The sequence below is a fragment of the Nycticebus coucang genome, chromosome 8, assembly GCF_027406575.1.
Source record: "Nycticebus coucang isolate mNycCou1 chromosome 8, mNycCou1.pri, whole genome shotgun sequence".
NCBI classification, from domain to species: Eukaryota; Metazoa; Chordata; class Mammalia; order Primates; family Lorisidae; genus Nycticebus; species Nycticebus coucang.
Window position 1 is genome coordinate 42,055,339 of NC_069787.1, and position 270,085 is coordinate 42,325,423.

Here is a 270,085-nt window from a genome sequence, read left to right on the forward strand (position 1 = left end):
ACTCTGTCTCTACAAAAAAAAAAAAAAAATAGCTGGGCGTTGTGGCGGGCGCCTGTAGTCCCAGCTACTCGGGAGGCTGAGGCAAGAGAATTGCCTAAGCCCAAGAGTTGGAGGTTGCTGTGAGCTGTGACACCATAGCACTCTACCTAGGGCGACAAGGTGAGACTCTGTCTCTAAAAAAAAAAAAAAAAGAAAGTGTGAGTAAATATAAGTAGGTTTCATAGAAGTACTGAGTACATTAGATACTTTTTCTTCCATTCTTGAGATATTTTACTCAGGAGAATATATTCCAGATCCCCCCACGATTCATTAATTTTAACTCTTGTATAATGTCCCACCACAAAGTCATTTCCCACAATTCATTTGTTTCCCGATTGATGGACATTTAGATTGTTTCTAAGTTTTTGCTATTAGGAAGAATGCTACTATGAATAAAGATCCATGTATACATTTCTTTTTTTTTTTTTTAATTTAATAGAGTTTATTTGAGCAAAGGATAATCTGAGAATGGAGCAACTCTCAGCACCAGAAGAGGTTCAGAAAGCTCTGCAGGATAGTAGATGGGCAGGGAATAGAAAAGGTAGGGAAGGGTGGCGCCTGTGGCTCAGTGAGTAGGGTGCCGGCCCCATATACCGAGAGTGGCGGGTTCAAACCCAGCCCCGTCCGAACTGCAACCAACAAATAGCCGGGCGTTGTGGCGGGCGCCTGTAGTCCCAGCTGCTCGGGAGGCTGAGGCAGGAGAATCACAGAAGCCCACGAGCTGTAGATTGCTGTGAGTCCTGTGACATCATGGCACTCTACCGAAGGCCCCATGTATACATTTCTTTGTGCACACACATCCAGTTTCTCTATTATATATAACTAGAAGAGAGATTGCTGGATATATACAGTTTCAATGTTACTAAACATTGTTCAATTGCTCTCCCAAGTGGCCATATTAAGTTATGGCCCACAAAAATGAATGATAGTTGCTGGTTTTCTGTACCTTTTCTAATACTTAGCATTGTTTTGCCTTCACCTTTTTTCTATAAAGGATATAAAATGACAATCTTACTTACGTTTTACTGTACATTCCCTGGAATGATCCTTCTATATTTTTTGATCGTCTAGATTCATTTTCTGACATTTGTTAATTCATTTCCTTTCTTGAAAGAGTTTGAAAAGACTGGCATTAGTTCTATAAATATTTGGTATAATTCAGCACTTGAAGCCATCATGTTCTGGGTGTTTCTTTAATGGGAGGCTTTTTATTACCGATTCAATTTACTTGCTAGTTATGAGCCTGTTCATATTTTCTGTTTCTTCATGATTGAGTCTTGGTATGTTTCTACGTCTCTTATAATTCTTGTATTTCTGTAGTATCACTTATAACATATTTTGTTTTATTTCTGATTTTGAGTAGTCTCCCTTTTATCTTCGTCTCGCTAAAGGTTTGTTGATTTTACAATTTCAAAACACAGAGTTTTGTTTATCTAATGTGTTTTTAGTTTCTATTCCATGTATTTCTGCTCTGATCTTTATTATTTCCTTCCTTCTACAAATTTTGGTCTTCATTAGTTCATATCCTTTGAGTATTTTTCCTTTGGATTTTTTTTTTTTTTTTGAGACAGAATTTCACTTTGTTTCCCTGGTAAAGTGCCGTAATGTCATAGGTCACAGCAACCTCAGACTCTTGGGCTTAAGGGATTCTCTTGCCTCAGGCTCCCGAGTAGCTGGGATTACAGGTGCCCACAACAATGCCCAGCTATTTTTAGAGGCAGAGGGTCTCGATCTGGCTCAGGCTGGTCTTGAACCTGTGAGCTCAAGCAATCCACTGGCCTCGGCCTCCCAGAGTGCTAGAATTACAGGTGCGAGCCATCGTGCCTGGCCACCTTTGGATTTCTCTTTACCATATTGTAGCTACTTATAAATTTGGGATATTAATCCTTTGTTATCAGTGTTATAAATACCACTTCCCAGACTTCCCAGTTTTTCTTCTAACTTATTAAATATCTTTCATTGTACAAAAGTTTTTCATGTTAACATATAATAGTTGAATTTTTTTTTTTTTTTTTTTTGTAGAGACAGAGTCTCACTTTATGGCCCTCGGTAGAGTGCCGTGGCCTCACACAGCTCACAGCAACCTCCAACTCCTGGGCTTAAGCGATTCTCTTGCCTCAGCCTTCCCAGTAGCTGGGACTACAGGCGCCCGCCACAACGCCCGGCTATTTTTTGGTTGCAGTTTGGCCGGGGCCGGGTCTGAACCCGCCACCCTCGGTATATGGGGCCGGCGCCTTACCGACTGAGCCACAGGCGCCGCCCAATAGTTGAATTTTTTTTATCTCTTTTTTTTTTTTTTGTAGAGACAGAGTTTCACTTTATTGCCCTCAGTGCCATGGCGTCACACAGCTCACAGCAACCTCCAACTCCTGGGCTTAGGCGATTCTCCTGCCTCAGCCTTCCCAGTAGCTGGGACTACAGGCGCCCGCCACGGTATATGGGGCCGGCACCCTGCTCACTGAGCCACAGGCGCCGCCCTAATAGTTGAATTTTTTTTTACCTTTGTAAGTTGACCCATCAACAAGGTCATAAAATTATTTGTCCCTTCCCCATTTTTTCTTTTATTTTCTTTCTTCTCTGCCTTTTTTTTTTTTTTTTTTTTTTTTTGAGACAGGGTCTTTCTCTGTTGCTTGGAATAAGAGGCAATGGTGTCATCATAGTTCACTGCACCACTTCAACCTCCTGGACCTGTGTGGTTCTCCTGTTTCAACATCCTGAGTAGCTGGGACTACAGGTATATGCCACCAGACCCAAGGTCTTGCTTTTGCTCAGGCTGTTTTTGAACTCCTGGCTTTAAGCAATCCTTCTGCCAGTGTGTGGCTGGCGCCCTAGCCACTGAGCTACAGGTGCCGAGCCAGTCTGCTCAAAACTATTTATTGGATTATTTCTCCAGAAATTTATAATGTAATGTTACTTCTATTATACTACATAATAGTAAGATTCTACAGGTGGTTGGATTGATTTCTTTCTTTCTTTTTTTTTTGAAACAGACTTTCATTTTTTTTGAGACAGAGCTTCATTTCAGTAGAGTGCTGTAGTGTCATAACTCACAGCAACCTCACATTCTTGGGCTCAAGTGATTCTCTTGCCTCAGCTTCCTGAGTAGCTGGCACTATTGGCGCCCGTCACAATGCCTGGCTATATTTTTTTTAGAGATGAGGTCTTGCTCTGGCTCAGGCTAGTCTCAAACCTGAGAGCCCAGGCAATCCACCCACGTCGGCCTCCTAGAGTGCTAAGATTACAGGCGTGAGCCACTGCACCTGGCCTGATTTCTGAGCTCTATTGTACCACTGATGTATCTGTCTATCTCTGCCCTAATACTATATTTTAAATCACTTAGATTAATTAGAAGACTTTAAATTTGATGGAGCAAGTCGGTCCTTTTTCTTTCACAAAAGCTCTTGGCAATTCTTGAAACATTAAATTTCCTCCTAAAATATCAGTTTAGTAAATTAAAAAAATCCTATTGGAATTTTGATTGGAATTACATTAAACTCATAGATTACTTTTGGGAAAGATGACATCTTTTTGATATTAAGCCTTCCCCCCTTTTTTTGGAAACAGAGTCTTACTTTTTTGCCCTTGGTAGAGTGCTGTGACATCATAGCTCACAGCAACCTCAAATTATTGGGCTGAAGTGATCCTCTTGTCTTAGCCTCCTGAGTAGGGGGAACTACAGGTGCCCACCACAAAACAGAGCTATTTTTAGCGATGAGGTCTTGCTCATACTCAGGCTGGTCTCAAACTCCTAAGCTCAGGCAATCCCCCCACCTTGGCCTCCCAGAGGGCTTGGAGAAGCCTTCCCTGTCACAAAGAGAGCATATTCTTTCCCTCTTTTTTTTTTTTTTGGTAGGGCACTTTATCACCCTTGGTAGAGTGCCGTGGCATCACACAGCTCACAGCAACTTCCAACTCCTGGGCTTAGGCTATTCTTTTGCCTCAGCCTCCTGAATAGCTAGGACTACAGGCATCCGCCACAATGCCCGGCTATTTTTTTGTTGCAGTTTGGCCAGGGCCAGGTTTGAACCCAACATTCTCGGTATATGGGGCCAGTGCCCTACCCACTGAGCCGCAGGCGCCACCCTCTCTCTCTTTTTTAAAGAGACAGAGTCTCAATCTGTTGACCAGGCTAGAGTATAGTGGCTCACTATAACTTCAACTATCTGGGCTCAAATGATACTCCCACCTCAACCACCTGAATAGGAGGGATCACAGTCATATGCCACCATGCTCAGCTAATTTTTTTGTGTAGAGACAGGGATCTTGCCACGTTGCCCAGGCTGGTCTCAAATTCCTGCCTCTGCCTTTCAAGATGCTGGGATCAAAATGAGAGCCACTAGGCCCAGCCTAACCAGAATGCTTTTGAAAGAAGAGACTCAAAGTTACCTACATCACATAGCATGCATTCTTAAAAAAAAAAAAAAAAAAAAATAGAATCCTGGAACGCTGGGAAGCCAAGGCAGAAAGATTGTTTGAGTTCAGGAGTTTGAGACCAGCCTGAGCAGAAGTGAAATCCTATCTCTACTAAAATAGAAAATTTATCCAGGCTTTGTGGTGGGCACCTGTAGTCTCAGCTACTTGGGAGTTGAGGCAGGAGGATTGCTTGAACCCAGGAATTTGAGGTTGCTATGAGCTAGGATGATGCCATGGCACTCTAGCCTGGACAGCAGAGAGAGACATTGTCTCAAAAAAAAAAAAGCCCTAAGAGAAATTTCCATTTAGACTTTGTATATTTCAGTATATATACATCACACACACATACACACATATATATTATTTGAGATTCATTAAGGGAACAAAGAATTAGATTATACTGATTGCATTTGTTAGATAAAGTCCCTCTTATAATTGTGTCTCGCCCCCAAGAAGTGGGCTATACACCATGGCCCCCATCCTCCTTCGTCCTCCCCTCTCCCCACTTGCTCATTTCCCTACCTTGCCCTTGTATTATTAGCTCACCTACTGCCTTCATATTAGAATTGAGTACATTGGATTCTTGCTTCTCCATTCTTGTGATGCTTTACTAAGAACAATGTTTTCCACCTCCATCCATGTTAATAAAAAAGATGTAAAGTCTCCATCTTTTTAATGGCTAAATAGTATTCCATGGTATACATATCCCACAGCTTGTTAATCCATTCTTGGGTTGGTGGGTATTTTGGCTATTTCCACACTGTGTTGATAGTAAATTGAGCTGCGATAAACAGTCTAGTACAAATGTCCTTATGATAAAAGGATTTTTTTCCCCAGCAGCGCCTGTGGCCCAGTGGGTAGGGCACTGGCCCCATATACCCAGGATGGCGGGTTCAGACCCGGCCCTGGCCAAATTGCAACAAAAAAAATAGCCAGGCGTTGTGGCGGGAGCCTGTAGTCCCAGCTACTCGGGAGGCTGAGGCAAGAGAATTGCCTGAGCCCAGGAGTTGGAGGTTGCCGTGGTAGAGTGGAGGCACTCTACCAAGGGTGATAAAGTGAGACCCTGTCTTTAAAAAAAAAGGATTTTTTTTTTCTTCTGGGTAGATGCCTAGTAATGGGATCGCAGGATCAAATGGGAGGCCTAATTTGAGTTCTTTGAGGATTCTCCATACTTCCTTCCAAAAAGGTTGTATTACTTTGCAGTCCCACCGACAGTGTAAAAGTGTTCCCTTCTCTCAACGTCCATGCCAGCATCTGCAGCTTTGAGTCTCTGATGTGGGCCATTCTCACTGAGGTTAGGTGATATGTCAGGGTAGTTTTGATTTGCATTTCTCTGATGATTAGGAATGATGAGCATTTTCTCATATGTTTGTTAGCCATTTGTCTGTCTTCTTTAGAGAAGGTTCTATTCATCTCTCTTGCCCAGTGATATATGGGATTGCTAGGTCTTTTTTTGTTGATAAATTTGAGTTCTCTATAGATCCTAGTTATCAAGTTTTTGTCCGATTCATAATATGCAAATATCTTCTTCCTATTTCTTTTTTTTTTTCATATTTTTTTTATTTATTTATTTTTTCTGGTTGCAGTTCAGCCGGGGCCAGGTTTGAACCCACCACCCTCGGTATATGGGACTGGCGCCCTACTGACTGAGCCACAGGCGCCACCCGCAAATATCTTCTTCCATTCTGAAGGTTGTCTGCTTGCTTTGGTTGCTGTTTCCTTAGTTGTGCAAAAGCTTTTCAGTTTAATTAAATCCCATTTGTTTATTTTTGTTGTTGTTGCAATTGCCATGGAAGTCTTCTTCATAAAATCTTTCCCCAGGCCGGTAACTTTAAGTATTTTCCCCACACTTTCTTCAAGGATTTTTATTGTTTTATGCCTTATATGCCTTAGATTTATTTATTTATTTATTTATTTATTTTGAGATAGAGTCTCAAGCTGTTGCCCTGGGTAGAGTGCCATGACATCACAGCTCACAGCAACCTCCAGTACTTGGGGTTAGGTGATTCTTTTGCCTCAGCCTCCCGAGTAGCTGGGACTACAGGCGCCTGCCACAACACCCGGCTATTTTTTGTTGCAGTTTGGTCGGGGCTGGGTTTGAACACGCCACTCTTGGTATATAGGGCGGGCACCCTACTCACTGAGCCACAGGTGCCACCCTTGAATCAATTTTTGTAAGTGGTGAAAGGAGCAGGTCCAGTGTTAATCTTTTATATGTGGTTATCCAATTCTCCCAGTACCATTTACTGAATAGGGATTCTTTCCCTCAGTGTATATTCTTGTTTGGTTTATTAAAGATCTGATGGCTGTAAGAGGTTAGTTTCATCCTATGGTTTTCTATGCAGTTCGCAATGTCAATGTCTCTATTTTTGTGCCAATACTATGCTGTTTTGATCACTATGGCCTTGCAGTGTAGCCAAAAGTCTGGTAGGGTGATACCTCAGCTTTGTTTTTATTACTAAGAATTGCCTTGGCTGGGCGGCGCCTGTGGCTCAAAGGGGTAGGGCGCTGGTCCCATATGCCGGAGGTGGCGGGTTCAAGCTCAGCCCCAGCCAAAAACCACAAAAAAAAAAAAAAAAAAAGAAAAAAGAATTGCCTTGGCTATACGGGGTTTCTTCTGGTTCCATACAAAATGAAGAATTATTTTTTCCAAATATTCAAAGTATGATGATGGTTTTTAAATGGAGATTGTATTGAATCTGTAGATTGCTTTGGGTAGTATAGACATTTTCACAATGTTGATTCTTCCTAGCCATCAGTATGGTATGTTCTTCCATTTGTTAATATCTTCTATTTCTTTCTTTCTTTCTTCTTTTTTTTTTTTGAGACAGACTTTCACTATTTTGCCCTCAGTAGAGTGCCATAGCGTTACAGCTCACAGCAACCTCAAACTCCTGGGTTCAAGTGATTCTCTTGCCTCAGCCTCTCAAGTAGCTGGGACCACAGTTGCCCCCCACAATGTCTGGTTATTTTTTGTTGCAGTTGTCATTGTTGTCTAGCAGGTCCAGGTGGGGTTTGAGCCCACCAGTTTCAGTGTATGTGGCTGGCGCCATAACTGTTGTGCTATAGGTGCCGAGCCTATCTTCTGCTACTTCTTTTCTTAGGGTTTTGTAATTTTCTTTATAGAAGTCCTTCACCTCTTTCGTTATGTATATTTCCAGGTATTTCATTTTTTTTTTTTTTTGAAGCTACTATGAAGGGAATTGTGTCCTTGATTAGCTTCTCATCTTGGTTGTCTGGTGTATACAAAGGCTACTGATTTGTGAACATTGATTTTATATACTGAGACATTGCTGTATTTTTTTTTTTTTTTTTTTAGACAGAGTTTTACTTTGTCACCCCTGGTAGAGGGCTGTGGCATCATAGCTCATAGTAACCTCAAACTCTTAGGCTCAAGTGATTCTCTTGCCTCAGCCTCCCAAGTAGCTGGGAGTATAGGCGCCTGCCACAACACCCAGGCGCGGGTCTTGCTCTTTCTCAGGCTGGTCTTGAACCCTTGAATCCACCTGCCTTGGCCTCCCACAATTCTAGGATGATAGGTGTGAGCCACCATGCCTAGCCCATTGCTGTGTTTTTTTGATCACTTCCAGGAGTCTTCAGGAGTCTTGTGGTTGAGTCTTTGGGGTTCTCTAAGTACAAGATCATATTGTCAGCAAAGAGCAAGAGTTTGATCTCCTCTCCACCCATTTGAATGCCCTTTATTTCCTTCTTTTGCATTGTATTGTCTATAACTTCCAGCCCTATGTTGAATAGTGGTGGTGATAGAGGACAACCTTGTGTGGTTGCAGTTCTAAGTGGAAAACTTTCAGTTTTATTCCACTCAGTATATTACTTGTGGATTTGTGGCAGATGGCTTCGATCAGATTAAGAAATATGCCACTTATGCTTAAACACTTTTTTTGTTGTTGCCCTCCCAACCCTTTTATGAGTTTTTTGTTTTTGTTTTTTTTGAGACAGAGTTTCAAGCTGTCACCCTGGGGTAGAGTGCTATGGCATCACAGCTCACAGCAACCTCCAGCTGCTTGGCTTAGATGATCCTCTTGCCTCAGCCTCCCGAGCATGTGGGACTATAGGCGCCCACCACAATGCCCAGCTATTTTTTGTTGCAGTTTGGCGGGGGCCGGGTTCAAACCCACCATCCTCGGTATATGGGGCTGGTGCCCTACTCACTGAGCCATAGGTGCCGCTCTCTTATTTCAAATTCTATAAGGAAATTCCATTTTTCCAAATTTTTTCATATCATTTTGTGTGCCCTGGAATTATAAGCAGCTATGTGGATCAGAAAAGGTTAATAACTGAAGCAAAAGACTTGCATTCATTTGATTCTAGTATCTACTTCTGAATTATACCCTATTCTAATACCAGCAGATTTTCACACCATATTGACAATTTCCCCCTAAGAAATTCACTGATGCAATAAAATAAATTAGAAAATTCCAGTTATACTTAAAAGGACAGGAAGATTAAGTCACTGGAATGTCTTAGACCATCATTTAAAGCTATATTTGATTATGTATATAACCCCCAAATTACGACCTATAATTGGATAAAATGCTGAAATGTATCCACAACTGCCAAGTTACCTACCATATATTTCCCCCAAACTCTGTGATGGACACTTTTCTTTCTTCCTTTTTTTTTTTTTTTTGATGGACTCTTTTCTTAAGATAGCAATATCAATATCACTTGACATTCAAGTAATTTGGGCTACTTTTTAGTGTAGTAGGAATAAAAAGCATAGAGACCAGAAACAGTTATACCCCAATGGAATAAAAAGTAAAGATTATGGTTTATTGTTCTTTTTTTAATAGCAGCAGTTTAGGGGGTGGTGCTTGTGGCTCAAAGGAGTAGGACGCTAGACCCATATGCCAGAGGTGGCGGGTTCAAACCCAGCCCCAGCCAGAAACCGCAAAAAAAAAAAAAAAATTATTGAAAAAAAAAAGCGGCAGTTTATTTCTTTCACGAACTGTATTCTGTCCTTCACGCTTCAGGAGGAGTCAGTCACGGTCTGCAGCGTTGGACAAACCGGGGGTATAAGCACACATCTTGGATGTGATACGTATTTAAGATTCAAGTTAAGAACTGTTCCAGGCCCAAGCCATATCCTCCATGAGGACAGATACCGTATTTCCTCTGATCTGTATACCAGTAGTAGGGAGTGGGGTCAATTCTTTTTCTTTTATAACCTGCTAGCAGTTCTTCATTATCCCAGGTATGTGTTGAACTTCCCACAATCTCACTGACATTAGGCATCAAGACATCAACAGATTCAGTAAGCCAGGAATCCTCAGGACATCGCTGCATATAGAGGGACTTGATCTCCACAGGAAACTGACACAGCAAGATTGGTTCATTAATGGTGTCTGTCATCAATCTCTTAGGAGCTTCTGGGATATCTTCTCCAAATTCATAGAAAGTGCCATCTTCTTCTTTTTTTATTTTTTTATTAAATCACAGCTGTGTACATTAATGCAGTCATGGGGTACCATGTGCTGGTTTTATATACAATTTAAATATTTTCATCAAACTTGTTAACATAGCCTTCACAGCATTTCCTTAGTTATTGTGTTAAGACATTTATATTCTACATTTAGTAAGTTTCACATGTACCCTTGTAAGATGCACTATAGGTGTGGTCCCATCAATTACCATCCCTCCACCAATCCTTCCCCCCTTTCTCCATATTCTTGGGCTATAATTAGTTTCACAGTAGGGCTGAGTACATTGGATACTTTTTTATCCCATTCTTGAGATACTTTGCTAAGAAGAATATGTTCCAGCTCCATCCATTTAAACATGAAAGAGGTAAAGTCTCCATCTTTCTTTAAGGCTGCATAATATTCCATGGTGTACATAGACCACAATTTATAGATCCATTCATGGGTCAATGGGCACTTAGACTTCTTCCATGACTTAGCAATTATGAATTGGGCTGCAATAAACATTCTGGTACAAATATCTTCGTTATAGTGTGATTTTTGGTCTTCTGGATATATACCTAGTAGAGGAACTGTAGGATCAAATTGCAGGTCTATTTTTAATTTTTTTTTGTAGAGACAGAGTTTCACTTTATTGCCCTCGGTAGAGTGCCGTGGCATCACACAGCTCACGCAACCTCCAACTCCTGGGCTTAGGCGATTCTCCTGCCTCAGCCTCCCGAGTAGCGCAGGTCTATTTTTAGATCTCTAAGTGTTCTCCAAACATCTTTCCAAAAGGAACATATTAGTTTGCATTTCCACCAGCAGAGTAGAAGTGTTCCCTTTTTTCCACATCCATGCCAACATCTCTGATTTTGGGATTTTGTGATATGGGCTAATCTTACTGGAGTTAGATGATATCTCAAAGTAGTTTTGATTTGCATTTCTCTGATGATTAAGGATGATGAACATTTTTTCATGTCTGTAGGCTGTGCACCTGTCTTGTTCAGAGAAGTTTCCCTTCAAGTCCCTTGCCCAGCCTGAGATGTGAGCACTTGTTCTTTTCTTTCTTTTTTTTTTTTTTTTGTAGAGACAGAGTCTCACTTTATGGCCCTCAGTAGAGTGCCGTGGCCTCACACAGCTCACAGCAACCTCCAACTCCTGGGCTTAAGCGATTCTCTTGCCTCAGCCTCCCGAGTAGCTGGGACTACAGGCGCCCGCCACAACGCCCGGCTATTTTTTGGTTGCAGTTTGGCCGGGGCCGGGTTTGAACCCGCCACTCTTGGTATATGGGGCCAGCGCCTTACCAACTGAGCCACAGGCACCGCCCCACTTGTTCTTTTCTTGTTAATACGTTTGAGTTGTCAGTGGATTCTGGTTAATAAACCTCTGTCTGAGACATAACCTGCATATACCTTCTCCCATTCTGTGGGCTGTCTGCTTGCTTTACTTACTGTGTTCTTGGCTGTGCAGAAGCTTTTTAGTTTGATCAGGTCCCAGTAGTGTATTTTTTTTTTTTTTTTGGCCGGGGCTGGGTTTGAACCCACCACCTCCGGCATATGGGACCGGTGCCCTACTCCTTGAGCCACAGGCGCCGCCCCCAGTAGTGTATTTTTGATGCTGCTTCAATTGCCAGGGGGATCTTCTTCATAAAATATTCGCCCAGGCCGATTTCTTCAAGAGTTTTCCCTGCACTTTCTTCTAGTATTTTTATAGTTTCATGTCTTAAGTTTAAATCTTTAATCTAGTGAGAGTCTATCTTAGTTAATGGTGAAAGGTGTGGGTCCAGTTTCAGTCTTCTACAGGTCACCAGCCAGTTTTCCCAGCACCGTTTGTTAAATAGGGAATCTTTTCCCCACTGAATGCTTTTAATTGGCTTGTCAAAGATCAAATAACAGTAAGTAGTTGGGTTCATCTCTTGGTTCTCTATTCTGTTCCATACATCTACCTCTCTGTTTTTGTGCTGGTACCATGCTGTTTTGACCACTATCAATTTATTCCATCTTCTTTTTTTATATTGTGTTCTTTTAGCCACACAATAGCATCTGAATAGTTCATCCATTTGAAAGGCTGTTTGAATACTCTCGTTTGTCTTCATATCACATAAATCTTTTGCCTTTTACTGAAAGGCCTTTGGGGGTGCTTAAAGTTTGTTCACTATACTTGCTGCAGGTGATTTGAAGACTCTACCACATCACAGACCAAGTCTTTAGTTGCTTCAGGAGGTCCTCAAAGGTCAGGAAAGGGCACTCAGCTTCCACATGAGTGTGGTCAAAACAGGTGCCTTTGAGTTGTGGATTGTTCTGCCCTGTAAGACTGTGCAACACAAAAAACATCTCCGAGGGTTGGAATGCAGGTCTCCAGATACAACTAAGACTGAGTCAAAAATGCCTCCTCCCTGCAAAAGTCAAGCTTGAAGAGTATAGCACCACCTTCCACTTGCATTTGCACTACTGTTGGAGGCATAATTTCATAGTACCCCCTAAAAAAGAAGCGATCTCTCAGACACCTGGTGACCGTGGAGCGTGCTTTCAGGATATTGGACATGTCTTCTCCTCAGATCATCTTGTGTCTGTTATTGAGCTGGCCGTCAACGTCAGATTCTTCATTGATCAAGTTATCAGCTCCTCCAGCGGGGGCCAACCCAAGCAGTTCCCAGAAGTCACAACTCAGCTCATGGCCCCCTGCAGCCTGCTTGCCCTTTGGGGTAAGATTTAGCATTCTGTACACGGCAACACTACTCTCAGTAGACAAGACTATGCCATTGTAACACTGACACAACTCATGGGACAAGACACACTGAAGATAACTTGTACTATCCTGCAACACCAGAAACATTAAATGCTTCCCTTGCCTATACAGCCTGTGGACACAGCCAAACGTTTTCACTCTTTGGCCTCAATATCCTTCTAGTGAGTCAATCTTCATACATTTTGCCTCTGGAAGACTTGGATCTTTTTTTTTCTTTTTTTGCAGTTTTTGGCTGGGGCTGGGTTTGAACCTGCCACCTCTAGTATATGGGGCCGGCGCCCTACTCCTTTGAGCCACAGGCGCCACCCGGCTTGGATCATTTTTAATGGTAATCTTTTTTGCTTCTTCTAGGTTCTTTTCTTTTTGAAAATTATCTTCTGCCTCTTTCTTTTCCTGGGATTCACTCTTCATTTCTTCCCTATGCCACTTTTCTTAATGTTCTTCATCTGTGTTTTAGAAATAACATCCCACCTCTCATTTTCTTTTTGTGAATCTACATAAATAGTAGCAAATGGTTCTTTTCCTACAGTCATCAAAGCCTTGAGACCTGTTTTAAATGGTTTCTCCTTGGTTCCATCTCCTGTAGCATTGTTTCTCTCTCGATCTGAGACATACAGCTCTAGCACCAACCCTGAGGTCACTCTGGTGACCCCCAAGGACATCGACTCCTACAAAACCACCACCTTATTACCACAACATGCACTCTATGCCTAAATTCCTAAGTATTCTAACTAGAAAAGGATGTTGAATTTTACTGAATTGTATTGAATGCTTTTTCTTTTTCTTTCTTTTTTTTTTTTGAGACAGAGTCCTACTTTGTTGCCCTTGGTAGAGTGCCATGGTGTCATAGTTCACAGCAACCTCAGTCTCTTGGGCTCAAGCAATTCTCTTGTCTCAGCCTTCCTAGTACTACAGGTGCTGGAGACAACACCTGGCTATTTTTAGAGACAGGGTCTCACTCTTGCTCAGGCTGTTCTTGAATTTGTGAGCTCAGGCAATCCACCTTCCTCAGCCTCCCAGAGTGCTAGGATTCCAGGCATGAGCCAATGGCCCTTGAATACTTTTTCTGCATCTACTGAGAGGATCATGTGGTCTCTGTTTTTGCTTCTGTTGATATGATGAATTACATTTATGGACTAGAGTATGTTAAACTAGCCTTGCAGCCCTAGGATGAAACCTATTTGATTATGATAAATGATTTTTTTTAATGCGTAGCTATAATTCAGTGGGTCTCAACCTTCCTAACGCTCCAATGTATTTTCATTGTTAAAAAGGGGTCATGACCCACAGATTGAGAACTGCTGCTGTAATATATTGGCTAGGATTTTTTTGAGGATCTTTGCATCTATATTCATTGGTGAAATTAGTCTGAAATTCTCCTTTTTAGTTGGGTCTTTTCCTGGTTTTGGTACCACAATGATGTTTTCTTCATAGAATGTGTTGAAGATTTCTTCTTTCTCAATTTTTTTGGGAAAATTTCTGCAGTATGGGTATAAGCTGTTCTTTGAAGATTTGATAGAATTCTAGTGTGAAGGCATTTGGACCAGGGCTTTTTTTGTTGTTGTTGGGAGATTTTTAATTGTTTCTTTGATCTCAGTTCTTGAAATAAGTCTGTTGAAGAGATCTATTTCTTCTTGATTAAGTCTAAGCAGAGGGTAGGTATTGATCCATTTCCTCCACATTGTCAAATTTCTGGGCACAGAGTTTCTTGTAGTACTCAGAGATGATCTCTTATATCTCCGTGGCATCTGTGGTTATTTCTCTTTGTTGTTTCTGATGGAGGTTATTAGAGATTTTACTTTTCTGTTTCTAGTTAATTTGGCCAAAGGTTTATTGATTTTATTTATTTTTTTGAAAAACCAATTTTTTTGTTTTGCTAATTTTCTGATTTTTTTTTTTTTGTTTTTGGCCGGGGCTAGGTTTGAACCCACCACCTCTGGCATATGGGACCGGCGCCCTACTCCTTGAGCCACAGGCGCCACCCCCTAATTGATTCTTTTTAATTTCATTAATCTCTGATTTAATTTTGGTTATTTCTTTTCTTCTGGGTTTGGGAATAGATTGTTCTTCTTTTTCCAATTCCATAAGATGGTTTATGAGTTTGTTGATGCATTCTCTTTTTGTTTTCAAATTTAGGCATTTTAATGCAATACATTTCCCTCTTATGACTAGTTTTGCTGTATCCCACAGGTTTTTGGTAACTTGTGTCTTCATTGCTATTATGTTTGAGAAATATAATGATTTCCTCTTTTATCTCCTGAACCCAACTATTATTCAGCATAAGGTTGTTTAATTTCCAAGTCTTGTGTGGGGATGAATGTTTTTGTTAGAGTTGAGTTCCACCTTTATTGCCTTGTGGTCTGAGAAGACACAAGGTGTAACTTCTATTCTTTTAATTTTGCTAAGGTTTGATTTGTATCCTAAGATGTGGTTGATTTTGGAATATGTACCATGGGCTGATGAGAAAAATGTATATTCCTTAGCTTTGGGATGGTGTGTTCTGTATAAGTCTATTAATTTCATTTGTTCCAGAGTCACATTGAAGTCCTTTGTATCTTTGTTTAGTTTCTGCTTAGAGGATCTGTCCAGTTCTGTCAGAGGGGTGTTAAATTCCCTAGCTATTATGGTGTTATGGGGTATCATATTGCTCAGACTCATCAAGGTCTGTTTCATAAATCTGGGAGCATTTAAGTTGGGTGCATAAATATTTAAAATTGAAATGTCTTTTTGTTGTATTTTTCCTTTGACCAGTATAAAGTGTCCATCTTTGTCTTTCTTTAGTTGTTTTAAATCTGCAATAAGATTGCAAGCCCTGCTTTCTTTTGATTTCCATTTGCTGGAAATACTGTTTTCCATCCCTTAACATTAAGTCTTATTTTGTTCTTCAAGGCTAGATGTGTCTCCTGGAGATAGCATATGGATGGGCTTGTGCTTTTTCATCCTATCAGCCAGCCTGTGTCTCCTCAGTGGTGAATTCAGTTCATTGATTTTTTTTTTTTTTTTTGCAGTTTTTGGCAGGGGACAGGTTTGAACCCACCACCTCCAGTATATGGGGCTGGCGCCCTACTCCTTTGAGGTACAGACACCACCCTCAGTTCATTGACATTTATTAAGAGAATTGATAAGTGTGGTGGAATTCTATTCATCTTATTTTGTAAAAGTCCATTGTGTAGTTTTATCCTTTGTGCCTTTGTGGAAGCTTAAGTTTTGACCTTTAGCTTCTGGGTGTTTACTTTGCTGGTGGTCCATTGTAGTGGTCAATGTTGAGAACGGGTCTAAGTACTTCCTGTAGAGCTGGTCTTGTGGCAAATTTCCTCAGTGCTTATATATCTGTAAAAGATTTGATTTCTCCATCATTTTTGAAGCTTAGTTTAGCAGGATATAGAATTCTGGGCTGAAAATTGTTTTGTTCAAGAACATTGAAGGTAAATGACCATGCTCTTCTGGCTTGGAAGGTTTCAGTTGAAAAGTCTGCTGTCATTCTGACAGCTCTGCTTCTGTAGGTCAGTTGACACTCCTGCCTGCTTGCAGATTTTTTTCTTTCACCTTGACTTTGGACAGGCTTATTACGATGTGTGTTGGAGAAGCTCTGTTTGCGTTGAGATGACCTGGGGTTTGATATCTATCTGAAAGGAGTAAAACATGAGAAGTTTAGTAAAACATGAGAAGTTTTCATTTATGATAGTCTCCAGTACGGCTTCCATTCCTTTGGAACAATCTTCTTCCCCTTCAGGAATCCCTATTATTTGTATGTTTGAACGTTTCATAGAGTCTTGTTGATCTTTAAGCGCCTGTTCTGCCTCTTTTTTTTTTTGTATTGTTGGGGATTCATTGAGGGTACAATAAGCCAGGTTACACTGATTGCAATTGTTAGGTAAAGTCCCTCTTGCAATCACTGTTCTGCCTCTTTAACTACCTGGGTTAACACAAAAACTTTACCCTCTAGCTCTGAGGTTCTTTCTTCTTCATTGTCCAGCCTATTTTTTGATACTTTGTACTGCCTCTTTACATTTCCTGATTATCTCCTTCATTTCTTTAAGTTTTGCCATATCCTTTCATATTCCACATATCTCTTGTCTGACTTTTAGTTCTGTCTTTCCATTTTCTAATCCATTTCTTTTATTGCCTTTATCATCCATATTTTAAATTCCCTTTCTCTCAAGTCCATTTTTTTTTTTTTTTTTTTTTTTGTAGAGACAGAGTCTCACTGTACCGCCCTCGGTAGAGTGCCATGGCGTCACATGGCTCACAGCAACCTCTAACTCTTGGGCTTACGCAATTCTCTTGCCTCAGCCGCCTGAGCAGCTGGGACTACAGGCGCCCGCCACAACACCCAGCTATTTTTTTGTTGCAGTTTGGCCGGGGCTGGGTTTGAACTCACCACCCTCGGCATATGGGGCCGGCGCCCTACTCACTGAGCTACAGGTGCCGCCCCAAGTCCATTAATTATTTATAGGTGGAATCTTCTCCAGTCTGAGCTGCCTCATAGTCCCTTGGGAGAGCTACTGTTTTGGTTTATCATGTTGCCTGAATTTTTCTGTTGGTTCCTCCTCATGTGTTCTCTTTATTATTAAATCATAGCTGTGTACATTAATGCAATCATGGGGCACCATACACTGGTTTTATAGACCATTTGACATATTTTCATCACGCTGGTTAACATAGCCTTCCTGGCATTTTCTTAGTTATTGTGTTAAGACATTTATATTCTGCATTTACTAAGTTTCACATGTACCCTTGTAAGATGCACTGTAGGTGTAATCCCACCAATCACTCTCCCTCTGCCCATCCACCCCCTCCCTTCCCTCCTTCTCCCCCATATTCTTAGATTACAAGTGGGTTATAGCTTTCATATGAAACCCATAAATTAGTTTCATAGTAGGACTGAGTACATTGGATACATTTTCTTCCATTCTTGAGATACTTTACTAAGAAGAATATGTTCCAGCTCCATCCATGTAAACATGAAAGAGGTGGGAGGCGGAGCAAGATGGCAGCCGAGTAACAGCTTCCTTGCATCTGGGCACCGTGAGTCTGGGGAGATAGGACTCCAGGCATCTCTGGCTGGTGGGAACTGCCTATCATCAATCCTATGAGGATACAGGGAGTCAGTGAGAGACTTCTGGACCCCAAGAGGAGGACTAAAACCGTGGAAAACCGGCAAGTGGTAGCGTGTGTTCAATCCGTCTAAACCCGCCCACAACTGTAAGTTCAGTAGCAGCGAGACTGCAAACCAGAAAGGCCTTACCTGTGAACTGTTTTGATGTCCTTGGACTTGGCACTGAGTTGAACTGCCTTGGGGAAGGCCTGAGCGGGAGTGCGGAGAACTTTGGCCATTGTCTAGGGCCCCAGTCTGAGCCGCTGAGCCAGACGGAACTAATAGTGTTTGGCGGTGGGTCACACGGATCCATTGTCAGTGATCTGCCCCGGCAAGCTCCGCCCTCAGGGTCGCAGAGCTAGAAACGGGTGGGAGCTGGTAACCCAGCAACCAAGTAGCCTAAGGGTGGGGTCTGAGCTGCCTTGCAGCCCTAACCCTCAGGGGCAGAGTGAGACCGGTTTTGGCACACTGGGTAAGTGGATAGCCACTTCAGCAGCGATTCCAGCGAGAAAGCTGGGAAAGCTTCTGCTCAGCAAGTTTACAAGTTCAAAGTGCCTTTTAAGTAGGCTGAAGAGAGATTTAGGGTGTCTACCTGCTGGGGTTTGAGAAATCAGCAGCCTGCAGTCGTATCAGAACTGTGACTAACATCTCATACCCCAGAAGACCACGTGTTGCCCAGACAATATTCAATAACATATACAAACTGCTTTGTTTCTGGTTGTGTATTTTTTTCTTTGGTTGTTTTTTTTGTTTGTTTTGATGTTGCTGATGTTCCTTTGTTTTTTTAATTTCAATCTTTTCCACACAGATCCCTTTTTCTTTCTCAATTTTCCAACTTTAATTATAATTTCCCATTGCTGCCTTTTTTAATAACTTCAACTTCATTTTTGCTAGTGTTTCTACCAATATAATTTGGTTTTTCACCCAATTTTATCCCTGTAAAGTTTTCTGTTTGCTTGTTTTGGTTTGATTTATAGCATTTTTGTCTTTCCTCTCTACTTGGTGGAGGTGGAGTACTGTGTCTGATCAGGTTAGCAAAGAGCTGCTGACCTCAAGGGAACCACGCAACTGGGCACCCCCAGAAGGTGGGGTTTTTTAAGGTTGTGTCAAAGTACCCTACTGTGCACCTATATTGCCCTGTCTCCCTCTTTCTGTGCCTCTCTTCTTTTTGTCAATATTCCTTATACCCACCCCCTCTTCTTTCTCTTTCTTTTTTTCTTATCACTCGGTCCTCCTTTCATTCATTCCCTTTTTTTTGCTCTTCAACCTTCTCACTCTTCTGGTCCTGTAACCCTTAGTCCACAGGCACAAGAACTTAAAGAGCAAGAGGAAGTGAAAGGAAAATTAGGGCAAGGAAACAGATAAAAGAAATCACTCATGAGGAAGAATCAGCAGAAAACTCCAGGCAACATGAAGAACCAGTCTAGAACAACCCCACCAAGGGACCATAAGGTAGCTACTGCAGATGATTCCACCAGTATAGAAATGTTAGGAATGACAGAAAGGGAATTTAGAATACACATGTTGAAAACAATGAAAGAAATGATGGAAACAATGAAGGAAATTGCTAATAAAGTGGAAAATAACCAAAAGGAAATCCAAAAACAGAATCAAATAAGAGATGAACGATATGAAGAATATAAAAAGGATATAGCAGACCTGAAGGAACTGAAACAGTCAATTAGGGAACTTAAAGATTCAATGGAAAGTATCAGCAACAGGTTAGACCATGCAGAAGAAAGAATTTCAGAGGTAGAAGACAAAGTTCTTGAGATAACTCAGACAGTAAAAGAGGCAGAAAAGAAGAGAGAGAAAGCAGAACGTTCACTGTCAGAATTATGGGACTTTATGAAGCGTTCCAACATACGAGTTATAGGAATTCCAGAAGGGGAAGAAGAATGCCCCAGAGGAATGGAAGCCATACTAGAGAATATTATAAAAGAAAATTTCCCAAACATCACCAAAGATTCTGACACACTGCTTTCAGAGGGATATCGGACCCCGGGTCGCCTCAACTCTAACCGAGCTTCTCCAAGATACATTGTGATGAACCTGTCCAAAGTCAAGACAAAAGAAAAGATTCTGCAAGCTGCCAGGAGTAAGCGCCAGTTGACCTACAGGGGCAAATCCATCAGAGTTACCGCAGACTTCTCTAATGAAACTTTCCAAGCAAGAAGACAATGGTCATCTACCTTTAATCTACTTAAACAGAACAATTTCCAGCCCAGAATTCTGTACCCTGCTAAGCTAAGCTTCAAAATTGACGGAGAAATCAAATCATTTACGGATATACAAACATTGAGGAAATTCGCCACAACAAGATCAGCTCTACAGGAAATACTTCAACCTGTTCTGCACACTGACCACCACAATGGATCAGCAGCAAAGTAAGAACTCAGAAATCAAAGGACAGAACCTAACCTCCACACTGATGCAAAAGATAAAACTAAGCAATGGACTCTCACCAAATAAGACGAATAGAATACTACCACACTTATCAATTATCTCAATAAATGTTAATGGCTTGAATTCCCCACTGAAGAGACATAGATTGGCTGACTGGATTAAAAAACACAAGCCATCCATTTGCTGTCTGCAAGAAACACACCTGGCTTTAAAAGACAAATTAAAGCTCCGAGTCAAGGGTTGGAAGACAATTTTTCAGGCAAATGGAATTCAGAAGAAAAGAGGAGTTGCAATCTTATTTTCAGATACATGTGGATTTAAAGCAACTAAAGTCAAAAAAGACAAAGATGGTCACTTTATATTGGTCAAGGGAAAACTACAACAAGAAGACATTTCAATTCTAAATATTTATGCACCCAATTTAAATGCTCCCAGATTCTTGAAGCAGACCTTACTCAGTCTGAGCAATATGATATCTGATAATACCATCATAACAGGGGACTTTAACACACCTCTTACAGAGCTGGACAGATCCTCTAAACAGAAATTAAAGAAAGATGTAAGAGATTTAAATGAGACCCTAGAACAACTATGCTTGATAGACATATATAGAACACTCCACCCCAAAGATAAAGAATATACATTCTTCTCATCACCCCATGGAACATTCTCCAAAATTGATCATATCCTGGGACACAAAACAAATATCAACAGAATCAAAAGAATTGAAATTTTACCTTGTATCTTTTCAGACCATAAGGCACTAAAGGTGGAACTCAACTCTAACAAAAATGCTCAACCCCACCCAAAGGCATGGAAATTAAACAATCTTCTGTTGAATAACAGATGGGTGAAGGAAGAAATAAAACAGGAAATCATTAACTTCCTTGAGCATAACAACAATGAAGACACAAACTACCAAAACCTGTGGAATACTGCAAAAGCAGTTTTGAGAGGAAAATTCATCGCTTTAGATGCCTACATTCGAAAAACAGAAAGAGAGCACATCAACAATCTCACAAGAGATCTTATGGAATTGGAAAAAGAAGAACAATCTAAGCCTAAACTCAGTAGAAGAAAAGAAATCTCCAAAATCAAATCAGAGATCAATGAAATTGAAAACAAAAGAATCATTCAGAAAATTAATGAAACAAGGAGTTGGTTTTTTGAAAAAATAAATAAAATAGATAAACCATTGGCCAGACTAACTAGAAATAGAAAAGTAAAATCTCTAGTAACCTCAATCAGAAACGATAAAGGGGAAATAACAACTGATCCCACAGAGATACAAGAGATCATCTCTGAATACTACCAGAAACTCTATGCCCAGAAATTTGACAATGTGAAGGAAATGGATCAATATTTGGAATCACACCCTCTCCCTAGACTTAGCCAGGAAGAAATAGAGCTCCTGAACAGACCAATTTCAAGCACTGAGATCAAAGAAACAATAAAAAAGCTTCCAACTAAAAAATGCCCTGGTCCAGATGGCTTCACTCCAGAATTCTATCAAACCTTCAAGGAAGAGCTTATTCCTGTACTGCAGAAATTATTCCAAAAAACTGAGGAAGAAGGAATCTTCCCCAACACATTCTATGAAGCAAACATCACCCTGATACCAAAACCAGGAAAAGACCCAAACAAAAAGGAGAATTTCAGACCAATCTCACTCATGAATATAGATGGAAAAATTCTCAACAAAATCCTAGCCAATAGATTACAGCTTATCATCAAAAAAGTCATTCATCATGATCAAGTAGGCTTCATCCCAGGGATGCAAGGCTGGTTTAACATACGCAAGTCCATAAACGTTATCCACCATATTAACAGAGGCAAAAATAAAGATCATATGATCCTCTCAATAGATGCAGAAAAAGCATTTGATAAAATCCAGCATCCTTTTCTAATTAGAACACTGAAGAGTATAGGCATAGGTGGCACATTTCTAAAACTGATTGAAGCTATCTATGACAAACCCACAGCCAATATTTTACTGAATGGAGTAAAACTCAAAGCTTTTCCTCTTAGAACTGGAACCAGACAAGGTTGTCCTCTGTCACCTTTACTATTCAACATAGTGCTGGAAGTTCTAGCCAATACAATTAGGCAAGACAAGGAAATAAAGGGAATCCAAATTGGAGCAGAGGAGGTCAAACTCTCCCTCTTTGCTGATGACATGATCTTATACTTAGAGAACCCCAAAGACTCAACCACAAGACTCCTAGAAGTCATCAAAAAATACAGTAATGTTTCAGGATATAAAATCAATGTCCACAAGTCAGTAGCCTTTGTATACACCAATAACAGTCAAGATGAGAAGCTAATTAAGGACACAACTCCCTTCACCATAGTTTCAAAGAAAATGAAATACCTAGGAATATACCTAACGAAGGAGGTGAAGGACCTCTATAAAGAAAACTATGAAATCCTCAGAAAGGAAATAGCAGAGGATATTAACAAATGGAAGAACATACCATGCTCATGGATGGGAAGAATTAACATTGTTAAAATGTCTATACTTCCCAAAGCAATCTACCTATTCAATGCCATTCCTATCAAAGTACCTACATCGTACTTTCAAGATTTGGAAAAAATGATTCTGCGTTTTGTATGGAACCGGAAAAAACCCCGTATAGCTAAGGCAGTTCTTAGTAACAAAAATAAAGCTGGGGGCATCAGCATACCAGATTTTAGTCTGTACTACAAAGCCATAGTGGTCAAGACAGCATGGTACTGGCACAAAAACAGAGACATAGACACTTGGAATTGAATTGAACACCAAGAAATGAAACTAACATCTTACAACCACCTAATCTTTGATAAACCAAACAAGAACTTACCTTGGGGGAAAGACTCCCTATTCAATAAATGGTGTTGGGAGAACTGGATGTCTACATGTAAAAGACTGAAACTGGACCCACACCTTTCCCCACTCACAAAAATTGATTCAAGATGGATAAAGGACTTAAATTTAAGGCATGAAACAATAAAAATCCTCAAAGAAAGCATAGGAAAAACACTGGAAGATATTGGCCTGGGGGAAGACTTCATGAAGAAGACTGCCATGGCAATTGCAACAACAACAAAAATAAACAAATGGGACTTCATTAAACTGAAAAGCTTCTGTACAGCTAAGGAGACAATAACCAAAGCAAAGAGACAACCTACACAATGGGAAAGGATATTTGCATATTTTCAATCAGACAAAAGCTTGATAACCAGGATCTATAGAGAACTCAAATTAATCCACATGAAAAAAGCCAACAACCCCTTATATCAATGGGCAAGAGACATGAATAGAACTTTCTCTAAAGACGACAGACGAATGGCTAACAAACACATGAAAAAATGTTCATCATCTCTATATATTAGAGAAATACAAATCAAAACAACCCTGAGATATCATCTAACCCCAGTGAGAATGGCCCACATCACTAAATCTCAAAACTGCAGATGCTGGCGTGGATGTGGAGAGAAGGAAACACTTTTACACTTGCTGGTGGGACTGCAAACTAGTACAACCTTTCTGGAAGGAAATATGGAGAAACCTCAAAGCACTCAACCTAGACCTCCCATTTGATCCTGCAATCCCATTACTGGGCATCTACCCAGAAGGAAAAAAATCCTTTTATCATAAGGACACTTGTACTAGACTGTTTATTGCAGCTCAATTTACCGTTGCCAAAATGTGGAAACAGCCTAAATGCCCACCAACCCAGGAATGGATTAACAAGCTGTGGTATATGTATACCATGGAATACTATTCAGCCATTAAAAAAAATGGGAGACTTTACATCCTTCGTATTAACCTGGATGGACGTGGAAGACATTATTCTTAGTAAAGCATCACAAAAATGGAGAAGCATGAATCCTATGTACTCAATCTTGATATGAGGACAATTAATGACAATTAAGGTTATGGGGGGGGAAGCAGAAAGAGGGATGGAGGGAGGAGGGTGGGGCCTTGGTGTGTGTCACACTTTATGGGGGCAAGACATGATTGCAAGAGGGACTTTACCTAACAATTGCAATCAGTGTAACTGGCTTATTGTACCCTCAATGAATCCCCAACAATAAAAAAAAAAAAAACATGAAAGGTAAAATCTCCATCTTTCTTTAAGGCTGCATAATATTCCATGGTGTACATATACCACAATTTATTAATCCATTCATGGATGTCATGTGTTCTTTCTTCTTGTTCACTTCCTTGTCCTCCTTTTTCCTTCTCACTGCCTCCTTTGTTTTTAAACAGAAGTCTTTGTTCTTGATGACAGTTTGTTGGAAACTGTTGCTGGGTCACCAGTTGGCACTGTGCCTTCTTTTAGAAACTGAGAGCACAGCCAGCAACCTCTATGGTCCTTATTCCAAACATAGTTGCCTTCGGTGATTGCCCGATGTTTCTTCGGCATTCAGATCATGCCTGGTTGAGATCTTAAAGCTCACAAGAATCCTTCAGGGGCAGGTCTCACAGTGCCCCCTGACTCCAATTCCTGTGGGATGTGGGAGTCCCTCAGCCTGTCCCAGGAGTGGAGTTCTGATCCCAGCAGGGGTAATTAATACAGCCATGCTTTAGGTTCCTGCTATGACCTTCTCATGACTTTCCCACAATGGCAACCCCCTGGTTTACAACACCTTCTCAGTATGGCTGCCTTGCCAGTCACCAAATGTATGGCATGTCCACTTCAACCAGCATTCAAATCTGGTTGTTGTATACTGTTTGAGTCTGCCCATTCTTCCAAGCTTTACACTTAATGCACAGCTTCCCCCAACAGCTAAAAACTCAGGAAAGACTTCCTCCCATCGCAGGCCTCTGTGGGGTGCAGGGGCAGCTGATCACAGTCAGTGGCAATCACTTGCCTAATTCATCAGATTTCCACTGTTCCAGATCATATGTTGCATCCAGTTCACCACCTCCTCTCTGTGCTCCCTGAGCTATGACTCTGGGTAAGATCCCCACATCAGGTATGGCTGGGTTCTCTCTTTTCCCCCAGTTGTTCTAGGAGAGGTCAGCCGAATGATCCTTCTGGTCCGCCATCTTGCTCTGCCCCTCAATATATATATTTTGAAGTGTGTAAACATAGTCCATTCCATTCTGCTCCACTCTATTCCTTTTCATTCCACTCCAATAGACTAGACTCAACTCCATTCTATTTTACGCCATTCCATTCCACTCCATTTCACTCAATTTCACTGCATTCCACTCCACTCCATTCCACTAAATTCCATTCCATTCTTTACCATTCCTTTCTAGTCTACTCTATTCCATTCCTTGGCATTTCATTCCACTTTATAATACTACATTCCTTTCCACCCCACTGCATTCCTCTCTATTTCACTTCTTTCCACTTCACTCTATTCAATTGTACTTCATTCCACTCACCACACTACACTCTATTCCATTCCATGCCATTTCTATTCATTCTACTCTATTTCACTCCACTCCATTCAATTCCATTCCATTCCATTCCAATCCAGCCCATTCTATTCTATTCCATTCCACTCTATTACAACCCATTGTGTTCCACTCTATTCTACTCCACTTCAGTTCACTCCATTGCATGAATTCCATTCCTTTCCAGTCCACTGAATTCCACTCCACTTTTCCCCATACCATTCCATTTCACTACATTCCATTGCATTTTATTCCATTCCACTCCGTTTTATTCCATTCAGCAACATACCATTCCACTACACTCTACTGCATTCCACTACATTTCATTATATTCCACTGTACTACAGCACACCACATTCAATCCAAAACATTATATTCCATCTCATTTTATTACATTCCAGTCCATTCCACTTTATTCCATTCCTTTCCAGTCTATTCCACTCCATTTAACTCTATTTCATTCCATTCCATCAATTCCAATCCCATTAACTCCATTCCATTTTATCCCACTCCCTTCCTATTCCTTTCCATTCCACTTCAGTCCATTTCATGCCATTACACTTCATTCCACCCTACTCCACTGCATTCCATTCACCTTCATTCCACTTTTCCACTCTTACTTTCCATACTGTTTCACTTCACTCCCATTCTTTTTATTTCACTCCATTCATTTCATTCCATTCTACTCCATTTCAATTAATAACATTCCCATTTCTCTCCCCTCCACTATACTCCATTCCATTTCCTTTTAGTCTATTCAACTACACTCCCCTCCCCTCCATTCCATTCCACTCCACCTCATTCTATTACACTAAATTCCATTCCATTCTACTTCATTCAATTCTGTTCTACTTTATTCCATTCCACTCCATTGAACTCAATTCCATTCCATTTCACTGTACTCCATCCCATTCTATTCTATTCCATTCCTTTCTCCTTCACTTCATTCACTTCCATTTTATTTAGTTCCACTCCACTCCATTTTATTCCATTCCCTTGCCTTCCACTCCCCTCAACTCCATTCCACTTCTATCCATTCTATATCATTCCACTCCTTTCTGTTCCATTCCATTTCATTCCATCCACCTCACTCTACTCCATTCCATCCACTCCATTTCATTCTACTCCTATTTTATTACATTCCACTCTATTCCATTCAATTGCATTCTGTAACACTCCATTTCCATCCCATTCATTTCACCTTACTCCATTTCATTTCATTCCACTGCACTCCAATCCATTCCACTCCACACCATTCCATTCCATGACACTCCAGTCCATATCATTCCATTTTATTCCACTCCACTTTCTTTCATTCTGTCCGATTGTACTACACTCCATTCCCTTCCATCGCATCCCACTCTTTATTTCACTCTATTCCATTTCACTTCACTGCATTATACTAAATTCCCTTCCTTTTCATTTCCACTCCACTCTATTCCATTCCATACCACTAAACTCCATTCAAATCCACTCTATTCCATTCCATTTTATTCTGCTTCATTTCACTAAATTCCACCCAATTTCATTTTATTCCATCCATTGCACTGCATTCCATTCTCTTCCATTCCAACCCATTTCACTCCATTCTACTGAAGTAAACTCCACTCCACTCCATTCCATTCCATTGGATAATGCTCTATTTCATCTACTTCACTCAACTCTATTCCATCCACTCCATTTCATTCTACTCCTATTTTATTTTTTCCTTTCTCTTTTATAATACTTCACTCTATTCAATTGCATTCTGTAACACTCTATTCATTTCCATTCCACTGAATTCCCTTCTATTGCACTCCACTTCTTTCTATTCCACTTTATTTCATTCCATGCCACTATACTCCAATCCATTCCACTCCATATCATTTTATTCTATTGAAATAGGGAGGGGGAATTGAGACCGTTCCAGACCGTTCAACTCCACACCATTTCCTTCCATTCTGTCCCACTCCATTGGATTCCATTCCATCCTGTTCCACTCAACTCTACTTCATTCCATTTTTTTTTTCAGTGTCTCACTTTGCTGCCCAGGTTACAGTGCTATGGCATCGGTCTAGCTCACAGCAACCTCAACTCTTTAATGGGCTCAAGTGATCCTCCTGCCTCAGCCCCCCAAGTAGCTAGGACTATGAGTGCTCAATACCACACCTGGTTATTTTTTTTCTATTTTTAGTAGAGAGAGGGTCTCATTCTTGCTCAAGCTAGTCTCAAACTCCTGAGCTCAAGGGATCCAGTCCACTCCATCCCATATTATTCTTTCACTCACTCCACTACTCTACTCAAGCCCACTCTATTCCACTTCATCCCTTCTATACCACTGCAGTTCATTCCACTCCCCCTCACCTGACCCCACCCCATTCCATTCCACTCCACTCCACACAACTTTACTCTAATACATTCTGCCCCAATCAATTCTACTCCACTTCACTCAATTCCTTTCCATTCCCTTCAAGACCATTCCACTTAATTCCATCCAATTCCATTCCTCTTTATTCCTTCTCACACCCCTCTTCTCCATTGCTTTCCATTCCATTCCATTACACTTTATTCCACTTTACTGCATTCCACTCCATTTCATATTATTTTATTCATTACCATTCCCTTGCACACCACTCCATTCCATTCTAACACTGCACTCCACTCCATTTCATTCCATTCCACTTTATTCTAACCCAGTGGTTCTCAACCTTCCTAATGCATCCTAATGCTGTGACCCTTTAATACAGTTCCTCATGTTGTGGTGACCCCCAACCATAAAATTATTTTTGTTGCTACTTCATAACTGTAATTTTGCTACTGTTATGAATCATAATGTAAATATCTGATATGCAGGATGTATTTTCATTTACAAAGGGGTCATGACCCACAGGTTGAGAACTGCTGTTCTAATCCATATCACTCCATTTCAGTACAACTCAACCACTCCGCTCTACTTCACTCAATTCCATTCCACTGTATTCTAATCCACTCTACTCCAAACTATTCCATCCCACTCAAATCCAACCATTACACTCCACTCCACACCATTCCATTCCACTCTGCTTCATCCTGCCCTCCACTCCATTCCATTCTATTTAATCCCACTCAATTCCACTTCACTCCATACCACCCAATCCTACTCTATTCAGTTCCATTCCATTCCACCCCAGCCCTTTCCATCAAATTCTAATTTATCCTACTCCATTACATTCCATTCCCCTCCATACCACTTAAATTCACTTACTCAGCTCCATTCCACTACACTCCATCCCACTCATCTTTATTCCACTCCACTACATTCCTTTCCATTCCACTTCACCCTACTCCACTTAATCCCACTCTTTTCCATTCTATTTCATTCCACCCATTCATCTTTTCCATTCCTCTCCATTTTACTTCATTCCATTCCATTCCACTCTTCTGCATTCTATCCCATTCAACTCTACTCCAATCAACTTTACTCCATTCCATTTTGGTGGGGGGCTCAATTTAATGTCCTCACTCTTACTTTTTTTCTTCTTTTCCTCTCTCCAACCCATTTTACCTATGCTAGACCATACTTTATGTATCTATGAAGACCATCTTAAAGATTTACCGAAACTCGGGAGGACATAAATGCTTATTCAGTATCTTTCTGATTAGTAATTGGTGAAAACCAGGTTCAGCTTTTCTCATTATGATGTTTAACTGTGTACTTTAAATAAGTCTAAAAATCTGTAAGAAACAAAGAAGGTTCCTCAAATTTTCATAGTAATAGAATGCTTAATACCACTAAGTGATTTTATTCCAGGCCAGAGGTCACACCATCATATTGCCTACCAGTGGCTATCACTACCAACCAGGATTCAAGTCCATCTTCAGACTTGGATTCTACTCCCTTTATCCAACAAGTAATAATTCAGCATCTAATATATAATTAGGGATTATACCAGGTTTTATTTATGCTAAAGTGAGTAAAGACTCAGTATTTGTGCAGCACCTATGGCTCAGTGAGTAGGGGATCAGCCCCATGTACCAAGGGTGGCAGGTTCGAACCTGGCCCCGGCCAAACTGCAACAAAAAAATAGCCAGGCGTTGTGGCAGGCACCTGTAGTCCCAGCTACCCAGGAGGCTGAGGTGAGAGAATTGCCTGAGCCTAAGAGCTGGAGGTTGCTGTGAGCTGTGACACCATAGCACTCTACTGCGGGTGACAAAATGAAACTTTTTTTTTTTTTTTTTGAGACAGAGCCTCAAGCTGTCGCCCTGGTTAGAGTGCTATGGCATCATAGCTCACAGCAACCTCAAACTCCTGGGTTCAAGCAAGTCTCCTGCCTCCGCCTCCCAAGTAGCTGGGACTACAGGCGCCTGCCACAACGCCCCGCTATACTTTGGTTGCAGCCATCATTTTTGTTTGGCGGGCCCAGGCTGGATTCGAACCCACCAGCTCAGGTGTATGTGGCTGGCGCCCTAGCTGCTTGAGCCACAGGCGCCGAGCCGAAACTCTGTCTCTTAAAAAAACAAAAGACTTAGAGGCGGCGCCTGTGGCTCAGTGAGTAGGGCGCTGGCCCCATATGCCAAGGGTGGTGGGTTCAAACCCAGCCCCGGGCAAACTGCAACAACAACAACAACAACAAAATAGCCGGGCGTTATGGAGGGCGCCTGTAGTCCCAGCTGCTCGGGAGGCTGAGGCAAGAGAATCACATAAGCCCAAGAGCTGGAGGTTGCTGTGAGCCGTGTGACGCCACGGCACTCCACCGAGGGCAGTAAAGTGAGACTCTGTCTCTACAAAAAAAAAAAAAAAGACTCGGTACTTGTTGCCTTCTGAATGAACAATTACAACCTAGGGAAGAAGGGAATAAACTATGAGGAGAGGTACATCTAGTCCAGAACGTGCAATAAAACCTGTCCCTATAGCTTTTCAAGTAGTGGTAGAACATAAAGGACTTTTTTTTTGGAGACAGAGTCTCAAGTTGTCACCCTGGGTAGAGTGCTGTGGCATCACAGTTCACAGCAACCTCCAAGTCTTGGGTTCAAGAGATCCTTTTGCCTCAGTTTATCTATTTTTATAGACAAGGTCTCGCTTTTGCTCAGGCTGGTCTTGAACTCAAGAGACAAGTGAGCTCAAGCAACTCACCCTCCTTGGCTTCCCAGAGTGCTAGGATTAGAGGCGTTAAGCCTCTGTTCCTGGCCTAAAGGACAAACTTTTAAGAAAACACCTACTTGGAGAAATCTTTATTTATTATCTCAGAAATCTTTATAACAATTTCTAAATTTAAACTGTAGATATAACAATAATTTTGAAGAAACACAGCTTCATAATTCCTCATTCTAAGAAACACATTTTTAAGTGCTCTCTTATTTTGGACTTCCTACAACTTGTTTAGAATCAATAATAATAGCAGAAAGATATATTTTTAACCTAAGTTTCTTCAGTTTGCCCATTTTTTTTTTTTTTTTTATTGTTGGGGATACATTGAGGGTACAATAAGCCAGGTTACACTGATTGCAATTGTTAGGTAAAGTTCCTCTTGCCAGTTTGCCCATTTTGATAAACTTCATAAAATCAAGTCAGAAGTTTCCTGATGGGAAGTTAGATGATGAACCAGTCTTTAACCTGGCTCCCAATGATCCCTGTTACTAACTCTTGGTATCTACACTCTTGGTGAATCCCCTCCCATACTGTATCAGAGTTAGCTGTGTGACCAATAGAATATGGCAGAGTGATGGTATGTTACTTCAGAGATTAGTCTATAAAAGATATGGCAGCTTCCATCCTCATGTGGCTTCCATCTCTTTTGATTTTCTCTTGACTCACTTGCTCTGGGAGAAGCCAACTGCTATGTCTGAACAGCCCTAAGGAGAGGCCCACATGGTGAGGAACTGAAGTCACTAGCTCCCAGACATCTGAATGAGCTTAGAAAATTCTCCAGGCCCAGCCATTTGCTTGATAGCAACTCCCTAAAAGACCCTGAGCCAGAACCACTCAGATAAGATGCTCCTGGGTTTTTGACTCTCAGAAACTGTGTGAGATAGTATTTGCTGTTTTAAGCTGCTAAATTTTCAAGATAATCTTTTACACAGCAATGAATTACTAAAACAGAAGGCTTAGAGAACTTTCTTACTAAATAAGGCCAGAAAAACAAATGTGTTTTAGGTATTCAAATACAGAGCAGGTAAAAGGTTCTATTTACTCTAGGTAATAATACGGTACTCATTCATCTTCACTGAGACAAATGGCCTTTACATGGACATAGCACATATATATTCACCACCTAATTTTTTAAAATCTGGATTAATATGAGGGCATATGATTAGATTACATTGCTTGCATTTGTGAATAAACTCTTTTAAGTTTTGTTTTGTTTTGTATAGGTGCTGTGACTCATATTCTATATATATATATATATTTTTTGTTTTTTTTGAGATACACTCGCCCTGAGTAGAATGCCATGGTGTCACTGTAGCTCACAGCAATCTCAAACTCATGGGTTTAAGCAATCCTCTTGCTTCAGCCTCCAGAGCAGCTGGGACTACAGCTACACCCTCCACAACCCCTGGCTAGTTTTTGCATATTTAGTAGAGATGGGGTCTTGCTCTTGATCAGGCTGGTCTCTAACTTCTGAGCTCAAGCAATCCACCTGCCTTGGCCTCCCAGAGTGCTAGGATTACAGGTGCGAGCCACCACACCTGGCCAGCTCTGTAAATTTTAAAGAAAATTAAAATTTGGTTTTAAAATATTCAAAACACAAAAAAATGAAAAAATATTCAAAACACATAAACTCTTTGAAGATTAGCCATGAAGTAAAGGAGGACGGTTAAGGGGGGAGTCTAAATAAGCATAGGCTAATTATCTCATACTAAGTTTTCAACTCAAGCTAGAACGATATAACCATGCAAAGATTCCACAGACAGTGAAATGATTTATGGCAGAAACCTAGCTTTAAGAAGTTGAAATGGGGGCAGCACCTGTGGCTCAGTCAGTAAGGCGCCAGCCCCATATACTGAGGGTGGCGGGTTCAAACCCAGCCCTGGCCGAACTGCAACCAAAAAATAGCTGGGCATTGTGGCAGGCGCCTGTAGTCCCAGCTGCTCGGGAGGCTGAGGCAAGAGAATTGCTTAAGCCCAGGAGTTGGAGGTTGCTGTGAGCTGTGTGATGCCATGGCACTCTACCCAGGGCCATAAAGTGAAACTCTGTCTCTACAAAAAAAAAAAAAAAAAAAGAAGTTGAAATGGTAGGGCGTTTTAGTGCCTTTTGGAACTAGTCCCTTACCTGCTTGTGGTACCTGCCATGAGGAAAAATTCTTAAGTCTAGCAGGAAAGGGTCCTGTCATTTAATAAGATGCTATTCAAGCAGGCATTCCTGCTTCAAACTCTAATGTAGAAAAAGATAATGAATAAATAAGTACACAAAAATTCAGAATAAAGAAAAATTACAGGGTGTAATTTCATAGAGTAGAAGTTTGAATCTCTCCTAAATGAAGTCTGGCTATACACTCTGGCCCGTTCAAGAGGTAAAAATGAAAAGATGAAGTAAATAGCAGCTGCAAACAGCAGAAGCATAACCAACAAAGATAGGTTCCTCTACTTGCTCCCTTCTCACTCCCTGGCCTCATCGGCTATTATTTATTTTCAGTGTTCCTATCTTTTCTACAGGCCTTTTGGGCTCTATCTCAGTGTCGTTGCACGACAGGGTAACAAATCATATAAGATTTGAGCTGAAACATGCTTAATCTTTAGGAGGAAAAAACGCAGTTGTTCAATCTACTGAATGAGCTGCACTGAAACAGAAACAGTAAGACATGGTAAACACTTGCTTCCATGTGTAAGGGGTTTATTATCGGATCTATCCAATCTATGCCCTAGCCCCTCCTTTCAAAGAGCCAGTATGGCTAACACACTTTTACTTGGCTCAGAAAAAAAAAAAAAAAAAATTCAACAAACATACACACCCCGCCCCCTCCCAAAAAAAACCTTCACTAGTTAACCTGTTACAGTTACTTGCAAGGAAAACTCTAGGTCATTACACATAAAACCTTAAAAATGCTTCACAATCATAATTTAAGATCTCGATGGTTTTCAATACCAGGTAGTTTAAGAGATACCAATCCTTTTTTCCCAAACCATCTAGCAGAAAAACTCACTTTGGTTCCGTAGCCCAAGAGCCCTGGCTTGGATGGTTGGGTAGTTGAAGAGAAAATACACACTTCTGTGGTTCCACAGGCTTCTATGTCTTTTTTCCATTACACTATACTGTAATTGCCAGTTTTCTTCCTCACCTCTACACCAAAGATCTATGATGATAGGGATGAGTATTGCCAGCATCTAGCAAAGTGTCTCAGATCAGACACTCAGCAAGTTTTTGTTAAATGGATATAAAATGGACATAAAACCACTGAAAACAATGAAACCAATTTATAGCTTTCTTATGAAAGCTATAACCTAAATATAGCCCAAAAGAAGGGAAAAGGGGAGAGGGAAGAGTGGGGAGGGGGGAGGATAGGTGGAGAGAGAGTAATTGGTGGGACCATACTTACGGTGCATCTTACAAGGGTCCATGTGAAATTTACTAGGTGTAGAATATAAATGTCTTAACATAATAACTAAGAAAATGCCATGAAGGCTATGCTAACCAGTTTGATGAAAACATTTCAAATTGTATATAGAACCAGCACATTGTACCCCATGATTGCATTAATGTACACAGCTATGATTTGATTAAAAAAAAAAGAAAATTACAAACCCCCCCCCTCCAAAAAAAAACACTGAAAACCGGAGAAGGAACATGGAGTAGCAGAAAATCAAATAAAGATCTTGAGTCTTGGCTCGGTACCTGTGGCTTAAGCAGCTAAGGCGCCAGCCACATACACCAGAACTGGTGGGTTTGAATCCAGCCCAGGCCCACCAAACAACAATGACGTCTGCAACCAAAAAATAGCCAGGTGTTTTGGCAGGCACCTGTAGTCCCAGCTACTTGGGAGGCAGAGGCAGGAGAATCACTTGAGCCCAGGAGTTGGAGGTTGCTGTGAGCTGTGATGCCACAGCACTCTACCCAAGGCAACAGCTTGAGGCTCTGTCTCAAAAAAAAAAAAAAAAAAGATCTTGAGTCTCAACTTAATAACTATTAGTATGACTCCAAGTCAAAAACTCTCCAGATTCATTCCTAGATAAATAAAAAAGATGAGGGCAGCGCCTGTGGCTCAGTTGGTAAGGCGCCGGCCCCATATACCGAGGGTGGCGGGTTCAAACCCGGCCCCGGCTGAACTGCAACAAAAAAATAGCCGGGCGTTGTGGCGGGCACCTGTAGTCCCAGCTACTCGGGAGGCTGAGGCAAGAGAATCACTTAAGCCCAGGAGTTGGAGGTTGCTGTGAGCTGTGTGATGCCACAGCACTCTACTGAGGGCCATAAAGTGAGACTCTGTCTCTACAAAAAAAAAAATAAAAATAAAAAATAAAATAAAATAAAAAAGATGAGACTGGATTGCTAAAGGTTCCCCTAGCATAATAATTTTATATACATAAGTACAAGGCATGTTTAAAATTTTAAGACTTACTGTTGAATGAATGCACCAGAATTTCTAAGTGCGAATGAACATCAGTCCCTTTAAAGGTAAGTACTTTGGCAAGTTAATTACTCATTCAACTATGGAAATCAATTAGAATCTTTTTGTAGCTTTGAAAAACTTACAAAAGCAATATATTTACTACTGAAAATAAATTAGAAATCATAAAAGGGGAAGGGAACTTACCCACAATCATACAAAGACAACCACTGCTACAGTCTAGGTATAAATCTAAGTCTTCCTGCTATGAAAACATCCTGTAAGTCTACATTATTTCCCTTTATAAAACAAGGGTTATTCTACATTGGTAATCTGTTTCTTTTACTTAATGTAGTATGAATATCTTTCCACATACTTTGTAAGCCCAGTAATCTGCAGGGTGGCAATACTGATATATTTAACCAATGACCCACTGCTGTATATTTACATTATCTGTCGCTATTATAAAAAAATGCTACATTAAATATGTCCTGGAAGTTAAAATTTTATATACACAATTATGTTTTCAGAATAAATTTCTACAAGTGAAATTTTTGTAGCAAGGCTGTGGATTTTTATCTATTGATTTGTATGCATTTTCCTCTTTTTGATAGCAAATTTCTATCCTTTAGAATGACAATTGATGTAAAATCACTGGAAGCAGCCAAAAGTTGGTGGAAATCAAGTCTGGTAAATAAAGTGAGAAATCAAGCTGGGCCAATACTATTTTTGATTAAAAGCCCCTGACTGGGAGGCGCCTGTGGCTCAGTCGGTAAGGCGCCGGCCCCATATACCGAGGGTGGCGGGTTCAAACCCGGTCCGGCTGAACTGCAACCAAAAAAAAAAAATAGCCGGGTGTTGTGGTGGGCGCCTGTAGTCCCAGCTACTCGGGAGGCTGAGGCAAGAGAATCGCTTATGCCCAGGTGGAGGTTGCTGTGAGCTATGTGAGGCCACGGCACTCTACCAAGGGCTATAAAGTGAGACTCTGTCTCTACAAAAAAAAAAAAAAAAAGCCCCTGCTACACAACAATGTAACTGGTTTTTTTTTTATTTTTTTTATTTTTATTTTTTTGTAGAGACAGAGTCTCACTTTATGGCCCTCGGTAGAGTGCCGTGGCCTCACACAGCTCACAGCAACCTCCAACTCCTGGGCTTAAGCGATTCTCCTGCCTCAGCCTCCCGAGTAGCTGGGACTACAGGCGCCCGCCACAATGCCCGGCTATTTTTTTGTTGTTGCAGTTTGGCCGGGGCTGGGCCTGAACCCGCCACCCTCGGCATATGGGGCCGGCACCCTACTCACTGAGCCACAGGCGCCGCCCAATGTAACTGGTTTTTACATGTGACTCAAAGTGGTTCTGAAGGCAATTACAACAGGCATTCCAAAAGTATTTTTGGCAACTGGTTCATTACTAAAGTAAGCATATTATTTTCCAAGGAGACAACCATGAAGGGGACAAACAGAGCCAGGTGATAATGCTTGCTGAGGATTCATAATGTTACAGTCAAATTCTCAACAGTTGAGTCAGACAATTCATTTAACATAGATGTACTGGTTCACCTAAAACTTTTAATATTTGCAATAGTTTTTTTCAGTGTGACATTCTCATAAACACTTATTTACCACTTGAATGGTACTTCACATACATTATGTTTTTAATTTTCACACTACGATAAGTATTCTCCTCGTTTTGTAAATAAGGAAATGGAAACTCGAGAAAATAAGTGATTTGTCCAAGGTAATACAGCTAGTCAAAGGTAGAATCGAGATGTCAATACAAATCTTCTAAGCTTCAAACACCACATTCTTTTCGTTTTCTGACTTTGTCGTGTAGTACCTTCGAATGATTCTTTTTTTTTTTTTTTTGCAGTTTTTGGCCGGGGCTGGGCTTGAGCCCGCCACCTCCAGCATATGGGGCCGGCATCCTACTCTTTTGAGCCACAGGCACCACCCAACCTTTGAATAATTCTTTTTTTTTTTTTTTTCCTTTGAATAATTCTTAAATATACCATTATAAGGTTGTTTTTGTTTTTTTTGAGTCTCACTTTGTCAGAGTCTCATTCTCTTTGACAGAGTCCAACTTTGTCACCCTTGGTAGAGTGCTGTAAAGTCATAGCTCACAGCAACCTCAAACTCTGGGTTCAAGCGATTCTCTTGCCTCAGCCTCCCAAGTAGCTGGGACTACAGGCAATGTCTGGCTATTTTTTTAGAGACAGGGTCTCGCTCTAGCTCAGGCTGTTCTTGAACCCTTGAGCTCAGGCAATCTACCTGCCTTGGCCTCTCAGAGTGCTGGGATTACAGGTGTGAGCCACTGTGCCTGGACCAATATAAGGTTTTTCAATTCTTAAGTGCTTTGCTTAAAATTTCTTAATTCTATCACTAAAAGTGAATAATTCTACCTTTTATTTAACCTGGAAGTGATCTGAACAAAATTGCTTATGAAAATAGACTCATTTATATTTTTGAGAAAAGCTAGAAGTAATTATATAAAAAACATTTAATCAATTTGTATAAAGTAAATATTGATACTAGGTCTTACATTTTCAAGAGATTGGTCTGGCAAATGAGACAAGTTTTAACAGTAAGTCATATTAAAACAGGAAAAAATAAAGTAATAAGTTAAATAAAAGGCTAATTAAAGTTGGAGGAAATAGCTGTTTTCTTTTAACACTGAAGAACACCAAACATGTCATGTTGCATAAAGAATCTTTTCAAGAAAAGATTATTAACAACCCCACAGTAAAGTCAGTTCTAAGAATCTCAATGATACCCAACTCAAACATGTGTATGGAGAGTAAAGTTATTTTATTAAATCATGCACATCACGTGTGTTAGTGCAAATAGTTTAATTTGTACTCCAGAAATTCTATTGTACTTTATATCTTTACAAAATAGATTTAAAACAATTATTTACTTTAAAAAATGTAATTCTGAAGTTAAGCATTTCAGAACAATATTTGCAATAACCTATATACAAGAGGTACTGGGTACCACTGGCATATTAGCATTCTGTGGTGGAGTGGCTTCCTGCAACAGAAAATGATGAAATGAACTATATGACAGTATTTTCTAAAGTCATTTGTGACAAATTCCTCCATAAATCTATGATCCTCCCAACAGCAATCCCAAATAGCTTAAAATATAACCTTAGTTTAAAGTACAAACAGTGACTGCCAAACATCACAAGGCAAATTAAATCCTAAACTCCTATTTCAATATTTGGCTAGACTTGTGGATTGCCACAGAACATTCAAACCAATTCACTGATATTCTCTCCCAGTCTTCATTACTGAAAAATTTAACTATGTGATACTTTAGGATATTCTATGATCTAAATAAACTTTATTGACATAACTAGGATGCCGCACAAAACCATAGCTAAACTTTCACTTCTGTGTTTTAAATTTTTAATATCAAGCAGTGTTTAGGTGCTTCATTGTGCATGGAATACCGTTAATCTCAGGAATAGTGCTGCTCATTAACAGAAAGTCCCAATTAACAACAATAAAAAGAAAATAACCATTTGTATACCCAACCTGGAAATCTGTTGTTAGGTAACAATAGCCCACCTTGAACATGAATTAGCTCTGACACATCATAACCAAATTAAGTCAATAAAAGCTTATCTAAAGAGATATTAATTCTTTCTTCAATTAAACATGCTTGGAGGAACAGATGATAGAAAAAAAAATCATGCTTCCTAAAATGCTGTATATGAGAAAGTAACTTGGCTTTTAAAGAAAATATGTCTTTAAATACATGAGGTTTAATAAATTACATTCCAATTGACTCAACAGTTTGGTTGACTGCACTGAAATTGTGTAATTACTATGTTTTTGCTCCCAGAAATACTTCAGTTTGCTCAAAAAAATACACACTCTCATGGAAAGTTTTTCAAAGTTGATGTCCTCCACATTTTCAAGTCATATTAAGGCTAAACAAGCGTGCACATATTCCCCAGATTTTCACTATAACAGAATATTTTCCAAATGTATTTTTCCTTAAAAAAAAAAAAATCACACAAATAGTTGTTTCTAAGTCTTGTTCCCAATAGCTCAGTGGTTTTATAACAAGTAAAAATGGCGTAAATATGTAAAAAAAATATATATATATGTGTATATATTTCAAACTGATAGGCACTGAGCACACAGGGCCTCTTTTCCCATGTATGTATTGGTTGTTTGGTTTGGGTAATTATCGAATCAGAAAAATGAATTGTCTTGTCATCAGAATTCAGAGTAAAGTACTCATAAATTTAATGTTATAAATAATTTGGTGTACCAAGAAGCCTACTTTAGGCCACCATAATATTCAGAATCTCAACATACTAATTTAAAAATACATGAAAAACTGCAAGCAAATTATTGCTTACAGTAGAATAAAGTCACAATTTTATATCTTCTTTATAGACAGATACATTTTATATAATTTAAAGCAATGACCCTACAGCTGTATTCTTGTACTTCTGCTGTTTTAAGAGGTAAAAAGGAAGAAAATGGTTCTGTTTGTCCCCAGCATGAGTGTGATGCCAGCTTCTAGAGGGAGGACGGTGTACAGACTCAAGGAACACTCTCATGGAGAAGCTCTGGCCAAACCTGGCACATACAGCACGATGGCTGTCACCGCAACTAGGGCAGCCAACATGGGCATCCAGGGCCAGGGTTTCTGTGTGGAAAGAAACTGAGAGTCAATATCACATTCTCCCCTCTCCTTTCAAACCTACTAAACCCTTGGTTCCAGATAGTCCTGAATACTTAACAGAATATTGAAAAATCTTATTTTTGTTTCATAAGAATGAACTTTAAAGAGAAAAGGGATACAAAGTACAGGTATGAGGAGAGCCGTGAAAGCAGGACCACCACTTGGAAGCCTAATATACACCAGGAAAGTCCTGGCCAGTTTTCAACTTTGTTGCAGTTGAAACCAAGTAGTGATGTCTAAAGAAATCCTCTGGGCTCCATCTGCTTTATTTACTCTTGTATCCATGTATTGCAATATGACTGATAATACACAGAGACCTATGGTATGTTTCTGCCTAACATGTTTATTTCTTGAAGAAAATCAGACTCAAATGTTGGGATATTTTACATAAAGAGCTGGTGGCTAAGGTGATGGAAATGGTCTAGGCTTTAATCCTCTAACTTAAAAGCATAGAAGACAAATGTGATAAGGCTTAAGATGGGGAAATGACATTAGGATATCCTGCCCATCTGATAATTTTGGTAAAGCCCTTGTCCAGTATAATAGAGCCAGCCATGTGATCGCCTCATATGTTCTACTGACATGCATGCCACTTAAGGCAAGCATGGATAGGCTGTTAACCTGTTAACTTTCAGAGGGCTTTATAATATGAAGTAGCTTTGGTCGACATTTTTATTTTACTTGTGTTCCCAGAGTCTTATTAAGAAAGCTGTTTTCTTTCTTTCTTTTTTTGAGACAAAGTTTCACTTTGCCACCCTGGGTAGAGTGCCGTGGTATCACAGCTCACAGCAACTTCAAACTCTTGGACTCAAGCAGTCCTTTTGCCTCAGCCTCCCAAGTAACTGGGACTACAGGTGCCTGCTACAATACCTGGCTATTTTTAGAGATGGAGTCTTGCTCTTCCTCAGGTTGGTGAAAGCTGGTTTTTAAAGAAATACTGTGTTGTTGCAGATAAGGGCTCAAAAGATCTGTGATAGGTTTATGTTATACTCTCATAAGTACCTATTGGGGTTTAGGCTGCCAGCCAAGCTAATCACATTCTTTTTCATATTCATCCAGAGTACAAATAGGCAAAGGGTTAAAACAAACTCTATGTTATGAAAGGGAGAGGGTAGAAAGGAGAGAGGAGAGGGAGAAAGCTGGCTGAAAACTTCAGAGAGGCAAACTCTTCATTTCTCATTGAAATCTGATTAAACTCATAATTAGGAAGACGGGTACTAATGTAGAAATTCATAGTTTACTCCACAGGTTGCTAAAGATAAAGACTCAATTAAAGGTAGCTTATTAACAACTGGTTAGCTTGGAATTAATTCATGGTTAGCATTACTACAAAGGCAACGAGACAAAACGTTACGTGATTAGTTGAATATTCAGTTCACTGATATGACACAAATACATGGCATACTAAATGAAGGGTTTGCTTCAGGTCACAAAATACCTGTGTGTTTTTGCCATGCACTATATTACGGATATGGCACAAACAGGTGACGGGAACAAACAGACAAGGACTCAACAGTAGTGCTTGTACCTTTCTCTACCACAATGGACCGAAACACCAAAACAGGAAAGCCAGGAATAGGCCGATGAATACGGCTGGGACGGGTTGTAATATGGAAGGCTAAAGAAGGGAAGGGATATTAAAAATCATTTTATGCTACAAAAATAACCAGATAAGATGATTTATACTCTGGGGGGTGGAAGGGAAGGAAGGAAGACTAAAGTAATTGAAGTATACCACTCGGTTCTGCACTGATTCAAACATTTTAAAGACATCTAGCACAATCTAGGATGATGGAATGTGGTACATAAGTTGGCAAACTATAAGTTTAAAAGGAACAGCTGGAGGCAATGGGCAATGTGGGTATCCTGAAGACCCTAATGAAATACAGCACATTAAGACAGAGCAATGACAACAGGTCACCAACTAATGCTCTGCTTGACAGTACATTATTTTTGTTCCACACCTGGAATTCATTATTTGGCAATGTAATTTCTTGGCAATGGTTAAGGTTTATTTATTTTTTATTTTTTGAGACAGACCCTCAAGCTGTCGCCCTGGGTAGAGTGCTGTGACATCACAGCTCACAGCAACCTCCAACTCCTGGGCTCAAGTGATTCTCCTGCCTCCACCTCCCAAGTAGGTGGGACTACAGGATTGTTTTGGTTGCAACTATCATTGTTGTTTGGTGGGCCCTGGCTGGATTTGAACCTGCCAGCTCAGGTGTATGTGGCTGGTGCCTAAGCCTCTTGAGCCACAGGCGCCGAGATGGTCAAGGTTTATTTTATCCTTCCAAAAATACCTACCCCTAACCCCACCAACCAAAAGTCTTTTGCTTATGAGATGTATTGCATAAAAATAAATGCCCTGTGACAACGTGTGCTCCCTAAATCAAGAAAGAGATCCAACACAATGTATAAAAAAGATTTGGCATGTAAAGATAAGTAGCTGAGTCTCAGGGCTTTCATTTGTGTTATCAAAATTATTATTACTATTTTTTTTGAGATGCATCTCCATGGCATCAGCATCACAACAACCTCAAATTCCTGGGCTCAAGTGACCCCCCCTGCCTCAGTCTAATGAGTAGCTGAGACTATAGTCACCTGCCACAATGCCCAGCTAATTTTTCTAATTTTAATAGAGATGAGGTCTTGCTTCGCTCAGGCTAAGCTCAAATTCCTGACCTCAAGCAATGGTCCTCCTGCCTTGGCCTCCCAGAGTGTTAGGATTAAATCAGGCATGAGTCATCACACCTAGCCTAGAATATAATTAATTTTCAAAACTGGAAAGGGGGGCAGCACCTGTGGCTCAGTCGGTAAGGTGCCGGCCCCATATACCGAGGGTGGCGGGTTCAAACCCGGCCCCGGCCAAACTGCAACCAAAAAATAGCTGGGCATTGTGGCGGGCGCCTGTAGTCCCAGCTACTCGGGAGGCTGAGGCAAGAGAATCGCTTAAGCCCAGGAGTTGGAGGTTGCTGTGAGCTGTGTGAGGCCACAGCACTCTACCAAGGGTGACAAAGTGAGACTCTGTCTCTACAAAAAGAAAACAAACAAACAAACAAACAAAAAAACTGGAAAGGGATTACCATAATGAGTGTTATTACAGAGTAAAATTTTAGTAACATAAGTACAACATCACAAAAAAAGGAAATTTATCCCTAGGTGAATGTAAGTATAAATGATATTAATAATAGTGAGGTTACTTTTGAAAATGTTCTAAATAGGGCAGTGCCTGTGGCTCAGTGAGTAGGGCCTGGCCCGGGCCAAACTGTAACCAAAAAATAGTCCGGTGTTGTGGTGGGCACCTATAGTCCCAGCTACTCAGGAGGCTGAGGCAAGAGAATCGCCTAAGCGTAAGAGCTGGAGATTGCTGTGAGCTGTGACACCACAGCACTCTACTGAGGGAGACAAAGTGAGACTCTGTCTCACTTAAAAATGAAAAAGAAAATGTTCTAAATAGTACAGGGGGATTCATTCTGATTATGCTAGATGTCTTTAGTGGGTTAATTTAGGATGAAGTAGGCTGTAATTCCATAATCAGAGGGATATGAATTCACATAAAAAGAGAAGTAACCAAACCATTATGATCTGATTTTAGAAGAGTTCTACAATCTACATTTTCAAAAATAAATGGAATCCATTTTTGCTTAAAAGCTTCCACGCTCAATTCATTCACTTCTAAAAGGCTTCTACTTAAAGTAGCAAGCCTTTAATGTCTAAAAATTAAGACTTTCTTTAGCAAAAGACAATTGGACACAACTCATGAGCATTGTGTAAGCAACTGAATACTAAATGGCCATGCAATGTCACTTTTTTGTATTTGTGCTGCAAGTTAAGCAGAGCGCTTTCCTCCAAAGGAAGCACGTGGCTCACGCATACTAGTGTCCAAGCCATGACAGGGGTTTGAAATAAGTCAAAGCACAATCAACCACACTAAACAACCACCTGATAGAACCCACAAAGGCAATGATCACTAAAACATACAACACGACATTTATTTAGTGTAACATTTTTTTTAAAGACCATCTGCCTTTCTAGCAAATGAAAAACAAATAAATATTATTAAACTCAATTTATACCAAAATGTTCCTCTCTTTTTTCTTTCCCCCCTCTTATTTCTGTCTCTGACTCTCTCTCACACACACATTCAAAATGATCTACAGATACTCAACAAATATTTCCTAATATTTATAAGGATGCCAAAGAAACACTAAGCTTTTAAGAAATGTGCCTTAGTGACAACGTTATTAGTATAAAATGAAAACCCTCCTGAAAAAAAAAAAAAAAAATGAAAACCCAAGTCTCTATTTTTCTGATACATCCAAATACTAAAGATCAACATGTACTGGTCTCTTTTAAATGCAGCCTTCCCTGGCAGCAAAAGGCCTCATTTCTCAGCAAGGAAGAAATATAAGCCAGATCATGGCTTAGTGACAGCTTTAGACTCATCTGGGAAAAGGTGACTGCTCTTAGGGAAGCTGTTTTATTACAAACAAGGGTCTTTCTCAACGCAGTCCTCAGGCTACTCTAGGAGCATAGATTAAAAGGGCAAATTTTTACTCAAAAATTTGACTGTATAATGATTCCATCATGGAATTTCACAATGAAAAGCTTACTCCACTGTATCATTAGCCTTTCAAAGTAGTAATAAAGTCCTCTGAAAATCAATTTCAAATCTCTCACCTGCCTCTTAATCAAAGCTAAGTCAAGTTTGTAAAGACTTACATTATTTCCTTTCTCTCGGAGCAGCTTCAAGTGGTCTTTACATTGTTTGAGCTCATCTGTGATTGATTGCTTTTCCTGCTCAGTCATTTCAAACTTCAACTTCAGTTCTGAGAGTACAGTCTGTGTCTTTTCATACTAAAGGCAAAGAAAAAAAAGTGTGCAGACTCAACTTATATGGGTATGAATTTATGTCAGGCTTATACGTCAGACCCTGTTTAGTCACCTGGAACATCAAAGTCAAGCCTTTTTGTTTTAAGAAAGATAAGAATCATTTACACCCACAACAAGATGTCTTTAATGCCTACTTGATTCTATGTAAGAATTTTTTGGCCCTGGAGTTAAAAAAAATTAACAGAAGTCACCATTTTGTCATCTTTTTCCAATATAAAGGGTCACTTTTCCACCAAGTGGAAAAGGAAACTTTCAAACTGAGCAAAAGAAAAGCAGGTGAAGAAAAATTCCATAATCTAAATGAATGCCAATGTTAGGAATTTTGATTTTATATCCTAGTAAGCAGTGTCAGCCAAGATATTTTAGTCTTTTTTTTTTTAATTCAAAGAGGTTTATCCTGAGCCAAATTTGAGGACCGTGACCCAGAGCCACACCCAAGAAGCCTTGAGCAGGCAGATTTGCTATGGTGGAGTTGGTTTGGTTTTATATATTTTAGGGAGATAGAAGTTACAGGTAGAGTCATAAATCAATACGTGGAAGGCACACATTGGTTTGGTCCCCAAAGGCAGGACATTACCAAGCAGAGGCTTACAGGGGAAAGACAGGTTCAAACAATCATTTATTTGTAATATGAAGTTTTGCCTAAAGGTTTGGAATGTTTAAACTAAGATAAGGAAGTATGTTAATCAGAGACAAGCCTTCTAGATACCTTAGTCTTCAAGTAAAAAAGTATTAACTCCCAATAGGTTTCCCGTTCCTCAGCATCACTGGGTACGAAAGTGTTCTGGGTAAGTGAATTTTCTAGGCAAATAAAGCAAAGAAATGTAACCTACTACAGTGACTAGGAAATTTTTATTTCTCCATTTGAAACGTACAAGCATCAATTAAAAATTAATTTTAAAGAATTGGTTTCTGATAGAATGTTTCTTTTCTAGAAAACTATTTACTAAATGTAAGTTGACTTTCAGATAGATTAGCCATCTCTTGAACACAGGTGAGGCCAATGTGAAACATGGTGTGGACTGGCCCAACTTTTCACAGACCAAGGAGTATAGAATTCTAGACTGGCTCCACTTCTAGATACTGCATCGTACATGCAAGCTGGGCTTCCAGTCAAAGAACAGAAATTATTCTGTTGCTGGCTGTGCCTTTGTCTCTGCCTCTGCTGACCCACTCTGCCATCTCTAAAGATTTTAGAAGGAAGACAGAAAGATAGGACTGAATATAAAATAAATATACTATGAGTATGGCATACTAGAAACGTTCCTCCTCTTCCTGATGAATAGCCTATAAGACCCAAAAGTTTCCAGTTCGTCTCTATCTATAGCCCAGAAATTTCTCAATAAGAGAAATTTATAAGGGTGCTTCTGAAAAACACAAATATCTTGGACTAATTAAGAGTTTATCATTAGGCTTAACAAAGATAAATATTAAGAATCCAAATGAATAAAAACATTAGATAGGAGAAATGGGAGTGGGAGGGTTGGGATCAACATAGGGGTCACCGGAAAAGGGGAAGGAAGATATGAATACAGATAGAGAGGTAAAATACAAAAGAACCCCCTCCCAAAACCCGTTACCTAACAACTTTCTCAGAACAAGCCTGGTTAGTACACCAGTGAATGAACTAAGGAGTAAGATTCACCAGCTTTATGACAGCTTTTGATGTCATAGTTGATGTGAGGATATGTGGACTTAATGCCAGAAGGTTACTGGCTTGTTGCCAAGGCAAAGCTAGCATATCCAGTTTCTGTACTTTAAAGCATAATCAATTCTCAATGATTCATGATCTGATTAACAGTGACTAATAAAAAAGTCACTATTTTTTACTAAAAAAAAATAAAAAAGTGCTTTGTTGACCAAAATTTTCCCTTACTTTCCGTTTCCATCATTCTTATAGCCAGCCTCCCTTTGCACCAAAGCACTTAATTATTTCTCCATTCCAGGAGTTATGAAGCAGAACCACAGGAAGGCAGCTCAGTCAGGAAGATCCTGCTATTTACCTCTAGCATGTAGGTAGAGTAGGAACAAAGGAACAACTCTGGCCCTGTGGTAGATGGTAAAGTGAAACAATTTTCTTTTTTTCCTTATGGTTGAGACAGAGTCTCATTTTGTCACCCAGCCTAGAGTACAGTGGCATCATCATAACCCATTGCATTCTCCAACTGCTGGCCTTAAGTGATCCCAACCTTGACCTCCCAAAATGCTAGGATTACAGGTGTGAGCCACCACGCCCAGCTCAAACAATTTTCTTTAATCAGTCTTTGCAGGGTAGTTGCATGTTCAATGTTTTACAAATTTTTAAATTATAGGTACTCCTACTAAATTAAAATATACAGATGCTTTCTAAAGTCAAATATAAAGATGACATATTTTCTCTTAATACTGAGGATTAAAATGTACTTTTCTCACATACTTTTTCTTTGTTAAATGTTCATATAAAAGCTGCACATAAAAAAAAATTTAATCAGCAGGAACAAAGGTCACCTTCTACAGCCTGAGTATCACACCTTGCTCAGAAATTATTTTTGCTCCATCTTGCTTTTTAACTCTGAGGTGAGAAATGAACTTAGTCCTGATTAAGAGGGAAATTACCACACAGTATTACAACACTTTGGTTAGTCTTTATAAAAACAACCATACCTGGGCTTGCTTAGCTTGTTATATTTTAGCCTGTTATAGTAAGGAAAATAAACAATCATATACTGTGCACAGTAAGCATGATTCTATGAATAAAGGAGAACAAAGGGGATTTACAGTAGATCACATGGAGATAAGAACCTCATTAAAGAATATTTTAGTTACAGACTAGTATCCAATACATTGACATCAGGACAAACAGAAAGAGAACAATTTCACATTACAAAAGAGTAATGATGACTACACATCATTTCACAATGGGTAACTCTGAACAAGAAAACAGAAAAGAAACATATTGACAAGATAAGACATGTTTTTAAATGTTCTGCATTTAATGCAATCCCAAGACTATCAACAATTTACAGGCTGTGACAACATGCCACTGCCATTCATGGAAACAGTTAAAGCATATTGCACCAGTTACTCAGTGACCAAAAACAGGCAAACAAATAATGCAACGAAATGGCTAATGCATTCATATTAACATACATTAGAATCATCTTCCAACTACAGCATTCTTCCCAGATTTTGAAAGAATTATGGCATATGGACTAGACGGACACAAAGTGCTTGTGTTCCAACTAACTAAAATAAGATTTCTCATAAAACACATATCCTTAGCAAGGTAAAAATGAACATATTATAAAATGAATATGTCCACAAGAAAATAAAAAATATTACAGTTTTTTCCTTTAGAAACAGATATGAAAATAGAAGAAAAATAATCATTTCCAAATTCAAGATACTACAAGGAAATGAAAGTGTAAAGAAGTACCGCATTGATTAAGTAGATTTAAAAACAATTTTGGGAAAATTCATTATTACAGACTAAGAGTTGTCTTTAACTTCCTTCTAATTTATAAAGAATGCCTTTTATTTTAGAGAGACAGGGTCTTACTATGTCACCAAGGCTGGAGTGCAGTGGGGCATGATCATAGCTCATAGTAGTCTCAAATTCCTGGGCTCATGCCATCCTCCTACCACCAGCTTCCTAAGTAGCTGGGACTACAGCACATGCTATCAGGCCTAATTGGTAGAGATGAGGTCTTGATATGTCCCCCAAGCTAGTCTTAAACTCCTAGCCTCAAATGACCCTCTTGCCTTGGCCTCCCAAATTGTTGGGATTACAGGCATTGAGCCACTAGCTGAGCCAAGAATTCTTTTTTTTTTTTGAGACAGAGTCTCACTCTGTTGCCTAGGCTAGAGTGTTGGGGTGTCAGCCTAGCTCACAGCAACCTCAAACTCCTGGGTTCCAGAAATCCCCTTGCCTCAGTCTCCCAAGTAGCTAGACCTTCAGGTACCTGCCACAATGCCTGGTTAATTTTTCTGTTTTTCATAGAAATGGGGATCTTGCTCTTGCCCAGGATGGTCTCGAACTCCTGGCTTAAGGGATACTCCTGCTTCAGCCTCCCAGAATGCCAGGATTACAGGAATGAGCCACTATGTCAGGCCCAAGAATCCTTTTTTTTTGAGACAGAGTCTCACTGTTGCCCTTGGTAGAGTGCCGTGGTGTCATACTCACCTCAAACTCTTGGGCTTTAAGTGATTCTCTTGCCTCAGCCTCCTAAGTAGCTGGGACTACAGGCACCCACCACAACACCCAACTATTTTTTTGTTGTAGTTGTTATTGTTGTTTAGCTGGCCCAGGTTGGGCTCGAACTCGCTGGCCTTGGTGTATGGGGCCAGCACCCTAATTGCTGAGCTATGGGCACCAAGCCTCAAGAATCCTTTTAAGAAATTCTACAGGGGCTTCGCCTGTGGCTCAGTGAGTAGGCGCCGGCCCCATATGCTGAGGGTGGCAGGTTCAAACCCAGCCCCGGCCAAACTGCAACAAAAAATAGCCGGGCGTTGTGGCGGGCGCCTGTAGTCCCAGCTGCTCGGGGGGCTGAGGCAAGAGAATCGCGTAAGCCCAAGAGTTAGAGGTTGCTGTGAGCCGTGTGAGGCCACGGTACTCTACCGAGGGCGGTACAGTGAGACCCTGTCTCTACAAAAAAAAAAAAAAAAAAAAAAAAGAAATTCTACAACTAGGCTTGGCGCCCATAGCTCAGCAGCTAGGGCACAGGCCACGTACACTGAGGCTGGCAGGTTTAAACCCGGCCTAGGCCAGCTAAAACAATGAGAACTACAACAATGACAAAAAGAAAGAAAAAATAGCCAAGTGTTGTGGCAGGCACCTGTAGTCCCAGCTAGTTGGGAGGCTGAGGCAAGGGAATCGCTTAAGCCCAGGAGTTGGAGGTTGCTGTGAGCTGTGATGCCACCGCACTCTATCCAGGGCGACAGCTTGAGGCTCTGTCTCAAAAAGAAAAAAAGAAAAAGGAATTCTACAATTAAGGTGGTCCCCAATTACCAGATCCAATTGTACTGCCCTCCACCATTCTCTGAACTGGCCTGGCAGAAGTGAATGCAGGGAGTGGTATGAGATCAGCAGGTCTGAATGCAGTACTTACTACACTGCTGTCAACTTCAAGGCTTTGGGAAGTTCTAGATCCTAGCCCTCCCACTATTTAGCTATGGGATGTTGAGCAAGTCACTTAACTGGGACTTTTCATTTACTGCCCTTTTAGTTTGGGAAGTAAAAGGTACCAGCCTTAGGAAGAGGCTGGGGAGGTTCTCTCCCAAAGTTAATCCTTATCATTTTTAACAGTTTTTAAAAGAGCCATAGAAGTCAAAGTTTTAAGCAAAATGACATGAAAAGTGAACATGCATGTTAGTGAAGAAGGGGAAAATTAGGTAGAAGGAGACAAAGTAAAAGGTCATAGAATATAATTTTGGCTGGTTGGCTATGGGGTGAATTTTAAGTAACTCTTTAGGCTAGTCTCACCTGGCGGCATAATAGTATGGCCCCCAGTTTACTTTCCAAAAGTATCCCAAGTTAAACAGAATTCTCTCTTTGAAATATAAACAATGGATCAAGTGATCTGATACAAAGGGCTTCTCACGTAGGTCGTCAACCAATAGGTAGAGAAAATTAAAATGTAATTTTATATATTTGTATTTTTGACATCAACTCTACTGACAAACCTCTCTATATGGACCTTGATACACAACTACAAATCACCAAGCAGGATGTTTCAAGTATCAGCTTTGTGCAGGTAATGTGACTTCTGCTTCCCTTTATTTCTAACTAGCATGGATATCTGATTTGCGTTTGGCTGTAAGTCCAACCATAATCGGGCTCACAATGTCTTTTCGCTTTACCTCTTTCTGTACATCCTTTGCTTGGTTTTCAGCCTTACTGAGAAGAGTTTTTAAATCAGCTGAATCCCGAAGATGTTGTTCTTTCAAGGATCCCACTTGATTCTCAAGCTCTTTCCTAGTCATCTGAAGGATGCTGAGGTCACTGGTAAGTTCTAAACTCTGCTTCTGAGAACTGCAACATAAATATCAAGAGATAGTTATTCACAGGTAGAAAATGGACATAAGGGGGGAGTCCATGTTTTTATATATTTTACTAGGAGGGACAGAATGGATTTTGGAAGAGGGGAAAAAAAGTAAAAGAAACAATGAGATATTTTCAATAAGCAAAAAGCATTAAAACACTAGAAGAAAGCAAGTAAACTGTCTGTTTTTTTGAGACAGAGTTTCACTATGTTGCCCTTGTAGAGTATGGTGTCACAGCTCACAGTAACCTCAAACTCTTGGGCTCAAGGGATTCTCTTGCCTCAGTCTCCCAAGTAGGTGGGACTGCAGATGCCCACCACATTGCCTGGCTATTTTTGTTGTTGTTGTTGTTGTAGTTGTCATTGTTGTTTAGCAGGCCCAGTATGTGGTTGGTGCTGTAACCACTGAGCTACGGGTGCCGAGCCATAACTGTCTTATCAAATATACCAAGAAGTTGAAATTTTAAAAATAAAAGTAGGGCGGCGCCTGTGGCTCAGTCAGTAAGGCGCCGGCCCCATATACCGAGGGTGGCAGGTTCAAATCTGGCCCCAGCTGAACTGCAACAAAAAAAATAGCTGGGCGTTGTGGCGGGCGCCTGTAGTCCCAGCTACTTGGGAGGCTGAGGCAAGAGAATTGCTTAAGCCCAGGAGTTGGAGGTTGCTGTGACCTGTTTGATGCCATGGCACTCTACCGAGGGCCATAAAAGTGAGACTCTGTCTCTACAAAAAAAAATAAAATAAAATAAAAGTAGATGATTAACTCTATATTTTATAATATCAAATTATATTAAGTCTATCATAAAAAGATTCAGTATAGGTGTTCTACAGGAAAAGAATACATGTATTTCAACTATTAATCTTCTAAGTTTAAGTAATTGACAAATAAGATGGTGATCAGAAACTTAAAAGCTTAAGAGCCACTGCCAACTCAACTAACACAAACCTGTTTAAAGGAGAAGACACACGACATGGGGGTGGAGGTGGGGAAGCATAAGACAAAGAACAGGGGGGAGGGGGCTGGGTCTGGGTTCTAGACCCTAGCCTTCTTACTATTTAGGTATGGGATGTTGAGCTAGTCATTTAACTGGCACATTTCATTCTTTAAGTAAACATTCCCTGAGTTCTCAGATCTGTGCCAGGTACCATGTGAGACAGACACAAATAACAAAAGGAGAGTCTCAAGACCCTCCACTGTCAAACAAGAAGATTGAACTCAATAATTTCTGAGGCTGTTCTCCAGCTTAAATTCTATGATTACTTTTATAATTTGATGTAAAAAAATCTGATTTACATATGAGGAAAACAGCTTCATATGCATGAACAGAAATTCCTTTTTTAATTCCTTCTATATCACAGACAGCAGAGAACAAAAGACCTGTAGAATACAGTTGAGGTAAAGAATTTAACTCTGATTCTCATTCAAGAATCAGACTCAATACTGTAACTGAGATACTACAGAGTATAAATCCCATCCTGACTGTATTATATGAAAATTCTTAGGTGTGAATCTGCCAGCAAATATAGCTAGAAATTAAATGGCACAATAGACCCTGTAAAAGGTAAGTAGCTGCTAAATACTATTTAAAATACTGGGGAGGCTTACTAAATAAATTTAGAAAACTACTGCACCAGAAGAGTTTAAGAAACAGAATTAATTTGTCTCAGATACTTTAGCCAGATGACTTGACCAATAATCTAATATATTCTACCTTTTGGGGGCTTAGTATTTTTAAACCATATGCTTCTATTTACAAGAGTTTGTAGGCTTGCTCTTCAACACTTAAACAAAATATGAAGTAATTAAGAAAATAGTATTTGCCAGATTCAAATCCATTACATCTCAAATATAAGAGATCTATCTAGGCGGCACCTGTGGCTCAACAGAGTAGGGGGCCGGCCTCATATGCCGGAGGTGGCGGGTTCAAACCCAGCCCTGGCCAAAATCTAAAAAAAAAAAAAACAGAGATCTATCTAGTCTGAATCTTTAAAATACCAAATACCAAAAATTTCAAAATAAGAATAATTAAAATAATCAATGCTGGTAATCAAACATTAGCGTTCGTTGTCTTAGTGGATTCACTAAGATCTTAATGTATTCCAAATGCATCACCATCTTACATACACTTTACCATTTATACCAAACAATTTATTCATATAAGGTGTCACACAGAGAATCAGTTTACTCCTTAATATATGCTTGTGTGTGTGCATGTGTGTGTATTTGTAGTTTGGAACTTTATTTTGTCCTATTCATATTTTGGAATTGCTTTTACAAACTTTTACATGTTATAAACACATATTTGTTTTTATTCCTTTTTGTGAATTGTATCTTCACATTCAAAAAGTAATACATATAAAATGAATAAAAAGACTAAGGAAAGTTATGACACTGGAAGAGAAAATAAAAGCACTTCATGGGTATTCATATTGAGAACACATAGTTGTAAGAAGGAGTTTTAGAGAATAAACCAGCACATCTTGTTCCTTCAGTGAGTTAATATTTTTAACATATAATCCACATTACAATTTGCTTTCATAAACAGATAATGAAGCTTATTATTTTCTGTTATATCTAGTCCTGTCTTTATTATTTTTCCCTACAGCTTGTTTTCTATGGAAACTGACCTTAAATTACTAAGTTTTGCTAACCTCAGTGCTCTCCAGGAATGTAAACACAAAACACAAGGCTAACAAGAGAGTAATAGCCTTCATTTTTGGTGTACATGAGGGGAGGGAGCTGGGATTAATTAAGAGTAGCTTCAGTAAGAAACATGTATTACTTTCATATTCTGAATTAGAAGACAAACATTGCTTAAAAAAGTAAAAATATGGAATAGACTAAAATTTTTTTTTTTTGTAGAGACAGAGTCTCACTTTGTGGCCCTCGGTAGAGTGCCGTGGCATCACACAGCTCACAGCAACCTCCAACTCCTGGGCTTAAGCGATTCTCTTGCCTCAGCCTCCCGAGTAGCTGGGACTACAGGCGCACGCCACAACGCCCGGCTATTTTTTGGTTGCAGTTTGGCTGGGGCCAGGTTTGAACCTGCCACCCTCGGTATATGGGGCCAGCGCCCCACCCACTGAGCCACAGGTGCCGCCCTGGAATAGACTAAATTTTTAAGAATTTAAATATGACAAATGTTGATTGGAAAACAAGGATCCACTACATTTATTGAGATAACTCTAATGCACTCATCGGTTTGCTTAGAAGGTACTGGATACTAGAAAGATTTAACTGGTTTTAGAAAACTATTTATCTTATATATTATTCTTCATATAAACTTGTTTGAAATTCAGAAGCCGAATTTTATCTTTTAGTAGTACAAATTCCTTATTACAGTCACTTCCTGATCATCCATACTAACAGAAGAGATCAATAGTGTGAAAGAAAAACAATTTATACTTGAAATTTATTTATTAGTTTGTAGGGCAAGTTCAACTACTAATTATAGACCTTTGCTATTTGCTTAGGGTTTTTTTAGGGAGGGGAGGGGCCTATAACAAATTTATCCCATGAATACAAAGAAAGGACAAGTAGGATGATGGTGGCAATAGAAAAAAATGTTGAAGTATTTATTTAGTATGGCTTTTTTTTGAGATAAAGTCTCACTTTATCACCCTTGGTAGAGTGCCGTGGCGTCACAGCTCACAGCAACCTCCAACTCCTGGACTTAAGTGATTCTCTTGTCTCAGCCTTCCAAGTAGCTGGGACTACAGGTACCCACCACAACGCACAGCTGTTTTTTTGATGCGGTTTGGTCAGGGCCAGTGCTGAGCCACCCTCGGTATATGGGGCCGGCACCCTACCCACTGAGCCACAGGCGCCACCCATTTGTTTAGTATGGTTAACCTGTCAAATAGAGTCTGGCTGAACATTTTGCTCTTATTAAAGTATTTCAATATCAAGGTTAATTTAATTTATATAAAAATTTAAGATAAATATTCTGAAGCTAAAAAAAGAAAGAGTTCTTGCATACTTGTGTAATTCTTTTTCTTGCCGTTGCAGTTCTGATGATAGCAAAACATTTTCCTTTTTTAGAGAATGACATTCAGTTTCCAACACGTTCCATTCCTTTCTCAATTTCTCTAGTTCTCCTGAAATAGTCCCAAAACATATTTTTAATATAGGAACATAACTTCTATAATTATTCAAATGATAAAAGGAAATAATTCAGAGAAGAACATACTAACTCCCTCTCCACACTCATACTCACTTAAAAGCATACATTTTACAAGGTTACTCTTTGATTCCTGTTACTTTGAATCCACACCTCAAGGAAGTTCTATCATCTTGAACTTGAATAGTATTTTCTTCCACTCCAATTTTATAAGACAAAGAATTTTTCATAGTATTTAAATAAAGTATAAAATTATAAATTTTTCAAAATTTATTGTGGAGCTGTAAAATCTAAAGAATGTGTTTTTAGCCTCAGCATAGAAACAATGCTTTATACAACCAATTTCCACCAAGGAAAAAAAAAAGCCTTCATGGTTGTTTTGTACGAGTTAAGGAGTTATATCCACAAGTGTAAAAGGAATAGGAATAAAAAAAAGTTATCACTGTCAAAAGTTGAGAGCTTTATGTAAAGCTCTTAACATTTACTCACCTTGTAACCTTGTTGCTTCTTCTCTCTGCTGGTCCTCACACTGTTGACATCTAAGCTGAAAACTGTTTTGCAGATTTGTGATTTCTTTCTCATACTCAGATGCTGCTTTCCGCCACCGCTCAAGCTCAGCTCTCACCTTCTTAAGCTCTTCTTGTAAAGAAGCAATGTCAGTGTCCCGCTCAGAGGCAGCCTTTTCTGCTGCTTGATGAAGGAGCAAAATTTCATCTCGGGCACTAAGCAATTCATCTCTAGTGCTTGTGATTTCACTGTCCTTCTCTTCCCGGAGACTCTCAATATCGATGTGTAACCTCTGCAGTTGAGCTACAAAAGTATAATTACCCATCATTTTTTTGGCCCACAGGAGTTAGAAATAAAAGAATAGCTCATACAGGATTGCAACTACTGCATAGACCAAGCTGTCAGAGCTGTTGCTTAAACTGTCTAAGCAGGCCAGACATGGTGGCTCATGCTTCTAATACCAGCACTCTGGGAGGCCAAATGGGCAGACTGCTAGAGTTCAAGAGTACAAGACCAACCTGAACAAGAGTGAGACACTATCTCTACTAAAAATAGAAAAATTAGCCAGGAGTTGTGGCAGGTGCCTGTAGTCCCAGCTACTCAGGAGGCTGAGACAAGAGGATCACTCAAGCCCACGAGTTTGAGGTTGCTGTGAGCTGTGATGACACTATGGCACTTAACTCAGGGCAAGAGAGTGATATTCTTTCTCACATACACACACACAAAAAAAAAAAAAAAGAAAAGAAAAAAAGAAATACATACTTGATGCAGAGAATATCAAAATAGAAATAACTGAAGAGAAAAAAAACAAAGTGATCTTTGTTTCCCCCATATAGAGAAAACTGCTTCTAACATTTTAGTATTTATTCTTCTAAGTTTTTTCCTATGCATTTATACTCATGTACAAATAAACATTAAACAGGAAGTAATCACAATATACATAGTGTTCTCCATCCTCTTGATGACAAAAATCTTCCACCAAAAAATAGTTATAACAATCCCTTATTTTAGACATTTTATGCCATTCTGTGTTTAATTACTATACACAATATTACTCACAATGCAGTCCTGAGAATTTTTCTCAGGTGAAAAGTACGCCCAGAATTGCTTGGCTGAATGGTAAACATTAAACATGTGATGTTCTTGATGCATTTTTCTTTTCAAATGTTAATTCTTTAAAGAGGCCTTCTCTGATGATTTATGTAAAAAAAAAAAAAAACAGTCCTCTAAGCACTCTACGACCCTTTACTCTATTTTCTTTTCTTTTTTTTTTTTTGAGCCAGAGCCTCAAGCTGTTGTCCTGGGTAGAGTGCTGTGGCGTCACAGCTCATAGCAACTTCCAATTCTTGGGCTTAAGCGATATTCTTGCCTCAGCCTCCCGAATAGCTGGGACTACAGGCACCTGCCACAACGCCTGGCTATTTTTTGGTTGTAGTTGTCATTGTTGTTTGGCAGGCCCGGGCTGGAGTTGAACCCACCAGCTCTGGTGTATGTGGCTGGCGCCTTAGCAGCTTGAGCTACAGGCACTAAGCTCCTTTACTCTATTTTCATTCTTTTTTTTTTTGTTGTTGCAGTTTTTGGCTGGGGCTGGGTTTGAAGCCACCACCTCCACTATATGGAACTGGCGCCCTACTCCTTTGAGCCACCGGTGCAGCCCTTCATTCTTTTTTTTTTTTTTTTGTGGAGACAGAGTTTCACTATGTTGCCTTTGGTACAGCGCCATGGAATTATAGCTCACAGCGGCCATGGAATTACAGCTCACAGCGACCTCTAACTCTTGGGCTCAAGTGATTCTCTTGCCTCAGCCTCCCAAGTAGCTGGGACTACAGGTGCCCACCATAACGCCTAGCTATTTTTTTTGTTGTAGCTGTCAATGTTGTTTAGCAGATTTGGGCAAGTTTGAACTCACCAGTCCCGGCATATGTGGTCGGCGCCCTAACCACTGAGCTAGCCTACTCTATGTTACTGGACATCACATAACGAATTTTTATTTGCTTATTGTTTATCTTTTCCAATAGACTCTATACCTCATATGCATAGGGCCTGTGCTTTGCTCACTACTGCATCCTTAATACCTGACAGAGTAAACAATCAAGAATCACTGGTTGGATTAACGGGTTGATAAAAATCAATAAACACTGGGCGGCGCCTGTGGCTCAGTGAGTAGGGCGCCAGCCCCATATACTGAGGGTGGCAGGTTCAAACTCGGTCCCGGCCAAACTGCAACAAAAAAATAGCTGGGCGTTGTGGCGGGCACCTGTAGTCCCAGCTACTCGGGAGGCTGAGGCAGGAGAATCGCTTAAGCCCAGGAGTTGGAAGTTGCTGTGAGCCGTGTGACGCCACGGCATTCTACTGAGGGCAATAAAGTAAAACTCTGTCTTTACAAAAAAAAAAAAAAAAATCAACAAATACTGCCTATTGAAGAGGTATGTGTATTTTTAAAAGATCTGGTCTTGGACTGTCATTACCTAAACTGAAAATAGTTTGTATAAAATCATTCAAGACTAGAATACTAGTCTTGCTTACCATAACACAAGGATACTATAGATAGAAAAAGTTCCAAAGGAGAATAATTAACTTTAAGAGGATTTAAAGGTCAGAGAGGGGGAGGTTGTCACCTAAACATTTAAGAAGGTACCCTTTAAGTCTGTAGAAAGGATTGAGAGGTAACATGTTCAAAATCTAAAAAAGGCACAATGGCCAGAAGACAACTACAGATTTGTTAATAAAGTCCTGAAATACACATGCTGGCACTACAGGGCACTCAATGATGCCTGGTCAAGACAGTTTTAAGACAAAAGGCAGCACTAGGTCACAGAATCTTTAGGGTAGACTGCCTATACATAGCATAGGATGATAGATTCAAGTCATATTTATATAAACTAATGGATAATGGCATTAAACTACAATAAGAGCGTTTTCTGGCTTGGCGCCTATGCACAGTGGTTACGGCGCCAGCTACGTACACCCAAATTGGCAGGTTCCAACCCGTCCTGGGCCAGTTAAACAACGATGACAACTACAACAAAAAATAGCTGGGCATTGTGGTGGGCGCCTGTAGTTTCAGCTTCTTGGGAGGCTGAGGCAAGAGAATCACTTAAGCCCAAGAGTTTGAGGTTGCTGTGAGCTGTGACGCCCCAGCACTCTACCGAGGGTGACATAATGAAACTCTGTCTCAAAAAAAGAAAAAAAGAAAAAAAAATACTTTAGGCAGCTCCTGTGGCTCAGTGAGTAGGGCGCCGGCCCCACATGCCGAGGGTGGCGGGTTCAAACCCAGCCCTGGCCAAACTGCAACAAAAAAATAGCTGGGCGTTGTGGCGGGCGCCTGTGGTCCTGGCTGCTCGGGAGGCTGAGGCAAGAGAATTGCGTAAGCCCAAGAGTTGGAGGTTGCTGTGAGCCGTGTGATGCCACGGCACTCTACCGAGGGCAGTACAGTGAGACTCTGTCTCTACAAAAAAAAAAAAAAAAAACTTTAAAGTGTTTTCAATTTAAGAACACACATGATCTACCCCTGAGATTCTAATTTGATAATATATTATTAAAATTATCAATTATAATAAAATACTGAATTTTTAATAATTCAAATGTCCTACTCAAAAAATAAGAAAAGAAGACCTCCAAGGACTAGTTTTTTTCTGGAACATGTTTTAGCAAATACCATAAGCCTCAGACAATGACTTCTCTTCTCTTCTGAACTGTAATTGTCTATTTATAATTTCTTCCCACTTAACCTCTAATGGTAAAAATTTAAAGTAACATTGGTTCTTTGACAATAAAGGCAAATTAATTTTGCTTTAGGAATTTTATAATGGCATAAGGAAAAAAGACCTCTTCTAGGGTATCTCATAATCATAGCTTCCCAGTACCAGGAGCTCCAGCTTGAAGTAAACACTTGACAGGTAAGGATTTTTCTGGTCATTTCTGTAAGGACCTTGCAATACCCCAGACAAAGAAATAGTAAAATGGTGGGTATGAAGAGGCAGCCCTCACCAATAAGAAGGCAATATAGCAACAATACAGCTTCTATACCATGTGATATACATCATAATTTTTATTGCAATGCAAGTGTATTTCTGAGAGAGGATACCCGAGAAGGGTGAGGTCTAGGAGAACAGGTCTTCTCAAGGAGACCACAAGGATACACATGCAGGGTCCTCTCCACGGTGACTCAGCTCTTGGGAATTTGTAAACTTAACTTCCTGAAACTTGGAAATTTCCAAGTTCTGTGAAATCCTGTAGTTCTGTATGGGCGGGAATAGCATCTCCCGCTTGATTCAAACTGGCCAATAAGAAGGGTACCTGTAGGGTGGAACTTTTTGACTGTCAATAAAAAGGGAAAAACCAAGGCAGTCGTGGAGCGCGGCCATTTGGAATTCTTCTATGCCGTAAGCTCCCGGCTGGTGAATAAAGCCCTTCCTCTTATAAACGTGGTATTTGGGTGCTCTTTCTCTCCATTGGGCCTTGTTTTCCTGCAACATTTCGAGCATTAGATATCAGCAAATTAAAATTGCTGAGCTCAGAACAGTTCAAATAAATTTCCCATCCAAAGGTCCCCTGTGTAGTAACTTAGAAAGCAACCCAGAAAGTGATTACTAAATCCAAATCTTTACCCCTGCTCTTTTCACAATAAGTATCTAATATTAAAGTATTAGAGAATCTTCCCTTTTATTTTCTTAAAAAAATAAAGCTCCGGGCAGCGCCTGTGGCTCAGCCAGTAAGGCGCCGGCCCCATATACCGAGGGTGGCGGGTTCAAATCCGGCCCCGGCCAAACTGCAACCAAAAAATAGCCGGGCGTTGTGGCGGGCGCCTGTAGTCCCAGCTACTTGGGAGGCTGAGGCAAGAGAATCGCTTAAGCCCAGGAGTTGGAGGTTGCTGTGAGCTGTGTGAGGCCATGGCACTCTATGGAGGGCCATAAAGTGAGACTCTGTCTCTACAAAAATAAATAAATAAATAAATAAAAAAATAAAGCTCCACCAAGAGCCCAGTTACAATGTGAGGTTTTAAGGAAGAAACAAGCCATAACACAGTTCCTTTTGGATCACTAAAAACAAACACCAACACTCTCAAATAGCCTTGGGGTACTACATACCTTGAAGAACCTGAATTTGTTTAGTGGATTCCTCAACTTGATTTCGATAGGCTTTCCTTTCTTCTTCCAAAAGAGCTAAAAATGAAAACACAGTGTATCTACTTTGTGAGTTAATGAAAGTATTCAGCATTGAGTAGCTGGAAATTTCTAAGAAATTCTCTCCTAAAGCTTATTGAAAGAGATAAAAGTTAGGCAGTAAGTATTATCAGTATTGGCAAGTTAGATAGTTAAAGATTTTTAGGAGCACAAAACAGTAGCTAAGTAATAAACCTATTCAAGGGAGTAGTGTTTCCTGGACCTTGTGTCACTATCACCATATAATTTATATTATTCTTCACATACAAAGTACTTTTTGTAATTGCTAATCAGCATTTTGAGCTTAAATTTTTAAAAAACAGCATTAAAATCCTCACGTTTACCACTGAACACATAAGCACTGAACTAATAACTACTGACTGCTTCTAAAAATGTTATAATTAAATATTCTGTATTTTGCCACATGTAATGTGTGCCTGTGTGTAATGTACACCATGTTTTTTGCCCAAACTTTCAGGAAAATGTCCCTCAGGAAAGTGGCCAACTTTTAGCTCAGGGAGAGAGAGACACACACCTCTGGGGAGGCTAACATTCTTCTAGTAAACATAAACCCTGCCTTTTCCCTCTCTTCCAGGAGCCCTTCCCTCCCTGCCGCATGAGCTGTGGCAACCTGGTGGGAGCTTCTGAGACACTCAGCCCTCAGGTAACCAGATGGGTCCCTGGGGTCTATGGGGAAAGAGGGGATGGTGCCCCTGGTCCCCTCTGCTGTGCAGACTGCCTTACCAGCTCCATCACCATCCTCTTCCCCTACTGTAGCACTTGGTGGAGGCCACTCTGGCCCACTCCCACCAGATCCCTGATCCTCCCACACTGGAACCAGTGGGCCCGGTGGGCCCAGGGAGGAGGGCCTGGGAGGTTTGTGTAGCTTCTCCACTCCCAAGCCATACTACCATGTATAATGTGCACCCTTATTTTCTCCTCAAAATTTGGGCATAAAGGTACGCAGTATACATGGCAAAAAACAGTATTAGTCTGGATATTCCAAAAGGTTCAAATTAAATGAATGCCAATTCTAATTTCTTCAAGAGGCAGGAAAGTAGGGAAGTAGTAACAAGAAGTTCCCAGTTTTCTCTTCAGATGTGAATCTTCCTTCTGGTAAGGAAGGCTATCTTAGGGAACATGAATACATTCACTTTTTCTTCATTTTAAGACTTTCAAATACTAATGACTGCAATCAGATGAGTTAATGTGAATGATACAGAAATGTAAATTCTAGGCAATAGAACAGACTTTACTGGCTTATAGCTACTAGAAAACAAAGTACCTAGGACATTAGAAGATGCTATACCATAATCTTGCTTGGTTCTTCTCACTTACTGATGAATACACTATAAATGACAGGAAACATAAATTTCACCTATCTTATACTGAGTAGCTAACATTAGATTTAACTAAAACTTAGAAATTTGTATTTTTTCCTTTTGTTGTACTTAATACATAATTCATTACTAAGATGTTTCATTGGTAGAGCTCTCACTCAATCTTCACATCAATAATGTGAAAGTAGAGTAACTAATTCTTTTCATTTTACTGCTCTGACACTTAAGTTTAAGAGAGGTCAAGTGACTGTCTCAAGATCAAATATCTAATAAATTTGTAGCTCTGGAACAAGATACTATGCCTCTGGTCTCCAAGTTGGGGCCATCAAATTATATAATGCTGCTTCCACACATCCCCTAAAGAATCAAATAATCTTGATCTCACCTTGAAGTTCAAAGCATTTTTGTTTACTTGCTCTAGCTAGCTCCTGGGCTTCAATCAATTCCTTGCGGAGATGCTGAATTTCTTGTTTTGTCTCAATTTCTGACTGTGCACCCTGCAAGTCATCTGACAAAAACATTTTTATTTTAAAAGCAAGAGTTAGTGTCACACTACAGTCTTTACGATCGACTGGCAATTGCTTTCATGTTTAGAGACATGCACAGTTAAACAACACAGAACAAATGAGTTAAATAGAACTTAGAAGCAAACTATAGTAAGTATTTTAGTCATTTTACCTTGGAGAAAGAATATAAATACAGTTAAATATATACATTAGTAATTCATGGTAATAGCACTTTAAAATACATATTTACATATATTAAATTACATATTTTACTCATGGAGAGATTACATAAAAAAATTTCTCTTAGAACTTAACTGGAAATGAAAATTAGGCTAAAAGGTCTTCTGTAACCACTCTGTCATCACCATTTTCCCAAGATCACACATATAACAAATACACATTTGCTGAATTATTTAAATGATGTAACTTAAGTGGTTTTATTGAAATTAATTAACTCAAGCATCAAATATTCCCTCTACCTCCTTCCTCTCCAGTCACTTGCTCATTTTCCATTGTAACAAACCATTCTACTACTGAACATTGACTGAAATAAGCATATCAAATAAGCCATATTCTTCTAGTGCATTTTTTTTTAAGAGATGGGGCCATGTTCTGTTACCCAGGCTGGAATGCAGTCGCATGATCACAGCTCACTAAAACCTCAAATTCTTGGGCTCAAGCAATCCTCCCACCTCAGCCTCTTTTTTTTTTTTTGAGACTCTTCTCAAGCTGTCTCCCTGGGTAGAGTGCCCTCGCATCAACGCTCACAACAACCTCAAACTCCTGGGCTCAAGAGATTCTCTTGCTTCAGCCTCCCAAGTAGCTGGGACTACATGCACCGCCACAATGCCCAGCCATTTTTTTTGGTTGTAGCTGTCATTGATATTTGGCAGGCCCAGGCTGGATTCAAACCCGCCAGCTCTGGTGTATGTGGCTGGTGCCTTAGCCGCTTGAGCTACAGGCGCCAAGCCTCACCTCAGCCTCTTGACTAGATGGGACTAAAGGTACATACCACACCTGGGTAACTTCCTTTTCTTTTTTATAAAGACAGGGGTCTTGCTCTGTGGCCAAGGTCCAAACTCCTGGCCTCAAGCAATCCTTCCACTTCAGCTTCCCAAAGTGCTGGTATTACAGATGTGTGCCACTGAGCCCAGCTTGTACTCCATCTCTAAAGTCTATTAAAGCAGATAATTCTTTTTTTGTGTGTTTGTTTTGAGACATAGTCTCACTCTGTTGCTCTGGGTAGAGTGTTACAGCATCAAGAGTTCACAGCAGGGCGGCGCCTGTGGCTCAGTCGGTAAGGCGCTGGCCCCATATACCGAGGGTGGCGGGTTCAAACCCGGCCCCGGCCAAACTGCAACCAAAAAATAGCCAGGCGCTGTGGCGGGCACCTGTAGTCCCAGCTACTCAGGAGGCTGAGAAAAAAAGAATCGCTTAAGCCCAGGAGTTGGAGGTTGCTGTGAGCTGTGTGAGGCCACGGCACTCTACTGAGGGCCATAAAGTGAGACTCTGTCTCTACCAAAAAAAAAGAGTTCACAGCAACCTGAAACTCTTGGGCTCAAGCAATCCCTTTGCCTCAGCCTCCTGAGTAGTTTGGGACTACAGGCACCTGCCACTATGCCAGGCTAGTTTTTCTATTGTTAGTAGACACAGGGTCTTAGTCTTGCTTGGGCTGCTCTCAAACTCCTAAGCTCAGGCAATCCACCCTCCTTGGCCTCCCACAGTGCCAGGATTACAGACATGAGCCACCATGCCTGGCCTAAAGCAAATAATTCTTGCCTGCAGCAGAACACTTCCCTTGATCAGTGATGTTGTGAAACAAAACTAATATTTGCTCTTTTAAAATAAATAATAATGAAATGGGTATTATGTTAAGTAATTATGATACAAGAGACAAAATATAATGCAATAACGAGTTGCACCAACAAAGGGACCTACTAATTGCAAACTAGTTCTTGGCCCCACGTAATGAAAAAGATCAGTACTTCAATTAGAACAAATAAGATGTCAAGTATCATATAAGGTAAACATAAACATAAACTCTATACAGTGTTTGATCATAGAAGCAGAGATACTGACCAAAAACATTTACAAATTAAGTTTATTATGATAAACACAAACATGATAGTTTGATCATATTCAATCTAATTAGTATGTAAATCTTCCTAAAAAACCAAGTGCCATATTTTTTACCAAAGACTAATAAGCAGTTTTTTATGTGGTAAGGTTGATCAAGGGCTCATTTATTTCATATGGTTGTGTGGGAAAATGCATTATTAGTTTATCGTGGCTTAGCTGGGTCCATTCTTATGAAGCCTCACTTTTGTTCTAAAAAAGGAGTTCTATATCAATCTACTTTACAACCTGCGGAAAATTCTTGTGATGAGTTCTGTTAAAAAAGTGTTTAGATGAAGGTAAATGAAAACTTTACTGAGCGAAATCCATTTTATTTAGAAACACAAGTCAAACGGAAAGAAATGTTATTTAGGAGTGAAAAGGAGGAAAGATGAATAGAATCTGTTTTCCCCTTAATGTAAATGGTATTATCTTTAAAACTGCCATTGTATAGTCTAGGTCATGAAAGAGCTTTTCACACTATACATGAACCCACTAAAGTAATCAGCCCTTCCCACAGAATACCAACATGGTACCCTAAGTTAAATCTGGTGTCACCAAACATCTTCACAGAGTGAATGGAGATCCTTTGATCTAAACATGGTCAAGAAACAGTAAGCCACTTAGTAAAGGGCCAAATCAAAGCATTTTTCCCCAAGTTCCATTTTGCATGTACATGCTATTGAAGGCTGATCTAGCCAGGGCATGTCACTTCATTAACTGATAGACGTGATCTGGCTGAGACAGATGGCCTGATGGATGCATCCTCTTACCACTATCATCACTTTTCCTTTCCTTAGAAGGTCTGGTTGTTGCACGCTTGCTTGATGACAAGTTAGTTGTGCTCTCACTTATTACACAATCAATATATCTCTTTCCTTCATAAGACTGCAGCTTTCCTTTTTTCTTTTTTTTTTTTAGAGACAGAGTCTCACTTTATCACCCTTGGTAGAGTGCTGTGGCGTCACAGCTCACTGCAACCTCCAACTCCTGGGCTTAGGCAATTTTCTTGCCTGAGCCTCCCAAGTAGCTGGTACTACAAGCACCCACCACACGCCCGGCTATTTTTTGATGCAGTTTGGCTGGGGCTGGGTTTGAACCTGCCACCCTTGGTATATGGGGCTGGCGCCGTACCCACTAAGCCACAGGCGCTGCCCACAGCTTTCTTATATATCTTATCTTTGTACCTCCCAGGTCAACATATGTATCAGAAATAAATGAAAATTCTGTATTTCCAGTTCCTCGGGTGACCAGACAAAACTGAATGTCCTTATCTTTGAATGTGAAAGATAAGCATTTTTAATAATCATACTGGAATAATAATGGGCTCCAGGCAAACCAGAATCCATGGCCACCCTTCTATTTCAACATGTGTTAAACAAAAACCATTGCTATCCCTATCAGGACACTTTTTCCACATAAAGACTTCTGTTAATCATGTTTCCAGTCACTTAGGGTCAAATGATGGAGTTATATCTGACTTCCATTTCTCTCCCACATTTGGTTTCTCAGGCCTTTGGATTCTAGATGAGATTACAAGGAAGAGATGAAAGGCAAGAACAGGGCTCCAAACTGGATTTATTCTTCTAAATTTCCATAGCAATCACTCTACTTCAGACTCTCAATGGTTACCTAAGCCTCCCGACTACCTTACTTGCAACCTTTACCTATTCTAGTTCATCTAATAAAACTCCCCCAAATATAGATCCAATCATTGCTAGGCTCAAACGCCACTGAATTGTTGTAACAATCACTGCAACTTATAAAATGATTATGGTAACATAGAAAATAATTATGATTATAATAATACAACAACTCATATTATCTACTTTGTAATTTTTAATAATTCCTTTGCCTAAGAAGGTATCTTGCTCTATTCTTCTTGTAATCCTACCCGTTTAAAAATATTTACATACAAATACATGTATATATAAAATATATATTACATATGTAGAAAAATTCTAAAAGGACTAAAAGAAATGTTAATATATTACTTTTCCCTCCTAATTTACTTCTGAAGAAACTGGGACATTTGTACTACAGAATTTTCCCCATTCAGAACTTTGCTAGTTGTATATTCATATCATTTAGAATTATGTCTTTGGTTCTTTGTATGTCTTGTATGTCCTGCAAGTTGACCAAATTCAGGTTCAGTTTTTGGTCAGTGAATACCAGCATGGTATAACAAACTTATAGGGTCATCTCTAGTGATCCTTCTTCCATGAAGCTCAAAATACCTTTCTTCCTCATCTGTCCAAACAAAAAACCTGTAATTCTCCTTTTCTGATGGCTGATGGCAATAAGCACCAAGAATCGGCTTATTATTTATACCTTTCTGTTTGTAAGTGGGGGAGGGAGTTAGTGGGGGACTTTGAGGCATCAGGGAAATACTAAGTTTTAAAAATTTACAATACACTCTTATTATCAATTGGATTAGAAATTCCTCAAATCCCAAGAACAGTTTTATAAGACTTTGAAATCACTGGAGTCCCTGGCACAGATCCCTAAATAGAGCAAAAGTACATTAGATACTATTTGCACTGAATTCCATTTTTAAAAACTTTTTCCTAGGAGATGGTTTTAAGCATACAGAAATCTGTGATTAGATCTACTCTTTTAAAAGTGGCATAAATATTCTGAAATGATTAATATTTCAGAATATTTGATTAATAGGAAAAAGGTACTGTTATATTCCTCATTTTGTTTATACCTCATGATGAATGTTTAATATACTTTAGATTAGGGCGGCGCCTGTGGCTCAAGGAGTAGGGCGCCGGTCCCATATGCCAGAGGTGGCGGGTTCAAACCCAGCCCCGGCCAAAAACCAAAAAAAAAAAAATATATATATATATATACTTTACATTATTTTCCTAATCTTAGCTAACTAATGTGACAAGTAGTAGCACAAGACAGCAGACTGGCTGTTTTAAGAGAAAGAATAAAATTGGAAAATAATGGTTTAGGAAGTCAGGCCAAGAGTTTCAATGAGAAAAATAAAGAGGCTACTTAATAGTTGCTCCTTTTTACAGCTCTAAAGTTTAACACTATGGTCTAATAACTTACACTTTTCTTTTAAGATAGAATCTAGGTAATCTCCCTTGAGCCTCATCACTGTATACCTACACCAGCAGTAGGGTCATGTAGGGTATAACAAGGACTTCTTTACATAATCCTTAAGTTCAGGGTCTGAACTGGGAGATCCCTTAATTGTCTACCTGTAACAACAGGCACTTTTACAAGAAGAAACTTCTATAGGCTGCTACTGTTGCTCTGATCCCAGAGAGCTGCCTGGTGTTAGTATATCATTACCAAGACGTTTAACCCACTGGGCTGAAAGTATAGTATATGTCAACTTTTTTTGTGTACATTAAGGCAATATAAAAGAGATTAAATGCTGACAATCACAGATTAGAAATAAGCTACTGAAGGCACTTTATTTTAAAAACACTTTTATAGGCTTGGTGCCTGTAGATCAGCGGCTAGGGTGTCAGCCACATACACCAGAGCTGGTATGTTCGAACCCAGCCAGGGCCTGCCAAACAACAATGACAACTACAAAAAAAAAATAGCCAGGGGAGGCACCTGTGGCTCAGTGAGTAGGGCGCCAGCCCCATATACAGAGGGTGGCAGGTTCAAACCTGGCCCTGGCCAAACTGCAAGCAAAAAAAAAAAAAAAAAAAAAACATAGCCAGGCGTTGTGGTGGGTGCCTGTAGTCCCAGCTACTTGGGAGGCTGAGGAAAGAGAATCGCAATTGCTTAAGCCCAAAAGTTTGAGGTTGCTGTGCACTGTGATCCCACAGCACTCTACTGAGCGTGACAGTGAGATTCTGTCTCAAAACAACAACAATAACAAAAACACTTTGATGGAAGCTGATATATTTCTTGCCCACTCCATAAATGTCAAGAAATAAACGTACTTCCTATTTAGAGATGAGACAAATAGGATATCATTATATGTATCTTATCTTAGCCCCAGCTATAATTTCTTAGCCCCAAATTTCTAGAAGCATATCCTAAGAATTTGGGGATATTCAGTGGAGGATGAGGAAAACCAGAAAATGACATTTACAACTGTTACCATATGATAACAGAGCAAACAGACAATTTTTTCAATAAAGTTAAAATTTTTACCTTATTCTAATTATGTTAGACAAAAGGGTAAAAAAACCCACAGCTACATTTCACATTGTACTACTTACCACTTTGCCCTGCATAATCTTGATTGATCCAAATTATTCTATAATTTAAATATTTTTGTTTGAAGCAATGGGCACCAAGACCAATTACTATTTTAATCTCTTAACTAAACTAAAACTTAAAACTACACAGAATAGGGGCCGGGAGCTCGGTTTCCGGTGGCAGGGTCTCAAGAAGGGGCTGCAGCGCCATGTCAGGCCGCGAAGGTGGCAAGAAAAAGCCCCTCAAACAGCCTAAGAAGCAGGCCGAGGAGATGGATGAGGAAGATAAGGCGTTCAAACAGAAACAAAAAGAGGAGCAGAAGAAACTGGAGGAACTAAAAGCGAAGGCCGCGGGGAAGGGCCCCCTCGCCACAGGTGGGAAAAAATAAGCTGTTCCTTGTGCCTGAGATGATGGTGATTGATTCCTATTTAAACATCTATATTCCGGGCTATGCCTGTGGCTCAACAGAGTAGGACACTGGCCCCATATGCCAGAGGTGGTGGGTTCAAACCCAGCCCTGGCCAAAAACTGCAAAAAAAAAAAAAAAAAAAAAAATAATAATAATAAACAACTGTATTCCCTGTCATAACATCTTTTGCCACCTATAGGTAAAATGAAGTGTTGTCTTAGAGCCTGTTGTACATTTAAGAATAAACTTTGTTAAAAAAAAAAAAAAACAAAACTACACAGAATACATGAAACAGAAATTGTGGGAGAGAGTGATCTGATGCCCTCATTTTTTTTTTTTTTTTTTGTAGAGACAGAGTCTCACTTTATGGCCCTCGGTAGAGTGCTGTGGCCTCACACAGCTCACAGCAACCTCCAACTCCTGGGCCCAAGCGATTCTCTTGCCTCAGCCTCCCGAGTAGCTGGGACTACAGCTAATGCCCTCATTTAAAATGTCATAAAAACATGCTAAAGTACCTTTTAATAAAGACACTTTAGCAAGAGGTTCATTTAGGTCTTGGTCATCCATTTGGGCGTCTGCAGAGAGAGAGAAAAAAAGATAATTACAGTAGTGCGTTAGATCTACTAATAAGCTATCTTTATCAAAGTAAGTAACTGGAATTTATGCAGCTACATTATTTGAAGAACTAAAAATAGTTTTAACAAAATACCTAACATTTGAGGGAATGTGGCTCGGCGCCTATAGCTCAAGTGGCTAAGGCACCAGCCACATACACCAGAGTTGGTGGGTTCAAATCTGGCGTAGGCCCGCCAAACAACAATGACAACTATAACCAAAAAATAGCCAGGGGTTGTGGCGGATGCCTATAGTCCCAGCTACTTGGGGACGCTGAGGCAATAGGATCGCCTAAGCCCAAGAGTTTGAGGTGGCTGCGAGCGGTGATGCCACCGTACTCTACCCAGGGCAACAGCCTGAGACTATGTCTCAAAACAAACAAACAAACAAAAAAAACAAAATTCAAGGAAGTGACTTTATAAAATGGAAGCACTGCTTTTCTCCAAGAACAAATTTTGAAATCTCCACCCTATTAACCTGTCTACCTAAACTGCCAATAACATCTGCAGATTTGCAAATATTAGGTTAAAACTCACCTGTAGTGTCGTCACTGCTTTTTTCCTTGCTTGGACTCAGAGTATCTGATAAATCAGAATCCTTTGCTCTTGCCTGGTTTTCTACCAAAAGAAAAAAACAAAAGTAAAATCTCATTACAATTAAATATCATATTAATAAAACTATTTCAGGTTACGAATGCTTAAAATCTACTGATATGCAAAGTAATTTCAAAACTGAGATCACTGAATCTCTTACATCTTCACTACCTTTTTCCAAAATGAATGCTGGTAATTACATGTAGCTAATATTAAATTATAATGTGGGTTGTGTCTGCTCCGCCTAGGGCTGGGGCTTTTGTTCAAGGCTGTTTACTAGCCAATTTGAAACAAAAATAAAGCAAGCTTTGCTAAAGTATTCAGAAAACTGCAACAAATACAGTAAAATCTAAGGACAATGTGAACACTGTGTGAAGATGAAAAGAAAAGGCTCTATTATATAAAAACACTAACTTAAAAGCTGATTTAGTAATATTTATACTTATATAATACAATTATTTAAAAAAAATTACAGGCTCGGCACCTGTGGCTCAAGCGGCTAGGGCTCCAGCCATTATACACCTGAGCTGGCAGGTTCAAATCCAGCCTGGGCCCGCCAAACAACAATGATGGCTGCAACCAAAAAATAGCTGGGTGTTGTGGCAGGCGCCTGTAATCCCAGCTACTTGGGAGGCAGAGGCAGTAGACTCGCTTGAGCCCAGAAGTTGGGAGGTTGCTGTGAGCTGTGATGCCACGGTACTCTACCCAGGGGGATAGCTTGAGGCCCTGTCTCAAAAAAAAAAAAAAAAACCAAAAAAGACACAAGTGTTGGCTTGGCACCTGTAGCTAGGGCTCCAGCCACATTCACCAGAGCTGGCAGGTTCAAATCCAGCCCTGGCCTGCCAAACAACAATGACAACTACAACCAAAAATACCCAGTTTTTGTGGCTGGTGCTGTGAGGTTGCTGTGAGCTGTGACTTCACAGCACTCTACTCAGGATGACATAGTGAGACTCTGTCTCCAAAAAACAAAAAAATCACAAGTGCCATTTAAAATAAGAAAATTAATAGCCATTGTTGTTGTTGTTAGACAGCGTCATCCCTGGTGGGTGCCATGATGTCACAGCTCACAGCAACTTCAAACTCTTGGGCTTAAGCGATTCTCTTGCCTCAGCCTCCCATGTAGCTGGGACTACAGGTGCCCACCACAACGCCCTGTTATTTTTTGTTGCAGTTGTTATTGTTGTTTAGCTAGTCCAGGCCGGGTTCAAACCTGCCACCCTCAGTGTATGTGGCTGGCTCCATAACCACTGTGCTACTGGCGCCTAGTCAACAACCTTTATTTCTAAAAATAATAATACCATACCCAAATAACACTGAGAACAAAACTTTTTTTTTTTTTTTTTCAGTTTTTGGCTGGGGCTGGATTTGAACCCACCACCTCTGGTAGAATACCATTTACAGAGAAGGTCATTTCTCTGAACCACAATCCTATAGCATTTCTCCATTCTCCATAAGGCCTCAGCCAAGTTTTAAATGGCAGAATTTAGCCATAATGTAGTTCCTGCATTAATTCCCACAGGAGCTCTGATTCAGTCATACCAGATTCTTTTTTTTTTTTTCTTTTTTCTTTTAGAGATAGAGTCTCACTTTGTTGCCCTCAGTAGAATGCTGTGGCGTCACAGGTCACAGCAACCTCCAGCTCTCGGGCTTAGGCAATTCTCTTGCCTCAGCCTCCTGAGTAGCTGGGACTACAGGTACCCGCCACAACGCCCACCTATTTTTTTGTTGCAGTTTGGCCTGGGCCGAGTTTGAACCTGCCACCCTTGGTATATGGGGCCAGCACCCTACTCACTAAGCCATAGGCGCCACCCCATATCAGATTCTTTATAGGGCAGGGGCATGCCAACTCCTGATGGCTGTAATTCTTTGAGTTGATATTTCATTAAGTCAACAGCTATTCTCTCTACGTGGTCTATTCACTCTGTAAGATATAGCTTAAGCCTCTTCACATCTAAGGAAGTCATTTCTCCAGCATGCTGCTCCTTTTTATTGCATCTTCTTTTTCTCTTTAAATTAAACATGCTCTAATCTATATCATTCTGTGTATGTACATATATTTTACTTCCTTGTGAGATTATAAATTCATTAGGCATACAATTATCCTTCATAATATCATGCATTTAACTTTTCCATTTGTGGTTATATATATATAAATTTTAAATGTGGTGCTACTTTCAGCAGCACATATACTAAAAAATTTTTAAATGGGCATATTCACTTCTGGTGCTTTTCCTAAGGAAATAATAGACTAAATACAGCATGTATAAAGATGCACACTGCAGTACTGTTCATTCTGCGTATATTAAAGGAGGGAAAATATTCATGATATACTTACTACTAAGTAAAAACTTATTATGTCTGTTAAACAGCAGCATGTATATAATATGACCCCATGCAGATTAAAAACAGTATACATTTAGCTATGAATTTTTAATTGCATTATTTATTCAAGGTCTGGAAGAATCTACAACAGTAATATCAATAGTTATTTTTGGAGGTGGGAACATAGTAGACATTTACTTGTAAATTTAACATAGTCATACATTGTTTGAAAAACGGGTAGTGAATATATAGTTTTATAAGCAACTAAACTAAAAGATATTTTCCACTTTGAAAGAAATTAGAAATATTTTAAACATCAAAATATTTAATACAATATTAAAATATAACCTGTTAAACTATTCCATATAAGAACATCCTAGAATTTGTGGCTTAACTTGTAAAATGAGTGATGAATTACAAGAAGTCTTTTGCTTCTTTGCTGCTGTATGCAGTCAAAGGTCAAATGTGAAGCTTAGATTAGAAACGAAGTCACTAATCATGGAGGCTCAAGAGAATCTCACCTGTGACGTCTGCTGCATTCATAATGTGCTATCATCAGACATTTCTGGATGTTATAGTTTTGATCACAAAGTTACAATCACAAACAAAAAAGGCTAACACAACCAATCTCTATATACATTTCTCTAGAAATGAAACCACTCTAGAAGAACAAAACAGAAAACAAAACAGCTCTATACTGATTTTAAAATTTTTGGCAATTTTATGATCAAGGTATTGAAGTAAAGCAAAAGTGCAATTTCTTTTCCTTTCTTTTTTTTTGAGACAGAGTCTTGTTATGTTGTCCTCAGTAGAGTATTGTGGTGTCAGAGCTCACAGCAACCTTAAACTCTTGGGCTTAAGCAATCCTCTTGCCTCAGCCTCCCAAGTAGCTGGGACTATAGCTGCCTGCCACAACACCTGGCTATTTGTTTGGTTGTAGTTGTCATTGTTGTTTAGCAGGCCTGGGCTAGATTCAAACCTGCCAGTTCTGGTGTATGTGGCTGGCGCCCTAGTCGCTGAGCCACCGGCGCCCAGCCAAGAGTGCATTTTCAAAAGTATTCTTCTGGGCGGCGCCTGTAGCTCAGTCGGTAGGGCGCCGGCCCCATATACCGAGGGTGGCAGGTTCAAACCCGGCCCCGGCCAAACTGCAACCAAAAAAATAGCCGGGTGTTGTGGCGGGCCCCTGTAGTCCCAGCTACTTGGGAGGCTGAGGCAAGAGAATCACTTAAGCCCAGGAGTTGGAGGTTGCTGTGAGCTGTCTGATGCCACGGCACTCTACCGAGGGCCATAAAGTGAGACTCTGTCTCTACAAAAAAAAAAAAAAGTATTCTTCTGGCTAAGAAGAAACTTTTATTCTATATTTAGAATATTATCCAAGAAAGCAAATTTGCTACATAAAGCCAAATCTTCCATCATGAACTCACTAGAATGTAAGCTTCATGAGAGCAGCAGGGATTTTGCATGTTTCATTAACTGCTATATTCTCTGTGCACAGGACAGTGACTAGTGCACTATAGCAAGTCATAATCCATCATTGCTGTATCCTGATGCTACTATCATTATATTGAGATAAGAATGACACAGGACGCAACAAATAAATGGTAGAGTATTTACTTCTTTCCAAAGAAGATATTCTTTAGTTATACACCAGATCCTAACTTTCCAGTATTAGAAAGCCATTACTGGGCGGCGCCTGTGGCTCAGTCAGTAAGGCGCTGGCCCCATATACCGAGGGTGATGGGTTCAAACCCGGCCCCGGCCAAACTGCAACCAAAAATAGCCGGGCATTTTGGCGGGCGCCTGTAGTCCCAGCTATTCGGGAGGCTGAGGCAAGAGAATCGCTTAAGCCCAGGAGTTGGAGGTTGCTGTGAGCTGTGTGAGGGCACTCTACCGAGGGCCATAAAGTGAGACCCTGTCTCTACAAAAAAAAAAAAAAAAGAAAGCCATTACTGATTTTCTCTACAGTACCTCATCAATAAAATAGATATTAACAGTATTTAGAAGGAAATGAAGAATACCAACATCAATACTCAAACTGTTCCCAAATTGGGAAGTCTAATAACAAGGTGACTATTTGACCATATATTTGAGTGTACATAACTATGGATGGGCAAAACAAATATACCATAGACCATTTCCTGTACCATTGGAACCATTACTTAGAAAGAAAGCAAGATTAGGCTCAGGAAGGGGAAAGACAAACGTTTCTTGGACACAAGAACAGTCCTTCCTGTTTTATAAGCAGTACTTCACTAAATTCCCACAACTCCTCTACAAGACAGATCTTGGCAATCCCATTTTACAAATAAGGAAACTGAGGTTTAAACAACTAAAGGAAACTGCCTCATGGCACATGACTAGTTAGAGGTAGAATTATCTACTCATATTCTTTCTATTTCTATCCCCAAAGCTGATGTAGACATATAATCAACTCCACATTGAGTTAGGGCTTGAAGGATATACAACTTATGATTATATTCTGCATTAGGTAAACCAAGGTAATATTAAGACTGCTAACAGCTGTAACTGTTCTAACAACTGATATTTTCAATTCAAGAAGGAAAATTCCACCAAAAACATTATCAGTAAAAGTATTTTTTAAAAAAGACAACTTAGGGTGGTGCCTGTGGCTCAGGGAGTAGGGCACCAGTCCCATATACCAAGGGTGGCAGGTTCGAACCCGACCCTGGCCAAAACTGCAACAAAAAAAAATTAATTAATTAAAAAAAAGGCAACTTAGACAAATACAAAAGAAAAAACTTTATCGCCAGATTTAAAACATAAAAATGTAACTTATTTCAAAATGCATTAAGTAGAAGCACTAAGGTAGCAAGACACTTTTCTTTAAAGAACCACTGATTTTTTTTCCCTCTAAAGCTCTACTTCTACTTCAAAGCATTAGCTATTCAAGCAACTAATCTGATAGGTATTTAGGTGATGAAGTAAAAGCTATTTTAAAGTCTGTTCTCATATCACTTTAATAAGATAAAATGAATTGCCATATGTACTAAAAATAGTTCTCTGTTCTGAGACTCAATGCTCATTTGCCAGAATGATATTAGTGATGCATACTCTATGCATTTGTTCCCCAAATATGGCATTTGCAATGCACAAAATTCAAAATAAAAGCCACCAAATATCTTAACACCATCCTTTTAAAGACTTTAAAGAGTCGAATGAATCCAGTTACTTTAATAAAACAGAATTAAGTAATTCAAACTTCTATCACTTATTTTAATTGACCAAAAGGATTGTGCATCTAGTTTTAAATTTTATATTAGTGTAGTTTGATGAAAGTTCCATTATAATAATGAACCCATCCTACCAAATTTATTTGCCTAATATCCCTGTGGATAAAAGTGACTGGGCAATAATGATGCTTTAAAACTCATTTTTCCCTGAGTCTACCAACTGTAACACAAAGAATTAACACAATAAACTCCTTTGGGCAATTACTGAGCTATTCACTTTAAAACATAAGAAGATTCTACATTCATAAAAGTCATCACTTTGGTTTAAATCAGATTTAGATGCCAAAAATTAAGGAAATATTAAACATCATCAGAAATTTTAAAGGCATAGTAACCCCCAAAGTAGAAATGCAAGCACTATCTCCTTAGGTTGTATCAGAAAAGATTTACATAGTCTTTGATTAAAACTTTGAAAGCAAAGCTGGAAATAACTCTGGAACTCTCAGAGAGATTGTAACAAATTTTTAATACTTAAAGAAATCTATACCAAACATTAACATTCAAATACTATATCCCTAGAAGTGTACACTAACCTTCATTATCCAAAAGAATTGTCAAAAACCACAGAAAAAACAAAAAACAAACCTTTTGAAAGCTTTGTTTCTTCTACTGCTTTGGTTAGATGACCCTCTGCGATCAGCTTCTCTGCCAAGGAAAACAAACGTTACTATCCAAGCCCAAACTGAGCAGCATTTCCCTGAGCTGGGCAGTGTAACACATTCCATGACCAAATTTAAAGATGATAACATCACTCCTATGACCAAACTTGAACAAAAACTTGAACCTGGAAGAGCAACTAAGAGGACTCAAACCATGATAGAACAATCAGGTTAATGCAGGAAAATGGAGGTAGAGAGAGCAATTTGCTTTATAATCTCTTTTAGATTTCAACTTATTAAAAAAGCCTAGACCTTTTTATAAAGGAGTCAGAAGAAATAAACAAAGCAACCTTCTTTAAGTCAAGGCTATTAAGTTGAAATACTGAGAAGGTTATTTTATTTGAATAAAGAATAAAAATTATCTTATAGTTTTTACAATCAGCAGAGATGCCTAGGTAACATACTTCATTAAAATTAACCATTTTAGAAGAGCTAATTATTGAAAGAAATTTTTAAACATTGTTTTGTTTTATGAGGGCTCCTCTGTAAATGTATAATGTTAATTCTTGTTTATTTTTTGGGGAGGGACAAGATCTTGTTCTGTTCTAGGCTAGAGTGCAGTGACATAATCATAGCTCACTGCAACCGCAAACTTATGGGTTCAAGCCATCTTCCTGCCATGATCTCTGGAGCAGCTGAGACAAAAGGCATGTGCACCATACCCAGCTAATTATTTCTTTCTTTTTTCTTTTTTTTTTATAAAGACAGGGTCTGGCTATGTAGCTCAAGCTGGTCTTGAGCTCCTGGCTTCAAGTGATACTCTAGTCTCAGCCTCCCAAAGTGCTAGGATTACAGGTGTGAGCCACTACACCCAACCATGATACTTCTTTATAATTCGTTATTTATTCATTTATTTTGAGACAGAGTCTCACTTTGTCACTCTCAGTAGAGTGTTGTGGTGTCACAGCTCACAGCAACTTCAAACTCTTGGGCTCAAGCGATCCTCTTGCCTCAGCCTCCCAAGTAGCTGGGACTACAGGAGCCCGCCACAATGCAATTTTTTTGGGAGATAGGGTCTCACTTGAGCTCAGGCTGGTCTCAAACCTGTGAGCTCAGGCAATCCACCCACCTCAGCCTCCCAGAGTGCTAGGATTATAGGCATGAGCCACTGCATCTGGCCTATAATTTATTTAAAGTCATATTTTTGCATTCCATGGAGGATGATAATATATGTATTACTCCTCAATCTACTCTTTTGCAGCATGTGAAATAATTTTTCTATTCTTTTACTCTTCAAGCAACTGCAACAGGGTCTACACCCACCACTCTGCCACTAAAAGTGCTTTAAGATCATTATATTCCCTCCTCTGCCAAAGCCCATGGTTCCCTTTCAGTTTTCATTTCTGCAAACTTCATTTCTTACAAGTTCTTTGTGATATGTGGCACTTTGTCACTATCTTCTTCAAAACAAAAAACCAAAGTAATAGTTTTAGATAATTTTAAAAGACATTAGGCCTACAAAATGCATGACATAAGCTGTCCTATCCCTCCTCTGTCCTACTCCACTCCATTCCTGAAATTCACTTTCTACAAGCACCAATGTTTAGCCATTTGTTCTAATATTTATATTTATATTTCTAAATAGCATATTGACTTATTTTCCATTTTAGACTTTTTTTTTTTTTTTTTTTGAGACAGAGCCTCAAGCTGTTGCCCTGGATAGAGCGCTGTGTCATCATAGCTCACAGCAACCTCCAACTCCTGGGCTCAGGTGATTCTCCTGCCTCCACCTCCCAAGTAGCTGGAACTACAGGCGCCCACCACAACGCCCAGCTATTTTTTGGTTGCAGCTGTCATTGTTGATTGGCGGGCCCGGGCTGGATTGGAACCACCAGGTCAGGTGTATGTGGCTGGCACCTTAGCCGCTTGAGCCGCAGGCAAGAGCCTCATTTTAGACATTATTTATTGACAATCTTTTATACATGTTAAGCTATCATAGGCCATCATCCTAAAGAGTTACATATTGTCAACCCATAAAAATATTTATATAGACTAATTGTTTTATAGTCATATACTATGATTATATTTCCCTACTTATAAAACATTTAGTATATTTGGAGTTTATAATGTCTCATGCTTTGTTTTACTAATTTTTTTGTTTTGTTTTACTAATTTTTAATATATCTCAAACACAACTCAAGTTCTCGCAGAACCGTACAACTCTCAATATCATCAAACGCAGCAAGTAATCTTTCACATTGTTATCATATTCCCCCATCTTTCCTTCCCCTGATCCTTTAATCCTCCTGTTCAGTCTAAGCTATAACCTGGGCAAAGTCCCCAGCCCTTCTAAATCTTCCCTTTCCTATTTTATTCTCTTGTTTTAGTATAATACATCCTCTGATAATTTCCAGACAGAGATAAATAGAAAGGTAGATGCTTTGTGACTTTGTTTTTCTGAAAATTCTACTTTCACATTTGACTGATGATTTGACTAGATACTCAATTCTACAGGAAATAATTTTACTTCAGAATTTAGAAAGCATTGTTCCACTGTCTTCCAACTTCCAACCAGAAGGTGAGTCTAATGACAGTCTGACTTTTCTTCCGTATGCATGGTAGAGACTGCTTGTGCTCAGCAACACTTGGTCGTCTGTCTGTTCTGGGGACCTGGGATGACTACACCTTCCAACTCCTTAGCATTGAGGAAGATCCACAGAACTGATACTAGCCAGGATGAAACCATTTAAGAAAGTAGTTTTCTTTTTCTTTCTTTCTTTTTTTTTTGTGTGTGTGTGTGTGTTGCAGTTTTGGCCAGGGCTGGGTTTGAACCTGCCACCCTTAGTATATGGGACCAGTGCCCTACTCCCTGAGCCATAGGCGCCGCCCAGAAAGTAGTTTTCTATACTTCACTTATACTCCACTACAGGACTTCTAGAAACCATGTGTTGAGACGGCAAAAATCATAAGATGGTAAAGACACCATCAACCTAGATCCCTGAGTGATAATGTGAAACAGAGTATACTCCTATACTATGGAAATATTTGTTGAATTAAGCCATTAAGATGTCAGAGTTTATTTATTGTTGTATTCCAATTTAACTTACTATGACTAATACAGTATGAAATGCTTTGTTTCTCCCTGGAAGTTTCCAGATTCTTTGCCTTATCCCTAATGGTCTTAAATTTCATGTTCCTAAGTGTATGGTCTGTCTGTTTTTTCTTAATTGAGGTGAAATCCACATAACATAAATAACCATTTTAAAGTGAACAATTCAGTGGCACTTAGCACATTCACAATGTTGTGTACTACCACCTCTATGTAGTTCCGTAACACTTTCATTACCCAAAAGGAAATCCCATGCCCATTAAGTAGTTAAGAAGTTCCCTAGTTCCTGGCAGTTACTCATCTACTTGCTATCTCTATGGATTATACCTATTCTAGATATTTTATACAAATTGAATAATAAAATATGTGGCTTTTTGTGTCTGGCTCAGTGTGTAGTCTTCTAAAATATACTGTACTGAGCATTTGGTGCATCTTCTCAGTTAAAAAGCTCGTATCTTTCAGTTCTAGGGAATTATCTTGTATTCTATTTAACTGATAAATTCTTCTCTATTATTTCTTTTCTCCCTCTCTTCTCCTAATCTCTCTTTTTTCTCCCTCTGGAACTCATTAAACAAATGTTACATCTCCAGGATTAATATCCTCATTTTCTTAAATTTTCCTTTTTTTTTTTTTTTGTAGAGACAGAGTTTCACTTTATGGCCCTCGGTAGAGTGCCATGGCCTCACACAGCTCCCAGCAACCTCCAACTCTTGGGCTTAAGTGATTCTCTTTCCTCAGCCTCCCAAGTAGCTGGGACTACAGGCGCCTGCCACAACGCCCGGCTATTTTTTGGTTTGCAGTTTGGCCGGGGCCGGGTTTGAACCCGCCACCCTCGGTATATGGGGCCAGCGCCCTACTGACTGAGCCACAGGTGCCGCCCAATTTTCCCTTTTTTTAGAAAAGAAAAAAATCTCTTACCTTTAGTTCTATTGCCTGGAATATTTCCTTCACCCATTTCTCTAATCTATCTACTAATTTTTTTTTTAAAAATAAGGTGTCATGTAAATTTCTATCTGCACTCTGATCCTTTTTTGAAAATGCCATCTTTATTTATTTCATCCAAGAAACATCTGATCTTTCTGGAGAAATTAATTATCCTTATTTTTTTTTTAAGAGACAGGGTCTCACTATGTTGCTCAGGCTGGTCTCAAAATTCTGGACTCAACCAATCCTCCCTCTTTGGCCTCCCAAAGTACTGGGATTATAGGCATTAGACACCATGCCCAGCCTTATTATATTTTTTTATTTTTATTTTTGTGAGACAGAGTCTCACTCTATCATCCAAGCTAGAGTGCAATGGCATCATCATAGCTCACCACAACCTCAAACTCATGGGCTCAAGTGGTCCTCCTACCTCATTCTCCCAAGTAGTTGAGACTATAGGCATGTGCTACCATGCCCAGATAATTTTTCTATTTTTTGTAGAAAGGAAGTCTTACTCTTGCTCAGGCTGGTCTAGGAACTCCCGAGCTTAAGTGATCCTCCTGTCTCGGCCTTCCAGAGTACTAGGATTATAGGCATGAGCCACCATGCCTGACCATCACTATTGAAATAATTTGAGGTTACATTATCAAATCTACAAAATCACTAGTGGTCTATAATTAAAGGATTAAGAAAAATATATCATTAAAAAAATAAAGCCTCTCACTATTAAGCCTAAAACTTTGTGTAGAGACCTCAAATCTTTGAGAGTACTGTAAGTCATTAGCCTAAGACATGTAATAAAAGGAAGGAAGACCTGAGATCTCTGTCTCTGACTATCTTCTTCAGATACTCAAAAAGAGAACTTCACATAATGATAACTACAGGTTTTGAAAGAACTATTTATTGTGGCACAGCTGAAAGACAGAGAGTCTTCCCTCAAATTCTTTTTTGAAGTATACTTTAGTAAGATGATTATTCATTTTCCTACATTTTTAAACCATATTTTTTATTATGAAAACACATAAAAAGGAACACAAAGGTAGAGGTTAATAAATGTTTACAAAGCAAAAGTCTGTGGCAACAGATCAAGCCAAAAAACAAAACCTTTTACCAACATCCAAAGCCCTTACATTCTCCTTTCTAATCAAAATCCCCTCTCTCCCATAAAGGTAACTACTATCCTTTCTTACATAATTCTTTATATTTCCTTCTTATTGGTAACTACTATCCTTTCTTATATAATTCTTTATATTTATTTCTAGGCATACTATCCAAACATGCATGACTAAATAATATAATTTCAGTGGTTTCAAACTTTATATAAATGGGATATTACTATATAGTATGTCTATTTGACTACTGAAGGTCATTTGGGTTATTTCTGATTTTAAACTATTATGAATAATGCTGCTATGAACATTTTTTAATTAAATCATAGCTGTGTACATTAATTCAATTATGGGGTATAATGTGCTGGTTTTATATACAGTTTGATTTATGAACATTCTTAATTGGTACCTGATATATATGTGCAGGCATGTGTAAGGAACCTATTAAGGAAGAGAACTGACATTTTAATAAGTTTGACAAAATTCAAGAACCATCATCCAAACATATAGTTTAGTCAGAAAACTATCAAATTACAAAAACTATCAAGTTGCAAAAACCATCAAATCTTGCTAAAGACTGAATAGAAGAGAACCAAATTTACTTCTCGGTTGAGAGAAATAAATTAGGTACTGACTATATTACTATGTGGTACAAAATCAAAAGGAAGCACAACGCAAACAATAAATTCAAAAGAAGTTCAAAAGGAGCATAGGTATGCCAAGCCTGAATTGAGTTCTTAAAGCTAAGGAGCCCTTTCCTCACTCGACAGCTACAATTAGTTGAAATGCTAAAGCAGAAGATAAACTCAAATAGCATGAACTATCTGATACTGATGTAAGCTGCCTAGGATCTTAAAAAAAAAATTAACTTAAAGAGAAGAATAGATAAATATAAAAGAACTAGACAATCTTCTGCTGTTACTGCCAACCTGGAAAATATTTCTAAACATCAAAATCGGATTTCACTAAAAAAATGTTATGACTAGGACATCAAAATAATGTGTTTGAGAACAAATATTTCAAATGGCATGTATTTTGGTAGTTATGAAAATCTTCCATTAATACCTCTCCAATCTCCCAGCCTCCAATGTGTTTTCTATCTACCAATTAACGTGTATTTCTGTGTACTGGGCATTACTTAAGAGTACTTAGTAAACATAATCTCAATTTTTCATGATAATCCTATGAGTTAGGTACTACCATTCCATTTTATAAGTAAGGAAATCAAGATTTTTTTTTTTTTTTGTAGAGACAGAGTCTCACTTTATGGCCCTCGGTAGAGTGCCGTGGCCTCATACAGCTCACAGCAACCTCCAACTCCTGGGCTTAAGCGAGTCTCTTGCCTCCCGAGTAGCTGGGACTACAGGCGCCCGCCACAACGCCTGGCTATTTTTTGGTTCCAGTTTTGGCCAGGGCCGGGTTTGAACCTGCCACCCTCGGTATATGGGGCCAGCGCCTTACCGACTGAGCCACAGGCGCCGCCCAAGGAAATCAAGATTTAAAGAGGTTAATTTGCCCAGAATCACACCATAAGTAAGAGGCTTGAGTCAGGATTCACATTAAGATCCCTCTGATCCAATTCTAAACATTATAAATGTAAATGAGCTAGTCACCTAAAAAAATTAAAGGCAACCATAACAAAGAAACGGATATGATCAAATTAAAATCATCATTCAATATCAAGCAGCAATGCATTTCCCTTCAGAAAGCAGTTAAATTCAAAATAGAGATTTAGAATCTCATAGGACAGACTCTGTGAGGATCTTCATTTTAACAATACAGACTTTCACAAGATTATTTGCTTCTGCAGCCAAATTAAATTAGTGAAAGCAATTCTTGCTGTATGAGATACTCTGCCTTTTCATAAAAACAGTTCCAGAGGCTATTTGTCTTAAAACTGAAGGAAGAACAGAGATAGGAAAATGGATTTAGAATTTAAGGACATGTTGAAAATGAAATGAAAGGAACCAATCTGAAGAACATAGAAATGGATTTTTTTTCTTTTAAAAGAAACAGTCTATATACCAAAACACTGTTGGCATGAATTTAAGACTATCGCCTATGCAGGTATACTGGGGAGAAAACCTGACAGAAAAGTTAGAAAGATGATTAACCTGGAAAATGATCAATATAAACAACCAAATCACCAATATACCCTAGACTGGACAAACCACTCTAAGGACAAAGAAATAAAAAATTAGCAAGATTTAGCTTACCTGGAGAGTTTTCCTATAATAGAGATATAACCCACTATGGAACAGAGAACCACACCAAGTGTTGTCTATTCTTTGCCATAAATAAATTGCTTTGGTTTACAGGGAAAAAAGTGAAAAACAAACAAACAAAAAAAGAAAATAAAAATATGTTTTAAGTAGAATAATATAATCAGAGTAATACTGGCGATTTAGAAAGGCTGACTTCATACAGTGATGAAAAGTAAACAGTCACATAGTAACACCAATTCAATGCATCACGCCAAATAAGGAAATGGCAATTTCTATGGCAGAATAAAGCCCTGACAGAAAGGAGAGAACAAGAGAAACACACACAGATAGTAAATGTAATTTCAAAATGGGGTGTGGTGACAGGAAGAGAATTTTTTGAAAATCAGGGGGGAAAAAAACAGTAAGACATCAAATATTGAAATAATTGAACTAATAATAACAACAGTTCAGTCTCATAGTAAACATGAATTAAGAAGACAAAAGACATTGATTACCTCACGTGGCAATGAGGTCTGTTTGGTGTTTACAGCAAATGTACTTTGCTTTGTAAACCTTCTGACCCTATCTTTCTCTTTCTCAATAAACATTGTTTCACACTTAAAAAGAAAAAAAGAATACGAAGACATGAGGCTCACTTTAGAGGACTTGTTAACTCCATTATCCAGAAGAATGAGTTGTCTTGGGCCACACAGTACATACACAAACACTAATGAAAGCTGATGAGCAAAAAAAACGACATACTTTTTTCATGACATCCAACACCAAAGATAAGCAAAAAAAGTCCTCACAAAATCAGCTTATGGCACGGGCAGGCCTTTCTGATAGAAAGATGCCCTTGGAGGAGGAGCAGTTTGTCTCTACAGAGTAGAGCTCTTAAGTTCCTCGGGTACTCAGCAGTGATACTTCAGTCCTCATCTGGACAGGCAGTATAAGAGAAATCAAAGGGGCAGGCAGCAGCCCAGAAAAGGTCTTCTTTGCCCACAAAGAGACAGCAGATCTCCACGTCTTTAGTTCTCCACTATTCACCCTTTATCTTTTCTATGTTTGAGTGAAATCAGAGTTCATGGATATGTATAAAACAGATTTAGAGATGTACAATTTGTTAACTTAGAAAGCAACTTTAGCAGAACACAAAAAGTGTGTTACAGTATCCATTAAATTTATGCAGTAAACTTTAAATAACTAAAATTTGCAATGAACATAGAATTGTAGGGCTCTGAACTTTCAGCCTCAAAGCCACATGTGGTCCTCCAGGTCCCCAAGTGCCACTCCTCAATAGAATCCAAACATCACAGAACAAATCTCTTTGTTAAAAGGATTTGGGTTTTTTTGAGACAGTCTTACTATGTCACCCTCGGTAGAGTGCGTGGCATCATAGCTCATAGCAACCTCAAACTCTTGGGCTCAAGCGATTCTCTTACCTCAGCCTCCCACGTAGCTGGGACTACAGGTGCCTACAACAATGCCCGGCTATTTTTAAGTTGTAGTTGTCATTGTTGTTTGGCAGGCCCGGGCTGGATTCAAACCCGCCAGCTCCGGTGTATGTGACTTGTGCCCTAGCCGCTGAGCCTGTTAAAAGGATTTGTTCTATAAAATTTGGATTCTGTCAAAAGGCTGCATTCAAGGATACTGAAGGCTGAATTAGGCCCTGAAGCTGCAGGTTCCCCATCCCTAGAACCAAATTCATCCTGAATCCCTAAAGAGGAAAATTCCTGAAGCTTTTTTAGCAAGTTTTACAAAATCACTTGCCAATTTCTAGATTGCATGTGATGAAGCTCTTTTTATCTAGAATATTTACTTTATAGTTATAAAATTATACAAAATGTTACATTTAAATCTGTTCAAAGTCCAATCTTTCTGCCTGATTAAAAGCTTTTTTAGCTTCTAAAGATAATTTATTTATTTATTATTTTTCTGCATAAAGTACCAAGTAACAAAAACAGAATTTTTTCTTTTTTTTTCTGAGACAGAATCTCACTATGTCACCTTGGGTAGAGTGGCATGGCATCACAGCTCACAGCAACCTCAAACTCTTGGGCTTAAGTTATTCTCTTGCCTCTGCCTCCCAAGAAGCTGGTACTCGGCTATTTTTCTGTTGCAGTTGTCATTGTTGCTCAGCTGGCCCAGGCTGGGTTCAAACCCGCCAGCCTTGGTGTATGTGGCCAGCACTGTAACCATTGTGCTATGGATGCCGAGCCAAAAGGTGAATTTTTTTTTTAAAGCACAGCTTTTGCTTTACCACAAAAAGAAAAAAATTGAAATGTGTTCCAACTTGTTTATTTTCTACAAAATCACCTTGCAATTAGCTGTAAAAAATCATAAAAGGGTTATTAAAAAGCTTACCTATGGTCAAACTGATTAAGATTAAATAAATTTGTTTATGAAGTTTTACTAAAATTAGTTTTACTGTTAATAATATGCTAATGCAAATATAAAATTTGGTTTTCTCTGTTAAGCAAGGTTTTTACATAATTTTAATAGATAGTAAAAGATTTTTGTTCACCTTTTGAAAAAACTTCAAAAAAAAATGGAGGGAAGAGAGAAACAGAAAGATTGATTGATTCAGTTTGCCTATTTATTGGCTTGTTTTTCAGTTTGTGTTTATTAGCTCTTACAATTATTTGAGAAACTAAGTCTCCTCTATTAAAATTTTGGCCTTTAATAATCTTTTTTTTTCTTTCCATTTCTCCATGACCCTTTTCTGGAAAGATTTTTATAATCTTGAATTACCACTTTGGCTAAATGAATAACTATGATTTTTTTAGTAGCCTGGATCTTGTTTTATGATAAGTGTTTTAAACTTTTGATATCTGACAAACTTTCCAAAATAAAAATCCTAAATTTATTATTTTTGACCTCAAACTGTCTTTTAATACTAGAGCCACTGAAAGTCCAAGAGAGATGTACTAGGCTCAGTTGGCATAGGAAAACCATAAAGAAGGCACTGTCAAATGCGAAATGCTGTTTAACTTTCTTGGAGTTATATTTGTATAAAATTGTTCTTAATATGTGCTCCAAAGTTGTATGAAATTTCTAAAATTCAGATGTCTTAGTGTATGTTATCAATAAGTATGATTATCATGTTAACTTGTTGTCTATATGTTGTTATATTAAAGTAAGCTTATTATTATATTAAATTGTTAAACTGACAACCAAATTTTGTTGTCAACTGTCTCTTTAACCATGGCTAGTCTAAGACTTTTTGTCACTCACGGACCATTATTATTTTGATTCTTCTCAAAAAGTGTTTTTTAAATGATTATAATTCAAAATTTCCTTCTTCAAAGAGACTCATGGAAAGAACTGAGAAGACCAGTGTGATGAAAATGTGTCAAACGGTCCATGAAACCAGGGTATGGTGCCCCATGATCACATTAATGTATACAGCTACGATTTAATAAAAAAAAAAAAAAAAAGAACTGAGAAGTACTTTTGAATATACATTTCTTTTTATTTTGTAGTTCGGCCAGGGCTGGGTTTGAATCCAGCACCCTTAGTATATGGGGCTGGCGCCCTACTCACTGAGCCACAGGCGCCACCCTGAATATACATTTCTAATAACTTTAGAGCTCTTATCATTTGGACTGAATCCTGAATTCTTTCCTGACTATAAGTTTCCAAATAATGTTTTCAGTTCTTCCATTTTTCTGACTTGGACTCAATGAAACTGCCACCACCTTTTTTCTGAGGCCCTACAAGCAAACATTGTGACACACAAACTCCAGAATAAATTGTTCTAAATATTAAACTTTGTATTCCTTTTGATTAAAAGCTACTTCCACTTTAACTAAACATGCTTTAACATCTAGAGACACTTTAGCTGGATGCCCTGCAGACTCTAAAGAAACTGGTTTATTTTAATTAAAAAGCTGACACATTCATGAAGATTGCCAACCCAACCTCAAACAGAACAAAATTAATTACATGGGACTAAACTAATTTATTTTTATGACTTTTTGTTTAAAACATTGCTGATTCTTTTTGTTTATTTGTTTTCTTGGAGTCAAGAAAACCTTTTCTTCTTTTTAGCTATTCGTAACTTTCGATAAACTGTTAAAAGTACATTTTTGTGAGCAATCTTAAGCATTTATTTTCCTTTCTACTTGATTTCTCTAAAGTTTGAAAACTATTAAGTATTCTTATTTTATGGCAATAAGATTATTTGCAAAACTTCAGTAAGAATCTGTTTTCTCTGATAACAAGACAGAATTAGAGAAACTGGTTATTTTACCAAGCTTTGACTGGAATGGCATATTTTCAGATATGCCCAGATTGCTTTGAGGAATCAGACTGACTTTATAAGGCCAGTAAAAAGCTCTTTGAATAAACTGTCCTGGTAACTCATCAATAACATTTTCAGATCTGTGGTAGGTAAACAACGTCATTTTCTGACAGATTTAGAAACCTCAAGTTAGTTGAGACTCAAGAAAAGAGGGGTTTACCCAATTCATACAGGTATCTATAGGGGCCGTAAAATCCTTAGCTCAGCTTGAGAGGTTTTTATTTATTTATTTATTTATTTTTTTTTGTAGAGACAGAGTTTCACTTTATTGCCCTTGGTAGAGTGCCGGGGCATCACACAGCTCACAGCAACCTCCAACTCTTGGGCTTAGGCAATTCTCCTGCCTCAGCCTCTCGAGTAGCTGGGACTACAGGCGCCTGCCATAACGCCCGGCTATTTTTTTGTTGCAGTTTGGCCGGGGCTGGGTTTGAACCCGCCACCCTCGGTATATGGGGCCGGCGCCCTGCTCACTGAGCCACAGGCACCGCCATTGAGAGGTTTTTAACTTTAAGTCTAACCTGAGATTCCTTGTGAAAAAGCAGAAAGAGAAAGGGGAAGAGAAAAGAAAAAGAAAGGGAAAGGAAAAGGGAGAGAGGAATGGAGAAAGGAATGGAAGGGAAAAAGGAAGGTAAAAGGAAAGGGGAAAAAAATGAAATAGGAAGAAAATGAAAGGGGAAGGGAGAGGGCAAGGGAGGGGAAAAGAAAAGAAGGAAACAGGAAGAAAGGAAAAGGAATGCAATAAAAGTAAGTATAAAATCTTTCTTCTAGGCCAGGCCTGGTGTCTCACGCTTGTAATCCTAGCACTCTGGGAGGCTGAGGCAGGTGGATTGCCTGAGCTCATAGGTTCGAGACCAGCCTGTGCAAGAGTTTCTCTTAAAAAAAAAAAAAAAAAAAAAAAATAGCTGGGCTGCCTAAAGTCCCAGCTACTTGGGAGGCTGAGGCAAGAGAATTGCTTGAGCCCAAGAATTTGAGCTTACTGTGAGCTATGATGCCATAGCACTCTACTGAGGGTGACAAAGTCAGACTCTGTCTCAAAGAAAAAAATTTAAAAATTAAAAAAAAAAAGTCTTTCTTCTTAAGATTCATATTTTTTTTTCCCTGAGACAGGGTCTTACTCTGTTGCCCAGGCTGTAGTGCAAGAGTGTGATCATAGCTCATGGTACCCTCAAACTCCTGGGGCTCAGGCACTATCCTGCATTATTCTCCTGAGTATGCGCCACCATGCTCAACTATTTTTTAATTTTTTTTTTTTTTTTTTTGCAAAGACAAAGTCTCACTATGTTGAACAGACTGGTCTTAAACTCCTGGTCTCAAATGATCCTCTTGCCTCAGCCTCCCAAATTGCCAGGATTATAGGCATGAGCTATAATGAGAGCCTTTTTATTATATTTATTTATTTATTTTTGAGACAGAGTCTCGCTATGTCGCCCTGGGTAGAATGCTGTGGTGTCACAGCTCACAACAACCTCAAACCCTTGGGCTTAACCAATTCTCTTGCCTCTGCCCGCCAAGTAGCTGCCTCAACGCCCAGCTATTTTATTGCTGCAGTTGTCATTGTTGTTTAGCTGGCCCAGGCTGGGATCGAACCCGCCAGTCTCGGTGCATGTGGCTGGTGCTTCAAGTGCCGAGACCTTTTTGTTTTTTATTTTAAATTTTTTCTTTTCTTTTTTAGAGACAGAGTTTCATTATGTGACCCTTAGTAGAGTGCTGTGATATCACAGCTCACAGCAACCTCAAACTCTTGGGCTTAAGCGATTCTCTTGCCTCTGCTTCCCAAGTTAGCTGGAATTACGGGTACCTGCCAAAATGCCTGGCTATTTTTTTGTGGTACTTGTCATTGTTGTTTGGCAGGCCTGGTTGGGTTCAAACCCACCAGCCCCGGTGTATGTGGTTGGCGCCCTAACCACTGAGCAGGGGCGCTGAGCTTAGATTTTTTTTTTTTTTTTTGACACAGAGTCTCACTCTGTTGCCAGGGTTAGATTGCAGTAATGTCATCATAGCTTACGGCAACCTAAAGCTCCTGGGCTCAAGCAATCCTCCTGCCTCGGCTTTCCCAGTAGCTGACACTATAGTTGCATGTCACTATGCTTGAGTAATTTTTCTATTTTTTTTTTTTTTTTTGTAGAGACAGGGTTCCCCTGTTGCTTGGGCCAGTCTAAACTCTAGGCCTCAAGCAATCCTCTCACCTCAGCTTCCCAAAATGCTAGATGGAATTACAGGTGTGAGCCATCGCACCCGTCCCAGATTATGTATTCTTTTAATTACTTTGCCTCAAATCCCTGTGCTAATTTCTCATAAAAGTGAAATTCAATAATTAGAAGATAACAAAAGGATATACTAATCTTTGACTTATGAGTATTATATTAAAAGAAAGGAACATAACATATTTATTAAGTAACTGCCTCAAAGTAACACTGAATTCACATTTAATATTATGGTATCTAAAGCTGCCCAAACAGCTCTTCTAAAACCAATAAATGAAATTACAAGTTTCCTTGAAGGATCTCTGAATAATATTACATTTGACCTGCTGAATTTATGTCTCTTGCAATTACCAGGTATGATCCTTACAACCTCCAAGTGCTCCTTAAGTTGTAAGTATGGGTGAGGAAGGGCATCACACGCACACAGTGAAATTATGAGCATAATATGATGGAAAACCATTCACTTCAAAGTTAGAACAAAAAGAGAAAAATGTCTGAGAAATTGATTCCTCATAGGAAAAGATACAGACTTCATTAACAAAACTTTACTACACAAGATGACCTTTGTTTGTCACTAGTAAGACCAAGATAATATCACAAACTTGAAATTGTGCCAGGTCTAAATAGCTACACGATTTTCAAGTAAAAAGGAATTCACAGTATTTTTTTGGTTATAGCCGTCATTGTTATTTGGAGGGCCCGGGCTAGAATCGAACCCATCAGCTCAGGCGTATGTGGCTGGCGCCTTAGTCACTTGAGCCACAGGCGCTGAGCTGGAATTCACAATATTTTTGTTCAGAATTCAGCAGAGGTCTAAATTGCCTCAGAAGCCAAACTATCTTTAAAATATTCTTTAAAAAAATTTTTTTAACTTAAAATCCCCTTATCTTCTATCTTAAAATATATATATATATTTTTTGGCATATAGCAAAAGTTTTTATTCCAAGTTTTAGTTTTATATCTTAAAATATTCTTTTTTTTTTTTTTTTTTTTTTTTTGTGGTTTTTGGCCGGGGCTGGGTTTGAACCCGCCACCTCCAGCATATGGGACCGGCGCCCTACTCCTTGAGCCACAGGCGCCGCCCACTTAAAATATTCTTAAAGATAGTCTTCCCCTAAGGGAAAGTAGTTCATGTCACACTATAGGACAATCTATTACTATTCCTTCCCTAGAAAGCTCCTGCTACCCTGTGAGCCATCTTCAGAATTGAATACCCAAACTAAACACAGTAGGACCTCTGTAAGGTGACCACCAAAGGACTGTAACAAGCTGGTCAATATATAAAGGTGGTCAGCATAAAGAGTATATAGGTCAGCTTACAGAGGTGGTCAATGTTGGGAGATGGTCAATTATGGAGGTTCTACTGTAATTGTTTTTGTGCTTCATTTAATCTAAAAATTTATTTAAGAACCTCAAAATTAACAAGCCTGAAACTTCCTTTTTGGGGGGATAGTGGGCTAATATGAAATGTTCGGGTCCGTCTGTAGAAGACAAATATTTTTCTCAAAAGAAAGAAAGAGAAACACTATGAAAAGATTTGCTGTTGTCTGAAGATGGCCCTTTGTGTACTTCTACTATAACAAACACATTGAAATCTCATTTTTCTGCTTACTTTTCAATTTTAGCCCCTGACTTCATTAAAATCAATGTGAAAAACACTCTGTACTCACTCTGGCATTCTATGAATTGATGAATAAAAGTGCAGTCCCCGCCACTCTTTGAAAGCAAGTGCTCTAATAAAGAAAGAAACACCTTTAAGGATATAGTTTGTTGCTGTCTTTGAAAACTAACAGCAAAGGTAGGAAAACTAAAATATATAAACATGGGTAATTTTAAGTAAGAACAATATAAGTTGAATATCTTTTAATAGTTAAAGCAGACAAATTTTAAAGTTAAATGACTAAAAAATCATTAATTTGTACCCTGAATGCTTAGCTTTTAAAGGTGCAGTTTTTATCCAAAGGGTTCAAGAAAATTAGATAAATATATTGCTTTGAAAAGTTTTCCCCCACATTTAAAACATACTTTTCTCTATTAAAGCTTAACAAATATCCTTAAATAATTTTAAAATTGTATATTTGTTATTACTAAACTAATTTTCAAGTGATTATTCTCTAATAGTCTTTCTTCGAAGCTATTCATCTTAGCTAAGAGGCAAAGGGTAAATACTTTAAGAAAACCATAAAATTTCCTTCAGGGATTAAGGTTCCAAGAAAAAGAAAAAAGGGGGAAAAAAGGCATACCATATAAAATAATGCCTTAAAAATTTTAAGGTACCCATATAGTATTTTAACTTTCATACTTATATTTCACAAAGTCTTCTCTTTCAAGTCACTTAATCTGTACTATATATTCTGTCAAAACATTGTTTATCTCTACCAAAATGATTAAAATTAGTATTTGTACATTTCAAAGTAAGAATTTGGTCTTAGTGGTTTTGCTCGGGTCAAACAGAATTCAGTTTAAAACAAAAGGATGAAGAGAATCAAAATCTAACATAAGGATTTAATATAGCTTCAGCCCTTTTCTTACAATAATCTTCATTTACTTTGATTTAAAATGTTACTTCTGAATCTGGGAAATATCCTTAACTACACATTTGAATCTTTTAAAACTAACAAACAGATTTTGGAAGCTTAAGTTTTAAGAACATATTCCAACATAACGACTACTTGGAAGGTGTAAAAGTACAGTACTAGAATCTACCAAAGAGGACACATGAGTTAGCACCACTCCCTATAAAAGCTTCTTCATTTCTCTTCCATCTTAACTCATTCCTCAAACATATCAACTTTGCATGAGAGGAAGTCACCTCCTACTCTGATCATGCCTCGCCTTCCCTTGACAACTTTATTGTTAGCCACCTTCTTTACCTCTATACTCCAATCTGTCATCACACTTTCTCTAGTTACATGGTGTGCAGTCTACAGTCACTATCAGTGTGAGACAAAAACATGGGGGAAAAAGGCTGATGTAAACTGTTTTGAAAAGACCAATGAATTATGTACTTAGAATATTATAAAGAGATATATAATATAGCCTCAAACAATGCTAACTCCAACAGAAATTTGAAATATAGAAAAGATTAATAAATAGAATTTGCCAATTGGAGCCAAGAAAAGCTCTAATTGAATAATAATTGAATAACAACTGCTAAGATTAATAGCTGTTTTACATAAATACTACCTAAGCTGTGATAACATTCAGAACTCAAACTATATAATATCATGTTAGATATAAAAACTTATTTGGGCCAGAGTGCCATGGCTCACACCTATAAGCCCAGTACTCTGGGAGACTGAGCAAGAGGAACCCTTAAGACCAGAAATCAAGTCTCACTTGGCTAACATAGTGAGGCAGCATTTCTACGTACACACATACATACATACATATATACATACATAAATAAATAAATAGCCAGATGTGGTGGATTGTGCTTGTAGTCCCAGCTCCTTAGAAGGATGAGGGAGAAGGAAGAGTATAGGAATTGAAGATTACAGTGAGCTATGACTACACCACTGCATTCCAGCCTGGGTGACAGAGAGATACTGTCTCAAAAATAAAACAAAAAACCTCATTTGGAACTAAATTTTTACTCAACTAAGGAACTTTATACACTTGTTTGAAACCAAATTTCAGGCTAATACGAAAGGACTTCAGATGATACTTATTAAAGCAGGATATTCTACCATCACTTACCAAGCTAAAAATCATCTTTATCTACTCTGATTTTAATATCTAAACTCTACATTAAAATATTCAACACAGAGTGAATGTAGTTAATATAGTTTAGATAAAATCCGAGGTTAATACAAAAAGATAGACAAATTATATAACCTCTACAAAGGTACATCCTAAACACATGAGAGAAAAGTCTTTTGGATGGCATATATGGAGAATTGAGAATAGAATGGAGAATATGAATCATGACACTTTTAATGTATTATGTACTCCATTTCTTGAATTCAGGTCCTTGGGAATTCTCTTTGGCAAAACTATAAAAGATGCCACTAATGATCCAAAAGGAATCAGATATTTACTAGGGAGAAAAGGGAGTGTCTATTGACACTAAATAGGGTGTAGGAATGTAAAAAAAAAAAAAAAAAAGATATAGAAACATAAAATAGAGGATCATTCTACTTACAATCCTATGGAATTTGATTTTTCTTTTTTTTTGAGACACAGCCTCAAGCTGTTGCCCTGGGTAGAGTGTAGAGTGCTATAACACCATAGCTCACAGCAACCTCCAACTGCTGGGCTCAAGCGATTCTCCTGCCTTTGCCTCCCAAGTAGCTGGGACTACAGGCCCTTGCCACAATGCCCGACTATTTTTTGGTTGCAGCCATCATTGTTGTTTGGCGGGCCTGGGCTGGTTCAAACCTGCCAGCTCAGGTATACGTGGTTGGTGCCTTAGCCGCTTGAGCCACAGGTGCCAAGCCTGGATTTTGATTCTTTAAAACTTGTGCTGCCGGGCGGCGCCTGTGGCTCAGTCGGTAAGGCGCCGGCCCCATATACCGAGGGTGGTGGGTTCAAACCCAGCCCCGGCCAAACTGCAACCAAAAAACAGCCGGGCGCTGTGGCGGGCGCCTGTAGTCCCAGCTACTCGGGAGGCTGAGGCAAGAGAATCGCTTAAGCCCAGGAGTTGGAGGTTGCTGTGAGCTGTGTGAGGCCACGGCACTCTACCGAGGGCCATAAAGTGAGACTCTGTCTCTACAAAAAAAAAAAAAAAAAAAAAAAAAAAAAAACTTGTGCTGCCTGGGAGGCACCTGTGGCTCAGTGAGTAGGGCATGGACCCCATATTCCGAGGGTGGTGGGTTTGAACCCAGCCTCAGACAAACTGCATCAAAAAATAGCTGGGTGTTGTAGTGGGTGCCTGTAGTCCCAGCTATTCAGGAGGCTGAGGTAAGAGAATTGCCTAAGCCCAAGAGCTGGAGGTTGCTGTGAGCTGTGACGCCACAGCACTCTACCGAGGGTGTCAAAGTGAAACACGGTCTCTTAAAAAAAAAAAAAAAAAGGGCGGCGCCTGTGGCTCAGTCGGTAAGGCGCCAGCCCCATATACCGAGGGTGGCGGGTTCAAACCCGGCCCCGGCCAAACTGCAACCAAAAAATAGCCGGGCGTTGTGGCGGGCGCCTGTAGTCCCAGCTACTCGGGAGGCTGAGGCAAGAGAATCGCTTAAGCCCAGGAGTTGGAGGTTGCTGTGAGCTGTGTGAGGCCATGGCACTCTACTGAGGGCCATAAAGTGAGACTCTGTCTCTACAAAAAAAAAAAAAAAAAAAAAAACAACTTGTGCTGCCCTATGCTACAGCCAATAGTTCCAGGTGGCTACTGAGCCTTTCAAATGTGGCCAGTTTGAACAGAGATGTGCTATAATTATGAAATAAATGTACAATTATTTCAAAGACTTAGTAAGGAAAAAGTAAACTATTTCATTAATAATAATTAAACTATTAATGATTTTAATATTGATTAAATGTTGAAATAACAGTTTAGATATTGTAGGTTAAATAAAATATATTATTAAAATTTGTTTTACCTATTTCTTTTTATATTCTTAATGTGGCTACTAGAAAATTTTAAATTATATATATAGCTATCATTATATTTTCTTCAGACAGTACAATTCTATAAAGATATATTCAAATTATGCTTATCAGGTAAGACACAAAAATGGTACAATGTAAAACCTGTACTTTTAGCAGCTACGCTGAAGTAATTTCAAAAGTAGAATTCACTAGAAGTATTAATTTTAATATCTCCAGAAATTTTGAAAAATTAAAATAATTTCGAAATTATAAAATAATTGATTCTCTCTCTCTAATAATTTTAGTTAAAATCATATAATACATGGTATCTCCAAAGTTGCCCCTAAAGTCACCAGACATAGGAAAACTTGGAAATTACAGCTAAATGTACCTTTATTTACAAATATTCATGACAAAATATTTACAAAATATTCTCTACATATTGGTCATCTCTTTCCATGTATATAAAAGGATTTTCTTTTATTTTTTTCAAAGTTTTTATTTTTTTATTAAATTATAACTATGCACACTGACACATTTATGGGGTTCAGTGTACTGATTTGATATACAATGTGAAATGCTTATATTGAACTGATTAACACATCTATTACCTCACTTACTTATTTGTTGTAGTAAGACAATTATACTCTTTTCTTAATAGTTTTGAAATGTACCATTGCATTATGTGCATTAGGTGAGGTAAAAGGGTTTTCTTTCTTTCTTTTTTTTTTTTTTTGCAGTTTTGGCCGGGGCTGGGTTTGAACCCACCACCTCCAGCATATGGGGCCAGTGCCCTACTCCTTTGAGCCACAGGAGCTGCCCCCAAAAGGGTTTTCTTTTTTTTTTTTTTTTTTTGTAGAGACAGAGTCTCACTGTACCGCCCTGGGGTAGAGTGCCGTGGTGTCACATGGCTCACAGCAACCTCTTAACTCTTGGGCTTACGCGATTCTCTTGTCTCAGCCTCCCGAGCAGCTGGGACCACAGGCGCCCGCCACAACGCCCGACTATTTTTTTTTTTGTTGCTGCAGTTTGGCCAGGGCTGGGTTTTGAACCCGCCACCCTCGGCATATGGGGCCGGTGCCCTACTCACTGAGCCACAGGCGCCGCCCCCAAAAGGGTTTTCTTAAGTAAAGGAATAGAAAGTTCCCAGGTTGGGTTAACACTAACATTATTAATAAACACATACTCAAGTCAAGATGGTGATGACAGATTTAAATAAAAGTGTGCAAGGCAGAAAGAGAAAAATAAGCAAAATAATAACAAAAAAAAAATCTAAAAATCATTTAAGGACAGTATGTCTTTAGAAAATGAGGATTAAATCATTTTAGTTGCTAAATATATTTAATGAAGAGTAACTAGTTATTTGGGTGCAATGAATATAAACTACACCTTTAAAAATTTTCAAATTGAAAATCAAATTGGAATTTTAAAACGTCAATGCATTTTATAAAACATACATAGAACAATAAAAAGCAATGATTAATAAACCTTTTTTCTTGAGAATTTTAAAATTCATTATATGTATAATATTAGGTCTTGACCTTGGTTACCTGAACCTATTTTGCCAGTTCTTGATTAAAAACAAACTTGAAAAAAAAAACCAACCAAAACTCAAAACAGAATAAAAAAACTCACCTCCTAATTCTATCAGAATTTGATTGCTGCCCAAGAACCATAATAATATCCCCTCATACATGGAAAAAAGTGTTTACTATGAAATTCTGGGTCTCAACTTTGATACCTTCCACTAACTTTTGTATAAAACTGAGATTATGGATACAGATTGGTCAACATAGAAAACTGTTTTATTCCTTTTTTTTTTTTTATTGTTGGGGATTCATTGAGGGTACAATAAGCCAGGTTACACTGATTGCAATTGTTAGGTAAAGTCCCTCTTGCAATCATGTCTTGCCCCCATAAAGTGTGACACACACCAAGGCCCCACCCCCCCTCCCTCCATGTTTTATTCCTTTTGTACTCCAAGTATCTACTGCAGGATCTAGCACATAGTTGGTGTGCAATTAACACTGGATGGAAGGAGAGGGAAGGAGGGAAATAGGGATCTTCAAGACTGAAGGATTACAGAAGCCACTGGGTAAAAAGTATCCCATATAACACTCTAGGAAAACCAATAGTGGCTATACGTTTTGGGAAGAGAGAACCTATGTTATCCAGAAATAATGGTCATAGAACCAAGAACTATTAATAAATTCTTTTGATGGCAGAAATGATGACCCCATTATCTTTGATTAATGAAATAAATAGGTAAAGAAAGCAGTTTCCATGAAATGTCTAACAGTTCAATGGGCTGTTTAAACAAGCTCAAGATTAAAAACAGCAGTTAATTATCAGATGGAAGCAGAGCTTGATAGAAGGAAATGGTAGCATAGCTCTTTGACAAATATAATGGGGAAAACTGCAAAACAAACAAACAAACAAAAACAACAACAATAACCTTTAGGGTGGCGCCTGTGGCTCAAAGGAGTAAGGCGCCCGCCCCATATGTGGGAGGTGGCGGGTTCAAACCCAGCCCCGGCCAAAAAAAAAGAAAAATATAATGGGGGCGGTGCCCATAGCTCAGTGGTTATGGTGCTCTTAACTCAATGTTTACGGTGTCGGCCCCATACACCGAGGCTGGAGGGTTCGAACCTGGCCTGGGCTGCTAAACAACAATGACAACCGCAACAGAAAAACAGCTGGGTGTTATGGTAGGCACCTGTAGTCCCAGCTTCTTGGGAGGTTTGAGCCCAAGAGTTTGAGGTTGCTGTGAGCTGTGATGCCACAGCACCCTACTGAGGGCGACATAGTGAGATCCTGTCTCAAAAAAGAGAAAGAAAGAAAGAAAAATACAATGGGGATAAAAGAGATAGATTGTAACAGCCATTGCTTTTAAATTTTATCATTTTCTTATTATTTGAATAACTGAAATTTCCATATAACAAGGGCTTTCTAAGAATAGATCATAACATTATCTTAGAAAATAAAGGTAAGCTTGATTTTTAAAGACAGGGCTCAAAGGTCTATGATAGCATGCTTTTCTTTCTAAACATTTAAAACCCTAAACTCACGCTCCTGCTTAAATATTAAAAGGATATCATGAAAGAAAAATATTTAAGTTTTTTACACTACCTTTTTCTGTGCTCCCATTTATTTTAGGTAAGAAGTCATCAACTTGTATCCCTAGGATTAAGACAGTATTTCATTGCCTGATCAAGGGAAATCAAACCAAATGACTTTAAAACTGGTCTCAAGTGTAACCATGGTATTTTGTATTCCTGCACAGATAAGACTGCAAAGAACACTTCACATTTATTTTTACAAGGGTTCAACTTGCCATTTTCTATTAACTCAGAGAAAGGCTAGTGGCCTTCCAAAGAATCTTAAAATAAAAAACATCCTGCTGCTCAAATATTTTTCTTATTTAAATATTTCTAAGTAGAACATCTCAGATGCAGAAATTTCATTCATTTCAAGGACTAAACAATGGTGCCCACTGGTGGTAATCAAACATATTTCTAGAGGAAATAGGTAAAACATCCCTTAAAGAAATTAAGTCCCCAATATGAGATAGTAAACAGGTCAAAAGTTTAATGATAAAACTCGGATGACACCTACCTAAGCTGCTGCATTCTTTAAGAGTTTTCTCCTGAAGATGTTCTAACCGTACTGCAAATAAAAGCCCAAAACAAACAAACAAAAAAAGATATTTCATAGATAAAAAGAAAAAAAAAATCAAAACAAATCAATTTCTATATTAGCTAACTCACCTTGTAAAGCTGTTAGCCTTTCATTGGTAAAATCATTATCAGCTTGCAAAGCTTCTATTTTTGCCTGGAGTTCCTGTTCTTTTTCTTCCATTTCATCTATTTTATGTTGTAATTCTTTTTTCTCAGCTTGTCCCTTTTGCTGGATTTCCTCTTGTTTTCCCTCTGCTACCTGTTAAGAAAGAAGGAGATTCAGTTATTTAATAAAACCTGAGCTTAATTTAATAAGCTTAAACCAGGCCAAGCACAGGGGCTCATGCCTGTAATACCAGTACTCTAGGAGGCTGAGGTGGGCAGATTGTTTTGAGCTCAGGTGTTCGAGACCAGCCTAAGCAAGAGTGAGACCCCATCTCTATAAAAATAGAAAAACCAGCCAGGCATTGTGGTGGGCACCTGGAGTCTGAGCTCCTCGGGAGGTTGACACAGAGGATTGCTTGAGCCCAGGAGTTTGAGGTTGCTGTGAGCTATGATGCCAGGGCACTGTACCAAGGGTAACAAAGTAAGACTCTGTCTCACAAAAAAAAAAAAAAAAAATAATAATAATAATAATTGACATATATAAAAATTTTTTTTTTTTTTTTTGTAGGGACAGGGCCTTGCTATATTGCCCAGGTTGATCTTGAACTTCTGGCCTCAAGTGATCCTCCCACCTCCCAAAGTGCATGCCCAGGCAAGAATAATTCTGAAATTTTAAACAAATTTATATTTAGCTAAAGGGATGATGGTATAAGCATTTCTTTTCAAAAAGACCTTCTTTAAACAAGACCACTTATTAAAACTACCATAGGTTAACCATTCATACAGGGAGAGGTGTACTGGGCTTCTCTAAAAAATGTATATCTTCAAGGCACTTGATCCATGGTTTAAATTACAACAAGATAGATCTTCACAAACTCAGGTACAAGATATTAAAGTACCAACTATACATTATCTTATGATCTGATCTGTCCTCATCCTAATGTTCAATGGCTGAGGGATCAAGCAGATCACTCAAAGATAGTCTGAACTTATTCCAGCACTAAATAGCGCAACCCTGCCTTTACAATGGCCTAAAGATAAACAGTTTCAGGTTTAAAAAAAAAAATCAGAATATCTTGGGTTTTGCTGATTCTCATCTATTTTATGTTATATATTAAAAGATGTCCATTGTGGGGCGGCGCCTGTGGCTCAAGGAGTAGGGCGCCGGTCCTATATGCCGGAGGTGGCGGGTTCAAACCCAGCCCTGGCCAAAAACCACAAAAAAAAAAAAAAAAAAGATGTCCATTGTGAAGCACTGACTTCATTTCCAACTGACAACTTATACAAGCTTATAATAATTATATATATATAATAATTATATAATAATGAAGCTTGGGTTAAATGGAATATAAACATTTTATTTTCACTATAATTTTCAACCATTACCAAATTTTACATCAACATCTATTCAGCAACACCTAAATTCTTAAGCTATCTAGTGTATTAAAGAGGATTAGCTTAACATACTTTCAAATTGAGTAAATACATACCTTTAACTTATCAGATAAATCTTTAATCTCATTAACAGCTCCATTATATTTATTGGCTAATTCTCTTAATTCTTCCTGAGTCCGTTCATTCATTTCTTTCAGGTGGGTACATTCATCTTCAGTATTACTCAAACTTCGCTGAAATTCAAGTTTATAGGCAATTTATTTAGAATAAATGCACATTATTAGTTAGAAATCTTTTTAAATTCAATTTATAAAAAGTATAATCTTGGCACGCCTGTGGCTCAGTCGGTAAGGCGCCGGCCCCATATACCAAGGGTGGCAGGTTCAAACCCCGCCCCGGCCAAACTGCAACCAAAAAATAGCCGGGCATTGTGGCGGGCGCCTGTAGTCCCAGCTGCTTGGGAGGCTGAGGCAAGAGAATCGCTTAAGCCCAGGAGTTGGAGGTTGCTGTGAGCTGTGTGAGGCCACGGCACTCTACAGAGGGCCATAAAGTGAGACTCTGTCTCTACAAAAAAAAAAAAAGTATAATCTTATTACCTATTCTAAATCAATATCTGCCCTGGACTTTATATAAAGCTGAGTTAAACAACAAAAGAATTTCAGTTTACTTCAGGTACATACAAAAACAGAAGAGGCAAAGAAGAATTGGGTGGTGGTGAAGAATGGGCAGGAAGAAGATGCTACTTTTATACAATTACACTTATGAAAGGCCAAAAGGTACTAAAGTATTTTAAGCCTATTGATTCTTGAATGCAAGTTTAATAATATGGAGCGAGAATTTAATGAGAGGGCCAGGCACAGTGATTTACGCCCGTAATCCTAGCATTTTGGGAGGCAGAGGAGGTGGATTGTTTTGAGGTCAGGAGTTCAAGACTAGCCTGAGCAAGAGCAAGACCCCATCCCTACTAAAGAAACTCCTACACTTGGGCTCTTCTCGTCACCCTGTCTCAGCCTCCCAAGTAGCTGGGAGTACTGGCTCATGCTAATTCATCCAGCTAATTTTTCTATTTTTAATAGAGACGTGGTCTCGCTCTTGCTTTGGCTGGTCTTAAACTCCTAAGCTCAAGCAATTCTCTTGCCATAGCCTCTCAGAGTGGATTACAGGCATGAGCCACTGCACCCAGCCCTGTTTGTTTTTGAGACAAGGTCTCATTCTGTCACCCAGACTGGAGTACAGTTTCATGATAACACCTCAATCTAACTTTCAACTTCTGGGCTAAAGAGCATCTCCTGGTTCAGCCTCCCAAGTAGTTGAGACTATAGGTGTGCAATACCACACCGGAGTCATTTTATTTATTTATTCATTATTTTTATTGTTAAATCATAGTTGTGTACATTAGTGCAATCAAGGGGTACAATGTGTTGGTTTCATATACAATCTGAAATATTCTCATGAAACTGTTCAATGTAGCCTTCATGGCATTTTCTTAGTTATAGTATGTAGACATTTGTATTCTGCCTTTAGTAAGTTTCGCCTGTACCCATTCTAAGATGCACCGTAGGTGTGGCCCCACCCATTACCCTCCCTCCACCTTAACCTCCCCCCTCCCTTCCCCTTCCTTGGTCCTTTCCTCATAGTCTTGTGCTATAGTTGGGTTATAGCCTTCATGTGAAAGCTATAATTTAGCTTCATAGTAGGGCTGAGTACATTGGATACCTTTTCTTCCATTCCTGAGATACTTTGCTAAGAAGACTATGTTCCAGCTCCATCCATGTAAACATGAAAGAGGTAAAGTCTCCATCTTTCTTTAAGGCTGCATAATATTCCATGGTATACATGTACCACAATTTGCTAGTCCATTCGTGGGTCGATGGGCACTTGGGCTTCTTCCATGACTTAGCAATTATGAATTGGGCTGCAATAAACATTCTGGTACAAATGTCTTTGCTATACTGTGATTTTTGGTCTTCTGGGTAAAAACCTAGTAAAGGAATTCTAGGATCGAATGGCAGGTCTACTTTTAGGTCTCTAAGTATTCTCCAAACATCCTTCCAGAAGGAATGTATTAGTGTGCATTCCCACCAGCAGTGTAGAAGTGTGCCCTTTTCTCCACATCCACGCCAACATCTCTGGTTTTGGGATTTTGTTATGTGGGTTACTCTTACTGGGGTTAGGTGATATCTCAAAGTAGTTTTGATTTGCATTTCTCTGATGATTAAGGATGATGAACTCTTTTTCATGTGTTTATAGATTGTGCGACTGTCTTCTTTAGAGAAGTTTCTCTTCAAGTCCCTTGCCCACCCTTAGATGGGGTCACGTGTTCTTTTCTTGCTAATAAGTTTGAGTTCTCTGTGGATTCTGGTTATTAGACCTTTATTGGAGGTATAACCTGCAAATATTTTCTCCCATTCTGAGGGTTGTCTGCTTGCTTTACTTACTATGTTCTTGGCTGTGCAGAAGCTTTTTAGTTTGATCAGGTCCCAGTAGTATATTTTTGACACTGCTTCAATTGCCTGGGGAGTCCTCCTCATAAAATACTCACCCAGGCCGATTCCTTCAAGAGTTTTCCCTGCATTTTCTTCAAGTATTTTTATAGTTTCATGTCTTAAGTTTAAATCTTTTTTTTTTTTTTTTTTGTAGAGACAGAGTCTCACTGTACCGCCCTTGGTAGAGTGCTGTGGCGTCACACGGCTCACAGCAACCTCTAACTCTTGGGCTTAAGCGATTCTCTTGCCTCAGCCTCCTGAGCAGCTGGGACTACAGGCGCTCGCCACAACGCCCGGCTATTTTTTTGTTGCAGTTTGGCCAGGGCTGGGTTTGAACCTGCCACCCTCGGCATATGGGGCCGGCGCCCTACTCACTGAGCCACAGGCGCCGCCCCAAGTTTAAATCTTGTATCCAGTGACAGTCCATCTTAGTTAGGGGTGAAACGTGTGGGTCCAGTTTCAATCTTCTACAGGTTGCCAGCCAGTTCACCAGCACCATTTGTTAAATAGGGAATCTTTTTCCCACTGAATGTTTTTAATTGGCTTGTCAAAGATCAAATAACAGTAAGTAGCTGGATTCATCTCTTGGTTCTCTATTCTGTTCCAGACATCTACTTCTCTGTTTTTGTGCCAATACCATGCTGTTTTTTTTTTTTATTATTATTAAATCATAGCTGTGTACATTGATATGATCATGGGGCATCATTCACTAGCTTCACAGACTGTTTACCAAGTTTCACATATTACCATGCTGTTTTGATCACTATTGATTTATAGTCCAGGCTCAGGTCTGGTAGCGTGATTCCTCCTGCTGTGTTTTTATTGCTGAGGAATGTTTTGGCTATTGGTTTATGCTTCCACATAAAACGAAGTAGTATTTTTTCAAAATCTTTAAAATATGACAATGGAGCTTTAATAGAAATTGCATTAAAATTATATATAGCTTTGGGTAGTATAGACATTTTAACAACGTTGATTCTTCCCAGCCATGAGCATGGTATGTTTTTCCATTTGTTAACATCTTCAGCTATTTCTTTTCTTTTTTTTGTTTTTTGTAGAGACAGCGTCTCACTTTATGGTCCTCGGTAGAATGCCGTGGCGTCACACAGCTCACAGCAACCTCCAACTCCTGGGCTTAGGCGATTCTCCTGCCTCAACCTCCCGAGTAGCTAGGACTACAGGCGCCCGCCACAACGCCTGGCTATTTTTTGGTTGCAGTTTGGCCGGGGCCGGGTTTGAACCCGCCACCCTCAGTATATGGGGCCGGCGCCCTACTCGCTGAGCCACAGGCGCTGCCCAGCTATTTCTTTTCTTAAAGTTTCATAGTTCTCTTTGTATAGATCTTTCACATCCTTTGTTAGGTATACTCCCAAATATTTCATCTTCTTTGGCACTACTTTGAAAGGAATAGAGTCCTTGACTGTTTTTTCAGCTTGGTTATTGTTGGTATATATAAAGGCTACAGATTGGGCGGCGCCTGTGGCTCAGCGAGTAGGGCGCCGGCCCCACATGCCGAGGGTGGCGGGTTCAAACCCAGCCCCGGTCAAACTGCAACAACAAAAAAAAATAGCCGGGCGTTGTGGCGGGCGCCTGTAGTCCCAGCTACTAGGGAGGCTGAGGCAAGAGAATCGCGGAAGCCCAGGAGTTAGAGGTTGCTGTGAGCCGTGTGACGCCACGGCACTCTACCCGAGGGCGGTACAGTGAGACTCTGTCTCTACAAAAAAAAAAAAAAAAAAAAAAAAAAAGGCTACAGATTTATGGGTGTTGATTTTGTAGCCTGAGACATTGCTGTATTCCTTGATCACTTCTAAAAGTTTTGTAGTAGAATCCCTAGTGTTTTCCCTACGATCATATCATCTGCAAAGAGTGAAAGTTTGATCTCTTCTGACCCTACATAGATACCCTTGATCGCCTTTTCTTTCCTAATTGCAATGGCTAAAACTTCCATTACAATGTTAAAGAGCAATGGAGACAATGGGCAACCTTGCCTGGTTCCTGATCTAAGTGGAAATGATTTCAATTTAACTCCATTCAAGACGATATTGTCTGTGGGTTTGCTGTAGATGGCCTCTATTAGTTTAAGAAATGTCCCTTCTTTACCAATTTTCTTAAGTGTTCTGATCATGAAGGGATGCTGGATATTATCAAAAGCTTTTTCTGCATCAATTGAAAGAATCATATGGTCCTTACTTTTTAGTTTGTTTATGTGCTGAATTACATTTATAGATTTATGTATATTGAACCAGCCTTGAGACCCTGGGATAAAATACCACTTGGTCATGGTGTGTAATTTTTTTGATGTGTTGTTGGATTCTGTTTGTTAGGATCTTATTGAGTATTTTAGCATCAATATTCATTAGTGATATTGGTCTATAATTTTCTTTTCTTGTTGGGTCTTTCCCTCCCTGGTTTGGGGATCAAGGTGATATTTGCTTCGTAGAATGTGCTGGGTAATATTCCTTCTTTTTCTATATTTTGGAAGAGGTTTAGTAATATAGGTACCAGTTCTTCTTTAAAGGTTTGGTAGCATTCTGACATAAAGCCATCTGGTCCTGGGCTTTCTTTTTTTAGGGAGATTTTGTATAGTTGATGCTATTTCAGAACTTGATATAGGCCTGTTCAACATTTCCACTTCATTCTGGCTAAGTCTTGGTAGGTGGCGTACTTCCAGGTATAGGTCGATTTCTTTCAGATTTTCATATTTCTGAGAGTAGAGTTTCTTGTAATATTTGTTAAGGATATTTTGAATTTCTGAGGGGTCTGTTGTTATTTCATCATTACCATTTCTGATTGATGAAATTAGAGATTTTACTCTTTTTTTCCTGGTTAGGTTGGCCAAAGGTTTATCTATTTTATTGATCTTTTCAAAAAACCAACTTTTGATCAGTGTAACCTGGCTTATTGTACCCTCAATGAATCCCCAACAATAAAAAAAAAAAAAAAAGAAAAGAAAAACCAACTTTTGGATTTATTGATCTGTTGTATAATTCTTTTGCTTTCAATTTCATTTAATTCTGCTTTGATTTTGGTTATTTCTTTTCTTCTGCTGGGTTTGGGGTTGGAATGTTCTTCCTTCTCCAGTTGCTTGAGATGCCCCATTAAGTTATTAACTTCTCTTTCCGTTTTCTTGAGGAAGGCTTGCAGTGCTATGAATTTCCCTCTTAGGACTGCCTTTGCAGTATCCCAGAGGTTCTGGTAATTCGTGTCTTGATTGTTGTTTAGTTCCAAAAATTTGGTGATTTCCTTCTTAATCTTGTCTATAACCAGTCTATCCTTCAGCATAAGGTTGTTTAGCTTCCATGTTTTTGTATGGGTATGCAGGTTCCTGTTGTTATTGAGTTCAACTTTTATTCCATGATGGTCCGAGAAGATGCAAGGAATAATTTCTATTGTTTTAAATTTCCTGAGGTTAGATTAGTGGCCTAGGATGTGGTCCATTTTGGAGTATGTTCCGTGGGCTGATGAGAAGAATGTGTATTCCGTTTTGTTGGGATGAAATGTTCTATAGATGTCTGTTACATCCAGATGTTGAATGGTTAAGTTTAAATCTAAAATTTCTTTGCTTAGCTTCTTTTTGGAGGATCTATCCAGCACTGGTAAAGGGTTGTTAAAATCTCCAACTACTATGGAACTGGAGGAAATCAAGTTGCTCATGTCTGTTAGAGTTTCTCTTATAAATTGAGGTGAGTTCTGGTTGGGTGCATAAATATTAATCATTAAACTTTCATCATATTGAGTATTACCTTTAACAAATATGAAATGTCCATCCTTATCCTTCCTTATTTTGGTTGGTTTAAAGCCTATTGCGTCTGTGAATAGGACTGCAAAGCCTGCTTTTTTCTGCTTTCCATTTGCCTGGAGTATAGATGACCATCCCTTCACCTTGAGTCTATATTTGTCCTTTAATGTAAGATGCAATTCTTGTATGCAACAGATATCTGGTTTGAGATTTTGTATCCAGTCAGCCAATCTGTGCCTCTTTAGAGGACAATTTAAACCATTCACATTAATTGAGAATATTGATAAACCTTTCGAGAGTCTGGTGGACATTTTTAATCCTTTTGTGACTGTGGAAGTTGGAATTTGATCAAAATTTTCTGGGTGGGTTTACTTTTGTGGTGGAGGATTACGCTGGTCTTTATGGAGGATAGGTCTGAAAATATCCTGGAGAGCTGGTTTAGTTATGCACATTTCTTCAACATGTGAATGTCATCAAAGTATTTAATTTCTCCATCATAAATGAAACTCAGTTTAGCTGGGTACAGGATCCTGGGGTGAAAGTTATTTTGTTTTAGGAGAGTAAAATTCGATGACCATCCTCTTCTAGCTTGAAAGGTTTCAGGAGAGATGGTTTTCTTTCATCTGGCTGCTTTCAGAATTTTCTCCTGCATATTAACTTTAGTGAAATTGATTATGATGTGTCTGGGGGATGTCTTATTTCGGTTGAGTCGTGCTGGAGTGCTGAAACTGTCTGCTATCTGAATTTCAGAATCTCTTGGCAAGTCTGGAAAGTTCTCCTTCATAATCAAATGGAGAAGAGACTCTGTGCCTTGTGAAGCCACTTCATCGCTTTCGGTGATCCCTATAAGATGAATATTGGTTTTCTTTGAATTATCCCTGAGCTCTCTGAGAGAGTGATCTGTTTTAGCGCTCCATTTCTCTTTCTCTTTGAGAGTTTGGGAGTGTTTGAAAGCTTTGTCTTCAATGTCAGAAATCCTTTCTTCTGTTTGCTCCATTCTGTTACTGAGGGATTATACCGTGTTTCTCAGATCTTTGAGGGCTGCAACTTCTTGTCTCAATGTGTCAAAATCTTTGGTTATTTGGTCTTTGAATTCGTTGAATTCCTGAATTATCTTTCGGGTTACTGCTTGGAATTCTAATTCGATCTTATTTGCTATCCAGATTCTGAATTCGATTTCTAACATCTCAACTATTTGGTTGTGCACGGGATCTTGTGCTGTGTCTGCCCCATTGATCCTTGGGGGAGTTGATCTACTCTGATTATTCATATTGCCAGAGTTTTTCTGTTGATTTTGCCTCATGATTGTTTTTCACTGTTGCCTCTGGCCGTCCTCAGAGTTAGGGAGGTGTTTCTCCAAGATTAGACCCCAGTGGGATCACTCTACTTTGCTGGATCTTTGTAGGGAGTGACCCTGTGTAGTTCCTCTGGGGCTGCCCCAGCCAGGGAGTTCTGGTTGTGGAGGCAGCTCCGGAGTGTGACACACCCAGATCCAGCAACAGGGTGGGAGGTGTTGCGCACAGTTCGGGGAGTGCCTGGTGCCCAGTGACTTTGGTACAGAGAGCCCAAGGCTTCAGCACTCTCTGGCCAGAAGAAGGGCTCTGCACAGAGTCAGGGAGGGTTCTGGAGGGCACGCAGCTACCAGAGTCCCTGGCCAGACGAGCAGTCCAGTATGGAGGCAGGGAGGGTACAGGAGGGAGGACACAGGGTTGCACGGCTCCCGCAGTTCCTGGTCAGGGCATGCGGAGGCCCGGCGTTCGCAGGTCACGGGTCGGGGGATGTGGCACAGCTCTTATGGAGGTCCAGGCGGCGCCAAGTCCAGGAGTTTGAGGTTGCTATGAACTGTGATGCCACAGCACTGTACCCAGGACAACAGCCTGAGGCTCCAGTGTACCAAAACCAGTCTCATTCTTCCCCTGAGGGTTAAGGCTGTAAGGCAGCTCAGTCTCCGCCTTTTTAGGCTGCTCAGTCACTAAGTTACTAGCTCCCGCCCGATCCTTGCTCTGCAACCCTGAGGGTGGAGCTTGCCGGGACAGTTCTCTCACAATGGCTCCCTGCGGCCCACAGCCGAACACTATTAGCTCCGTCCAGCTCAGCAGCTCAGTCTGGGGCCCTAGACAATGCCCAAAGTTCTCCGCACTCCTGCTTAAGCTCTCCCCAAGGCAGTTCAACTGAGTGCCAAGTCCAAAAACACCAAAACAGTTCACAGGTAAGCCCTTTCCGGTTTGCAGTCTCACTGCTTCTTGTACTTATGGCTGCTGGCGGGATTAGGTCGATTGAACACACACAATCACTTGCCAGTTTTCCACTGTTTTTGTCCTCCTCTTGGGGTCCAGAAGTCTCTTTCTGACTCCCTGTATCCTGAAAGGGATGATTATAGGCAGATCCCACCAGCCAGAGATGCCTGGAGTCTTATCTCCCCAGACTCACCGTGCCCAGTTGCAGGGAAGCTGTTACTCGGCCGCCATCTTGCTCCACCTCCCCTGACTCTTTTAAAAAAAATTTTTTTTATGGGCTGGGTGCAGTGGCTCATGCCTATAATCCTAGCAGTATGGGAGGCCAAGCAGCAAGACTGAGCTCATAGGTTCGAGACCAGCCTGAGCCAGAGCAAGTCCCAGCTACTTGGGAGGCTGAGACAAGAGAATCTCTAGAGTCCAAGAGTTTGAGATTGCTGTGACCTATGACACCAGGGCACTGTATCGAGAGTAACAAAGTAAGACTGTCTCACAGTCTCACACACACACAGATGGGGCCTTACAATATTGCCCAGGCTGATCTTGAACTTCTGGCCTCAGGTGATCCTCCCACCTTCCCAAAGTGCTATGATTACAGGCATCAGCCACCATTCCCAGGCAAGAATAACATTTTGATGGTTCCTAAAAGACCTAGAAAGGACCTTACAGATAATTTATCCTTTGAACCTCCATATTATAAGACATAGTTTTACTCTTCGGATATAGGTGAGGTAATATCATGTGGTGTAGGTTCTCAACCTACAGTGACCATCCTCAACTAGAAGCAAAGCAAAACCAGATGGCAAAGATCAATTCCTGACACATATGGTCCACTGCCTGGTGCTTAAATCCTAGGAAAGGACAAACGGTAAGATTGCCTGGTTAGGCTTTTATTTCCTCAGTCAATGACTAGGGAGCATAAGTGCCAAAACTCACAGGGATATATTGAGAATTTCTGTCAATGAAAGCAGTATAACAACTGTTCCTTCCCATCTCCATGCTATACATTAATGATAATACCCAAATTGAAAGTGTTTTTGAATGTTTGAAAGTTTTGAAAATCATACTACTACATAGTATTCTTAAAATTGAAATACCTCAACTTCAGAAAGTTTTCTAACCACTTCAATTTTCTCTTGAAGAACCCGCCTCAGAGACTCTTTGGCTGTTGTCTCATAATTATGTTTATCTTCCTGTAATGCTATAAGTTCCTTCCGTAAACTATCTTCTGTTTGATTCTAGAATAAAACATATAATTATAGCCAAGTTACTTTTTAAAAAGCATTTACTGTTGGGGGAAAAAAGGACACATTATGACACTTTTAAAATTATATATTAACATACCTCCAAACACAAATGATGTTGGCCCTGTATTAACTAAAGATGTATTTATGCCCTCACAAATATTAATACATTAGTTCCTACTTCTCAAAAAAATAAAAGCCAAAGCTAATTGAGATTTCCTTTCAAATGGTATACAAAATGTATTATTACTCTTGTATTTGTCATATTTTCTGCAAACCACTATATTTACATTGATGGGCAAAAATAACCAGTTACCTTCATAACCAGTAACGTCATAGGCATCAAACATTTTATTTATTTATTTATTTAATTAGTTTTTAGAGACAGAGTCTCACTTTGTCACCCTCGGAAAAGTGCTGTGGCATCACAGCTCACAGCAACCTCCAGCTTCTGGGCTTAGGCAATTCTCTAGCCTCAGGCTCCCAAGTAGCTAGGACTACAGGTGCCTGCCACAACACCTGGCTATTTTTTTGTTGCAGTTTGGCCGGGGTCGGGTTCGAATCTGCCACCCTCAGTATATGGGGCCTGCGCCCTACTCACAAGCAACAAGCACCGCCCACATCAAGCATTTTAAAACAATGGTTAAAACAAAAGGAATAAAAGCACCACAGGGAAAAGGAATCTCCATGTCTGGGGAAGGAAATGTATAAAAAGAACCTGGGATGTCTTGTCTAATCAAACAGAAATAAGCTAAGTCTGCTAGGGTTCTGTCAAAAAGACTCAGGAGCCAATTTGAAAAGGTTTACAGTGACTAAAGATGGAATAATCTGAATAGCAATGAGAAAAACAGGAGAAGGCTGTCAAAACAGAGCACAGGTAAGAGATGAAGCTTTAAATGGGGTGAGAACAGAAGATGTGAAGAGGCACCAGGAAGCTGGTGTGTGTGTGTGTGTGAGTGTGAAAGCAAATGTAATAGATTTAAACACATCAAACATCTTTAAATCTAAGTGGGAAGGGTAAACACTATGGTCATTCTTTAGTGGACAAAAAAGAAACCAATTCATTATTCTGAAATCCAGTAAATAAGGGGGAAAAAATCCTGCTTTTCCTGTAGAAAATGTACCTCAGTGTAACCAAATGGTTGAAATGAAGAAGCTTTTCTTTATACAAGTAATCCAGCTAAATATATGAAAGAATGATATAATTAAATCACCATTTTTATAAACCTTAATGAAATAATGGATCTCGGCAAAGACCATGGGCAGTGCCTGTGGCTCAGTGGGTAGGGCATCGGCCCCATATACCTTGGAGGATGGCGGGTTTGAACCTGGCCCTGGCCAAACTGCAACAAAAAAATAGCCAGGCATTGTGGCGGACACCTGTAGTCCCAGCTACTCGGGAGGCTGAGGCAAGAAAATCACCTAAGCCCAGGAGTTGGGGGTGGCTGTGAACTGTGAAGCCACAGCACTCAACCAAGGGCGATAAAGTGAGGCTCTGTCTCAAAATGAAAAAAAAAAAAAAACTAAAACCAGAAGACAACTGGACATTAGGTTGCCTCTTGGTAGAAGAACACAGTATCATCCACAAGGAGTTGTTGGCAAAAAGAAAAATTTTTTAAGCCTAAATCAGACCACACCTTTAGATCAAACCACTAATTTATGAGTACTAATTAATGAGGGGGGCTAGAATAAGAGAAATTCTAGAAGACAAATGATGCAGTTTCTCCAACAAATACTAACTACAATAGAGAAAAGAGAGTTGTACATAAGTATTCATTATGTAAGTTTTTCTACTAACATATACATGTAAAATTTCCCATGACAAAAGATTTAAAAGGATTTCGAAAATGCATGAAAGTTTTCGTGTATGCTCAAACTGTTAAAGAAATGAAGCTATGACTTTCAAAAATAAAGGGCAAAGGCAGAGCAAGATGGCAGCTGAGTAATAGCTTCTCTGCAACCGGGCATGGGGAGATTGGGGACAGAAGACTCCAGGCACCTCTGGCTGGTAGGATTTGCCCAGAAACATCCCTTTGGGGACATGTGGAGACAGCGAGAGACTTCGGGACCCCAAGAGGAGGACAAAAGCAGTGGAGAACTGGACTCATCAAAACCTTAGGCCAGAGGCACGGTGACTTAAAGAGCAAGAAGTGAAAGAAAAATTAGGGCAAGGAAACAGATAAAAGAAAACACTCATGAGGAATAATCAGCAGAAAAATACTGGCAACATGAAAAACCAGTCCAGAGCAACCCCCCAAGGGATCGTGAGGTAGCTACTACAGAGGATTCTGCCTATAAAGAAATGTTAGAAATGACAGAAGGGGGGCTGCGCCTGTGGCTCAGTGGGTAGGGCACCGGCCCCATATAACAAGGGTGGGTTCGAACCCAGCCCCAGCCAAACTGTAACAAAAAATAGCCAGGCGTTGTGGTGGGTGCCTATAGTTCCAGCTACTTGGGAGGCAAAGGCAAGAGGATCACCTAAACCCAAGATTTGGAGGTTGCTGTGAACTGTGATACCACGGCACTCTACCAAGGGTGACAAAGTAAGACTCTGCCTCAAAAAAGAAAAAAAAAAAAGGAAATGACAGAAGGGGAATTTAAAATACAGATGATGAAAACAATGAAGGAAATTGCTGAGAAAGTGGAAAATAACCAAAAGGAAATCCAAAAACAGAATCAAATAAGAGATGAACGATATGAAGAATACAGAAAGGATACAGCAGAGCTGAAGGAATTGAAGAGTCAATTAGGGAACTTCAAGATGCAATAGAAAGTATCAACAATAGATTAGACCATGCAGAAGAAAGAATCTCAGAGGTAGAGGACAAAGCTCCCGAGATAGTTAACTCAGATAGTTAAAGAGGCAGAAAAGAAGAGAGAGAAAGCAGAACGTTCATTGACACAATTATGGGGACTTTATGAAGCGTTCAAACATACAAGTTATAGGTATCCCAGAAAGGGGACGAAGAATGACCCAGAGGAATGGAAACCATTCTAGAGAATATTATAAATGAAAATTGCCCAAATATCACAAAAGATTCTGACATACTCCGTTCAGAGAGATATTGGACCCCAGGTTGCCTCAACTCAAATAGAGCTTCTACAAGACACATTGTGATGAACCTGTCCAAAGTCAAGACAAAAGAAAAGATTCTGCAAGCTGCCAGGAGTAAGCGCCACTTGACCTACAGGGGCAAATCCATGATGGTAATGGCAGACTTCTCTAAAGAAACTTTTCGGGCAGCGCCCGTGGCTCAGTGAGTAGGGTGCCGGCCCCATATGCCAAGGGTGGTGGGTTCAAACCCAGCCCCGGCCAAACTGCAAAAACAAAAAAATAGCTGGGCATTGTGGTGGGCGCCTGTAGTCCCAGCTGCTCGGGAGGCTGAGGCAAGAGAATCACATAAGCCCAAGAGCTGGAGGTTGCTGTGAGCCGGCTGACGCGACGGCACTCTACCGAGGGCAGTAAAGTGAGACTCTGTCTCTACAAGAAAAAAAAAAAAAAGAAACTTTGCAAGCCAGTAGAGAATGGTCATCTACCTTTAATCTACTTAAACAGAACAATTTCCAGCCCAGAATTCTATATCCCACTAAGCTAAGCTTTAAAATTGACAGAGAAATCAAATCTTTTACTGATATAGAAACACTGAGGAAATTTGCCACAAAAAAGACCAACTCTACAGGAAATACCTATTCTACCCACAGACCATCACAATGAGCCATCAGCAAAGTAAGCACCCAGAAATTAAAGGACAGAACCTAGCTTCCACAATGATGCAAGAGACAAAAGTAAGCAATGGACTTTCACAAAGTAAGATGAATAGAACACTACCACACTTATCAATTATCTCAATAAATGTTAATGGCTTGAATTCCCCACTGAAGAGGCACAAATTGACTGACTGGATTAAAAAACACAAGCCATCCATTTGCTGTTTGCAGGAAACACACCTAGCCTCAAAAGACAAATTAAAATTCAGAGTTAAGGGCTGGAAAACAATTTTTCAGGCAAACGGAATTCAAAAGAAAAGAGGGGTTGCAATCTTATTTTCAGATACATGAGGATTTAAAGCAACTAAAGTCAAAAAAGACAAAGATGTTCACTTCATTTTGGTGAAGGGAAAAATACAACAAGAAGACATTTCAATTCTGAATATCTATGTACCGAACTGAAATGCTCCCAGATTCTTGAAACAGACCTTTCTTAGTCTGAGCAATATGATATCCTCTAATACCATAATAACATGGGACTTTAACACTCCTCTTATAGAGCTGGATAGATCCTCTAAACAGAAATTAAACAAAGATATAAGGGACTTAAATGAGACCCCAGAACAACCGTGCTTGATAGACATATACAGAACACTGCATCTGAAAGATAAAGAATATACATTCTTCTCATCGCCCCATGGAACATTCTCCAAAATTGATCCTATCCTAGGACATAAAACAAACTTCAACAGAATCAAAAGAATTGAAATTTTAGTGTGGCGCCTGTGGCTCAAGGAGTAGGGTGCCAGCCCCTTATATCGGAGGTGGCAGGTTCAAACCCAGCCCTGGCCAAAAAACTGCAAAAAAAGAAAAAAAAAAAAAAAAAAAAAGAATTGAAATTTTACCTTGTATCTTCTCAGACCACAAGGCACTAAAGGTGGAACTCAACTCCAACAAAAACATTCAACCCACACACAAAGGCATGGAAATTAAACAACCTTCGGTTGAATGACAGGTGGGTGCAGGAAGAAATAAAAGAGGAAATCATTAACTTCCTTGAGCATAACAATAATGAAGACACAAGCTACCAAATCCTGTGGGATACTGCAAAAGCAGTTCTAAGAGGAAACTCATCTAACTGCTTTAAATGCCTACATTCGAAAAACAGAAAGGGGGCGCATCAACAAACTCATAAGCCATCTTATGGAATTGGAAAAATAAGAACAATCTAAGCCTAAACCCAGCAGAAGAAAAGAAATATCCAAAATTAAATCAGAGATTAATAAAATTGAAAACAAAAGAATCACTCAGAAAATTAACGAAACAGAATTGGCTTTTTCGAAAAATAAATAAAATAGATATACCTTTGACCAGACTAACTAGAAATAGAAAAGTAAAATCTCTAGTAACCTCAATCAGAAATGATAAGGGGGAAATAACAACTGATGTCACAGAGATACAAGAGATCATCTCTGAATACTACAATGTGAAGGAAATGGATCAATATTTGGAATCACACCCTATCCCTAGACTTAGCCACGAAGAAACAGATCTCCTGAACAAACCAATTTCAAGCACTGAGATCAAAGAAACAATAAAAAAATCACAACCAAAAAAGAAAAAAAAATGCCCCGGTCAGATGGCTTCACACCAGAATTCTGTCAAACCTTCAATGAAGAGTTTATCCCCATACTGCAGAAATTATTCCAAAAAATTGAGGAGGAAGGAATCTTCCCCAACACGTTCTACGAAGCAAACATTCCCCTGATACCAAAACCAGGAAAAGTCCCGACTAAAAAGAACTTCAGACCAATTTCATTAATGAATATAGACGCAAAAATTCTCAACAAAATCCTAGCCAATAGATTAGATTACAGCTTATCATCATACATCAGACATCATGATCAAGTAGATATGATTCTCTCAATAGATGCAGAAAAAGCATTCGATAAAATCAAGCATCCTTTTCCAATTAGAACACTGAAGACTATAGGCATAGGCGCATATTTCTTAAACTGATTGAAGCTATCTATAACACACCCACAGCTAATATTTTACTGAATAGAGTAAAACTGAAAGCTTTTCCATTTAGAACTGGAACTAGACAAGGTTGTCCTCTGTCGCCATTACTGTTCAACATAGTGCTGGAAGTTCTAACCAATACAATTAGGCAAGACAAGGTAATAAAGGGCATCGAAATGGGAGCAAAGGAGGTCAAACTCTCCCTCTTACTGATGATATGATCTTATACTTAGAGAACCCCAAAGACTGAACCACAAGACTCCTGGAAGTCATCAAAAAGTATAGTAATGTCTCAGGATATAAAATCAATGTCCACAAGTCAGTAGCCTTTGTATACGCCAATAACAGCAAGATAAGAGGCTAATTAAGGACACAATTCCCTTCACCATAGCTTCAAAGAAAATGAAATACCTAGGAATACACCTAAAAAAAAGAGGTGAAGGACCTCTATAAAGAAAATTATGAAACCCTAAGAAAGGAAATCGCAGAGGATATTAACAAATGGAAGAACATACCATGCTCGTGGCTGGGAAGAATCAACATTGTTAAAATGTCTATACTTCTCAAAGCAATTTACCAAATTCAATGCCATCCCTATTAAAATACCAACATCATACTTTCAAGACTTGGAAAAAATGATTCTGAGTTTTGTATGGAAACAGAAAAACTCATATAGCTAAGGCAGTTCTTAGTAATAAAAACAAAGCCAGGGGCATCAGCATACCAGATTTTAGGCTATACTACAAGGCCAAGACTGCATGGTAGTGGCACAAAAATAGAGACATAGACATTTGGAATTGAATAGAAAACCAGGAAACGAAACTAACATCTTAAGCCACCTAATCTTCAATAAACCAAACAACAACATACATGAGAAAGACTTCCTGTTCAATAAATGATGCTGGGAGAACTGGATATCTACGTGTAAAAGACTGAAACTGGACCTGCACCTTTCTCCACTCACAAAAATTGATTCAAGATGGAAACAGGACTTAAATTTAAGGCATGAAATGATAAAAATCCTCAAAGAAAGCATAGGAAAAACACTGGAAGATATTCCTGGGGGAAGACTTTATGAAGAAGACTGCTATGGCAACTGCAACAACAACAAAACTAAACAAATGAGACTTAATGAAACTGAAAAGCTTCTGTACAGCTAAGGAGACAACAACCAAAGCAAATAGACAACCTACACAATGGGAAAGGATATTTGCATATTTTGAATCAGACAAAAGCGTGATAACTAGGATCTATAGAGAATTCAAATTAATCCACACGAAAAAAGCCAACAATCCATATATTAATGGGGAAGAGAGATGAATAGAACCTTCTCTAAAGAAGACAGATGAATGGCTAGCAATATATAATAAAATGCTCATTGTCCCTAATTATTAGAAAAATGCAAATCAAAACCACCCTGAGTTATCACCTAACCCCAGCGAGAATGGCCCACATCACAAAATCTCAAAACTGCAGATGCTGGCATGGATGTGTAGAGAAAGGAACACTTTTACACTCCCGTGGAGAAACCTCAAAGGACTCAAGCTAGACCTCCCATTTGATCCTGCAATCCCATTACTGGGCATCTACCCAGAAGGCCAAAAATCCTTTTATCATAAGGACACTTACACTGGACTGTTTATTGCAGCTCAATTTACAATCACCAAAATGTGGAAACAGCCTAAATGCCCACCAAACCAGGAATGGATTAACAAGCTATGGTATATGTATACATGGAATACTATTCAGCCATTTTAAAAAATGGAAACTTTATAGCCTTTGTATTAACCTGGATGGAAGTGGAACACATTATTCTTAGTAAAGCATCACAAGAATGGAGAAGCATGAATCCTATGTATACAATTTTGATATGAGTAGAATTAATGATCTAGTACATGGTAGGGGAAGGGAAGAGCAGAGAAAGAGAGGAGGGGGGTGGGGAAAAAAGAGCAGAAAGAGGGAAGTAGGGACAGGGGTGGGGTCTTGGTGTGTGACACACCTTTTGGGGGCAAGACACAATTGTAAGAGGGACTTTACCTACCAAATGCAATCAGTATAACCTGGTTTCTTGTACCCTCAGTGAATCCCTCACAATAAAAAACAAAATGAAGCTATATAAAAAATTATAGATTTCATTTTACATACTTCAGATTAATACTTACTTTGGAGCATGCCTGTAATTGGTTTCCCATAACTTCTAACCGTGATAAGAGTCTATCTTCATCTATTAAAGCCTGTTGAAGAAAAATTAAATACAAATCAAACCCCAGAGAAATTAAAAAATAACATACATGTGAAAAAAGCTGCCATTGTCAATAGAAGACATAAAATCAACATTGGTTCATTCATTAGGAAATAACTTTATTTGCTACAAAATTTTAGTTTTCATGAAAGATACTAAACTATGTTTAAACGATTCTTGAGTAGAAAGGCAACTAGAATACCTGCCAACTGGTATCTGAAGCCTCTTGGGTGATGGCTAGTAGCCGCTGAAGCGTGGCTAACTTCTGTTCCAACATTTGTTCCCGATGTAAGGCCTCCTAATATTATAAATCACAAAAGAGATTCTATATATAAAATCAGCACATTGTACCCCATAAATGCAGTAATGTACACAGCTGTGATCTAATAAAAAAAGAAAAAGATTACAAAGTACATTTTACATTCCAGGTACTGTGAAAACAAACAAACAAAAGAAATTCTAATAAAAACAGCATGATTCCTTTAAGAAGTAATCAACTTTTAGCACATGATAAAATAATCTCATACTACATTCCACCTGATGTATTTCACAGTATTTCAAACTTGATAATACTTTGTAAAAGAAAGACAGATACAGTAGTCCCCATCCACCCCCCCACCCCGCCGGCCCTTTACCTCTGGTTTCACTTTCCATAGTAGTTTCAGTTACCTTCAGTACCACACAATAATTTGAGAGGAAGGGAGGAGGGGTCCACATTCACATAACTTTTATTACAGTATATTGTTATAATTGTTCTATTTTAGTATTATTACTTTAATATAATTAAATGCTTAAATGTTCATAAAGTAAAGTTAATTTATTATTGAAAAGACAATTTTTTATAAATTTAGTATAGCCTGAGTGTACAGTGTTTATAAAGTCTACAGGAATGTACAGTAATGTCCTGGGCCTTCACATTCACTCCACACTCCACACTCCCTCAGATCAACTTCTAGTCCTGCAAACTCCAATGATGGTAAATGCAAGTGCATTATTTTCTATCTTTTCTAGTGTTCTTTTTTCATGTTTAGATATATTTCAATACACAAATACCACTGTGTTACAACTGCCTACAGAATTCAATACAGTAATATGCTGTACATATTTGTAGTCTTATACCATACAGCCAGGAGCCTAGAAGGCTATACAATCTAGGTTTATGTAAATAAATTCTATGACCTTCGCAAGGATGAAATGGCTGAACGATATATTTCTCAGAATATATACTCATTATTGAGTGACCCATGACTGAATATATACATATATTTTTGTATGTACACACATATACCTCCCCCCCATATATATATATACATACATATATATATATACATCTCAGAAGAATTCATTCTGATCTAAGACAAAATAATTTGGTTAGTAGCAAAGATACTTTATAATGGCTTAACTGCAGGAGTATAATATCTAAATAAAAACAGCTTAAAATTTTTCCTTTATAAAATGTTATAATACCTATATATATTTGAAGAGAGAGAGAATGCTTCATTCTCACAGCCTACTTATTGTGTTATCAGATGTTGCTTTGACTGCATACTATTTATAAGCAATTAATACGCTAAAAATAAGTATGCATCCACCAAATACTAATTCAATGTAATTAAGGGATCAAGGTGTTATATAACTATTTGGCAACCCCAAAAGATTATTTTCAAAGAAAGAACTGGCATGTAAAGCCCAATCTCTAGGTGATTTGTTAACATTTGATAGCTGCTAAAGAAGTCTCCTTCACAGAGAATCAAGGTGAAATATTCACAGCATTTAGCTGTGGTTTTGGCATACCTTCTTCACCTTGTTCTATTCCTGTCATCCTTCAGAGAACAGTTACTACCCCAATTCCTCTGAGTCATCTCACTAGAAAAGTGTATGCTTCAAACATAGTACCTGAAGTTTAAAGCATGAATTTATTGTTCTTCACATCCTTGATAAATCATGATTAGGGAAAATCTAGTTGAATTAGAACTAGAGGTACCATACTTTAATATAACTCTAAGGTTATAGAATTAGTAATCTAATAAAAGCCATACTGCCTCAGAATCCACATTAAAACACAGCTTACATTTAAAAGAGACTATTTACCAAGTTTATTTCAAATGCTTAAAACATTTCTAATATCTAGGAAATTACACACATGTTGCAAAAAGTTTCTGAAAGAGAAAACGACCAACCAAATATATCAGTAGAATCTACTCTACTTCCACTAGATGGTGTATTTTCACCTTTTAAATTTGATTCCATTTGGAATTTCTAAACTGCATAAAACACATCTTAACAGAAATCTAATACTTCCTGGAATGATTTTTGATTTCCAGTTCAGAGATATGAAATGCATCTATTTTTATGTTAAAAGTTCACAATTTGTATTAGAACTTTAAATGTATACACAAAAGACTGATATAATTTTCTGAGAATTAGAAAAGAGTAAAAGATTAGAAATACTAGAAATATTCAAAGAAATGATACAAAAGTTGGAAAGAATGAGAGAGTTGGGAGATAAAATCTGCAGTCCAACATGACTCGTAACGATAGTGTATAACCTTGGGCAAATCATTTAACCTACATAAGTCCCATATTTCCCATGAAATACGAGCTCCAGACCAAATTAATCTCAAAGTTTTCTTCTACCTCTAAAAGTGGAGATCTATATCAATTTATGTGCTTTCTTATTGTATGGCAAACAGCTACTAACATTTGTAGCATATAGTCTATGTGGCAAGCATTGTTATAAGTGTTTTACACATTTCATTTATTCTCCACACTCCTGTAGGCTAAGTGCTACTACCATACCACTTCATAGATGAGGAAAATGAGGCACACAGGGGTTAAACTTTCCCAGCAAGGAGCTCTGGTTAGAGCCCACACTCTTAAATTCTCAAGTGCAAATGTAAGAAAATGGTTTTCTACACACACTTTATGCCTAGCAAAAGATCTCATTAATACATTGATAGTTTTCTGCCCTTCAGTATCCACCTGTAAAAATGGGGATAAAATATGTGCCTAATAGGATCTCAAGAGGATTCAATGAATTAATATAGATAAAGAGCTAGAATGGAGCTTGGCATACAAGTGCTATATGATTATTTGCTATTAATATTACTAAGCAACCAAAATCTTTTTTGGTTTTAATTTTATTTAAAAGTCGTCTATGGATAAAGAACTATTTTGAAACTTCTTCACGTTTGAAGAAAAATTTTCTCTCACACAGAACTTATCTTCTCTAGACTTAAAAATCCTGAATCTTTTATCCTTTCTTCATAAGATCTATATTTAATCCTTTTCTTCTTCATAAGATCTATATTTAATCCTTTTCTTCTTTGAAAAGATGGCATTTCTTTTAGACTTGTATCCAGCCAATTTTCTTTATCCTATATTTGTGAACAGGCAAAATAAAAGTTGTTTAGATTTGACTTAAAGACTAAGAATTCTCAAGATTTACTTTTACCTGTAGATACTGAGAAAGCTGGAATAGTTCCTGAGAGTACATACTTGGAGTGTTAGCAGCAACCTAGTAACAAAAGGATACCAGTGTCAACAGAAAACACTTTATAAAAGACTTTAAAGACAAACTAGCTCCTTCAAATATCTACTTCAATGTGCAAAATAATATATTTTATAAAATTAACCAGTTCCCTTGCTTCTCAAAATATCTCTGCCCTATGCTCAGAATTTATGAACAGTATTATACTATACCGACCAATTTATAAAGCAGTAGAAAAAATGCTATTCATGAAACATCACTTGAAAGCCAAATCACAAATTTATAACAAAGGCAATGCAGCTTTTTCTTTTTTTTTTTTGGTAGAGACAGAGTCTCACTTTATGGCCCTCGGTAGAGTGCCATGGCATCACACAGCTCACAGCAACCTCCAACTCCTGGGCTTAAGTGATTCTCTTGCCTCAGCCTCCCAAGTAGCTGGGACTACAGGCGCCCGCCACAACGCCCAGCTATGCTTTTTCTTAATCCAGAAATAATGCCTCCTAAGTCAATAGATCCACATATTTCCCCTTGAAAATTCATCATTAAATAGTCAACAAATCACAATTCATTTAGAAGTAGCCATCTTCTTAGTATTTGTATGTAGGTGGGCAAAAAGACATGAAATATAACACTTTGTCTAATGGCTAGAGGCAATGAAAAAAGTTTTATCCTTTTCTTTATACTACAGGTAAGTTTTAAGAACAAGACGGGAAATAATGTAAACAAGTATTAGAAGAAATATCTTTTATGAGGAGTTTTCCAAGGCTATGGAACCATGGTATCTTTTTGTTTCTTTTTTTAAGATGGGCTCATGGGGTTGCTGTAACATTTACTTACACCTTCAACACCAACAAGCTGTGTGTTAACTAGTAGCAGTTCTTACTAAGCTCAGAAAGCATATTTTTATTAATACGCAGACTGTAGGCAGAGAATTGCCATTGTTTTTTAAAGTTAGTTCTAAATGTGGAATGTAAAGGTCTTAGCAAAATAACTAAGAAAATGCTACAAAAGCTATGTTAACTAATGTGATGAAAATGTGTCAAACGATCTATGAACCAAGTGTATGGTGCCCCACGATCATACTAATGTACACAGCTATGGTTTAATAAAAATAAATAAATAAAAATAAATAAAGTTAGTTCTAAATCAGCAAGACTATTATTTACGTCTAAAATAACTCTTGGTGTTACATAAGTTGTTGATTAACCGCTTCCATCTCTCAAAAAGGAATCTAACAGAGACTGTCATTTTAAACAGACTTTCATTCTTCATGCAATAGGAAGAAAAAATGTAAAATATTTTTCTCAATAGTTTAGTTACTGTACTAAGAAAACTCAATATCCACTTTAATGTCAAAAGATGCAAAAGATCTATTTTATTCTAATTAGGAATGACACAATAGTTTATTATTTCTGAAAAAAAGAAAACTTTTCTAACAAGCAATTTCTATAAAGTTTCTGATTAGATCAGGTTAAAACTGATCTTCAAAGATAATAAAAGAACAATTTCTGTAAGTCTGTATTTCTATGTTATTCCCTCTATAGGAAAATGTTGAATGCACTCTTTGGACAGAAAGTTTTAATAAACTTCCAGACAGAACTATATCTCAGAGAATTAAAAGTAATAGCTAACATTCCTTACCGCTGGCTAGGCACAAAACCAGTCAGTATTCCTAGTCTACACAGTCAACAGTTTACTTTAAAATAACAAAAGCTTTTACTGAAGAAACCTCCACCTTAAATTCTCTAGATATCAAAAATCAGAAGACTATAATAACTATATAGCTATACACACTGCATATTTTATTATGGAAGAGAAGTTTCTAGGTAAAAACAATCATTTTCAAAATAATATAGCTAAGTCACTTTGGAAAAAAAATCATTAGCAACTTACTTTGTCAACAGGACTTGGTAATGGAGCATGGATGACACTGAAAAGTAAAATTTAGAATTTTTATCTAATATCCTGACAATAGAGGAAACATAGTATTAGAGTACCAGAATATCTTAAACCACAACGTTGATATATTTGCTTTCATATAATTAGAAGAACATGAATTGTTCAATCCTTCATAAATGGATAAAATTCTTAGAAAACAAAGTAATAAACATATAAACCTGCCCTTTACATATCAGTTTACTTTTTAGAAACAAATGTCAAGTCCAAATTTTATTAAATGTCCTTTGAGAACGCACTATTTACTGAAGGCTGTTGTAAGAATTTCTACACAGATAAGAAGTACTCTTTAAATTATCCATTTTCGATTTTGGAATGTATAAATTAAGTTCCTTTTAAATTAAATATTCCTACACAGAAAGACTTACAAAGCAACACTATACTGGAAATAAAAGCTATACTTTGGAAACTTGTTCCAGTAAAGAACAAATTTTTTTCGTTGAGACAGTTTCATTATGTTGCCCTCAGTAGAGTGCGATGACATCACAGCTCACAGCAACCTCAAACTCTTGGGCTTATGAGATTCCCTTGCCTCAGCCTCCCAAGTAGTTGGGATTACAGGCACCCACCACAATGCCCGGCTATTTTTTTGTTGCAGTTGTTTAGCCAGCCAGGGCTGGGTTTGAACCCACCACCCTCAGTGTACATGGCTGGCGCCGTAACCACTGTACTGCAGGCGCTGAGCCTGAAGAACAACTTTAATCAAAACAGTAATACTATTCTTCTCCACTGAGCCACCTCAGAAACCAACTGAAAGCTTGGATGTATGTATGAATGAACTGAACTCAGTGCATTACTTTTAAACAAAACATTAAATAGACAGCACTAATTGGTATTAATTGCCTTTTTTTTTTTTAACCTGATAAAATTCTACTGACAGAAGGGTAGTATGGCAGTTAAGCATAGAGGCTCAGAAGCATACTGACTGGGACACCATCATAAAACCAATCCCACAGAGTTATTTTGAATATTGCATGTGTTAATATAAATACTGAACTGTCAAACAGTGGCATAGGAAATAGGAAGCCTTCAATCACTACTACCACTCTCATGGGAATAGAGTGCTAAGGAAGCCACAGTCTCTATTTCACAAAGCCTTATAAGAAATGGGGCACGTGGCTCATGCCTGTAATCCCGCCCGTTGGGAGGCCCAGGCACGTGGACTGCCTGAGCTCACAGTTTCAAGACCAGCCTGAGCCAGAGGGAGACCACGTCTTTAAAAAATAGCCAGGCTATAAGTGATATATATTTGTTTTTTACACAAACTACTTTGGACATAGGTATATTTTGTTTGAATTATAAAAAGGTTAATGTGTGAATAAAAAGCAGAACAAGGTACAGTAGAAAATGAAAACAGTTATTTAAGGTCAGGGTGGGCTCGGCGCCTGTGGCTCAAGAGGCTAAGGCGCCAGCCACATACACCTGAGCTGGCAGGTTCGAATCTAGCCCGGGCCCGCCAAACAACAATGACGGCTGCAACCAAAAATAGCCAGGCATTGTGGCGGATGCCTGTAGTCCCAGCTACTTGGGAAGCGGAGGCCGAAGAATCGCTTGAGCCCAGGAGTTGGAAGTTGCTGTGAGCTGTGATGCTATGGCACTCTACCCAGGGTGACAGCCTGAGGCTCTGTCTCAAAAAAAAAACAAAAACAAAAACAAAAAAAACTAAGCAGCTAAAGTTAGGGTGTCTGTAGTCCTAGCATTTGGGAGGCTGAGACAGGAGAATCGCCTAAGCCCAGACACCACGCACTCTACCGAGGGTGACAAAGTGAGATTCTGTCTCAAAAAATAAATAAATAAATAAAGTCAGGGTGGTGGGATTATTAGGCAATTCTTTGCATTTCTTTTCATTAAAAAAACAATTTGTGTAATAACATAAAAATTAAGAAAGAATTAGCTTTTTAAGAACTATCTAACTCAAAATTTTTTGTTTGATTGTTTTGGTAGGGTCTTGCTCTGTCTTTCAAGCTAGAGGGCAGTGGCATCATCATAGCTCATCATGACCTTGGACATACCACCACACTCAGCTAAGTTTTCTTCTAATATTTTGGAGAAAGGGTGTGGCTCTTGCTCAGACTGGTCTCAAACTCATAGCCTCAAGCAATATTCTCCCAGAGTGCTAGGATTATAGGCATGAGCCACTGAGCCCAGCCCCCTACAAAAGATCATTAAAGCACTAAACACTACATATACAATGGACTTAAAACTCCAGGCATTCTCGCATACTCAAAACATCCATAGAACAACTGGAGTCAAGTTGGAAATTGGACTATCTACCTCTGAAGACCATTATAATCTTCTTCCAGCTCTAAAGAATTGCTGTTCAAAATTCATTTTCTCCAGAAAGTCAACACATTATATTCATTCATTATATTATATTCATTTTCTCCAGAAAGTCAACACATGACAGCAAAAATTTAAATGATGCTAATATTTAAATGCATAGGAAAAACCAAACAATGTGAAGAAAACAGGGGCAAATATTAAAAGAACTGGGGAAGAAGAGGAATAAGGACACAATTCACTGAAATGGACTTTGAAAAAATTCACGTGCTTGACTAGATGGAAACTGAAAACAAAGACGATCCATTGTGTAACTGCTCAAATCTTAACTGCATGAAAGAAAAATCTTATTGTCAAATATAAACATCAAAGTCTTAAAGAAACAATAAATCAATAGCTGATTAATAGTTACTCTTATTTCTAAAACTTTAACTCTTGACTCAAGAAAGCTAAATTACATTAAAGTTCCTAAAGTTTACTATAATTTTAATAAGCTACAATTTAAAATAGGAAACAGATTAATGTTTTAAATTTAAAATATTCTAAAATTTCTGCTTTGTTTCAAATTGGTAGCTTCTAATAGAAGCATGAAATATGATTCTAATGAAAGCACAGACTGTCACAGTAATAGGAGGGCTTCTCTCTGCTTAATCTTTCCTTCTCTTTTTTCTATTCATTGCTCCATTTTTCCTTCAATTTATTGTTTCTCTCAACGTTGCACCCTCAGATCATTGTCTCTGCTTTTGAAGGGCAGAAAACATTATATTGGGTGTAGAAAAAAGATTTTAGCATATTCAAAATTTTCCTCAAAATAAAAAAAGTTTAAAGATTGCTCAACTCCCTTGAATACTCAATAATGATAACCTCTGAAATGCACAAGATCAAAATGTGTTTACATTTTAAAATCTAGACTTTGAGTAACTTTTTCCCTTTCAAGTGCCCTCTAAGTGACCATTTACATTACTTCACACAAAACATAAATACGACATTGAAAAAAAGTTAAAAATAACTCCCACCAAAATAAGTTACTAACTATATTGACATCCTTAGGGTCCTATAAGAACGAGCATTAACTTCAGTGGTAATCACAGTCAATGAGTACTATATGCAGATCAAAAGGAATGAATGTATCACTTACCAATAGTTTATATACCCCACATATTGTGAAAAACAACTAATTATCCATCAAAATATAAATTGTCATGTTAAATTTGGAAACAAAATAACCCTGCCTCTGATATATTATTATCTACTAGAATGACAACTACTGTGAAAAGTAATTTAAACTTAAGTGTATTCTATTCCAAAAAAAGTACTATGCTAATTTTCTAACATTATCAAAAGAATCCTGATGTACTCTATTAACAGTATCCCATCATCAAGTATATAACTTCACAGCACTAAATTATACTCACTCTGAGCGGAGCCGGGCTTCCATACCATCTGGTAGAAAAAGTTTTATTGTGGAAACAATACACCCATGGGTAACTGGTTAAAACAAACAAATAACATGGATAAAACAACTGTTTAAAAATATTAAACTTTATACCTATGGTATCTAAACATATATTTTATTCTTGTATGTAAAAACTTCTGGAAAAGAAAATAAATCTGATGTTGTAATGAATATTTTCAATGGAGAAACTCATCCCTGTCCCTAATGAATTGCAACTGCAAGGTAGAATTACACAGGAGTGTTTTGAAAGGTATCCTAACCTCCAATTCTATAACAGTCAACAAAAGATCAATTGAATTAATGAAAACATTAACTCAGGCAGGACAACTTTCTCACTGAGCTTGCTATCATTGCACCCTGCAAATTTGCATGGTTTCTGGTCATATCATATAAATAACTAAAAATGTTTGCTATATAATGCCCTGCTAGTCTTCAGGGTGCACATAGGCATCAAAATAAACCACTGTAGGGGGGGAAAAATCAATTGAATATATAGAACTACAACTAAGGGAGGAAAATGCACTTTCTCCCTACCTGATAGCATTAAAACTGTAACTTACAGTAAAACTTCCATAGTTGACCACCTCCGACACTAACCATCTCCTTAAGTTAACCTAATTTTCATAGACTGAATATATACCCCATATACATATCAATATAGTAAGCTTAGTTCCTTATGTTGACCATGTCTGTATGTTGACCAATTTGTTACAGTCCCTTGGTCAACTTACAGAGATTCTAATGTATTTCCAAATTTAAAATAATGATCTTATTCTTAAAACAGGAGTGTCTAACACCTTTTAAATTCCTCTGCCCCACATTGAAAGAGTAAGAGTTATCTTGGGCCACACATTAAAACACAAACAGTAATAAAAGTTGATAAGCAAAAAGAAAAAAGAGAAGAAAGGGAGGAGAATCCCTGCATATTTTTGTGATACCTGACATCACAGATAAACAAGAAAAGTCCTCACAAAATCAGCATGTGGGCCCATAGGCCACAGGTTGGATACCCCTGGTTGAATATGCTATTCAATCCTTTCATTTTATGGGTGAGATAACCAAGATCTCAGAAAAGTGAAAATGCCCCCACTACTCTCTATTATTAATTATCAGAGTTATTAGCTAGTACACAAGGTTCCTGTTTCAATATTTAAAAATTTTCTTTCCTTTTTTTTTTTTTTTTTTCTATCTGACTTTAAGATCCAATGTTTGTTTCCTTGATGGCTGTTTCTTCAACCAGCCCCAACATAATTCTTTTTTGAATTTTTAAGCTGTCGCCCTGGGTAGAGTGCCGTGGTGTCAAAGCTCACAGCAATTTCAAACTCTTGGGCTCAAGTGATTCTCTTAACTCAGCCTCCCAAGTGGCTGGGACTACAGGAGCCCACCACAACACCCAGCTTTTTTTTTTTTTAGAGATGGGGTCTTGCTCTTGCTCAGGTTGGTCTGAAACCTGTGAGCTCGGGGGAAATCCATGCACCTCGGCCTCCCAGAGTGCTAGGATTACAGGCGTGAGCCACTGCACCCAGCCAATAAAATAGATTTTTAAGAAGAGAGTTAATGTATTTGGGGGTAACTTATTAAATGATCAGGTCCACAAATCATCAAGATGATAATATAAACATGAAGTTCATAATATGACTGTCATCTGGAATGGCACATTAACATAAGGAATTTAGAACATTTATTCAATACAGATTTATATTAACTAATTGATTATATGGAAAATGCTATCACAGATGAAGAACCATCTTCTTGCAGTGGTTCCCAATCTTTTTGGCACCAGAGAACAATTTGATGAAAGACAATTTGTCCACAGATGGGTGGGGACAGATATGGTTTTGATATGAGTCTACAAGCAACTGATTTATTATAGTCACTGTGTAGTCAAACCTCTCTTCTAATGACAATCTGTATTTATAGGTGTTCCCCAGCACTAGAATTACTATCTCAGCTCCACCTCACATCATTAGGCATTATATTTTCATAAGGAGCATTCAACCTAGATCCCTCACATGTAGTTTACAGTTGGGTTGGTGCTCCAATGAGAATTTAATGCTTCTGCCTTCTGACAGGAGGTGCAGCTGGTGGTGGTGGTGTGAGTGATGGGGTGCAGCTGTAAATACAGATGAAGCTTCACTATCTCTCTGCAGCTCACCTCTTGCTGTGCAGCCTGGTTCCTAACAAGCCATAGACTGTTCCTGGTCCACAGCCTGGCAGATGGAGACTGCAGATCTACTGGACAGTCTTGTAAACTTTGCCTAGCACAGCAATCACAGCCACGAATCACTGGATTCCTTCCTTTCTGGTCTCATTCTCTATCCTGCTACCATGAGTATCCTATTCAAACCCAAGCTACCTGCCATCTTTAAACACCCTACCTTTTACAACTCCATGACTTTTACACAAGCTGTCCCTTTTTGTTGTTGTTGTTGTTGTTGTTGTTGTTTTTTGTAGAGACAGAGTCTCACTTTATGGCCCTCGGGAGAGGGCCGTGGCCTCACACAGCTCACAGCAACCTCCAACTCCTGGGCTTAAGCGATTCTCTTGCCTCAGCCTCCCGAGTAGCTGCGACTACAGGCGCCCGCCACAACGCCCGGCTATGTTTTGGTTGCAGTTTGGCCGGGGCCAGGTTTGAACCTGCCACCCTCGGTATATGGGGCCGGAACCTTACCGACTGAGCCATAGGCGCTGCCCACAAGCCGTCTCTTTTGTCAGTGATGTCCTCTATCCCCTTGCCTATACAAGCAAATGCTGCTTATTTTCCAGACTCAGACTTTCTACTTCCTTTACCAAAGCTCAGCATCTGAGTTAGATGTTCCCAGAGCCTCCTATATCTACTTCTTATAACATTAAACACACCTCACTATAAACATTTATCATTTACGCAAGAGTTTTCTCACCAATTAGATTAAACTCTTTAAGGGCAGTAACGATTGTTTGCTTCTCACTTTATAAACCTGTATACTTAGCAGTCATCTCTTACCTTCTAACAGTTAACAAATGCTTACTGAAAATATCAAAGAACATGTCTGCCTAATATTTTAGAGTTTCTAGTACTCAAGGGGAAAGATGTTTCCTACTTTGAGGACAGTAGGTTTTATCTCCATTTGCAGGAACTACTTAGTCCCCTTCTCTCCCCAGCAGAAGACAGGGAAGAAATGGATTTATCCCAGCTTATGGCTTACTAAAACAGCCTATGATAAATAAAGGAGCACATATTTAGATCAAGATCCAGCAATATCTTTATTACCAATATCTTTAAGTTGGTAATAAAGTTTTTTTTATTTTTATTTATTTTAGACAGAGTCTCACTTTGTTGCCCCAGGCCAGAGGGCCATGGCATCAGCCTAGCTCACAGCAACTTCAAACTCTTGGGGTTCAAGTGACCTTCCTGCCTTGGCCTCCCAAGTAGCTAGGATACAGGCATCTCCCACAAAGCCCAGATTTTTTTTTCTATTTTTAGTAGAGATGGGGTACTGCTCTTCCTTAGGATGGTCTCAAACTCCTGAGCTCAAGTGATCCTCCTGCCTTGGCCTACCAGAGTGCTAGGATTATAGACATGAGCCACCCACACCTAGCCTAAACTTGTGTTTTGTTTTTTTTTTTTTTGTTTGTTTTGTTTTGTTTTTATTTTGGCCAGGGCTAGGTTTGAACCTGCCACCTCTGGCATATGGGACCGGCGCCCTACTCCTTGAGCCACAGGCACCGCCCTATTGTTTTGTTTTGTTTTTTGAGACTGAATCTCACTTTGTTATCCTTGGTAGAGTGCCATGGCATCACTGCTCATAGCAACCACAAACTCTTGGGCTTAAGCGATTCTCTTGCCTCAGTCTCCCAAGGATCTAGGATCACAGCTGCCTGCCACAATGCACAATGCCTGGCTATTTTCTTTTTTTTTTTGAGACAGAGCCTCAAGCTGTCACCCTGGGTAGAGTGCCATGGCATCACAGCTCACAGCAACCTCCAACTCCTGGGCTAAAGTGATTCTCCTGCCTCTGCCTCCCGAGTAGCTGGGACTACAGGCACCCGCCACAATGCCTGGCTATTTTTTTGTTGCAGCCGTCATTGTTGTTTGGCAGGCCTGGGCTAGATTCGAAACCGCCAGCTCAGGTGTATGTGGCTGGCACCTTAGCTGCTTAAACCACAGGCACCAAGCCGCCCGGCTAGTTTTGTTTTTGTTGTTGTAGTTGTCATTGTTGTTGAGCTGGCCTGGACTGGGTTCAAACCCATTGGCCTGAGTGTATGTGGCTGGCACTCTACCCACTGAGCTACGGGCATTACCCAGCAGTTTTTTTTTTTGTTTTTTTTTAAAGAACATCTCTAAAGATGTCAAATTGTATATAAAACCAGTATATGGTGCCCCATGATTGCATTAATGTATACAGCTATGATTTATTTTAAAAAAAAAGGAAGGAAAAAAAGAACATCTCTGACTAAGCTGACAACTTGTCTATCCAACCTGCCTTTGAAATGATTCTTACAATAGGTAGAAACACAGATGCATAGAAATCTGAGCTATTGTTTTGATTTGCAACAGGCAAGTCTTTAAAGTAACCTGATAAAAATGTTTTGTTTTAATACTTACATTAATCAACTATACGTAGCAGCATTTCCCAAAATAGAGTGCAAAAATATTAACAAAAAAGGACTTGAAGATCAGATGAATTGGTTATATTTGGTTAAAAGAAGTTTTAAAAGATTTGGGGGGGGGGGTTGTTTTTGGCTTATGTTTCATTTTTTGCCATTTTCAGAGCCTTAAAGGGTTTTGTCCATAATGAAGCTCTAAAAAGTAATATTTCTAAACTTATTTAACCTTTGAGCATCCCCCCTGACCTCCTTATAGGAACACATAGAATTGATATTATGACGAATATACTTTGGAAAATACTGCTCTAAAGCATTCTATGAAATACTTTTAAAACATATTTTACTTTCCGATATATCCCAGAAATATTATGTTTCAAGATTCAAGGACAAAATTAATTATAAAACAAAATTTTAATAGCTCCTTGGGGAGGATAATAGAACTATGGGAACATTGGCACATTAAATATACACATGTATTATAAGCCACACGCAAATTTCAGCAATATTAAAATATGAAAACCAGGTGTGTCTGAATTAAAGAAACAAGGTGGAAAAATCTGCAATTATCTGCTATAGTTATGAGACTATTAAAAATCAGGGTGAAGACTGCACAAACTTATTATACCGTTTGTCTGTTTTTTCCCTCTACAATCTTTTTTTTTTTTTTTTTTTTTTTTTGAGACAGAGCCTCAAGCTGTCACCCTGGGTAGAGTGCCATGTGCTATGGCATCACAGCTCACAGCAACCTCCAACTCCTGGGCTCAAGCGAGTCTCCTGTCTCCACCTCACAAGTAGCTGGGACTACAGGCACCACAACGCCCGGCTATTTTTTGGTTGCAGCCATCATTGCTGTTTGGCAGGCTGGATTCGAACCCGCCAGCTCAGGTATATGTGGCTGGCGCCTTAGTCACTTGAGCCACAGGCTCCTAGCCTTCCCTCTATAATCTTATATAGGCCATTTATTTTGCTTTTGAGCTACTGTATTTACTTTTGGTATGCACCTGGCCTTTTTTCGTCGTCTCTTTGCATAAACACCATATAGAGGACCTGTCTGCAGACCTGGATAGGGTCGCTGGAACTTTTGAGGTAGGTGTGTTATAGTTTGGTTCTATCTCCATTTTTACAGTGAGTAGAAATTTTACTCTATACTTAAGAGTAGTTTGAAGGATCTCTTGAAATGATTGGCAGCAATGGGAAGGACAATGAATAAAACCATAAAAACCTAAGATATATTTTACAAACCAAGATGAAAATGAAAAGTGTTAATATTTCTAGATGGGGGAATGAGTTTTTTAAATGGCTTACGACTACAATCTAATGTACAGGTTGAGAATGTCTTATCCGAAACTCTGAAATCTGAAATGCTCCAAAAGTCAAAACTTTCTGAGTGCAGACATGACAAGTGGAAAATTCCATTACCAACGTGTGATGGTTTGCAGTTACAATGTAGTCAAAACCAAAGTATCACATAAGATTACCTCCAGATTATGTGTGTTTATAAGATGTAAACATCAATAAATTCTGTGTTTCAACTTGTGCCCCCATTCCCAAGATATCTTAACTATTCACAAATACTCTAAAATTAAAAAAATAAAACAACCCATATTCAAAATCCAAAATGCTTCTGATCGCAAGCATTTTGGAGAAAGGATACTCCTGTAAAATGGTTACAAGGACCTTTGATCCCAAATTTTTGGCGTCATAAAGCTTCTAATTCTTAGAACTTATTTTTTTATTAAGTTAGAAAGGGGGCAGAGAAAGTTAGCTGAATAGACAGGTACTCTTTTAATTCTAATTTTTTTTTTTTTTTTTGAGACAGAGCCTCAAGCTGTTGCCCTGGTAGAGTGCCGTGGATCATAGCTCACAGCAACCTCAAACTCCTGGGCTCAAGCGAGTCTCCTGTCTCCGCCTCCCAAGTAGCTGGGACTATAGGCGCCCACCACAAGGCCCGGCTATTTTTTGGTTGCAGCCGTCATTGTTGTTTGGCAGCCCGGGTTGTATTTGAACCCGCCAGCTCAGGTGCATGTGGCTGGCGCCTTAGCCGCTTGAGCCACAGGCGCCGAGCCTTAATTCTAATTTTTAAAAGTTGATATTCTTTCATTCTGTTTTCATTTGTGAGCTCTAGTTTATCTATTAAAAGAACTTTTCTTCTTCAATTATTTTTTTTAACCTCAGATATAATTCTTACAAGAAAAAGGCAGGATATTTTTCTCTTTATTTACTTACATGTTTCAGAATGATAAATTGGTTTCCTAAATTTTTCCAAAGGTAATCAAATCTTTTTTCCTTTTTAATATGCTTTTAAGCTTATGGATTTGAATATATTTCATATATATATATTCTCACACACACACACACACCCGCGCAGTTTCTGGCCAGGGCTGGGTTTGGACCCGCCACCTCCGGCATATGGGGCTGGTGCCCTACTCCTTTGAGCCACAGGCACCGCCCATATTTGATATATTTTAATCCATTACTGTTATTATGATTTCATGTCCAAATTGTCCATCTTTGACCAGATGTTTTATGACAATATCTTCTAAGCTTAATTTGTACATTTATTGCTATAGCCTCAAAGTCAACTATTTAGTCTTGTTTCTACCTATTTATTTGGTAGGAAGAAATTTTTCTCTAGGTATGTGGATTTACTTACCACTTTATTTCTATTTCTTTATAATACTATGCAGTAATATCGCTCACTGGCTTGTTTCTTGACTCACCCAGGAGTGGTGGTTCTCTTGATTTACCTGTTTGCTCAACAAATATTTACTTCAGAACGTGCTGGCTACAAAGCAATGTGCTAAAAATAATGGGGGAAACCAGGTTCTTGTCTTTGAAGAGATTTCAATGTAGAGAGAACAAACCAGAAATACCTAACATAACAGCAAAGGGAGAAAAAATGGAGGAGTTAAACCACAAATGCTAGAAGAGATATAAAACACTGCTATGAGAATGTGGAATGGGCAAGGGCAGGGGAAGCTTTATGAAAAAGGTAAAAAACAAAAAAATTTGTAATTTGGGTGCAGGACAACTACAAAAGGAACTCTACCTAAAAAATGCAAATATTGTAACCTAGTTGTTTGTACCCTCACATTAAACTGAAATCTTTAAAAAAAAAAAAAAAAAATTGTAATACTGGGGCGGTGCCTGTGGCTCAGTCGATAAGGCGCCAGCCCCACATACCGAGGGTGATGGGTTCAAACCCGGCCCCGGCCAAACTGCAACCAAAAAATAGCCGGGCGTTGTGGTGGGCGCCTGTAGTCCCAGCTACTCGGGAGGCTGAGGCAGGAGAATCGCTTAAGCCCAGGAGTTGGAGGTTGCTGTGAGCCGTGTGACGCCACAGCACTCTACCGAGGGCGGTACAGTGAGACTCTGTCTCTACAAAAAAAAAAAAAAAATTGTAATAGAAGGAAAAGTAGAGAAAACAGAACAAGCAAGGAAACAGGAAAAGGAAGTGAGAACATGCACGTGTAAGGAGAGCAGTTGAAGGGAACTGGATATAGGAAGTAAAGAACCTACATTTCAAGGCTCTGTAGAGGCCAGGTTCCATGCTAAGAACACCTGTTAACTAGTTATGAAAAACCATGTAAATAGTGATTTTTATGTCCTATTTTATAGATGAGGCGACTAAGGTCAAAGAGGCTAAAGAATCTTGCTGAGACCACATGTTTGTTAAGTGGCAGTACCAGGATTCAAAAGAATCTTTTCTGTGTACCACCTTACATCTAAATAATCCATTTTAACAACTTAACATATATTCAGGGGAGTAATAGAAAATAAATCAAAAGGTTAAATTGAGTTTATATTTTTGAGGGCCTTAAGTGCATAATTCAGTGTTTTAGACTTTGTTCTACAGTATGGCACAGCAGGGCTTCTAAGAGCAAGAAAATGACATCAATAAAACCGTAATAGAAGAATATTCTGGAGGCAATAGCTTGGCAGAGAATGATGGCCAGGATGGTGTATTGTACCAGACTACAGGGGTCCTCAAACTACAGCCTGAGGGCCACATGCAGCGCTGTGTGATTGTATTTGTTTCCATTTTGTTTTTTTTTTTTTACTTCAAAATAAGATATGTGTAGTGTGCACAGGAATTTGTTCAGTTTTTTTTTTTTTTTTTTAAACCATAGTCTGGCCCTCCAACAGTCTGAGGGACAGTGAACTGGCCCCCTGTTTAAAAAGTTTGAGGACCCCTGTACCAGAGTATGGTGTACTGTACCTAAGTATGACATATTATACCAGGGTATGGTGTAACACTCTAGGATAACAACAGAAAAAACAGAGAGCAACAAGGAAAGAAGGCAAACAACAACCACTGCCAGAGGTAAGGTGGAAGACACAGAATTCAGAAAAGATGTCAAGACTCTAAGCTAGAGTGTTCAAGAGAATGATGGAGCAGTAAAAAAAAATTGGAAGTCAGTAAGTTGTATGAAGGGGAAATTAATCTTTGGGCAGAGTAATTATAGGGAAACAGCAGAACATTCAAGAGGAAATAACCAGCTAACAGCTGGAAATATAGCACCTATAAGAATGGATTCATAGCAGACAGGTGAGAAGGAAACTTGTTACTTAAAGACAGGCGAAAGCATAGAAAAAAGCAGCTGCCAGAACCTTAATTAAGCAGTTATACAACAGACTCACACACCACACCTTATTGGGACTGAAACATGGAATCCAGGGATCTGTAGTTGTACAAAGCTATGCAGAAAAATCTGGTGCATAGCCTGCGGATGGAGAATCTATTTTTAAAATGAACAAAAGATTTTCATGCCATCAGAGAGGTTTCCAGTGAAAGAGATATGGTTTGTGCTAAATCAGCTTTGTGATTACTCCTAGCATCTGGAAAGGAGAAGTAGGTAAGAGTACCTTTGAAATGGCCATTTATGAGTTCTAAAGGACAGATAAAGGAACCTAGCGCTGAAACTGCTAAGAAAGAAAGAAAGATTTAATGGTAAGCAAAGACGGTACATATGGTAATCAAGGGTTTTAGTAACAATAACAGTACCTGGCCCTGAAGAGAGCATTATATATACACTCTTCCAAATTTCAATATTAACACCATATCACAATATGAACACTGCACCACTACCCTTTGATGTAGGAAGCAGGATCATGATTCCCATTTTATAAAATGAGAAAATTAAAGCTTACATAGGCTAAGGAGAAGCAGTAGGTAATAAGGAGGTTGCTGATTCTCAATCTTCATATTAAGTCTCTGGGGATTAAGAAGGTTGTCCAAATCTTGGTTTAGATGGGGTGAGATAAAAAGCTTTTGTAAAATGATGGATGAAGATTCATAGGACATTTTAAATTTATTCAATCAACACATGCCAGGTTGAATTTTGAAATTCCACAATGAAGACAGACACATTTCCTGCCCTTGCACAGCTTATAGTTTAGGAGTGAGGACACAAAAAGGATGTGTGCAGAATGCAGAGGGGCATGTAGGAAATACCTCATCCAGTCTTGTAGAATCAGAAAAGGTTTCTAGGCATGGGAAGACGCATGTATGAGGGCTTGAAGGCCAGGTATATCATGAGGAGTAATTTAGTGCAGTTGGAGCACAAAGTCAAAGAAAGATACACCATTGACCTTGCTCTTAATAGGCCCTTTGTTCATAGGGGCTTAACTAAGGAACAGTTGGTGAAGAAGACCTGAAATGATGAGCTGACTAGAGTTATATGTAAAATTTATAGAACTAACTGGCCCAAAGCTTCGCAATAGGGGGTTACAGTAGCAGTTTGTGAGAATAGAGGAGTAGCCAGTGGTTGGGTTGCTAAACCTTGGCTGTCTCTCTTCCTTTCTTTCTAAAAATCTACTAGAATATCACCCTACTTGTTTACAATATGTTATATGCGTAGTGTAGATTATCTGTACATGCCTGACCAGGGTGTTTGCTCCCTGGAGCCATACTGCGTGGAAAGTAAAACATAAAACCCACATTTTTAGAGCTGAAAGCAGGGGAAACACTAATAGGACCTGATGATGTTCGGTGGCGTTGGGTCAATTATCTTTTTAAGAAAACCCTGATATATAATACAATAAAACCTAACTGACCACCTCTTTAAGTTGACCTAATTTTCGTAGACTGGACATACATCATATGTACTCAGTGGAAGTTCCTTATGTTGACCACAACCTCCATATGTTGACCAGTTGTTACAGTCCCTTAGGTAGTCAGCTTACAGAGGTCCTACTGTATTTTACATAATATATATTCTTTTTCTAAAATTCTTTTTACACAAATTTTACATAAATACATAAAAGTCATACATACTGGAAGATGTTTAAGTGTTCTATTAGCCTCCTTTCACTTTTAATTTGGTTGTCTTCTCTACTTCTACTCACACTCCTGGATAACCCTCATTAATGACATACTATGTATTCTTAAGTACTTCACCCTCATGTACATGTTATTATATACAAACACATACATCTATAGTTATAGGATTGGTGAGACTTTAAAATAATGAAATTATTAAAAACAATTGATTCTTTCCTTATTCAACAATGTATCTTATAGAAACCCTGCAATTTATATAATTCTAATTTATTCTTTTTAATATCTGTATAATGGGCAATTTTAAAATTATGCTTCCATTGTTTTTAGTAATATACACACTAATGCAAAAATACTCCTTTCATAAATCCTCACAAACTATTTTCAATCATTCACATGTATAACTTCCTATGTATTTTTTTCTATAAATGTGTTTAAAAGCACTACATAGTACTGCTTTTTTTTTTTTTTTTTTGTAGAGACAGAGTCTCACCTTATCGCCCTTGGTAGAGTGCCATGGCGTCACACAGCTCACAGCAACCTCCAACTCCAGGGCCCAGGCGATTCTCCTGCCTCAGCCTCCCGAGTAGCTGGGACCACAGGCGCCCGCCACAACGCCCGGCTATTTTTTTGTTGCAGTTTGGCCGGGGCCGGGTTTGAACCCGCCACCCTCGGTATATGGGTCCAGCGCCCTACTCACTGAGCCACAGGCGCCGCCCCTACATAGTACTGCTTTATGTGAATGGATTATACTATACATGTCCTTCTCCAATTTGCTTAAGATAATGTTTGAGATTTATCTTTGTTGCTATGTATTTAGCTATACATTTTCACAGCTATATCATATTTTTGCTATTTTTATTCTATTTTACTTAGAATTTTTATTTTACATAGTTTTCTTTTCATTCTATTTAGAGGTTTTTGTTAGGGTTAATTCCAGAATTTGGCTGAATATCTCTTCAACATCTACTGATCATTCAGTTGTACGACAACTATTGGTTATATATTTACATAGTTTTTCAGCTTTAGTTTGTGAATTATGTTGACAGATTTCCTATGCCTAGAATAAATCCTACTTTGTTGTTTATTTGTTTCTGAATTTCTATTTCTAGCTTTATTTCTGAATTTAATTTACTAATCTCTTAATTGGAATTTTTCAACTATTGTCACAAGTGAAATTGAGTACAGTTTTGTACTGCATTTTTTTTTTTTTTTTTTTTTTGTAGAGACAGAGTCTCACTTTATGGCCCTCGGTAGAGTGCTGTGGCCTCACATAGCTCACAGCAACCTCCAACTCCTGGGCTTAAGCGATTCTCTTGCCTCAGCCTCCCGAGCAGCTGGGACTACAGGCGCCCGCCACAACGCCCAGCTATTTTTTGGTTGCAGTTTGGCCAGGGCCGGGTTTGAACCCGCCACCCTCGGTATATGGGGCCGGTGCCCTACTGACTGAGCCACAGGCGCCGCCCTTGTACTGCATTTTTTATCAGATTTTCTCATTAGTGATATGCTGACTTCCTTAAAGATTTTGGGACCTTCCCCCCTTTATGTTAGAATTATTTAAATAATATGGGATTCACCTGTTTTTTTAAAATAAGATCAAATTCAGCTGTATATCCCTCTATTTCTGGTATCTTTTCAATGATGAATCTTCAATAACTTTCTATTCTCTTTTTAAAAAGTTAATTTATTCAGGCTTTACACTTCTTGGGATAATTTTGCTAAGACAATATCAATTTACTCTATAGCTTTCTTTATTTTGCCATAGGTAGGCATAACAATATTCTCTTAGAATTATTTTAGTATAACTGTATTTATTTCTCCTTTCCCACTCCTCTTGCATATTTCTGCTAGTGTTTTTAATGCATCAAAGTTTATGAATTACCTACTTTATCGTTTTCTTTTTAAAAGAAATAGGGTTTGGGTTTGTTTATCCCTTTTAGAGTTTTTTTGTTTGTTTTGTTAATTTCTGCTTTGTATTTCTTCTTCCCTTCTTTTTCTTGTTCTTTCTCTAATTTCTTCTGGTAAGTGCCAAGTTCCTTCATTGTTTGTCTTTCTTCTTTAAAACAGAGGGAATTTAAGATTATAAATTTCATCTAAGTTACTATATTTTGGTATAAAAGTCTCCTTTCCTTTCTATACCAGGGATGCCAAAAAAATTTATACACATTTTACGAGATCTTATTGCAAGTAAAATCAATCATTCCCCAAAAGTGCACAAACTGTAGGTAAAATAGATGTGTGGCATCTCTAGGTACACTAGACCAGTAACATTACCTTCAATTCAACTTCAAAAAGTAATACACAGGTAACAATCTCTTAAAATGTATATACATTTTTTGGCATCCTCTGTGTATGTGTACATATATGAACAGAAGGTGCAAAAAAAGTATATACATTTTAAGAAAGGAAAAAACTATTAAAATTGTAATACTCAAGACATGTTTGAATTCTGCAATTACAAGAGATACAAGATAGAATATACAAGGTAACAAATGTTATTGGTATATGTTGAGTATTACTATTTTAATATAGTTTTTTTCTTTCTTAAAATGGCTACACAGTTTGAAATTCCCCTTTAAATTTGATCCAGAGACTATCCAATAGTGTTGAATAATTTTAGGAGATATCTCCAAGTTGTATAAAGCTTTTTACAGTGTTATTTTTCACAGGATAAGAATCTACATTTTTTTTCTGGTATGTGCTAAAACAGGTAACACTCAATTGGTGAGATAGCTGTATCCCAGGAGCCCATATACATAAGTCAACTTTTTTAAGCCAGTAAGTTCATTAAATGATGAAATTTTTCTTTATTTCCTTAATGTTGGCATGAAAGATAAGTAAAGTTTCAAAGAAGACTACAAGAATCTAATATTGCTGAAATATTAGATCAAAGTATGTTCAGAGAGATGAAAAGGGAAACTTGCCAAATGTTTGCACTGTCCATATTAAATCAGTGGAACCGCACAATTTTGGTTTCTATCCATTTACTTTTATAATTTAGCCATACAATTTCATGGTCATAAAGTAGACAGTGAACTAGGTAGATTCAAGAAGCTTTAAAATTGTAAATATAAAAATATCAATCTATATTTACTTATTTTGTACTTTTAGTTTCAAAAACTGTGAGACATGGAATTTTCTTTTATACTTGTAATAAATAACATTAGCTGCCTACTTCCATGGTCTTTCCCTCTTTTGCTAATAAAACTCAAGGATTTTGTTTGGGGTAACAATATACATACAACCTGGAATGAAAAATCAAAATTGAACTATGACAATCATGGATCTCTTTACTCCCTGCTTTGCCAGGTAAGTAAATTCCCAGGCTTCTTTGAAGTTGTAAGTAGCTATTTATGTTACCTACCCAGGTGGCCAGTGAGACCTAAGGAGAAATCTGCTGGGAGGATTTTACAAAAGATTGTTCTTTCAAAATGAAAAAAGAGCTACACAAGAAAGCATTTTGTCTACCTCATCTTTTTTGCCTAGGACATTGATGTGAAGAAAATGATGCCTGGTACCTGCAACTACCACTTTTTAACACTGAGGGAACAAGCAAAAGCATAAAAAAACGTGGTAAGGATAGTAAAACAGGAAGATAGGAAGACCCTGTATCCCTGAAGATAACAAGTCAAACGAACAAAATAAAACCTATCTGACTCCAGACTTCTCTTTAAGTCTCCTTAATAATAATAAATATTCTATGGTTTAAGCTTATTTTGGTTGAGTATGTTATCATTGCAGCCAACTGCTTCCTAACTGACACCACAGTTAATCACGTTTTCACAATGTGATAAATGATATAAATTAATATTTCAGAATTTAAAATTCTAGAAGACTAATACAAGTAGGAGACTTTTAATTTTTCACTGCACATAATGCTGCATTTAAATTACTTTTATAAGCATGTAAAAGTATGTAATGTTTTATAACAGAATTAAAAAATTAAAAAATCTTAAGTACACAAATAATAGGGAAAAAAAATCAATCCATACCCGTACCTTTCCGTGTATTCTCTGTCACATCTACGCCAAACTGGATAATATCACCAGAAAGAATTTCACATGGTGGACTTTCTTCAGAGCCTCGACTCAATCTCTGGCTATTTATAAAGGTACCATTACTACTTTTAGTGTCTTGAAGATAAAACTGCAAAAAAAAAAAAAAAGCCAAATATTAATAATAATGATTCCAAACCTAGTTTGTTTATTTTTAATTGTATGTGAGCCAGTCTTGCTCTACCACCTATGCTGGAATGCAGTGGTAAAATCACAGCTCACTATAACCTCCAACTTCTAGGTTCAAATAATCTTCTTGCCTCAGCCTCCTAAACAGTGAGCCACATGCCACCACAAACAGTTAATTACTAATGTTTTAATTTTTTTGTGGAGATAGGGTGTTGCGATGTTGCCCATCAAACCTACTTTTAACTGCTCGGCGCCTGTAGCTCAAGAGGTTAGGGCGCCAGCCACATACACCATCGCTGGCAGGTTCGAATTCAGCCTGGGCCTGCCAAACAACAATGACAACTACAACCAAAAAACAGCTGGGCATTGTGGCGGGCACCTGTAGTCCCAGCTACTTGGGAGGCTGAGGCAAGAGACTCACTTAAGCCCAAGAGTCTGAGGTTGCTGTGAGCCGTGACACCACAGCACTCTACTGAGGGTAACAGCTTGAAATTCTGTCTCAAAACAACAACAACAAAAACCCCACCTACTTTTAACTACTTTTAAGGCCAGGCACAGTGGCTCATGCCTGTAATCCTAGAATCCTAGCACTCTGGGAGGCCAAGGTGGGTAGATAGCTTGAGCTCATGAGTTCAAGACCAGCCTGAGCAAAAGCAACACCCCATCTCTACTAAAAATAGAAAATCTGAGGCAAGAGGATCACTAGAGCCCAAGAGTTTGAGGTTCCTATGATCTATGATGCCACAGCTCTCCACCCAGGGTGACCGCTTGAGAATCTGTCTCAACAAAACAGATAAACAAAAAAACCCTACTTCTAAAAAAAGTAACTTCTAGCTTTGCAAACTACTACAGATGGGTTTTTCCTCTATTAATTCAAACTACTCACTTCAGCTCATTTCTCTTTAATATATATGAAATTAGAACCCTTCGTTCCGTGGCTTTACTTAAAACAAAACAAAACAAAACTTAAAACTGGGTAATTTAAAATCCAGCTAGACAAAATGGTGCAGTCACTTTAGAAAACAGTTTGTTAGGTCCTCAAAATGTTAAACATAAAGTTGGTATATGACCCAGCAAATCAACGCCTAGGTATACATTCCAGAGAACTAAAAACATATGTCCTCACAAAAACTTATACATGAATATTCATAGAGGCTTTATTCATAATAGCCAAATAGTACAAATAACCCAAATGTCCATCAACTGATAGGATAAGCAAAGTGGTATAGATAATGTATATAATGTAATATAATATTATTTGGCAATAAAAATAGTACTGCCAAATATAAAGTACTGATATGTGCTACAAGATGGATGAACCTTTAAAACATTAGGCTAAGTAAAAGAAGTCACTCAAAAAAGACCATATATTATACACTTATGATTCCATTTATATGAAACAGCCAAAATAAGCAATTCACAGAGATAAAAAGTGCAAAAAGGACTGAGGGGGCAGCAGCAGAATGGGGAATGTGTAAAAGGTTTCTTTTTGGGGTGATAAAAATGTCATAAAATTAGATAGTGGTCATGGTTGCACAACTCTGTGAATAAACTATACTGAAAACCACTGAATGTACACTTTAAAAGGTGAATTTTATAGTATATGAATTATATATACATATACGTGTGTATATATACATACATACATGCGTATATATGTCAAGAAAGCTATTATAAGGAAAAGGCCAGTAGAAAAAAATTCTATTTTTCCATCTCACTCTGACTTTGTAACTTTGTTCCTAAGAATGTCTGGGTTAAATTAAAGGAAGTGTTCTTTCTTGCACAGGCAAGGGCAATCGGTTTTAGGTAACATCTATAATTAATACCTATCAATTAGATAATATAACTTGATTATCAGGACCAATGTATCTTCAGTAAATTCTCTGTATATTTGAGCCACCAGAAACAAACATACTGGAATCAACTGTAAAGGTACTACTGCCTGGCTTCCCAGACTTGCTGTGCATCATGTAATCTTTCTTCTTTAAGAAGAGAAAGGGTATAACAGGAGGCACAGGAAGCCTACCTATTTGTCACTTACTAATCCCAAAAGAAATTCAGAACAACTGGGATCAGACACAATAAACTTATTAGGAAGAGAATAACCGATAAAAAAGACATAGCTTTCTTTTTTTTATTTGCATGCACTCAGATTTTCACTGAAACTCCTTTGCAAGAAAAAAGGAAAGAAGACACCGAATACAGTATACATTATACTTTATGCCAGCAGGCTTTCATTTAACCTTAATATTAAAGCTATGATAACAAATACATTATTTTCATTTATAAATGAGAAAAGTGAGATGCAGGCATGTCAAGGATCTTTCCAAAGGTCACATAGCTAGAGAGCAAAGATTCAAATAAAAGAATTAAAAGGGCCATTTTTCCTTCATTGTTTCATACCAACCTTTATGTTTCATTTATCCTTTACTCATTCTCCCATGGCTGTCCTCCATAATGAAACACAATACAAAAAAATAAGTACTTTGGGCTCAGTGCCCGTGCTCAGTAGTTAGGGTGCCGGCCACATACACTGGGCTGGCAGGTTTGAACCCGGCCTGGGCCTGCTAAACAACAACGACAACTACACCAACAACAATAAAAAAAATAGCTGGGCCTTGTGGCGGGCGCCTGTAGTCCCAGCTACTTGGGTCGCAACCCACAGGTTGAGAACCACTGGCTTAAACCCAAGCATTTGAAGTTGCTGTGAGCTGTGACACAACAGCACTCTACTGAGGGTGACATGGTGAAACTCTGTCTCAAAAAAAAAAAAAAAACACTTTGAAGAAAATGGGAAAATAATATTTCATTTCATTAATTCCTAGTAGGTGACAATTTAAAGGCCACCAAGCTATTTATAAATGACTTATTCTCTGTGTATAATTCAAAGCAGACTAACGGTTACTTTGGCTAGCAATCTGCATATCTAATTACAGACAATAAAAGAAAATTGTGTTATTATTTTACAGTCTATTTATAATTTACAGGCCTTAACAAAAGGACAGGCAATACTTTCAAAAACAAACATTTATCCTCAAAATTTTTTCTACACTGGAACTTGCTGTTATATTGCATAAGACAGTTGTTGTTTGTTTTGTTTTTTAATAAATATATTATTGGGAAATGTCCAGTGTCTGGATTTAGGTTTGGTTGTTTTCAGTAATGTGTGCCTGAGCAAGACAAATAAGGAGATTATAACAAGTTTATAGTAGTTTTCAAATTTCAAGTACTGATCCATTACTGGGTTATTAGGTTAGTTCAGTGGGTTGCATCTGACATTTTTTAAACATAAAAGAGAACAGCATAGAAATAAAGAGTACATGAAATATGGTTCAGTACTATTTACCAAAATTACAGAAAACACAAATACAAAGAAATGTATATATAGGTATATGTATGTATCGATATCAACACCTCATTTTGATAACTCCTATATAAGTCTAAAACCACAACACATTTTCAAATTTAAAGAATTTTAGAAGACCAATGCATGATCCATTATGCAACAAAGCCACTTCAAGTTAAAATAATTTTAAATCAATATTGACCCAGGTTCTTATTATTCTGACATTTCTATATTGCCATCCAAAGCACATCATGGTACCTTTGGCCTCCATTTAAGCTTGAACATATAATTGACATTAGTTGTTCATGTTTCCTCTACTCTCAACTGAATAGCTTCCAAATATCTTAGAATAAAATCCAAATTCTTTACCATTACAGTCTATAAAGCCCTACATGATTTGGTCCCAGTTCTCTTTCTGAGCTTAAATCCTCTCACTCTTTTCTTTTTTTTTTTTTTCCTTACTAAATCTATTTCTTTTTTTTTTTTATTGTTATTTTTTTTTTTTTATTGTTGGGGATTCATTGAGGGTACAATAAGCCAGGTTACACTGATTGCAATTGTTAGGTAAAGTCCCTCTTGCAATCATGTCTTGCCCCCTCTCACTCTTTTCTTACCTCATCCTTCAGTCACACTAACCTCCACTCATGCCCCTGATCCCTGCACTTGTGTATAGCTACAATGCCAAATCATATTAGTTTAGTTTTCTGCAGAAATATTTTCATGGATATGACTTAACTTTCTGCCCTTCACTATTTTGAAAGACTGATATTATGAATAACGATTTTGGCCAGGTGCAGTGGCCTATAATCCTAGGATTCTGAGAGGCCAAGGCAGGAGCATTGCTTGAGTTCAGGAGTTCCAGACCCACCTGAACAAGAGTGAGTCTCTATCTCTACCAAAAACAGAAAAAATTAGCCAGACATGGTGGTGCATGCCTATAGTCCCAGCTACATGATATGCTGAGGCAGGAGGATCACCTGAGCCCAGAATTTGGAGGTTGCAGTGAACTGCAATGTCACCACTGACCTCTACCCAGGAAAACAGAGTAAGATTCTGTCTCAAAAAAGGAGAGTGGGAGTGTTTGCATCATCTATAAAACAATCTGCCATTATTCAATCTACATGGTATAGAAGTTATTCTATTTCCTATTAGGTTAGGTTCCTAAGGGTATAAAGATGTCAACTTGTTTTTAAGGGCCTGAAAAAGGACTGCATTTACAGTCTCTGGGTGCTTTTCCTCTACATAGGTAATTAACTGATCCTTTGTCTCTTTCTTTTCTTCTTTTTTTTTTTTTTCTGGAGACAGAGACTCACTCAGTCACCCTGGAGTTGAGTGCCTTGCAGTCATAGCTCACAGCAACCTCCAACTCTTAGGCTCAAGCAATCCTCTTGCCTCGGCCTCCCAAGAAGCTGGGGCCATAGGCACCCACTACAACACCTGGCTATATTTAGACCCAGGTTCTTGCTCTTGCTCAGGCTGGTTTAGAACTCCTGAGCTCAAGGAATCTATCCACCTCGGCCTCCCAGAGCACTAACATTACAGGCATAAGCAACCACACTGGCCCCTTTGTCACTTTCGAAAGAGAAATATCATTTTCCTCTATGCTTACAAACCTTCTATTAGGCTTTTTACCCCCTCTCCTCCGTAAAGAAAATCAGTTTGGACTAAACTTTAAAAAAAAAAACAAAAAATAATAACAACAACAAAAACCAGTTCTGTGGCTTGTGGCCAAAGTTTAATAGCTCCACTGTCATTATTTTCAGGCTTTATTGTATCAACTCCTTGCTTTCCCCTATATCATTCTTAAGTTTACCCAAATCAGGTATTAATGGAGATCCTTGAACTGAAAGATTTACCCCTGTCCCAAAAGTCCCTTCTCCTGTCTCCTGCTGATTAATGACACAGGCAGAGCACTTCATAGGTTGCATAATTTGCTCTTTAGCCTTCAAAAAGTCCCTGCTATATTAATTCATTCCATAAACATATGCATTTAGCATCACTTTCAACTCTGCTATAATCTATAAAAATATTTTTCAACTATAATAACACACTGCTTCTTTTTAACCCTTTTTATACTGCTAGGTTTTACAATATACAAACATCAACAGGTTAATAATATTTGAACTAAAGCTCCAGAATAAAACACAAACATAGTAGACATGCCAAACATTAGAGACCAGGCTTCGCACCTGTAGCACAGTGGTTACCGTGCGAGCACATGCACTAAAGCTGGAGGGTTTGAAGCCAGCCTGGTCCTGCTAAATAACGACAACTGCAACAACAAAATAGCTGGGCGTTGTGGCGGGTGCCTGTAGTGCCAGCTACTTGGGAGGCTAAGGCAAGAAAATAGCTTAAGCCCAAGAGTTGGAGGTTGCTGTGAGCTGTGATGCCACAGCACTCTACTGAGGGTGACACCGTAAGACTATGTCTTTAAAAAAAAAAACAACAAAGGAACAAAGATCAGAGACCACAAATTCTAAGTTTATGGGGGCGGAGGGGTGTTAATTTTATTTTTCTTAGAGACGGAGACTTGCTCAGGCTGGAATGCAGTGGTGCAATCATAGCTCACTGTAGCCTCGAACTCTCAGGCTCAAGGGATCCTCCTATTTCATACTTCTACGTAGCTAGGATTACAGGAGTGAACTACTGCACCTGACCAATACAGGGAAGTATGGTCAGGTGTATGGTCCCTGTATCGGGACCAATACATGAATACAGATTGGATTTGGGGTGGATGGCAGGTGGTACAATATAGATTTTTATCTGCCTAAATCGCCACCTAAAATCAAAGTAACTAAGATAGCAAAACCAAACTCCCAAGCACAACATTGGCAGCAAAAGTATGTGACACGATATCCACACAAACCTCAAAATCGGAGTGGAGAAAACCACCAACAGTCACAAGACCTTCATGGAATCTGTGTAGGATACATAGGGAAGCAATGGAGCAAGTAAGGAACATGAGGACAATACCAAAATAGCCACCAGGTATTCATTAGACAGTATAGAGAACAGTGTAAGAAGGGAGTAGGAAAGGTTAGCCCAATCCAGGAACAACTGAGTGTGGGGTAATTTCCTAACAAGGCTGTAACAGGTGGAGCCATATAAATTCTTAAAACCAATTTACCGACCAAAGCTACCCTCCAGGATAGGGCTCCATACTGAGGGAAAGGGAAAACTCCCGGGAATGGAAACAAAATTGAATTGGACAGGAACCATAGAGATAAGGAAAGAAAAGATCCAGATAAAAGTGGAAAAGGGCAAAGGAAACCACCATATATTTGAACATTTTACAAAAACAACATAAGAGGGAGCTCTGTGAATTAGAAAAGTTATCCTGAACCATTACTCCTTTCTAAAGTTCAACAAAACTAATTTCATATAAAAATGAGCAATAGAAAAGTATCAAGGTCATATCCCATACAGTTATTTTTTTGAGAAGGGAGAGAATAAGGAGCTGAATGAAAGACAGACCTTGGGAATACATCAAAAGGCTCAGTGAGTAGGGTGCCGGCCCCATATGCCGAGGGTGGCGGGTTCAAACCCAGCCCCGGCCAAACTGCAACAAAAAAATAGCCGGGCGTTGTGGCGGGCGCCTGTAGTCCCAGCTGCTCGGGAGGCTGAGGCAAGAGAATCGCGTAAGCCCAAGAGTTAGAGGTTGCTGTGAGCCATGTGACGCCACAGCACTCTACCGGAGGGCGGTACAGTGAGACTCTGTCTCTACAAAAAAAAAAAAAAAAAAAAAAAAAACTTTCTATTTCAAAACAAGCTAAAAGATATTAAGGAAAATAATTCAAGACATTAGAGGGCAATATAAATCACAATTACAACATTCTAGAAAAGGTGAAAGAACTGAAAAGAATAGAAACAAAAGGAAAAATTCATTTCAGAAGTGAATACAAATTTGAGGGATCTCAAGAGCAATTAAATTTAACAAATAATGCCTTAAAACAGTGGTTCTCCACCTTCCTAATGCCACGACTCTTAATACAGCTCCTGTGGGTCTCACAGGTTGAGACCCACTACCTTAAAAGAAAAAGGATGAAAATTTTTTTTTTGGCTGGGGCTGGGTTTGAATCTGCCACCTCCGGCATATGGGGCCAGCGCCCTACCCACTTGACCACAGGTGCCACCCAAAAAAGGATGAAATTTTTAAAAATCACAAAGCAACAAAGAAAGTAACATCTGCAAAATGGCAGAGTAGGAAGATCTAAGCCTCTATCCCACCCACGCCCATAAACACTAAAAACACTGAAAAACAAGCAGAAACTGTCAGAACCAACTTTGTTAGAACCTGAAAACAGTCAAAGGTTCACAGGAACTGAGCAATCAAAAAGGCGATTAAAATATTGTAGGTAAGCTTTGTGGCATTACTTATCCTTGTTGCATCCCTCTAATACACTAAGTCTTGAAAGCATCAGCCTGCATTCCCAGTGTCACACCTTGTGCTACAGTTTTGTTTTACCCCTCTACAACTCATGTTGAAATGTGATCCTCATCATTGGAGGTCAGGCTTAACTGAAAAGTGTTTGGGTCATGGGATGGATCCCTCATGAATGGCTTGGCGCTATCTTAACTCTATTAGCTCCCACAAGAGCTGGTTGGTTTTTTTTTTTTTGTAGAGACAGAGTCTCACTGTACCCCCCTTGGGTAGAGTGCCATGACGTCACACGGCTCACAGCAACCTCTAACTCTTGGGCTCACGCGATTCTCTTGCCTCAGCCTCCCAAGCAGCTGGGACTACAGGTGCCCACCACAACGCCCGGCTATTTTTTTGTTGCAGTTTGGCCGGGGCGGGTTTGAACCCGCCACCTCGGCATATGGGGCCGGCGGCCTACTCACTGAGCCACAGCGCCGCCCAAGAGCTGGTTGTTTTAAGAGTGTGGCATCGCCTTCTCTCTTGCTTCGTCTCTTGCCACATGATCTGCACACACCAGCTCCCTTTCCCTTTCCATGAATGAAAGTTTCCTGAGGTCCTCATCAGAGGTAGATATTGGTCAGGCATGGTGGCTCACACCTGTAATCCTAACACTCTGGGAGACCAAAGTAGATCGGCTGCTTGTGGCAGGTGCCTGTAGTCCCAACTACTTGAGAGGCTGAAGCAAGAGGTTAACTTGAGCCCAAGAGTTTCAGGTTGCTGTGAGCTATGATGTCACAGCACTCTACCCAGAGTGACTGAGTGAGATTCTGTCTCAAAAAAAAAAAAAAAGTAGATGTTGGCCCCATGCTTTCTGTACAGCCTGTATAACTGAAACAAACAAATCTATTTTCTTTATAAATTATCCAGCTTCAGGTATTCCTCTACAGTAGCACAAACAGACTGAGACACCATAGTGCCTAGAGTTTTAGAAGAAGCCGAGGAGACTTTAATCACAAATTATCATCTCTTTTAACCTGTCTGGGGGTTACTTGAAGGATTGATATAAGGTTTTCATCTTTGTTTTGCCCAACTCAAAACTCACTCAAGCCAGAGAAGTGGCTAGCATTATTTAATAAATGAGACTTATTAAACTTATTCACCCCACGTGGTTTAACTTTTAAAAAGTATTTTATATTATACAGGTATATACATAATGAACCACTTGGTTCAACTTTAAAAATTATTTTATACTGCAAATAAAAGTGTATAAATACACCATATTTGTAGACGAAAAAACCCACACAATCATGTCAATTGATGCAGAAAAAGCATTTGATGAAATACAACATCCTTTCATGATAAAAATGCCCAGAAAACTAGGACTAGAAGGGAACTTCCTAAAAGAGGAAGAGCATTTAAGATAAACGAATTTCTGAAAAAGCCACAGCTAACATAATACTCAACAGTACTGGACCAAAAGCTTTCCCCCTAGGGTTAGGAACAAGACAAGAACGCCTACTTTCCACTATTGAATGCCACTATTATTCAACATTATACTGGAAGATCTAAAGACAAGAAAAAGAAATAGAAAGCATCCAAATTGGAAAGGACTAAGTAAACTATGTCTATTTACAAATGACAAGATCATATATAAAGAAAATTCCATAGAACCTGCACACACACACACAGTATTAGTACTAATAAACAAATCCAGCAAAGTTACAGTTTACAAGATTAATATACAAGGCTTGGCGCTTCTAGCTCAACAATTAGGGCACCAGACACATACACCAGGGCTAGTGGGTTCGAATCCAGCCTGGGCCTGCCAAACAACGACAACTGCAAAAAAAAATATCTGGGCATTGTGGCAGGCGCCTGTGGTCGCAGCTACTAGAAAGGCTGAGGCAAGAGAATTGCTTAAGCCCAAGAGTTTGAAGTTGCTGTGACCTGTGACACCACGGCACTCTACTGGGGGCGACATAGTGAGACTCTGACTAAAAAAAAAAAAAGATTAATATACAAAAAGCAATCGTGCCAGCCATGGAAATCCTAGCACTCTGGGATGCCGAGGTAGGAGGATCGCTTGAGCTCAGGAGTTCCAGACCAATCTGAGCAAGAGAGAGCCCCCGTCTCCACTAATAATAGAAAAATTTAACCATGCATTTTAACATATGTCAGTACTCCCAACTAAGCACTGGAGGCTGAGGCAGCTGAGGCTGAGGACAAGAGGATCACGTTAGCCCAGGAGATTGAGGTTCCTGTTGAGATAGGCTGGGCAACAGAGTGAGATTCTGTCTCAAAAAGAAGCAATTGTGTTTCTTATACCAGCAATGAAGAATCCAAACAGAAATTGAGAAGGCAATTTTATTTCCATCTACAAGAATAAAATACCTACGGGTGTAGTACCTCACGCCTGTAATCCTAGCACTCTGAGAGGCCAAGGTGGGTGGGTTGCTTGAGCTCAGGAGTTTCAGACCAGCCTGAACAACAGCAAGACCCCATCTCTACTTAAAAAAAAAAAAAAAGAAGAAGAAAATTCACTAAGTGTTGTGGTGAGTGCCTGTAGCCCCAGCTACTCAGGAGGCTGAGGCAAGAGGAACTCTTGAGCCTAAGAGTTTGGGGTTGCTATGAGCTATGATGTCAAAGCACTCTACACAGGGTGACAGAGTGAGAGTCTGTCTGAAAAAAACATATAAATAAAAATAAAATATCTATGAATAAATTTAACCAAGGAGGTAAAAGACTTGTGACATACAGATGTACATTTTAATGTACTGTAAAATATTGCTGAAAGAAACCAAAGATGACCTCAATAAATATAAAGATGTCCCTATGAACTGGAAGACTTAATATCGTTAAAATGTCAGTATTACCCAAAACAATCTACAGATCCAACATGATCTCTATCAAAATTCCAATGACCTTGTGTGCAGACATTGAAAAGTTGATCCTCTAATTCACATGGAATTGGAAGGGATCTTAAGAAAAATAATCTAGAAAAAGAACAGAATTGGCCGAGTGTGGTATCTCATGCCTGTAATCCTAGAACTCCGGGAGGCCGAGGTGGGTGGATCACTTGAGCTCACCAGTTCCAGACCAGCCTGAGCAACAGTGAGATCCCATCTCTACTAAAAATGAAAAACTGAGACAAGAGGATCACTTGAGCCCAAGAGTTTGAGGTTACTTAAGCTATGATGATAGGGAACTCTACCAAGAGCAACAAAGTGAGACTATGTAAAAAAAAAAAAAAAAAACAGAAAGAAAAAGAAAAAGGAAAAGAACAAAATTGGAGAATGCATTATTTCCTGAATTCAAAGCTTACTATAAAGCTACAGTAATCAAAAGATTGTGGTACTGGCACAAGAGTGGGTTAGGGTTGGGGTTATTTAATGAAATAGAATCAAGAGTCCAAAAATAAATCTGTACATCCAAAGTCCAATGAATTTCAACAAAAGTGTCAAGTCTATTCAATACACAAAGAACAGTCTCTTCAACAAATGGTGCTGGGACAACTGGAGAGACACATACAAAACAATAAAGTTGAATTCCTACCTCACACCATATACAAAAATTAACTCATAATGAAGTTAAAAGGCTCGGCGCCCATAGCACAGTGGTTATGGCACCAGCCACATACACCGAGGCTGGTGGATTCGAACCTGGCCTGGGTCAGCTAAAACAACAATGACAAATGCAACAAAAAAAATGGACTGGCATTGCGGCGGGCGGCTGTAGTCCCAGCTACTTGGGAGGCTGAGGCAGGAGAACTGCTTAAGCCCAAGAGTTTCAGGTTGCTGTGAGCTGTGACACCATGGCACTCTACCAAGGGTAACATGGTGAGACTCTGTTTAAAAAAAAAAAAAAAAATGAAGTTAACTTAAATATAAAAACTAAAACCAAAAAATCCTTTTCAGCCATTATTTCCTTAACTATTTTTCAAGTATCTGTTTTTCTTTTTCTACTGTTTGACCATAATGCGTATGTTGGTAAGCTTGATGATGTCTCGCGGTTCCTTAAAGTTCTGTTTATTTTTCTTCATAATTTTTCTCTCTGCTCCTCAGACAGGTTAATTTCAATTGCCCTATGTTCCAGTTTACTGATTCTTCTGCCTCCTCAAATCTGCTGTTGACCCCTCCCGTGTTGTTATTTCAGCTATTATATTTCTTATAATTTCCATCTCTCTATTGATACGGTTCACATATCATTCTTTTGATTTTCTCTAGTTCTTTGTACTTACTTCAGTTCCTTGAGTATATTTTAGACAGTTAACAGTCTTTGTCTAGTCGGGTTAATATCTGGGCTTTCCCAAGGATGGTTTCTGCCAATTTTTTTCCCACTGAATGAGTCCTAATTTCTTTTTTTTAATTATTTTATTAAGTCATAGCTGTGTACATTAATGCAATCATGGGGTACCATGCGCTGGTTTTATATACAATTTGAAATATTTTCGTCAAACTGGTTAACATAGCCTTCCTGGCATTTTCTTACTTATTGTGTTAAGACATTTATATTCTACATTTAGTAAATTTCACATGTACCCTTGTAAGATGCACCGTAGGTGTGGTCCCACCAATTACCCTCCCTCCACCCATCCTCCCACCTCCACTCCTCTCCCTTTCTCCTTTCCCCATATTCTTAGGCTATAAATTAGTTTCATAGAAGGGCTGAGGACACTGGATACTTTTTTTTCCATTCTTGAGATACTTTGCTAAGAAGAATATGTTCCAGCTCCATCCACATAAACATGAAAGAAGTCTCTATTTTCTTTATGGCTGCATAATATTCCATGGTTTACATATACCACAATTTATTAATCCATTCGTGGGTTGATGGGCACTTGGGCTTCTTCCATGATTTAGCAATTATGAATTGAGCTGCAATAAACATTCTGGTACAAATATCTTTGTTATAATGGGATTTTTGGTCTTCCGGGGTATATACCATAGAGGTAGAGGAATTGTAGGTATATACCAGTAGTAGTAGAGGAATTGTAGGATCGAAGGGCAGGTCTATTTTAGATCTCTAAGTGTTCTCCAAACATCTTTCCAAAAGGAATGTATTAGTTTGCATTCCCACCAGCAGTGTAGAAGTGTTCCCTTTTCTCCACATCCATGCCAACATCTCTGGTTTTGGGATTTTGTGATGTGAGCTAATCTTACTGGAGTTAGATGATATCTCAAAATAGTTTTTTTTTTTTCAAAGTAGTTTTGATTTGCATTTCTCTGATGATTAAGGATGATGAGCATTTTTTGTATGTCTGTAGGCCATGTGCCTGTCTTCTTCCGAGAAGTTTCTCTTCAAGTCCCTTGCCCAGCCTCAGATGGGATCACTTGTTCTTTTCTTGCTAATACATTTGAGTTCTCTGTGGATTCTGGTTATTAAACCTTTCTCGGAGACATAAACTGCAAGTATCATCTCCCATTCTGAGGGCTGTCTGCTTGCTTTACTTACTATGCAGAAGCTTTTTAGTTTGATCAGGTCCTAGTAGTGTATTTTTGATGCTGCTGCAATTGCCGGGGGAGGGGGGGGGGTCTTCCTCATAAAATACTCACCCAGATGGATTTCTTCAAGAGTTTTCCCTGCACTTTCTTCTAGTATTTTTATAGTTTCATGTCTTAAGTTTAAATCTTTAATCCAGTGAGAGTCTATCTTACTTAAGAAATAGCTGAAGATGTTAACAAATGGAAAAACATACCATGCTCATGGCTGGGAAGAATCAACATTGTTAAAATGTCCATACTATCCAAAGCAATATACAATTTTAATGCAATCCCTATTAAAGCTCCACTGTCATACTTTAAAGATCTCAAAAAAATACCTCGTTTTATATGGAATCAGAAAAAACCTCGAATAGCCAAGACATTACTCAGAAATAAAAACAAAGCAGGAGGAATCACGCTACCAGACCTCAGACTATACTATAAATCGATAGTGATCAAATCAGGATGCTAGTGGCGCAAAAACAGAGAGATAGATGTATGAAACACAATAGAGAACCAAGAGTTGAACCCAGCTACTTACTGTTATTTGATCTTTGACAAGCCAATCAAAAGCATTCAGTGGGGAAAAGATTCCCTATTTAACAAATAGTGCTGGGTGAACTGGCTGGCGACCTGTTAGAAGACTGAAACTGGACCCACACCTTTCACCATTAACTATGAATGGGTCATAATTTCAAGAGGGCTACTTTGTTTCTTCTGTTCTTTTTGTTTGTTTGTTTTTTTGAGACAGAATCTCACTTTTGCCTTCAGTAGAGTACCGTGGCCTCATAGCTCAAAGAAACCTCAAACTTCTGGGCTCACATGGTCCTCTTGCCTCAGCCTCCTGTAGCACTACAGATGAGTGCCACAACATCCGGCTTGTTTCTCTGTTTTTTTAACAGATGGGGTCTCACTTTTGCTCAGACTGGTCTCGAACTCATGAACTGAAGCAATCCACCTGCCTCAACCACACAGAGTACTGGGATAAAAGGTATGAGCCACTGTGCCTGGCCCAATTTCCAGTATTTTTCTATGTTTTAATTTTGTAGGCTTGTTCATTTTTTCTGAACATTTTGAATACTGTAATATGTTAACTCTGGAAATCAGACACTCCTCTCTCCGCAGAGATTGCTGTTGTTGCTTAAGGAAGTAGTCAGCCACTTCTTTACTGACTTTTGCATCCTATTTTTTTGTAAGGATTATATTCCTTGCTATATATGGTCATTAAAATCTTTCTTTTGTTATTTCTGCAGGCATTCAATGACCTAATAGAGATTTTCTTAAATGCCAGATCCAATAAGAAAACACATGGGAGCCTGGTACCACCTCCCAGCCATATGGGAAGCCCAGTCAGTAAATCATTTACTCTATAAGATTTACTTGGCACCCATCTCTGAAAGATTGCACATCCATTAAATAATATGGAGAGCAACCCTAAACTGAGAATATTAAGAGGGTATGAATTAAGTATCAAAATCCTGAGAGGCTTGTGGGAAATACAGTTAGGCATAATCAGTTGCTAAGGAGGCATTTATAAGTGAGGGTGGTAATCAGAATGAAAAGACAAGAAGAGGAGGAGGAGGAACAGGTATTGCAGCAAATTTATATATAGTTCAGGCCCACAGAAGGTAACAAAAAGCAAACAGAGGAACATGTGGAGAAATGCAACATAAAGTGAGCTATAAAAAAGGAGCCCTGAACACTGGAATAAGGAGTTTTCTTAAGACAAAATGCAATATTAAAGGATTTGATGAAGATATTGTTTAGGGACATTATTATCACAGCTCCGATGATCTAGCAGCTGTGTGAAGGATGAACTGCAGTGGGAGTCACTAGAAATAGGGAAACCTACGACTTGTTCACTTCTGCCACTGACAATTTAGTTGTTTCTTAGAGTACATGAACTTAGTCTTTATATGCATGTTCAATACAAATTTATTTATTTATATAAACTTTCTGGTTTCCTAAAGGTTTCTCCCAAACCTCTATTTCAAACCACACTTTAAACAGCACTATAATCCCATCTTTTCCAATCTATAATGTTCATTTTCTGTCAGAAAGTTCCAATAGGCACAAGTTATAAATGATTTTTTTAATAGAAGCAATACATGAAATAATTCACACTCTAAAATGGAAGTGATGAAGTTTGGACTTAAGATATAAGTTAGATATAAGATAGAAGTTCGGACATAAGATATGCCAAAACTGTACTGTATCCAAAATATAAACAATATTTCAGTTGTTAGAATTTTTAAAATATAAACAATATTTCAGTTGTTAGAATTTTTAAAGTTGTGCCATTGAATGGAGAAAATATAAAGTTTTATTCATACACTAAAGGAAAATGCATAGCAAAGTGGTAAATGTTTTTACCAGAAAGAAATCTTACATGTAAACTGGAATGAAACTTTCCAAAATATTACCTGGAGGTCTCACAAATGTTACAAATTTGCCAGGATTTTTCTATCTTCCAACTAACATTCCAGACACATTTACTGTATAATAAATATTTCTTTTAAGGTCAGCTCACAAGGAAAAGAGGAGGAAAAAAAGTATATCTCTCTACACAGAAACAGAGGTAAGTTCGTGAAGGACAGAAGTAAAGAAGGTGGGAATGAGAAAATGTATTCAGAACATTACAAAACATACAAACACAGCTAGAATTATTATACTTTCTTTAAATATGCTTCCAAATGGTAATAATCCTTCACTGAGAATTCAGAACAAAGTAAATCAGATTTCTGAATCTCAGTAAAATACAAAATAAACTGATCATCAGAACATTACACTTCTGGCTTGGTGCCTGTAGCACAGTGGTTACAGCGCCAGCCACATACACCAGGGCTGGCGGGGTCGAACCTGGCCAGGGCCAACTGCAACAAAAAAATAGCTGGGTATCTATAGTCCCAGCTACTGGGAGGCTGAGGGAAGAGAATCGCTTAAGCCCAGGAGTTTGAGGTTCTGTGAGCTATGATGCTCCAGCACTCGACCATGGGCAACCTAGTGAGACTCAGTCTCAAAAAAAAAAAAAAATTACACTTCTGAGATGAGACTTGAAAGCCTACACCAAATTCTAATTTGGCAGCCATTAACCTATTTCCCAAACCTCAAAACTGACAGGTTGACAAGCAAATTATGATTATTTTTTCTTTCATGATGTGTTAATCACAGCAAGAAGCCCTTGAATTTGTCTTTGAGATACCTATTTATATAACTGATTCTAAAGAATAGTGATTCCAAACCCAATCTTTCTAGATCCCAAGAGATCTTTAATCACTTCAAAGGATATAAAAAATTTTTAATTCCAAAAAAAAAATTTTAATTCCAATATTTAAAATAATTATATATTAAAAAACAATTATGTATTATACCAATCCCATGTATTTTAATACATCAGGAACAGGATAAGGGGATATTATAATATTTTAAACACACAATATTCTGACTATACTTCATACATTATTTTCCTCACAAATGTTAGTTTAAACATCCTAAGATTAGCTGAAACAACAACAAAATAATTGTATCATCTCTATTTCTGAGAGTTAAAAAAATCCCACCCATAGAATAGCCTTGTTTGCCACAAAGGGAAATCATTGTGATCACATTTGTGGGGAATAAAAATAAAGATCAAGGTCACTATGTTTAATGCCTTACATATTGTTTAATAATGCATACAATGGGCTCAATCTAAAGATATTGATCTATACACTCACTAAGAGGTAGGAGAGAAAAGAGAAATTAAAAGAACTTTTTTCCATTAAAGATTGGCAAAATTGACAAAACAAAGGAATACAGGTCTTAGGAAATAAAATTATCTACACATAAAACTATTTGGCAAACAAACTCAGTGAAAATGTTAACAGATGCAAATACTATATCTGCCCATAAAAGAACACTCATAGCTTTTTAAAATGCTTTATAAGGTAATGAAAACAATCACAATGGCTTTTTCATTCTTCAGGCATAGCCAGTCAAGTTAACATGCAATTTTAATGTTTTAAACACGTTGGTCTTCACTCACATCTCTCCATTTTTAGTGATAGTTAATAACAAGGTTTTAACAATTTACACAGTCACCCTATCTAATCTGATCTTCCCGTCTTCCTAAAAGTACCATCCATTCCATCCTTGCTTACCTACTAGTTCCCTTCATAAGCCCCAGCTTCTATGGGTTTGCTTATCCTATTCTAGGGCCCAATAAGCCCTTGCTCCCATTCATCCACACACTCCACCTATTAAGAAGCTCTTCTAGTTTAAACATCTCAGATTTTTAAATTTCTCTCAGATAATATTTCTCATTCAATAGCCACTTTCCTGCAACTAAATCAGAGATTCATACTTTATCCAAGCAGCTAACTCCCAAACCTCTATTTCAAACCATACTTTAAACAGCACTACAATCCCATCTTTTCCAATCTATAATGTTCATTTTCTGTCAGAAAGTTCCAATAGGCACAAGTTATAAATGATTTTTTTAATAGAAGCAATACATGAAATAATTCACACTCTAAAATGGAAGTGATGAAGTTTGGACTTAAGATATAAGTTAGATATAAGATATAAGATAGAAGTTCAGACATAAGATATGGCAAAACTGTACTGTATCCAAATGAAGCATCCTATGTCAAGCAGAGCATACACAGAAAGATTTGCATTCCAAGCACTATGATCACCTTATTTACTGAGTGACCATGAGCAAGTTAACTTAACCTCTCTGAGCCTCCCTTTAATTATACTTAAATTGAGGATGGTATCAGTACCTACTTTAGTGTTTGTTGTAAAGGTAAAATGATGTAAAACATGTATAGCATTTGTACACAATACCTTCTACATTTGTACACAGCTATTATTAAACGCATGGAATATGCATAAATATATTATCACTTTGACTTTCTTTAGGCAGAGAACTTATTTAAGGCCTTCCTTTACTGGTTAAGGTTCTTAAAAGTAGGGTGGTACCTGTGGCTCAGTGAATAAGGCGCAGGCCCCATATACCAAGGGTGATGGGTTCAAACCCGGCCCTAGCCAAACTGCAACAAAAAAATAGCTGAGTGTTGTGGTGGGCACCTGTAGCCCCAGCTACTCAGGAGGCTGAGCAAGAGAATCACCTAAGCCCCAAAAGCTGGAGGTTGCTGTGAGCTGAGATGGCATAGCACTCCACCGTGGGTGATAAAGTGAGACTCTGTCTCTAAAAAAAAAAGTTCTTAAAAGTAAAGTTCTCTGCTAGTTAATTATTTAAACAATTAATATAAATATAAATAGATCAATAACAGTTGAACTCTAACACATACAGGTGTTAAAAATGGTATGCCATTGCTCCCATTACCCATAAATAACTACAATCTGTGCATAGAAGAAAAGCTACTTTGACTTTGCTTCTCAGCATGAACTAAAAACCAATTATAAAAAATATTAAACACTGTGATATAGATGAGGAAATTCTTAAGTGTTATTATACCAAAAATTACTAGACAGCTCCTATGTATATGTAAATATGCTTAGGATATATTATGTATTAGATTATCAATCTACAGCTGTTCAATTAACAGTGTGAACTAGCTTTTGAATTAAGTCAAATAGGATATAGCAGATGTCATAATTCCATTTCTAAACCAGGGCCCTACTGTGCTCCTGGCTCTGGAAACCCAGTAGAGACATAGAAAAATATTCACTGAAGGACATAATTCACTCTGCTCAAAATGCTAGGGCTGGGTGCAGTGCCTCACACCTATAATCCTAGCACTCTGAGAGTCTGAGGCAGATGGATTGCTTGAGCTCATGAATTTGAGACCAGCCTGAGCAAGAGCAAGACCCTGTGTCTAAAAAATAGCCAGTGTTATGGCAAGGGCCTGTAGTCCTAGCTACTCAGGAGGCCGAGGTAAAAGAATCACTTGAGCCCAAGAATTTGAGGTTGCTGTGCTATGATGCCACGGCACTCTACCGAGGGTAACAAGTGAGACTCTGTCTCAAAAAAAACCCAAAAACTCAAACTGCTAACTGGGACAACCTATAAACTACTAGGGCAGGGTGAGGGGTTTTCCCATTATAACCCTCCTACACTATTTGAATTTTCCACTAAAATGAAAAAAAAAGATATGTGTCCATGTATCAGAAGGGACAAGTAGGCACCTGACTCTCAAGAGACCTAAAAGCTCAGAAAGATGGGAATTTAACAAAATGATCAATATATAAGTTTGGTAAAGATCAAGACTAGTGATAATTGGTTCTGGCAAGAATGTGAAGAAGACAACATCTCATACCAGTCATGCCTTGGTATCCATGGGGGATTGGTTCCAGGACCTTTTTATAGATACCAAAATCCACATAAATTCAAGTCCCTTCTATAAAATGGTATAGAAATTGCATTTAACCTATACACATTCTCCCATATACTTTATTTTATATATATATATATATATATATACACATTAAAAATAATATATATATATTTTTTTTTTTCTTTGAGACAGAGTCTTACTATGTTGCCCTCGGTAGAGTGCAATGGAGTCATAGCTCACAGCAAACCCCAACTCTTGGGTTTAAGCAATTCTCTTGCCTCAACCTCCCAAGTAGCTAGGACTACATGTGTCCACCACAACACCTGGCTATTTCTTTCTTTTCTTTTTTTTTTTTTGTTGTAGTTGTCATTGTTGCTTGGCAGGCCCAGGCTGGGTCTGAACTCACCAGCTCTGGTATATGTGGCTGGCACCGTAGCCGCTGAGTTCCAGGTGCTGAGCCCTTCCATATACTTCAAATCATCTCTAGGTTACTTATACTACCTAATATAATGCAAATGCTATGTAAATAGTTGTTATACCATATTGTTTAGGGAATAATAACAAGACAAAAATCCTGTATATGCCCACTATAGACACAACCATCCTTTTTTGTCCAAAATATTTTTAATCTTTAGTTGGCAATATCCATGGATATGTAGAGCCCACTGTAATGGACATGGGAGTGTAAACTAACACAACTTTATTGGACAATGGTTCAGCAATATCTATTAAAATTTTACATGCTTATGCCCTTTGAGTCAGTAATTCCATATTTAGAAATCTAACCTACAGAAATACTAAAATACTCATACACATGCACCTTGGCAAACATATAAGCATGTTCACAGAAGCAAGATTAACAAGAACTAAAAACCAGAAACAATTCTGATGCCCATCCAAACTGTACCATGATCATCTAATAAAATACAGTGCAGTCATCAACAATAATGAGTTAGAGTTATAGGAACTAAAATTAAAAAATATCCAAGATATGGTGATCCCTTTTTGTAAAACAATTGAAATCTTTTGGGGGTTTTAGCAAACAAAAATCATAAAGAATGTGTACAAACTGTTCACAGTACTTATCTTCACAAAAAGAAATCTTAAAGAGTTAAACATTTAAATTAAGAAATACATAAAACTTATTCAACAAGTCTAATAAATCTTCAATTCCATATTATGGTCATTTGGGAAAAGAGTGGAAGGAAGACAAAAAAGGGGGAGAGACCCAAGGAGACAAATAGAACCATACAATGAGAGAAGAGCATCCAAAAATGGAATTTGCCAGAAAGAAAGAGATAAACATCAAGGAAGGTGAAAGAGGAAAGAAGTCCAACATGCAAAAGGCTTAGTAAACCAGTCATTACCTTGCACACATCAAGAATAGACTTCTGAAATAAAGTCACTGACTTGAGGAGTAAAATCACTGACTTCTGAAATATAATTAAGAGTTTCACAGTTCACTCTCTTTTTTTCTTTCAAAAAAAGATTACAAAACCCAGTTCTAAATGGAACAGAAACCCACCAGAATTTTTATGGGGAAGGGGAGGGGGACATTAATTCAAACCAACCTGGTATAACTACAGTCTTCAAGATGCCTGCCCTTTTAAAAGCAAACAACATGGTAAAACTGAAAAAATACAACATTCACCTTTTACACAACATACCAAATGATAATATATGTGCTTCGTAAGATTTCCTGACAGACTGGATATACAATATGAAAGAAAGAGGTCACAATGAATGCCAAAATTTTCAGCCCAAGAAACTCAGAAGTATGTAGTTGCCTCTATGTGATATGAGAGAGCTAAAGGTGGGAAGTTTCTTCACTGGGATGGGGGAAGTGACAGGAATTCATCTTTGGACATAATAAATTTAAAGTGTCTGCTAGACATCAAATGGAAATATCAAAAAGCACACCAATCCTTCTCAAACTTTTCCAAAAACCTAAAGAGGAGAAAAAACTTCGTAAGTCATTCTTTAAAAATCAGTACTACCCTGATACTAAACACAATACAATAAGAAAAGAAAATTATAGAATATTATGAACATTGATATAAAAATCCTCAGTCAAATATTAGCAAACTAAATTCAGCAGCATATTAACAAAATTATACACTTTGGCCAAGTGAGATTTATTTTTGGAATGCAAGGACGGATGGTTTAACATACAAAAACTGATCAATGTAATATACTGTATTAGTGGAATAAAGGAAAAACACATGATTATCTCAACTGATGCAGAAAAAGCCTGTGAAAAAATTCAACATCATTTGATGATATTAAAAAGAAAAACCACAACGAACTGGGAATAGAATGAAACTACTTCAACATAATAAAGCCATATATGAAAAAATCCACAATGAACATCGTACCCCAAAACTGAAAGTGTTTCCTCTAAGACCTGATCCAGGAAAGAATGCCCACTTTTACCACTTCTATTCAACATAGTACTAGAAGTTCTCATCAGAGCAATCAGACAAGAAAAAGAAATACAAAGCATACAAATTGGAAAGAAAAGAAGTATTATCTGTTTCTTGATGATAAAATCTTACAGGTAGAAATCCCTAAAGTCCACAAAATTGTTAGAATAAGTAAATTCAGCGAAACAGCAGAAGACAAAGTCAACACATATGTATAACAATGAATGAATTGAAAAAAATAGAATTACTAGCCAGGCATGTGGCTCACAGCTATAATTCCAGCACTCTGGGAGGCCAATGCAGGAGGATCGCTCAAGGCCAGGAATTTAAGACTGGCCTGTACAACATAGGAAGACCCCATCTCTACAAAAAATAACTGGTTGTGGTGGCACATGCCGGTAGTCCTAGCTATGCTAGAGGCTGAGGAAGGAGGATAAAATGAGCCCTCCAGTTTTTTTCTTTTTTTGAGACAGAGTCTCACTATGTTGCCTTTGGTAGAGTGCTATAGCGTCACAGCTCACAGCAACCTCAAACTCTTGGGTTTAAGCAATTCTCTTGCCTCAGCCTCCCAAGTAGCTGTGACTAAAGATACCTGCCACAATACCCAGCTATTTTTTGTTGCAGTTGTCATTGTTGCTTAGCTGGCCTGGGCCAGGTTCGAACCCACCACCCTCAGTGTATGTGGCTGGTGCCATAACCACTGTGGTACGGGTGCCATGCCAGCCCCAAAATTTGAAGTTACACTCCAGCTGGAACACCAGAGCAAAAAAGAAAAATAGAACAGAATCACTATAGGACCCAGCAATTCCACTTCTGGGTATATATACCCAAAGCAGGGTATCAAAGGGGTATTTGTATAGCCAGTTTCATAGCAGCATTATTCACAATAGCTTAAATATGGAAGCAACCCATGTCCCTATCAACAGATGAATGGATAAACAAAATATAGCATAAAAACCATACATAAATAGAGTATTTATTATTCAGGCTTAAAAATGAGGGAACACTGGACATAAGCAACAACATGCATGAATCTTGAGGACAGTATAGTGAGTGAAATAAGCCAATCACACACACAAAAATAAAATACTGTCCAATTTTACTTATCTGAGATTAGTCCAAAATCAACAAGAGACAGAAAGCAGAATGGTGACTAACAGGGGCTTGCAGGGGGACATAGAAAGTTATTATTTAATAAAGTTTGAGTTTTGCAAGATAAAAAGAGGTATAGAGATGGATGGTGGTGATGGGCATACAACATTATGAATGTATATAATACCACTAAACTATATGCTTAAAAATCATAAATTTATGTTATATTTATTTTAGCACAATAAAAAAAAAAATTTTAAGGACCAAGCACAGTGGCTCATGCCTGTAATCCTAGCACTTGGAAGATCAAGGCCTGAGCTCACAAGTTCAAGACCAGCCTCAGCCAGAGTAAGGCCCCGTCTCTAAAACTAGCTGGGAGCTATGGTGGGCGCCTGTAGTCCCAGCTACTTGGGAGGTTGAGGCAAGGAGATCACTTGAGCCCAAGAGTTTGAGGTTGCTGTGAACTATGACGCCATGGCATTCTACCAAGGGTGACAAAGTGAGAGTGTCTAAAAAAAAAAAAAGTTTAAGACAGCTAGATATAAAGCCTAGAGTTGAGAGGAAGAAGTCTGAGCTTGAGATATAAATATGGTTGTCATCAGTATTATCAACAGAAATTAAAGTCAAGAGATAGGATGAGATCACCAAGGGAGCAAGAGGTTGAAAGACAGAGCCCTGCAATAGTTCGAAGTTTAAAAGTGATGAAATCTAAGCAAAGGATATTGAAAAGCATTGCCACTGAGTTACGAGGACAACCAAGAAAAAGTGATCTGTCCTGGAAGCCATATGAATGATGTTTTCCAAGAATGTGGGAGACATCAACTGCCAAATGATCTTAATAAATCAAATAAGGTAATAAACAAGAAGTGACCACTGGAAATAGCAATCTAGAAGCCACTGATGATGACCTTGACATTATAACAGTGTGCACAGAAAGAGGATGAAGGCCTGACTAAAATGATTCAAGAGAAAATGGAGAAGAATGAGGAACCACATATAGAGACGAATCTTCTAAGGAGCTCTGCTCTAAAGGGAAGCCAAGAAATAAGCAGTAGCTAGAAAAAAAAGTGGGGTCAGGATAATTTTTTTATTTTAAAATATTACAGGGGTACAAACATTTTGATGACATAAATTGCTTTTGTACAGTTTGAGTCAAAGTTGTAAATGTGCCCATTACCCAGACAGTGTGCACTGTACCCATTAGGTGTGAATTTAGCCATCCTCTCCTCCCCACTCCCACATGCTTGATTTCCAGTGAGGATTATTTCCATGTGTGCATGTAAGTAAGTGTTGATCAGTTAGTTCCAATTTAACAGTACATACATGTGGTGTTTGTTTTTTTATTCCTGTGATATTTCACTTAGAAGAATAGTCTCTAGTTCCATCCAGGTTTGTTTCCACATCTTTGCAACTGTGAGCTATGCTACCATAAACATTCAAGTGCGGGTATCTTTTTTGTAAAATGTCTTTTTTCCTTCAGGTAAATACCCAGTAGTGAGACTGCTGGATCAAATGATAGATCTACTTTTAGTTCTTTCTTTAAGGTATCTCCATTGAGGTTGTACTAGTTTGTATCCCACCAATAATGTGTAAGTAATTTCTATCTCTCAGCACCCACGCCAACATTTGTTATTTGAGGACTTTTTGATAAAAGCCATTCTCACTGGAATGAGGTGATATCTCATTGTGATTTTGATTTGCATTTCTTGTGCCAGTAACATGCTGTTTTGGTTACCATAACCTTCTTGTATAGTTTGATGTTGGCAAATTGATGCCTCCTGATTTGTTCTGTTGCCTAAGGATGTTTGGCTACAGGGTCTTTTCTAGATCTGCAAAGAATGACGTTGGTACTTTAATGGAGATTGCATATAATCTGTAAATCACTTTGGATAGTATAGACATTTTAACAATTTGATTCTGCCCAGCAATTAGCATGGTATGTTTTTCACCTCCTTGGTTGACTCTATTCTGGATATTTTATTTTCTTTGCTGCTATTATGAAAGGTATTGAGTCTTTGATTTGATTCTCAGCTGGACTATTGTTGGCATACAGGAATGCTATAAATTTTATAGCTTAATTTATACTTGAATTTCCCTCAAGATTTTGCTGAATTTATCAATACCAGGAGTCTCCTGGCAGAATCTTTGGGGTTTTCTACATGTAAGATCATATAATTGGCAAAAAGTGATAGTTTGACAACTTTTTTCCCCATTTGGATACCCCTTATTTCCTTCTCTTGCCTGATTGTCTAGGATTTCTAGCACTATGTTGAACAGAAATGGTGACAGTGGTCAACCTTGTCTGCTTCCAGTTCTAAGCAGGAATGCTCTTCATTTCCTCCCCCCCCCCCATTCACTAGGATATTGTCTGTGGATATGTCATATATGACTTTTATAAGTTATGTTCCATTTATGCCTATTCTGTTAAGAGTTCTTATCATAAAAGGGTACTTAATTTTGTCAAATATTTTCTCTGTATCTACTGAGAGGATCATGTGTTCTTTGTTTTTGCTTCTATTTATGTGGTGAATCACCTTGATGTATTTGTGTATGTTGAACCATCCTTGCATCTTTGGGATGAAGCCCACCTGGCAGGGTGGATTATTTTTTTGATGTGTATGTGAATATGGTTTCCTAGGATTTTATTGAGAATTTCTGCATCTATATTACATTCACATTTGTTGTACCCTTTCCTGGCTTTGGTATTAAGGTATTCTGGCTTCACAGAATAAGTTGGGTAGGATCCCTTCTTTCTCAATGTTATGAAATAATTTCTGCCATATACGAACCAGTTCTTCTTTACAGGTCTTTATGGTAAAATTCGGCTGTGAAAACCCTCTTGTCTGGGACATTTTTCTTACTAGATTGTTTATTGCTGCTTCAATTTCATTACTTGGTATGGGTCTGACCAGGAGTTCTATTTCTTCCTGATTGAGCCTAGGGAGGTTGTGTGTGTCCAAGAATTTGTCTATTTCCTCCACATTTTCAAGTTTATGTGCACATATATTCTTAGAGTATTCAGGGATGATATTTTGTATTTCTGTGGTATCAGATGTAATATCTCCTTTTCATTTCTTTCTTTTTTTTGCAAACGTTCTTTTTTTTATTATTATTATTATTACTATTATTTTTTTTTTTGTAGAGACAGAGTCTCACTGTACTGCCCTCGGGTAGAGTGCCGTGGCGTCACACGGCTCACAGCAACCTCTAACTCTTGGGCTTAAACGATTCTCTTGCCTCAGCCTCCCGAGCAGCTTGCAAACGTTCTTAATAGTTTATTTATTTATTTATTTATTTATTTATCACAGTATTATAAATGATGTTTATTCAGAGAGGAGGCAGAATTATGAAATTTGGGAGGAATGCATAGTTAGAGGTAAATTTTTTTTTTATTAAATCATAGCTGTGTACATGATATAATCATGGGGCATCATTCACTAGTTTCACAGACCGTTTATCCTTCTCATTTCCGATGAAGCTTATCAGGGTCCTTTCTTTTCTGTGTCTCTTTAATCTAGTGAAAGACCTGTCAATTTTCTTTATCTTTTCAACTAACGAACTTTTAGTTTTATTATTTTCTGTATAATTCTTTGGGAATGAATCTCACTCACTTCTGCTCTGATCTTAGTTATTTCTTTTCTTCTGCTGAGTTTGGGATTGGTTTGTTCTTCCTTTTTCAATTCCCTGAAACAATTCATTAGGTTGCAGATTTGTAATTTTTCTGTCTTTTAGACGTAAGCTGAGTTTTCCTCTTGTGACTGCTTTTGTAGCATCCCACAGACTTTGGTAACTTGTGTCCCCTTTGTCACTTAGTTTGAAGATTCTTTTGATTTCCACCTTAATTTCCTCCTTGATCTATTATCATTCAGTAGTAGGTTTATTTCCGTGACTTTGTGTAGAGTGTTTCTACTGCAATTGATCTCTAATTTTATTACACTGTGGTCTGAGAAGATACATGGTATAATTTCTATTTTTTACATTTTGTTGAGATATGTTTTGTTGCATAAGATGGGATCAGTCTTAGAGAATATTCAGTGAGCTGATAAGAATGTATATTCAGTAGGTTGACAGTAGAATTTTCTATAAATGTTACATCCATTTGTTCTACAGTCTTGTTTCATTGTTTCCTTGCTTATTTTCTGCTGGTAGGATATGTCACCTTGTGTCAGTGCGGTGTTGAAGTCCCTGGCTATAAAAATGTTGTTGTTTATCATTTTGTCTACATCTGTAGTGGTTCTCAACCTTCCCAATGCTGTGACCCTTTAATACAGTTCCTCACGTTGTGGTGACTCCCAACCATAAAATTATTTTCGTTACTACTTCATAACTGTAATTTTGCTACTGTTATGAACTGTAAGGTAAATATCTGATATGCAGGACGTATTTAGGTGACCCCTGTGAAAGGGTCATTCAACCCCCAAAGGGGTCACAACCCACAAGCTGAGAACCACTGATCTAGAAGGATTTGCTTTATGAATGTGGGAGCACCTGTGTTACATGCATAGCCATTTAGGATGGATATTATCTTCAACAGTACCCTTCACCATTATAAAATAACCAACTTTTCCTTTACTTTTGTTGATTTGAAATCTGCGTTATCTGACATGAGAATGGCTACATTAGCTTTCTTTTCTTTTCATTTCTTTTTTTTTTTTTTTTTTTTGTGGGTTTTGGCCGGTGCTGGGTTTGAACCTGCCACCTTCGGCATATGGGACCGGCGCCCTACCACTTTGAGCCACAGGCGCCGCCCTCTTTTCATTTCTATTTGCATGGAATATTGTTTTTCATCCTTTGCCTTGAGTCAGAATGAATCCTTGTGGGTTAGATACAGCAGATACTTGGATGGTATTTTTCTTATCTATTAAGTCAGCCTATGTCTCTTCAGTGGGGAGTTCAAGCCATTCCCATTTATTTAAAGAATTGATAAGTAGGGTCGATTTCTGCTCATCCTGTCACATAGAACCTTATTGCTTTGTTTTACCTCTTGAGGCCCTGTAGTATCTAAGCTCTGAACTTTAGCATTTCAGAGTACTCTGATCTGAATATTTCCTGGAGGGCAGGTCTGGTTTTGACAAATGCCCTCAGGATATGCTTGTCTGAGAAAGTCTGTATTTCTCCCTCATAGAAGAAACTTAGGTTTATAGGCTACAAAATTCTAGGCTGGCCGTTATTCTGTTTGAGAACCCTGAGAATGGGGCTCACATCTCTTCCGGCTTATAAGGTCTCAGTTGAGAAGTCTGCAGTTAGTGTGATGAGTTTTCCTTTGTACAATATCTGCTGCTTTACCTTCCAGTTCATAGGAGTTCTTTTTTCATGTTAACATTGGCCAGTTTGACAAATGTATGTCATGGTGATTGCCGCCTGGTGATGAATTTCCTGGGTGCCTGTTGTGCTTCTAGTACCTGGATATCCAGATTTCTAGCAAGACCTATGATATTTTCCTCAAGAATTCCCTCAAACAGGTTTTCTAGACCTTGTGTATTTTCTTCCTTAACCTTCAGGGATTCCTATAATTCTTATGTTAGGCAGCTTTACACAATCCCAGATTTCTTGCCAGCTTTGTTCTTCTATTTCTCTGTTCTTTTTCTTTGACTGACTTAATTCAAAAGTGTTGTCTTCTAGCTATGAGATTCGTTCTTGATCTTGATCTAGCCTATTCCTAAGGCTTTGCACTGCTTTTTATTTTGTATTTATTTATTTTTCTGAGACACAGTCCCATTATGTCACCCTGGGTAGAGTGCTGTAGCGTTACAGCTCACGGCAATCTCCAGCTTTTGGGCTTAGGCGATTCTCTTGCCTCAGCCTCCTGAGTAGCTGGGACCACAGGTGCTCACCACAACACCTGGCTATTTTTTGTTGCAGTTTGGCTGGGGCTGCTTTTGAACCCACCACCCTCAGTATATGTGAGCGCCCTACTCACTGAGCCATAGGCGCTAACCAATCACTCTGCATTTTCACGCATCCAGAGATCTTTTGCTGATTTCTTCTTCTTCTTCTTTTTTTTTTTTTGACAGAGTCTCACCCTATGGCCCTCAGTAGAGTGCCGTGGCCTCACACAGCTGACAGCAACCTCCAACTCCTGGGCTTAGGCGATTCTCTTGCCTCAGCCTCCTGAGTAGCTGGGACCACAGGTGCTCGCCACAACACCTGGCTATTTTTTGTTGCAGTTTGGCTGGGGCTGCTTTTGAACCCACCACCCTCAGTATATGTGAGCGCCCTACTCACTGAGCCATAGGCGCTAACCAATCGCTCTGCATTTTCACGCATCCAGAGATCTTTTGCTGATTTCTTCTTCTTCTTCTTTTTTTTTTTTGACAGAGTCTCACCCTATGGCCCTCAGTAGAGTGCCGTGGCCTCACACAGCTGACAGCAACCTCCAACTCCTGGGCTTAAGCGATTCTCTTTCCTCAGCCTCCCGAGTAGCTGGGACTACAGGCGCCCGCCACAAAACCCAGCTATTTTTTGGTTGCAGTTTGGCCGGGGCTGGGTTTGAACCTGCCACCTTCGGTATATGGGGCTGGCGCCCTACCGACTGAGCCACAGGCGCCGCCCCTGCTGATTTCTTCTTATGTGGATCAGCTTTTGCTTCTTATCAGGGAGGGGAAAGCTTTCTCTAGATTCCTTGGAACTGTGCATCACTTCTTGTACCCTGCAGAGCTGCAGTCAGATGCACTTGAGCAGTAGCTCCTCAGCCCTGAATCAAAGCACAGCCAGGCTCAAATCAAACAGGCACTCAAATGCAGTCACCAAGGAGAATTTTTTTTAATAAGAGAAAAATTACATGTTTGTATATATTAACAAGAATGATGCAGTAAAGAGGAAGGGCACTTAACCCAACCCTGAGGATTCAGAGAAGGCTCCCAAAGGAACTGCCCCATGGTGAGTCATGAAGGCTGAGTAACAGTGAATCAGGATGAATGCAGAGGGGATTGAAACAGTTCAAGCAGAGGTAAGAAACTACACTGTGTGGGGCTGAAAATGAGTCAGGAGAAACGCAGATAAAGTATAAGACTAAGGATGATAGGAGATAAGGCCAGAGAGGTAAAGCAGTCACCAAGCCTTTTAAGAACTATCAGGCAATACAACCTTTATTATTTAGATTTTAGATGCTAGGAATTTGCCAGTTCAGGGTTGAGTCAAGAAAGTACTCAGATCAAACTGTTATTTCACTCAGGAAGGAATGGCTTGAGGGGTACTTGACCAAAGGCTTGGGGAACCATTAAGAGGCTGCTGAAATAAATAATAAATAATAAATAATAAGGCCCTGAATTAAGATAGCGTTAGAAGTGGTAAAAGGGGCTTAGTGACAGATCCTCTGTGGTTAGTATTAAAGGCACTTTCTAGCTTGGGCTATTGAGTAGATAATACTATTATCTGTGTAGAGGGGGGCAATTAGCAAAGGAATCATTTCAGTATTGGATATGTTCCTTTTGGATTCTCAACAGACATTCAATGAAGTAAGCAGACAGGCAGAAAATTCACACCTCAATTCTTGGCTTAAGTAGAATTTTGAGACCAAAATTCAGGGCTCAATATTCAGGGCACATTTGAGTGGTCATCAAAATCGTGTGCTAGATCAGATGACCCAAAAAATAACAAAGGGAAAACAATAACTGAACTTTTAGGAATACTATTATTTGAGGAAAAAAACATGGAGAATATGTTTTAAGGAATTTTAGACAGAAAGTTACAAAGGAAAATCAAGCAAAGTTACATCCAAGAGGCTGAGAAGGTGACAGAGATCAGAAGAGATAAAAAAGTCACATCACATAATAGCCTGGATACTCTAATTATGTTGTATTAACTTTTCAAAAATTAATAGAACATACAAAGATATCTCTTTCTTTCTTTCTTTTTTGTTTTTTGAGACAGTATCACTATGTTGCTCTTGGTAGAGCGCTGTAGCGTCACAGCTCACAGCAACCTCAAACTTTTGGGCTTAAGCGATTCTCTTGCCTCGGCCTCCTAAGTAGCTGGGACTACAGGCACCCGCCACAACATCCAGCTATTTGTTGTTGCTGTTGTCATTATTGTTTAACAGGCCCGGGCTGGGTTCAAACCTGCCCACCCTGGTGTATGTGACTGGCATCCTAACCACTGAGCTACAGGCACCAAGCCAGGGACATCTCTTTCTGAGGTCCTAAAGTAGTCAAGTCAATAAGAAAAGATGAAAGGAACAAACACAGATGTATTACCATCTATAGGAGATCATTTACAGTTATAGCAGATTATTTAAAGAAAGTTATTATTATACTAAATTGGCAATATATTTTTAATAAACTAAAAATCATCAAACATGATAAAATGAATAGAAGAGTTTCATTTTTTATCATTCCTGACTTTTTTTTTTTATGAGACAGAGCCTCACTTTGTCACCCTCAGTAGAATGTGCCATAGTGTCACAGTTCACCTCAGCCTCAAACTCTTAGGCTCAAGCAATCCTCTTGCCTCAGCCACCCAAGCAGCTGATTATAAGGGCCTGCCACAATACCCGACTATTTTTAGAGATGGGATCTCACTCTTATTCAGGCTGGTCTCCAACTCTTGAGCACAGGCAATCCACCTGCCTCAGCTTCCCAGAGTGCTAGGATTACAGATGTAACCTACCACGCCCAGCCTCACTCCTGACTTCTTGATTTTCACACTTTACCTCTTCACCCATGACTTCATGTAAACTCACAGATTTTGGTAATGTAACAGCCAATTTATAAAATATTTATTTCTGCAATTACTAGCAAGGATGAATATCTGTTTACTTTATTCACCTTGAATAAACTGACAGCATAAAAATCTTATAGTCGTATTTAACAAGGAAAAGTATTTAATCATAGATGATATATTTAAGCATGGATGATGTAGAAACCTATAATGTACTAGAAATTAGGCAAAAATATTACAAATACGATAAAAATTTATCAGAAATAGAAATAATCTTTGATTTTAGAAGAAACAAGATATAGGGGAAATAAATAGAACATGGAACAATTTCCATTTCTTGCTTTTAGCTCATTTTATCACTTTTTGACAGATAATTTGTCAAACTAAAAATTGCTTAGATAACTGCACTACACCCCACTGACTGGGAGTGACTCACAAGTGTTTGGTCCCACTCATACAAACTCCACAAAGAACTTTTAAAAAGTCAACAGGAAGCAAACTTTCAGATGAGCGCCTAAAGCAAATTCAGTAAAGAGTAAAAAGGACATGAAAGAATTATTCATTTGAAGTGGAAAAGTTAATAGCATTTTTCTTGGAATAGGGCGAGGCAAACTCCTAAGGTATGACTCATTAGATTAAAGAACAACTGGATCCAGGATTTAGCCAGACTGGAAAAGCAGGATTCAGATCATAGCAGAGCAAATGCAGCTCTCTGGGCCAGAAAGACAAAAGCTGTATTAGGCTGGGTGTGGTGACTCCCGCTTGTAATCCTTGCACTCTGGGAGGCCAAGGTGGGAGGATCACTTGAGCTCAGGAGTTCAAATCAGCCTAAGCAAAAGCGAGACCTTGACTCTACTAAAAATAGAAAAATTAGCTGGGCACAGTGGCACATGCCTATTATCCCACTCAGGAGTGGGAGGGAGGATTGCTTAAGCCCAGGAGTTGGAGGGTGCAGTGAGCTAAGATCATGCCACATTGTACTCTAGCTGAGACAACAGATCAAGGCTCTGTCTTTAAAAAAAAAAAAAAAAAAAGCCATGTTAGATTAGTGCTTCCAGAGTTTGAGTGAGTCAAAGAGAGAAAGTGGAGAGGAAGGCCATGACTAGAATGACTTCAACATATGGGAAAATCTAAAGTTGTTTCCTTATCTTTGGGTTTATTCCCTCCCTTATTAATTCACTACTAGAATATTTTAATTACATTTGAGGAAAATAAAATGAACGTTACTTCAGAATCTTACTACAACATGGATCTACACATCTTTGCCACCCGGCTTTGCACATGGAATTGACCAGCAAAATTAATGTTACTATGATAACCAATCTAGCACTAGATATTTTGATTTTGTTAATTTAACACCCAGTTTATAAAATATTTATTTCCATGGTTACTAGCAAAGATGAATGTCTCTTTACTTACTATTGTATAAATATTCACCTTGAATAAATTGACAATTTGATTCCTTGGTCTATTGTATCTAGAATAATCTTGATGGCTTTTTATATTAGAAAAGACATTTTATGTATTATATTCATTTTTCTGTCATAATGAATGCAGATGATGTCCCATTTCCATTTTTGTCATTTTTCTTGAAACCAACATTTTTGATGTTTATTTAGATGCTCAGTGATCTTATTTGTCTTCATTTGGTTTTAGACTCTGTTGGTTGCTCTTCTACTATTAGTAGAAGTATAGTAATAGTATTTTCCACTATTATAGACTCACACTGTATGTTTTAGAACTTTTCATTTGCCTGCTGTAATCACTGCACTTTAACTTTCTTACTTAATTTCTTCTCAAGTATAGTGCTATCATCCATTCTTTAAAGGAAACATTTCTTGAGGCTGGGCATGTTGGCTCACACCTGTAAACCTAGCACTCTGGAAGGTCAAGGCGGGTGGACTGCCTGAGCTAGAAGAAGACACCGTCTCTAAAAATATCTGGGTGCTGTGATGGGCACCTGTAGTCCCAACTACTTGGGAGGCTGAGGCAAAAGGATCACCTTTGCCCAAAAGTTTGAGGTTGCTGTGAGCTATGACACAACCACACTCTAATGAGGGCAACAAAGTGAGGGGAGGGGAGGGGAGGGAAGGGAAGGGAAGGAACATTTCTTGTGGTTAAGTAATTACATAAAATCAAATGGATTCCAGGCAATTCTACTTCTAGGTATCTACCCAAGGGAAATGAAAGACACAAAGAATTCCACAAAAATGTCCCTAGCAGCATTGTTCATAATAAACAAAACTTAGAAGCAATCCAAATGTCCATCAAACTCTAAATAAAAATATGGTATATTAGCAATAAAAATGAATTAACTATTGATACAGTCTACAATATAGATGAATTTCAGACACATAATAATACTATGTGAAAGCAGACATGTGCAAAGATTATATACTGTATGACGTCGTTTACTAGAAGTTTCTGGAATATGCAAATCTATAGACAGAAAGCAAATTATTGGTTGCCTAAAGCTGGAGATTGACCGCAAATGGGTATGGGGAACCTTTGGGGGTAACAGAAATATATTACAGCTATATTACAGTAACAGTTGTAAAACTATATAGAATTACTAAAAGTCATTGACTTCAAGTACTCAACTTACATTTATAACAGGCAAATTTATGAAATGTAAATTATACCTCAATAAAGCTGTTTTTAAAAAGCCACTAAACTGAGGAAAGATAAAAATGTATAAATATTTATACACAGATATTTTAAATAATCTTGAAATATAAAAACTTAAGGGATTCAATTTGTTAATGATAAAAGTAGCAAAAAATATTTTAAGTAAGTATCCAGTGCTTCCAGGAATACCATTAAGAGAAACTTCTTACAAGCGAGTCAGCATGGGAATATAAATTGGCATAACCTGTCTGGAAAGCAGTTTGGCAAGGTATACCAAGGGAGCATTAAAAACAAACAAACAAACAAAAAAAGGGAGCATTAAAAATGTACCCTTTGATACACTTCTGAGAATCTAGCCTACAGAAATAATAAAAAAATCTAAATAAAGATCTGGGTATTAAGATACGTAGCAAAAGCCAGGCACAGTGGCTTATGCCTATAATCTTAGCACTTTGGGAGGCTGAGGCAAGTGGATTCCCTGAGCTCAGGAGTTTGAGACCAGACTGAGCAAGAACAAGACCCTGTCTCTACTAAAAATATCAAAAAAAAAAAAAAAAAAATTTAGCTAGGCATTGTGGAAGGCACCTGTACTCCCAGCTACTCAGGAGGCTGAGGCAGAAGGATCACTTGAACCCAGAAGTATAAAGTTGCTCTAAGAGCTAGGCTGACATCAAAGCATTCTAGCCTCAGCAACACAGTGAGACTCTGTCTCCAAAAAAACAATATGCAGCAAATCACTATATATAACAGTTTTTGAAAAATAAAAAGGATGGTAAATAATAATGGAAGAATAGGTAAGAAAATTGTAGCCTGCCCATGAATATTATATGTACCCTTAAAAATGTGGGCCTGTAACCCAATGCAAAATCTGACATCATCACCACCATTACTACCTGCACTGCAGAGGAAGATGCTCACCTCCTTTTCACTGGTGGCATCCTGCAGTTTTGCAAATGATGCAAATTTGGAATTAAGAAATGTGACCTTCATCAGCTGGAAGAAGACTCTCCTATCACAATAGTGCTCACCAATGAAAATGAACTCAAATATTACAGTATGATACAGACTGTTTGCCAAATGGAATTAAAGCAGATCAGCTATATAAACAGGAAATTATTCACATTTCTGTCACTTATGTGATGTCAGAATTCTTGGGGGAGGGAGTGAGAATGGGAGAAATCTCACAAATCGTTTCGTCACAGTCTATTGGGCCCATGGCTTAGCTTTACTCATGGACTTTCTGTCCAGAAATTCTAGTAGAGCTTCTAGGATAAAGACGAAGTTGTGCTAAAGGAACAGTAGAATAAATGTATGTGTATGCCAAGAACTTCTACAGAGGTAATAGCATTAGTGGAGCTTAAGTTCCCCAGGAGCTGGTATTGGCCTAGCCTGTGAGACTAATAGAAAAGATCTGACTAATTTATATTTAAAGCCAACAATACAGCAGCTTTGTGGAATTTACTTCATATTTTCATCTATGAACTAAAACCAATATAGAATGAGAATATATGCAAAGAGCCAACAGCCAGCACTAATAACTACAAGAGAGGTAATTTTATTCCCAAGGGTAGAGAGAATGGACATTCTGTGTCTAAGAGGCAACAAAGCTCTACTTGAGATGTGAAGGGGGATCATCCTGACAGAACTGCAAACTTACCATTATTAAGAACACAGTGTAAGCAATCCTGGAATCAGTCATACACAAGAAGAAACTTAAGTAAGAAGAGTGACCTTACCGTGCTTCTCAAAGATAGAATGGTAAACAGCAATCTTGCCAGTGTTGAAGAATAAAGGAAAGTGACATTGGGGAAAGAAGTTTAGAATGTGGCCTAGTTTGTTTCAGCTGATCCCAAACAACCTTTGAAAGAATTAGGCCATCACATCTACAGCATTTTGAAGTCTCTGGTGCCCATCAGTGGATCAAGGTTAAATAATAATTTTGAAGGAAATTGTAAACTTATTATCATGTCTTCAATGGACCACTCAGAATCAAATTCAACAAACTTTGTATTCTTAAATTGGTTAAGAGAAAAAACCTTAAAACAAACAAACAAGCCAGGGTCTATGCCTCATGCCTATAATCTTAGCACTCTGGGAGGCTGTGGCAGGTGGATTGCCTGAGCTCAGGAGTTGGAGACCTGCCTAAACAACAACAAGACCCCATCTTTACTAAAAATAGAAAAAACTAGCGGGTTGGTGACAGGTGTCTATAGTCCCAGCTGCTCAGAAGGCTGAGATAAGAGGATTGCTTGCCCCCAGGAGTTTGAGGTTGCTGTGAGCTATGACACCATACCACTCAACCCCAGGGAGACAGACTGAGACTCTGTCTCAAAAAATAAACCAAAAAGGCTTGTGAATGTTTCTGTGCTATGTTATAAAATTAAGTTTAAAAAGTTAGAAAAATAAATGTAATGAGTTTTAAAGGTCTATTGGTAGAGTGAAAAATTCATTTTCCATATGTCTCATGGTTTCCCAGTTTCCCTACAGAGAAGCAAACATCCTATCAATCTCTCACGTGTTAAAAAATGGGAATTTTAACTGAAAAAAAACCAACAAAAACAAAAAGACAATTCAAAAATTTTTAAGGAAAAGTTCATAAATTCTTACATTCAGAAAGAAAAACATGTAGACAGAAATATAAACACTGTGTAATTAACAGGACCCAAGAAGCAAGCGAATAGTACATACTTCAGGAATTGGAGGCATTAAGTCAAATCTCTGGGAAGATAATATAAGGTATTTGACTATAGGGTAGTAATTCTTCCACATCTACACTTAACAGAAATAACTCAACCTAAGATAAAATCTAATCCCTAAGGCAAGAGCTCTCCCCTCTGTCATTAGGTTACAAATCCTATCAAGCCAGGAGACATGATCTGGCTCCTGTGATGTGTTTCATGAAAAAATTCATTAAAATTAAGAGACTATTACCCTTAACTGTGGAAAACTCTTATCAATTTGCTCTGCTAACTCATACTCTGAAACAGAAATAATGACCCTCAAATTGGGCTGCTTCTGCAGCTGCACCACACAGAGATGGGGAATATTTCTGAAGATCTAAGAATGAATGTATTAAAATAAAATTTTCATTCTTATCCCTATAGGGAAAAAGTATACAATCATTACAACTGCCACTATAAACTAAGGCACCAAGAGTGACTTGCTCACAGACAAAAATTTCCAAAGCAATGAAATAGCTGAGTCACTATTCACTGAAGACTTAATTATCTCATAGTCAGTGAAAGAAAATGATAAAGTATTATGAAAGTAATCTATTTCTTCAGTCTTTGTTCAGGTTTCCAAAAATGAATTGGGATTACGAATATAGTTGCTAACACTGAGAGTGATTTTCACATACTCAGATATATCTCTTAATAGTATTTGGATACATTCTTTTTCTAAGATTAAATTAAATAACGTCTATACATCAATTAAGTTAAACTAGTATTCATGCTTTTACCAACTTCTGGCTGAGTTTATGTTGTAATGTCAGCTTTTCCTAGAATGGAGCAGTTAACTGAACTATAATATTGTCTTAGGTTTTATGGCATTTCCTAAATTTAAAATTGAAACATTAGTTGAAGAAAAATAGGTACAACCAAACAGCCTATGCAACTTAATTACAGATATATTAAGCTATACATAACATTAACTTCAACAAGAGCAAAGCTCTAGAAAATCAAATATGAGATTTTTAGTGCTGAAAAGATTTACAAAATATCCTTGAGCAATTAGATAACTTAGGGCCCCAAAGAAGCTGCCTGTTTAAGAACACAAGGTAAATGAACAAAGGGAGGAAACAAGTCTAAAGTCCTGAATATTCTATAGTGGGGGGAAAGAGAATAGGGGAAGGGGAAGAGGGACAGGGGAGGCAGATGAGGGGTGAAGGGAGGGGGTTTGATAAACTCTCACCTAATGAGTATAATGTATATGGCATACCTCTTAGGTGACGGGCTCAACTAGGACTTTATCTAACAAATGCAAACAATGTAATCTAATTGTTTTGTACCCACATATTATTTGAGATTAAAAAAACAATAAAAATAAATAAAAGTATTAGGCTTGGTGTCTGTAGCTTAGTGAGTAGGGCACCAGCCACATACACTGAGGCTGGTGGGTTCGACCCCAGCCCTGGCCCGCTAAACAACAATGACAACTGCACCAAAAAATAGCCAGGCATTGTGGTGGGCGCCTGTAGTCCCAGCTACTTGGGAGGCTGAGACAAGGGAATCACTTAAGCCCAAAGAGTTTGAGGTTGCTGTGAGCTATGACATCACCAGCACTCTACCAAGGGCGACATAACGAGACTCTGTCTCAAAAAAAATAATAAATAAAAATAAAAGTATTGGGCGGCGCCTGTGGCTCAAAGGAGTAGGGTGCCGGCCCCAAATGCCAGAGGTGGCAAGTTCAAACCCAGCCCCGGCCAGAAACTGCAAATAAATAAATAATAAAATAAAAATAAAAGTATTAAAAAGCAAAAAGATATGTTCTACAATACTTCACAAATTGATAGCCACCACAATCCTGAAAAAGTCTGAATGAAAAACTAGCTGAAGTTTCAAATGACAGTCAAATTTAAGAACCACCAACCTAGCCAAAAATGTTCTTGGCAATAAATGGCTACATTACAAAGGACTTTATATACCAGTAAAAATAACTTTTACTTAGTCTTTACCATATCTCATATCCTATATTAAGTCCTTTACATATATTAACTCACGGGTTTTCATAACCCCATGAGGTATTATTATAATCCCCATTTTGTAAACAAGAAAACTAAAGTGCAGAGAAGCTAAATTTCTTCATCCAGGTAGTAAGAGGTAAAACCAGTATATGAACCCAGGCAGTGATCTCCAGGGCTATAGTTCTTAACTCCCCACACTTGACTTCACGGCTTCGCAGATGATCAAAAGAGAAAAAATTCAATCAATATTTGTAACTATTTAATAGCAGAACTAGTACTAGGACTCAAGTTTCCTAGTCACACTATGAGGCTTTTTGCCCTACTTGATCTTTTTCAAAAATACTTTTTTTTTTCTACATATAAAATACTTACTGTTGAAATCAGGAGAATATAATAAAGTAAAGAAGAAAATTAAAATAACCCCTCTAGCTTCTAAAAATAACCACTGTCAAGAGTTTACCATATTTCTCTATATGCATTGCAAGACTAGTATTTGATTCCCTGCCTGGTATTTTTTTTTAATTTTAGAGATATACTCAAATAGTGTATATTTGACTTTTTCATTTATATCATTCCCTGGCACCTGCACTTCACTTATATTTTCCATGGCATTAAATATATTTTGATAATGTGGCTTAATGACTATCAGACATTTCATAAATTTCATTAATTTATTCAACCATATGTCTATTAACTATCACATATGTTAGATTTTTTGTGCAAGTAGTTTCTTTGATGCAACTGTTACACATATATCTTTTGTTGTTGTTGTTGCCCTTGGTAGAGTGCCATGCGATCAAAGCTCATAGCAACCTCAAACTCCTGGGCTTAAACAATTCTCTTGCCTTAGCCTGGGACTATAGCCGCCCACCACAATGCCCAGCTATTTTAGAGACAGGTCTCACTCTGGCTCAGGCTGGTCTCAAACCTGTGAGCTCAGGCAATCCACCCGCCTCAGCCTCCCCAAGTGCTGGGATTACAGGCATGAGTCACTGTCCCCGGCCCTATACATACATCTTTATATAACATCTTAGATTAAGTCCCCAGAAATGACATTACTGAGTTAAAGGATAAAATAATAGCTAACACTTGCATGGTAATTACTATTGCCAAATTATTCTAAGTACTCCACAGATATTCTAAGTTGTATTTTAAGCTATACATATAGTCACAGGTACTCTGAACGTTCACAGACATACCCTGTTCAATCCTTGTAACAATGCTCTATGAGAGGAGACAAAGGTCCAAAGAGAACAAATGACTTGCCCAATGACAGCTAGGAAGTGACATAGCCTAGATTCACACACGAACACACAGCAGGGGTATGGGATCCATATCCTTTCCATTAATCACTATGCTAGACTTTTTTTTTTTTTTTTTTTGAGACACAGGGTCTTGTTCTGTTGCTTGATCATACCTCACTATAACTGGCCTCTGCCTCCCAAGAAACTAGGACTACAGGCGTAAGCCAAGATTCCCAGCTAATTTTCATTTATATGCTGGGATATTTAATTCCACACTCTTTCAACCACATCATGCCAAGTTTTCCAAGAGTTTATTACAAATGTGCAAAAATCATTTGAGGAACTTTGTTATAGTAAACATCTCAGGAGACTAAAACTTTAAAAACCACTACCTTGACCTTTAAATAAAAATAATAGAGTAGAACATTTAATAAAACTCTTCATGAAACCTTTGATCCAGTTTTCTGTTTAGTTTTTAGAGACAGGGTCTTGCTCTCACCCAGGCTAGGTTTAGTAACCCAATCATGGCTCACTATAACCTCACTGTAACCACTGTGACAGATCTTCACATTCTAGCCTCCCAAGGAACTATGACTACAGGTATATCATTACACCCAGCTAATTTTTGTTATTACTTTGTAGAAACAGGGCCTCATTATGTTGTCCAAGCTGGTCTTGAACTCCTGACCTCCAGCAATCCTCCTACCTTGGCCTCCCAAAATGTTGGGATTATAGGCGTGAGCCACCAGGCCTGGGTAGGTAGATGTATTAAATACAGATGGGAGAGTTAAGCAAGAGAATACTAAAAATGGTTAAAATAAATCCTTCATGACTTTAAAATGGGGACTGGCTTCTTAGAAATGATGCCAAAAGAGGGCGGCGCCTGTGACTCAGTTGGTAGGGCACCGGCCCCATATACCGAGGGTGGCAGGTTCAAACCCGGCCCCAGCTGAACTGCAACCAAAAAATAGCTGGGCGTTGTGGCAGGTACCTGTGGTCCCAACTACTTGGGAGGCTGAGGCAAGAAGAGTTGCTTAAGCCCAGGAGTTGGAGGTTGCTGTGAGCTGTGTGATGCCATGGCACTCTACCGAGGGCCATAAAGTGAGACTCTGTCTCTACAAAAAAAAAATAAAATAAAATAAATGATGCCAAAAGCATAAAGAAAAATTAAAAAATTTTTAATCATTAAAAGTTTTGTGTTGTTTTTTTGTGAGACAGAGTCTATGTCACCCTCAGTAGAGTGCCATGGTGTCACAGCTCACAGCAACCTCTAACTCTTGGGTTTAAGTGATTCTCTTGCCTCAGCCTCCCAAGTAGCTGGGACTACAGGTGCCCACCACAACGCCTGGCTATTTTTTTATTGCAGTTCATTGTTGTTTAGCTAACCTGGGCTGGATTTGAACCCGCCAGCCTTGGTACATGTGGCTGGCACCATAACCACTGTGCTACAGGCACTGAGCCAATCATTAAAAGTTTTTTTAAAAATAAAAATAGGGCTTGGTGCCCGTAGCACAGTGGTTAGGGCGTCGGCCACATACCCCTAGGCTGGTGGGTTCGAACTTGGCCCTGGCCAGCTAAACAACGACAATTGCAACAAAAAAATAGCCGGGCATTGTGGTAGGTGCCTGTAGTCCCAGCTCCTTGGGAGGCTGAGGCAAGAGAACCACTCAAGTCCAAGACTTTAAGGTTGCTGTGAGCTGAGACGCCACAGCACTCTACGGAGGGTGACATAGTGAGACTCTGTCTCCAAAAAATAAAAAATATATATATATATATAAATAAAATAAATAAAAAATAAAAATAAATAATGCCAGGTTCAGTGGCTCATGCCTGCAATTTTAGCACTTTGGAAGGCTGAGACAGGAAGATCGCTTGAAGACAGGAGTTTGAGACCAGCCTGGTGAGACCCCATCGGTATAAAAAAATACAAAAATTAGCTAGGTGTGGTAGCACATGCTAGTATTCCCAGCTATCCAGGAGGCTGACACAGAAGGATTGCTTGATCCCAGGAGTTTGAGGCTACAGTTAGCTCTAATCAGGCCACTGCATTCTAGCCTGGGCAACAAAGCAAGACATTATCTCTTTAAAAAAAAAACAAACTGTACATATTATAAATTTTATTAGATATATTTTACCATAATAAACAAAAAAGACACCATCAAGACAACTCACACAATGAGAGAAAATATTGCAAATAATTTTAAAATAATAAATAATTTTTAAAAAATAATAGGAATAGTATTCCTATTAGATAGGTATTCTATTGTGAATGGTATTCTAAACATACAACTCAACAATAAAAAGATGCCCAATTTTTAAAATGAACATGAACAGGGCAGCGCCTGTGGCTCAAGGAGTAAGGCGCCAGCCCCATATACTGGAGGTGGTGGGTTCAAACCCAGCCCTGGCCAAAAACTGCAAACAAACAAACAAAAAAAATGAACATGAACAGATATTTCTCTAAAAAAATATATACATGGCCAAAAAGGATGAAAATATGCTGAATATTATTAGTCATTAGGAAAATGCAAATCAAAACCATGAGATAAACAAAGAAAGAAAATTATAGACCTGTTCATTAATGAATATCTATGCGAAAATATTCAGTAAGATCTTAGCAAATAGACTTCAACAACACATCAAAAAAATTATATACCATGATCAAATTGGTTTTATTCCTGGGTTACAGAGTTGGTTCAACAAATGCAAATCTATAAATATAATATATCATATCAATAAAATAAAAAACAAAGACCATATGATTTTCTCAATTGGTAATATCCATCATCCTTTCATGATTAGAATTCTCAAGAAAACAGGCATAGAAGGGACATTTCTTTTTTTTACTTTGTTGAGTAAGTGCTGGTAGAGTGCTGTGGCGTCACAGCTCACAGCAACCTCTAGCTTTTGGGCTTAGGCGATTCTCTTGCTCAGCCTCCCGAGTAGCTGGGACAACAGGCACTTGCCACAATACAGAAGGAACATTTCTTAAACTAATAAGAGTCCATCTACAGCAAACCCACAGCCAGTATCATATTGAAGGATATAAAATTGAAAACATTTGAATAAGACATGAAGAAGAGAGTTGTGGGAAGAGGACTCAGCCACAAGACATTTGGTCTTAGGTGCAAAGCAGAGAGCAGAGGTTCTTCAGTCCACATAACAGTTCTTCTCCGAACAATAGCAAACAGATAGGAGGAAAAGCCCAGAAAGCGGACAGTGATTCAAGTAAACCACCTGAAACACTGGCAGACCCTCCTGGGGTCTGTCAGGAGAAAGTAGAAGAAAAGCCACCCTCTCCCCCCTCCATCGCCACCAAATCTGTGTTAGAACTGGACCAATCAAACTTCAGGCGATCAAAACTGAAGAAACAAAATCCTAAAGGCTGTGGTTTACTGCAGGGGATTTGGGGAGAGGGACAGGGAGAATGTAGTCAGATAATGCCAGCAGCCAAAGGGGGGAAATGGTCTGTGACATTATCCTGTTCAGAGTTTGGAAATGCACAAGGGACATAGGAGCAATTTACACTGACACACGGCTGCTGCGCCAGTAAAAGTGAGGCTTAGCAAGCTTGCATATGACATGCGCTCAGTTGATGGCCATGCATCTATAGTCAGAATCTATATGCTGGTATGTGTGTTCATTTTTTGAGTGCGTATAATTTAGACCTAAAAACCCTTACAGTTAGATGAAACACCAGAAATACGAGGAAAATAACACCACAGAATAGCTCAGCCTGAACAATGTGGTGATCCCAGCTAAGACATCACATGTGGTTTCACTGCTACCTACTGTCCTTTGGATGTGGTTATGTAGGCTTAGAGGTGAAGACCTGAAGACAACTGGTGCTGGATAGAGGAGTCTTATTTTTTATTATGGCAGCTTGCTATTTTTGTAACATGGTGATTGAGTTGAACACAAAGTACAGTAGTAACTGATCTCCCCTTCTTCCTGGATGAGTAAGCAGAAGATTAAGTATTGATGTCAGCATCCTTGAACCATACCCAAGTGAGCAATGTTTGGCTACTACTTCTGTTTGGAATGATGCTGTGTTGTTTTGGTTGTGGTCCAAAGCTTTGAAGTGCTACTTGGCATCTCCTTTCTTCCCATGATGCTCTCACCACCATTCAACATGACAAGTCTGGTAAAATACTAGTAAGGTTGAGTCTTGCTTGCCTCCACTCAGTCATCTTTGTATGAATCTAGTGGCTCTTTCCCTCCTTCCCCCTCCCATTTGTTTTTGTTCTTTTTTTTTTTCTAACGGTTATTAGCTGATGTTTATGAACAGCAGTGAATACCTAGAACTGTACCGTGAATGAAAGGAAATTCTATTTAAAAAGGTGCATTTCTTTACAGAGTTGTGTCATACCACCCTTTGGGCCCTCTGCTGGAAAAGTAGAATCAAGTCTCAAATAATGCCTTTTTAATTGTATCCTCTAGTATTATAGATGTAGGACAATACTGTATCATACCTCTGTGAATGTAAACTATCTTATACCTGCTTCATGACACGTAGTAGTGATTGTGTTTTATCAGAGCTGTTTTTAATGATGTTATTCTAGAATTTTTTCTTTCCAGATAATGATCAGAAGCTAATAAGAAATGATGCCAGGTACCATAACAGTAACAGAACTTTGCTGTTTTTCTGAGGTTTTGTTTTTTACCTCCCCTCCCCCCCTTTTTTAATGGAGTGTGCTGATGTCTCTATAATTTTGTTCAGATGACCGCAGAATCTGGAAAAGCTGTTGCTGCTATTGATGCATAACATGCTGCTATTATTGGTCTTTTTATATATATATACATATATATATAATTTGAATTTTTGGAAACTTTAGCTGTGCTATCAACTTTGGAAAAAGTATCCCAGTTACTGTGTTGAGTTGGCATTGTACAGAAATTAACAGCCATATTGGTCTAGAAATGTTAAACTTAATTTTTTTCCATTTGTACAGGGGTAATACACTGTATTAAATATGTAAGGTCTTATCTACTCCGGTTTTATTACAGAAACTAATATTCTCTAAATAATGAAAAAAAATTGAAAACATTTCCACTTAGATCAGGAACGAGGCAAGGATGACCACTGTCTCCACTGCTATTCAACATAGTAATGGAAGTCTTAGCCATCGCAATCAGGCAAGAGAAGGTGATCAAGGGTATCCAAATAGGGTCAGAAGAGATCAATGATATAATCCTATACCTGGAAAATCCCAGGGAGTCTACTTCAAAACTCTTAGAAGTAATCAAGGAATACAGCAGCGTCTCAGGATACAAAATCAATACTTACAAGTCAGTAGCTTTTATATACACCAACAATAGTCAAACTGAAAAAACAATCAAGGACTCTATTCCTTTTACAATAGTGCCAAAGTGGATGAAATATTTCAGAGTTTACCTGACAAAGGATGTGAAAGACCTCTAAAAGGAGAACTATGAAACTCTGGGAAAAGAAATAGCTGAAGGTGTTAACAAATGGAAAAACATACCATGCTCATGGCTGGAAAGAATCAACATTGTTAAAACGTCCATACTACCCAAAGCAATTTACAGATTTAATGCAATCGCTATTAAAGCACCACTATCATACTTTAAAGAACTTGAAAAATAGTACTTCGTTTTATATGGAATCAGAAAAAACCTCGAATAGTAAATACATTACTCAGAAATAAGAACAAATCAGGAGGTATCACATTACCAGACTTCAGGCTATAATCTATAGTGTTCAAAACAGCATGGTACTGGCACAAAAACAGAGCGGTAGATTTATGGAACAGAAAAAAGAACCAAGAGATGAACCCAGCTACTTATCGCCATTTGATCTTTGACAAGCCTATCAAAAATATTCAGTGGGGGGCGGCGCCTGTGGCTCAGTCCCATATACCGAGGGTGGCGGGTTCAAACCCGGTCCTGGCCAAATTGCAACCAAAAAATAGCCGGGCGTTGTGGCGGGCGCCTGTAGTCCCAGCTACTTGGGAGGCTGAGGCAAGAGAATCGCTTAAGCCCAGGAGTTGGAGGTTGCTGTGAGCTGGGTGAGGCCACGGCACTCTACCGAGGGCCATAAAGTGAGACTCTGTCTCTACAAAAAAAAAAAAATATTCAGTGGGGAAAGACTCCCTATTTAACAAATGGTGCTGGGTGAACTGGATGGTGACCTGTAGAAGACTGAAACTGGACCCACACCTTTCACCATTAACAAACACTGATTCTCACTGGATAAAAGATTTAAACTTAAGACATGAAACTATAAAAATACTAGAAGAGAATGCATAGAAAACACTTGAAGAAATCGGCCTGGGAGAATATTTCATGAGGAGGACCCCCCCCCGGGCAATTAAAGCAACACCAAAAATACATTATTAGAATCTGATCAAACTAAAAAGCTTTTGCATAGCCAAGAGCACAGTAAGCAAAGCAAACAGACAACCTTCAGAATGGGAGATTTTTGCAGGTTATGCTTCCGACAAAGGTCTAATAACTAGAATCTACAGAGAACTCAAACTAATCAATAAGAAAAGAATAAATAAACAGGGCGGCGCCTGTGGCTCAGTCGGTAAGGCGCCGGCCCCATATACCGAGGGTGGCGGGTTCATACCCGGCCCCGGATGAACTGCAACCAAAAAAAAGCTGGGCGTTGTGGCAGGCGCCTGTATTCCCAGCTACTCGGGAGGCTGAGGCAAGAGAATCGCTTAAGCCCAGGAGCTGGAGGTTGCTGTCAGCTGTGTGATGCCATGGCACTCTACCGAGGGCCATAAAGTGAGACTCTGTCTCTACAAAAAAAAAAAAAAAAGAATAAATAACCTATTTCTATGTGGGCAAGAAACTTAACAGAAACTTCTCTGATGAAGACAAGCGCATGGCCTACAAACACATGAAAAAATGCTCATCATTCTTAATCATCAGAGAAATGTAAATCAAAATTACCTTGAGATACCATCTAACTCCAGCAAGATTAGCCCACATCACAAAATCCCCAAACTGTTGGCGAAGATATGGAGAGAAGGGAACTCTTCTACACTGTTGGTGGGAATGCAAGCTAATACAACCTTTTTGGAAAGAAGTTTGGAGAACACTCAAGGAACTAAAAGTAGACCTACCGTTCAATCCTGCAGTTCTTCCACTAAGTATATACACAGATGATCAAAAATCATTTTACAACAAAGACATTTGCACTAGAATGTTTATTGCAGCCCAATTCACAATACCTAAGACGTGGAAACAGCCCAAGTGCCCATCTACCCATGAATGGATTAACAAATTGTGGTATATGTACACCATGGAATACTATGCAGCCATAAAAAAGGAGACTTCACATCTTTTATGTTTACCTAGATGGAGCTATAACATATTCTTCTTAGTAAAGTATCTTGAGAATGGGAAAAAAAGTATCCAATGTACTCAATACTACTATGAAATCAATATATAACCACCTACACACTCATACGCATGGCAAAACATAACTGTAGTCCAGAAAGTAGAAGGGAAGAGGAGAGGGGAGTGGAGGGGGGATATGGGAGGAGGGAGGGTATTTGGGGGGACCTCACCTATGTGCATGATGCAATGGTACATTTCAAAACTATTAAGAAATGAGTATAATTGTGATGGATGTTACTTAATTCAATGTAAGTGTTCCACATTGTATATTGAAGCAGTACCCTGAAATGTACAAAGTTTTTGTACATTGATTTAATAAAAAACAATTAAAAAAAAAGAAAAAAAAAAAACACTTCATACCCATCTGATGGCGATAGTAAAAAAAGACTGACAATAACAAGTTTTGACCAGGAAGTGAAGAAACTGAACCCTCAAACATTACTGTTGGGAATGTAAAATGGTACAGCCATTTGGGAAAACAGTTAGACAGTTCCTCAAAATGTTATGCAGAGTTACCATATCACCCAACAATGCCACTCTTAGATATATACCCAAGGGAATGGAAATACATGTTCACATAAAAGTTTCTACATGGGGGGCGGCGCCTGTGGCTCAGTGAGCAGGGCGCTGGCCCCATATGCGGAGGGTGGCGGGTTCAAGCCCGCCCGGCCAAACTGCAACAAAAAAATAGCAGGGCGTTGTGGCGGGCGCCTGTAGTCCCAGCTACTCCGGAGGCTGAGGCAGGAGAATCGCCTAGGCCCAGGAGTTGGAGGTTGCTGTGAGCTGTGTGAGGCCACGGCACTCTACCGAGGGCGATAAAGTGAAACTCTGTCTCTACCAAAAAAAAAAAGTTTCTACATGAATGTTCATAACAACATTATTCATAATAGTCAAAAGAAGAAAATTCAAACAATTCAAATGTCCATCAACTAATGAAAGGATAAAATGTAGACTGTCTGTATAATAAAATATTATTTGGTAATAAAATAAATGAAGTACTGATATATGCTACAACTTGGAGGAACCTAGGAAATGTTAAAGGAAAGAAGTTAAACACAAAAGACCATGATTCCATTTATGCAGAATGTCCAGATAGGCAAATGTAGAGAGATACAAAGTAGGTTAGTCACTGCCAGGGTCTATGGGGAAGAGAAAATGAGGAGGAATGAAATGTTCTGGAATTATATAGTGATAATAGATATATAAGTTTATGAATATACTAAAAGCCAATATGGTACACTTTAAATAAGTAAAAACTGGTTGGGCGGTCTCCTGTCAACATGGCGTTGGCTATCCTGCGGCTTCTGGAACCTTGTCCGGCCGAGACACCCCCGTTGGCAGTGCTGCTACCGCCTGGGGGCCCAAGGCCGGTGGCGGGGCTGGGCATGGTGCTGGTCCTGCGGCCTGCAGGGGAGAGCCCAGCAAGGCCCGCGCTACTAGTGGCGGCCCTGCAGGGGCCGGGCGCGGGGACGGAGTAGCAAGGTCCCGGGCCCGCGGAGCTGCTGGTTAGCCGCGCGCTGCTGCGGCTCCTGGCTCTGGATTCCGGCGCGTGAGTGCGGGCGCGGCCAGTGCTGCGGCCCCCGGCACTGGGCTGGGCGCTGCTCGGCACCTCGCCGGGGCCCGCGCTCGAACCCCGAGTCAGGCAGCTGCTGGTGAGGCGCGGAGAGGCCCTGCCAGTGCCTGGACCGCGGGTCCTGGAGACGCGGCCGGTGTTGCAAGGGCTGCTGGGCTCAGGAACTCGGCTGGCTGTGCCTGAGCTACGTGTGCGGACCAGACAGTGCTCGGAGAGTGGGGACCGCAACAGGCCTCCACCTCCACCCATGGTGTCCTCTTTTGCGGTTTCTGGCACAGTCCGGCGACTCCAAGGAGTTCTGGGAGGAACTGGAGATTCATTGGCAGTGAGCCGGAGTTGTCTTCGTGGCCTTGGCCTCTTCCAGAGAGAATGGGTATGGGTGGTCCGGGCCGGGGAGCCATCAAATACTTCCCAGCCACACTTGGTCACAGTGCAGGTCCTAGAACCTCCCGGGACCTCTCTGAGAGGCTGGGACCTGGCTCTGGGCAGCTGAGAGAGCACCTGGCTGGCGTACGGGCGAACGTGCCTGCCACGTTGGCTTTTAACCTCGGCTGTGACCCTTTGGAAGTGGGAGAGCTCAGCATTCAGGTAGGAGACAGGACTGAGGTCAGGAGTGTTTCCTCTTATGCCCTCTTCTCTGTCTTAACTGAATTGGAAGACTAGAGCTGTAGAATTCAGGTCTCTTATTCCATATGATCTTGGACTTTAACTTAATGTCTCTTAGAGCTGTTTATTCATTCTCTATAATCAAATCATCGTAAGCCTTCATAGTGTAGAAGTGCAGTTAGTGTTGCATACACAGGGCTTTCATTTGTTCAGGTATGTAGGGACCCTGCAGCCTCAAGGCCACGTGTAGCCCTCCAGATCCCCCAGTTAAGCCCCTCAATCAAATCCAAACTTTACGGAACAAATTATTTTACTAAAAGGCTGCACTCATGTATCCAGAAGGCTACATGTGACCCCCAGGCTGCTGGTTCCTTACCCCTCAATGCCCATCCTTTTCCTCAGTGTCCATCTAAAGATGACACCTTCTTCACAAAGCCTTTCATAGTCTCACCACCACAAACATAACATGACTTCTTCCTCATATAGCATTTTGTACCTTTCTTGGCATTTACTTTATTTGGCTTGATTATGATTACATAATCTGTCTAATCCTCAATTTACGTATTATAAATTAAAGGAAAGGGCTCTTTATTATCTTTGCAGCCTGGTGTTTAATTTTGATATTTTTATTAAATACGTCCCGGAGAAGTTTTTGTTTTCTGCCTTTACTTCAAGAAGACAGTTGCATCTGGGGGGCACAAATACAGTATTATAATGTTTATAGGCTGGTATTGTACAATTAAATATAAAGAAATTAAAACTAAATTAGAGTAAAAAAAAAACACTAGTTGGGCGTTGTGGTTCATGCCTATAATCCTAGCACTCCAGGAAGCTATGCTTAGCACATAGAAATGTTATCAATAGCACTTTGAAATCTATAAAATATTCTGCATATTTTTTATGAAGACAACTAAAGCTAGAAATGAAATTTGAATGAGTGAAAAAGCCATAGATAGATCTAAAGCTAGAGTATTGGCTGGCTATGAAGGCTCATACCTGTAATTCTAGCACTCCAGGAGTCCAAGAAGGGAGGATCACTTAAGCTCAGAATTCAAGACCAGCCTGAGCAAGAGAAAGACCTCAACTCTACTAAAAATAGAAAAACTAGCAAGGCATTGTGGCAGATACTTGCAATCCCAGCTTTTCAGGAGGCTGCAGCAGAAGGATCACTTGATCCCAGGAGTCTGAGGTTGCTGTGAGCTAGGCTAATTCCCTGCCACTCTAGCCCCAGCAACAGAGTAAGACTCTGTCTCAAAAAACAAAACAAACAAAAAAAAAACCCTAGAGTTTCAAGGAAGAAAAGAATTTCCCTCAAAATACACACTGACTGAAGGCCATAAAAAGCCTACATAAGGGTGGCACCTGTGGCTCAATGAGTAGGGTGCTGGCCCCATATACTGAGAGTGGCGGGTTCAAACCCGGGCCCTGTCAAATTGCAACAACAAAAAAAAATAGCCAGGTGTTGTGGCTGGCGCCTGTGGTCCCAGCTACTCAGGAGGCTGAGGCAAGAGAATTAACCTACACCCAAGAGCTGGAGGTTGCTGTGAGCTGTGACGCCACAGCACTCTACCGAGGGTGACAAAGTGAGACTCTGTCTCTAAAAAAGAAAAAAGCTTACATAAATTGCTTGTGTTGTTAAATGTTCAAAACATATTAATAAATTTCCTTTTTTACACCACTAGTATAATACAAAATATAAATGAGTTTGTACATTTCTGAAGAGTTAACTTCTCAAATGATACAAATAATTAAACACACTTAGAATTCATAGTGGTCGGGCGGCGCCTGTGGCTCAGTGAGTAGGGCGCCGGCCCCATATACCGAGGGTGGTGGGTTCAAACCCGGCCCCGGCCAAACTGCAACCAAAAAAATAGCCGGGCGTTGTGGCGGGCGCCTGTAGTCCCAGCTACTTGGGAGGCTGAGGCAAGAGAATCGCTTAAGCCCAGGAGTTGGAGGTTGCTGTGAGCTGTGTGATGCCACGGCACTCTACCGAGGGCCATAAAGTGAGACTCTGTCTCTACAAAAAAAAAAAAAAGAATTCATAGTGGTCAATTTAAAGGATCACACAATATAGAAGATAAAAATCCTCTATAGATGAAGATAAAGTTTAAGTAGAACAGACAAAACCAATATCTAAGAGACCCAAAAAGAAAATATAAACCCAAACTGTTAAAATGGCAGAAAAAACTATAATACTAGGCAAGGCGTGGTGGCTCATGCCTGTAATCCCAGCATTCTGGGAGGCCAAGGCAGGTGGATTGCCTGAGCTCACAGGTTCCAGTCCAGCCTGAGCCAGAGCAAGGCCTCACTTCTAAAAATAGCCAGGCGTTGTGGCAGGCACCTGTAGTCCCAGCTGCTGAGGTGGCTGAGGCAAGAGAATCACTTGAACCCAAGAGTTAGAAGTTGCTGTGAGCTAGTGACACCATAGCATTCTACCGAGGGCAACAAAGTTAAGACTCTGTCTCAAAAAAATAAAAAAACTATAATACTGTAACAAATGTGACAAGAGATAAGGAAAATTTCTAACAATGATTTTGCCAATTTACATATAAATTTATATGAAAAAGGAAAAAGATAGGGATCTTATTTTGAAGCATTATACATACATAAAAAGGTATAAATTAGAAAATCAGTATCAAGGAGCGGCTCAAGGAGTAGAGCGCCGGTCCCATATGCCGGAGGTGGTGGGTTCAAACCCAGTCCCGGCCAAAAATCACAAAAAAAAAAAAAAAAAAATAGAAAATCAGTATCAAAACAAGAAGTGTTTTTATATTAAAAAATCATTAAGAAAATTATACTTTAACATTTAACCAACACAATCATTACAAAATTTTGTTCTTTTAGTCAAAGTACTCTATTGTTAGAATGACAAACGTCACTAGTTAGTTCATTTCATTTCACTTCTCTTCTTCACTTTTTAAACAAGATACCTGCATAATAGACAAGCAATTAAAGCTGTACAGCAAGTTCAAACAATTCCCTTCGAACACTAAAAAAACAGGCCACTAATTCGTCCTGTTATACCTCTCACATCTACTGTTTTAGATTTACCTATTTAAGGACTATATTTGAATCTAAAAATATCAAACAAAATTTGAGATCATTAACAAATAGATACGACTTTATACAAATCAGTTTCAACTCTAAAGTTTAGTAAAAGATATAAATTAGTTCAAATATGAGATTTCTACTATTCATTAAAATTATATGTTTTAGTACTTAATTTCACCCAGTTTACACGCCATGCCAAAAATTTTCAGTTTTCGGTTGATATAGAAATTCATTTCATAGTTTTTTTGAAAATTATATTGAATATATTGATATGTACTTTAAAAGAATAATAACTTAGAAAATTTTTCATACCTCTTTTTTTCATCCTCAAACTATTTTTCAAGACTGTGCAAAACTTACATTCTGTTTCAGGGACGTTATCTTAGTAGCAGAGCCGGATTTACAACAAGGAAATGACAGTGCAGAATCTAGATTTTGACATACATGTTTTACAATAAAAAACATTGTGTAAATAAAGAGTACTAAGGCTCAGAACTACAATGTATGCTAAATAAAATGATACTTGTTTTTTTTTTTGTAGAGACAAGAGTCTCACTTTACCGCCCTCGGTAGAGTGCCATGACCTCACAGGACTCACAGTAACCTCCAGCTCTTGGGCTTACGCTATTCTCTTGCCTCAGCCTCCTGAGCAGCTGGGACTACAGGCGCCCGCCACAACGCCCGGCTAAAATGATACAACTTTTAAAGTAAGATTGCTGCTATAGATTTATACTATGCTAAAATTTACAAAAAATCATTCCTCTAATCTCTTTCACTATCTCCCTTCCTAAAATAAGTTTCTCTGTCCTAGAACTCATAAGATGTATTTAAAATACATATTTCAGTATATCATTATGATCTTTATATTCATGGATAGAGTTCCCTGAAAGTACGTGTATTTTATTTGAACCCTTTGCCCCAAAGCAACTTTATTACATTTTCTATTAAATTTAAATTTTCAATTTTTTTCCTCTACTTAATATTACTTAATTTCTAGCTAACTGATACATAACATACTTCACATACATGACCTAATTTTACATGGTATAAATTCAAATGAATTATTAGTCTCAGATGTTTAGTTAATAACTGCTTGATAGTGCCAGGGGGCACACGTATAGTCCCAGCTGAGGCAAAAGAGGATTGTTGGAGCCCAGGAGTCTGAGGTTGCAGTGAACTTCTATGACACCATTACATTCTACTCAGGGTGACAGAGTTGAGATTCTGTCTCAAAAAAAAAAAGAAAAAAAAAATTGGGCAGTACCTGTGGCTCAAAGGAGTAGGGTGCCGGCCCCATATGCCAGAGGTGGCGGGTTCAAACCCAGCCCCGGCTAAAAACTGCAAAAAATAATAATAATTACTTGAAAGCTTTAATTTTAATTTTACTTAATGTTGAAAGTACATTTTATAACCATAGTCACATATTCGGCACCTATCACACAAATAAGAATGCAAAACTAGGGCCAGGCACTGTGGTTCACACCTGTAATCCTAACATTCTTTTTTTTGAGACAGAGTCTATGTTGCCCTCATAGGTTGCATCACAGCTCACAGCAATCTCAAACTCTTGGGCTTAAGCAATTCTCTTGCCTCAGCCTCCCAAGTAGCCGGGACTATAGGCACCCGCCACAACACCCGGCTATATTTTTACTGCAGTTGTCATTGTTGTTTAGCAGGCTCAGGCCAGGTTTGAACCCACCTGCCTCTGTGTATGTGGGCGGCACCATAACCACTATGCTATGGGAGCCAAGCCTGTAATCCTAGCATTCTCGGAGGCTGAGGTGAGAAGACTGCTTGAGGCCAGAAGTTTGAAACCTAAGCAAGGTTAGGCAAGGGCCTAAGCAAGGGCAAGCCTAAGCAAGGGCAAGATCCTGTCTCTACAAAAAATAGAAAAATCAGGCAGACATGGTGGTGCTCACCTATAGTATCAAGCCACTTGGGAGGCTGAGGCAGAAGGATTGCTTAAGTCTAGAAGTTTGGTGTTGCAGTGAGCTATGATGATGCCAGTACAGTGTCACCTAGTGACGGAGACAGAGCAAGACCATGTCTCAAAAAAAGGCTCGGCGCCTGTAGTTCAGGGCACCAGCCACATACATTGGAGCTGGCAGGTTCGAACTCAGCTGGAGCCTGTCAAACAATTACAACTACAACCAAAAAAAAAAAAAATAGGCAAGAGAATAGCTTAAGCCCAAGAGTTTGAGGTTGCTGTCAGCTATGACGCCACAGTACTCTACTGAGGGCAACATAGACGCTGTCTCAATAAAAAAAAAAAAAAAGAATGCTAAACTACCATAGAATGTGATCATTCACAAAACATATACCTACTACAAAAAGATTAATATTTTATCACAGTATTTCACTTTTTTTAAACTTTCTTTTATAAGTTCCTATAAACCTTCTTTAAAAATTAGGTGTTTGTCAGGATGGACACTAATAAAACATTTAATCCATTTGTTGAAATTATAAGATCTATGATAAAAATTTTAATTTTGGCAAAATGTAAAGTAACAGTCATTCCCACATTAAGCAGTCTTCAGAAAGCTTCTCATTCATATATTTTGGACACAATGGGAATAAAATGCATATTCAGCATATTTACACATATACACAAAAACTTTGCATAGAAGTGATTTTTGTTTTTACTAACTGATCTACAAAAAGATAAGTTCCTAGGTTTAAAAACTCAGAACATAAAAAAAAACTATGGAAATTTCATCTATGGCTACTGTATTTCTAATTTGTGCTAAATTACAACATTTTAATAATTTTATATATTTCAGTCCACTGATAAGACACACCCTTACCCCCCAAATCCAAGGACTATCTTTTAGCCCTTATAAAGTGACATTTGAGTGCTATTAACAACTAACTCCCTCTTAAAAAACTCTCCCGTACCTTGTATATCACAAATCAAATCTTTCTTGGCCCTCCTACTCTAGATGTTCTTTCAAATCTGCTTTCTTTTTCCCTGCCAACTATTCAAGTGTTGGTCACCACCAGGGTTCTTACCTAGCTTTTACTTTACTAGAGACCTACAAATTTCCCTGGGAGAGTACGTCCTGAAGCTTTCACTACATTTGCTGGTAACTCCTAAATCTATCTCTCTTTATCCAGATGATCTGGTTGCACTATAGAAATTTATCTCTAACTGTCCTTTTTATTACATCACTCTACCAGATTCTCTTGCCTCTAGGTATAATGGCAAAGTCTTCCACTTTATCACCACTACCATTCACTACTTTCTGAAAACAAAGCTTTAACCATATGATCCTATCTCTTAAAAGCTTGTAGAATTCTCCATCTGTACCTTAAGAGCATGACATTAAAGTACCTCATGACTTGGTCCTAATCTACCTGTTATGCCCATCCCCTTTCCCAATAATGTCACACAAAATCACTCAGTTTATCCAACAAGCCACCTTCATATTATGTATGGCTCAAGATATTTATTAGTGCTGACTAGAATATACTTCCTCCTCATTTGCATGACAAAATCCTGCTCATCTTTGAAGACTTGTTTCCTGCATCACGGCTGGAGAAGCCACTCTAATCCTTCCTTCTTCACTGCCTTATCACTGGTCATTCCATCTTAAACATTTCACCTAAAGTTCATTTGAATAGTACCTCTCTTTGCAATTATTTTACTATATTTTAATTATCTGTAGACCTGTCCACTTACACAGAATCCCTAAAAGCAGAGATCGTATCTTTTTACCCTTCTATCCCAGTCAGCTGGCAAACATCCCACAGACTACATGTTAACAAAGAGATTGTCCAATAAGCAAATTCTACATAATTCATGTCACTCCTTATTTAACATACTCTCACATTTGACCACATGAACTAATACATCACAGTTTTTAAATTGAAAATAAGACTGATGTAGATTCAGTCCATGACAAAGCAGACAAATAGGAAAGATGGAGTAGATTGAAGAGATGTGAAAAGAAAAAGAACACTTGGCTCAGCGCCCTGTAGCGCACCGGCTAGGATGCCAGCCATATACACCAGAGCTGGCAGGTTCAAATCCAGCCCAGGCCTGCCAAACAACAATGACAACTACAACAACAAAATAGTCAGGCGTTGTGGTGGGCGCTTGTAGTCCCAGCTATTTTGGAGGCTGAGGCAAGAGAATTGCTTAAAGCCCAACAGTTTGAGGTTGCTGTGAGCTGTGACGCCGCGACACTGTACCCAGAGCTACAGCTTGAGACACTGTCTCAAAAAAAAAAAAAAACTTTGGGGCAATCTAAATTTGGGCGGCACCTGTGGCTCAGTGGGCAGGGCGCCGGCCCCATATACCGAGGTTGGTGGGTTCAAACCCGGCCCCGATGGAACTGCAACAAAAAAAAAACAAAAAAAAACCACTTATAACTAATCTTATAACTCAATGTCAGATGTCAAGTTATTCAGAAAAGATACTAAAAGGTGTACCAGTTATATATAGGCTTCTCTTATAAAAAGAACATTACTTCAAATGATAATTTCTTTATGCCTTAATTCTGTCATCTTCAAGGGAGATACAAACAATTTATGGATATAAGGTAATGCTCATAATGGTTTGGAAAACAACTGTATTTTCACCAAAATGCATTCTTATCTGATGGCTTCCAAAGCTAATTTTCACTTAGGAATCTGGGAACAAAGCTGAGTAATGGTAAAATTTATTACTGATTATTCTAATTTGTCTACTATACAAATTATTCTACTGATTCTTCCCATATGAGTATTAAGTATACTTCCCTGGTTCACTGTATATCATGCATGGCCATATGACTTGCTTTGACCAATAAAATGTAAGTGAAAGTGACATATAAAACAAAAACTTTAACCGTAATTCTATGGTTCTACGTAGCTCTTACCCTTCTACCACCAGAACATACATGTCCCAGACAGAAACTGCTCTTACTACAAAGTTATCATCTATCTAAACATGGAACATGAGCAAGAAATAAGTCTGTTATAAGATACAGGAGTTTGGGGGTTGTTTATTACCACAGTATAATTAGCATAAACTGACACACCAAATTAGATGCTCCTCTTTTATAATATCATGTAACATCCCAGCATACACAGCTATTAAAATAGTATACTATACTTAAAGGTTTTACATTTGGTCTTATTCAACATAGACTTTAGGTTTTAAGAAGTTAGACACTTTTTTTGTTTTTTTTTTTTTTATCTCTAGCATCTGGAGAAGAAATAGAAGACTGATGTACTAGGCTGATGCAAAAGTACTGCAGTTTTTGCATTGTTGAAATTTGCTATTTGATGCTGAAATACATTCTTAAATGTGGTTATAATACACATCACTTTAATGCACATTTCTCACTTTATGTTTTTTGCTAATGACTTATTACTTTTACTTTATAATTATTATGGACTATGGAAATGAAGTTAGACAAAAAGCAAATTCAAGCAATTCTCTTACTTAAGTTCAAAATGGGTCATAAAGCACCAGCGACAACTCGCAACAACAACACATTTGGCCCAACAACTGCTAATGAACGTATAGTGCAGTTGTTGGTTCAAGAAGTTCTGCAAAGGAAATGAGAGCCTTGAAGAAAAGGAGCATACTGGCTGGCCCTCCGAAGTTGACCACAACCAACTGACAGCAATCAAAGCTGATCCTCTGACAACTACATGAGAAGTTGTTGAAGAAATCAACATCGACCATTCTACAGTCATTTAGCTTTTGAAGCAAATTGGAAAGGTGAAAAAGCTCAGTAAGTGGGTGCCTCATCAGCTGACCAAAATTCAGAGCTACTGTCATTTTTAAGTGTTGTCTTCTTTTATTCTACACAACAATAAACCTTTTCTCCACAGAATTGTGACATGAGATGAAAAGTGGATTTTATTTTTCTTTTTGAGACAAAGTCTCACTATGTCGCCCTTGGTAAAGTGCCATAGTGTCACAGCTCACAGCAACCTCAAACTCTTGGGCTTAAGCGATTCTCTTGCCTCAGCCTCCTAAGTAGCTGGGACTACAGGCATCCACCACAACACCTGGCTATTTTTTGGTTGTAGTTGTCATGGTTGTTTGGCAGGCCTGGGCTGGGTTCAAACTTGCCAGCTCTGGTGTGTGTGGCTGGTGCCCTAGCCATTGAGCTACAGGAGCTGAGCCAAAAAGTGGATTTTAGAAGACAACCAGCTTAATGGTTGGATGGAGAGGAACCTCCAAAGCACTTCCCAAAGCCAAACTTATACCCAAAAAAGGTCATGGTCCTTGTTTGGTGGTCTGCTCCAATCTGATCCACTATGGCTTTCTGAATCCCAGGAAAATCATTACATCTGAGAAGTATGCTTAGCAAATTGATGAGATACTCAAAAAACTGCAATGCCTATAGCCAGCCATTAGAAAGGACCTAATTTTTCTCCATGACAACGCCCAATCACACATGGCACAACCAATGTTTCAAAGGTTGAACAAATTAGGCTATGAAGTTTTGCCTCATTGCCAAATTCACCTGACCTCTCACCAATGACTACTACTTCTTCAAGCATCTGGACAACTTTTTGCAGGAAAAATGCTCCCACAACCAGAGGATGCAGAAAATGCTTTCCAAAAGTTTGTTGAATCCGAAGCAAAGATTTTTTTTTTTTTTTTTTTGTAGAGACAGAGTCTCACTTTATTGCCCTCGGTAGAGTGCCGTGGCGTCACACGGCTCACAGCAACCTCTAGCTCTTGGTCTTACATGATTCTCTTGCCTCAGCCTCCCGAGTAGCTGGGACTATAGGCGCCCGCCACAACGCCCGGCTATTTTTTGGTTGCAGTTTGGCTGGGGCTAGGTTTGAACCCGCCACCCTCGGCATATGGGGCTGGTGCCTTACTCACTGAGCCACAAGATTTTTAAGCAATAGGAAGAAACAAACTTATTTCTCATTGGCAACAATGAGTGGATATAATGATTCCTATTTTGATTAAAAGATGTGGTTTAAAGGCAGGACACAATTATTAGAGGGCCTTTACCTAACAAACGCAATCAATGTAACCTGGTTCTTTTTACGTTCAATGAATCCTGAACAATAAAAAAAAACGGGGGGGGAGGGGTGGTTAAGCCTAGTTACAATGATTTAAATTTCATGATCCAAAACCACAATTACTTTTACACCAGCTTGAAGTAGTTCTTCTACATAGTAAAAGATTGCTACATGTTTGCTGAGAGAACTATAACGGTACTCATCAGGTATTTTTCAATAAACTAGCTACATAGTTAACTTGAAAACATAATACAAGGGCGGCGCCTGTGGCTCAGTGAGTAGGGCGCCAGCCCCATATGCCGAGGGTGGAGGGTTCAAACCCAGCCCCGGCCAAACTGCAACAAAAAAATAGCCGGGCGTTGTGGCGGGCGCCTGTAGTCCCAGCTGCTCGGGAGGCTGAGGCAAGAGAATCGCGTAAGCCCAAGAGTTGGAGGTTGCTGTGAGCCGTGTGACGCCACAGCACTCTACCCGAGGGCGGTACAGTGAGACTCTGTCTCTACAAAAAAAAAAAAAAAGAAAACATAATACAAAAATAACATATTGTAAAGAACAGCTGAATAGATGTCAGCTTTGTGACACGTGACCTAGTTTATATAAGAAAAAACTTAACACTTTTCTGAAAGATTTCAGGAACAAATTTATCAAAGACTCTAAAAATACCACTTTAACTTATAACATATTCACCTGATAATCAAGAAGTAAGAGAAATGTGGGAGATATGGCTAATTCTATGTACTGTAAAGGTCATGTGGTTCCTCACAGAGCCATATTTACATACAGTATGTGTAGTTGTGTTTCTGCACAGTTTCTATAGGAACAACTGACACAGAAAATACAACCTAGAAGAACCAAAACACTATAAAACATTAGAATGTTAAAACATGATAATTTAGGCCAGACGGGGTGGCTCACGCCTATAAATCCTAACACTCTGGAAGGCTAAGGCAGGTGGATTGCCTGAGCTCACAGGCTCAGACCAGCCTGAGCCAGGGTAAGACCTAAAAATAGCTGGGTTTTGTGCTGGGTGCCCGTACTCCCAGCTACTCGGGAGGCTGAGGCAAGAGAATCAATCACTTGAGCCCAAGAGTTTGAGGTTGCTGTGAGCTATGACGCCACAGACTCCACCAAGGGTGACAAAGTAAGACTGTCTCCAAAACAAACAAAGATTATTTAAAGTCACTTAGCCTTGGTGTAAAAATGTTATAACCTCTATGCCCCCAAGTACATAACACTATTAGTAAATGCAACTAATTCACTACGAAAAGGTTAAACTACATCTGTTATTTTATTTAAGATGACAAGAAACATTTAATCACTTAAGAAAAATTTCCATTCAAAAATAATTTTGGTATAAAAGATATACATTTTCAACTTCTCATAAAAACCTATTTGTTAAAATGACTCATTCCTTGGCTGTAGGTCAGCGGTTAGAGCACTGGCCATATATACCAGGGCTGGCAGGTTTGAACTCGGCCTGCTAAACAACAATGACAACTACTACAACAAAAAATGCCGGGCGGGCGGCGCCTGTGGCTCAGTCGGTAGGGCACTGGCCCCATATACCGAGAGTGGCGGGTTCAAACCCGGCCCCGGCCAAACTGCAACCAAAAAATAGCCGGGCGTTGTGGCGGGCACCTGTATCCCGGCTACTTGGGAGGCTGAGGCAAGAGAATCGCTTAAGCCCAAGAGCTGGAGGTTGCTGTGAGCTAAGTGAGGCCATGGCACTCTACCGAGGGCCATAAAATGAGACTCTGTCTCTAAAAAAAAAAAAAAAAAAATGCCGGGCATTGTCGCAGGCACCCAGCTACTCAGGAGGCTGAGGCAAGAGAATCGCTTAAGCCTAAGAGTTTGAGGTTGCTGTGAGCTGTGACGCCATATCACTGTACCGAGGGTGACATAGTTGAGACTCTGTCTCAAAACAAACAAACAAGCAAAAAAAAGACTCATTCCCTCAAAGTGTCAGGAAACTATAGCATCATTATAACTGGTTGAATCCCTAATCTATTAAAATAAATTGTTTGAGTTTTAAATTTTATATAGATTGATATATCTCAAATTCTCTAAAACCAAATAAATGTTTATGTTTGCTAAATCTTTTATTCCACAACTTAAGTACTTCATTTGTTTTATATTGCTATAACAGAATACCACAAAGTGGGTAATTTATAAAGAAAAAGAAATTTATTGCCGTGCCCGTCCCAAGCCCTTGAACAGACATGTGAAAGTTGGGGAGGACTGAATTGCCTTTGCCATGCATTATAAGAGAATAAACCATTTAAAAATGAAAAAAAAAAAAAAAAAAGAAATTTATTTCTCACAGTTCTAAAGGCTGGACAGACCAGTATCAAGGTATCAACATATGGCAATAACCTATTTGCTGCCTTATCCCATGACAGAAGGCAGATGGGCAAAAGAGCATGGTGAGGGTGTGGGAACAAGAAAGGGCCAAACTTTTTTTTTGCGACAGACTCTTACTGTGTTGCCCAGGCTAGAATGCCATGGTGTCAGCTTAGCTCACAGCAACCTCAAACTCCTGGGCTTAAGCAATCCTCCTGGCCTGAGCCTCCCAAAGTGTTAGGATTATAGGCGTGAGCCACTGTGCCAGCCTAATTTTTCTATTTTTAGTACAGATGGGATCTCGCTCGTACTTGGACTCGTCTAGAACGCCTGTGCTCAAGGGATCCTCCCTCGTTGGCCTCCCAGAGCACTAGGATTAAGGTGTGAACCACTGCACCCAGCCCAAACTCGCTTTTATAACAAACCCACTCCTTAGATAACAAACCCAAAGCCAAAATAGCAATATTAATCCACTTACGTAGGCAGATTCCTCATGATCTAATTACCCCTTATTAAGCCACACCTCTCAACATGGTTATATTGGGGGTTAGGTTTACAATACACAAACTATAGAGAACACATTCAAACCTTAGCACACATTCAAACCTTAGCATTCTAACCCTGGTCCCCAAAATCTATGTCCTTCTCACAAAGCAAAATACATTCATTCCATCCGAATAGTCACAAAGGTCTTAATTTGTTCCAGCATCAAGTCAGAAGTCCAATGTCTCATCTAAATCAGATATAGGTGAGATTCAAGGCATGAGTCATCCTGAAGCAAATTCCCTCAAGCCGTAAGCCTGTGAAATCAAAACTAGCACTCTGGGAGGCCAAAGTGGATGGACTGCTTGAGCTCAGGAGTTCGAGACCAGCCTGAACGAAAGTGAGACCCCGTCTCTACGAAAAATAGAAAATACTAGCCAGGCATGGTGAAAATACTAGCCAGGCTACCCCACAGGCTAAGGCAAAAGGATCATTCAAGCCCAAGAGTTTGAGGTTGCTGGCAGCTATGACAGCACAGCACCCTGCCCAACGTGACAGAGTAAGACTCTGTCTCAAAAACAACAACAATTATGTAAGGGCCAGGCAATGGTGGTTCACACCTGTAATCCCAGTACTTTGTGAGGCCAGGATGGGAGGATCACTTGAGGCCAAGATTTCAAGACCAGCCTGGGCAAAACAGTAAGACTTATCTCAAAAAGAAATTTTTTTTTTTTTTTTTTTGTAGAGACAGAGTCTCACTTTATGGCCCTCGGTAGAGTGCCGTGGCCTCACACAGCTCACAGCAACCTCCAACTCCTGGGCTTAAGCGATTCTCTTGCCTCAGCCTCCCAAGTAGCTGGGACCACAGGCGCCCGCCACAACGCCCGGCTATTTTTTGGTTGCAGTTTGGCCGGGGCTGGGTTTGAACCCGCCACCCTCGGTATATGGGGCCGGCGCCTTACTGACTGAGCCACAGGCGCTGCCCTCAAAAAGAAAATTTTTTTTTAAATCAGTGGCTGGTCACTGTGGCATACACTTGTAGTCCTAGATACTCAAGAGGCCAAGGAGGAAGGATTGCTTGAGCCCAAGAGTTCAAGACTAAACTGGGCAATACAGTAAGACTCCATCCCCAAACAAACAAACAAACAATGTAAGTTGATATGAATAGAAATTTTTAACATTAGCTAATTCTACAAAGAGAGCTTCAATATTTGTGGTTTTCCTAAATACTTCTATAATCCTTATTGTAAAGCATCTAAAACTATAATAGTACTTCAAAATAGTTATTTTTCAAGTAAACTTCACTATAACAGCATCTACTTTGGCAATTTATAAACATCAGGAACTAAAATTACAGCAAAAGTATTTTCTACATTATTTGTTTTTGTTTTTTGAGACAGAGCCTCAAGCTGTCACCCTGAGTAGACTGCTGCGGCATCACAGCTCACAGGAACCTCCATCTCCTGAGCTCAAGTGATTCTCTTGCCTCCGCCTCCCAAGTAGCTGGGACTACAGGCGCCTGCCACAACGCCCGGCTATTTTTTGGTTGTAGCCGTCATTGTTGTTTGGCGGGCCTGGGCTGGATTCAAACCTGCCAGCTCAGGTGTATGTGGCTGGCGCCTTAGCTGCTTGAGCCACAGGCACCAAGCCTTTAATTGGGTTTTTAAAAGTAGTTTTTTTTAAGCTACAATCAACAGTCTGAATAGGAAAATAAATGCCAATGACAAAAGTTGTCATCTTTTCGTACTTAATACAGAAATGTATGTTTAGGTTAATGTATCATCACTTCTCAATTGTCTATCAAAAGAGTACAATTGCCACCAATGTAATCTTCATAGATGAACAGATTTTTAAAATATGAATAATCTGTAAGTATTAAATCAGAATCTCTGTGAGTAGGGCCCAGACACATCAGTAATTTTTAAAAGCTCTCAGAAAATTCTAATATGTAGCCAGGTTTGAGAAGCCATAATCTATATATCATGTTTCTTTCAACATCCTTAAATAAAATTAACTATAACAACTTTTTTCTTTATTTTTAATTCTGAAAGTCTTTTTAAAGACAACGTCTCATTCTGTCACCCAGTGGCATCATCACAGCTCACTGGCTTCAAGCCATCCTCCTATCTACGTCTCCCAAAGTGCTAAGATTACAGATGTGAACCACTATAGATGGGCTCAGCTTCTGTAGATTTAAAATTTTTTAAAGATAAAAAGAGTTCAGTCATCTGAACACTAACTTTTTCTATTTTTTACTTTAATAATATCAGAAAGCTTAGTCACAGTATCAAAACACTTTTTAAATTATAAAACTTTTAAAATATAAAGCCATATTAACAGGCCGGGCACGGTGGCTCACACCTGTAATTCTAGCAGTTTGGGAGGCAAAGGTGGATAGATTGCTTGAGCTCATGAGTTTGAGACCAGCCTGAGCAAAAGGGAGATCCCGTCTCTACTAAAAATAGAAAAACTGGCTTAGTGCCTATAGCGCAGTGGTTACGGTACCAGCCACATACACTGAAGTTGGCAGGGGAACCCGGTCCTAGACAGCTAACCAACAATGACATTTGCAACAAAAAAATAGCTGGGAATTATGGCAGGCGCCTGTAGTCCCATTTACTTGGAAGGCTGAGGCAAGAAAATTGCTTAAGCCCAAGAGTTTGAGGTTGCTGTGAGCTGTGACACTATGGCCCTCTACCGAGGGTGACATGAGACTCTGTCTCAAAAAAAAGAAAGAAAGAAAGAAAAACTGAGGCAAGAGGATCTCTTGAGCCCAAGAGTTGGAGGTTGCTGTGAGCTATGACGCCACAGCACTCTACCCAGGGCAACAGCTTGACTCTGTCTCAAAAAAGAAGTCATATTAACAGTAATATCTGATTAAACAGAAAAATTCTGTCTATAAATATACATCTATTGCAAAAGAAGCAAAAAGTGATCACAAAACAACTAACTGGCTCTGAGAAAGGGAAAACTCTAGAAAGATTTTAGCAATTTAACTGAAAAAAATCCCCTTTGAACATAAACCCTTATTACTAATACAATAATAACCAATTCTCTATTTCAAGAGACCATATGACCAAATCTCCTTAAAAATGGAAATCCTATACCCAATAAACAAACAAATATGAGTCTCAAAATAATAGGGCATAAATCTGAATTTACCTTAAAAGTAGGTTAAAGGTACTTTCCTTTAAAATTAATCAATTAGTTAATGTTTACTTACTTAGTATAGGTAGTAAAGTTGTCTGGTTTAAAAGAACTAAAAAGGCACATATAGGGAAAAGTCTTTCCGCTATCCCTATCTCATCTCAACCCAGTCCCCTCCCCCAACTACACTTCTAGGTAACTACAGCTCTAATTTCGCATGTATTCTTCCAAAGTTTCCTTTGTGCATCAGCAAAAAACAAACACAGATTTTTATTTCTCACTCCTTTGCACAAAGGGAGATTTTTATACACAATGTGCTAAATCTTATTTGTTGTTTTATTAACATAATAATTTATATCTTGGGGAATTTTCCATATCAATACACAGTTTCTTCATCCTTTTTTACAGACTTTTCAAATGAAATAGTAGCTCAAAAAGCCAGCCAATTCATTTCACAACCCCCTTACTACCATCACTACAAAAACACAATATAGTTGTAATAAGAAATCTTTGGAATTTCAAGTTTTTCTAATATTTGCATTACATCTTTAAAGAATTTTATTAAAGTATAAAATAACCACAAAGAACTGAACAAATCAAAAGTATACAGCTTGATGCATCACCGTCAAGTGAACACACCCTTGTACCTACCATCTAGGTCAAGATATAAAAGACTAATTAACACCTAACCTGTCTGATGTTTTAATATTTTACACCTTATTAGTTATTATCTAGGAAATACATTACAGAAAATAAATAGCATTGACTTCCTAAACTTTCATTTAGAAAATAGTTTGGGAAGTTATGCTTTCTTATATTCCTTTTCAAATAACTTGACTCTTGTTATTTTTTGTTTAAAACTGTAATCAGTTTAATTAAATACAAATATAAACATATGAATAAGAATTAAAAAATAGGCCAGGCTTGGTGGCTCCCACCAGTAATCCTAGCACTCTGGGAGGTCAGTGTTATGTCGGATGCCTGTAGTCCCAGCTACTCAGGAGGCCGAGGCAACAAGGTTGCTGTGAGCTATGAAGCCAGAGCTCTCTACCTAGGGCAACGGAGTGAGACTCTGTCTCAAAAAGAAAAAAAAAAAAAAAGAGTACAGACTCTGAAACCAGATTGCTTGGATTTGATTACAAGCATTGTAACTTTGAGAAGTTAAAGTTTTTCTGCACCTAAAATTCCTTATTTATGAGTGAAAATAATAACAATGCCTGGTTCAGTCAGTGCTCAGTTAAGAGAATTAAATAAGTATATATTTATAAAGTACTTAAAACACTTTACAGCATGTAATATGAAAAAATTAGCTGTTGTTAATTAACTCTCTACTTCCCACACAAGGATACGTGTTTACCACCCTATTACTCTACATGTAGTAAAATAGATATGAGTACTGTGATTTTTTAAATTTTATATTAAATGGGATCATGGTGTAAGTATTCCTTTGCAATTTGCTCTTTACATTAAACATTTCTGAGATTGATTCGCACTGATACTACATATATGCAGCTATTATTCATTTGTGTTCAATTCTGTACAGTATTCCATGATATAATTTAACAGAAGTATTTACATATTCCTATTGATGAACACTTGGATTATTTCCAGTTTTTCGCTATTATGAAAATTCAATTATAAACATGCTTGAACATGTCTCCTAGTAATAAAAATATTTCCCTAGAGCTGGGCATGGGGGCTCACCTAAAAGCTCAAGAGTTGGAGACTAGCCTGAGCAAGAGCAAGACCCTGTCTCTACTAAAAATAGAAAAACTAGCCAGATGTTGTGGCAGGCGCCTGTAATCCCAGCTACTTGGGAGGCTGAGACAAGAGGTTTGCTTGGGGCTTGGTGCCTGTGGCTCAAGAGGCTAAGGTGCCAGCCACATACACCTAAGCTGGCGGGTTCAAATCCACCCCAGGCCCGCCAAACAACAATGATGGCTGCAACCAAAAAATAAAAATAAATAGCCAGGTGTTGTGACAGGTGCCTGTAGTCCCAGCTACTTGGGAGGCTGAGACAAGAGAATCGCTTAAGCCCAGGAGTTGGAGGTTGCTGTGAGCTGTGATGCCACGCACTCTATGCAGGGTGACAGCTTGAGGCTCTGTCTCAAAAAAAAAAAAAGAGGTTTGCCTGGGCCCAAGAGTCTGAAGTTGGTAGGAGCTATGACAATCCTCTCCCCAGGGACACAGAGTAATACTCTGTCCAAAAAAAAAGAAAAGAATTTCCCTAGAATATGTACCTCCGAGAAGAACTGTTGGGTCATTAGGTACACACAAGTTTAGGTTTATAACAATGTCACAATTTGTCAAATGGTTATATCATAGCATTATATGCTTTTATTAAAAAGAAGGACTTAAACCAACTATCTAAGCTTTCAGTTTAAGAAACTAAACAACGGAAGAATAAATTAGGAAGTAAGCAGAAAGAAGGAAATAATCAAGAACAGAAATCCTTGAAAGAAAAACTGGCCTGGCGCCTGTAGCTCAAGCAACTAGGGTGCCAGCCACATACACCAGAGCTGACAGGTTCAAATCCAGCCCTGGCCAGCCAAACAATAATGACAACTATAACCAAAAAATAGCTGGGCGTGGCGGGCGCCGGTAGTTCCAACTACTTGGGAGGCTGAGGCAAGAGGATCACTTAAGCCCAAGAGTTTGAGGTTGCTGTGAGCTGTGACGCCATGGCACTGTACCCAGTGCGACAGCTTGAGACTCTGTCTCAATAAAAAAATAAATAAATAAATAAATAAAAAAAAACAGAAATATTATAGAGAAAAATTTAGAAAAGAAAAAAGAATTTTTTTTTTTTTTTTTTGTAGAGACAGAGTCTCACTTTATGGCGCTCGGTAGAGTGCCATGGCCTCACACAGCTCACGGCAACCTCCAACTCCTGGGCTTAAGTGATTCTCTTGCCTCAGCCTCCCAAGTAGCTGGGACTACAGGTGCCCGCCACAACGCCCAGCTATTTTTGGTTGCAGTTTGGCCAGGGCCGGGTTTGAACCCGCCACCCTCAGTATATGGGGCCAGCGCCTTACCAACTGAGCCACAGGCGCCGCCCTGAAAAAAGAATTTTTTAAGACAATCTCACTCTGTTGCCCAGGGTACAGTGTCATGGGCTCACCTTAGGTCCCAGAAAACTCAAACACGAGCCATTGCACCCAGCCAAGAAACAGTTCTTTAAAAAGAGCGACAATGTCGCTAAACATCTAGCCAAAGGAATAAAATAAAAAAGCATAAATTACCAACACTGGAAACAAAAGAGGTAACATCACTATAGATTCTACAGATCCAAAATGGAAACTGTATTATTATGAATAATTATATTCCAATAATGTCAACAACTTTCACAAACAAACTTCTTGAAAGACAAAAAATACCAAAGTTAACTCAAGAAATAGTCTGAAAAGTTCTGTATCAAATAAGGAAATTATCTTATAGTTTAAAACTTTCCACAAAACACAAATAGGTCCAGATTATTTCATTTTGGTGAATTTTCACAAGCATTTAAGACTAATATTTCATGGACATGAAAAATCCTAAACAAAATATAAACAAATAAAATTCAGCAATACATAAAGAAGACAGTAATACATCACAACTAGTGGAATTTCCCCCTGGAATGAAAAGTTGGTTTAGCATTCAAAAATCAATCCATGTAATTTCATCATTATCATCAACAGAGTATGAGGGTTCCTATTGCTCTACAGTATCACCTACACTTGATATTATCCAACTTTTATTTTTATTTTTTTTATTTTTTAGAGGCAGGATCTCATGCTGTTGCCCAGGCAATTATAGCTCACTGCAACCTCCAACCCCTAGGTTTAAGTGATCTTCCCAAATAGCTGGGACTACAGTACACACTACTATAACTCACTAGTTTTTTCACTTTTTTAGTGATAGGGTCTCACTATGTTGTTCAGGCTAGTATCCAACTCCAGGTGATCCTCTGGCCTCAGCCTCCCAGAGTGCTGGGATTATAGGCGTAAGCCACAGTGACAGATATCTAACTTTTTAACTGAGTATTGATAGGGATCTCATGGTTTAAGTTTACAGTTCCCTAGTTACACTGAACATCTTATGTTTGCTTATTCTTTCTTCTTCTGTAAAAGTCTTATTTGTGTCTTTTAACTTTTCTGTTGGGTTGTCTTTCTTTTTATTGATCTGGACAAGTTCTTTGTATTTTCTAGATAATAGTCCTTTGCAAGTAGTATGTATTACAAATATCTTGGCTTAGTTTCTTTACTTTTCATTCTATCTTTTTCTTTCTTCACTTTTCTTCTTTTCTTTTTTCAGCAAGTTGCCCAGGCTGGAATGCAAGTCCTTCTGGGCTCAAGTAGTTCTTTTGCCTCAGCCTCCAAAGTAACTGGGCTATAGGCACAAGCAATAGTGTCCAGCCATTCTACCTTCAAATGTATAAAATTATTTTAGTGTGTCTGAACGTATCAATCTTTTCCTTCAATGTATACCTTCAAGATAGGTATCGCTATCCTTTCCTAACCAAAGGCCGTAAGGATATTCTCCTACATTTTCTCCTAAGAGGCAGTAAAGAAAAAAAAAAGGAAAAGGAAAATTTCTTAAGCCAGTACTTCCATAATTTCTTTGGAAAGGTATTGTGTGGCTTAGTGCCTATAGCACAGTGGCTATGGTGCCAGCCACATACACTGAGGCTGGCGGGTTCAAACTCAGCCCGGGCCAGCTAAAACAACAACTGCAACAAAAAATAGCAAGACATTGTGGCGGGCACCTGTATTCCCAGCTACGTGGGAGGCCAAGGCAAGAGAAGTACTTACGCCCAAGAGTTGGAGGTTGCTGAGAGCTATGATGCCACAGCACTCTACTCAGGACGACATAGTGAGACTCTGTCTCAAAAAAAAAAAAGAAAGAGAAAGGTATGGTGTTGACAATAATTTTTTTAACCACCTATATCATGCTGGGCACTACACCTATATGGCAGAGCTACAAGGTAGCATAGGCTGTTATAGTTCCCTTTAAAGAGATTATAAACTAAATCATTATGGCTAATGCCTTAGCCATAATGATTGAAGAGCTAATTCAGAACCTTCATATACTTAAGTTAAGGGTTAAATTAAGGGTTAAACATAATCAAAGTACAAAATATAAAGAAATGGAACAAATTGGGCGGCACCTGTGGCTCAGTCGGTAAGGCGCCGGCCCCATATGCCGAGGGTGGCGGGTTCAAACCCAGCCCCGGCCAAACTGCAACCAAAAAATAGCCGGGCATTGTGGCGGGCGCCTGTAGTCCCAGCTACTCGGGAGGCTGAGGCAAGAGAATCGCTTAAGCCCAGGAGTTGGAGGTTGCTGTGAGCTGTGTGAGACCACGGCACTCTACCGAGGGCCATAAAGTGAGACTCTGTCTCTACAAAAAAAAAAAAAAAGAAATGGGGGCGGCGCCTGTGGTTCAGTGAGTAGGGCGCCGGCCCCATATACCGAGGTGGCGGGTTCAAACCCAGCCCCGGCCAAACGGCAACAAAAAAAATAGCCGGGCGTTGTGTTGGGCGCCTGTAGTCCCAGCTGCTCGGGAGGCTGAGGCAAGAGAATCACGTAAGCCCAAGAGGTGGAGGTTGCTGTGAGCCGTGTGACGCCACGGCACTCTACCGAGGGCAGTATAGTGAGATTCTGTCTCTACAAAAAAAAAAAAGAAATAAAAAAAGAAATGGAACAAATTAACACAAATTGTGGCAATCTGTAAAATTGCATGAAGAAAGCACTAAACTTTTACTCAATAATTAGGATTTAAAATAACAACAAAATCTATAGAACTCGTCCAAAACATATCAAACTTAATTAAAATAGATTAAAAACCACAAAGTTAGGTGGCGCCTGTGGCTCAGTGGGTAGGGCGCCGGACACATATACCAAGGGTGGCAAGTTCGAACCTGGCCCAGGCCAAACCGCAACCAAAAAAAAAAGAAAAAAATAGCCAGGCATTGTGGCAGGTACCTATAGTTCCAGCTACTCAGGATACTAAGGCAAGAGAACTGCCTAAGTCCAGGAGTTGGAGGTTGCTGTGATCTGTGACGCCAGCAACCTGAGTCTTAAAAAAAAAAAAAAAACACACACACACACACACACACAAAGTTATCCAGGCCCAGTGATTCAATGCCTATAATCCTATCACTCTGGGCAGCAGAAGCAGGATTGCTTGAGATCAGGAGATCAAGACCAGCTTGAGCAAGAGTGAGACCCCAGCTCTATAAAAAAAAAAAAAAAAAATCAGACAGACACGGTTGCACATGCCTTCACATGTAGACCAGCTACATGGGAAGCTGAGGCAGGAAGATCACTTGACCCCAGGACTTTGAGATTGCAATCAGCTATGATGACACTACTGCACTTTCAGCCCAGACAATAGAACAAAACTCTGTCTCAAAAGAAAAAAACAAGTCTGAATTAGTGCAAAATTCGTACATACATGATACAACAGAAAATGGGGAATATAACCAAAGTAACAATGTTAAACATATGTAAACTTTTATTTTATATGTCTGCATCACTTAACTCATATTTACCCAGCCCAACTCCAAAGAAAACCAGGAAATTCAAAATTCAAAAGGAAAGAAAATGGATAGGTTAGGCAAGTTGTAAAACTATTGCTACAATTATCAGAGTAGGATATACACATAAAACTGAAGTTATGGCATTGATTCTAGAAAAGAGAAAAAGTACCCTCTTCTACAAGTCTTTTTAAAGTGGCTGAACTTGGAAAAGATAAAGTTTTCTTCTCCAGCCCCCACATTCAGGGTACCAACACTCCAAATATGTGGTTTGAAAAATAGTATTTGGCAGCAGGACTTAAATATCAAGATTAAAAACTTTAGGCTAGGCTTGGTGGCTCATGCCTGTAATCCTAGCACTGTGAGAGGCTCAGGCAGTGAATTGCTTGAGCTCGGGAGTTCAAGACCAGCCTCAGCAAGAGTGAGACACTGTTTCTACTAAAAATAGAAAAACAGGCTTGGTGCCCATAGCTCAGTGAGTAGGGCGCAGGCCACATGCACAACGGCTGGCGGGTTGGAGCCCAGCCTGGGCCTGCTAAACAACGACAACTGCAACCAAAAAATAGATGGGCATTGTGGCAGGTGCCTGTAGTCCCAGCTACTTAGGAGGCTGAGGCAAGAGAATCCAAGAGTCTGAAGTTGCTGTGAGCTGTGACGCCACGGCACTCTAACAAGGGCAACATAGTGAGACTCTGTCTCAAAAAAACCAATAAATAAATAAATAAAAATAGAAAAACCAGCCAGGCATGGAGCCACATGCTTGTAGTTCTACCTACTCAGAAGGCTGAGGCAAGGTAAACCTTTTACATATAAAGTGTTTAGTTCTGTATCTACATATTTATGAAATAAATATTTTCATATATATATAATGAGAAACACAGAGGAAAATATCCAACAGTAGGCCTACAACAAAACAGTCATTTCAAAAAAATAATTGTCGGGCTGCGCCTGTGGCTCAGTGAGTAGGGCGCCGGCCCCATATGCCGAGGGTGGCGGGTTCAAACCCAGCCCCGGCCAAACTGCAACAAAAAAATAGCCGGGTGCTGTGGCAGGCATCTGTAGTCCCAGCTACTCGGGAGGCTGAGGCAAAAGAATCGCTTAAGCCCAGGAGCTGGAGGTTGCTGTGAGCTGTGTGATGCCACGGCACTCTACCAAGGGCCATAAAGTGAGACTCTGTCTCTACAAAAAATAATAATAATAATAATTGTCTATTAAAGTCTATAATTTCCTTTGCACACCTAAAACTCCATACCACTATGACAAAGCAGTAACAATAAAATTATTAAAAGGAAGAAGCAATTGGGCAGTGCCTGTGGCTCAGTTAAGTAGGGTGCCGAGCCCATATACAGAGGGTGGCAGGTTCTAACCTGGCCCTGGCCAAACTGCAATAAAAAAATAGCTGGGGAGAGTGGCAGGAGCCTGTAGTCCCAGCTACTCGGGAGGCAAGAGAATCGCCTAAGTCCAAGAGCTGGAGGTTGCTGTGAGCTGTGAGCTGTGATGCCATAGTACTCTACGAAGGGCAACAAAGTGAGACTCTGTCTCTAAAAAGAAAAAAAAAAAAGAAGCAATAATGACTAATTTTTATAACAACACTACCACCTAATGTTTGAAATTGCTTTTTAAACACTTTGTCACACATTATTCAGATAGTTTACTTATTGCTACATCAGCTTTCAAAACAGCTACAGCTAAAACAAAGGATACAATTTTAATCTAATTCTCAAATCAGGTCACTAGTAAGAAAAAGGGCAGAAAAAGATTAAAAACCAAGTATATGCCAATAAACTTACTCGATGCTTATCTAAAAACTGCCTCCACAAAACTGACAATTATGAACAAACCTCAGCTTAGAACATCAATTTTAAATGGCAAGACTAGTACCACTGCATAGCTTTGTTTTAAAATATATTTCACGAATTCTTTTTTTTTTTTTTTTGAGACAGAGTCTCAAGCTATCGCCCTGGGTAGAGTGCAGTGGCATCACAGCTCATAGCAACCTCCAACTCTTGGGCTTAAGCAATTCAATTGCCTCAGCCTCCCAAGTAGCTGGGACTGCAGGCACCCACCACAACACCTGGCTATTTTTTTTTTTTTTTTGGTTACCATTGTTGCTGGCTCAGGCCGGGTTCGAACCCACCAGCCTCGGTGTATGTGGCTGGTGTCCTACCCACTGAGCTACGGGCACTGCCCTACTTCACTAATTCTTTGTACCCTCAATGAATTTAAATAAATAAATTTCAGGCCAGGCATAGTGGCTAACACCTGCAGTCCCAACCCTTTGGGAGACTGAGGCAGGAATATTGCTTGAGACACAGAGTTCAAGATCAGCCTGGGCAACACAGCAAGACCCCATCCCTTATAAAAACAGGAAAAATGGGCGGCACCTGTGGCTCAAAGGGGTAGGGCGCCAGTCCCATATGCCAGAGGTGGTGGACCCAGCCCAGGCCAGAAACTGCAAAAAATAAATAAATAAATAAAAATAATCCTGACTTTTAAAAAAAATAAATAAATAAAAACAGGAAAAATTTAGCCGGGTGTGGTGGTGTGCACTTCTAGCTCCAGCTATCCAGGTAGCTCAGGCAAAATGATTTTCTAACCCCAGGAGACGAAGGCTGCAGTAAGCTATGAATGCATACCACTACACTGCAGTCTGGGTGACAGAGCAAGATCCTATTTCTAAAAAGGTATGTATATGTGGCTCAGTGAGTAAGGCACCAGCCCCATATGCCGGGGGTGGCAGGTTTGAGCCCAGCCCAGCCAAACTACAACAAAAAAATAGCTGGGTGTTGTGGTGGGCGCCTGTGGCCCCCGCTCCTCGGGAGGCTAAGGCATGAGAATCGCCTAGGCCCAGGAGCTGGAGGTTGCTGTGAGCTGTGGCGCCACAGCACTCTACAGAGGGTGACAAGGTGAGACTCTGTCTCTAAAAAAAATAATAATCTTATATTGTCCACATCTGAGGTAGGTATCAAGTAATATGATCTACATCAGAATTTTCAGCATGAAATTCTGATGTAGATCATATTACTTGATACCTACCTCAGATGTGGACAATCACGTGTAAAAGTTTCTTCATAATAATCCTTTTAACTTCCTTCATTTTTCATTCAAAGTATTAAATCTATACTTCTAGCACTATCAGACTTTGGAATCTTCAAATCTTGTCCACTCACTATACTTATGAAACCCATCTTCATCATTTTCCAATGACCCCAATATGAAATCAGCACGCTAAAGCAAAAGGGTATTTCACAACCTACCTTAGGACATAGCAATTTAGTTATTAGAGTTATCTAGAAAGATTAAGGGGGAGCACTTCTTTCCCCAAAGTGGTAACTCTGTGATTCTTATCCCTCAAGGTTTGTGCCTTGGATCCCTAAAGGTTTTTGCCCTACTGCTCCATCAACCCTGTATAGAAAGTCCTCAACAATATCAATAGGTTCTTGGAAACAGTGACTTCTTCCGTCTTCCTGAAATGCAATCTAAGTCAGGTTCATCTCTCTTTTTTCTTTTCTTTTGAGACAGAGTCTACTTGCGTAGTATCCAGTGGTACCATCATAGCTCACTGCAAACCTCAGACTCCTGTGCTTAAGCGAACCTCCTCCCTCAGCCTCCTAAGTAGCTGGGACTACAGGCACATGCCACGATGTCCAGCTTATATTTCTATTTTTAATCCTAGCACTTTAGGAGGCTGAGGCAGGAGGATCGCTTGAGACCAGGAGTTTGAGACGAGCCTGGGCAACAGGGCAAGACTCTGTCTCTATGAAACATCTTTTAAAAACCAATTAGCCAGCTATGGCTGTGATCCCAGCTAGTAGGATCACAGTTCAAGGATACAGTGAGCCATGATCCTGCCACTACACTGTACAGCAAGACTCTGTCTCAAAAAAATCAAAACAAAACAAAACCCAGCTACTTGGGAGGCGGAGGCATGAGAATCACTTGAGCCCAGGAGTTGGAGGTTGCTGTGAGCTATGATGCCATGGCACTCTACCCAAGGTGACAGCTTGAGGCTCTGTCTCAAAACAAAAAAAAGCTGTTGTTAATCCTACTCACATTTGATACTCATTCACCTTCCTGTTTTTATAAGAGCTTTTGTAAGACATAATTCACATACCACGCAATTGGACAAGTGTACAATGAAGAATTGTGCAACCAGCACCAGTCAATTTCATCATTCCAAAAAGAAAATTGTACCCATTTAGCAGTCATTGCCTATAAAGTCAGGGATCTAGAGAAGCAAGACCAATAACATGTGTATCTACCTAGAGAGATTTATGTTATAGAACTGGCTCATGCGATGGGGGCTGGCAAATCCAACATCTGCAGAGTAGTTTGTCAGACTGGAGACCCAGAGAAGAGGTGCTGTTGTATTCTTGAGTCCCACAGTTCTGTGACAGCAGAATTCCTTCTTCCGGGGACCTTCGTATTTTCTCGTAAGGACTTCAACTAACTGAATGAGATACACCCACATGATGAAAGGTAATAGGCTATACTCAGTGTCTACTGGTCTAAGTGATAATCACATCTAAGAAATAATCTTTACAGCAACATCTAAACCGTTTGGATGTATGACCAAAAACTGAATACCACAGCCAAGCTGACACAAAATTAACCATCACATTCCCCATTGCTCCAGCCCCTAGCTGACTCTAACCTTTCTGTCTCTATGAATTTGCCTACTCTACATATTTCATATAAGCTGAATAATATAATACAACATTTGGCCTTTTGTATCTAGCTCTGCCATTTAGTATAGTATTTGCAAGATTCATTCATGTTACTTCATTCCTTTTTACTGCATATAATATTCCAGTGTATGTTACACCACATTTTATTTATCCACTCAACAGCTGATAGACATTTAGGCTGTTTCTGCCTTTTGGCTATAATAATTAATGCTACTATGAACATTCATGTACTAGTTTTTCTGTGGACATTTCATTTCTGTTGGGCATACACCCTAAGAGTGGAATTGTTGGGTCATGTGGTAACTCTAAAATACTCCTTTCTATTAGACAAACTTTTTTTTAAAATTCAAAACTACAAAGTCAGTTTATTCTAGAAATTTAACTGCCATAGCTATACTCCTCATTTTCAGCATGATCTTATTTTCCATTTTCTGAATCTTAAAAATAGAAGAAACGGCTCGGCGCCTGTAGCTCAAGCTGCTAAGGCACCAGCCACATACACCGGAGCTGGTAGGTTTGAATCCATCCCAGGCCTGCCAAACAACAATGACAACTACAACCAAAAAATAGCTGTACTCCCAGCTACTTGGGAGGCTGAGGCAAGAGAATCACTTAAGCCCAGGAGTTGGAGGCTGCTGTGAGCTGTGACATCATAGCACTCTACCCAAGGCGACAGCTTGAAGCTCTGTCTCAAAAAAAGAAAAAAAAGGAAAAAAACTTTTTTTTTTTTTTTTTTTTTGTAGAGACAAAGTTTCACTTTATTGCCCTCGGTAGAGTGCCGTGGCGTCACACAGCTCACAGCAACCTCCAACTCCTGGGCTTAGGCGATTCTCCTGCCTCAGCCTCCCAAGTAGCTGGGACTACAGGCGCCCGCCACAACGCCCGGCTATTTTTTTGTTGCAGTTTGGCCGGGGCTGGGTTTGAACCCACCACCCTCGGTATATGGGGCTGGCGCCCTGCTCACTGAGCCACAGGCGCCGCCCGGAAGAAAACTTTTAATTAGCATCTAATACTAGACTTAGTATTTCTATAGTCAAACAGTTGAAGAATCAAATACAGGATAGCCATATTTACTAAATTAGATTTACTCTGCAGGGGAATTGCCTATGTGCATATAAATATTATGTTTAAAATACAACCTGGGCAGCGCCTGTGGTTCAGTGGGTAGGGCACCAGCCCTATATACCAAGGGTGGTAGGTTCGAACCCAGCCCCACAACAACAAAAAAAATGCAACCTCCAACTATACTAAACTTAGTAATTATCCAATCCAAGAAAAAAGTATCTATTAAAGTATATTATAGTATCTGAATAGCAATACTCCAACATCTTTACTTTTGTTTTTATTCAACTTGTAAAATTTTATGTTATTTATTTATTTATTTTTCTTGAGACAGAGTCTCACTTTGTCACCTTGGGGTTTAGCGCCATGGTGTCATCATAGTTCACAGCAACCTCAAACTCCTGGGCTCAAGATCATCATGCCTCAGCTTTCCAAGCAGCTGGGACTATAGGAGCCCGCCACAATGCCCAGGTAATTTTTTTCTATTTTAGTAGAGACAGGATCTCACTCTTGCTCAGGCTTGTCTCAAACTCCTAACTCAAGTGATCTGCCTGCCTCAGCCTTCCAAAGTGCTACGATTATAGGTATGACTCACCACAGCCGGCCAATTTGTAAAATTGTAAGTGATGAATTAAATACTCTTTGAGGAACTGATCTTTAATTAAATCTCTAAACTGATTTACTACCAAAATATCCAACAGTTAATAGACAATAAGTTTTATTTCAATTGGTGGTTTTTTTCACTTAATCTATTATTCAGTAAGAGGTTGATGTGCATAATGCAAGAGTACGTGTCGGATCTATCAGTGTAGAGTATAAATGCCTTAACACAACAATTAAGTAAACAAGATGAGGTATATACTAACCAGTGTGACGTAAGCGTTCCTAATTCTATATGATATCAGCCCATTGTACCCCATAAATGCATTAATGTATACATGATCTATGTGTTTATGATTTAATAAAACAAAAAAGGTTGATGATGAGATTGATAATGGCTAAGAGTGCTTTGGCAGCAAGAAATAGAGTGGTCATGAATACATTATGCAGGGTGGTGCCCGTAGCTCAGTGGGTAGGGTGCCGGCCACATACACCAAGGCTGGTAGGTTTGAACCCAGCCCAGGCCAGCTAAACAATGACAACTGCAACAAAAAATAGCTGGGCGTTGTGGAGGGCGCCTGTAGTCCCAGCTACTTGGGATGCTGAGGCAAGAGACTCGCTTAAGCCCAAGAGTTTGAGATTGCTGTGAGCCGTGATACCAGGGCAACAGCTTGAGACTCTGTCTCACAAAAAAGAAAAAAAAAAAAAGGAATACATTCTGCAATTCTACAATTAGATGATTAGGGTTCAAATCTTTACTCCATCACTATTAGCGCTACCCTGAACAAATTCCTTCGCCTCTCTGAACTTCTGCTTTCTCATCTGAAGATAATAAGACTACTATTTCAAAAAGTTTGTTTTGAAGATAAAATGAGATAATACACATAAAACTCTTAACACAGCACTGATTAAGCACTCAAGAAATGGTAGCTATTAGTTTTACAAGTCTACACTATGGTCAGAATTTAGAGCATATAAATATATTTTGGATAAGTTTGCCACAATTGATTTGAAATTATCCAATAGCTAAAAAGCACATTTTAAATTATGAGCCAACCACTTACTTTTTAAAAAGTAACAAAAAATTATGTTTCTTTATAAATCTAAGTAGACAAATGGACAGAAAAAGTTCTGAAAATTACACACCAAATTAGTAACAACCTGGAATAGGGGAAAATGATGGGAAGTGACTATGTGAAGGGGACCTTCATTTTACTCTTCCCTACTGCTTGACCATTTATGAGAATATATTCCTGTTAATTGTGTAACTAAAAAATAAAAAAAGCTCTAAACCCTACATTGGAAATCCATTTTTGCTTAGCTTAGCTAGAATAAGTCAGTGGGTACAAATGTAAAAAAAAAAACACAAGCCTGAAAGTTATATGTTTAAATTTAAACTCCAACCCAAATTGTATATTTAACAAAGGATACAGTACTAATTACCAAATATTTGCATATTTTCAAGAGCCTATTAAACTTTCCTTTTCCTTTTTTTTTTTTTTTTTTTTGCAGTTTTTGGCTGGGGCTGGGTTTGAACCTGCCACCTCCGGCATATGGGGCCGGCGCCTTACTCCTTTGAGCCACAGGCGCCACCCCTTTCTTCTCCAGTTGTTTTTTTTTTTTTTTTTTTTGCAGTTTTTGGCCAGGGCTGGGTTTGAACCTGCCACCTCCAGCACATGGGGCCTGTGCCCTACTCCTTTGAGCCACAGGCGCCACCCTCCACCCCTTTCTTTTTTTTTTGAGACAGAGTCTCAAGCTGTTGTCCTGGGTAGAGTGCCATGGCATCACAGCTCACAGCAACCTCCAACTCCTGGGCTTAAGCAATTCTCTTGCCACAACCTCCAAGTAGCTGGGACTACAGGCGCCTGCCACAATGCCCAGCTATTTTTTGGTTATAGTTGTCATTGCTGTTTGGCAGGCCCGGGCTGGATTCGAACCCACCAGCTCTGGTATAGGTGGCTGGCGCATAAGCCACTTGAGTTACAGGTGCTGAGACAACTTTACTTTTTTTCTTTCTGTCAGCTACTATTTTATGAAGTATAAAAAATTTACATGGCCCTAGGAGCGGAACAGTGGCTCACACCTGTAATGCCAACACCCTGAGGCAGGCGGATCACCTGAGCTCACGAGTTCAAGACCAGCCTGAACTACAGCAAGACCCCGCCTTTGCGGCAGGTGCCCATAATCCCAGCTACTCTGGAGGCTGAGGCAAGAGAATCACCTGAGCCCAGGAGTCTGAGGTAGTTGTGAGCTATGACACCACAGCACTCTACCAGGGGTGACAAAGTAAGATTATGTCTCAAAGAAAAAGAAAAGAAAAATTTACACTGCAAAACTAGTTTTTTCAAGGCTATTTCATTTATTCGCGCATATACCCAAATCCTATCAGATGCCTGAAAGCAAGCCTACGAAAAAATGATTTATTCCTGCTAGGAGTGGTAGAGGTTAAGGTTTTTAAAAAGTTAGCTGTTGGGGCCTTGGTGTGTGTCACACTTTATGGGGGCAAGACATGATTGCAAGAGGGACTTTACCTAACAATTGCAATCAGCGTAACCTGGCTTATTGTACCCTCAATGAACCCCCAACAATAAAAAAAAAAAAAAAAATAGTTAGCTGACTCAGAAATAATTAACTTGGGTTCATTTAGTCTTTAAAAGTCTGTAATATTGGGCGGCGCCTGTGGCTCAGTCGGTAAGGCGCCGGCCCCATATACGGAGGGTGACGGGTTCAAACCTGGCCCCGGCCAAACTGCAACCAAAAAATAGCCAGGCGTTGTGGTGGGCGCCTGTAGTCCCAGCTACTCGGGAGGCTGAGGCAAGAGAATCGCTTAAGCCCAGGAGTTGGAGGTTGCTGTGAGCTGTGTGAGGCCACAGCACTCTACTGAGGGCCATAAAGTGAGACTCTGTCTCTACAAAAAAAAAAATAATAATAAATAAATAAATAAAATTTACAAAAAAAAAAAAGTCTGTAATATTACAAGCATTTTGGTCATGTACCTTTAGAAAGATACACGGAAGGGCGGCGCCTGTGGCTCAGTCGGTAAGGCGCTGGCCCCATATACCGAGGGTGGCGGGTTCAAACCCGGCCCCGGCTGAACTGCAACCAAAAAATAGCCGGGCGTTGTGGCGGGCACCTGTGGTCCCAGCTACTCGGGAGGCTGAGGCAAGAGAATCGCTGAAGCCCAGGAGTTGGAGGTTGCTGTGAGCTGTGTGATGCCACGGCACTCTACCGAGGGCTATAAAGTGAGACTCTGTCTCTACAAAAAAAAAAAAGAAAGGTACATGGAAAAAATAGCTTAGATTACCTTTAAAAAGAGCAAAAGACAAGTTTTCATTATAATGTGTCAGTCCATAAGAAGATATAATATTTCAGAAGAAATGCTAAATAGTTGGTTTTTTATATCGGGGGAAAAAAATCTAGCTTCTAGTTCTAATTCATTCAGTTACTACTAGATGACCTTGTGCAAAGTCTAGACATCAAACTCTTTCTGGATAAAAAGGAGCCAGATTACAGCTGTTCTACTTATCTCCTAAGAGTAAATGAAACAAAAAAAAAAAACACTTTAAATATTATAAAACCCTTTAAAAAGGGGGCACCTGTGACTCAGTGGATAGGGCGCCAGCCCCATATACCAAGGGTAGTGGATTCAAACCTGGCCCCGGCCAAACTGTAACAAAAAATAGTCCGGCGTTGTGGCGGGCGGCTGTGGTCACAGCTACTCAGGAGGCTGAGGCAAAAGAATCGCCTAAGCCCAGGAGTTGGAGGTTGTTGTGAGCTGTGTGACGCCACGGCACTCTACCAAGGGCAATGAAGTGAGACTCCTGTCTCTAAAAAATAAAAATAAAACAAAAAAAAACACTTTAAAAAGTACTATTTTGCATGAAAATGGATATATATGTAATAGCTCGAATCCAATATCACCAACCACAAGACTATCTACAATCCTAAAACTCTTAGCAAAATGTCTTGCATATTACAAGTTCACAACAGTAACAACTTATATAAAGACTACATATTGGTAATCGAATCCATGATCTCAAATTGAGAACTAACTGAATGCCCTGCTGCCCTCTGACCATCCACAGGTTAATAGAAATGCAGGCTACTCCATCATTCACATTTCACTCATTCAAAAATTATACAGTGCCAAGGCAGCACCTGTGGCTCAGTGGGTAGGGCACCAGCCCCATATACTGAGGGAGGCGAGTTCAAACCTGGCCCTGACCATACTGCAACAAAAAAATAGCTGGGTGTTATGGTGGGTGCCTGTAGTCCCAGCTACTCAGGAGGCTGAGGCAAGAGAATCACCTAAGCCCAGGAGGTTGCTGTGAGCTGTGATGTCACGACACTCTACCAAGGGAGATAAAGTGAGACTCTGTCTCTACCAAAAAAAAAAAACTATACAGTGCCTATTCCTTTTTTCTCAAGAGCTTACATCTGGCAGGGCAACAGAACATGTGCATCATAGTTATTTTGTTCTCTATGGCCCATAATGAAATTATATGCAAAGTTCTATGGGACTATACAGGAAGAACCAATTAATTCTTTAGTTAGTGGCGGTCAGAGAAGGTTTCATATTGGAATTGAGCCTTGAGGGCAGAAGGGAAGAGGTCATTCTGAAAGACAAAATAGCAAAAAGGCACTTGTTCTAGGAACAGTGAGCACTGTCATATAGCCAGTGCACAATATTTGGGGTGAAGGAAAAATATGGAAGAGAAGACAGCTAGAAAAAAAAAGAAAATTCGAGATAATTTTTTTTTTTTTTTTTTTTTTGTAGACACAGAGTCTCACTTTATGGCCCTCAGTAGAGTGCCTTGGCCTCACACAGCTCACAGCAACCTCCAACTCCTGGGCCCAAGCGATTCTCTTGCCTCAGCCTCCCGAGTAGCTCGAGATAGATTTTAATCATAAAAATTAATGAGACAACTAAGATTTCTGAGCAGGGGTATAAGTTATTTATCTAATTATAGAGGCAGTAGTAGAAGCATTAGCCCCAGGAGAGGAAAGAGTTCTTGCAACATTTCAGCCCCAAATAGATTCCACCACTTTTCATAATTGAAGTAACTATCAGGTAACCAAAACACATTAAGAACTAATCTCACCAGGTACAGTGGCTCGTGCCTATAATTCTAACTCTCTGGAGGGTAAGGCAGGAGGATTGTTTGAACGCAGGAGTTCAAGACCAGCTGGTGCAAGACCAAGATACCCCTCTCTACTAAAGATAAAAAAATTAGCTGGGCATCATGGTGGGAGACTGTAGTCTCAGCTACTTAGGAGGCTAAGGCAGGAAGATCACTTAAACCCATACTTTTCTCTTTATTTACCAAAAAGAATAAATACTAAACTCTAACATAAATACCACTTAAGAAAACCAAATAGGAGGCTGGGCACCCATAGCTCAGTGGTTAGGACGCCAGCCACATGCTCCAGGACTGGTGGGTTCGAACCCGGCCCAGGCCTGCTAAACAAACAAACAAAAAAAAAAAAAAATAGCTGGGCATTGTGGCGGCGCCTGTAGTCCCAGCTACTAGGGAGGCGAGGCAAGATAATTGCTTGAATCCAAGAGTTTGAGGTTGCTGTGAGCTATGATTACACAGCACTCTACAGAGGGTGACAAAGTGAGACTCTCGTCTCCATTTAAAAAAAAAGAAAAAGCAAAAACAAAACAAACAAATAGGAGACTGAGAAGGTAAAGAGTGAATTTAACCTAAGAAGTAAAATCAAAAAATTTAAGTCAGGGGCAGCACCTGTGGCTCAGTGGGTACGGCACCAGCCCCATATGCCGAGGGTGGTAGGTTCAAACCTGACCCCAGCCAGCTTAAACAGCAGTGACAGTTCCAACAAAAAATAGCCAGGCATTCTGGTGGGCACCTGTAGTCCCAGCTACTCGGGAAGCTGAGGCAAGAGAATCGCCTAAGCCCAAGAGTTAGAGGTTGCTATGAGCTGTGACACCATAGCACTCTACTGAGGGCGACAAAATGAGACTGTCTCAAATAACAAACAAACTTAAATCGGAAAAAAATGTCTTACATATACACACCATCTATATTTTCAACAACTTGAAATAACATGAACTATTTTATCAATTTCTCACTATTGAGAAAAGTTACATAGAAAGAAATAAACATATACTTCGGATATATAATCTGGCTCTCTATACACATTCACATTAATGTGTCTTAAATATGACGTGTCAAATAAAAGACTTTCTCACAAAAACCAGCACCTCTTAATGACCTTTTAATTTCTGTCAACAAAAAAATTAGGTATCTATTGAAACAAACACATGAACAACTAAAAATCTATGGTATGCTCTGCCATTCCCCTCAAAGCTGAGACCAGGATCTTTATAGTCATTTTAGACATGGGGAAAAGTCTTTGTTGTCAAATTATAGTGTCAAGTCTTTCTTTGCAATGATTTCCTTGCACTGTCCTTTGAACATGTCATACCATTCCTACCTTTTAACCTTTGTTTAACTAATTTCTCTCATCCAAAAAAACTCCTTTCCTTGACTAACTCTAACTATATTCCGCCCTTAAAAAACAAACCAATCAACAAAAGACAAAAAAACAAAGTCTCACTATGTTGCCCAGGCTGGAGTGGAATAGTTATTCACTGGCATAATCATTGCATACCTCAGTCTTGAACCCCTGAGCTCAAGCTAGCCTCCTGTCTCAGCTTTAGCTAAAAAGTATGGTCCAAGTTTTTTAACTTTTTTTTTATAAAGATGAGTTTTTGCTATACTAGCTAGACTGGAGTATAGTAGCTATTCATAGGTGCAATTATAGCACACTACAGTCTTGAACTCCTGGCCTCAAGCAATCCTGAAGCCCTAATCTCTTGAGTAGCTGGGACTGCAGACACATGTAACTATGCCCAGACATTCTGCTCTTTTAAAAAAGTCCCAAAGCTCCAATTGCATTTCATGTTCAAAATGTTTCATCCAAGAAAACTTCCTTAAAATCTTCAGTTTATATGAAACTTTTTTCTTTGCTTAAGTCCCAATAGACATGCGAATTTAATATTCTTGTCTTTCTTCACTTTCTGGCATCTAATCATTTTCATGCCTACTATTAACTTGGTCTATCCTTCTCCAAAATCACACCATATCTAAACCATTACAAAGCCTTGGAATAGCATAGTGGTTATGAGCTTGAGCTCTGGAGTCATGAGTTAGAATACCTGGGTTCAAATCCCAGTGCTACCATTAGCTATGTGAATTTAATCAAGTTAACCTAGCTTAATCTCTCTATTCCTCTATTTCTTCAAAGGTTAATGTGGGAAAAATAAGCACTATCTCAAAGAGATATTTGAGGATTAAATAAGTTAACATGTAATGCATTTAGAACAGGGCACAGTACACAAGTGTTAGTTAAGCTGTTTCCATTTTTCCTTGCTTCAAGTCACTTTACATGCTTCAAGTCACTCTACATATTGCTACTATATTACTCTTTTTTTTAATTAATTTCAAATGAAACCAACTCACGTACTACTCCTGTTTAAATGGTAATTTGGGTGTCTCAGTGCTCTGTTCAGTAGCTCCTGGGCCTTCCATAACCCAACAGTCCACATCCTTAGCTTAGTAAGAAAGGCACTCCACAACCTGGCACGACACTATCTACTCAGCTTCATTTACTTTATACAAAATAGGAGGAAAACAGGGTCTGTGGTTTGCTGGACCCATATACCAGAGGTGGTGGGTTCAAACCCAACCCTGGCCAAAAACTGAAGAAAAAAAAAAAAAAACAGTAGGAGGAAAAAGACACATAAGGCAAAGTCTCTATCCTTCAGGGTCTGACAATTAATTACAAAGAAAAGGCACAATCATAAAAACAATCTAACACAGAATAGACATTCACTTGTAGGTACTCTACAAAAGAACTCTCTAATCCAACAAAGTAAGTTTCCTCGGTGTTTGAAAGATGCCAAACTTGTACAAAATTATCTATTATTTGTTTTCATTCCTCATCCCCGCAAAACAAATAAAAACAATGAAAAGAATTCTTAACTTACTTAACTTTTTAACTTATATCTATCCATCTCAATTTTAAAGTCAAACACCATCACTCTCTTGCCACATTTAAACATACATAATACTATCTAACTCAGTTGACAATTTTCAAGGTGCAGTCACCCGCTTTATCCAATAAATAAACTCCTAGAAAGAAGGAATAACAATTTCTTTTTTTTTTTTTTTTTTTTTGAGACGAGTCTCACTATGTTGCCCTCGGTCTGCGGCATCATAGCTCACAGCAACCTCCAACTCCTGGGCTTAAGCGATTCACTTGCCTCAGCCTCCCAAGCAGCTGGGACTACAGGTGCCCGCCACAACGCCCAGTTATTTTTTGGTTGCAGTATCATTTTTGTTTTAGCAGGCCCGGGCTGGGCTCGAACTCAGCCAGCCTCAGTGTATATAGCTGGTGCCCTACTCACTGAGCTACAGGCATGGCACCAAGAATAACAATTTCTTACCAGTTCTTGTCTTTCCTCTCCCATCACCACTATGCCCTTCATTAAAATAGATCATGATAAAATAGGTGTTCCAAAATCCACATTTAGTTTAAGCAAAAAATTAAGAAGTAGACTACTATTATTACCACTAAGTAAACTACAGTGAGACTGGAAATAGACTACTATGTCAACCCGTAGGCTGTCACCAGTCCCCAAAGCCTCAAATCAAATATAAGGCCATCCGAATCACAAGGGAACTACCACATGGGTAGATTTGCTTGCTCAGTGGTGCCTTCAGTCAACAAAGGGATTAATAACCATTCTATTATCTGCCATCTAATTTGAAAAGCATGACTGCCAAAAAGGAGTGAAGAATGATACAGGGCAGTGAGCATACAAGCAGGGCAATACCCAACTGCAACATCCATCCCTGAGAAGATGATTTGGGAGAGATTATTAAACTCTGCTTTGCAGCAAACTTGTCACCTGTCAACATGCAGGTTTAAGTACAAGACAACCAATGAACTTAACATTAAAAAGTATTACTTATCACTTCTTAGTCTTTTGTTTACAATGAAGTATAAAAAGTGTCACTTATATTTTCATCTGCCTACATTTTGCAAATTTTCTGTAATGAACATATAGCACTTAAATAATCAGAAAGTTTTGGGTGTTTTTTATTTCTTCCAGGTTTTATGGGCTTCCCATAATGGCCCATGCAGAAGTGAACAGTCATCCACAAATTAAAAGCCAACCAAAGGGGACATTACCCCAATTCTCCATCTCCTAGGTAAAGTGCCAATTTGGACAAAGTTATCAACTTCATTAGTTTGTATTTTTAAAAATTACTGTTATATTTCTAACCTACTAACAATTAATAATTGAATATTGGTTTCAAACTTATTACTAGTAATGCAAGCACATAAAGATATGACTCCTCCTCCCTTAAGTATTCCCACATGCACCTTTCAAACCAAAGGGTACATTACCCCAATTCTCCATCTCCTAGGTAAAATGCCAATTTGGACAAAGTTATCAACTTCATTAGTTTCTATTTTTAAAAATAACTACTACATACGCTATCACATTAAAGAAAATAATTTCTTACTAAGACTCCATAGCACCATAGCAAATTGCAAAGTTATCATTAATGGTTCCCTCTTTCCTCTCCCAGTCGCAGCCAAACATAATCCCCACTAAGGATCCAGCTCTTACTGAAAGCCAGGCACAGGGCGCTAAGTGATTTACATGATTATATCAATCCTCAAAGAACATATTGCCCAGCCCTGTAGATCAGGCTGGTAATCCTCAGACTCTGGGAGACTGAAGCGGGAGGATCAGCTTAACTTCAGGAGTTAGACACCAGCCTGAGCAAGAGAAGAAAAATTAAAATTAGCCTGTAGCCACAGTTACTCAGGAGGCTGAGGCAGGAGGATTGTTCAAGCCCAAGAGTTTGAAGTTGCTGTGAGCTAAGCTGAGGCCATGGCACTCTAGTCTGGATGACAAAGCAAGACTGTCTCAAAAAATCAAAACAAAACAGAAAAACAGTAGGTACCATTAACTCCAGAAGAAAAAACCTAGGCTTAAAAGACTGAAAAAAAAAAAAAAAAAAAAAGGCTCACGCCTGTAATCCTAGCACCCTGGGAAGCCAAGGTGGGTAGATTGTCTGAGCTCACAGGTTTGAGACCAGCCTGAGCTAGAGTAAGACCCCACCTCTAAAAAAATAGCCAGAAATTGTGGCAGGCACCTGTACTCCCAGCTACTTGGGAGGCTGAGGCAAGAGAATCACTTGAGCTCAAGAGTTTGAGGTTGCTGTGAGCTATGACACAACAGCACTCTACCAAGGGTGACAAAGTGAGACTCCGTCTCCAAAAAAGAAAAACTTGCCTGAGATGATACAGGAATATACAGGAAGAGGTTCTTGTGTTTTAAATATAGAAATTTAGCGTTGGGGTTTTTGTTGAGAAAATAACAGCAGAAATCCTTGAACTGCAAATTTCACACAAAAACTCATAAATATTTGGTCAAACTAGGTTTTCTTTGGAACGGTGTCCTTCACAGTGTCTGGCAGGTAATAGATGCTCGATAAAAACCCTACTATCTATCCAAACCAAAACTTAGTTAATTCCTAAAACAATTTGATCACAAGATCTGACAAGGTATTGTTTGTAATATAATAATAGTATATATCCACACCTAAAGTAATAGCCACATATCCTAAGTGTCATTTTAGTTAATAAAGCAGAAGAGGGAAAAAAGTGATAATGGTAGAAATAATATATCTCCTTTCAAAGAAAAGTTTTTTCTAAATAACAAATTCCATTCAAAATTTTAACATGTTATCTCAATTCATACCTAAACACTCACTATTAATCTATTCTTCGTCATCTCAAGTAACCAACTTAGTATGAGGATTTTAGTGCAGCCATTGAAAGCACTGTGCATAAAATCATTATTTTTCTTTTTTTTTTTAGAGACAGAGTCTCACTTTGTCACCCTCAGTAGAGTACCATAGCATCACAGCTCACAGCAACCTCCAGCTCTTGGGCTTAGGTGATTCTCTTGCCTCAGTCTCCCGAATAGCTGGGACTACTGGTGCCCACAAAGCCTGGCTATTTTTTGTTGTAGTTTGGCCAGGGCCAGGTTTGAACTGCCACCCTCGGTATATAGGGACGGTGCACTACTCACTGAGCCACAGGTGCCGCCCAAAATCATTAGTTTTCGAATTAAAAAAAAAAGAAAAAATCTGAGTCTCCAGCGAGTGTTGAATCAAAGAAAGTACATTTACAGAGTTGTATTGTGAACAAACCTGCTATCTGATTAGGTTGGACCTAACTATTACCTAGAGCAGTGGTTCTCAACCTTCCTAATGCCTAATGTATTTTCATTGTTAAAAAGGGGTCGCGACCCACAGGTTGAGAACCACTGGCCTAGAGACATACAAAGGCAAAAATGTTGAGTTCAGGCACTAACTAGAAGTTAAGTAATGATTGAATTCGATTGCTGGAAAGATGAGATCTAGGGATATTCGTTTTAAAGGATTATGGGTAATCTACAAAGTCTTTGATCACCCAAATTTTAGCTTCAGGTAGAAAAAAGGGTCTGTTCCACAGGTTAGTAGGCACCTGGCATTACACACAGAAAAGCTAACATACTTTTTAGTTCTCATCCTACACACAGAGTAAGGTTACAGGATTATGCAAACACACAGCACTTGGTCAATCTTTCCCTCCTTTCTTTTAAAAACAATTTATATAATATAAAAATATATATAATAATTCTTTAATTCAGTAGCTGCAGAAGTACTGCTTTCGCTCTTCCTCTTTTGACTCAGGTTTCTTTCATTTCAAAACACTACTCTTGAAGACTTAAAATTCTTCTTTTAAGAAAGACTTAAATCATTTAACTCAGAAAGAGGAGGCAAAAAGTTAGAAGATGAAACCTGAGATATTCCTATTAGTCTTATATAACTTTAAGTTGGAACGGATTCACTAGCTCAACTAAAACATAAGGTTTAGTTCACAATTGAGCTCTTTTAGGACACTCTCCACACACATACAGAGTTTTTAAAAACTGAAAGAATCTCACTTCTTTTTCTTGATTACTTAATATATAAACACATACAAGTATAGTAATTTAGGATGCCAAATAAAAATACTAAAATGGCAAATACGCATTTTGATTCAGAAGAAAAAATGTTCAAATGGTTACACTTAAAATGAAAAGCACTGAATTCATCCTATCACATTTAAATAATGCTATAATTGATAGAAATAGATATACTTCCAGAAAATAAGTTAACTTCCTAATTTTTTAGTATCACCTCTGTAAGTACACAGGACATACTAAACGCTGCAGGGAACATCAAAAAGTGACTTTCAAAAGCAATACATATGTTTGCCCAACATACGTATTGTAAACAAAACTGTGAAAATATAAAAGTTGTTTTTTACTTAATGAAACTGGCTTTCTCCCAAATTATTCCTTCAAGAACAAATATGTATCAAATCTATCAAAAACATTAGGTTTACATAAGCAACTGTCCTTACTAGAAAGGCCCTGATATGAACTCAACTAAAAAGCTCCGTGTTAACCTTTCACCACTTAAGACACTTGAGCCCCTGTGCAATAATGCCCATCCATGGATTCAATACATTGCTTTGGAAACTGCTGCTTGCTTGATAAAGCACTGAACTGCAAATTCACCTTTCTAAAAGACTAAACGCAAGATGTCAAGTTTCACTATCTAGTTTTCCGAAACAAATTAAGAGTTTGGGATTTCACTGGGAATGACCACGATATCGAGATGCCATCGCTCCCCTGAGGCATTTAATTACAATACTGTCTCTGTTTTCCATTCAACCACCTCAATTAAATTTCCACTAGAACAAGGCAAACAGCTGATTCCATGGCCTTGCAGTGTCTTCTGCATTGCAAACCCTGGGATCCTGCATAAATTATGCCTCTCAGAGAGGGCAAAGGGAAATGAAAAGTAAAGACTGACATTACCTTGCCCGTCTTGTGATCAAACCAGACGAGAGCATGGTTCCTTGACAGCACTTTGCAATCAAATGTGGCATTATTCTGCGCTGGTCGACAGCGGGCCACTGAGCGGCCAATTTTGATCGGCTCGTCCAGATAGACATGACGCTCTTGAAACGGGTGCGAGTTCGGACGGCAAGTGAAGATGGCCAAGGCTGACGGCATCGAGGATAGACGGGGGGTGTCTCTCCTACCAGAGACAAAGAGGAGTTCCTCCAGATCCGGACTGCCCTTCACAAGCCTATATTCCTACCCCCCCCACCTCACAAATTTTAAATTAAAACAAATTGTGCATTGTTAGCCAGTTAACATCAACAACTCTTCACTTGGGTGGGAAGACAAGCCAGCGCAAGCTCCATCACCTCCTTTAAAACCCAGCAGCTCCCTAAAAAGTCCCCAACTGGCAGCTTTCAATCCATCTTCTTTCCTGGGAAGAAAAGGTTCAAACATCGGGCAGCTTTGGCCAAGAAAACTCCTGGAAGACAGTTTGGGGACTGGAGGTATCCAAGCAGATGAGTCACACACCAATTCTTGTGTTTGGTTTGAGATCGTGGCCGCTTTTCCCTCTCAGTGGCGGAAACGTTGCAGCACTGCAGCATGGAAGAAGGGTCGGTTCGGTGCGGACAAGAAGGTCCTTTCGGGCCGAAGGAAGGTGTAGCCCAGCACCTCCGAGCAGCCACCGTCCTCGCCCCGGTTTGGCCGGCGAGTGTTGAGGGAGGCGGCGAGAGGGTCTAGACTGCCGGCGGGACAGTCTGCATTGCCCCTGTGCGCGGAGGCCGCCCCGGGAGGGGGGACGGGGTCCCCGGCCTGGCACGAGCCGAGGCGGCGGTGCTGGGATCCTCAGCGCGAGGTGTGGGGACCGGCAGGGGCGCGGGCAGCAGCCGAGTCCCGACTCCTGAGCACCTGGCGGGCGTCCCCGCAACCAGGGCGGGGACCCAGCTCCGCAGGCCGGTGCGGACCAAGCAAGGCGCGACCCGGGGAAGGCTCAGGGTCCTGGCCAGCTGGAGGTTGGTGCCTGGACGCCTGGGCTCCTGGCTGCTGCTCAGCACACGGGCCACCTCCCTTCAGGGTCGCCCCAGCGAGGGTCGCATCTCAGGGTCGGCAGCCGCAGTTCCCGGCGGACACGGAGGTGGGGGAGGGAGACTGGCCCGGAGGTTGGGGGAGAGGCCTGGAGGGCCCGGGCTGGGTCCCGCGCAGCCTCCACCACTCGCGGCCGGTGGGGCAAGCTCAGGCTGTGCCCGACAAGGAAGGAAACTTTCCGACCTGGTGGGGAAAACATCAAAACAAACGGCCGTCAGGCGCCTGTGCCCGCCCGCCTCAGCTCTCGGCCCCCTCAGCCAAACCCTCACCAGCCCCAGCTGCTGGCCACAACCTCGGCCGATCTCTCCGCAGAGTGGATGCGAGGATTTGGAGCCGGGAAGCCACGATGGGTCCTGCCTCCACTGCCGCCGCCGCCGCCTCAGCTTACCTTGCCAGCGCTGGCCGCCATAGTGACTCTGACTGAAACCTACCGGGTGCACCGCCACGGGAACGCGCAGCCTTCAAGGGCCCTCCTACCCCCTCTCCCGCGCCGTAGTCCGGGGCTGTCACGTGAGCGACGCCGCGGAAGCCGTGTTGGTCTAGGGCAGAAAAGAGGGCAAGCTAATTTTTAACGAGCCTTTGGGCGCCATCTTGGTTAAGGGCGAGAAACTTCAAACTTCGGGACAACCTTGACGACCATTTTGGTTAAGGGCAAGGAGGAATTTGAGCTGTTGTAACTTTTTAAACAAACCATGCCAGCTTCGTATTACCTTCTTACTAAGAACATGTCAAATTTTACTAAATTTTATTCACTTTACTGCTCACTGAAAATATTAGCGAGCAAAAGAACAGACGCAGCCAAAGGAAATGTTCATTACCAGCCATCTTAGCTGTGGGCAACAAGGTCACCCACACCCGTCCTAGGTGAGCAACCAAACTCCCATGAGTCTGAAGATTTCTGCAAGTAACGAAGGACTATGCTCCCCTTGCTCAATTCTTCGCCGCGTTCGCTTCCTGAAGAAATACTCTTTCTTTTCCCGCATTCCTTTTCGAATGACTGTCCTCACTGGACCTGTGATACTCCCCCTGGCTCCTTGATGGATTCTACCCTGAAAGGAGTAAACAAGTTTAGAAAATTTAAACTTAGGTTGCTTCCCAAAGAAAAGAGAGGTCGAACAATTTCCAAAATAAAAAAGGGGGTTTTGCCCATTCACAATATTAAGGTACATGAGAAGTTATTGATCTAAAGAAAGAAAGACTTTGCGAAAGCTTAACAAAAACTTTAAGTAAAGTTGATGGGAAGAAGTCTTACTTATAATCAATAATGACTTCATTCTTTAGATTCCTGTGAAAACAGGCTCCCCCACTGTGTGACACTTGGCAAGTTTCTAAACTTTTTCAGGCCTCTTTTTCTCATCTATAACATGAAGATAACACTTAATTGGCTTGTTGTAGTGAGACTTAAAAGTGTTAATCCATTTTGTTCTATAAGGAGTACAATTATTATTCATTTCAGTACTTACAGGTTTTGCGCTGGGCCCTGGGGACACACTGGTGAGCCAAACCTCAATCCCTGCCTTCTGAGGGAATAACAGTATTGTTAAAGAAGGGAAGAAGAGGGAGGCCAGGTGCAGTGGCTCACGATTATAATGCTAGCACTCTGGGAGTCTGAGGCAGGTGGGTTGCCTGAGCTCAGGAGTTCAAGACCAGCCTAAGCAAGAGCAAGACACCTCCTCTAAAAAACAAAAAACCAGCCGGATGTTGTGGCGGTCTCCTGTAGAACCAGCTGTTCATGAGGCTGAGGCAAGTCAAATCGCTTGAGCACAAAAGTTTGAGGTTGCTGTGAGCTGCGGCGCTACAGCACCCTACCTAGGGCAACAAAGTGAGACTCTGTTTCAAAAAAGGGGGGGGAGGGGAGAAGGGGTCACAAACACGGATAAGTTTGATGTAATCTGGGCTAATTAGAGGCAAGCACAAAGTAATAAAGGAGTCAGGGACAGTCTCCCCCTTCTGGGGAGGTAAAGGAGCCTAATGAAGGGAGATAGAAAACCACCAAAAAATATGGTATTTGCTGAATGGTTTCATAAATTTCTACAAAAAAGGATAGCAAAGAAAGAAATGAGGCTGCTTGAAGCAGTACACCAATGTACCTGGCACATTATAGTGGTTAAATAAATATTTGATGCATGAATGAAAATTATATGTTATTACTTATTATTAGAGGATAAAATAGAAGTGGCACAAAGTGAGTCTGGAAAGAATAGGCATTATATTATAAAGACTTTACATACTTTTCCAGGCTTTTCATCAATTCAGCAAACGTGTTTAGCTACTACTGTGTTCCAGGTGCTTTATGCTGGAGAAAAAGAAAGATATGTTGGAAAACTTTATTACGAGAAGATTATGAGTCTTCACTTCTGGTGACTTTTATGCTTGTATGTAATAAAGTAAGATAGGACCCTCCACAAATCCCTAATGAGTTCTGTGCATGAATTTGCAAGTGATTTATGGATTCTTTCATACATTCATCCTATAAATATTTAATTGAATGCCTACCGGGAATTAGATACTTTGAAAGGTCCTGGAAAGACAATAATGAAGAAAAAAGACTCCCTCAAGTTCCTCAGTTTAGGTGATGACACAGTAAGATTCTTGCTATTATGGAGTATATCAACAATAATGGGGACATGGAAGAGAAGTTTAAGCTGAGACATGAAAAGTGAGTAGGTCTGGAGCACATTCACTTGTGAAGACCTGAGGACCATAGGGTCCTTGCTTCCCCTTCTTTTTTCCTTCTTTGGGGCCCTGACTCTCCCCTCGACTTTATCCATTCATGCCTCTTGTGTATTGATGCCATTTCTTGGAAGAAGATGAGGGCAGTGAGCTTTATGGCTCTTTTTGTCCTTTTTTTTTTCTTCCCCACCAGAACTGCTTTCCCTCCTTTTATTTCTTCCTCCCAACTCTACTCTGTCAGCCTCCCCCATTCTATCCCCACTGATACACTGGGACCACCCCTTACCTGGTAAGGGATGAGTGGATCAAAAGAGTGGGGTTTGCTGGAGAACCTTTTTTCCCTCTCATTCCACCCTTTTCTTCTCCCTGAAAAAAAAAAAAAAAAGAAAAGTGAGTAGGTGTAGGCCAGCTAGTCTGGTACTAGGGATAAAGAAATTTTAAGGCAGGGCGGCACCTGTGGCTCAAGGAGTAGGGTGCCCAGCCCCATATACCGGAGGTGGTGGGTTCAAACCCAAACCCAGCCCCGGCCAAAACCTGCAAAAAAAAAAAGAAAGAAAAATTTTAAGGCAAGCAAACATCATCAACAAAGCCCCAGGGACTTTAGAGAACAGGATTTCAAGGAAATTGGAAGTAGGTCTGCATCACTGGAGAATAAAGGGTAGGGGAAAATAGGGTGGTTGCTGAAGGAATTGTAGACAACGCAACAGACTCCAGAACATTCCTATCTTGCTCTGAGAAAATCAAAGAGGAATAATGGAAGTCAAGATATTAAAAGCAGGCACGGTTACGGCACCAGCCACATACACCCAAGTTGGTGGGTTTGAACCCGGCCGGTCCAGCTGAACAACAATGACAACTGCAACAAAAAATAACTGGGCGTTGTGGTAGGCACCTGTAGGCCCAGCTACTCGGGACGGACTTAAGCAAGAGAATCGCTTAAGCCCAAGAGTTTGAGGTTGCTGTGAGCTGTGACACAACAGCACTCTACCGAGGGTGACATAGTGAGACTCTGTCTCAAAAATAAATAAATAAATAGGGCAGCTCCTGTGACTTAAAGGGGTGGGGCACTGCCCCCATATACCAGAGATGGCCGGTTGGCGGGTTCAGACCTGGCTCTGGCCAAAAACTGCAAAAAAATAAAATAAAATAAATAAACAAATAGAATAAAATAAAAGCAGGCATGATGGGTTTTGTCTGCCAGGCTAAGGCCAGAGGATCTTTGAGCTCAGGAGTTTAGATCAGCCTGAGCAAGAGCAAAACCCCATCGCTACTAACCAGATGAGTGCCTATAGTCCAAAGTATAGGCTGAGGTAGGAGGATTGCTTGAATCCAGGACTTTGAGGTTGCTGTGAGCTAGGATGAGGCCACAGCACTGTATCCTGGGCTACAAAGTGAGACTCTGTCCAGTCTCTGCATACATACATGCATACATACATATACATACATAAAATCAGACATATCACTATTTAGCAGTATTGTGGATGGCAAATTTACTTATCTAATTTTCAGTTTCCTTGTTTGAAAAAAATAGCTTAATACCTCATGGAGCCTTGCCAGGATTAAATTAAATAATTCAAGACAAAATGCCAAGCATGATGCCTGGAAAATAATAGATACTCAGAGAATGTTAACTTATATTATTATTGCTAACAGTAAGAATTCTCCCAGCCTTCCACATATAGTAAGGAGCAAGTTGTTTTATCTCTAATTTGTACAGGCAGAAACTTGATCATAAATGTGGAAAGAAAAAATGTCTCTTTAGGCTCGGCGCCTGTGGCTCAAGCAGCTAAAGCGCCAGCCACATACACCTGAGCTGGTGGGTTTGAATCCAGTCCGGGCCCTCCAAACAATAATGATGGCTGCAACTAAAAAGTAGCAGGGCGTTGTGGGCAAGGGCCTGTAGTCCCAGCTACTTGGGAGGCTGAGGCAGGAGAATTGCTTAAGCCCAGAAGTTGGAGGTTGCTGTGAACTATAAAGCCAGGGCACTCTAGCCAGGGTGACAGCTTGAGGCTCTGCCTCCAAAAAAAAAAAAAGTCTCTTTATATACAGTTCTACTACAACATCTCTTAAAATTCATGTTCAACAGACAGCATGGGTTTTTCTGACAAGAAATGCTAGGACTGATTTAACCTGGCAGGGTACAGAATCCTACCAAGCTACATAGGGCATTGTAAATGCCAAAATGGCACTGAAGGCGTTCTTCACCCACTGGTACTCAGCAGGCACAGAAAAGGCTTAAATTAAGAAATCTCATACATGAGATATTTTGAATTCTAAACCATGTGGGTGTTCCTTTCTATGATTCTGTATCTACACAAAATTTTAATTAAGTAAGAAACATGTCATATTTTGAGAAACTTGGAATGGCAATGTTTCCTGATATTGTAGCTCTCTCTCTCTTTATAAACTTTTACCTTTATAGAGACTAAGTATTACCACTGCTATGATCCAGGCTAGTTTTCAATCTTGCAAAAGCAAAGAGATAATTGTAAGGTAATTATCTAGTACTATCAAAGATGGGAAATTATTGGCTCAGCACCTGTGGCTCAAGCTGCTAAGGCGCCAGCCACGTATACCTGAGCTGGCGGGTTTTAATCCAGCCCACGCCCGCCAAACAACAGTGACGGCTGCAACCAAAAACTAGCCAGGTGTTGTGGCGGGCACCTGTAGTCCCAGCTACTTGGGAGGCGAAGACAGGAGACTCGCTTGAGCCCAGGAGTTTGAGGTTGCTGTGAGCTATGATGCCACAGCACTCTACCCAGGACAACAGCTTGAGGCTCTGTCTCAAAAAAAAAAAAAAAAAGATGGGAAATTATTAGCATTTCAGATGTGTAAGAAACAACTTTGTAAACTCAATTAATATGCAATCCTCCTTAAATAATAATGATCTAATTGGACTTTAACCAATGACATATACATTGGCTACAATAAATTGTGGAACACTTATATAAGTGCTTAAGTAGAGTATACGGATTGCAAATCCAGGTAAACAACCTGATTATAGAAGCCAAGAGTTCACAAAAATCAAAATTGAGTGTAACTAATTTTTTTTAGAGACAGAATCTCACTTTGTCGCCCTCAGTAGAGTGCTGTCGCGTCACAGCTCACAGCAACCTCCAGCTCTTGGCCCCAGGTGATTCTCCTGCCTCAGCCTCCTGAGCAGCTGGGACCACAGGCACCTGCCACAAAGTCTAGCTATTTTTTTGTTGCAGTTTGGCCAGGGCCAGGTTCAAACCCACCACCCTCAGTATATGGGGTGGGCACCCTACCCACTGAGCCACAGGTCTACCCAAGAGAGTATTTAATATTTTTAATGGCATACACTGGTTTATTAAAACTAAAGTTTGATCCTCTTACCACACTAAGGAAGGTTCACCTCATCAGGGAAATTCTGTTGAGTGGAAATACCCTGTCATTTCCCAGGTGCCCAGGGTGGAGAGGCTCAGACATTCCAGAGGCACTGCTCATCTGTTTTTGGCTATCTGGTTCTTCAGGAAACAAAAGAAAAATAATTACCTGAAGACAAGTAAAGACATTTATTTTTCATTTAGCAATCTTTTTCTATGACTATAAAAAAGAAGTAATCAGAATGAAACAACCAGAGACAACTAATGTAGCTTCTTCACTTTATAGTCAAGGAACCTGAGGCTCAAGAAGGAAACTTTATTGAATGTATATTGCCATGTGGTTGGCTTTTTCCTCAGGAAACCTCTGTTTGTTAAGCATTAATCTTATTTTTCAGGTTGGGAAACTGAGGTAAGGCTCAAAGATTAAGAATCTTGATTAAGTCACCAGAATCTACAGCGAATGCAAATGTATTAATAAGAAAGGAGCAAACAACTCCATTAAAAACTGGGAAAGAGGGCAGTGCCTATGGCTCAGTGAGTAGGGCGCCAGCCCCATATACCAAGGGTGGCGGGTTCGAAGTCGGCTCCTGCCAAACTGCAACAAAAAAATAGCCAGGTGGGCGCCTGTGGTCCCAGCTGCTCAGGAGGCTGAGGCAGGAGAATCACCTAAGCCCAGAAGATGGAGATTGTTGTGAGCTGTGCACCATACACTCTACCAAGGGCGACAAAGTGAGACTCTAGCTGTAAAAAAGAAAAAAAAAAAAGTGGGCAAGAGACACGAATAGAAACTTTTCTCACGAGCACAGAAGAATGGCCAATAAACACATGAAAAAATGCTCATTTTCCCTAATTATCAGAAAAATGCAAATCAAAACCACTTTGAGATATCACTTAACCCCAGTGAGAATGGCCCCACATAACAAAGTCCCAAAGCAACAGTTGCTGGTATGAATGCAGAAAGGAAAACTCTTGCACTGCTGGTGGGATGGCAAACTAGTACGGCCTCTATGGAAAGAAGCATAGAGATTCCTCAAAGAACAAAGAGTAGACTTACCATTTGACCCTGTAATTCCACTACTAGGCATTTACCCAAATGAAAAAAATACATTTTACCACAGGGACATTTGCACTAAGAATGTTCATAGCCACTCTGTTCACAATCAAAGAGATGTGGAATCAGCACGTGAATGAATTAATAAACTGTGGTAGAGCCTGGGCGCAGTGGCTCACACCTGTAATCCTAGCACTTGGGAGGCTGAGGCAGGAGGATTGATTGAGCTCAGGAGTTCAAGACCAACCTAAGCAAGAGTGAGACCCTGTCTCTACTGAAAATAGAAAAACTAGCTGGGAGTTGTAGCAGGCACCTGTAATCTCAGGTATTCAAAAGGCTGAGGCTGGAGGATTGCTTGAGCCCAAGACACTGAGGTTACTGTGAGCTATGATGCCACAGCACTCTACCCAGGGGGACAGAGTGAGAATCTGCCTCTAAATAAACAAACAGAAAAACAAGCAAACAAACTGTGGTACATGTACGCCATGGAATAGTATTCACCCTTAAAATAGTATTCACGGCACTCTACCCAGGGTGACAGTGAGACTCTGTCTCAAAACAAACAAAAAAAAAGAACAACCTTTTTTTTTTTGAGACAGAGTCTCACTCTGAAACCTTTCCATGGCATCATAGCTCACAGCAACCTCAAAATCTTGGGTATGAGCAATTCTCTTGCCTGAGCCTCACAAGTAGCTGGGACAACAGGCATGCATCACTACACCCAGCTAGTAAAAAAGAGAATCTTGATTAAGAATCTTAAGCTTTGATTAAATGATTAATCCTAAATCACCATGCTAGATCCAAAGTACATGCAGGGCAGGGGTGGGGAGGTCTTTCTAATAAATATCTTTCTTTTTTTTGTAGTTTTTGGCTGGGGCCGGGTTTGAACCCTCCACCTCCAGTTATATGGGGCCCTACTCCTTTGAGCCACAGGCGCCGTCCAGAAATCTCTTTTTTTTTTTAACTAATAAAAGAAATACTTGCCATTGCATGCATTCAAATAATCAAAGTAAGGAAAGTAGGAGTCTTTTTTAGCCCCATCATAAATACCCAATCTAGCGCCAACTACTCTTAACAGTTGGTTAATAACATTCTTCCAGATGTTTTTCTAAGCCACACGCATCATGCCCTTTTAAGAATACCACATTATTGGGTGGCGCCTGTGGCTCAGTTGGTAAGGCGCTGGCCCCATATACTGAGGGTGGCGGGTTCAAACCCGGCCCCGGCCAAACTGCAACCAAAAAATAGCCGGGCGTTGTGGTGGGCGCCTGTAGTCCCAGCTACTCGGGAGGCTGAGGCTGAGGCAAAAGAATCACTTAAGCCCAGGAGTTGGAGGTTGCTGTGTTCTGTGTGAGGCCACAGCCCTCTACCGAGGGCCATAAAGTGAGACTCTGTCTCTACAAAAAAAAAAAAAAAAAAAGAATACCACATTATTTATTAGAAATGAGAAAGTCAACATTAGAAGCTTTATTCTTAAAAGCAATAAATAATTTGTATCAATAGCCTGTATTTGGGGAAGGGGAACTGGGAGGGAAGAAGTTACATTTATTTTTGACATTCTTATTAAGTTCCTATTTTACCATTTTGTGTATTTATTTTTTTGAGACAGAGTCTCACTTTGTTGCCCCAGGCTAGAGTACTCTGGCATCAGCTCAGGTCATAGCAGTCTCAAACTCCTGTGTTCAAATGATCCTCCTCCCTCAGCCTCCTGAGTAGCTCGGACTACAGGTGCCTGCCACAATGCCCAGCTAATTTTTCTATTTTTAGCAGAGACAGGGTCTTGTTCTTGCTCAGGCTGGTCTTAAACCCCTGAGCTCAAGGAATCATCCTGCCTCAGCCTCCCACAGTGCTAGAATTACAGTTTGTGAGTGAGGCACCACACTTGGCTGGGAGTGTAGTAACTCACTGCAGCCTCAGTGAGGCAATCTTCCCTTGGACACCCAAAGTGTTGGGATTACAGGTGTGAGACATCAGGTCCAGCCTTAAATCCCCTTTTGATTACAGGAAGTATCCTCTTGCTTTTTATAACCAATTAAAGAATGTTTCTAGGGGCTCACACCTATAATCTTAGCACTCTGGGAGGCTGAGGCAAGATCTCTTGAGCTCAGGAGTTTGAGACCAGCCTGAGCAAGAGCAAACCCCGCCTCCATTAAAACTAGAAAAAATTAGCTAGTGCCCGTAGTCCCAGATATTTGGGAGGCTGAGGCAGGAGGATTGTTTGAGCCCAGTAGTTTGAGGTTGCAATGAGCTATGATGGCACCATTGTACACATCCAGGGAGACAGAGTGAGACTCTGGAAAAAAAAAAAAAGTTACTTGGAATGCAGCAAATGTTTAAGAATAAAGTGCTGAGTGGGAAAGTCACATGAGGCATTTTCTTTCTGGGTTTGTTTCCAAGTATCATAACTTAGTTAACAATTAAAATATCTTTGGTGTGTGTCACACTTTATGGGGGCAAGACTATGATTGCAAGAGGGACTTTGCCTAACAATTGCAATCAATGTAACCTGGCTTATTGTACCCTCAATGAATCCCCAACAATTAAAAAAAACAATTAAAATATCAGAGACTCTGTTTATATATGATAGCTTTGTTCATCTAGTGACTTTTTTAAAATATAGTGTAAGTATCTTACTTATTCTGGGAAAACTGTGACATTTTGAATAATCATTTTTAAATACAGTTATTTGTGTTTATTTTTAATAAGCTTTATTGAAGGTTTTGTTTTAGAAAAATGCATTGTTGGCACAGTGGTTACAGCACCAGCTACATACACAGAGGCTGGTGGGTTCGAATCTGGCCCAGGCCAGCTAAACTAACAAGGACAACTGCAACAACAACAACAACAAAAATAAGCGAGCACTGTGGTGGGCGTCTGTAGTCCCAGCTACTTGGGAGGCTGAGGCAAGAGAATCCCTTAAGCCCAAGAGTAGGAGGTTGCTGTGAGCTGTGATGCTACAGCACTCTATTGAGAGCGACATAGTGAGACTGTGTTTCAAAAAAGAAAGAAAGAAAGAAAGGAGGGAAGGAGAGAGGAAAGAAAGAAAGAAAGGCATTGTTGCTGCTGTACAGCATTGTCAGACATCAGCACCTCACTGAATGGCTATGTTTTGGAAAACTGATAAATTTTTCAGGGGTCTTTGGTCTTTAGGAGCCCCAGTAGAATATATTGACATGGTATGAAAAGACCCCTATGTTGAGATAACGCTAGAGTGCCTGCTGCTCCACTACCCGCTAAGCATGCCCAGCATGCAAGGTTGGAGAAGGAGGTCTCCCCTGTGGATTCTTCCCTAGGCTTTGTACAGAGCTGGTTTCATGAGCAGATGACTGGTACATAGGGTCTGCACTTGGAAGGACTACATGAGGGAGAACTCTGCTATCTTAAAATTTTCAGTATTTTTTTTTTTTTTAAGAAACAGAGTCTCACTTTGTTGCCCTCTGCAGAGTGCTATTGTGTCACAGCTCACAGCAACTTCCAGCTCTTGGGCTTAGGCGATTCTCTTGCCTCAGCCTCCTAAGTAGCTGGGACCACAGGCACCTGCCACAACGCCCAGCTATTTTTTGTTGCAGTTTGGCCAGGGCTGGGTTGAACCCACTGCCCTCAGTATATGGGGCCGACGGCCTACTCACTGAGCCATAGGCACCACCCAATTTTCAGTAATTTTTTAATAGGTCTCTCGTTTTCATTTGCCGTAGGCCTCTCAAATTGTATAGCTAGTCCTGCCTTGAACGTACTGCATAGGAATCCAGACTCCTTCTCTGTGCAAGTCTGGCATATTGACAAGTATAACATGTGAAATGCTATTGGAGAAATTAGTGGGCTATCAATGATAAGCATCCCCTCAGAGCAATGAGTCCCTGTAAGTGAAACTGCATAGGTCCATCTTCCCATTTTCCAGTATCTAATTATGTGATAACTCAGAATGGACAGCAAAAATGATGACAGAAGATGACTTGCCTTGATTTTGTAATGTCTCACTGTATCTTAGGCTCTGAAGTTATTCTTGAAAATGATAATGAAAATAATATTAAATCAGGCAGCACCTGTAGCTCAAAGGAGGTGCCGGCCCCATATACCAGAGGTGGGTAGGTTCAAACACAGCCCCAGCCAAAATAATAATAATAATAATGTAAAAATCCATATCCACTATAATTGTTTTTTATATTTTCCAAAATTTTTATTATAAATAATTTCAAATGTACATAAATATTGAAATAAAATTACAATGAACACATACTTACAGCTCCTTGATTCTAAATTGTTATCATTTTGTCATATCTGCCTTACTATGCATGTGTTTCCTGAACTATTGGATAGTAGATTGCCGATATCATGACATTCTACCCAGAAATAGATCAGCATGCATTTACTAAAAGGGACATTCTCCTAAATAACTATCATATATATATTATATATATATATATATCCTTTTTTTTTTGAGACAGAGTTTCACTTTGTCGCCCTGGGTAGAGTGCCCTAGCATCATAGTTCATAGCAACCTCTAACTCGGGCTCAAGTGCTCCTCTTGTCTCAGTTTTTCTTTTTTAGTAGAGATGGGATCTCTCTCTTACTCAGGCTAGTGTCCAACCCATGAGCTTAAGCACACAATATATATTTTAAAATATTTTCTTTTTAATGTTAAAAAACTTGGAAAACAGGGCGGCGCCTGTGGCTCAGTGAGTAGGGCGCCGGCCCCATATGCTGAGGGTGGCGGGTTCAAACCCAGCCCCGGCCAAACTGCAACAAAAAAATAGCCGGGCGTTGTGGCGGGCGCCTGTAGTCCCAGCTGCTCAGGAGGCTGAGGCAAGAGAATCACGTAAGCCCAAGCAAGAGTTAGAGGTTGCTGTGAGCCATGTGACGCCACGACACTCTACCGAGGGTGGTACAGTGAGACTCTATCTCTACAAAAAAAAAAAAAAAAAAACTTGGAAAACAGAGAAGCATAAAGAAAAAAATAGGGAACAAGTACCTATAATTCCACTGCCCAGGGATCACCACTATAAGCAATCTGGTGCTATACAGAAAAATGGCATCATCCTGTAACAGCTGATTTTTTCATGTGTTTGTTAGCCATTCGTCTGTCGTCTTTAGAGAAATTTCTATTCATGTCTCTTGCCCATTGATATAAGGGATTGTTGGCTTTTTTTTTTTTGAGACAGAGCCTCAAGTTGTCATCCTGGGTAGAGTGCTGTGGCATCACAGCTCACAGCAACCTCCAACTCCTGGGCTTAAGCAAGTCTCCTGCCTCCGCCTCCCAAGTAGCTGGGACTACAGGCGCCCACCACAATGTCTGGCTATGTTTTTGGTTGTAGCTGTCATTGTTGTTTGGTGGGCCTGGGCTGGATTCGAACCTGCCAGCGTAGGTGTATGTGGCTGGCGCCTTAGCCGCTTGAGCCACAGGCGCTGAGCCCCTTTTTTCACTCTTAACAAGAATATTTCCATGCCTCTTGGTAGACAGAACAATGGCCCCTCAAAGTTGTCCACATCCTAATCCCTGAAACCTGCGAATATGTTACGTTACATGGTAAAGGAGACTGAAGATGATTAAGGGTACAGAATTTAGGGGCTAGGGAGATTATCCTGAGTTATTGGAGTAGACCTGTTTTAATCACATGAGTCCTTAAAAGGTGCAAGAGAAAGGCAGAGCAGGTCAGAGAGATGTGACGTGAGGTCTTGATCCATTGCTGACTTTTTTTTTCTTTTCTCTTTTTTTTTTGGTTTTTGGCCGGGGCTAGGTTTGAACCTGCCACCTCCAGCATATGGGACCGGCGCCCTACTCCTTGAGCCACAGGCGCTGCCCTCTTTTTTTCTTTTTTTTTAAGACTGAGTCACACTATGTCAGCCTGGGTAGAGTGCTGTGCTGTCATAGCTCACAGCCACCTCAAACTCTTGGGCTCAAATAATCCACCTACCTCAGCCTCTCAGAGTGCTAGGTTAAAAGGGTGTTTCTTGGAATTTTCTGTTTTACAGACCCAGGTGAGGCTTGACCCTGCCACCTGTGATATGCAGGCCAGCAAGCTAACCACTGAGCCACAGCAGCCAGCCCCACTGCTAACTTTCAAAATGAAAAGAAGAGAGGCCAGGAGCCAGGGAAAGACGGCAGCATCTGGAAGCTGGGGAAATTAAAGGAAAGTAATATTCCCCCAGAGCCTCCAAAAAGAAACTCAGCCTGGCCAATACCTTGTTTTTAGCCTACTAAGACCCAGTCAGATTTCTGAGCTATAGAACTGTAGGATAATAAACCTATGTTGTTGCAAGCTAATAAATTTGGTATCATTTGTGACAGCACACAGAAAACAAATATACCTCATTATCTGTATTTGTCTTTAAAACGATAACATTTTCTTCTTTCTCTTTTTCCTTCTTTTTCTCCCCCTCCTCCCATAGTCTTACTCTTTAAGATATTTTACCTGAATGATTTTTCTCTTTTATTTGGCTTTGAAAAACAATAATGATTAGTGTATTGAAATGGCATCTGCCAGCAGGGTCATCCAGGTAGCCAAGCCACACACACCATTAACAAGATTTCCTGACAGAAGAAAGAATCCTAAACCCCAGTGCTTCCAGGCAGGAGCTTTGAGATCAGCAGGGCTACAGTCCCACTCTTCTGCAATTTCCTAGCATTCCTCAGGGAGGTAAGTCACCAGATTTGCTGATGTATCAGGGTCCAGCAGACACTGCAGAAATAATAAAAACAGTACCTCAGAAATACAGCAGGAAATTTGTGTCTCAAACTGACTATATCCAACGTGAAGGTCCAGAGTAATCACTGTGCCTGCTGTTTGTCATCAGACAAAAGAATTATTCTTACGATAAATGACTACTAAAATGAAAAATGAGAAATTGCATATTAAAAAACTTTAATAAATATTCTGTTAAAAATGAGATAGAAAAATTTAGATGGATACTTGTATCTCCTAATTTATGTATCTTGGTCAGCTTCTCCATGAGCTTACCTAACTGTTGTTTATATAATTTATACTTAATAAAGTATACATTTGGGGGCCGGGCACAATGGCTCACACCTATACTCCTAGCACTCTGGGAATCCGAGGCGGGTGGATTGCCTGAGCTCACAGTTTCAAGACCAGCCTGAGCCAGAGCGAGACCTTGTCTCTAAAAATAGCTGGGCATTGTGGCAGGCTCCTGTAGTCCCACCTGCTTGGGAGGCTAAGGCAAGAGAATCACTTGAGCCTCAGAGGTTGAGTTTTCTGTAAGCTATGAAGCCAAGGCATTCTACCAAGGGCAACAAAGTGAAACTCTGTCTCCAAAAAAAAGTACACATTTGTAAGAAAAAGAAAAGGAAAGAAGGAAGGGAAGGGAAGAGAAGGGAAAGGAAGAAAAGGGAAGGGAGAGAAGCAAGGGAGGGAGGGAGGAAGGAAGAAAGGAAGGAAGGTAGGTAGGTGCAGTACCTGTGGCTCAGTGAGTAGGACACCGGCCCCACGTACCAGGGGTGGCACGTTCAAAGTAGGCCCCGGCCAAACTGCAACAAAAAGTAGCTGGGTGTTGTGGTGGGCGCCTGTAGTCCCAGCTACTCGGGAGGCTGAGGCAAGAGAAATGGCCTAAGCCCAAGAGCTGGAGGTTGCTGTGAGCTGTGATGCCACCACACTCTACCGAGGGTGACAAAGTGAGACTCTGTCTCTGACAAAAAAAAAAGAAGAAGAAGAAAGAGAGATGAGGGGAAGGGAAGGAAAGGGAAAGAAAGAAAGGACCCCTAGGTTTTGCTCTGAAAAGGGGGACTAGATCTGTGATTTTTTTGGACTGGGACTTGGGTGATGTATTTACAAACCATTTACAGACTAATAGCGTAAGGGAATGATTTTCCTCTAGTCTCTTTAAGAAATTTACTTGAAATTATGAAAAGTGGCCACGCGGTGGCTCATGCCTGTAATTCTCTGGGAGGTTGAAGCAGGTGGATTGCTTGAGCTCACAAGTTCAAGACCAGTCTGAGCAAAAGTGAGACCTCCATCTCTACTAAAAACAGAAAAACTGAGGCAAGAGGATTGCTTGAGCCCAAGAGTTGGAGGTTGCTGTGAGCTACGATGCTGTGGCACTTTACCCAGGGTGACAGCTTGAGAAAAAATTGTGAAAACTAGTTGTTCTGAGAAAAACAGTATATTCTTAATCTTCTTCATAGATCTTTGTATTTGTCTTCTGTGGCACTATTAACAATGTGTAATGGAGAATAAGTAGAACACCTTGGTTAACGTCTGTTTCCCCTCTGGATTGTAAGCATTGTGTGAGTAAAGACCCGGTTTTTGCTTTCTGTAGTTTCTCCAGCACCTAACTGTTCCTGGTACATAGGAGGCACATAAATATTTGTTAAACAATTGGAATTTTGTCCATCCAAAAATAAACCAAGATCTGGTTCTTGAGCAGCTAATGAGAAGCAGGTTTGCACTGCATAATAATATTTATTAAAAGAAAGAACAAAAAGGAAAGGAAAAGCTGTTCTCAACATGGGCTTGGGAACCTCTTTACAGGTAATATGCTTTTATGGAAATATTTTTCTTGGGTGGTGATGTGGACTACACTGTCTGAATGTCATTCTGGAGATATCAATTTGTTCTTGCTCATGTGTGAGTCACAGGAAATCAGGAACAGATCTTCAGGAAAGATAATGAATGATGTCTTCACTTCCTGTTGGCAGCAGACCCCAGAGACAATCAGGCAGCGAGCCCACCACAGGCTGTTGTGCTCAAGTCTAATTTATTCCATTACTCTACCACTCGGATGAAGCAGTTTGGGGCAATGGAGTTAAAGAAATAACCACAGACTCAGACAGTGGCCCTTTGTGGGAGACAGTTCACTACAACTTGCAGAAGGGCTGCTCTCTTTTCCAGGAATGATCACTTTTGGTAGTATGAAAATAAGTTTCATTAAAAAAAAAAAGAAAATAAGTTTCATTAATTACACTGAACGGCAAAATGGTAAACCTATGAGGTGCTGCCACAGTAAGCATTGGGGAAGGGTGTACCCGAGGCCAAATTTTTTCTATACAATCTAAGTCAGAGTTATATTTGGGCAAGTGTTTCTGAAAGCAATTTTTTTTTCAAATCAGCTGTTTTTGCAGGCAACAAAAACTGACCCTGACCAACATAAGCTTATGGAAATCACTGGAAAGATACAGGGTAGCACAAAGAATGAGAAAAAACGGTAAAGCAGCAAGTACAAGGGAAACAGAGCTGACGGACAGTAAAAGCCATTGAGCATCCTCATCAGTGTACCACCCTTAGGAGTCAGCTCACCCTTTTTCAAATCTTTGAGTCCCTTTCGTCAAGATTCAAATGGCCCAGAGAAGCTGATTGACCTGGGTCCAGTTATATGCTCATTTCACGTCTAGGAAGATGAGTCACTTTAAAGGACAGTCCTGCTGACTGTGCACCCAATGGAAAAGGAATGGTTTTCTGAAGCTGTTGCCAGCGGACAGGGAAGGATAATTGGGCAGGCAAAAACATTAACTATCCACTCATCAGCTTCCTCTCTGCGTGCACATTCAGGAGAATTGGTCTTCTCCTTGAGGCCCTTGGGGATGAGATACAGCAGCTATAGAATTCAGTTCATGATGTTATACAAGAGCAGGTGGAAGTGGTCAGGTCAATTTCTTTGACCAAAATCAATGGGATATCTTTGCTTTTAGGAAACACACACTGAAAAATTAAGGGGGAAAAGGGCATAATGCATGCAACCTACTCTCAAGTATAAATAATTCAGATAAAAATATAGGAGGTGGGGAAAATTAGATAAAATGTTTAAAACTAGTGAATTTGGATAAAGGATATATGAGAATTCTTTGTGCTATTTTTGAAACATTTCTCTAAATTTGTAATTATTTCAAAATGAAGTTCAAAAACAAAAAGGTGATGGGAAGGGCAAAAGGAAATGTGTTCCTCTGCTTGCATGTCCAATGGCCTTTTGATGAATTATGTGACAAATGAGTATTTGTATGTCCATATATCTAGAGCCAAACTCTCTAGGGGAAATTCTCAGTGCCAAGGCATGGACTTTTTCTATTCTTGCTATTAATGTGACAAAGCTTTACTGTGAACTGCTAAAACATTGGATATATTTACTCCTCCTGAGTAGTCTGAGTGGGTGGAGATTTCCTCTTGGCTTTTTTGCTTTTCTTTTGTTTTAACAGTTATTTGGGGAAACATATTTCAGACACAGAATATATATTTAATACTTTCTGCTTTTTAATTTTTTTTTTTTTTTTTTGAGCCAGCATCTCACTCTGTTGCCCAGGCTAGAGTGCTTATTTCCCTAGCGCTCAGAGAAGCCAAAGCAGGAGGATCACTTGAGCTCAGGAGTTCAAGACCAGCTGGAGCAAGAACCAGAACCCATCTCTACTAAAACTAGAAAAATTAGCCAGCTGTGGCGGGCACCTGTAGTCCAGCTGCTCAGGAGGCTAAGGCAAGAAGATTACTTGAATTCAGGAGTTTGAGGTTGCTGTAAGCTAGGCTGATGCCACAGCACTCTAGCCTGGGCAACAGAGTGAGACTCTGTCTCAAAAAAAAAAAAAAAAGTAAGAAATAAGGAAAGAAAGAAAGAAAGAAGCAGATTCATAAGAGTGAAATGGAATTTTCTACAAGTAAAAAGAAGCAGCTCTGTATGAATGGATATGGAACCATTTCCAATGTATATTTTTAAGATCATGCACAAAATTGTGTGTAAGTATAATACTATTGCATAAAAATTGCTTAAATGAGTAAATGATACATGGACAATAAATGTTTCTGCCTGGCTGGCTGCAGTGGCTCATACCTATAATCCTAGCACTGAGGCAGGTTGATTGCTTGAGCTCAGGAGTTTGAGACCAGGCTGAGCAAGTGCAGACCCAATCTCTAAAAATAGCAGGGCATTGTGGCAGGTTCCTGTAGTCCCAGCTACTCAGGAGGTTGAGGCAAGAGGATGACTTGAGCTCAGGAGTTTGAGGTTGCTGTGAGCTATGATGCCACAGCACTCTACCCAGGGTGACACAGTGAGACTCTGTCTCAAAAAAAAAAAAAAATGTTTTTGCCTGGTCAGCATATGCTTGAGTATATACATATAGAGCATTTTGGGGGACAGTCTACAGGAAATTGGTAATAGTGGTAACTTCTGGAAAGTATAACTATAAGTGAAGGTAGGGATCTAGGGCACAAGAATGGAAAGGAGACTTGCTTTTCACTTACCTCTTTTGAGTTTTATACCACAAATAATATAGGAGTCAGTACTCCTTTAGGGATTCTTTGGAGTCCATCCTTATCATATAGACTTAAATGGAGACGAATCACTGTGACGGGGGAAATTGTCCTGTTGTGAATATTTTACTATTGGGTCCATGGCTTCTCACTTTTCTACTCACAGCAGCAGGCCTCATTTTTACATATAGCAGGTGTTTAAAAATTATTTTTGCATTGAGTTCAACTGCATTATTTGCGGTGCTTTTAGGGGTACTTCTACAATGCTTTTTGTTTGTTTGTTTGTTTGTGGGGACAGAGTCTCATTCTGACACCCTGGGTAGAGTGCTGTGGCATCATCATAGCCATAGCAACCTCAAACTCTTGGGCGTAAGTGATCCTCTTGCCTCAGCCTCCCAAGCATCTGGGACTACAGGAGCCCACCACAATGCCCAGCTGTTTTTAGAAATTGGGGGTGGAGTCTCGGTTTTGCTCAAGCTGATCTCAAATTATAAGCTCAAGCAATCCACCTGCCTCAGCCTCCCAGAGTGCTAAGATTACAGGCATGAGCCATCATGCCTGGCTTTACAATGCATTTTTGGTTGCTGGTTTAAATATAGGTGGATTAGCCCTTCATGTGTCTCTGTTTTCTATCCTAAAGAAAAAAGTTAAAATGAACATTTATTTTCTATTCTGAAGAGTTAAAAACTTAGCCAGTCAGTGGCTATAAGTTGGTGCCTCCTTTTTTGAGGGCATTTTGCTATAATAAACAAGTATATAAAACATGTTCATTTGTAACCAAATATCCCACGGCTAGCAATTTATGCTAAGGAAATAACACTTTAGAAAAAGTTATATGTACAAGGATGTTCACTGAAATGTCACTGACAATATTGAAGTTGTAGAAACACTTTTATCATTGGTGAATAAAAGAATGGAGGCTGGGTGTGGTGACTCCCACCTGTAATCCTCAGCTTTTTGAGAAGCCAAGGTGGGAGGATTACTTCAGGCCAGGAGTTCAAGTCTATCCTGAGCAACATAGCAAGACCCTTCCTCTGAAAAAATTAGCTGTGCTTGAGCGGTACCTGTGGCTCAAAGGAGTGGAGCGCCAGCCCCATATACCGGAGGTGATGGGTTCAAACCCACACCCAGCCAAAAACTGCAAAAAAAAAAAAAAAAAAATTAGCTGTGCTTATAGTTCCTAGTACATGGGAGACTGAGGCAGGAGATCACTTGAACCCAGGAGTTCGAGGATTCAGTAAGCTGTGATTATACCACCACAGTCCAGCCTGGGCAACAGAGATAGACTCTGTCTCAAAAAAAAAGATGATTTGACATATTTATTTATAATGAAAAATATCTACAGCATATGTTTAAGTGATAAAAACAGGTTACATAGGGCGGCGCCTGTGGCTCAGTCGGTAAGGCGCCGGCCCCATATACCAAGGGTGGCGGGTTCAAACCCGGCCCCGGCTGAACTGCAACCAAAAAATAGCCGGGCGTTGTGGCGGGCGCCTGTAGTCCCAGCTACTCGGGAGGCTGAGGCAAGAGAATCGCTTAAGCCCAGGAGTTGGAGGTTGCTGTGAGCTGTGTGAGGCCACGGCACTCTACCGAGGGCCATAAAGTGAGACTCTGTCTCTACAAAAAAACAAAAAAAAACAAAACAGGTTACATAATAGCATTTGTATAATCCCATTTATATCAAATTTCATACATAGATCACTATATGTATGTATGGTATACAGGGACATCTGGGAGAAATTTCATCACAATATTAAAAATGTTTCTCTACATCACGGGCAGTTTTTAATTTCCTCTTCCTATTTTTTCACCTTAATTACATTTTTCTGGAGTGCTCATTGTATCACTTTTACCAAAACATTAAACTACAAAAAAAAACATTTAAGTGATTTCACTAGTTTTACCCTTTGACTTAACAAATATTTGTTGATTGCAACACAGTCTACTAGAATTACCTCTCCTATTTTACGGGCGTATAGGCTGCAGAATTTTCTGTGCACTCTTGTGAGAAAGCACTGAAGCTAAGTAAGGTCCCTTTTGAAAAATTCAGCACCAGAAAAAAAAAATTGAGAACAGTAGTTTTCTCTTGTGGGGAGTGGGAGTGGGGACTGACTAGGAATCTGGGAAAAGGCATAAGGGAACTTTTTAGGGTGATGGCACCCAGGTAGACAGATAGATAGATAGATAATCTTCATAGAGGTTTTGGCTCCAGAGATGTATGCATTTGTCAAAACTAAGAAAATTAGTCCAGGTACAATGCTCATGCCTGTAATTTTAGTTCTTTGGGAGGCCAAAGTAGGAGAATCGCTTGAGGCCATGTTCTCCCTATGCCAGATAATTTTACACACATTATCTCTCTGAATCTTAAAAAAAGACTGAAGAGGTAGGTACTATGAATAGCCCCATTTTACAGATGAACATATTGAGGAAGTTAAGCTACTAGCTCAAGTTCTCACATTCACTGTACCTTAAGTATGCCTAGTAGTATAGGTTCCATAGTAGGCCTTCAATACATGTTTATTGAATAAATAATAATAGCAGCTTCCATTTACTGACTACCTTCCATGAGTCAAGAATGCTCCAGCTGAAACCCGACTTGTTCCCCCCTAACCCAGACTCCCCAGCTTCTGTATCACTTCCTCAAGGCTACATTCCCTAATACCCTAAATTAAGTCCAGTCTCCTTTTATGATACCCTTACTTTTTTTTTTTTTTTTTTGTAGAGACAGAGTCTCACTTTATCGTCCTTGATAGAGTGCTGTGGCATCACACAGCTCACAGCAACCTCCAACTCCTGGGCTTAGGCAATTGTCTCGCCTCAGCCTCCCAAGTAGCTGGGTCTACAGGCACCTGCCACAACACCTGGCTATTTTTTTGTTGCAGTTTGGCCAAGGCTGGGTTTGAACTCGCGACCCTCGGTATATGGGGCCGGCGCCCTACCCACTGAGCCACAGGTGCCACCCACCCTTAGGTTTCATGATAGGATTCATTACAACAATAATCAGGTAGTTCTTTGTAGAATGCCTTTTAATCTTCTGAACTGGAATATCACTGAAGACAGTAACTTATTTTTATCTGTTCACCACTTTATTCCCAGCACTCAGTCCTATACCTGGAACATAGCCTGCCTGCCTACCAAGGCTTGATTATATATTTTCTCATTTAATATCAACCTTATGGAATAAGATTATTACCATCATTTTACATGTGAAGAAACTAAGGCTCAGGCAAGCTGAAGTCACCCCACCTTGGGGGAAGTGTTCTCATAATGCGGACATCCATCTATATGACTCCAAAACCTCTCCTCATTTCACTACAGCCCTCTGTTTCCACATGACAATCTGACGATATTTTCCATCTCTAGGCACAACTAATTTCTTTAATATCTCTTTCAGCTCCTATTTTTGCCATCTGACCTCCAAGCTCTCTAATGAAGAGGAGACATGCTTTCCAACAAGTAATTACGTCAGATGATAATATAACCAAGCTAGCTGAAGCCAGGATTTTATTTTTTAACTTTGATGAGCAAAGCAACTGGAAACATTATCGTCTAAAAGCAAAGGCTCAAATTTCCTTTTGACACTGATTCTTCCTTAGTCCTGGGAAATACCTTAAGTCACCTCTTGGCTTATATAAATGCAAAGGCATTGCACATGTCTAGTTCTTTCATTGCATATGAAAGCCTGAAATAATTGAGGTAAAACAAATGTAGATGATTCAGGTTGTTAATAAAGTCTCTCTTACTAGTTTTTCTCCCTCTAAAGACTGATTTCTACAAGGAAATGTTTTTGTCTAAGTGTGAATATACACTGTCCGATGCTTACGCATTACTGAACATCTTTGCAGGGTTGAGAGGACTATTCTTTGGGCGATTGTTTGTGAGGATCATGAGAGCAGAGGGAGAGGAAAGCCAAAAGAGTGTCCTGCTCATTTTCTTCAGCCAGTGCTGAAGGAGTGACTGGGAACCAGAAACGGAGAATGCTTGGCCCAGCAGTCCATGGCATAGATAGTTGAGGTCAGATGTTATTTAAAGACTGACAATCAAAGGCCTTAGGAATTGGACTGATGACAGATTGTTGTTATACTTTACCTTTTGCAGGTCATATGATAACAACTTGGGCTAGAGTTTCCAGAAGTGCTAGGTTTGGCCATTCTGACAGTAAGTTCAGACTGTGGACCTCTCAGCGTAGCCACTGCTAGCAGCAGTGTAAGTTACCCTATTACATTTTCTATAAACAAAAAGCGAAAGACTTGCTAACAGTCTGAGCCTGACCTCAACTGTGCTCTTGGACTTATTTCACTTTCTTGGAGGAATATCAAGCACCCAAAGTGAGGGATGGAAGCAATAGTGACAGTCATCAGTGCAGGACAGTGGTGCCCAGGGGAGCTACATCCTTATAAAGGTTAGAGATAACAGAGCTACTGAAGATCCAGAACGTTGGAGCAGAAGAACAAGAGGAACTATTTCTTTTTTTCTTTTTTTTTTTTTTGTAGAAACAGAGTCTCACTTTATGACCCTCGGTAGAGTGCCGTGGCCTCACACAGCTCACAGCAACCTCCAACTCCTGGGCTTAAGTGATTCTCTTGCCTCAGCCTCCCGAGTAGCTGGGATTACAGGCGCCGCCACAACGCCCAGCTATTTTTTAGTTGCAGTTTGGCCGGGGCCGGGTTTGAACCCGCCACCCTCGGTATATGGGGCCAGCGCCTTACCGACTGAGCCACAGGCGCCACCCAAGAGGAACTATTTCTGAAGATATGAGAACTATATATGAACTGCAGAAGGAGAAAGAGGTTGTTATTTCTAGGCAATGGGCCATTGGGCCATAAGCCACCATCATTTAAAAATTAAAATTAAGTATGATCTAGGTCGAATGTGGTTGCTCATGCCTGTAATCACGAGCAGGATCCTCCTACACCAGAGGATCACTTGAGGCCAGGAGTTCGAGACCAAACATGAGCAACATTGCAAGACCCCTATCTCTACAAAAAATTTAAAAATTGGCTGGGCATAGTAATGCACACCTATAGTACCAACTACTCAGGAAGCTGAGGTGAGAGAATTGTTTGAGCTCAGGAGCTATGATAGTGCCATTGTACTCCAGCCTGGGTGACAGACCAAGGTTCTATCTAAAAAAAAAAGTAAATGTGATATTAATATCCAAATATATAAGAAACTCAGGAGGCAGAAAGATCACTTGAATAGAAGAATTTCAGGTTGCTGTGAGCTGTTGTCTTGGATTGCTTGCTCTGGAGGTGGCCAGCAGACCTTTCATGAGGACTCTCAGAGCGAGGAACGGAGGCTTCCATCAACATCCAGCAGACCTTAACAGCTAAGTGAGTAAGCCATTGAAAGTGGATCTTCCAGCCTCATTCGAATCCTCAAATTACTGCAGCCCTAGCTGACAATAGACTGACCCCTATAAGAACCTCCAAGCCAGAACTCCCCAGCTAATTGCTCCCAAAGTCCTGACCTACAAAAACTTTGAAATATAATACATATTTTTGTTTGTTTGTTTTGTTTTGAGACAGAGTCTAACTCTGTCACCCTGGGTAGAGTGCCATGATGTCCCAGCTCACAGCAACCTCAAACTTCCAGGCTCATGTGATCCTCCTGCCTCAGCCTCCTGAATAGCTGGAACTACAGGCGCCCACCACAATGCCTTGCTAGTTTTTCTATTTTTAGTAGAGCTAGGGTCTCACTCTTGTTCAGGCTGGTCTCAAACTTCTGAGCTGAACCAATCCACCTCACCTCGGCCTCCCAGAGTGCTAATATTACAGGAGTGAGCCACCTCATCCAGCCTGATAATAAATGTTTATTTTAGTGTCAAGCCACTAAGCTTGAGATAATATAGTAATGCTGCAATAGATAATTAAAACACAATATTAGAGCATCTACAGAATAAATATCTGAATAAAACTCTGCCTAACGAAGTCAGGAAAGTTAAAAAAAGAGAGGAGGGACATGAGTTGAGTTTTCAGAATGATTAGAATCTTGTAGGTATGTGGGGCAGAGAAAGGGGAGTCATTTCAAACTAAAGAAACAATAGCCGGGCGTTGTGGCGGCCGCCTGTAGTCCCAGCTACTCGGGAAGCTGAGGCAAGAGAATCGCTTAAGCCCAGGAGTTGGAGGTTGCTGTGAGCTGTGTGAGGCCACGGCACTCTACCGAGGGCCATAAAGTGAGACTCTGTCTCTACAAAAAAAAAAAAAAAAAACTAAAGAAACGTCTTGACCACAGAAATAGGGCATGGCCTTTTTGAAAAACAGCAATTAGTTCAGCATGACTGGGATGCAATATACATTTAAAGAATGAGGTAGAGTTTAGAAGAGTGGACAGGAACCAGCTCACAGAAGACGTTATAGACCATGCCCATCTGTTTATTGTTTTATCCTGAAGGGAATGAGGAGCCATTAAAGAACTTTTAAGCAGACAACTGGCATAATCAATTGTATATTTTAGAGTGATGAGAAAATGGAAGATTCACTGGAGGAGTGAGGTTAGAAGTACGGGGAGGTAGTGAGAGTAAATTGGAGACTACCTTTTAGTATCTTCCGTTTTTGCTGAGGATCTAACCTTTAGCAGAACTGGTGATTAATTAAATGTAGAGATTTAAGGAAAGGGATGAGTCTAAAAATTACTCTCTTCCTCCCCAAAAGTTTTCCCTCTACTTTCTTAGGGTCTATGCCCCATTTCGAGATCAATTAAAATTTTTTTCCATTAAATTTTGCTTCTGTTTACTTCACTAGTTTTCCAGTAAATTTGAACCCATTTCATTATCCGATACTTCCTCCATTTCTTTACTTTTTCTTCTTCTGGCTCTTTGTGAACAAAACAGAACAAAACCTCTCCCTTTGTTGAATATAAACAGGTGTGGCAGAATTCTTAATTTATTTTATTGAGTATTGTGTAGGTGTGGCACAGTTCTTGATGCAGTAACACTAGCCATCTAATTCTTTGAAATTGTTTTCCAGCTAGTAGAGTGATTTTCATCTCTAACATTTGAGTATGACCTAGTACCCAGCATAGTTGGAATTCAACCACCTTACTTGAGTTGAGCTGATTTACTTATCCAAGAACTACGTAGAAATATCATGTCAGATGAATACAATGTGCATAGTATTAGTATTGCAAGTATTTTTTTTTTTTTTGTAGAGACAGAGTCTCACTGTACCACCCTCGGGTAGAGTGCCGTGGCGTCACACGGCTCACAGCAACCTCTAACTCTTGGGCTTACGCAATTCTCTTGCCTCAGCCTCCCGAGCAGCTGGGACTACAGGTGCCCGCCACAATGCCCGGCTATTTTTTTGTTACAGTTTGGCCGGGGCTGGGTTTGAACCCGCCACCCTCGGCATATGGGGCCAGCGCCCTACTCACTGAGGCACAGGCGCGGCCCAGTATTGCAAGTATTAAAGAAAAAGTAACTTGCATGTCAGATACTTTTGTCATTAAGTTGGGAAGAAGAATCACTGCAATGAGTATGTCAAAATGCCAGACTTTGATTAGTACTTTTTCCGTTGGTTGTTTCAAAACTATTTTTACCTCAGTAAAAAATTAATATCAGTGAAATTCATGTCATTTGTGGAATTAACTATGGTTTTAAAAAAGTAACCACTTGGCACGACATGGGTGTAGTGTAATCCTAGCAGAGGTCGAGGCTGGAAGATTGCTTGAACTCAGGAGTTCTAGGCTAGCCTGAACAAAAGTGAGACCTTGTCTCTACAAAAAATAGAAAAATTATCTGGGTATGGTGTCATGTGCCTGGAGTCCCAGCAACTTGGGAGTCTAAGGCAGGAGGATCACTTGATCCCAGACTTTTGAGGTTGCAGTAAGCTACGATGATGCCACTGCACTTTAGTGGGTCTGGGGATGGAGGTGGGCAGAGTAAGACTGTCTCAAAAAAAAAAGAAAAGAAAGAAAAGAAAAGAAAAAAAGCAACCACTTAATTTTTGTCAGCACAAAAGCCCAAGGAAAGTAATGCTTAAAATGAGTAAATGAAGCTGATCCTTTTTACCAGAGTGCTTAGTGGGAAGAACTCAAGCATAAAGAGACATCAATTAATGTACTTAACTTTGTCAACATTTAATCGATGAAAATAAAGACTTAATACACATTTTCTAAGGTGCAAAATGTCTAACAAATATTATAAATTTAGCTTTTTTTTTTTTTTTTTTTGTAGAGACAGTTTTCACTTTATTGCCCTCGGTAGAGTGCCGTGGCGTCACACGGCTCACAGCAACCTCCAACTCCTGGGCTTAGGCGATTCTCCTGCCTCAGCCTCCCGAGTAGCTGGGACTACAGGCGCCCGCCACAACATAAATTTAGCTTTAAATGAAACAATTTTTTCTTTTTTAGAGACAAAGTTTCACTTTATCACCCTTGGTAGAGTGCTGTGGCGTCACAGCTCATACCTCACAGTGAAAGACTTGGGACAAGACCCCCCACTCTGTCCTGGACTATGACAACCCCAATCAACTGCAAGAGACGGCACTTGATGCAATCAGCAAGAGGGTTTTATTCCAGCATGCTGGAGCTTAGCTCGTAACTCTCTCAGGAGCAGAGGAGTTAAGCCCCGAACAGCAGGTTTTACAAGCTTATAAAGGCAAAAACCACAAAGTAGGGAGGGGTAGCAGACATGGCAGGGGCTTTAACCACAAAGTAGGGAGGGGTAGCAGACATAGCAGGGGCTTTCTACATAAGAAGAACTCTGGTTCATTACTTAACTGTCTTAAGACAAGATTAACAGTTGAACATTTGCTTAACAGTTAAACATTTGCTTAGCCCTTTTACCTGCTTCGGCTCGGGGCTATCTCCTGGAACAGTTACAAAAGGTCACATTCTCATGGTAGGGGGCGAGAGGAGCTGTTACATGGCTGGTTCCCCCTCCCCCTCCCCTTTTGGATTTGGTAGTACTTTCCTTCAACAGCAACCTCCAACTACTGGACTTAGGCGATTCTCTTGCCTCAGCCTCCCGAGTAGCTGGGACTACAGGTGCCTGCCACAAAGCCTGGCTATTTTTTTTTTGTTGCTGTTGTTGTTGAAGTTTGGCCAGGGCTGAGTTCGAACCCTCCACCCTCGGTACATGGGGCTGGCACCCTACTCACTGCGCCACAGGTGCTGCCCTAAATGAAACAATTTTATAGCATAATTAAAGATAAAACTGCAAAATCCTAGGTAATAGATTTTTTCTCTCACATGAAACTTTTTTATGATTACATAATTGAGGCATGCTCATTTTTAAAAATTCAGTTAACACAGAAAAGCAGGAAATAAATTACATAAACCTCACTAGCCACAGATAAGCATTTTTTTTTTTCAGGCAAGTTTCAAATTTTAACCTCCCTCCCTGCTAGCCACACCCGCTACCCCTCGCGCCTTCCCCCGGCTCTGGGTGCCAGGCCCCACTTCGCCTGCCACGTTTTCATAATCATCTCAGGCTCCGGCAAGCAGCAATGGAACCTGATCATATAAGGAAAATATTGCGGGCTCATTCAAGGGCTGCACCAGGGACCTGAGAGTGCTCTAACCTACCATGCTCGCTACACCCCTGCAGACACCCCAGATAAGCATTGTTAACACTTTATGAACTTGCTTCCAGCTGTCTCTTCATACATATATTTGTGTATGCATATGTATGCACATGGTTTGACTTATACAGAATCATACTGTATATACTATTGTATAAACTGATCCTTTCATTTTGCAACACATTGTGGGCATCTTTCCCCATCTATAAATATTGATCTATTCTAGCTTTCTAAATGGATGCATAATATTATATCATGCTCTACATAAATACATAATTTAATCAACAATTCCCATGTTGGTGAACATTTAGGTTGTTCCCAAAGTTTTCCTCTAATTAGAAATGCCATGGTAAACATCCCTGTCATATTTTTCTTATTTAATTAAATGACCTTATTTATTCAAATAAAATGGCTCACAGCTTACTCTTATCAAAGTGGATAGGGTTATTTCTGGGATTTCTTTCATCACAGTAGTAAACCATACAAGATCTCTAGGGTTTGAATGCTCCTAGGAAACTGAAATGGAGAGATGCTGCTGAACTCCCTTTGTTTGATCAGAGAGACAGTTGCTGACAGATGTCCTCTTGACTCTTGGCAGTGAGGCAGCCCAGCACTCCTATTGCTACCTCCAGGGTCTCAGTGCTTAGTGACCTACAACCATCCTAACCTGAGTTGTGTCCTCTGCTTCATGCTTCCAGCGAGGGAGACACTTGGAAATCCTAAAATCCTACCACCTTTCCCCAGCCTCAGTGCAATTCATTCTTGTCTTTACGTTAGCAAAGGGTCGTGGAAAACAAAGGCCTCTTAGTTCTCTGCTGGGTTGAGGGAAGGGCAGAAGTCCAGCCCAGCCTATTTTCTTTTTCTTTTCTTCTTCTTCTTCTTTTTTTTGAGACAGAGTCTCATTCTGTTGCCCTGGGTAAAGTGCCATGGCATCATAGCTCACAGTAACCTCAAACTCTTGGGCTCAAGCGATCCTCTTGCCTCAAACTCCTGAGTAGCTTGGGACTATAGGCTTCCACCACAACACCCAGCTAGTTTTTTGGGTTTTTTTGTTTTTTGTAGAGACAGAGTCTCACTTTATTGCCCTCAGTAGAGTGCTGTGGCGTCAGCAACCTCCAGCTCTTGGACTTAGGCGATTCTCTTGCCTCAGCCTCCTGAGTAGCTGGGACTACAGGCGCCAGCCACAACTCCTGGCTATTTTTTTGTTGCAGTTTGGCCAGGGCTGGGTTTGAACCTGCCACCCTTGGCATATGGGGCCAGCACCCTACCCACTGATCCACAGGCGCCGCCCCAGTTTTTCTATTTTTAGTAGAGATGGGTCCCGCTCCTGTTGAGGCTGGTCTGGAATTCCTAGTTTAATATACCTGCTTGGGCCTCTCAGAGTAAGGATCACAGACATTAGCCACTGCACCTGGCCTCAGGCTATTTTCTTGAGAAGATGGAAGGAGAGGGAACTGCCACTCAGTCTTTCCAGATAAAAATGTAACAGCCAAGTAGACAGTTTGGAGGAGTTACTTAACCTCCTTAAACCTCAAATTCTTTATCTGTAAGATAGCAACTCTATCCTGCCAGTTGCCAAGGCCAAAAAACTTAGTTGTCTTTAGCGCCTCTCCTTCTCTCACTCTGAAGCCATCACATTCTGCCTGCTGAGCCTTCAAACAGATCCAGAATCTAATTACTTCTCTTGCTTCACCTTGAGCCAAGCCTCCATCATGTCTTACCTGGATCTTTGCAGTAGCCTCCTAACAAGTGTCCCTGTGATCAATTTTCAAGGCAATAACCGATGGTTTTTTAGAAACACATGATGGCTTTACATTTAATTTAGAGAAAGAAAAGCAACATTCTTACACCAGCCTATGGAGCCCTACTATGAGAATTAGCTCCACTTCTCTGATTTTGACTCCAGCCATCCTCCCCTTCAGTCACTCTGCCCTTGCCAAAGGAGTCAAGCATGCTCCTTCCATTTGTTGTTTTCTCTGCCTCCAGCTATACTCAGGGCTAACCAGTATCCTCATACCCTGCTTCATTTTTCTGTAAGGTACTTATTACTGACATATTGTGTGTTTACTTGTTTGTTTGTCTGTAACCCTGTTAAAGGAAGGAACTTGTCTATTTAGTTTTTAGTGCAAACAGTAGTGCCTGGCATTCATTAGGGGCTCAATGCATATTTGGCAAATGAATGGACACTAATAATCCCTATCTTTCAGAGTTAGGGTGAGGATTCATTGAGATACTATGGTGCTTAGCCAATAGTATGGACTATGTAAATATAGATTATTGTTGCATCATCATTATTATTTTTTGTTTACAAGTATGTTTAATTATGTTATTATTATACAAGTAGGAAAATGTACAATGCTAACTTTAGAATCCTCTCACTGTCTTTTAGAATCACTTTTTCCCTGAAATGTAACCACTGTCCTGACTTTTTTTTCTATCATTATTATTATTATTATTTTTTGTAGGGACAGAGTCTCACTGTACCATCCTCGGGTAGAGTGCCATGACGTCACACGGCTCACAGCAACCACTAACTCTTGGGCTTACGCGATTCTCTTGCCTCAGCCTCCCAAGCAGCTGGGACTATAGGCGCCCGCCACAACACTCGGCTATTTTTTTGTTGCAGTTTGGCCGGGGCTGGGTTTGAACCCGCCACCCTCGGCATATGGGGCCGGTGCCCTACTCACTGAGCCATAGGCACCACCTTTTTTTTTTTTTTTCCTATCATTATTATTAAGAATGAATTCATAAGAGCATTCCAGGGAAGAGACTGACTGGAGCAGAGGCCTAGAAGTAGGAAACACAGTGTGACCCGTGCTAAGCATGTGTGAGAAAACAAGTTACTGGCAACGGGTAAGGCTGGAAATATAGTGAGGGAGCAGAATGTGGAGGAAATTGAATTTACAACTCTGAAATCTGGGTTGTCCCTAACTGTAGGGAACTATCTGGAATTTTCAGCAGAGGAAGATATGATAAGATCTTTGGTTTTGAAACGTCTTGGTGATAATTACTTATCCTGTGTTGCAAAGTTGCATTTTCTAGCTTGTGGGAAGTGGGTTGTTAATCAATGAGTTTCTTTTCTTTTTTTTTTTGAGACAGAGCCTCAAGCTGTCACCCTGGATAGAGTGCCGTGGTATCACAGCTCAAACTCCTGGGCTCAAGCGATTCTCTTGCCTCTGCCTCCCAAGTAGCTGGGACTACAGGTGCCTGCCACAATACCTGGCTATTTTTTTGGTTGCAGCCGTCATTGTTGTTTGGCGGCCCGGGCTGAATTCGAACTGGCCAGCTCAGGTATATGTGGCTGGCACCTTAGCCACTTGAGCCACAGGCACTAAGCCAATCAATGAGAAACTCTGATGAGAATGGCGCCTGTGGCTCAGTGAGCAGGGCGCTGGCCCCATATACCGAAGGTGGCGGGTTCAAACCCAGCCCCTGCCCAACTGCAACCAAAAAAAAAAAAAAAGAAAGAAACTGATGGACCACGAAATTTTTCTTTATTAATTAAATTGCTTTTTTAAAAAACTTTGGGCTGGGTGCAGTGACTCATGCCTGGAATCCTAGCACTCTAGGAGGCGAAGGTGGGTGGACTGCTTGAGCTCAGGTATTAAAGATCAGCCTAAGCAAGATCTAAAAATAGCTAGGCATTGTGGCAGGTGCCTATAGTCCCAAGCTACTCAGGAGGCTGAGGCAAGACGCTTGCTTGAGCTCAAGAGTCTGAGGTTGCTGTGAGCCATGAGGCCACTGGCACTATACCAAGGGAGACAAAGTGAGACTCTGTCTCAAAAAAAAAAAAAAAAAAAAAAAAACTTTGATGGATGCTTTTTAGATAAAGGCTGATAGGACCTAGCCCATGACCTTATCTGTGACACCCTCTAAGCATCAAACCTGCTCCACAAGAGAGTGGGGTGGGGCACAGGAAAAGCCTTGAAACCAGACAGCCGTGGTGATTCACTTTTAGACAGTTTAAGTTGCCTAGGGTTGCAACTCAACTAGCCAGAGCTGATGATTTGAATTTGCTTAAACTTTGGCTTAAGTTTATTTCAGACCTTTATTGTGCTTCCTGCCTTGTTTTTCCATTCCACATGCACTTTTCACTATATCTCTCTCTATTACATAACCCACTTTCAGGACAAAGTTTTGCTAATCTAAGTGTGGGTCCAGGACTGGCAGCAATAGCATCACTTGGGAGCTTGTTAGAAATAAAGAGTAGTCAGAACCAGCTCAGCCCCACTCAATTAGAATTTCATTTTAAAAAGATCCTTGGCAGTGGCGGGCGCCTGCAGTCCCAGCTGCTCCGGATGCTGAGGCAAGAGAATCGCTTAAGCCCAGGAGTTGGAGGTTGCTGTGAGCTGTGTAAGGCCACGGCACTCTACCGAGGGCCATAAAGTGAGACTCTGTCTCTACAAAAAAAAAAAAAAAAACAGGATCCTTGGCAATGTGTGTGCATATTAAGCATTAAGAAGCACTGCAGGCCGGGAAAGGTGGCTCACACCTGTAATCCTAGCACTCTGGGAAGCTGAGGTGGGAGGATTGCTTTAGCCCAGGAGTTCAAGACCAGCCTGAGCAAGAGCAAGACCTTGTCTCTAAAAATAGCTGGGAGTAGTGGTGGATGCCTGTCGTCCCAGCCACTTGGGAGGCTGAGGCAAGAGAATCACTTGAGTTCAAGAGTTTGAGGTTGTTGTGAGCTATAATGCCATGGCACTCTACCCCGGGGCAACTGAGTGAGATTTTGTCTCAAAAAAAAAAAAAAAAAAAATGGCAGCACCTGTCTCAAAAAAACAATGGCAGCACCTGTATCTAAGTGGGTAGGGTGCCAGTCACATACACTGAGTGGTGGGTTCAAACCTGGCCCGGACCAGCTAAAACAACAATGACAACTGCAACAACAACAAAAAATAGCTGGGCATTGTGGCAGGCACCTGTAGTCCCAACTACTTGGGATGCTGAGGCAAGACAATTGCTTAAACCTCAGAGTTTGAGGTTGCTGTGAGCTATGATGCCACGACAGTCTACTGAGGGCAACATAGGGAGACTCTGTCCCCCCCAAAAAAGGAAGCGCCACTCTTAAGCATCCCTTAATCAGTGACTCTTCCAGTCTTCCTTGGGAGCCCTTTAGCACTTCAAATAAACATCTAGAGTGTACGCTTTCTTTTCTTTGCTCAAGAAGCTTAAGAAAGAGTATATGCTTTCTGGCTCAGTGCCTGTGGCTCAAGTGGCTAAGGCACCAGCCACATACACTTGAGCTGGAGGGTTCGAATCCAGCCTGAGCCTGCCAAACAACAATGATGGCTGCAACCAAAAAAATAGCTGGGCGTTGTGGCAGGCGCCTGTAATCCCAGCTACTTGGGAGGCTGAGGCAGGAGAATCACTTGAGCCCAGGAGTTGGAGGTTGCTGTGAGCTGTGATGCCGTGGCACTCTACCCAGGGCAACAGCTTGAGGCTCTGTCTCAAAAAGAAAAAAGAAAGAGTGTATGCTTTCTAAACAAGCATTCTGAACAAGTCCCCTAGCCACCTTCTCTAACTAGAGAACTTTCCGCAGTTTATTTTCTGTATAGAAAATGTAAAATAGCAATTTCTCTGAATGAGCAGCACTTATCAAGGTTAAAAACTTCCAGATTTTAGGGGGTTTGTTAAAAATGCATATTCCTAGACTCAGAGACTGTAGCACAGTGGTTACGGAGCCAGCCACATACATCGAGGCTGGCAGGTTCGACTGCAACAAAAAAATAGCCAGGCATTGTGGCTATATTCCTAGCCCCCACTTTACTTCTGGTGAATTTTTCTTTTTTTTAAGACAGAGTCTCAAACTGTCACCCTGGGTAGAATGCTGTGGTGTCAGAGGCACAGCTCACAAAAACCTTAAACTCTTGGGTTTAAGCGCTTCAGCCTCCCAAGTAGTTGGGACTACAGGCACCTGCCACAACACCTGTTTTTGTTATTGTTGCAGTTGTCATTGTTGTTTAGGAGGCCCAGGCCAGGTTTGAACCCGCCAGCCCCTGTGTATGTGGCCGGCACCCTAACCACTGAGCTACAGGCGCCTAGCCAGTTAGTGATATTTCATAGTTAAATTTGACTTTATTATACCATTCTTCTGGGCCTGTGAATTTGGGGATATTGGCAAATGCTAAAACAGGCACTTGGTGCCTTTAGTTTGCTGGTCAACCTCTTTATCACTACAGACTACATCAGGGGCTCCCACTGCTGACATGAAAGACAAGGAGAATTAGTGAAAGAATAGCAGGACTTATTATGGAGTTTTTTAAAAAGCCGTATCTTTTTTTATTTCTTTGCAACAAAGTCTTGCTTTGTCACCCATCTGGACTACAGTGCAATGGTGTCATCACAGCTCACTGCCACTTTGAACTTCTGTGCTCACGTGATCCCCCTGCCTCAGCCTGTCTAAGTAGCTGGGATTATAGGTATGCACTATCACATCTGGCTAATTTTTCTATTTTTGGTGAGGCGGGGGTCTCCCTCTTGCTCAGGCTGGTCTCAAACTCCTGAGCTCAGGCTATCCTCCTGCCTCAGCCTTCCAGAGTGTAGGGATTACAGATATGAGCCCCCATGCCAGACCTGTCATATAGTTATTAGTTAAGAAATTAAATTACACAGTTTGAATCCACATTAATAGATATTAAATGTTAAATTAATAAAATGATACCTTTTGTGAATTAAACTTAAATGAAGTCCTAATCTTAATGAAAAGGGATCAAAAGAAAGAGAGACTAGAAGGCATTCCAGAGTTCTGCATCCACCCTCAGTAGTGTTGTTTTAGATTAAAATATGATTTTTTATATGGAACAAATGATACATATTGA

General features: G+C 39.6%; 2 protein-coding genes, 1 non-coding gene and 2 pseudogenes across 26 annotated transcripts; 2 read left to right on the forward strand and 3 right to left on the reverse strand.

Moving 5' to 3' along the window:
- Positions 1–9,453: 9,453 nt before the first annotated feature.
- LOC128592310 (asparagine--tRNA ligase, cytoplasmic-like) lies at positions 9,454–13,282 on the reverse strand (annotated as a pseudogene).
- Positions 13,283–37,800: 24,518 nt separating this feature from the next.
- On the reverse strand, positions 37,801–235,098 carry SLMAP (sarcolemma associated protein). 24 transcript variants are annotated; one of them, XM_053600207.1, is made up of 23 exons: positions 234,380–235,098; positions 142,623–142,770; positions 127,717–127,789; positions 123,959–123,995; positions 122,030–122,092; positions 118,778–118,873; positions 118,496–118,567; positions 110,457–110,597; positions 100,996–101,133; positions 99,491–99,659; positions 99,339–99,389; positions 98,853–98,903; positions 91,871–91,933; positions 76,334–76,393; positions 70,116–70,196; positions 69,480–69,539; positions 62,141–62,263; positions 60,341–60,415; positions 55,233–55,553; positions 54,603–54,720; positions 50,444–50,615; positions 44,435–44,569; positions 37,801–39,676 (listed from the first exon to the last, which is right to left on the reverse strand). In XM_053600207.1, the coding sequence occupies exons 1-23, from the start codon at positions 234,575–234,577 to the stop codon at positions 39,584–39,586; spliced, it is 2,538 nt and encodes an 845-aa protein (XP_053456182.1). In that variant the 5' UTR covers positions 234,578–235,098; the 3' UTR covers positions 37,801–39,583. The 24 variants fall into 24 exon arrangements, with proteins under 24 accessions (XP_053456182.1, XP_053456185.1, XP_053456184.1 ...); XM_053600208.1 differs by lacking the exon at positions 37,801–39,676 and adding an exon at positions 41,243–41,330; XM_053600210.1 differs by lacking the exon at positions 99,339–99,389.
- LOC128592314 (translation machinery-associated protein 7-like) lies at positions 68,145–69,236 on the forward strand. Its single transcript, XM_053600232.1, has one exon. The coding sequence runs from the start codon at positions 68,764–68,766 to the stop codon at positions 68,941–68,943; it is 180 nt and encodes a 59-aa protein (XP_053456207.1). The 5' UTR covers positions 68,145–68,763; the 3' UTR covers positions 68,944–69,236.
- A 13,933-nt stretch (positions 235,099–249,031) lies between the features above and the next one.
- On the forward strand, positions 249,032–249,329 carry LOC128591451 (alpha-ketoglutarate dehydrogenase component 4-like; annotated as a pseudogene).
- A 13,796-nt stretch (positions 249,330–263,125) lies between these two features.
- On the reverse strand, positions 263,126–263,258 carry LOC128593036 (small Cajal body-specific RNA 17). Its single transcript, XR_008382219.1, has one exon. It is a non-coding gene; the product is annotated as a small Cajal body-specific RNA 17 (non-coding RNA).
- Between the last annotated feature and the right edge of the window lie 6,827 nt (positions 263,259–270,085).

Excerpts from the sequence above, each read along its gene's own strand:
- SLMAP (XM_053600207.1), bottom strand. The coding sequence starts at position 234,577 with ATGCCGTCAGCCTTGGCCATCTTCACTTGCCGTCCGAACTCGCACCCG. Across the intron at positions 142,771-234,379 it reads TTGATCACAAGACGGGCAAG|TTTTATCTTCAAGACACTAA; the intron begins GTAATGTCAGTC and ends TTTTTTTTGCAG. Across the intron at positions 99,390-99,490 it reads AAGGCTAACAGCTTTACAAG|TACGGTTAGAACATCTTCAG; the intron begins GTGAGTTAGCTA and ends TTTTATTTGCAG.
- LOC128592314 (XM_053600232.1), top strand. The coding sequence starts at position 68,764 with ATGTCAGGCCGCGAAGGTGGCAAGAAAAAGCCCCTCAAACAGCCTAAG.